We start from the raw sequence: 274,663 nt of genomic DNA, 5'->3' as shown, positions 1-274,663 counted from the left end.
CAAACTGCCCAAGGAGCTGCTGATCCAGTTCTACAGAGGAATTATTGAGTCTGTCATCTGCACCTGTATAACTGTCTGGTTTGGTTCTGCAACCTAACAGGACAGACACAGATTTCAGAGGATAATTAGAACTGCAAAAAAACAATTACTACCAACCTGCCTTCAATTGAGGACCTGTATACTGCACGAGTGAAAAAGAGGGCTGTGAAAATATTTACAGGCCCCTCACATCCCGGACATAAACTGTTTCAACTCCTTCCCTTAAAACGATGCTATAGAGCACTGCACACCAGAACAACTAGACGCAAGAACAGTTTTCCCCCGAAAGCCATCACTCTGCTAAACAAATAATTCCCTCAACACTGTTCAACTATTACAAAGTCTGCACTACTATTACTGTTAATCTTCTCATCACTCTTTATCACCCATCCCCTCCCACTTGTGATTATATGACTGTAACATTGTCGCTTGTATTCTTATGATTTATATTGACTGTTTCCTAGTATGATTTGATTGCTTATTGTACCCTATGACTATCATTAAATGTTGTACCTTATGATTCTTGATGAATGTATCTCTTCTTTTATGTATATTGAGAGTATTAGCACCAAGACAAATTCCTTGTGTGTCCAACCACATTTGGCCAATAAAGAATTCTATTCTATTCTATTCTATTCTATTCTATTCTATTCTATTCTATTCTATTCTATTCTATTCTATTCTATTCTATTCTATTCTATTCTATTCTATTCTATTCTATTCTATTCTATTCTATTCTATTCTATTCTATTCTATTCTATTCTATTCTATTGCAGGTGCTGATTTGTTTGGAAGCAGCGTCCCATTCCATACTGACCACTGAATTTCATGAAGCACTGGACAACACCATTGAGTTGTGTAGAATTTATCTGAGATTTATGATTTCAAAAAATTGTAATAATATCTAGAGCAGAGTAAATAAAGTCCCTGCCAACTATAAAGGCCACCCATTTTATAAAATAACTTTCAGATAACTGCCACAAAATAAAAATATGTTATTTTTTTATCCCCCCCCCCCATATTTATACCCAACACAAACACTTGCATACACACACCCCATTTGCCTTTATGCCATATCAAGAAGTAAAACTAGCTGCATTTTGGGTTACTTTTTGGATAGGAAGCTTTAATGTTGCTTAAAATTGGGAGCATACTATAAAATAGCCAGTTTCACAAGGATTGTTAGTCTGTCTTAACCAGACACTTGTAGATACATATTCATAAATTAAACCAGAGCATGTAGTTTTCAACTACTCTGACATCTAAAACCTCTGATGTAATATTAGATATTAGATCTAATAATACATATTATGTAAATATGTATCTGTTAAGAAGATCTCTAACATGCTTAATACCAGTAGATGAAATAACATGGTCAACATTTTGGTAAAATAAGATATAGGCTAAGAAGAAAACAGTAATAGCAATAGCACTTAGACTTATATACTGCTTTATAGTGCTTTACAGCCCTCTCAAAGCAGTTTACAGAGTCAGCCTATTGCCCCCAACAATCTGGGTCCTCATTTTACCCACCTCGGAAGGATGGAAGGCTGAGTCAACCTTGAGCCTGGTGGGATTCGATCTGCCAAATTGCAGTAGGAGTAGCTTGCAGTACTGCACTCTAACCACTGTGCCACCGAGGGGCTTCCTTCTCTCATCTGAGGACACTCCTCCTTGAAAGCTTCTCCTTAGTGTCCCCAGTTTTGGCGAAGTCGAAGTGATAAGTTCATAGTCATTCTCCTTCACCTTTGCTCTGTAGACTTGGCCGGAATTATACCCACACCAGATGGTCTCTGGGTGGGGCTGGATGCTCTTCACAGCTCAAACAGAACGGGCGTATCAGGTAAGTACCAACGCCCTTTCTCCAGATGAGCTGTTCAGAGCATCCATACATGGGACATACCAAAGCTTGGCGTGTCTTTTGGGAGGGTCTCCATCTGGTTGGAGTCCTCTCTTGTTACATGATACATGTGTTTCCCCAGTTTCCAAGAATTGATTCATTAAAAGCAAAAACATTTATTTCAGCAAGGTTAGGTCCTTCTAGATTTCTAGACTTAAAAATGAAGATTAGACAGACAGATAGCTACAAGCAATTAGAAAGTGTAGTGAACCATGAGAGATAAAATAAAAAAATAACTGGTAGAATTCTACCCCTGCTCCTCTCTTTCAGGAACTACCACGACATCATTACGATGAAGCAATGTAACAGAACTTGAGGGATATGTAGCTATTTGGTATAATAACAATAACTGATCATTGTCATCATAACATGTATATTGTATTGATCAAAGATATTAATTATTTCTTGAACAACTTAAATGCAGCAAAGGGAGGGTGTCAGAGAAAAACTATATGCAGAAATCAGAAGCCATAAAATTGCAAAGAAAAGAATGATGGAAAAACAGGGTCAACTGAAAAAGATGCAAAACACTGACAGGAAAACTCTGGTCTGCTATAACAAAACAACTGAGACCTCTAAGAAAGGTTTGTTGTCAGTTAGCTAGCTATATACAATAAGCAGCAGCTGAGCAATTCCCAGGAAATACTACCATGAACAACCACAGAAGAAACCTTGGGGGCTGTGGGTATGTAAATCAAAGTTCTGGTCCACTGTATTCTTTGGGAAGCCTCTGCTCGTTGCAAATTTCAACTGGAAACAGAGCTAATCTCTTTAGTAAAACTGATGTTGGGGTTGGTTCTGTGCTCAAGTTGCTCAATGTTATTCTTTTTTCCCCCCAAATAAATACATAGTTTCTTTTGACTCTTTGAGACCTGATAGACATAATTTTGCCAGTACTGTAAGTAACTTCTTGAACTTCTTGTGAGTTTACACTGATATTGTCAATGGTATTTGGATTCAATGGAATCCAGTGTATTCTTAACAATTTTCTTTAGCAACACAGTTGAAAGTCATCATTTTTCTTCGTTCACCTTTCTGATACTTTTTACAGTTATATGTCACAATTATAAAAATCATAGCCTTGAGAAAAATGTACTATTCTTGTGGGTTGCTTCCGTGCTAATGATCCTGCATTGCAGAATTGATCAACCTGGCCCAGATAGGATTAAGATCAGTTAAGTAGAACTATGCTTAACTATCTGCATTATAATTCTGTGCACAGCAGTAAGTGAGTTGCAATGGCAGCCAGTACAACAATTGCAAAAACTCCTCAAGAGGGCTTTAACGAGGTTGCTGGACTCCAACACTTGCTTAAGAGTGCCACGTTGTTCATGCATATAATATTTAGCTTTTAATGCGTACTTTAATGTGTGTTTTTTTGGAGCTACATTCCCTGGTTGCAATTGAATATCCATTAACTGATCCACTAACTCATATGAATACCACAGCATTTGTCCTCTTCATCAAGCCAAGTAATTTAACAAGAGGATTGCTATTATTTTTTTTTGCTAAAATTCCTTGAGTATTCAGCAGAGCAGTAGCTAAGAGGGGGCAGGGGAAGGAAGAATGTTTTTCTAAATATGGGTCCAGCTGTGAGCTGGATTAGCCTATATAGAGTCTTCTGATCACGACCAGCTGTCTGTAAAGTACAAATTGTGGTTGGCATTTAAATGAAAAATAGTGAATGAAGAGAAAAGAAGGAATGAATAGTGTATAAAATAGATTTTTCCCTAATGTTATGTAAAAGGTTATTTCTATATGGTATTTATCTGCTTTAAGGAGAAGTCTACATCATTTTTAAAAAAAACATTGTTGTTCCAATGTTATATCTTTAAAAAAATAAAGTACATTTTAAGTTGAATCAATGTCATCATTTAAATTTTATGCTGTTCTAATCAGCCTACACTACAGCAGTAGCAATATTCTAATGGCAGAGATTAGAAATAGGCATGCTGCAAAGCAGTGGCAATCTCTTAACAACATTTCCAAGAAAGATTTTGGGTCCACTATGCATTTTTGCAAAATAATGATGGAAGCCCAGACCTTTGTAGTAGGTCAAGGTAAACTTTGAAGAGAATATCCTAAAGGATGTGGGCAGAAGGGGACAGGGAACAGATCCCAGTTTGCTTTCTGTCGAATGGATAGCTCAGCTTGCCCTAGGAAGCATTTTATCTGAGTGACCTTGCCGAGTTCTCAGCAATATCCCAATTAATTCAAAATGATTGGATCTGGTTAAAATTGAAATAGATAAACAATATATTGAGCTACAGTCATGTACAATATCAATAACTCCTTCTGTGCAAACCGCTTGTCCAAAAGGGCACTTGAGAGTCGGACTCAGGCAAAGGAAAAAAAATCCTTTCTTGCTACTGAGTCTGATTGCTAGACAATTCCATTTGTCTCCTCCAAACTGGGTGGACAGCGGTCAAGGAGATTTGCTAATAAAATTGTAAAAAAGCAAAAAAAGTTAAAGCAGTTATTTAATCCTCAATAACATCTATTGCTTGGTAAAAAAAAATAACAAAATAAAATTTTGCAGTAGTAAAAGGAGACAAACGCACTCCAATATCTAGCTTTAATCACACTTTGGATTTGCTAATTAATACATGGAAATGATACAATAATACAGTAACAAAGTGTTTTTGCTTAAAGCAAACGCAAAAGCCAAATGTAAGATGCTTGCTTTTTCCATCTTCCTATTATAAACCAGTTCATTATGTAGAATGAAAAAAATTCTTATAAACATGCATATTTTTATAATGTAACTTATCTATATTCAAAACAGAATAGATGCTTTATATTTCTCTTTAAATTTTGGTAATCCAATTAAGTAACATAGAAATCTAGAAAAATAAATAATTATTTAAACAAGTAATTCAACATTATTTTGCTTTTGCTTATAGATTTATAAGTGTTCATGGATGATTTAAATTTCATTTTGTCAGCTTCAGATACTATACACACATTTATTACGCACATACACTAAAACACAAATTCACCCAGAACTGTTGCAGGGACAGCGAGAGAGAAAGGGGGGAAAACAATGAATGGGAAGAGTAGGATTGTCAATGAGTAATGAAAAGCATAACTATCTTTAACAGCCAAGAATCCTCTAGTATCTTAAGAACTAACAAGCATATTTATGGGTTACATCTGTGGCTCAGTAAAGTTTCTTTCCTCAGAAACAGCCTTCAAAGATGCAATGAGGTAGATGACATACTAACCTGAGGCAACATATCTCAAATTCTAATTGGCACAGCATGGCCTTCAGGTTTCTTCAGGACACATTTTATTTCTGTCATTATGCCATGATGAAATTGGAGGAAGGCATATAATAAAATTCCTTTTCTCTGCCCCTAGTTCATCTATTACAAATGGGAAAAGCAGATTTGAAAACAAGAGAGAATTACAGCATGTTCCTTTTGAGCAAGTCTTCAGATTTGCGCCTATCTTTATTCCCAGACTGATTTCAAGAATGTATGAAATGCAGAACAATATCTCTGTCGACTTTGTAGACACCTGGGCAACTTAAAAAACTGACTTGTCTACCAATATCCTTATGACATCTGTAAAAATGATGATTTTTCATGCAGTGCTTCTTAAAGATCATTTATAAGGTATCACCATCCTTGCACTTTTGAGACATTTGAATCTGAGTTCCACAATCCCCATTTAGACATGTTGGCTTCATTTCCTTTGACTAATATTGCTAGGAATCTTGGGAATTGAAAACAATACATCTGGAAGCCAACAACCTGACAAAGCTGCTTGAATTGTTCTTACTATTGGTATAGGCTAAAGAGCAAACCATATGATATTGCCATAAACAGGGTTCATCCAGATTGTATCTGTGAAAGGGCTCATCTATGATATTTAATAACCCATACCGATTTGGAATCCACCCTTTATATATGGCCTATAGTAGCATTGCAAAATGAGGAATGCTCACAGGAATTATGAACTAAAAGATAAAGATGTATTTAGAAAGAAAATATTGGATTCAAAAAGCGCATTACTGGAAAATCCTAGCCAAAAAATGACCTGTTGGTCAACCCATTAGCAAATGGAAGGGCAGGCAGGAATTGCTGACCTGAAAATCCTAACAGCTCAAAGTAGTTGAAAGTGCTTTCTCAGGAATGGGACAGTAGAATTAACCACCATAGCCTCTTTCATATCACTGCTTGCCTGGAGCCTGTTTTACTATTACCACTCTATTCATAAGGTTCCACATTTCTCTGGGCCCCATGCTGCAATTCCTTGAAACTGGCTATGACAAGGAGAAGGTTTTATCTTTCCTTCCTTACCCATACCAGAGATGGTATTCAGCAGGTTCTGACCAGTTCTGGAGAACCGGTAGCGGAAATTTTGAGTAGTTCGGAGAACCAGAAAATACCCCCACCCCTTTCTATTCTCTGCCTCCCGAGTCTCAGCTGATCGGCTGGGTCTTCTTTTGTTGCCCTGCACAGGAGAATGGAGCTGGAAAGCAGGTTAGTGGGGTGGGGAGGGAATGGAGATTTTACAGTATCCTTCCCCTGCCACGCCCACCAAGCCACACCCACCAAGCCATGCCATGTCCACTAAGCCAAGCCACAGAACCAGTAGTAAAAAAAATGTGAATCCCACCACTGACCCATACCCACTTTCCCTTTGGCTCCATTCCCCATGGCTATTTTGCAGATGATGGAAAACATACGTAACAGATGAGTTTGTATCAAATATGGAACTATGTTGAACAGAGACTCAACAGTGACAGACTGTATGTGTTTGGTGCAGGCAAGACAAAGGTAGCCATTGGAATTATTCAGCTGAGGACTTAACATGTTAAATGTTGTTTTTTACTGAGACAAACAGAAATCCATTATCTCAAAGGTGCTTTTTCAAGCTTCTAGGATGAGAAGCAGAACATCTTCAAAGAAAAAACCGGAAGTCCAATTGCCTCCTGAAAAAGGACCTTTGGGACAACCATGACCTGGATGACTGAGAATCTCCATAGTCAGAAGATCCATTCGAATTTGTTATCAAACATCTACTATATTGGCAATGAGGGACTAGACAGAATGAAACAAGTTGAAATGGAATTCTAACAAATGAGTTGCTCTTTGTCTAGAACCTTCTGTATTTGAAATGGCACAACCCTGGATCTGAACAAGGCTGGAAAGAGCTGGTCTTATTTGATCAACAAATCATTCTGACAAAAGCAACTTCCCAAAGCCATTCTTACTTCCACAGTATCCATACACTGCTTTCTTCATTGCTTTTTGTTCCTTAACCTTTTCTCTCTTTTTGAAAATGTCATCAACTCTCTCTTCACTCATATTGGTTATGCAGTTCAATTCCAACTGATTGATACAAGCAAATCTCAAAGTACTTCTACTGTATAAAAGCCACAATCATTCAGTATCCATTCACTTTTGTTTTACCCTTTATTTTAGCACATATATCTCTTAAGCAGCCTAGTCACCATTTAATGTGGTTTTCCTGTTATATCCAACTCTCATTTCTATAGAATATAGGGACATAATTATGCTTTTTATGCAGCCATTTTCTTTCAAATTCATTTTTGCAACAGATCAGATAGATCTGATCACTACATTTCTACAGTAATTGTACATCTTCAATTTTCTCCACCCATTTCCCAATGTTTAGTTAGTGCAGTACCAGTGAAACGTATTGTTCCACCTGCCCCTGATTTTTCACTTCTTATATATAACTTGCAATTTATTTTCTCTGGCAACCACAGCTACATTGATATATTAATTTTTAGTTGAAATGCCTCATTGCAATATGTAATCTCTTTAACGTTCACTGCAAATAATGTGGCCTGGTCAATACCACTGACATACAAAATCATGCATGCCTTCACATTCCCAATCAACATACATCTAGCACCATCACAAGTGCATCACACATTGTACATAGTTTATGTATATTGTGTTCTGCTCAACTCTTAACCAATTTATTATCCACATAAGCTGTATTTCTTCATGCGTTGTTTTTCTCACCTACAATATCTAACCTTCAATTTTAAATTACTCAGGATCTGTCATAATTAATTTTATCCTGGTTTTTTATTTTTATTTTTTTGCAAATCAGCAAACATACAAAATGCTTTCTTTTTCACATTCATCCATTTCGGAATAATTCGTTAAAATCCCCCAGTGTGCTCATTTTCAACTCCTGAATCTTTTCTTTCACATGTTGCCTTATATGTGTGGGGAGGTGTGGGTGTTTGGGTGTGAAAGAGAGAGCGGCACAGCCCACCTCTCAGGTTTCCCAGAGTCAATTTTTATTATTTTGAATTTTCACCTGCTATATGAAAACACTTCAAACTTAATTGCAGACCGTCCCTGAACCCCTCAGAGCCTAACAAGTATACATCCATGCTTTCCATCTGAATTTTGACAAACAACATCCCAGTCACATTTAACTGCCCTAGTTTTTGCTGTCAGTTGCTGCTGCTATCTTTCCAATTATAAAGGAAAATGATAACAACCTACTTCTTGTTGTCATGTACAGCTGCAGCTTTCACACCTGCATTTAAAAAGCTGTTCAGCCACTCCATGAACACGCCCCATTCATATTGTCCCAGTTGCATTATCAGCACATGCAGCCTTCCCATTTATCAGATATCAAAACATTTATGACTATCATTATTTTTTTTGGAATGTGAACATTTATGACAGGTATTTCTGTTCTATTCTTTGATACATCACTATTATCCTCATACAAATCTGTAAAGTATTTCTTGTAGCATTCCATTTCATTATTTCATGACACATGATTTTTATTTATTGTCAAAAATTAAAGTGCAGTCATGCATTTTATCACTTTTATGTTTAATTTCATTGACACTGCTGGGCTCTTTTGTTTATCTGATTTCTACCATTTTCAAACAGGTTTTAACTTGCTTCAAAATAAATGCATTTTCTTTTTCTCTTTTCATCTTAAACTGTTCCTTGCTCTCTTTCACTACTTTAAGATTTGTATTATCCTTAAATGCTGCAACAATTGTTTTCTTAAATGCAATGTTCTGTTACAGCCTTTTCATTTCATCATTCCACTAAGTGTCCTTGCTATACTAATGCCATGTAACTCTGTGACAATTTACCAGAATGGGGAGGCAGAATATGTTATGGGTTCCTTCTCTTAAGAACTTTATCTAGTGGGACCAAAAAGAAAGGCCTGCTCCATGGTGGCTCTCTCCCTGTGGGATATCATCTCTTAGATCAGTGATCCCCAACCTTTTTGATCCCGCGGCCCGGTACCGGCATCAGCTGGGCGCCGCGGCCCGGTACCGGCATCAGCTGGGTGCCGCCATCTTTTTGATGAAAAAGTGCTTCCGGTGACCTCACCGGAAGCACGTTTTCATCAAAAAGATAGCGGCATCAGCGCTCGTGAGCTTTTCCGGGTAGAAATGGCTTTCTCACCGGTGAGCTTTCCCGGAAAGCTCACCGGAAGCACTTTTTCATGAAAAAGATGGCGGCGCCCAGCAAGCCGCGCCCGGTAGGAGTTGTTCCGCGGACCGGTGCCGGTCCGTGGACCGGTGATTGGGGACCCCTGTCTTAGATGATAAGATATAAGACCTTGATATTCTTCCAAAAGATCATGAACACAAGATTTTTTGCCAGCAGGCCTGGGAACCTCAGAGAGATATGGACCCCTCAAGTGGTTTGTTTGATTGTTGTCACCAGAAAGGTGGGAGTTGTTGAATTTGTTATTTAGGACTTTATTTCTATAAGCTTTCCAGAGTCAGTGGGAGTGAATGTCCGTATACATTTTATTGAATAAACAAATAAATGATATTATTTTCACACAAATAATTTCCATGTCCTGTTTCCTTAGAACCATATTCCATTTTTTCCCCATAGGCGTACTATTTTTTTTCTGCAGTTGTTCTACTTTAATTTTTGCTTCTTTCCATTTTTCCATGTCCGTTTTCTCCAAGATGCACCTATGATGAGAACCTCTCATTTTTCCTACATCCTTCATTAATCCTTTTAATCTTTCATCAAAAGCAATCAAATCAATCATGCTTCTACATTCATATAAACCTAATTCTTTGTTGTGTGTATATATGAATAAATTTACTTTGAAACCTTGTTTTTGGAATAAACACATCTTTTTTCTAAACAGGAACTCATCAACCATTCATTTATTCTTATGTCTCTGGATGGCTCAATTACTTTTTCTGTATTCTCTCATCTCATTCTCCTCTATCCATTCATGTCACCTACTGGAATAATTTTATTGCTGGTTCACATTCATTCAGAATGTTGCACAATTTTTCCCAAAAGTCATCTCTGATTCTTCCATTATCAGCATTCACTGGAGCATAAAATGCAGTTGTCACCAGCCTCTGGGTTCCTTTTTCATGCTCACTCACAACAACCTTGATAATACAAATCCATTCTAACATATATTTTAGCTTTTTCATTCACGATTAAACCTATACTTTCACTTCCCATTCCACTCCAAAAAATCAGATCACTTTTATTTTTATTTATCCCTCAGCTTCCTTTTAGTTCCATAGATACTGCTTTACTGACTTTAATTTTCATTAGTAATTCATGCTCTTTACTCTTCTTGCATTCCAAATTACAATGCTCCATATGCTATGATTGTCACCAATTGGACCCAAAGAAACTGATCTCCACAAGCAATCATGGTTGTTGTTAGCTAAGACTTTCACAAAATGTTTCTTAACAATGTCTTTTGTAAGAAAGAGTATGCTAGGCTATTAACTTTAATTATGACACCTTACACACAAGTCAATATTAGCTAGTCAATATTGGCTATTTTTAGTATTTTTTTGGTTGTATGCCACAGATACAACCAAAATCCCCAAGGATGCTCATTCTCTTCTATGAAATCTTGGATATCTAATGTAGATCCTACCTTCTAAACCAAAATTATTTGCATTACACCAATTAGGAGATATATTCATATATTGGCACACTCAGGATGCAATAGATAATTTAGAAGAAAAGCAGAAAAAAATAGCACATGGGGCAACATCTCAAAATGGGAGTTCTTCATGATCAAGGTATCTCTCCTGCCAGGTGACTATGATTTCCTAAAAATAATTGAACCCAGACAACACACTGTTTAATTGAAATTGAAATTTTATGTTATTTAAATAAGACAAATAAAAAATTGAAAAAAGGCAGTTCTTTTTCACTACATTCTCAGTGGGTTAACTGAGAACTATAAATTATTAGTCATTCTTCAACTAAGTTACTTGGGAAAGATTTACTCTTAAGTGTATGCATTTAGGATTCTGACCTAAAATAGCAACCTTATTTTGCCTGTCTGCAATTAAAAGTTACAAGCCTTGCTTCCATGAAGGAAGAATACCCACCACCTTTTTAATCCAGTCATTTCTGTAATGTATGGAGGTCTGCATGTTATGACAGTTGAACCAAACATAAGAATATAAAGGGTCAGATCTATAACTTGAATCAAATCAATAATCAAATACATATATGATGCGGAACATGATACTAAATAGAGATTGGCACATAAGCAACTTCCTGGAATGACAGATAATTAGCCAACAGTGTGCCATTTTGAAGTCTGAAAGAACCTAGGATAATACACCTACAGTTCTTCCCACTTTTTTATTGTCTATTTAGGTGTTGGCGGGGGGGGTGGTAACCTACAGCTGGGTGGACCCGATCAAGGCGATCTAAGATCGCGGGCAGCCCGAATACTAAACGTTGGAAGCATCTCTAGCACCCCCGACCTGACCAGTGAAAGAAAGGGGGATAAATGTCTCTGCCCCCCACCTGACCATGAAAGAATACAGATTTTATCGAAATTCACAAAAGTAGTAGATACCACTAAGAAGAATGTTGTTGCCTTAATACATTACATTTGGAAATATTTGCTATTAAATTATGATTTCTTATATTCATGTGATATATTACAGTATATCAATTTGATAAAGAGAAGCAAATGTAATTGTAATAGAATAAAAGCCTGTGCATTTTGATCCAGGTTCAGTAACTTTGTAAATTGATAATAGTTTTGACTCTTAAATAGCATTTATAGTTTTGATTAGCTTTGTAAATACCATCAATGACAATCAATATATATTAGCTGATGATAAGAGTAATATTTTGATTTCTTAGTATATATATTTAAAAATAAGACTTGTTTTTGTGTTATTTCATGGTTCAAACTTTTCTCCCCCAACATGGAAAAACAGGCCCTTCTCTTCTTTGACTTTCCTTAACTCAGGGAAGGCTCATCCTTATGAACGAACCCTTTACTTCCTTTCCTAGTTCTTTCGTGCATTCTTGCACTTTTATTTGAAAAACCCAAATGACATTTAAGATTGTTAAGCTTTCCACCGCAGTGATAAATATTTTCCTTTATGTTTCAATACCAGATTTCTTCTATTCTTTCAAAGAGGTTTATGCTTCTGTTGTGTCTATTTTTATATCCTTTCCATGAGCATTATTTTTCCTGAAGGTAGGAAACAGTCGTTGCAGAATCATTATCCTCTTTGAAACCTCTTCTGTCTTTACTAAGATGCTTCCCTTTGGTCCTTAGAGGTTGACTCAGATAGAGATGTGTGGGCTGAGATTATGAGTGAATCAGTGCCACGTATTTATGTGGGAATAATAATTCAGCTTCTTTTCCCTGTAGTGGGCATATATCAGTATATGTTTCTCTGATATTTCTTCCATAGAATAGAAAATAAAATTTCTTTCCAGCTTGACTTCTGATCTCATTAATGGATGCCCTGATAGCTTCCTTCACAATAATATGGAGATGGATAGCTATTGCTTTTTCTCAAGAGGTTTTTCCATTTCTTTTTTACTTACTAGTCAAGATCAAATCCCTGGTGGTCTTTCATTGAAGTATAACCAGATCTTACCATGTTTTTTTTTTAAAATCAGCCACAGTCAGTTATTGCCAATTAACTTAGTCACAGGATCTAAAAAAAGTAGCTGGTCCCATTGAATTTAGTAGAATTCAGTTTAAATAAGCATAAAAATGCAATATGTAGCTATAATCTTCTGTGCAGGAACCCCTACACTGTTTAGATATACTTCTGAACAAACAGATTTAGAGAACAGCTACAAATCTATTTTAACATCTTACAGATTTCACTTTTTCCTTGATTTGGGAATAAATTATGAGTAAGAATCTTTGTAATAGAAAATCTCAATGTTCTCTTTCAGACTATGGATACAAAATTGTTTGGGAGCAAAAATACAAATATACACTGCTGTATATTTAAAGTCTGTACATAGTTTTAGAGTATCACAAAGAAGTATTAGAATAACTGAAGCTACTAAGTGTGTATGTATACAAGGCAGAACTAATTCCAAAATGCTTGGCAATGTGGAAGGAAAGAAGAGTTTACAAATCTGGTGATACAATGGCATGTGAGAATGACCCTGAGAGATAGAGGAAGAGCCACGGCGAATGGATAGGCAAGTTAGGATTTGGGGCAAATTAAGATGCTGCTTAGCCCACAAAAGAATTGTCAGCATGGCAAACATTTCATAAGGGATCCTTGATCTTATCAGTCTTGCCCAGATTGGAAGCATGCCCAGATGAACTAATTCTACTTTATTGTAAGGTTATGTTAACAGAATTAAATCTATAGAAGTCTGAAAGTATATTTCTCCTCTGTCCCATTTTACAGCCCAAGAAACAAGGGAAAGTCCCTCCTGAAGCGTTTGTACATCTCAAGGAAATGTTTTTCCAATACTATAATTGAATTGGTGCTAAGAATAATAGAATTCCAGAATAAAACAAATAATGTGTTGCTTCAATTTAGAATATTGGATGTTTTAATATTGGAGATTTTCAACAGAAACGATCAAGTGCTCCTTCAATTTTTGACAAATTGTAATATAATAACCAGATTGATACCATAAACAATCAATTCTAGAGCCTGGAACTGTCAGATTCTATTTCTCCTGGCAGTTCAAGGCTTCCTCAGAAGTGATTGTCTGTATCCAGGGGAAAGTATCTCTAAGGGTTGGAGATGCCATTCACTGACACACTATCCCTGTCTCTGATGGCACCTCATCTCCTAGCAATCATACACATGAATATTCCACTACCTTCAGGGAGATAATAAACACATAAAAAATAAATTTTATAGCATTCACTGAATGAAATTCTCCAAGCATTCAGAGCTCCAGGTGACCTAGGCTTTGTAAAAGAGCTTTACCCTTGCAGATACCTTTGTATGCACCAAAACAAGCTAGTCATCTCATAACAAGGCAAGTATCTCCTCATAAATTAGTCTAAGATTAACAATATCTTCTAAAATCTAAATAATAGAAGGAGGCAACCTAAGGCATATTAGGTATTGCTAAACTATGAACTACAAGGAATGTAAGCATGAACCATGGTATATAGACTCTAGAATACACAGAAACAATCTAATCTGGGGGCTTGTATACTTCCACATAGGTGAGATATAAAGTAGGTTGGTCTACCTGTTCTCAATCCACATATCAGAGTTCCATTCTGCCTCATTAACAAGACTGGTGTTGAGCTAGCAGTACACTGTTAGATCCAGTGATTCATTCATGCCAGTGGGAAAAGCCATCACCAGTTGATGTTTCTAAAGTGGTATAGGGCTGTGTATAGGAAAGGAAGCAGATGTTGACAGAAAGCAGAGTGGTAAGTTTGTCAATCTATCAGAAAATGGATGGGTGAGGACTCCTGCTCCTCCATCTTCTGCTTTAGCAGGAACTCCCTTGAATCAACTGCAGTCTCCATCATCCTACACCTCTAGGTTCCCAACTTGTGGATCACCTTTTCTTTTCATCACAAAATTAGAAGTATTCAGATCAAAAATACATTTTGGTATTAGATTTTTTGCAGACCCACCTCCCCCATACCTGGTTTGCTATTAGAAGTAACAGTGTTAAATATTTTTGGGGGGGGAGATGATGGCAAACAATGGAAAATGGAGGGTTTTTTCCCCATGTTTCCGGAAGTTGCTTATGGTTGCTAAGTAACTATGCAAGCAAGAGACCTGCACAATTCCTTACTTGGTTTAGCCAAAATATTGCAGCACAATTTTTGCTGTTATTCAGCTAGATTTTTCTTTATTCACCATGGATTGAGAATGGTATTTATAAGCAGGAGAATTCATATATGTTTGAAATTGAGTAGATTCTCTCTGAGAAATACCGTAAGACAATCTCCCCGAAATGAAGGATGTGGAAGAACATTGGAGACTTGCTGTAATCCACAGATTTGGATGTTTGCAACTGTATGGAGATAAGTAGGACCTTCAGTGTGAGTCATAAGACACTGTAGTTCTGTTACTGATGTCCCAACCCAAAAAGACCATGGAGTGACTGCTTTGGAGATAGAACTAATTAAAGTAACCACCTGACTCAACATCTACTAAAGTTGATTTCGTAAAGCAGAACTGAATAATGAAAATTCTTCTTTTCAAATGATGGTGCAGGCAAAAAAAAAAAAAAATAGAAGACTGTTACAATAAGGCAATGTAGAATCTTATCTTCATTGATATGGCAATTCAATACACTTAAGTTTGTTAGTGGAAGCTTCCCAATCTAGTACTGTCCAGAAGTGCTGAGTTTTAGTGTATCTGAATGGCAATAACTTGGAAAAGGTTTATAGTAGTATGTTGTTGAAGAGATATTATACCAAGGTGTGATCCTTCTACTCTTCTCAAAGGATTTATGACATATGAGATGTTAATCATTAAACATTCACTGATATTTGCATTACAGTTTATTAAATCAATGAATGTCAAGGTTAGATTTATTTACATACCATAACACTTTCAGCACTGGTCAAAGAAAGAAATTACAGGCTGACTAGTTACATCTATCTATCATCCATCCATCCATCTATCCTAGTACAAATGGCATAACCTGTTCGTTTTATTTTCCCAGAGTCTTCCAGAATCCAGAGTATGTATTTAATTGTTATGTTTTATTGATTTTATTGTAACACTTTTGATTGTTATGAGCCACTCGGGATTACTGATTGTCAGGCAACATACAAGTATAATAAAATATTACCGCACAGTCAGCCCAATCCTGCAACAGTTTGGATCTTTGCTGTTAATGAAATATTTTTATTCATTATCATCTTACTAATGTTTGTCATTGTCTTCCTCTTACAACAGAAAGAGTCTCATAACATGAGTCATATTAGCAACTTTTACTAAATGCATAAGCTTTCCTTAACTAGAGAAATATGTGGGACAAATAGACCAACCTCTGCACAAAATAATTAACAGATCCAAGCATAACATCGGGACTCAAAACAAGGACAGAGTAATATCAAAGCATTTAAGTGTCCCAGGAGACTCCATCACAGATCTCATTAACTATTTTAGAAAACCAAATTTTAGTAACACAACTGAGCAAGAGATTGCTGAAGTCACTTGCATGAAATAATTCCAACAAATATAATGGTTTTTAAATGCACTTCAACTATTAATTGATCAAGTATTTACAATGTGTCTTACCCAACCTGCTCCTGCTTAACCAACCTCCCTTTTCCCTCCCTTCTCTATTACAGTTTAATTCCTAGTTCGGTTTAGCCACTACATGCATCTGGTATAGCATATGCCTTAATAAAAAAATTATGTCTGAAAAGATGCTACCAGACTCCTTGTGATTTTTGGCTGCCATTAGACGAGCATGGTTTCCTGATAAATTCGCTGTGAAATTTATATCCTTTTTACTCCTCCAGCACACTGTCATTTTCAGTTAATCTTGAGTCCAAAAAGATAAAATGTATTTTTCCATATTAACAGAATGCAGGATCTTTTATTTAAAGCTACAGAAATGTTGATCCTCTTTTTGGCTCTTTTCTTTAAAAAACAAACACCAAGGTTAGCTGTGTGAAGTGTTTATTTTCAATCCCAGTTCCTATCTTTCTGCTGGTTTCTAAATAATTACCAGTTTATTACATGGTTGTTTCATTAATTGTCAGCAGATGGGGCTAATACTTTAACGAAATAGCTATAAGCCAGATTGGCAGGCTGGGATTTACACATTTTATTCTTTACTATTAAAAATGTTGCTTCTACCAATTGTGTGACCAAAGATATGCTGCAGTATCAGCCTATTTTGAGTATGAGGATGGAGCTTAATAATGTGTTAAATTGATTCTTGGCATGCATTTTTGCTTAAAAGCAATAAGAAGAACCAGAAATCTAGCAGATGCTAGATGGTTCATCACTAGACTTGTAATCTGCTTTCTTCTTGCTTTTTCTTAAGGAACACTCGAATTACTGGCCTTAAAGCTAAGAAACTAATGGATTGTCATAGTGCTCTTAGACAAGATTTTCTTTGCGGTGCTTGGTGCTGAACTTTGTCAGCACCCAGAGTCCTTGGTGATGAAGACAATGACTTGTGGAGTCCTTGTTTGCATACAGACCTTTTGTTATCCCACTAGATAACATTTTCAGTACCGGATATTTGCCTGCAAACAATTAACTCAGAGAGCAGCAAGCACCCCACAGTTCAACTCGGAGCTACATATATTCTCTTCTTTAAGATTTTATATGTCTGAGTGTATCCTGTCTGGGTAGATTAATGCGCTTCCTTGTGATCAAGATAAGCATATTGTTGAATAGAAATTAGCTTCTGATGGTGGCAGGAAATGTTTAGTACAATGAAGACAACATGAACTGCTATTAATGTTACATTTTCATATCTTACTTTCCTTCTTGGAACTCAAGGTAATGTATAGGAGGATCTCTTGTAATTTTATTCCTATGATCCATTCTTCGATAGATATGCTATTAAATAGTCCAAGGTCACCTGGTTATCTCCATCTCAGGTAGGGATCCCAGTCTATCACCTTAACCCTGATCCCAGTCTATCACCTTAACCATTACATTGCAGCAAAGGTTTTTAACTTTTATCCATCTATTTCTGTTACTTGCAGTATTCCTTTCTTTGTTTTTATAGGCAGGGACAATCATTCACACAACCATCCTTCCTTTTTTTCCCCTTAAACCAAAATGCCATCATGCATTCAATACCAATCAACAGGCCAAGGGACACCTTGTTGGCTTCAAACCCTTGCCTCCCCATCCTCATTGTCTGTTAGCGGGCAAGTTAAAGCTAGGGCTTATTACAGGTTTACAAAACTGGACCATTGAAGCATGCAAAGTAACAACCTGTGGTTATTTATTATGACTCTGCAAGTACTGCATGAAGTAGAACTTTATCTTCTCAGACTTGTGCAAGTCATAGCAATAAATCCTGATTCTCCAAACACTCAACCCTGTATGCCAGAATTCACAACAATTGCTCATAGACAAAAATTCACAGGCTAGAAAAACTGCTTTATTGTAGATGGGAGAGAGAAAGAAAGAGGTGGGGGTGGAATGGTGGAACAAAGAATTCAAACTCTGTATGTAAGTCTCCTCCAGGGTTTAATTCTAGACTTTTTCCTCCTGCCTTTTCAATGGAAGTATGATAATTTTCCTACTGCCCTTGAGAAAAGGAAAATATCTGCAGAACTTTACATAGTAATTATTTAGGCTGCAAACTGCTAATTTCACCTTGTCAGCTTCAGCTCTAATACTATTTTCCTCAATGTTTTCTCTTTCCTCTTGCAATCATTTTTATCAGCATCATCCAGGTATCTCTTCCTTGTAAGAGTGCCTTCAATGAAGTTGTTCTGTATCAGAGTATAATAAGGGCCACTGTTACATTTACAACCTGACCTGGATTTGCACAGAACAGACATAAATTATGATGTCAAGCTTCACATGGCTGTGTTTCACTTAATATCTGGACATTGGAGATTCTAGCCATTGGAGGACCAAACATTGATCCATTTCCCAACAGGCCAGAACTGGAGTATTTAAAGCAGAGGTCTCAAACTTGGCAACTTTAAGAATTGTGGACTTCAACTCCCAGAATTCTCCAGCCAGAGTTGAAGTCCACAATCTTAAAGTTGCCAAGTTTGGGGCCCCCTGATTTGAAGCATCTGATTGCAAAATGTCCCCTTCCCCACAAGCATACCGCTTAGTTGAGGTGTCAGAAAACAGTATTAACAGGATGCTTACATATTCCACTCTGCTATCTATGGAGTTGAAGTTTCAGATGTGTGGGCAGAAGTGTAGGAGAGAGGACTACAACAAAAATAATGGCATCTTCTCTTTCCAACCAGTCCTCTGCCACAATTTCCTGATTTTCCGTCAAGCAGTCTTGGAATAATGTAGACAATGTTGCTGGCATGCCCTGACAAATGAGTTCATTTCATGTTCGACGTTCCCACTTTAAACTGCCCAATCAAACCTTTTTCATTCCAGCCAACATTCAGTGCAAATGGTTCCATATCAATGGTATTACTCTTGTACTAAGTGCTTACCCTGTCAGTGATGATGGATTTTGGCAATCTTTAGTTCTAATTGGATCATTGGAAGATAGTCCCCAGGATTTTCAGAAAATTGTCTGAACTATTCTGCTTCAAACATGGGTGGCCATTTTGCACATCTCTTATTTGTTAGGACGTTCATAAATCCTATTCAAGTTCAGTTCGTAACGTTTATATCTGAGGTATCTGTATGATTAATATTGTTTGAGGAAGGTAATAACTTTGCTGAATTCTCATTGTTTTTGGCATGTCCTTGGAGGACTGTATCTGCTTCAAGTGTTCAAGCAGCCTCTGCCAGATCTTCGGCTGAAATTAGTATGGATGCCACACATGTGACTGATTCTGCCCCACTTGTCAAATTAGCTGATTATCATGGGTTGCAACTTATTTTTGATGTTTGAATAAGGCACTGGTGACCTGAATATTAGCAAGTTGGCAAGGGGAGCTGTAGCTATTGTTTAACTTTGAACTTTAGGTTGAAAAAGGCAGATCTTGCAATCAGATGTCATGCCATTATATCTATTGTCTTCAAATACTTAACCTCATATCCAGAAATCTGTTTTACAGTTGAAATATATAAACACAAACCTCCTAAACATTTTATTGCAGACAAGATAGAAGCCCTGTGACATAGAAGATCCCTATCATATCATCTCTCGGATTGATTTTCAAGGTAATAAATATTAAGCTATTCTCTTCTCAGCCTTAAGTTTGCAAAGCATCTGCTCAGTCTTCAGATTGCGATTCTGTCAAGCCTGAGAACCTTTTGTTGCCACCTTTCCAGCTTCTTTGATCAATGTTTGGGCTAAGAGTTATTGTTATATGGTATAGATTATATAAAATAATTTAAGTGGTAAATAAGTATTTAATGTTGGAGTAAAGGGGTTGAAAGTTTAATTTCAAAAAGGACTTTAAAAAGGGAGGGGATAGGAAAGCATGTCTTATGGGCTGAAAAACAAACTTCCGGGGTTTTAAAAATGAAATTGTAGGGCGGGGTGTTTGATCAGGATTTCTGAACTTTTTGCCTGGGTGCATATTGACTCCTAGAAATACTGGGACTAGTCCTTGCAGTTTTTGTGGCAAGATTTTCAGAAAGGGCTTGCCATTGCCTTCTTCTTCAGGCTGAGAGATAACAACTGGCCCAAGATCACCCAGCTGGCTTTGTGTCTAAGATAGGACTAGAACTCACTATTTCCTAGTTTCTAGCCTGGTGGCTTAAGCCACTGCACCAAACTGGCTGGGGCACACACAACTGCAGAAAAGTTGAGAAACACTAATATATAGCGCAGTACCTGAAGCTTGTTCTTTGCTTCCTACATTACAGGCAGTCCTTGCTTAATGAGAATTCACAGTTACAACGATGAAAGTGCCATTTTTATGACCAATCGTCACATTTACAACTTTCACGGGTCTGTAAAGCAAAGCCAAACCGAAGTAAGATCAGAAGCACAGTTGTGGGGTTTTTTTTTTAAGTGACCACTTCACATAATGACCAAATTGCTGCACCCGGTTGTGGTAGCTAAATGACAACAGCAAGGGAAGTATCTGGAGAAACACTGGTATTATCGGGCATCATACTGGCAGTGGTGGCAGGAGACTTTGAAGTTTATATAGTTCTGCTTTTTTCCCCCTCTTTACTTTAAAAAAAAATAATTACAATAAATTCTTAGCTTAGTCGCTGAGGGATAGGCTTACTTTTAAACTGACAAAGATTTTCGCAGCCTGATAAACATGAAATCGATGCACTTCATTAAAAGAAGTGCTGCCCTGCTTTGCAGGATTTCCCCAATTAATTGCAGGCAGTTTTCTTGAAGCCACCTTTACCTGCATTTGTCTTCTTTGACTCCTGAACATTTTGCAAAGGTTAGATAGAAATAAAAATATTCAAAATTCAAGATGGCCGTGGTGGTCCAGTTGAAATCCTGCCTATGTTTTTTTTTTTTTTTAATCTGCATTACCATCCTGTCTGCTGTTGTTTGGGCAGCTTTTTGAAAATGGGAATTTGGAACATAGAAACAGAAGACATCACTTTATCAGCACTGAAAAGACTTATTCAATGGTTGTCGTGTGTGTGTGTGTGTGTGTGTTAGGGACCCATTTAGGATTTGAAGTTCCAAAATCTTCTGCTCCAAATCCCAAAGCTCTGAGCAGGCCAAATGGTGTTATATAAAAAGCATGGATTTATTTAATGTGCCCATTTTGTTTCTGTTTTAAATAGCAGCTGCAGGGACCTGTCAAGAATTGCAGGAGTCAAGGAAGGGTTGCTGTAAAGAAAATGAAAAGCTCTGGTCTCTACATTTGCAAGAACATCATTCATACCCCAGGGGGTGAAGCTGGCATTGAGCCAACCTCTCTCTCTTTTTTTTTTCCTGGGACAAAAACCAGTGCACATGATTTTGGATATCAGTACCATTTAAAGGAGTGGAATTCTGGTTCTGTTCTTATTTGACAGTGGAAATTAGTGTTTATCTTTGATAGACAGCCATTATTTTTTCCAGCTCAGGCTCCAAGGATTAAAGAGGATAAGCTATGTTGTACCTAGGAAACATCTGACATCCCCAAAGCATTTAAATCTAGCGTTTTAGCAAAAAAATTAAAAAGGCAAAATGTAGAGTTGGAAGATTTTTTTCCCCTTTTCTTTTGGTTTCTAAGTGGTTTTTTTTTTTTACTTTAAATGTTGTTTTGTTAATTGTATATGCTAAGAATGTTTTAAAAAGCACAGATGTATAATAGATTAGCTGCCAGACTCAAATAAACATGTCTGGAAAGTAGTTTAGGAGGCCCAGAATAGGCTGCATGGCACATACAGCTGTACTTTCCCAGAGAAAAGGAACGAGTAGTTGAGAAGTTGTCACTGCTGCCTGCCTGCCCTTCAATTGCTTCACTCTGCTCCAAAGTAGAGCCAACTCTGCGCTTGGGTTCCTGTTAAGTGTGCTACTCGTTTTCAAGTGTGAGAGACTGTGGGGAGGCTGAAGAAAGAATGGATGAGATGAAGATGGAGATGATAATGATGTGTGATCAATTCATTGCTGACTCTTAACAACCATATAGATTTAAAGATAGATATAAATAGATTTAAAGATAGATATATAGATATAAACAATGAAGAGACAGTGGATGAGTGTAATTCCTTGCATTGGAATGGAGATGAAGCAACTGAATGGAGTTTGAGCATTTACTGGCTGGATGCCCTTCCTGACACCTACACAAAGTTTGCAGACAATTACTCATTGTACTCAGAGAAATATGTATCGCTGCCTAGGACCCAGCTCACAACCTCTTGATTGTGAGGTGAGAGCTCCACCTCTAGACCGCCATGCTGCTCATGGGCAGCTATACATAAATAAATAAAAATCACATAAATCCACTATGCACAAGCGGAGAGAAATTTGAAAAGGTGCATTTCAAATTTCTCAGAGAAGCTTGACTGGTTTTAATGCACTGTTAATGAAGATGGAAAGTTCTTATTTGCATTTCCAAAATTCCCTGTTTACTTCTGATTAGCATTAAAGATACCTTCCTGAAATCTGTATGTTCTTGCTTGCTTGGTCTTTCCACTTGTGTTGGACCTGAAACCAAGGAACTAATGGAAAAGAAGCTTCTAGTATCCTTCAACCAATAGGTGTTGCATGAGCATATCACATTTTTGGCTATTAATTAATATTAATATTTAATTTTCAATGCATTATTTTAATATATCATTAATATTAATACAGTAACATAAACATTTTTCCTCCAGAAAGTAATTTGATACTTTCAACATCGTGCATGAAAAATAGCTAAGTGGTGAAGATTCTATTTAGGATTTCTCTGCGAGCATTTGAGCACATGATTCCAGTGAATAGAAATAACTGGGGGAAAGAATTTGGGCAACGTCCAAATACCTTACAGGCCTGTGGATGGATTATGTGTACTCTGTGAGCTTCTTGGTTGTTGTTTTTTTTCTAAGGGGAGATTCTTTGATCTACTCTTGAAACTTCCCCACCATTTCTGAGTTTCTGTTTGTTTGTTTGTGTGTGTAGTGTTTCTGAATAGAAGGGAAAACTTACAGAGGCCACCAAACACTCTGAGTGCTTCTCTGAATCATGGCCATTGAATATAAAAGAAAAAAATCCATCTCAGGTCTTCTTTTTCTTTTCTTTTCTTTTGTGTATTATTCAGAAGAGAATGTTTAGCTTTGCTTTGCAAATTCTGGTAGTTCCATGCCTGTATGCAGGTTGAGAAACCCTGATTGTTCCAGTACAAAAGTAGGATAAGCTGCTTTGGTGAATTTGTACTTGATAGCAGACAGCAACTGCCCTCTTTCTGCATTGAGAAACAGGAGTCTTCCAGTATTGTAGTCTAGCAGGATGCCAATCCGGGCAGGCTGTTCAGTCACAATAATTTCACTCATCTCCCCATTCTGCAGAACTTTATATGCAGGACTGCAAAGAGCAAGAAATATAAAATCAATACAGATCTATTGAAAAGATCTAAATCTCATCTAATGCCAACCTGACTGCAAAGGCCAATTGGTAACTGGCTCCTTGAATCGACAAAAATGTTTCTGAGATCTGAAAAGTACTGTGCAGAACCACGCCACGTGTTTAGAAAGAGATCTCAACCAGGGGTGGGATTCTACTAGTTTGCACCTATTCGCTAAAACTGGTTGTTAACATTCTAAGCAGTTCGGAGAACCAGTTGTTAGAAGAAATTACTGGCCTAATCCTGTAAGGAAGGCAGGAAGGAAAAATTCTGGTGTTGCTTACAGAAACTGCCTCTCCATTAACCCTTATTACATTCTTGGCAGGACTAGACTTCCTGTCTCAGGAAATCTCTGGAGTTTTTCCCCCCTCCTTTGCTGGTACTTTGCTTGTGTGGAGTGACCATTCAAACTTATAATTGCACTGAAAAAAGTGACTTAAGACCATTTTTTACACTTATGACTGTTGCGGCATCCCCACGGTGACAAGAGGCTGGACGAGGCGAAGTGCCCCTCGACATGAGTGGCATTGAATTGGCCATGACCACCCAGTCACATGACCATCAAGCCACATCCACCAATTAAGCCATGCCCACAGAACCTGTTGTAAAAAAAATTGAATCCCACCCCTGATCTCAACAGTTACTTTATTTTTTTTGATCTTAGGAATAAGGATCTGGAATCCCATCACTTAACAATGCATTCCAACATTTCTCTTTTGCGATGAGAAAAAGCTTGAATAAGAACATAATTTCATTAGAATATATGCACACAGGATCATTCAAAAAGACAAGCATTTGACTGGATTTATTTTGGGCAAGAACAGCAGTACCTATTTTCTGGAGTTATTGTATACTCTTTGGGATATTGTATATCATTTATCTGCTTCGTGCCCTTCCAAATGCATTACTCTGCATTTATCTGCATTCTGAGGCAGGTTTCAAACTGGGAATTTTTATTTTAACTGGGAATTAGGAAAGTTGCAACTCCAAAAATTAAAAGGATACCAGATCAAGATAGTGACAGCTCTACTTAATATATTGCCTATAAGCAAGATGATATACCTCTCTTCCTTCTAGATACAGAACTGACTGTTTACTTGTACAAAAGCAATGGGTAGATAAGAAGAAGCTGTGTCTGTCTTGACCAAGGTTCTTCAAACTTGGCAAGTTTAAGACTTGTGGACTTCAACTCCCAGAATTCCCAAGCTAACATGACTGGAGAAGGAATTCTGGGAATTGAAGTCCACAAGTCTTAAAGCTGTCAATTTTGAAGACCCTTGGTCTAGAGTCTAGACTCTATCCTCCACACTGAAACACAAAACTTAGGAAAACAGGCAAGGCACATTTGCTGAATTTGGTAACATTTGCTCCCTAAACCCACTGGCATATTTTAATGTTAGAATTAGTTTGGGGAATTTATTTATTTTTTATTTGTTAATAGCAATAGCAATAAGACTTATATACCATTTTACAGTGCTTTACAGCCTTCTCTAAGTGGTTTACGGAATCAGCATATTGGCCCCAACAATCTGGGTCCTCATTTTACTGACCTCGGAATGATGGAAGTCTGAGTCAACCTTGAGCCTGGTGAGACTCGAACTGCCAAATTGCAGGTAGCCAGCAGTTAGCAGAAGTAGCCGGCAATACTATGTTCTAACCACTGTGCCACCCCAGCTAATAAATATTATTTATTTAATAATGTTATTTGTTAAATTTATTTGGCACCCATCACTCTGCAGGGCTTGTCTAGGCAGCTTACAACAATACAAAGAAATGGAAAAAAGTGTAAACAAAACAGAAGTAAAATAATAGAACAATAAAACAAAGAACAAGAAAATGAGAATACATCAATATGACAATATGACAACAAAAGATGGATGGGTGGGAAGCAGGTTAACCTAAATTATCCTACAGTATATGATGACAAATGGTCTAATTGGATTTCAGTATTTTTTCTATATGGAATCTAACAATGGGACCTGAGGAAGAATAGGTCTGACCTACTCATCCCATATATCTCCCTTTACATATGCATTTCCACACAGAAATAAAGTATCACCATAGTATTTAATCAAGGTGCTCATTCTTACAGGGCTGATGAAATAATTATTAGGGAAGTATATAAGCTGCACTTCATTTCATTAAGCACTCCTTTTGGAATACAGTATTACAGATACTAAACACCCTTTTCAATGGATGATGAGTGTTAAATTAAAATACTAATTAGATATGGAGAAGAGAAGTCTGAAAACCACCACAATGTGACCTTATCTGCCAGAAAAACGAGACAAAGTATATCACTAGAGTACTATTTCTAGCTAACGATCATCCAGCATTGCAAAGTGCTGGATTCACTCCAAGAAAACTGGTCTCTCTTTTGCTCCCAATACCAGTTATATCATCAGGATGACCTCGAGCAAAGCAGCCATGGGAGCAATGTATTAAGTATGCAGCAAATTGCCCCAGGATAAGACAGATGGATCTCATGGTTGGAGGATTCATTACAACAACAAATTGCAAGGGTTCAAAGCTCTGCTCCTATTTCAGTTAATGAAAACTGTACAACCAGAAAATCAGGAAGAGGACCTTATGGTGAAATGTTGCTCATCCTATTCTCGTAGAGAGAGATGGAAGCTTGCATTCAAATTTGTTTACATATTATTCAATTTCAGTTATAAATGAAACAGCATGGGGATGAGGATGAGGATGAAAAACTGCCAACGGAAGTATGGAAACAGGCAAAAGCAAGAAATCCTAATGCAGGAAAAAGAATATGATCTGGAAGAAACAACCAATGAATGAAAGTTGGATTATATCAACAATGGGGTAATGTTAAAATTATGGGACGTGATAATTTTAATCACCACAATACAAAAAGGATGCTGAGGAAATGGAAACAGTGGAGAGAGAAAAAACAAAGATGGCAAAGCACCTGGAAGTCAAATTTTATGAAACTTGTTTATAAGAACTGGATATGTTTAGCCTAAAGGAGAAAAGACCAAGGAAGCATGATAGCAGTCTTCCAATACTTGAAAGGCTATCATAGGGAAGTGGGTGTAAATTTATTCAACCACAAACTCAAAATAAGGAGTTATTTTCTGGCCATGAGGACTATTACACACTGGACATAAAAAAAGGTTGGACTGCCATTGGTCCAAGATGGTCTAAGATCCCTAGGCAGAGTGTTGAAGCAGAAGACTTCCATAAGCCCTTCAAACCTTTTGGTTCTATGATTCTCTCAAACTCATCAGTGGAATGCAAAGATTGAAGGGTATGTGAAAGAAATGCATACATGCACTGAGATTCAGGAATTTGGGAATGAGGCTCAGGAATTTGGGAATGAGACTCTAACCAAGATTTTTTGAGTAAGCATACAAGGAAGGGGAAAGAAGAAAGATATGCTATAGACCATGGAATCGGGTCGAAAATCAGGATAGTGCCTTCCTGGACTGAATACATAACTTTCAGGATACAAAGACATAATAATAATAGGGCACCTAGACATCTCTTGGGAAAATAACTCAGCCAAACTGCAGGATCCTTGGGAGGTCTTATTATTTTATATTTCAGAAGGGTGAAGTTTAGTTCTCTTATCAAAGCCAATGGACTGGTTCTGCCAGCAGGCCTGGGGAACACAGAGTGGGTTGGACCCCATTAAATGGTTTGTATGAATGTGTGTTGTCATCAGGATGGGGGTGGGATTTTTATTATTGTTTTTTTATTATATTATTATTTTTCTTATTATTATTTTCATTTCTTTTATATGATGTTTTTGTATCCATGTAAGCCACTTTGAGTCGCCATGTCCAAGTATGCAGAATATAAATTTTCCAAAATCAATCAATTAATCACTAAACTGGCTGAAGTGGTAAAAGCAATGGAAACTTTGAAAGGAAGTGACCAAATCAGCTTATAACATAGCTGTCCATGCACTGGATTTCAGGAAACTTAAACAACCTTAGAGAATTACTCCATCAATCTTTCCCAACCATTCTAGATGTGTTGGGACCACAATTCCCAGAATTCAAACCATGGGCTGCCTGGGAATTCTGGGTATTGCAGCCCCAAAATTTCTGCAGAGCACTCTTGGCGTTCTAATTTGGGTTTTTTTGCTTTCCTTCAATTTTTTCTCTCTGACTATTTACATTTCTAAGTATGGAATCTGGATTTTGAAAGATAGGAAGAACACTGATGTTTCTGAAATACGATGTTGGAGAAAATTCCTGAGAATGCCATAGATAGTTTTCCCTAGTGCTAGGAACGTGCTAGAAGAAAAGAGAAGAAGAGGACAACCAGCAGCAAAGTGGATGGACACTTTGGATGGATACAGGTGCACCATTGTAAGACGTAAAGAACCAGATTAAGAACCGATTGTGAAGAAGAAAAAATCTATATTGTTATTAAGAATCAACAGTAACTTGAAAGGATAGTAATCAGTCATTCAATCAATTCTGAAACAAGTCATCTTCACTGCTTCTGATGGTGATTATTTTTATTCTCATTTGCCCTAATATTCTATGACTATTAATTCCAACCTGTTACTTTGCTATCAATTCTCTCTTTTAAGAAACTTTCATTGTTTTTGTGGAGCAGTCTTTCATTCATTTGGATTAGGATGTCCATCAGAGGACATGGGAGCTGCGTCAGCAACACTGAAGCCTTGCCACTTTTTACACTCAGTGGTTTCTGCCTTCTTGACTTATTTGAAATCCTACACCACCACCCCAGACACACACACACACACACACACACACATACATAGATGCATCTAACTGGGGAAAATTTGGAAAAATCCAACTTTCTGCTCCAAATTTGAGCATTACTTTCAAAAGACCATCTTTATCCACTACCAAAGAAAAACATTAAAGGACATTAAGAGGCACCCAAAGACCAGACAAGGAATAATGGATGGAAACTGAACAAGGAGAGATTTAGCCTGGAAATAAGGAGAAACGTTCTGACAGTGAGAATAATCAATCAATGGAACAGCTTGCCCTCGGAAGTTGTGGGAGTCCCATCACTTGAGACTTTCAAAAAGAGATTGGACTCCCATCTGTCAGAAATGGTGTAAGGTCTGCTGCTTGGGCAGGGGGTTGGACTAGATGATCTACAAGGTCCCTTGTAACTCTGATTATCTGTAATCTGTTATATAAAAAGCTCCTTCGTATTACCTTGCTTTGTTGGAGCAATGTAAGCACCACGAATTGTTGTTCTGTCCCAGGTCACTACTTTCTAGGTGCGTTGAAGAGCAGATCCCAACCTTGTAAGCTCTACAATCACTGACGGTGATTTCCCAGTAATGCCATCCTTGGGCAGACAAGAGCTCACCAAACACTGGTCGGCTTCTGCACAAAAGAGACGACAAAGAAAAGTGGCCTTGCATTCCAAAACAACCATTCCAGGTCAAACATTAAAGAGGTCTCAAGTCTCCTAGCTTTTCACTATAACCTTTGCAGTGTTTGGGGTGGGAAAAAAAACCCTTTCCCCTTTCGAAACCAATGGAAAGGTAAGCAATAAATGATGTAAAAGGAGTCTGATGTCTGTCAGAAGCACACCTTTATGGAAACAGAATGGAACAAGAGCAAAACTGGAGAGAAGTTATCGAAAGAAAGATTGAGTTCAATAATGGGCCCAATCCAGAGGAAAAAAATCCAGCTTAAATTCCCCAAATGCAGACGGCAATAGCTGAGAATTTTGTTTTGTTGACTAATAAATCTCTCTCCCTCCTGGTCATGTGATTTAGAATGGAGCAGCCTACCCTGTTCACATGCACAAATGGACATAGATGTACACGAGTGGAGAATATCCAAATGCAACAAATGTGCACCCAACTTAGACAACACACACACACAGACATACACACAGGCAATGCATATATCTCCATTCTGATTAGTCCCTCTCTCACACATAGGCAACATATCTGTATGCACCCAGCAGAGATGGTATTCAGCAGGTTCTGACCAGTTCTGGAGAACCGGTAGTGGAAATTTTGAGTAGTTCGGATTCCTTCAATTCATCTCTCTGAGAGAGTCAATTGGAAAATAATTTAGAATACATCTATTAGAATGAAAGCCCCTTCCCTTCTAATTACAGGACCCCAAAGTAGAGTATATGTAGTCCCCAAATGCTTCTGCTGAGACATACACACACATGAATACATCATTGGCAAATGCAGATGCAACATGTTATTTCATCACAGAGACAAAATAGAAACATCCTCCACTTGATAAAGAGATTGGAAAGAATCCCAGAAGGCATGACCTGAATTCTTCCTCTATCTTGTTTACTAGTTGGGATATGTAGAGAAAGGGTCAGAGAGCTTTACAGCGTGTAATAAACATGATCTTGATCAAGACCACAAGCAACCTGCTATTTAAAGGACAAAAATAACCTGTGTAAAATTGAAGTTCCAAGGGCCAGTTGGTGCTGCTGATTGGTTGGAGAGAGACCCAGAGTAACACACCAAAGCAGCAAAAGAAAAAATATATATAGAAATCATTTGGATATTTTGATGGATTTACATGCATCCAAATGGATGTTTTTCTGTTGTCCTTTATTAGGCCTTCCTTAAATCCAAACCATTTGGCAAAGAACACTACCCAAAAATTCCTTAAGACTTTTAAAAGATGACAACATTGCTGTTTTTAACTAACCTGAAGTGGGAAAAAGAAAAGAAAAGAGAAAAGGGAAGGGAAGGAGGAGAAGGGGAGGGAAGGAGGGAGGGAGGAAAGAAGGCCTTCCTATGAAGGAAGTCTGTTTTGTTTGTTTGTTTGTTTTGTAGTCTCTAATCCACATATCCTGTTGAAAATATCATCCAATAAAGGGAAAGAACATGAGTCAATAAAAACTTACCCAGTGAGATTAGCATCATCCGGAAGGGATATCATGGTTCCATTGGGTGATACTTGCAGTCCAGGGTGAACAAGTTCTCTCATTATATGAAATCTTGTTCCTATTGTAATTCATAGGCAAAAAATAAACACCATTTCATGAATGAGGGAAATATGTTGTATTGTAAAAACTATAGAAATCACTATTAAAAATTATAGAAATCACTATTACAAAAACAATATTGTGTGAGATTGGTAGGCCTCCCCATTTCTTTTTCAATTAAGCATTGAGAAATAATGGTCTTAAAGGCCAACTCTAATATACAATAGCAATAGCATTTAGATGTATATACCACTTTACAGTGCTTTACCGCCCTCTCTAAGCAGTTTACAGAGTCAGCATATTGCCCCCAACAATCTGGGTCCTCATTTTACCCACCTCGGAAGACAATCTTTAGTCTGGTGATCTGCCAAATTGCAGGCAGCCGGCAGTCAGTAGAAGTAGCCTGCAGTACTGCGTTGTAACCACTGCGCCACCATGACTATTTATGATGTTTTTATACAAGTCAATGGAAAAATCATCACATTTTCCCAGAACTTAGAAATTTGGTTTCAATCTACTAACTGTCAAACCATTAGAACATTATGCTCAAAGGCAAAGCTCACTCCTTCAGCACTAAACAGCAAAAGAAAAGAATCATGATAATTTGGTCTATTTTCCCATCCTACATGAGAAAGGCAACTAAAAAAATGATTCACAAGAATAACAAGTGTATCCTTTTTCATTTGCATCTTAGCCCAATTTGCAGAGCTTATGTGCACAATTTTCCACAGATTTTTTAAAAATGTAAATTTGCACAATACAATCTCAATGTAATATTATTTTTACAATATGTACATTTCCCAGTAAGGCTTTTAACATGTAAACATACACAAAGTACACTTTTTAAAAATGTAAATATTAAGCCTGGGAAGTTGAAAAAGCATCCCAAAGGAGCAAATTGGTGGGATTCAAAATTTTTACAACCGGTTCTGTGGGCATGGCTTGATGGACATGGTTAGGTGGGCATGGCCATGTGACTGGTGGGTGTGGCTCCCATCCCACTTTTTTGCAGCCACACCCACCTATTTTTTGGGCCTTCTGGGCCTCAGGCAAGCCTCCTGGAGGGGGTGTTTTTGCTCCCAGAAGGCTCCCCTGGGGCTCAGGAAGAAGAAAACAGAGCATAGGGGGGCACACAGCACCCCCTCTCGCTCCATTTTGGGGCCTTCTGGGCCTCAGCAAGGGGAATCCTGGCACAGCTGATGTATGAACATCTGTTTGTCGGGAGGGGGGGGAAAGAAATACCTTAAGGGACAAGTGTCAGGCAGGCGGGGTGAGCGAGCATCGGGTGGGTGGGGCAAGTGAGCTAGTGGCAACCAGACGACCAGGTTGGGGGCGAGGCCAGCCAGAACTTACTACCAATTCGGCGACCTACGCCAAATTCTTGCTACCAGTTCATCCGAACCAGTGAGAACCGGCTAATACCATCACTGCAAAGGAGGGATAATGACAAGGTCCTTCTTTTTGCATATGGCATACTTTTTTGGTTTCCAGAAAAAAAGTTGTATTATTCACTTCCCATGAAGTTACCAGGAGTTCAGTTCAGCTAAAAGGAGACCTTACCTTTTTCCTCTTTCAAAACACAAACATCCTCATTATTGATTTGTTTTTCATATAATTCAGAGATAGCCACTCCGCCTCAGATGCACTTATTCATTACACAGTGAGTTTGGTCCAGAGAAAGATTGACAACTGGAGTTTGTACTAGGGTATGAGCTGCTTTTTAACTCAGATACCTCTTTGGAGAAACTCACAAAACATCTGCCACAGAAACTTATGAGGGTTTAATTTGCACACCTATCTCTAGAAACAAGATCTTTTAAAAAGACAAATGACTTGTGCATAAAGAATCCTAATGCTATAGAAATAATTAGAGGAAACCCAGATGGAGCCATAGTTGTGGGTAACAAAGGAAAGAACACCAAGATTGATTTAGGCATGTTAGGTAAAAGCTGATGAAATGTATCTATCAGTATTTTTTTTCCTCATTTCACTCATTTACAATCTCTGAAAGCAAAGCCAATTGAATCAGTGACCATTAATCTATTTACATCTGAAACAAAGTATCTCGAAAGAAACCAATATAGTATTCACTCCCAACTCATATAGAATATATGTTTGATTTTCTTTTGATGAATGTCTGGAATAACAGCATCCAGGAAGACAATTATTCCAATCTTTTGCAGAGTCACAACCTTCAAATACTATTTATGCTCCCAGTACAATGAAATGACCCATCATAAACTCCCTTCTGCTCATATAGCTATTGTGCACAATGCAATTAAGCCAAACAGTCAAGGTTAACATTAAAACCAACGCTGCCTTGTATACTTTAGCTTTCAATTGTTCTCCAGAGATTTTTTGCCATAATTCTCTTTAGTATTCTAAATATAGGGGGCTAGTATACTTTTATACATTTTATCAATTTGCTATCAAATGTAACATATGGAACAGGTTTTTTTAATCACTTCTTTCTATTTCTACAATATGCAAACTTCCTATCAGTCTATGCATCAAATATTCCATCAACTGGAAGATAGCACTTACACTTATATACTGCTTCATAGTGCTTTACAATCGTCTCTAAGCAGTTTACAGAGTCAGCATGTTGTCCCCAACAATCTGGATCCTCATTTTACTGACCTCAGAAGGATGGAAGGCTGAGTCAACCTTGAGCTGGTCAGAATTGAACTCCTGGTTGTGAGCAGAGTTAGCCTGCAATACTGCATTCTAATCACTGAGCCACCAAGGCTCTAGTAAGATACTGGCTGACATAAGCCAATTCTACCTCTCTAGGGAGGGAGGGACAGAGGGGAAGGGGAGAGAGAGGGAGGGAGGGAAAAGGAGGGAGAGAAGGAGGGAGAGAGGGAATAGACAGCTCTGGCATGATAATTCCAAAGTTTAACACCAATCCATCAAATATCTTCCCCAAAATACCTGAACTACACTTCTTTTTAATTAGTTTCAATCATATGGCTATTGGGCCTTCAATAGACCTGAATAATACAGGGTTTTTTTCTGGAAACCAAAAAAGTATGCCATATGCAAGAAATCATATTAATGTTTGTACATTTTCTCTATTTCTTGTGAAATTTTCCTCAGTTTACCTACCTTTAGTTGAAATCAGAGCAGCTTCACTCTGTTCACTTGTTCCAAAGGTATTAACGGCTCTCACATAGAAGAAATAGTTTATGTTTGATTGTAGATGAACCTTTATTTCAGGCTGTCGAATTCCAGCTAGAGATCTGAAAAAGCAGAAATATGTATGGTCGACATATTAAAAACGTATTATTATATGACATATTATTTATTATATGACATAAACAACATATTATTTTTTCCCTTCAAAATTCTGTCTGGTCTTCAAAAAAGAGCAACAAATGACAGAAGCTGGATCCTTTTCCCTATGGAAAAGATAAGCAAGGAGGTAGAAGTGTGTTTCTGTATGATGTTTGTATTACAATATTGATTGAACATGCCAAAAACTTAAAGAGGAGAGAATTGGTTAATAATTTCATTATGGCAGACAGGAAGAAAGAAATTGAGACCAAATACTTATCCTCCAAATGATTCTCAATAGATGATTTCCAGTTATTAAACAATTCCTTATCATCTCCATTTCTCTGTCTCTCTCTGTCTCTCTGTCTCTGTCTCTCTGTCTCTCTCTCTCTCTCTCTCACACACACACACACAGCATCCCTCCCAATCATTTATGAAATAAAGAGATTCTGTAATAATTGAGATTGAAGTTGTATATGGAATAACTATGAAGTTTATATTAGATGGAATTTTTGTGGAGATCCTAATGCAATATCCAAAACAATTTCAGAAAGTGTTTACTATCATGCAAGTAACTATTGTAATATTTCACTAGTGTCTCAATAATCAGCTAATGATGACAATCAGCTGGGTAGCAGTAGCAGGAATTAATGGGATTTGGCAAGTTCCCAAGGCTATACCGTTAAAGCAAAAGCTCAAATGCAATTTGCCATATACTTTTACCATCATAAGTTAAAGGAGCTCATGTTATCATAAGAAAGCAGCACAAGCATGACATTCATTAGTTACAACAGAAATAGTTTCCAAATCTCATTTTAGATTACATAATCTTCAAAATAGAATCTTTAATGTTTCTTTTTCATGTCACAGGATTCTGATACTAATAGAATATAAATAACCTCGTCTACATTGGTTTTGTAGCATAGGGCTGTGGCTATGATCACTAATAGTTCTTTATCAGTAAAGAAATAAAGAAGAATCTTCTCTTGCAAGTTAGTCCATATTCCTTTCCCCCACATGTAATTACAAGAAATCTATTTTAGTTAGTTGTTTTTTTTAAAAAAAGGTAGACTACATCTTGTGTTGGAGGTACTACTTTTCAGTTTATAACGATGTTATCAGGGAAGTCCTGAAACTGGTATTTGTTCTTTTTTATTTTTGTTCTCAAACTTAATAATTTAAAAATATACAGTAGGGATTGTTTTCCAAAACATGCATAGACATTTTCTTCAGATTACCAGATTTCATAAATTTCTGTATTGTTGCATCCTATTGGATGAACTAGCAGTGAGAGGAATAAATGAGAGTTCATAGCATGGCTAATGCAATCTTACTCTCACCCCCTTTAGCAATTTTATAAAAAAAACCACTGTCTGACCCCCATTTTGAAAGCTCTAGTTGTTGTTTTTTTCTTGCCAGGATTTTACCAAAAGCAGTGAAAAATCCAGAGGGATTCATCTACTATTTCCTTCCTAGCTTTTGCTTTTCAGCACTACACATTGTTTGTAAATTGTCCAAAAATTCCCTTACTTCTACATGCCTTATGAAGGATTAGTCGCTATGCAACCAGAATACATTTTCTCTAATTATATTGTTCATTATCTCCTCCCTTTATTTTTATTTTTTTTAATGTTGAATTACATGCTAACTTCAAAAAGAATGATTTTAAGCCAGAGTGAATTTCAAAGACTCCCAGATTCTTGTTAGGATTTGATCTGAGTTAAAGCTCTTTATAAGTGGCTTGACCACTCTCCTAAAATCAATCCTGTAAAGTAAAAACGTGATTTTTTTAAAAAAAAACTTGGCTTGGTGGAATAGAAGGAATGTTCAGAAAGAAGAACATAACCACCTGGGGGAGCTCTCAGTCTGTTTGCAACACCCCTGGATCTGTAGACCATCAACTTTTTTTAAAAAAAAGGCTGAAATCTTGTAACATCATCTCCTGAGAAGTCTGATATTCTGAATTGGGGATGAGATTTAACAGTCTAATCAGATTTTAGTCTTTTTTATGTTGAAAGAGCCGTACCAACATTGTTTACAGTGTGAATGAACAGAAGATACAGAATACAATGTTGAGTAAAAAGAGGGATCACAATAGAGAAGCTGTATTTGTACAGTACTCTACACCTTTGTAGAAGTCTACCCAAACCTTACATTATTCTCTGCCAATGCCAGAGGGATACAATCGAGATCAAGGGAGGTACTAACACCACTCTATAAAGCCTTAGCAAGACCACACCTAGAGTACTGCATCCAGTTTTAGTCACCACATTATAAAAAGGATGTTGAGACTCTAGAAAAAGTACAGAGAAGAACAACCAGGATGATTAGGGGACTGGAGACTAAAACATACGAAGAACGGTTGCAGGAACTGGGCATGGCTAGTCTAGTAAAGAGAAGGACCAGGGGAGACATGATAGCGGTCTTCCAATATTTGAGGGGCTGCCACAGGGAGGAGGGGGTCAAGCTATTTTCTAAAGCACCTGAAAGCCAGACAAGGAATAATGGATGGAAATTGAACAAGAAGAAATTTAACCTGGAAATAAGGAGAAATTTTCTGACAGTGAGAACAATCAACCAATGGAAAACCTTGCCCTTGGAAGTTGTGGGAGCGTCATCACTTGCGACTTTCAAGAAGAGATTGGACTGCCATTTGCCAGAAATGGTGTAGGGTCTCCTGCTTGGACTAGATCAGTGATCCCCAACCTTTCTTATGCCGCGCCCGGTATCCCCAACCTTTTTATGGCGCGGCCCGGTACCGGCATTAGCTGGGCGCCGCCATCTTTTGATGAAAAAGTGCTTCCGGTGACCTCACCAGAAGCACTTTTTCATCAAAAAGATGGCGCTAGCGCTTCAGTGAGCTTTTCCGGGTAGAAATGGCTTTCTACCCGGAAAAGCTCACCGAGCACTGGCGCCGCCATATTTTTGATGAAAGGTGCTTCCGGTGAGCTTTCTACCCGGAAAAGCTCACCGGAAGCACTTTTTCATCAAAAAAAGATGGCGGCGCCCAACAAACCAGCGGCCCGGTAGGACTTGTTCCACGGACCGGTAACGGTCCGCGGACCGGTGGTTGGGGACCCCTGGACTAGATGACCTACAAGGTCCCTTCCAACTCTGATTATCTGTTATCTTTAATTTGGTACTTTCCAAGGGTTAAAACTGCATTCTCTTCTCACTAGTTTTTTTATCAAAGCCAAAGCAAATTTCTAGCGTTTATTGGTAGATATTTTTAAAAATCAAGAGTCCAATTTCTCAATTCTTTTCTGAGCGAAATCACTTGAACCACAGCCTTAGTTAAGATTAGAGCAGTAACATGCACAGGGCTTGGCGCTTTGGTATCAGTAGCCTCCTACACACCATTCCACATCCAAAATATTTTCACATAACAAATCTGCTCTTCCAGATCGCTGAGGAAGTGCCAACATATGGAGCCAGCACAGAAAACAAACCTAGGCTTCCGGTGAATGGAAGAAAGCAATTTAATGCAGCTCTCTCTCCTGCATAGGGATAACAGAATGGCACATTTCGATATAGCAAACCATTTCGCAGACTATTAATGTGGATTCTAATATGGATTCAAGGACCAAATGATTTGAAGAGGCACAAAGACGTACACTCTCAACGGGGGCTAAGTAACGTCATACCCATTCTTCACAAAAGCACACAAAATGTGGTGCTTGTTTGACATCATTCTAAAAGACACTTCCCTTCACAAAAAGCAGGAAGGGGTGGAACCTGGATAACATGACACCAGTCTAGCTTTATGTAAAGTACCTGCCGACTCTAGCAGGTAAAGGACCAAAATAGTGTTCCATTTTAAAATCCAAGGTACAAATGGGATGGGGGAGGCAGCAAAGGTGGCACTGACATACATATAGCACCCATGAGGAAAGAGACAGCAGGTCATTGAAAGGAAGATAAAACAATAGTCAAGGTGACAATCTCAGGACATGATCAAAGCCCTGCCCCCGCCAGGCATGCTTTGAAGGCATGTGAACATGCAAAGAGTGGGACTTTATTTAAATTGATCAGGAGAATTAAAAGGTCTTCAGCTGTTGATAGATAATGAAAAGACCCCTTTTTGCAGCAACCAAAAGCATCTTATTGTTGCAACATAAGAGAAGGACAGCAAAGGAAGTTCATCTTCATAAAATTAGTGTGAAATTGTGTAGGGCTTAAATGATTAAATCCAGCACTTGAATTTGACTCAAAAATCAGGTTGCTAGCCACAGCCAATGGCAAGATAGAGCATGGTATAATTCTATTGGCCAAGAAAAGTAATCTAGACTAAGATTGTGCACAAGGAGATGAACTTAATTCTTAATGGTTGATATAACCAGAAGCAACAGGAAACAGGTTAAGTTTTCACCCCAATTCCACTCTGAAAACAGGATTGATCAATCCAGCAGATAGCATAAAGCCACTGCATTAGGCGGCAGATTTTGGAGTGTAATGACAAAGCAATAAATGGCTAGTTATTTATACTAATCCAGGGAGGGCAAAATGTTTTATAGACAAATCTGCAGGGTCACAGGCTAAGAACCCTATAATAACTGTGAGATCAGATCAACTTTACTTGACCATATTGACTGGCCAATCTGTGAGCTATTTTCCAACTCATTGTGAAGACACCAAGCTGGGGAAGGATAGATTAGATAATACAACATAAGAAATTGCTTCTGGCAAAAAGAATAAATGGTTCACTTAGTTCTTCTGATCGCAAGAATTTAGTGTATTTTAAACTATCACAAACGGTTAAATCCTGATATTTCTATCCTGGAGGAGAAATGAGAAAATCAATCTTTAAAAACATTTGAAGTGTTACAGATTATCTGCGTAGAAAATTCTATAAAATAGAGCTACACACTTTCAGTGCTGCTGGCAGAGAATAGCTCCATTGTACTATCAAAGCATGACAAATTCTGGCAGTTTTTCAGGATGCTTCCTTGAGCTTTTATGAAGTGATTGGCTACAATAATTTTTGAAAGAATGCAGCAGGCATAAGAAGGAAAAAGACAGAAAGAATATATCTCTGTGTTTTTTGGTACCTACAAATAATCCCCCTCTTCTTCCCTCTTTTCTACATACATGTCTCCAATCACAACCAGAATCTTTCTGAAGTAGAGTTTAAGAACAAAAATGGTGATAATCTATCTTTGTGGTGAAGAAAGTTAGCACCCACCCCTCTTAGACGAATGAAATATCTTAGGAAATATTAAAAAGGCAGAATATTATATTTTCCCTAAAGGAGAAACATGTTTCTAAAGACAGGAACTCAGAGCCTCAGCTCTCTGTCCCAAGTTGAAATTAAGGGGCCAACTTTTAGAAATGCAGATTTGGTAATCCATTTATTGCCGGCCTTTGCGAGACAAACTAATTAAAATCAATAACAAAATACACAAAACAAGCCTCTAAATTACAAAATGCTGTAGAACAAACTGTATAAAAATCTATATGCTCATCAAACCAGGTGGTCAACTACCCAGACTCACAGGTGGTTGGTGGTTCTGCTTCACCATTAAACCATCTTTCCAATAAGCCTCCATGTTTCCAGTGTCTTTCTCCCCACTTGGAACTGAACCCAGATGGACATTTTTTTCCAACAGTGGTCATTAACTTCCTAAGTATCCTATTCCCCCCCCCCCCCCAAATGAGTAGTAGTGGTAGTGGTGAAATATAAGATTATTTGTATTTTGGCATTTTAATGACATGGCAAATTAAATCTTGAAGGACAAAAACAATGCTAAGGACTTGCAAAGAGCTATGAAGTGATTTAGGGAAAACACCAACTCATTGTATCTCATATAATAGAAGGGCAATTGTCAGAAAACAAGATACCATTGGAGACTGCAAGCTTTGAAGGATCTTGGTTTGCAAGGGAAAGACTGGCTATTTTTAAATACATGCGAAAACAACAAAGGAGTCTTAATCCGATTAAATTCGGGCCCTGTCCTTTCCAATCTTCTCCAAATAGCTTGGAAGTTATCCGAATAAGGGGGAGGAGCAAAGGGCTTAGCTTCTAATTATTTTTGTTCATTGCTAGCACAAAATAAAGGTATTTGTGATTTACGGAGTATAGACACGAAGATTAACCCCTGGCAGAATGGTCACAACTCTGCAAAAATTGATTTTTTATTTTCTGTAGGAAAATCCAGAAAAGAAAACACTCTTTCTTTGACATAAGCACAATCTGGGAAAAGCCCTCTAGCCCCCACTGCATTTTATCTATTCTTCAAAGCACAAGAGACTGACCTGAGGCCTTCTCCTTCAGGGGAATATTGTCTGCAGTACTCAAGGGTGAAGGAATCTGTTGCTTTCAGGTTGCTAGTGCTCCATCGAATAGTGGCGGTGTCCCAGCAGATGGTGCAGTCTTCTGACTTTATTTCAGGAGTTGGAGGAGCTGTGAATATAGCGGGATATTTGCTGAACCACAAGAAAGGCTACCATTGCTGGTTTGTACACACCGAAAGTCAAAAATCCAGACATTTTTCTCCAAACCTATTAAAACTTTGCCATCTGCACTTGATTGTTTGTTTTTTATTTTCATTACAGGTAGTCATCTCTTAATTATCACTTGTTCATTGGCCATTAGAATTTAACATAATGCTGAATGAATGGTGCTAAAGACCCATCCTAGTGCTTAAAATGGTTGCAATATCCCACAGTCACCGATTGTCATTTGTGACCTTCACTGCTGGCTTCTGACAAAGAAAGTCAATGGCAACCATGTGATGTTGTGCTTAATGATGGCACAAGAGTCACTTAATGACAGAAATACATCTGTTGCTAAGTGGCAGTCACATGATATCACACTTTACAACTGTATTGCTTAGTGATGGAAATTCTGATGCAAATTACCATTGTTAAGTGATGACTACCTATATGATATTTCTCTTCTCTCCTTGCTAAGTTTGCTATGTTAATGTCTGCTCTAAGGAGCGATGATCAAGTAGTAGGTATATTAAAGTAAAATTACCAGCTTTCAATGTTTTTCAGCAGACCACTGCCTCAGATGAAGGTAATTTTATATATTTTTATTCTTTCTCCTTCTCTTTATTGTTACTTGTTGTTCTTAATATCAATATTGTAATTATTTTACACAACAGTCAGTTAACTAAAATAATACCAATTACCAATTAAAATGCATAAGCTGTAACCTGTAACATCTTAACACTTCCTCTAATCCTAATTACCACATGTAAGGCTGGGTATGTTCCCAATTCTATATGTTTAATATAAGGAAATAATCAGAGGATATTTTCATGTTATAAACTCTAACCCAAGGGACTTCAAACTTGGCATGTTTAAGACTTGTGGACTTCAACTCCCAGAATTCCTCAGCTAACATAACTGGCTGAGGAATTCTGGGAGTTGAAGTCCACTAGTCTTAAAGCTGTCAAGTGGAAGCCCCAGCTCTAACAGATAAGTCAGTCTCACATGAGTAAAACTTAAGATTAAGACAGTTATCTATATCAGTGTCTCCAATCTTGGCAACTTTAAGACTTGTGGAATTCAACTCTGGGAATTGAAGTCCACAGGTCTTAAAGTTGCCAAGGTTGGAAAGCCTTGATTTATACAACACTCATGCAGGTGTAAACACAAAATATCCTTCCCAAAATCTCATATTTTAGCCATTTTATGATAGGTCCTCTGTACGTTCTTATATCCTTTGTACTTCCTTAGGGCACAGCTGTAAATATTGAGAGAGAAAAGATATTTAGAAAACCAAACAGCTTACCAGTTCTAAATATGGATTTATCACTGGGAAAACTACATCCCGCATAATTTATGGCCATAACCCATACGCTGTAGCAGTGACCAGGTTCCAGATCCTCCAAAATGCAGTTACTCTCTTTTACAATGACACGATATTCTTCAACGAAGCCTGCAGAAAATAAAAGCAACATGCAAGAAGCCATAGAAAATGCCCTTTTGCTTCATATAACAGCAAGTGAAACATTTGACTAAACAAGAGTAGATTGGCAGAAAAAGTCTACATAGCAGTTGGAAAGGGAAGAAATGAATATGGGTCATATCACAAAGTGTCTCTCCTCCCACTTGATGTTCTTTTTTTTAAATGCTCCTCTTCTATTGGAAACAACAAAAAGAAAAGAATTTAGACTCACCTATGTTTGATGTTGATTTATATTCTCCACTGGATTAAGATGAATGTGGAGTGCTTTCCAAGGTCAGGATCCCACCAGCCATAAAGACTAGTAGGGAGCCAAACAATCCCATAGCTCTAACATGATCTCTTTCTGAACTATCATATATTTGCTAAATTTATTTATTTTTATTGTATTTTCTTTGTAGTCTGTATACATAATAACAAGAAAATGCAATTTCTACAGGTAATCCTCAATTTACAAAATTTCTCTTTTAAGTGAAACTTTGCCTCAATTTATGACCATTTTTGCTACAGTTGTTAAGGGAATCACTGAAATTGTTAAATTAGTAGCACGGCTGTCAAGTTTATCTGACTTGCTCATTAACTTTGCTTGTCAGAAGTTTACAAAAGATGATCACATGACCCTGGGACACTACAACCATCATACATATGCACTAGTTATCAAGCATCTGAACTTTGATCATGTGGCCATGGGGATGCTGCAACTGTCCTAAGTGTGAAAAATGGTCATAATTCACTTTTTTCAGTGCTGTTGTAATTTGAAATGATCACTAAATGAACAGTTGTAAGTCGAGGACTACCTGAGCTCATTGATAGTAACAGAATAAGTGAACTTATCAACAGCAAGCTATGTGACAAAACAACCCCTCCTTAAATCTAGTAGCAGTAGAAATCCCGCTTAACAACAATCTTAATTATTCCTAGTGTGAAATTACTAACAAGCTGAGTACCTGATGCAAAACAATACAATTTCTTCTCACAATGCGTAAAAATATTCAAGATGGTTTTACTATACTTGATGATATTATCATTATTGTTGTTATTTTGCTTCTGTAAATTCCCCCTTTTCCCCCATACTCATTCAGAAACACTCACACACCACTTTGCTCTTTGCTTCCCAGGGATTCCTCCATACAGTAAACTTGGAAGAAATCAACAAGATTGTCTTCATTCACAGTCCAATAGACAGCAATCGATGTGCTTGTAGCTGAGTTTGGATCCTGAGGCTGTAATTTTGGAGTATGTGGGACTGGGGGGGAAAATTGTAATCAGTTATAAGGATGTATGGTTCAGTCAAGTATAATTTTATTCAGTTTTTATAATCTTACATTTATTCTGACCTATTTTCATTTTTTTTAAAAAAGGCTGCATGGCATTTCACATACATTTGGTAGATTCTTAGCAGTATAATCAAGGTGGAGAGTTGAATCTCAAATTCTGTTTCTCAGCTCAAATAGAACTTTGAGCAGTGCAAATTAAGTAAATTCACAAACCGAACACATTTCTTTCAATTTCCTACTTTTTTCATTTTTCTAGTATTGAGCAGAGAATGTACCAACAAGATTTTTGGAGCTGTCCCTTAAATTCATTATTATTTCTTTTTACTTGTTTATAGGAACATAGGATTGGCCTAAGACTTTTGACTAACAGATACAGATAGCATCATTTTTTTCATCCCATATTTTGAAATCAGACAGATAAATGGTTGAAATGTTGAAATGTATTTCTCCATTGGACTATTGCTCTTTATGATGCAGTGGTACCTTGGTACTCATCGTTAACTGATTCCAAGAGGTGTGCCAAAAACAATGAGTATGAAACAATTCGTTTCCATAATCAATAATATAATGAGTCATAAGGCAGTTGACACTGGCAAGTTGTAGCTTGTGCGTTGAGTACCAAACAAATGATGAGTACCTAGACAAAATGTTCATGTCAAAATGTGTTCAATACCAAATTTGATGAGTTTCAAAGTAGTTGAATGCCAAGGTATCACTATACCTGAAACAACACCCTAGTTCAGGAGATCTGGTCTAGCTGGGGATTTTAAAGAGGGTAAAAGCTTGCCTTTACTGGCTTCTGCAACCTGAGACTTAGGCACCTTCTGCCTATTAGTGAGGCTGGGCCAGAATAAATAAAATTAAATGACCCAATTCTATACATTGTCACTAGAGCTCAAGCTGTACAGTACAGTCATATAGTAAAAATGCCTTCAGGGAAAAGAACAAAAGGATGCATGTGGTGGTTTCTAGTGTGGCCTTCAGAAAATATTTAAACTACAAATACACAATAAGGTTTATAGATGATAAAACTGCCTGCCTGCCAAGGCACTCCCTAAAGACATTGTAATTCAGCTTAGTGATTATACTAGGAACACTTGGATAGAAAAATGCTATTATGTTCAAATATTGATGCATAATTTGCCTTGGAAACAAATAGAGAGATAGCTATTCATGGAGAAATGACAACATCAGTATAACTTGCTAACATTCTGAACGAAGCTAAATGTGTAAGAAATGGAAATGTTCAAAGAGTAGTTTAAAAATGTCACACTTCAACATTAAACTTCTTCCTACCACATCTTTTCCTTCTCTTGGTAGATTTGTACTAGATGGAAGAAGATTTCCCCTACTCACCCACTTTTTAAAGTTACTTTCTGACAGAATCATGAGGTTTTTTGGCAGAAAAAAAACCTGCTGACACCAGCAGATTCCTTGTGATTAAAGAAAAGAGCTCCCTGACATTCATAATGTGTTTCCTTCCCATTACTGAATACAAACTAGGTTATTTATTTCCTGGAAATGCAGCAGCTAGTTCAAAGGCAAGAGAATGGGAACACAATTAGGTGCCACATAAAAAGCATTCCTGGTTAGATTGCCTACTGTTTTCCTGTTCAATAGCAGTTACAGGTAGGAAGTACTGTAAATCAATCATAACAAGGCCTCTGCCACACGACTTCCACAATGGAGAATCTTGATTTTTAACTGCTCTGTGTCTCTAACTTGGGGAAGGGGGTTGTTGTTGTTTTGTTAGGGGTTTTTTTTTTTTTTTTTGGTAGACTGATTGGGTCAGCTTGGGAAATGTAAAAACTTTTCAGTGGGTTCACATACCATGAAGAATCATGTAATCCAGAACAAATTTCTGGAGTTTGGAGGGATTAAAACTAATGTTACCCTCTTTACTGTTGACTGAGTTTCACAACACCAAAAAAGTGTGTTGTGCAAGGCTATCTAGAGCAGTGGTGGGATTCAATTTTTTTTTTTTTTACTACCGGTTCTGTGGGCATGGCTTGATGCGTGTGGCAGGGGAAGGTTGCTGCAAAATCCCATTCCCTCCCCACCCCACTAACCTGCTTTCCAGCTCTGTTCTCTTGTGCAGGGCAACAAAAGAAGACCCAGCTGATCAACTGGGACTCGGGAGGCAGAGAATATATGGGAGCGGGGCCAGTCAGAGATGGTATTTGCTGGTTTTCCGAACGACTCAAAATTTCCGCTACCGGTTCTCCAGAACTGGTCAGAATCTGCTGAATACCACCTCTGATCTAGAGGCTCTACAGTATTGATTAATCTTTTTTCATGGACACACATGTTTCTGGTCAATAATCAACAACTCTCTTCTCACTAGCACAACCAAACTGAATCACAACAGCCTATGTTGGGTTTGCAATTTATTTTTTATCTTTCCCCTCAGGTCTGTGGAGCACTGATGATGTTTAGATTCAAGCAACAACACAAGAGTGAAAATCTGTTTAAGTGAAAATTGCTTGATTTTTTTTTTCCTTACCTGCATTGTCACATAGCTCTTACACTCCTGGCTACATGCATTTCTTTTTGTTTTTAAAAGTGAGTCTCCTATATGGAAGTACCACATTAACCAAGACAAAAACAAGCTAATGGATTGAAGCCAAAATATTTTCTTTTAAGCATCATAGATAAGCAGATTGAAAGAAATCATTTTATATATGACAACACTGGCAAGACTTTGATGTACACAGAGGTGGAACGATACACAAATTCTCACAAAGAAAAAGTGGATTGTGAAACTAATGGAACTAGCAGAGATGGCAAAACTGATTGCTTTGATAAAGATAAAAGTTTATCTAACTTTGCTTCTATGGAGACCACTTTTGAATTTCTTGTTTGAGAAAGATAAAAGTGAAGTTTTGATTTTAGAATCTGATATATATATATATATATATATATATATATATATATATATATATATATATATATATATATATATATATATACATATATATATATATATATATATATATATATATATATATATATATTTGTTTTCTTAAGTTTTGTGGTACTTATGTAGGTATTCCTTCCACGTCATTGTAGTTGTGCTTTTAAAGTTGTAGCAACGTTTCGGCAGGATCTCATCTGCCATCATCAGGCTTCTGCATAGTGTTCGTACAAAGCTGAATACTATCTATCTATCTATCTATCTATCTATCTATCTATCTATCTATCTATCTATATATATGCTGTATATTGTATAAGGTCTATGAATAAGTGATTATCATGCTGTGTATTTTTAAGGGGTTGTTAAGTTTGTATGTTGTTACTTGAGAATAAATACTTGAGAATAAAATATTATTATATATTTGTATCTGTATTGAAGAAAGTCAGGAGTCAAATTTCTTTTCTGCTGTTGCTGTCGTTCACTTTCTAACTTTTTCCCCTTTTGATGCTCTCCCTTTTTTTAAAATCCTTTTTATCTTTGTTATTTTGTATTTTATCTTTCTTTGAAACTATAAAGCTAGCTAACAAATAAAAATAATCAGAAAGGAGCTAGAACAATGTAATAGCAGAAATGCTGGAGACAGGATAACTTCCTGTTTATTTAATTCCCCCTCAGCAGTGAATCTCATTGGGTTCTGAGCCCTGAGATGAGGAACATTGTCTCAAGGACCAGGTGCATCTGGGAATCTCACCAGCAATTGAACAGACCATCACCTAAACTGGATGTCATTGCACATATACACACTTTTTTTTTGGAAGCTACATCTCTAAATTACAGTAAGCAGTTTCACTAGATGTACTATCCAGGGAGTGGAGGAAATGAGAGATGATCCTCAAGATATATCAAACTAGAACTGTCAGAGTAGCATCTCTTGGGTGGGTAGGGGAGGAAAAAATTTAAAAATCAAGACAGAAGTCATGCTCTACAGTTGAAGCCCTGCTTCTTTTATGTCTTTCATGATCCATGCTAAAAGAGGTGGGGATATGATAGTTCAGCAACAGTTGCCATCTCGATATTTTTATCCTTCTGTGGATGGTCAATGATAAGAAACAATGGGAGTTCTAGTTTAATAACATCTGAAGGGCCACTGATTGCCTATTTCTGGACTATACACTTATGTTTTCAACTTTTTGGAAATATCTCTTGCATGTCAATTTAGTTTTTTGTTTTTTTTTTTGAAGTATCTGGTAGTAAAAAATAAATTTTGCTAAATAAAATATCAAATGGAGTAGAAATGGTTTGATTGAAAGAGAGGCAGTAGCAATAGCAATAGCAGTTAGACCTATATACCGCTTTACAGCCCTCTGTAAGCGGTTTACAGAGTCAGCATATTGCCCCCAACAATCTGGGTCCTCATTTTACCCACCTTGGAAGGATAGAAGGTTGAGTCAACTTTGAGCCTGGTAAGATTCGATCTGCCAAATTGCAGGCAGCTGGCAGTCAGCAGAAGTAGCCTGCAGTACTGCACTCTAACCACTGTGCCACTGCAGCTCATTAGTAACATCAGAAGGGGAAGGTTTCTTCCTGACACCAGCCTTCTCCCACCTTGAAAATGCCTTCCTCCTCATGTTCTTTTGCATATCAATTTGGAAGCATTTAAAAAAATAGAAGTGAATTTGGTCTTTTCATCTAATGGAGGCCATTATATAATGAGTGATCCTGCTTCCCTTGTTAATATGAATAAAGAGCATGCTGTTCTTTCTCCAGCTTTCTTCCCTGCCATAATCTAAATACTTAGGCACAATCAGCCTTTGCTTCAAACTCAGCTGATTACTAATTACATGCACAAGCTTGCAACCCCAAATTTCCTTTCCCAACACGTTCCTTTTTAAGGCATTGATATATTTTCAACACTCTCATGGAATGGTTTGAAGAAGGGCTTCTTACCAGGTATGAGTTGTAAAGTCCTATCGCTATTTGTAAAGCCACCCGCACAAGGTTCAAACTGTGAGAAAGCAGCAGGCATCTTTTCCAAAGTCACAATATTTTCCACAATAGAAAGTAACCTATACAAATGAAAATGTATACATCTCTTTAGAAGCATTCTAAGAATATCTAGCTAACAAGACCTACAATTTCCTAGAGCAGGCCTGTACAAGTGGTGAGTCATCAGTCCAAACACTGCTTAATTAGCCATTTATAGCCACTCACTAGTAAATAGCATTCCATTTATTGCATGATGTTGGCACTCTTAAGAAGAGCACGTGGCAGAGCAGGAAAGAACTATCCAGCCCAGCAACAAAGGAGACATGAGATCTCAAAGAAGCCTTGAGACTTAATGCATGTCACATGCAAAAGCAAACTAGATCTGTACTAATCATGGTTTAGTGTTTTTTAAAAGATATACAGTATTTCCCCTTTAAAACAGTGTTTCTCAATCTTAGCAACTTTAAGATGTATGAACTTCAATTTTCAGAATTTCCAAGCAAGCATGCAGATGTGATAGGATTTTTAAACCATATTTTTAACCAACGAATAATGGCCTAGTTCACATAACATACCATATGGCTTAGGATAATGTATGTACCAAATGCCTTACTTACTCAAATATTCATTATTATTCGTAATACAGTTGAGATCTTGATCTACAGGCCACAAAGGTAAAAGTTTTCCCCATCCAGTCGAGCCTGACTCTAGGGCAGGGGTCTTCAATCTTGTCAGCTTAAAGGCTTGTGGACTCCCAGAATTCTTCCTCCAATCATGTTAGTTCAGGAATTCTGGGAGTTGAAGTCCCCAAGTCTTAAACTTGTCAGGTTTAAAGACCCTTGCTCTAGGGGATGGTGCTCATATCCATTTCTTAGTTGAGGAAGCTAGTGTTGACACTTTGGTGGTCATGCAGCCAGCATGATTGTATGCTGAGGTTCATGGGACACTATTACCTTCCACCAAAGTGGGTACCTATTTATCTATTTGATTTTGCATGGTTTTGAACTGCTAGGTTGGCAGGAGCTGGGGAAACTAAATGGTAGGTCACTTGGTCATGTGGTGTTCAGCTTTTGAAACCAGGCTGTCAGCTTTCTTTGATAAGCTCAGCTTCTTTGGCCATTGAGCCATCGCACAACAGAGACCACCATCCATAATTTGTCAGAAGTTGCTGGTTTGTCTAACAAATGATTGTGGCTTTACACAATATATTTCAACCAATACCTAAAACAATTCTGAGTACACTTTTGAAAAGAATGGGTCAGATTATATTTAGAATACCTTAAGCAATCACTTCTCTCCTTATTCCCATCAATGTTCCTATGTTCCTATAATGCACTACGTCTAAATTATGGATGATTGATTTTAATACATCCAACTTGGCTACTTCAGTAATTAAATTTAAGTAAACCACAGTTAACTTGTTATGCAAATATAGTTATATTATCTGGAGAATTCTGAGAGTTGAAGTCCAAGTCTTAGACATTTTCAGGTATCAAAAGAGGACATGGAATATTTACCTCCCCATTGCTGTATTTTTTACCTACAACCTTCACCTCTTTCCACAGCTACTCACCCAACCCAGCTACAGGCAGGAAAATCACAGGTGAATGGCAGAAATATAGAACAGCTATATATTCCCAAAATCTTATTTGATAGGGAGGGACTATTGATCAGACCTAACTGTCCAGCTATGCAGCACAAAGATGTTAAGCAGTGGTGGGATTCAGGGGTGGGATTCTACCAGTTCGCACCTATTCGCTAGGTTGTTAACATTCTAAGCAGTTTGGAGAACTGGTTGTTAGAAGAAATTACTGGCCTAATCCTGTAAGGAAGGCAGGAAGAAAACATTCTGATGTTGCTTACAGAAACTGCCTCTCCCTTATTACATTCTTGGCAAGACTAGACTTCCTGTCTCAGGAACGTCTCTGGAGTTTTTTTCTCCTCCTTTGCTGGTACTTTGCTTGTGTGGAGTGACCATTCAAAGTTACAATGGCACTGAAAAAAGTGACATGACCGTTTTTCACGCTTACAACTGTTGCAGCATCCCCACAGTCATGAGAGGCCAGGAGAGGAGATGCGTGCCTCAATGTGAGTGATATTGAGTTGGCCACGCCCAGCTAATAACATGACCACCAAGCCATGCCCACCCAGTCACATGACCACTAAGCCACACTCACCAACTAAGCCACACCCACAGAACCGGTTGTTAAAAAAATTGAATCCCACCCCTGGTGGTATTCTACCAGTTTGGCCTAGTTCAGGCAAACTGGTAGTACAAAATGTTACCATTTGGCCAAACAGGTAGTAAGAAAACAGCTACTGGTTCAGCCAAACCAGTATTTCTTTTCTTTTTTTCCTCCTGACCATCAGCTGTTCCGATGATCAGCTGTGCCGGGATACCTCTCGCTGTTTTACTGCTTCACCCAGGAGGCTTCCCTGAGGTCCAGGAGGCAAAAATAAATAAATAACAGTGCACGGGGGAGGGTGTGTTGCAAAAAAAAGAAAGCTACACCCACCCAGTCACATGGACACACCCACCTAGCCACGCCCACAGAACCGGTAGTAAAAATATTTGCATCTGACCCCTGATGTTAAGATCATAATGAAAAGTACAAGACTGGAAGAATAAAAACTATCCTTTGAAATATTTGTAAATATAACAAAAAATAGGTTGAGCAAGGAGGAAATTTAACCGATGCCATAGTTGCCATAAAAAGGAGCTAACAGCATGGAGCTCATATCAAAAAAGAAGGCAGAAACAAAAGCAAATAGAATTGGAAGCTATTAACTCTTATTTACAGAGAGAAAAAAGGAAAACATTTTTAACTCTAAGACAAGTATCAGACAGCCTGTTTATGCAAAAAGGTGGTATGTCATCATTTAAAAGCAAAGAATTATTCCTGAAATAGGTCAACCGTAAACACTAAAGGATTTGTATTTTATGTAGACAAGTAAAGGCTAAAGAGGAAAGTTGCAGTGAAGATTTTACACAAACATACACATACACATAGGGGATATATCTTTGCCATCAGGCCTTTATTCTGAATACAGACGGTTGTTATCCTATTAATTACAAAGTCAGGTGACATTATTGTAAATGGATGGGAATATAAGTATCAGTCTGGCCTTTATTTCAGACAATAAGTTGTGAGAGAAAGCCAGTGCTGCACATTTGGTACTTTTAAGCCATAATGCTGAGGAAGTCTGGGAGTTAGTCCACACATCTTAAAGTTCCCAATGTTGAGAAACACTGGCTTAACTTCTATTGGGTCTTGAAGATGTTCTGAACTAGGACTTAATTTGGGTAATGAGGAATTCATAACTGAAGGTAGATCATATAGCTTATTGCAGGTATCCCCAAATCATTTTAGGCTGATGAGCACATCTGGAATTTTGAGAGCATACAGCACTATGCATATTCTCACATAGTGGCTGCCATAGGGAGTGAAGTCAATTACAAACATCAATTTCCTAAAAAGCCAATTGCTCCCATTATGAATTCTGGTCTCCCAAAATGTTCTCTGGTATCTCTATTTTTTTTCTTTTTTTTCTGGGCCAGTGGGCATATTTCAGAATAAAATCAGGCATAATACACTAAGGAGTCTTCCTTATCTCAATGGAATGTAACTCTGAACACAAAGCAATGCTATTTGTGAGTAGATAAAATTTTCTACAATCTCATATGATTACACTCCATTGGCTGGATATACCTTTTGATTCTCATACAAAGCCTCTCCTTTGTAGCTGTTACTACGCTGACTGAATTCACACATGCTCCTCAATACAATTTGTTTCAATCATAGCTTGTCAAACCAGCTGTAGCAATATGGATCACAATTAATATTAAAATGCAAAGGAAAATTTATATATCACAATTCTTATGTTACTACATAATATATAAAAAACAAACAAACAAACAAAAACTCCAGACCATACCATGTTTTAGAACAAAATGGGAAACAATGCTGAGGAATCTATAATAAAAACTTTGAAGTGCAAAAGGATACTTGCTGTCTATTAAATATGGACAGATTACTCCAAAACCTGCCTCCTTTAGTATCTATGTTAATAAAAAAAAGTGTTTCTGTATTTATCCACATATTTTTAAAAAATTACAAGCAATTTCATAATGCAGTATCTTCTAACATAAGGAGAATGTATTCCCCTGATTTATGTCATTTTTAATGTAAGTTGGCCAAGACCTTACATGCTCAGTGTTAAGGGTTCTTTGCCATTTAAATCTTTTTGATGCTCTCTTTTCAAATGCAAATTTCACTATTTTAAAACTCCTTTTTAACAACACATTGCTTGATGGTTGCATGCAATATTCAGTATGATACCTCTTTTTTCCAGAAACCTTTTATAGGAGAAAGATGAATACTAATAGAGTTTGTTGAACTATGAAATCTACTGTGAGCAGAACATCTGGATTCATTTCCAACAAAATCCATGGAACAATTATTTTAAATGTCTATCGGTGAGGGATTTTTTCTATCTCACTCCTCCCCCCTTCCCACCACCCAATCTGAATTGTTGAAGTTTTTTTTCTTTTAACTTCTTTTAAATTTCAAAAAACTGCAAGATTTCTTGGCTGAAAAGCAGCAACAGATCCAAAGAATTCACAACTATAGGAGGAATAATTTTGGCATTTTTAGATCACCTTTCAGTTTTCTAGAAAACATATGGGTTCCCAGATCTTTTGGAAAGCCCTATAAAATAGTCCTTTGATTAAAATTGATCGTTGGGAGAGTCCTTGTGAAACTATCCTGAAGCAATATATTTGTCAGCGTTTCAACCAAACTCTCCATTTCAATTCAGCACTCAGAGACAAAGTCCATCCAAGTAAGAATTTATTACAGGAGTCATATTGGCACATCTGGGAAAACTCAAATCTGAGTTCCCACGTTTTCCCTTGCTAAATTAGACTCACACCCAGCCCTCTTTTCTGATGACCCTCAAGTCACACTCTCCAATCCACCTCCACTCTGAACTCCCACCAAGTCTAGTCACTCTCCTCTAAACTCCAGCGACTCGGCCTTGAGCGCTGGAGAAAGAATGTTGTTGTAGCTATCCTCCCTTCTCACGTTACTTTCATTCCCACGGTACCCATCCTCCCTTGTGGCAGCCCCAAATCCGATTCAAGATGGATGGGGGGCTGACAATATTACTAACACCTAATTCTTCTGATACAGGAATCAGAAATAACAGGACAAATTCATACTTAATTGGAGTTAGTTTTCACTGGTCAAAATTTAATTATTTTACCAAACTAGCATTCAGGATCATTTTCATTAACATTTCATCTAATACAGTAATTAAATCAACAAAACCTAAATACTCATGAATATGGACATTTTACAGAATGCAACTGGAATTTTAAAATAGATTTTATATAACCGCAATAAATGCCCACTTTGAACTGCTCTGCAGATGCTATTGAAAAAGGGAATGGGATTGTATCATGCCTTACTTATTAGTATTTAAAATATGAGTTATAAAATTCATGCAGAATATTTCCAATTCTTGACTATCACTGCCAAGCACACCAATTTTGTTTTGTTTCATCGAGACATTTCTAAAATGAGATATTTATACTGGCAACATGCCTCCAACAGACCTTGACAGGATTAAAGTATTAAAACATGTTCATCCTAATTCTCTCCACAATGCATCAAAGCTACATTTCAAATACCTTTTATTTATTTCTTCAGATGACTAAAAGGGGGAAGAAAGGGAATTAATTGATTCATGTTATTCAACATACTGAATATAAAACACGCAAGATTTTGTTTACTGACATGCTCCACATGTATCAGAGCAGGATTTCCATTTTTTAAAGAAATTTTGTATATTTGTACCAAACCCTGACCTCTAAATGTGCAAAACTGAAGGAGAAACAGTATCCTAGTAATTCATACAGGGACCTGAATTAAATCATCACTACTAGCAGCAGTTGAGCCTTGGCAAGCTTATGTTAGAGTATTCTATATTAAGAAGATTCCACCCACACATCCTTCAGCCTTTTTATTTTATTTTACTTTTAATTATACACATTACAAGATCTAGATGTTTCCAAACTGATGACGTCCAACTACGTTGGTGGCTGGAAAAACTGGAGGTGTTTTCTTTTTAGATTTTTATCCCACTTTATTATTTTTATAAATAACTCAAACGGTAAACATTCACTTCACAATCCTGTGCAGTGAGTTGGGCTGAAAGAGTGTGATTGGCCTAAAGTCACCTGGTGGCTTTAAAACTCAGACTCCTGGTTTCTAGAGTGGTGCCTTAACTGCTAGCCCATACTGCACTTTTGTTTTAATTTAGTTTAAGGGTCTTTTGCTTGGTTTTCTGTTGTAGCTAAATGCCAAATTGGAGAAAACAGATCCTTCTTTGTCTGCAAAACAAGCTTGCTGCTTGAATGGCAACAATGAATAGAAAAATAATTTGAGGTCATTGGTGATTGTCTGAATTTTTGCAGCCTGATAAATGGAATGGAGTTGAATGGAATGGAATGGAATGGAATGGAATAGAATAGAATAGAATAGAATAGAATAGAACAGAATAGAATAGAATAGAATAGAATAGAATAGAACAGCTTTATTTGGACAAGTGTGATTAGACACACAGACCATTTGTCTCCTGTGTAGAAGCTCTCAGTGTACATACAAAACAACAAAGTAATAATAAACATAATAATGATACCAATAAGAGAAAGTAGTTAAAAACATGAGAAGCATAATAGCAATACAGCTATACTATACGGGTAAATATACTTAGACATAAGACAGTGCTGTGGGAATTAAGTGTTCAGCAGAGTGATGACGCACTCTACTTGTTTTGGCACGTAATGCCCTGTAGCAGTGTCCTAAGGTAAGGATATGAAACAGTTTATGTTCAGGATGTGAAGAGTCTATAGATATTTTCTCAAGTCCTCTTTCTAACCCGTTGCAATACAGAGATCCTCAATGGAAGGCAGACTGGTTGCAATGTTTTTTCTGCACTCCTATCTGTTGAAGTATGTACCCATCCTATTTGGTTGCTATACCAAACCAGACAATTATAGAAATACAAATGACAGACTCAATAATTCCTCTGTAGAATTGCATCAACGGTTCCTAGAGCAGTCTGAATGTTCTGAGTTGATGCAGGAGAACACACTTTGTCATGCCTTTTTTTAATGATGGTTCTGATGTGAGGTGTCCTTTACAAATCCTGGGAGATTATAGAACCTACAAACTTGAAGGACTCTACTGTTGATATTGTGTTGTCTAATATAGTAAGTGTTGGTAGAATAGGAGAACTCTTAAAATCCACTCTCATCTCTACAGTTTTAAACGTGTTCAGCTCCAGATTATTCTGGCTGCACTGAAGAGCCAGTTGTTCAATCTCCCCTAACTTGATGTATATCAAGTTACAGTAAAATAAAAATAGGGACTTCCAGTCTCCCTCAGTACTTTGAAAGTGTCTGTCCTTAATGGATTTGGAGATTAAGCCCAGGATAGTCCCACCAGTGCCTTTAGGAAGTATGCAAGTACAACATAAAATAAACTCAGGAAAATACTATAGAGATGGAGACTATGTTACAAGCTTTCCTCAATTTGATGTATCTGGCAAGGAAATTTAGGTGTTGTTGCTCCTACACAAACTATCTCATGGCAAAAATCCTATGAATTTTATTTCAAAATTAAGCATCAATGACTTCAGTGGATCTAATTCCTCAGTTAATGTATAGGATTGAAGCCTCTAAAGTTTATCCCAATCATGAGCCTGCTGATAAATAATAGCCAATCTGCTTCCATGAAGAGCTATGTAGCAAAGAATATCAATCATAGACTTATTTTTCCTATGATCCCAAACTTGGCTAACATAATATATCTTTGCACTACTTACCTTTAGGAAAGCAAAATCATCAATTTCCTCAGTTTTCTTTATTATCATTTCTAGTGTCTCCTTTGCTGTATCAATATAGTCTTGAAAATTAACCATCTGGTCATAAAGATATTCCATTTTTGTGTTCCTTGCTTTGTCAAAATTCTGTGACTTTCTTTCGTGGTGACCAAATACCATCTTTACCACGTTTTCATTTTGCTCTTCTAATAACTTCTCCTTTTCCTTACAGTTGTCCTAGGAACAGAGGTCAGAAGAAAATGTAATATTCCAGCACGAAACATTAAATTAAATTTCCTTGTAAATGTTTCTCTTTTAGAAGGTGAGACTTCTAAGCTAATTTTCCAGGTAAAATTCTTCAAAATAATACACCACTACTGAGCATATTCAACCAAAGCAAGCCTTCACAATGTAACTTGGGCATTTGGCTCAATGGGTTCTTATATTCAAGAAGACCATTATATTGCATCTTATGAGGGGAGACTTCCTAGATGTGGTCAAAAAAGTAAGATACCCTCCATAATGGTGTAATCAAAGCTATGTTTTGTTTTTATGTATGTTATACTAAAAAACAGGCTGTGCTCTGATCACAGTATCCCAGCTGCCATCTTATCTTTTATGGCCATGTGTGTTTTTTTTATAACCATAACCTGTGGACTCACTTGTATCTTGCACTTCCATATAATAGAAGTTATGGTTTTCTTCTACTTGAAACTTTTAAGGCATTTGAAGAAGGGCTTCACACTATGTCTAAAAGATTTATTGGAAAAAAGACTGATGCAGAACAACGTTTATCTGATAAGACAGAGTTGATATCAAAAGTAAATTTACAATTGGCAGGCCAAAAATTACTTGGAAAAAGATGCTTCACCAGAGCTACAAAATAAATTGGCCGATGTTTTAAAATTCAAAGGGAAAATACAAATAATTAACCAAGACAATTTTTTCCTATTGGATTTACAAAAAGAGTTTATTAAAGCCTTGAAGAACTCTGTACAATGGGACAAAGAAGAAAAATCAAATCTTATGATAATATTTAAATGATCTAAAGACAAAAAGGAAAAGGAAGGAATATAAAATTGGTTTAATTAATCAAGTTAAAACAAAATTTGTTATTACACCTTGAGATAATTGTTTGTAATCTTAGAGGAGACATGGTGTCACAAAACCTGTTTACACTAAGATTTTAAGTTTAGTTTGTATTAGTTTTTATTAATAAAATCAAAATTCTTAACAGAAATATATATCCAATGAAGAACAGCTTTTCATATATGGCTAAACAACATATCATTGCCAAATATATGATTACAATAGTATTAAAACCTAATAAATAGCTATGGAAATCACAATGCCTCAGTTCTCACAACAGACTAAAAACCCAAATCAAACATCCTACATTATAACTTAATATGTTATATGAATTCAGGAAAGATAACCCTAATTTCTTCCCATAGCTCACTGTCAATTTTTTTCTGAAGGCTAAAAATACAGTAATCCAATTCTCTCTCTCTTCATAAGATATTTATTCATTTCCAGTGTTCTGAACTCATTGTTCTGAACTCATCCCAAATAATCTGAATCCTTTTTACATTATGTATAAAACATGCACTATGTTCAACCAACAAAGAAGAGGCATTGCCCAATATGTGAGTTAAGTAACAAAATTTTGGCTAGTTCATACCACAAATAAACAAGCCATAAGATGACTTCAAGGGCTGTGTGAGCTCTGCATTGTGAGACATGGTAAAAGCCAGCCCTGACTAGCAGAGTGACTAAGCAATCTAGTGAGTTCTGTCTTAACTAAAATGATGGCACCCATTCAGCAGGTTCCTTGCCCAACCTACCTCTAGAGTGTTAAACAAAGCCTCTATTTCACTGACACATCCTTCAATTTTCAAAGATCTTTGTTGCAAAACATCTAGGAATCCATTCAACTGGCCCTGAAAGAGATTGTATATATACATATAATTATAATTAAAATCATAATTGCCTTAAAAAGGTCAGTTTATAATGTTCTCATGCATAGAATTAGATGCTAAAAATTGTTTAAGTTTTCATGAAAAGATTTCTCAAAAACCATCATTACATCACTGATACATAACAAGAGACAGGCTCACTGGCAGTCCTGAAATCCTCACCTTGGAATTGAGTTCTGAATGAAATATGCTATTTCATGCCATTGACCTACATACTTGTTCCTAAGAAGTAGGACTTTTTGTTTCCAATGGATTTACTATTGGATGGGATATTTCTTTCAGTCTTGTTCAATAGCATTTTTAAAAGTACGAGTCAAAATACAAAATCAAGGTATTTAAGCAAATTGCTATGAAGAATCTGTTTGGCAATAAGCTCCATTAAAATAGAAATAAAATGTGTGCTTTTGTGTCCCTTCCTTCCTTCCTTCCTTCCTTCCTTCCTTCCTTCCTTCCTTCCTTCCTTCCTTCCTTCCTTCCTTCCTTCCTTCCTTCCTTCCTTCCTTCCAAGCTTTTGTCTATTTAAGCCTGTTTTTTCCCATTTGTGTCTCCAAATAGTAGCGCTGCTTCTCTTTCAAAAAAATTATTAATTTTAAATTAATGCCTCAGAAAGCCCCCAGTTTTGTAATGGTACATTTAATTATAAAGAACCAATGAAGTAGGAAATGTATGTATCAAAGCCCAAGGGCCAAATCCTTCAAACCCATACAATATTTGACTTCGAACAATTGCCCAAGGTCTGTCAGGCAGCCAATTTTTAAATGCACCAGAGATTGATCTGGGCTGTTTTGACAGTTTGTGGATCTATTTGGACATTTAGGAAGCTCTGAGCACAGAATGTTTACAAGTTTACAAGGCTGTAGACTTCACAATGAACCAACAGCCATTAGCCGAGTACAAGGCATTGTCAAACCACCAGTGCTCGTCAGCCAGTAAATGATCAGATCTTCCCCCTCAGTTCTGGGTTTAAATGAAAATCCTTTGCCCTCTTCACAAAATTAAATGGAAATAAACAGCTAATATATCTCTTGTTTCGAAGTGCACTGTTTTGATAAACTTCTTTTTTTTTTTTTATAAAAGTTTTATTGATTTTAACAACAAATAAAAACACATAAAACATAAAACATAACATAAGAACATCATCATTCTTCATAAATTTACAGACAGTGTATCGGTTGGTTTATCATTCCTTTTTGTGCATCTATTTCATAGTCATCATAATAATTATGTTACGTAATAACTCATATTATCAATCAACAATTATATATCCTAATATCCTTATTAAACAATCATTTGACTATAATTTAACTAATTCATGCTTAAGCGAGATAACTATAATTTAGTTAATTTATAACAAATCGTAAAATCATACCAAATCTATCTTAATATAATATTCTAAAAATATTATCAAAACCAATATATATATATATATTCTATTATTATATTGTTTTATCTAACCATTGATAAAAAGATCCCAAACTTCATAGAATTGTTTATCTTCTTGTTCTCTAATTTCAAATGTCAATCTACTCATTTCAGCACATTCCAGTATTTTCTTAATAATTTCTTCCTCTAATGGTATTTTCTCACTCTTCCAATTTCTAGCAAATACAATCCTAGCCGCTGTTAACACATTTACAATCAAATACTTTAAGTTTTTATTAAATGTATCAGGTAAGATTCCCAATAGAAAAATCTCTGGTTTCAAATCTATATGTTTTTTTGTCATTTCTTCCAACCATATGCGAATTCTAGTCCAGTATTTCCTGGCCTCCTCACAAGTCCACCACATATGGTAATATGAGCCAGGGATCTGATGACATTTCCAACACTTTTCGGATTTATTCTTGAACATTCTTGCTATTCTTGTCGGGGAAAATGCCACCTGTAAAACATCTTATACAAATTTTCTTTATATGCTACTGACATTGTCATTTTATAATTTTGAGACCACAATTTTTGCCATTTTTCTAAATCAATCCCATATCCAAAGTTCTTCCCCAAACAATCATTGTTTCTTTGACTTGTTCTTCCTCTAATTTAATTTCCAACGAATAACTATATAGTTTTTTAATCACTTTTTCATCAGCACCTGTCAAAATCCCATCTAAATCAGTCAATTTATCATAAAATCCTTCTGTTTTAGAATCTTTAAGATACCTTGAGTGTATTTGCGCATATGAAAACCAATTCATCTTTATATCTTGTTCTTCTAGCTTTTGCATCGTTTTAAGTTCACCCTTTTCATCCAGTATTTCCCCATATCTAACTGTTTGTTCCTTCTTATAAATTATGGGATAGGAAAAAGCTTCAATAGTTGATAACCAAACTGGAATTTTCAAATAACATTGTTTCTTAATTTTCTCCCAATTCAACCATAACGATTCCCGTATATAGTGCCTTCTGAAATAACCCTGCGATTTAGTTCCCTTATACCATAAAAAAAGCATGCCAACCCAATAATAAATCATGTCCTTCCAATGCCAGTAATCTAGACTTTCTTAACGTTATCCATTCTTTAACCCACATTAAATTTGCAGCTTGATAATACAACTCCCAATTAGGAAGGCCAAATCCTCCTCTAATTCTAGCATCCTGTAAAAGTTTTAGTTTTATTCTCGCTTTCTTACCTTGCCATATATACTTCAACACCATTTTATTTAATTCATCAAAATAGTCTTTACCAAGCCTAATTGGTATTGTTTGAAACAAATATAAAATTCTGGGTAAAATATTCATTTTAATTGTTGAGATTCTACCTATCAAAGATAATTGTAGATTTTCCCATTTTTTCAAGTCAGATGCTATCTGCTGTTTAAGTTTAATATAATTATTCTCTTTCAGTGTAGTACATCTTGACGTCAAAATTATCCCCAAGTATTTAACTTTATTCGTAACTTGAATTTTCAATAAGTCTGCCAACTCTTCTCTTTGCCTTAATAACATATTTTTTGTCAGAATCTTTGTTTTGTCTTTATTTATTTTCAAGCCAGCCATCTCACCATACGTCTCTATCTTTTCCAGTAGTTTTAAAGCTGTCTCTAGAGGGTCTTCCAGAATAAAGACCAAATCGTCCGCAAAGGCTTGCAATTTAAATTCCTCCTTTTTAACTTTCATTCCTTTTATATTTGTATCCTCTCTAATATTTCTATTTAATACTTCCAAAGTCAATACAAATAACAAAGGGATAGTGGACATCCTTGTCTTGTGCCTTTTTAATATTGATAGAGTCTGTAAATTCTCCATCTATCATCACTTTTGCTGTTTGCTTATAATATATAGCTTCTATTGCTTGAATAAATTTTCTAGCAAAACCCATCTGTTCCAATAATAATAACATAAATCTCCAATTCACGTTATCAAATGCCTTTTGAGCATCTAAAAATATCAAAGCCATTTGCTTTTCAGGGTGTGCCTCATAATATTCCAAAGTGTCCAAAATTACTCTCATGTTGTCTTTAATTTGTCTCTGGTAGAAATCCATTCTGATCAGAATGAATAAAATTATTTAAGTATTTTTAAGCCTTTCTGCCAAAATTGAAGCAAATATTTTATAATCTGCATTCAATAAAGAAATAGGTCTATAATTCTTAATTTGTGATGGGTCAGTCCCTTCTTTTGGAATAAGCGTAATATAAGCTTCTGACCATGTTTTAGGTATTTTCTTATTTATCATAACTTCATTCATAATTTCTAACATTGAAATGCTCAATGATTCTTGTAATGTTTTATAAAATTCTGCCGGAAACCATCTGGTCCTGGTGCTTTCCCGTTATTCTGTCTATTAAGTGCTTCAGTTAATTCCATCATTGTTATAGGGTTTTCCAACATTTTCCCAGTTTCATCAGATATCTTGGGTAGGTTGGCATTTTGTAAATACTGTTTAATTTTCCCTCATCAAAATCCTCCTGCTTATATAATTGCGCATAAAAATCTCGAATAATTCTCTTTTTCTCCTTATTACCATGACAGACTAGACCCTGTTCATCCATTAACTGTGGTATTCTCCTTGATTCTTTCTCTTTTCTCAGTTTGTATGCTAACCATCTACCTGGCCTGTTTGCATCCTCAAAATAGTTCTGTTTAGCACTTCTAATTTTTTGCGCCAATTCTTCTTTCTCTGTTTGATCCATTTTATGTTTAATTATATCCATTTTAAATTTAATATCTTTTTTTCTGTGGCATTCTCTGTAATTCTTTTTCCAATTTTTATAATCATCTTCTAAAGTTTTAATCATTTGCCTCTTTCTAATATTTTTTTTCTTTGTGTATTCCATTATCAATCCTCTTGCATATGCCTTCATTGTGTCCCAAACATTCTGTATTGAAGTATCTTCTTTTCTGTTTTCATTAAAAAGAAGGCCAGTTCTTTTCCATCCACTGTGTAAAATCTTTTTCCTTTAAAATAGTATTATTTAATGTCCATCTAGATCTTCTTTTTGTCCTTTCCATTTAATTGTCATTGGGTTATGATCTGCCCATGTACTTGTTTCAATATTTATTTCTTGAATATTAGATAATAATTCTGTTGACGTCCACATCATATCTATTCTGGACCATGATGAATGTCTATTCGAGTAGAAAGTATATTGTTGAGTTTTAGTATTTCTTTCTCTCCATATATCTTTTAGATTTAGTTCCTCTATCATTTCAAAAAGGATTTAGGGAGGATCTTCCTATTTTGTCGTGTTATTTTTGCTGTGTAGTCCAATTCATTGTCTACAATTCCATTAAAATCTCCCATTATAAATATATTAGCGTAGTCCAATTCAATTATTTTCATATGTAATTTTTATAGAATCTTTTTGTTTATCATTCGAGCATAGATTGCAACCAAAAGTATCTTTGTATTGTTATCCACTATTTCAACCATTAGTACTCTTCCATCTTCATCAGTATAAATCAATTTTGCTGAAATGGTTTCTTTAATATACAATACCACTCCTCTTTTCTTACACTGGGCCAAAAGAAGTAAAAATTTTCCCTATTTTTGAGTCGCACCAATAATTGTTGATGTTGTTTTTTAATGTGTACTTCTTGTAAGCAAATTATATCAAATTTTAATTTCTCTATTTTATGAAAAGTTTTCCTTCTTTTAGTAGCTGAATTCAGTCCATTTATATTCAAAGAAATCAATTTTTTTTTCCTCCATAGTTATGATTTATATTTAGGTCTAACGGCTCTCGTTGATCTTACTTCACGTTGTTCTTTAGTCTCCACTTGTCCACCTACTGCACCTTCTTCTTTTCCCATCTCTATTTGGTCCTCTTGAAATTCAGTTAAGGTAGTCTCTTCTTCTATCTCTGTTTCTCTTCTTTTAAAAAATTCCTTATAAAACGATTCTGCTTCATCAATTGAGCCAATTCTGTATCTCTGTTCTTTCCATGTAATCATTAATCCTTCTTATGTTTTGATAAACTTCTATGGATGTTAATATGCTGGTGTGTTCAACCAGGGCAACTTTAAGATGTATGGACTTTCAGAATTCTTCAACTAGCATGTGACAGTACTGAAGCAGCTGAGCCAAAGATCCCTACCCCACTCCAAGTGAGAATACAGGTTTGCCCTCTTAAGCACTTGTCTACCAGTGGTGGGATTCAAATTTTTTTTACTACCGGTTCTGTGGGCATGGCTTGGTGGGCGTGGCAGGGGAAGGTCACTGCAAAATCTCCATTCCCTCCCCACCCCACTAACCTGCTTTCCAGCTCTGTTCTCCTGTGCAGGGCAACAAAAGAAGACCCAGCCAATCAGCTGGGACTCGGGAGGCAGAGAATAGATGGGGTGGGCCAGTCAGAGGTGGTATTTGCTGGTTCTCCGAACTACTCAAAATTTCCACTATCGGTTCTCCAGAACTGGTCAGAACCTTCTGAATACCACCTCTGTAATAATACTTTCTGTATTATTAAATTTATTTTTCACCAATCTTGCAGAGTTCAAGATGACTCTGAGCAACATTCACTTCCTTGAAATAGTCCTCCTGCCTCCAACACTATTGCTGCAAGGATTGGTCGAATTGCACTCAATTGCAAGGTCCCAGATGTTGATCATCGTGTGATCAACAGGTTGCTCATCTTGTTACACTTCCTGGATTTAGCCTTTATTTGGAAGGTCTTTGTGTGTTTACAAGTTTGGGATAGCAAGCAGATTTTCCTTCTATCTTCATCAGATGTTTTTTCTGGGAGATTCCATATATCAGTTTCTCAGCCTTAGCAACTATAAGATGTGTGGACTTCAAATCCCAGAATTCCCTAGCCAGCCATGAGTGTTAAAGTCTACACTGCTTAAAGTTGCTACATTTGGGAAAGCCCATCTTATATTAAAGACACAGGTTAGAGGGAGGCTATAGAACAGAGGTCCCCAAACTTGGCAACTTTAAGACTTGTGGACTTCAACTCCCAGAATTCTCCAGCCGGCTGGAGAATTCTGGGAGTTGAAGTCCACAAGTCTTAAAATTGCCAAGTTTGGAGAGCTCTGCTATAGAAGGAAAAAGGAGCAGAACATGGTATGTGGTTCCTTTAGATTGCCGGCATCTTGTTTAATCAAATAAATGCTTTTTTGTCATCTTTATTCCTGATAGGGTGTCTGTCAAAGTGGCACATTGGGAGGTGGGGTTTTGAACATGCAGTCCTAGCCGCCATCTTGACTTTTTTTTAACTCCCCTGCTGGCTCCCCTGATCTCTTTATTGTTTGACTTGCTTTCCTTTCCACCTCTATTTCTACTGTGACAAAACTGCACTTCAAATAATTGAGACAGTAGTCATGAAATAGGCTAGTTTTTTCAGGTTCCCTCCTTGACCTTCCTTCAGAATATTTAGCCCTCTGACTCCAAATAATTTGCAGACAGCTGACTTTAACAGAAATCAGATATCACTATTTGCTTAAAAGGAAGATAAGGGTTTGAAATTAACATATGTGACACCCATGAATTATAAAAATGCATACAGCAGAATACAATGTTATAATGAATATATGTTTCAAGTGGAAACATTTGATTTTAAAGAACATCCACTCTTAGCAGCTTCTTATGCAGAGCACATTCTGTAATTGACAAAAGCTGGAATGGTTAATTTCAGTTACCTAAACACTTTTTATAGAGGGATATGATCATATGTGAATATACAATAGTAGAAATGAAACAGAAATGCCATCTAAGGATCTTTCTGCCTAGTGGAACTATAGTGTGAAGAATTTATTACAGAGCTAGAATTTATTCCTGGCTCTCCTTCTAAATTGCAGGACCAAGGCAGATGACACAGAACGTCCTTGAGTCCTTCAACTTTCAAGAAACTAGTTTAGGGACAATTCCAAGGCCTATGACTCTGTTGATATTCTTAGCAACTGCTTATCATCCACCACACCACAGTAATATGGAAAAGCTGCCTTGCCCCACACTAGTCCTTTTATATGAGCTGGAGTACAACTCCCATAATTATAGTCAACATCCCATGATTTGGAATGATATCTGCCCTAGGGCATCAAATATGGGAGACTATTTATAAACCAGGACAGCGGCAAACCAGCCTAGAGCATAGTGTCAGCTAAAAAACAACAACCTCCATTCATAATTCAGTTCTTAGAGGAGTTTACTGAGCTCTTAAAACAGTGTTTAAGCCAGGAGTGGACACTGAGGTAAATAATTGAAAATATCCAAGCTTTTGCTGTTTAAATGGACTTTGTTCTGCTGCTGGTGTGTGGCATTATGCTTCTAACTGATTAAGGGTATATTACAAGCCAATCAGTAAGTTTATCTTCTCAGGTGGCTTTATTTCAAAATTAATAAATTAAGCAAAAAACATCTGAGGTGTTTATGGGAGGGAGGGAGGGAGGGAGGAAGGAAGGAAGGAAGGAAGGAAGGCTTGCCTAACAACATTCAAGAGAAGGCCCAGACTATATCTTTGCAATAAAATCTGAAATCTATGATTATATGCTACACATAGTACCTATGTGTCATCTGATTGGGACTTCTAGAATCCTCTATTGACTACTCTACATTTCATATTTTATTATACTATGCTATGTTATACTACAGTGCACTGTGTTACACTGTACTATAGTATTTAATGTCCAAGTCGAAACTACTCCGGGGGTAGTTTACAGATATCAAAAGGATGGATGGTTGGATGGATGGATAATACAGTATCTTTCATACATACCAAACATCCACAGAAAATTTATGAACAAACTCATAATGCTTTGTCCAGAAAAAGGCAGGGAGGGTATCATATTTTAGCGTCTGAACTAATGAAGTAAAGATAGCAATAGCACTTAGACTTATATACTGCTTCACAGTGCTTTACACCCCTCTCTAAGTGGTTTACAGAGTCAAAATATTGCCCCCAACAATCTGGGTCATGAAGGTTTTCCTGTGGATTCCATTATACTGATGAGGACTCTTTAGAGAAAGAGCTTTCCTTCTCCTGTTAATATAAGACATTCAAGAGAAATGCTCACAATATTTATCTCAACAGTCAGGCAGAAGCAGACTTTCCATGTAGTCATACTTCAGTATTGAAAATCCTTGCTGTACTACTCAAAGATCTTTAAAATCTTTAAAATTAATATGAAAAAATTGCTACAATTTTTGTTTGCTCTTGGTTTTGACTGAATCATAGAAGTATAGCAAACCTTTAGGTCAGTGGTAGGATTCACCCTTTTTTACTACTGGTTCTACGAGAGTGCATTTTGCATAGTGTTTCCCATTACTACCTGTTTTCTTTACCTGTCTTCATTTCTCAAAAAGAAAAAAGAGAGAACCTCAAGTTTCTGGGGGAAAATAACGTCTGTAGAAATACAACATTGTTTCTGAGCTATTTCAAGAAGAATTGTTATTCGTCCAAGCCAACCATAAGCATGTCTTATATAACCATAAGAGCTTGTCTTATATTACTGATAAGTGTTTGCTTTCTTCATCTTGCAGGAATGTTGGTTTCTTCATATTTTCTTTGCCTCAATACATTGCCAATGGCCATATTGTCTGCATCAAGCCCCTGTCAGAGTCTGAATCCGAGGAGGAAGACAAACAGCTGACATGGAATGGGAGAGTGACTCCGTTGGCTGTGGAGGAAACTGGGGAAGGGCAAAGTCAGGCTGGGCAGAGCAGAGAAGAGGTAGAACAAGGGAGAGGGGGTTCAGAGGAAGACCAAGGCCCACCCCCTCTTCATTCTAGGGCACGCAGGGGAGAATGGAGAAGAGAGCAACATGGGTTGCAAGCTAGGATAGGGCCATGTTTCCCTGCAAATATGAGTCCTACCCTGAAACTGTTAGCCCTTACTCATTACCCTTTCTGCCTGCTGGTTTACCTTATCTTGCGGTTTTTTTTTTTTTTTTTTTTTTTTTTTTTTTTTTTTTTTTTTTTTTTTTATTTAGGAACGTTGGGGGGTTGTGGGTTTTTTGTTTCCTCTTTTTTTCTGGTAAGAGGGGTTTGGGGCGGGGGGGGAAGTAGGAAGGAAAAAAGGGCTATTTTTTTTTCTTTGGTTGGTTTTTTTTTTTCCGGCCTCGGTGCTCTCTCACCCGGCGAGGGAAAAATAAAAATAAAAAAAAAAAAAAAGAGACCAACATAATCTTTTTCCCAAAAAAAACTCCCCCCCAAAAAAACCCCTGCCCGATTTTCACGCCTGTGCCTAATATAAACCCTACCCAAAAATAGGCCCACCATCTGGTTGTATGAGGTGGGGCAAGGTGCAGGTGTAAAAATCAAGCTAGGGCTGGAGTGGGGGAGTTGAGCTGACTCACATGCCCTGCACCCACTTACTTGATGACCACCACAGCCAGGCCTCCCATGCCCCGACATCTGTCATACCATTGCTTGACTTATTCAGCAGCTGCTCACGGCCTGATGTCACATGGCACATCGTGCTGGTGCCGCCACTCATGGCAGAACACTGTAAGGCTCATTGCACCAGTGCACCAATCACAGCAGAATGCTGCGAGGCTCATTACACTGGTGCCACCGCTCCCACACAGAACAGCACACCACACCACAGTCTCCTGCCTCAAGCAGGGCCACCAGCATGACCAGCCACTCGGTGTCCTGCTACAAGCAGTGGCACTGGTGCGACCAACCTCATGGTATCTTGCCATGAGTGGTGGAACCAGCCCAGCAAGCCACGCAATATTCTGCCATGATCAGCAGCACCAGGGTGATGAGTCATGCGGCATCAAGCCATGAGCAGCCGCAGAACAAGTCAGGCAGCAGTGCAACAGATATTGGGGCATGGGAGGCTTGGCTCTGGTAGTCCTAAGGTCAGTGGGTAACACATCCCCCGAAAATAAGACGTGATGCTTACTTTGGGGCCAAAAAGAAATAAGACCAGGTCTTATTTTTGGGGAAACACGGTATATATTGCTGCTTTTGTCTATTTTAGTTAAACACTAACATATGACAGTGAGAACAAAGAGCAGTATGACCTCATACTTTGAATGTCTTACCTTTAACACAGTCACAGCTGTACCCAAATCGGCTACCTTATGGTCTTTATGCTCCTCAAACAGCTTATCCTCAGAGGATATGGGACATTCGCACTCATAGCAGTATGTATCCAAATGTGCTTCATCAATTTCTTTCTGTAGAAATTCATATTCTGGTACATTTCTTTGTAGCATTTCAAGATCAAGCGATTCAGCCGCCTTTTCTTCAGCATACATTCTTGCCTCTCCTTCATTCACAAATTCATAAGTATCACTAATGCCAGCTAGGGATTCTTTATCATCAAAAAGAAATTCTTCATGAGCTATTTCTGAAGAGATTTCTTCCTGAAAGACATCATCGTGGGTAACCACCTCATAGTTTAAGAGCTCAGCTAGATCTTCATCAATGTCACTGTCCTCCTCCTCTTTTATTGAGTATAATGGGTAGGTATCAAAATCATGTGACAAAAGAGAATAGTCAACTTCCCCAAATTGATTTTCAGATTTTACCCCTGCTGCTAACTGGTCTGTTGTGTCATACTGCATTACATGCTGGGCACCATTTTCTCCAATTCTGTTCTCAGTTTTTTGCACTTCAGTGTCCAAACATGGAAGATCTTTGTGATCTAAAACCTTTGTATCTTGTATTGGGGGCTCAACTAAAACATATGTATCTTCTAGTTGTCTTTCACCTTGCCTCTCAGCCTGACCTAATCCTTCAAGAGACTGTGCATTTTTTTCTGCAGTCTTTACAACTTCACCTTCATCCATTCCATGAACTTCTTTTATTTCAGACTGTTGGTTTTGGATGACTGCATATCCAGCATCATTCTTTGATCCATCTTGCCCAGATGATTCAGTCTGATATATAGTTGCGGCATAATCAAGTATTGGACTAGACTCCTCATCACTTGTTTCTTCTGGTAGCTGCTGTTCTGTGTCCTCAGATAAGGATTCTTCTTCTCTTCTCTGACTACTGTCATCATTGCTAGCTCCTGAGCTACAGAACTCTCTTCCAAAAGGAATTGCATGTGTTGGCTGACAAATCCTAATTTTTACATCACTCGCAATCTCAGTTACCCCATTTGTAAGTGTATCACTCAGACATTCCTCCACTTGGGCAGATAGATCAGGTTGAATATCTGCAGACTCATTCTTTTTTCCATTTGGTCCGTAAGCATCTTCTGTGACTTTTGGTTGGGTTAAAGTTTCCTCTTTAAAAGACTGACCATTTAAAATGTCTTCATTCTTGGATTCTTCCACATTATTTGGAGTGTAATCTCTAGGAATTTCCTTCTCCAGATGTGTTTCAATCCCATCATCTGGAATATGATCTCTGATATGAAAAGGCAGATCAATACCCTTCACTTCTTTACTTTTGTGGCTATCTTTTTTAGAATCACCCTCTGCTTCTTCAGAGAAATCTTTACATAAAAATGCCAAGGCAGGTGACATCTCTAGAACCTCAGAGTCTACTACACTCATTGGCAAGGAAGCAGTTGGAGGCTGAGGCAAATCATCTTTCTCAGTATTAAATAAGACTGCATTAGTGTTTGCTAAATTAAACTCATGCTCTAAGCTTTTATCATCATCCCTAACAGCTTCAATCGTTTTATTTTCATTTGCTGTTTTTGAAATGTCTTGATGGGTAGCTACTGCATGTTGTTTTTCTATCATTCCATTAGGGGCTTCATTCAATTCTCTTTCTAATAAAGACAGCTCCAAAATATTCTTTGATTTTGCTGCTGGATATGTTGCTTCAACATATCGTTTACCTATATCATCAAATGGTCTCTCTGTGTCCTGAATAGTCTTTTCTTTTTCTGTTTGAGTGAAAGATGTATTTTCAATCAAAGTATCCTTTTCAACATAATCAATATTGGCATTATTAAAAATATTATCATCTTTGCTGTCTGGAATAACAGAAACCTCTTCAACTTCTGTGCTTTCCTTAATACCCTTCCCTTTTCCAAGTTCCTTTGATTCATTTTCTGTCATTTCATGGTGATCTACCTTTAAAACCTCTGTATATTGTTTATTTGGTTTGTCCACTGAAGATTCCTTATCAACAACCACATCTCTAGTATCATTAAATGCTTTTGTTTCCAACAATGAAATGGTTTCTACTGCCTCTAGTATAATCTTTTTTCTATCAACAGTGGAAATGAGAGGAACATTAGTTTTCAGAACTTCACAACTTTCAGAAATATTAATTATGTCTTTTCTTTGATCAAGATTAGGAGCTGGTAAGGCTTCTTCTCTCAATTTTTCTTGATCTTTGAATTCCTTCTCTTTACTCAAATAGTTTTCAGGCACTTTCAAAGTATCCTCCATGGCAGGCAAATGTTTTGTTTCTTCTGCTTTTGAAAGATGTTCTGTATTAATGATTCTGTCTACCTGGGGTTCTGATTCAAAGTGTGTTGGAGAAAACTCAGTTTTCTTCTCTGCTGTTGCATTTTTCTCAGGAAGGACAGTTGAACCATTTATTGAGTCAGTATCCCCAAAAGGAGCTTGAGTATCTAAATTCTCTTTTTCTGAGATCTGTGGGGAAAACGTTTCTATTGTCCTTGCCTCAGAAAGAAGGAATGCAGCTATAGACATGGGTTCTTCTGGCATCTCCTTTGTTATTACAATCATGCAAGGCTGATCTTCTTGTTTCTTATCTGAATCCAATGTAGCAGAATTGGATGGGCTCAATAAAGATGTTGAGACTAAAGATGGATATGAATTCTCTTCTGGCTCTTTCACTTTCTTATTGAAAAGAGATGAAATGAGTGGTTCTTGTTCAGAAGTCTGATTTTGTTCCTCAAATGAATAGAATTCTGGTTGTTTTGTATCCAGGGAGGCAGTGAATGATGGATGCAAGTCTGGTTTAATTTCATTTTTTAACAAAACCGATTGCTTACCTTCTATTTGAGCAGCTTCAGACCATGTTATCTGCATTTCTTGCTTTTTTGCATCATCCATCAACTGTGATAATACAGGAACAGCAGAATCTACCTCGTCAGTTTTAGGCAGATAACCCTCTTGTTCTTGGAGATTCATATCGGCCAACTGGGATGAATCTTGAAGAGTTGCAGAACAATAAAGCTGAATTTTTTCCAACTGTGATTCTTTTACTGGTTGGAATAAATTGTTGTCTTTTAATGGAGCATCCTGGTCTTTTGAACATTCAGTCTGAGAAGTTCTTCGTTTTTGGTCTTCTTTTTCTTCATGGCAATATAATATTCCTTGAGGCAAGGTGGAAGTTTCTTGCTTGGGTTTTTCTTCAGTGGAATTCAATAAAGTGAGACCTTCCAGCTCTGACTGCAATGCCACAGGACTATATAGCTTGCTATCCTGCCTCTCAGTTTCAGAACATGGAGTAACAAGCAAATGAGACTGAGCATCTTCCACATTTGCTTTCCTAACAGCCACATCCATTGGTTCTTCTTCACTGAAAATTGAATGAGGCTGCACTTGTTTCTCTTTTTCAGGAGAAGCACAAGATGAAATAGGTTCAACAAAAACATGTTCTGCAGACAATGCTGCTGAAACAGGAGAGTATTCATTTATTTCTTCAGATGTAGCATCATGTAGAGTAGATCTGGTTTCCTCAGACACAGTTTTTGTGGCCATGGATGAATCCAGTGGTTCTTTGCTGACCTCCTCTATAGAGGAAGTTGTAAGGAATGGTAAATCTGACAATACATCTTGAGAGTCGGGGAAAGGGAAATTATTTTTTCCTATTTCAATTTTGTCCATAAGTTCTGAAGAAATAGCATTTGATTGTTGTGAGGCTGGTAGTGAACTTACTACTGACTCAGTAAGTATTGCCTGGGGCTTTATTTTATCAGGGACAGATGATAAAATTAATGGTGGTGATCCAGATGCCTCATTTAATGTCTTAGACAAATCATTTTGATTTCCCTGTGTTTCTGAAGCAGAACCTTTTAATTTGGATGTTGGAATTATGGGTGCACTACATTCCGTTTCTTCCCTATCTTTTTTAGAAGATATTGGCTGTTCATCTTCTGATTCTGCTGTCACAGATACAGGCATTTGAAGGCCTTCTCCTTCTGTGCTTGAAATGGGAACAGATGCATCTAAATGTTTTCTCAATTCAGGCATGAACTGCATCTCATTTGTGGAAGGAGTCTCTGGTTGCAGAGTTATAGGTTCAACAGCATGTTTTGCCAGGTGCTTTGATTCTGGATCAGCAGTGCCATAGTGGTCTGCATCACCTTTATTGAGTTGCAAGCTTAAAAGTTCAGAATCTTTGGCTGAAGTTAGTGAAATACCTTGATTTTCTTGCACATCTCTTGAATAAACTGACTGTGATAAAGCCTGCTTAGTTGCGGGCAAAGGAGGCTGGGTCCCATTTACCTCTTTTTCTTCTCCTAACTGCAATGTATCCACATCTATGGGTAGAAGTGTTTGTGATAAATGCCGAAGAGTTAGCTGCTGAACAGCATCTGTCTGTGGTGGCTCAAAACCCGGATGTAATGAATCAGGTTGCAATGGCTTGATGATAGGTTTATCAGGTTGCATAATTTCCTTATGCATTTCATTGACAGCATGCAAAGCAGTTGTTCCTTCCAACTGGGATGAAACAGTAGAATTCTGCTGCATAAAATGCTCTCTCGATTCCAATGGTTGTTTCGGCTGATCTTCACTTATTTCACAAGAGGATTTAGCCTGTTTCTCAACATCTGACTGTGCGTTTATAGTGGGGTGCAGCTGATTTTCTAAATTCAATTCTTGCATTTGAACAGGTGCGTGACCTGGATGTTGTGCAGATACAGTGGGGGAAAGTCGCCCTGTTTTTTTATCCGTGCCCGTTTCTGGCTCCTTTGGTTTAGATACTAATTCTTTGGCTAGAACCTCTGTGGATGACAAAGACGGGTTTTCTTCTTTTGTTGTTTCAGCATTTTGGAAAGACCCAGTAGAAAAAGACGCCTCTGCTATCACAGGAGTTAATTCAGTGGAATCAGACTGATTGTTGTGTCTTTCCATTTGCTGAGTCAGGCAGGGTATATTAGAGTCTGGCTGTTCAAACAATGGTGCTGTAGTCTTTAGTGGAGGTGGCTGTGTCCCATGCATTTCCAGACTGGCAATAAGAAAAGATGGAGTAGATAGCAAGTGTTCTGATGAGCTGACTGGCTCAGTAACTTTGTCATGGAGAAGTGATATCTCTTCAGGTCCATGTGGTGCCTTTATGGATTTGGAGATGACAAGATGTTCTGCATCTGACTCTTGATGTTGAGCCTTTTCCTCCTGTGCATTTGGAACCAAGAGTGTGGAATCTGGGCACAAAGATTCTGTTGAGGCAAGCTGAGTCTCTGTTTTGTCTCTTAGATGTTTTCCTTCTGAGACAGTGGTCAGAGATGGCTGAGTCTGAGCAGCTTGACTTGGCAAGTCTGATTTCAATTTTCCTTCTTTTCCGGCTTCTTCTTTAACCATAGTATAAGAGGACTTTGAAAGTCCGGTGGGTTCTTCCATGGTGTTACAGATTTCCTGTGTTGTAGAAGTTAGATCTGGTGCAAGTTCAGTTTCTTCACCTTCTGATTTGTGGACCAAGGGAAGAGAGCCTGACTTTCTTTGGAAAAGGACAGTGAATTGATCCTCCACCTTTGTTTTGTCTGACAACTGTTCTATTTCTTGCTCTTCTCCCTCTCTAATAGAATATGGAAATCTTGCTTTTTCAGGGATGGCCTCTTTGGTTTCAGTTAAATAAAGAGGGACTGTCTGCCTTTCTGTTTCTCCAACAGAATGCTCCAAGGGTGTACTGTTGACTTCCATTTCTGAAGGAACTGTGGATTCCATAGTTTGATTTCTAATTTCAGCTAAATCGCACACTTCAGATTCACCACACATAGCTGCTAAATCAAATACGGGTTCAGATTCATGAACTTTGGATTTGTGTTCCAAACACTCAAACACAGGCAACTCTTCTGACTTTCTTTCAAAAGGTGTAGTTAATTTATTTTGTAACTGTTCCTTTTCTTTATATTCCTCCGCCAGCTGTTCTTTTTCTTCCTTTTCTGCTTCTTTAGCAGAAGATGGCAATTTTGATTTTTCAGGGATGGCACTTTTGGTTTCAGCTGAATAAAAAGAAAACTCTGCTCCAAAAGAATGCTCTAAGGGCGTACCTTTGACTTCCAGTTCAGGAGGAAATGTGGATTCCATAGTTTGAGTTCTAATTTCAGCTAAGTCAGACACTTCAGGTGCTGCTGAATGAGATTCAGATTCAGTTTCGTGAGCTTCAGATTTATGGTCATCAGCACCACAGGGTAGCAGGTCTGCCTTTGTTTCGAAAGGTGCAGTTAATTTGTCCTGTAACCTTTCTTTTTCTGAATATTGCCCTGCCAGCTGTTCTTCTTCTTGCTTTTCTCTTTCTTTAACAGAAGATGGTAATCTTGCCTTTTCAGAGATGGCATTTTTGGTTTTAATTGAATAAGGAGGAACTTCTTGCTTCTCAGCTTCTCCAGTAGAATGCTCCAAGGGCTCACCTTCGACTTCCACTTGTGAAGAAATTTTGAATTCCATAGCTTGATTTCTAATGTCAAATATGTCCAACACTTCAGGCTCACCACCTATAGCTGCTAAATCAGATACAGGTTCAGTTTCATGATCTTCAGATTTATTGTCTTGACAACCAAACAAAAGTAGCTGATCTGACTTTGTTTCAAAAGATGCAGTTAATTTGTCCTGTAATCTTTCTTTTTCTGAATATTGCCCTGCCAGCTGTTCTTCATGCTTTTCTCTTTCTTTAACAGAAGATGGTAACCTTGCTTTTTTATCTTTGAGTTCTTTTGAATAAAGAATAATTGCTTCCTTCTCTGCTTCTTCAACTGAATGCTCTAAGTTGATTTCCATTTCTGAATGAATTGCAGAGTCCATAGCTTGATTTTTAACTTCAGCGAAATCAGATGTTTCAGATTCACTATGCCTTGTTGCTAAATGAGATGCAGGTTCAGTTTCATGAGCTTCAGACTTGTGGTCCAAACACCCAAACAAGGGTAGCTGATTTAACTTTGTTTCAAAAGGTGCAGTTATTTTGTCCTCTAACTGCTCTTTTTCTGAATATTTCCCTGCCAACTGTTCTTGGTTTTCTTCTTCGTTAACAGAAGATGGTAATCTTGCCTTCTCAGGGATGGTGTCTTTGGTTTCAGTTGAATAAAAAGGAACCCCTTGTTTCTCTGTCTCTTCAACTGAAAACTCCAAGGATGTATCACTGACTTCCATTCCAGAAGGAATTGTAGAGTCCATAGTTTGATTTGTAATTTCAGCTAAATCAATCACTTCAGGTTCAGCATTCATAACTGCTAAATCTGATGCAGATTCAGACTCCTGAACCGAAGACAATAAGGGTAGCTGGTCTGATTTTGTTTGTAAAAGCACAGTAAATTGCTCCGGCATCCTTTCTTTGTCTGAAGATTTCTCTGATAATTGTTCTTTTTCTTGCTTTTCTGCTTTTCTAACAAATGATGGTAATTTTGACATCTCAGGGTTAGCATCTGTGATGTCAGTTGAATGAAGAGAAACCTCTTGCTTCTCTGCTTCTTCAACAGACTGCCCTAAGGATGGATCTTTGATCTCCAGTCTTGAAGGAATTGTAGATTCCACAGAGTGAGTTTTAACTTCAGTTAAGTTACAACTTTTAGGTTCACAGTGAATTGTTGCAATATTATGAGGGTGCTGTACATGTTGAATCGAAGCTTCTGATAACACTGTTCTAACTGAGTCAGATTGATTTTCTGTTTCTGATTCAACATAAGGAAGTGGTTCGACAGGAACTGGGGAACAAGACTGAGTTATTTGATTCTCGGACAGTGACCTTACTTCTTTTAATAAATCAGACACTTCAACAGTCATTGGTGTATGATCCTGAATTTCTTTTTTTTCACCAACAAAGTTGAATGATTTTTCCAGTGCGGTATTTGAAGTATTTGGAGAAACAGACTGTTTTGCCTTTTTTTTCATTTTTTCAGATTCAGCTGGTTGAGTCAGTTCTGGAAGTGAGGTATGAATTGCAGGTGAATATTGTTTGGTGTCTGGCTTCTTTGTTTTGTCACCAAGGTGTGTTGAAAATTTTGGTAGCTTCTCTGAAGGCTTCTTTTGCGTTGTAGGGAGAAACAAATGCTGTGGTTTCCTCTCCTCTTTGTTGTAAAGTGCAGACTTTGAACTTTTTGTCTCTACATGTCTGAGATTATAACTCAGAACTTCCTTCTTATTATTCTTCTCTGCAGTGTTTTGTTCAATGTGCCGTAAAGATACAGATATGCCTCGTCTGGAGAAGACTTTGGGTGGTTCTCTTGGCTTTCTGATCACCTCTGAGGGTGGAGGCATATCTTTATTGTTTATCCTTCGGAAAACCTTTTTATGTCTTTCTTCCAATACAGCAGTGATTTGAAGGATCCTGGCTCTTACTGTTCCTTTGATAGGCAGCTCCCCCTTTTTCATCAAAATATTTTCTTTATCCTCTGACCCAGCAGTCACTTCCTTTGTGACTTGAACCAAATAGTCTTTAATCTTAGAAGGCTGTACTTGAGAGGGCCATGATTGTGGATCAGACGGATCAAGTTCACTTTCTTCAGCTTTTTTCAGCACTGACATCTGAGTAAAATCACATTCTTGGCTGTCAGGTTCCATCTTCTCATTTAACATCTGATGGGTTGAATTGCTCAGCTTTTCCTGCGAAGTCTTTCTCTTTTCCCTCAGGAAAGTAACTTTCCCTGAAGAACAATCTGTGTATGAGTTTTCCATACTGTATACCCCAGATGTAACGCTGGCTTCTGAGGCATGGGATGTGGAACATCTACTTGAATTGGTCTCCCATGTTAAGCTACTTTCTTCACTTTGAACAACCTCCATGGCATCAGACAACTTGGATTCCATCTCTTCATTCTGGCTCTGTTTTTTAAAACTGCTAAAGAAACAAATAGTAAGAAACTATAACATTCTTTAATAAACACAAGAATAACCAAATAATAAAATATATAAATATTACTTTTCCAAAGTCTTAAATCTGTTTTATGAGACAGTACTGAGTCTTCCTTGCCATAAGAATGCAATGTTGGACTACTAATCTAAGGTAAACTTAAGACAGGAGAAAGTTTTCCATGTAATCTAAAGTTGATTATAAATTTGTATAACTGTAGGAGAGAGGCGGAGATATTTTATGCTCTGTGTGTCAGGTTCCAGCAGTAAGTTTCAGCCTCTTGACTTTACACAGCTTAACTTGGCTGCTAGGCAAATAAATCTCTTAAAATCATAGTATGGTGTGTGGTATGATAAGAATTTATCTGCCACACTAGAAGAAACTACATTGACCATCTGCCTCTGTCAGTGAGAGGGTGCAGATCCTTTCTTACACCCCAACAGTTTGAATTTATTGCTCCTTTCCCTGTGTTTCATAGCTGAGTGGTTGAAGCTATGTGGTTGTTGGCTATTGAGAAAATTACTCACTTTGCCCTGAGAACTGCTATTTCTTTTCTCACCATTCATAAAGGTCATGCTTTAAATAATGTCTGTTATAGAAATGTGTGAAAATGTTTCAAACTTGTAATATTTTGAGCTAATACTTTCATTAAGGTCAGAAATTGGTTGAACATTTCCAATGAACTAAGAATATGTTTCAAGCTCCAAGAAGCTAATTTGGGTTCAGAATGGGCTATTTTGAAATCAGAAGTCTTTGAATCCAAAATATTTTGAAGGCTTTAATATGCTGTAAATTTTGATCCTGCTTGCTTAGTTCAAAGAAATGTAGAGTTCTTAAAGGTATATGAAATATCAAAACATCTTTCTGGTTACCGGTATCTGGCCATATTTTCATTAACCTCGATGAGTTAAGAATACAGTATTACTACTAATAAACTATATTACTATTACTAAGGAGTCTGATGTAACATGGAACCAATCAATGTCACTTGAATCTCAGTGATCCTAAGTACTAATTGAAAAAATAACATTTATGAAAAACCATAAAAATATTTTTCAAAATATTGACTATGTAAAATGGTGACTAAGGTGACTAGCTTAAGTAACTCTAGATCAAAACTCATTTCTCCTGTTTCTAAAATGGGTATAAAGACAGAGAGGTTCTCCAGCTCTGTCAGTCACATTGCATTGTAAGGTTTATTCTGTTGGGAATCAGCATCTACAAAAACCTGGAAGCTTATATTCCTAACTACAAATGCAGAACTGAACCTCAATGTATTCTCTCATGCTAAGAGCCAAGTTCTAGTTTTTTGCAGGACACATTTATAATCAAATTGAACCATAATTGACAACTGTCATATTGTCATAATTGACAATATGATTATGATTATATCAATAGGCCAATCCATAAGACACTTGTTTCTCCCCCACAAATAGCTTATTTCAAGTTATCTATATTTTAAAAATCCCTTTTAATATGCAGATTTCTCTCCTTGAGGTTTATCAAGATCAAATCCAGGCTAATATTCTTATTCTGAAAGCAATTCATTCAAATGATAGAGCAGACTGTCCCACATTTCACAATTGGACACTGTTTAGTGTTCCAGTTCTAATCTTTTTTTGAAACCTTGTAGTTTTTGTAAAGCCATACACTTTTTTAAAGTACTATTCTATTTCCCCATTCATTATATTTCTTTTAGCAAAAATTGAACTTGGAGACTTCACAATTCAAGAAGCTGGTGCCATCAGATTGCCACCTCAAATCTTTTTATCCTACTACTTTAATTTATTTGGGGACTGAATGAAAGTTTGTTAGAGTTAAACAAGAAAACAAGCTCTCTCTCTCTCTCTCTCTCTCTGTGTGTGTGTGTGTGCGTGCGTGCGTGCGTGATGTGGGTATATGCATGTGTGAGATTATGTATGTTCATGGGTGTATTGTAACCAATATAATACTGAAAAGGGAAAGATACAAATGTTAATCTTTTCAGTGTTATACATTTTAAAAATGATATGGTCTGAATTAAAAATTAAAGAATAAACCATATATAAATTGGAAATGGGAAAAATGTCTGGAACTTATATTTTAGGGAAATTCTAGTATTTCTTTCATTTGTCTTATATAATTCCATAATGAAAATACAGCAGAGATTGACCCGTTGCTGTGATTATTTCTAGATCTGAAAAAAATATGATCCAATTCAGGCACACATTGTTTGAGAGTCCACAATAAAGGTTCCCAGACTTGGCAACTTTAAGAATTGTGGACTTCAACTCCCAGAATTCTCAAAGCATAGCTTGCTGGAAAATTCTAGGAGTTGGTCCACAAGTCTTAAAGTTGCCAAGTTTGGGGACCTTCCACAACATTCTCTGAGAACTAACAGCCAATGGATACTTGCATTTGCTGAGCAAGCTCTGAAAACCTTTAGCCAATCACTGCCTGCAAAAACACCACGCAGTTATCACATCAGGAACTGAGGAACTGAGAAGTGGGACCAAGCAGGCATTCTCTGAGTAACAAGCCTAACCACATTATGATATATGGTGGAGCAAAATGCTGATGCTTCAGCACCATTGTTCACAATCTGAAACCATGGAACAGCTTAGTATGAGGTTCTGCTTGATGATGCCCAATTGGACCTACACCTGCTATGATGGAAGCCATCATAGACAAAACAATTGAAGAAATTGCTAGGAAATCCTCCAATTTGCCACTTTGGTTTGAAGCAAAAGACAAATGAATTCAAACTGATACCAGTAATCCATGGTAACTATCAGGAGATATTTAAATATACGAGTTAAATCCTGGTTTGCAGGGAATTATCCAAAAAGTATGGTGAGTACTTTCCTGTGTACATTTCTGAGGCAGAAACAGACAGCAGCAATATACTAGCTGTTGCCATGTCATTGCTTCAAGACATTTTAGGAAATACACAGATTGAACATGTCCTGTGCCTCAGCACTCCTTGAGTTCACTTTAAAGAAAAAGCTAGGACAAATATCATTGATAGGCTCTGTGGGGTGCTGCTTTCCTGATCAGCAAAACCTTCTCCAAAAGATTGTTCTTGATATTTTTTTAAGAAATTAAAAGTGTGTTTATAGATTATTACAAATGCACATAACATGTGTGATTCTCTCCATCCTGGCAGCTTTTTGATATGTCCTCTGTTAGCTTTATTTTCACAAGAAAAGCAGGCAAGTTTCCCAGCTTGGTTTGGAGCCTTGTACAGTTATACTGGGAGGGGGGGGGTCTGCTTTAGAGTTTCAGATTTATTTTTTAACAAGGAATAGAAGCAGAAAGATGCTGCCAGATGCTGCATCTGGATTCCTGCTTTTTATTTCCATAATAATGAAAGCTTAATAATAATGAATGGCTTAATTAGAAGAAATATTGTCTAGGTACAATAATAGCAGCAAATCTTCATACTTTCTCTGTCATACAGATTGGCCATCCCAGCTCTATCAATGTCAGGCTATTTTATTTATTCATTTAACTAATTAATTATTATCCCTCCTTTATACCTTTGTAAGTAACTCCAGGAGGCAAACATACCTTCCTGAAGTCATGGTTTCCTGAGTTTTAGCCTGGACATTAACTACTATATCAGACTGGCTATCCTGGCACATGGTCTCTATTTTATTTTGAATGAGCCAAACTTTCCAGTGCACAAGTATATGGAACTGGCTACCCTTGACGCTCAGGAGGGAGGAAAGCATTTACAAAAGAATAACACAGTTTTTTCAAAATTGGGATTGGATCCAGGTCAATGTTTGAGTTAGTTATGTGTTAGGATAGTAAAACCACATTGCCAGAGAATGTGAAGAGAACAGTGTGCCAGCTTGCCAAATGCCCCATCAGTTTCCACCATCATGCTCTAAGAGGCAAGCTTCTTTCTCAAATTGAAGCTTTCCTACACAGAGAAAACATCAGCAGGTTCATGTTGTGACCATGGACATCTTCTGATATAGAGTTCCATGCAGTCAAGACTTCTAAGCATGGAATTCAGAATACATGGAAACCAGAGAATGGGCCAGCGTAACAATATCATTTATTGCATAATATCTGCAGAGAAAGAATGACAGACATCCTCCCTCTGACAGAGAGAATTCATGTATTGATTGCAGTATACCCAATTTTTGGATACATCAGGAATTTCTACACAAGTTCTGCCTTGATGGCCACAATCTGTCATAAATATCAGCATATAAGACCACTGATGAAGTTACTCCTTCATCACCCTCATTCCTTCATCACTGCTTCTAGCCTCTGTCCTCCTCCTCCTCCTTCTGTTAACTGGGAAAGCAATATAGCTGCTACCATTTTTATTCTTTAAATATGTCTATGGAATTCATATACAGTCCACTGGAGATCTGCCTTTACTTTACAGCTGATCAGCTCGAAAATAAGAAGAATCTGTGCAAATTTAATATGTGTCCAGTGAGGTAACAGTGGCATGTTGTATAACTCTGTTGAATTACTGTCCTCTACCACATCTGTACAAAAATTGAATCATCTTACTGGAGCCAGGTTCCTCTGTTCCCCGCAGAAACAGCAAAGGCATTAAGGAGTGATCACAAAACAAGTAGGCATTAAGGAGTGATCACAAAACAAGTAGGTATTAATGTTGTTGTTTTTTTGGGAGGTGCAGAGGAAGTGCTGATTTTGAAAAAAAAACCCATTCTGTTTCCCCCAAAATGTAATCCTACTTTCAGCACAGGAACTGGCTGTACTGAATTTTAAGAATCTTTTAGCAGTCCCAGATTAATAGCAGACTATGATGCATCTTCTGCTCTTATGCCTCTAACTCAATTTTATCTCAGTCTGCTGATAAATGTCTAGATGGATTTTGTAAAAAGCATTTATTACTATACAGAAGAAGCACACAGCAAAGTTGGGTGAGTTCCCAGAAACATCGAACATTTTTAGCAACCAACACAAGTCATTTCCATTAACCACTGCTTAGCAGAAGCTACACACACATACAGAGAATCCATTTTGCTAATTAAATTATGTATCCATAGTGCAGAACCCAATATTCTTAGTAGACTAATACAAATTAGATATTGTGAACTTATTGGCTGCAATTAAAAATGATTGTAGCAGTTTTTGTTTAAAAAAAATCAAATGGTAAAATTTAAATTCATTCCGTTTGTAATATATGTTTATCTTTCCTCCTCCAAAAAATCTAATGCACAGCTTCTGTTAATGAAATTAAGATTATCTAATTGTAAATCCAACTAATAAAAACCAGTAGAAAGTAAGCTAATAAGCCAATTCTTTGTGTGGTTAAATCTGAGCTCATGTTTCTTCCTTATATTTATCATTTTGATGTTATTTGGCCACAACAGTTTGGTAATATTATTGGCCCACATTTTATTCTATTATAGTGAACTGCTAACATTCTGAATAGCTATATAAAGGGTTGTGCACTTAGGATTTCAATCTATGTATTCGTGTACTCACTGGGATTTATTTCTTTAATAGAATGCAGGGAATTTTATTGTTAATATAAATTATTTCTATAGCAATAGCACTTAGACTTATATACCGCTTTACAGTCCTCTCTAAGCGGTTTACAGAGTCAGCATATTCCCAACAATTTGGCCCATCATTTTACCGACCTCAGAAGGATGGAAGGCTGAGTCAACCTGAAGCCTGGTAAGATTTGAACTGCCAAATTGCAGGCATCTGGCAGTCAACAGAAGTAGCCTGCAGTACTGCACTCTAACCACTGCGCCACCGTGGCTCATGAGAATAATATGCTAAACCATGATAATTGAGGAACCTATTTACATGCTCAGCAAAAAAAAACCTATAGTTTTCTTTCACTTATTCAAGATGCTACACATTTGATAATTATTTTTTTAAAAATAATTTAATTTCAACATTTCTCATAAAATCAATTAAATTATTAAATACAATTATTCATTGCCTAATCCTACTTGAAGGCATTCATTCCCAAACCAGAAGAACAGACAATTGTTCCTCTAACTATGTTTAAGCTACCTTTACAGATGCAACTGTTTCTTCCAAATAAATTCATGGATGGAAATAATATTTCAGATTACTTAGAACATTTATCATACCTTGAGATTAAAGCTGCCAGAAATATTTTTTTTAATTTGGTAAACATAACCTTTCAAAGTTTTGAAAGTTCTACAAGATCCATATACTACTCCAGATTAGTTTTCAATACTCTTGTTTCTCTATGTGTATAGTAAACCATCTTCAAGCTATCTCTTGAGACAGATACAAATCTGACATTATAGTTTCACAAGGTTAGCCCCAGAGCTTAGGGAATGTCCTAGGAAGCAGGGTCACCTGTTTTCTTTCTGGTTCTTGCACGTATTTGAGATAAATGCCCCAGGTTATTCATGGTCTAAAAGAATTCAAAAAAGATTTGCAGGTATGCTTGGCAATGTATGTCTGAATGAACTGTTTTAATAAAAAAAAGAATAATAATGAATTCTTGTAGAGATCAGCTAATTTCGTTTACCTGATGGTAATAGGCAGAGAAGGCAGAGTCACAATAGAAAAATTTAAACTGAGGTTGGCCATTTTCCAGGAAGACTATAGTTGTATGTATATTTCTTTACAATTCCAAATTTGAGCAGGATTTTGAACACATGACTTTCAAAGTCTTCTAACTCTATAATTGCTGTTTCCCCACCCATCCACCCCCATCATAGTTTTGGCAGTGCTGATTTTACGTATTATGTGTCTTGCATAGTGTATAAATACAGAACATGCATATCAACATGGTGCCCACCGCTCTTTTAGATATTGGTTAGAATCTGGATCTATGGTTCAAGCCCATTTATTCAATGTTCTTTTCTAAATGTTATCTTTCTTTAAATGCTAAAAGTGTTGTATGTTTCAAACTCCTCCATAAAAGTGTGATGGTGTTCAGATACTACCCAGGTTAAGCAAGCCATGCACAACTTGCCGGAAAGTAATTGGTTACAGACTCCAAACACAAATGGAAATGGAATTCTCTAAAAGTTACTGATCCTTTCACTCAAATGTCTTTCCCATTTTTACATCACCCAGAACCTCCTCGTAATTTTCACTGAAGAAATTCAAGTCTTTCTTTTACTGTCATTTTACACTTGTACATTTTTCTCCTCTACACATATATATCTCTTAGAGTAAATTTGATTGAGATGCATTGACAACCCAGCTAGGGAGGAGGAGGAGGAGGAGGAGAAGATGCCAAATCCAAGAGTCTCAACGTCAGATCTTTAAATAGAAAAATGCCTTTGGTGCAGACAGAAACACAACCAGCTGCATTTACATTTACCATGAAAATCTCACTCATTCGTCACACTTTTATTTCCACTAAGGCTCACTGCATTTGCATAAAGCTCTTGCTTCTTGTCCGATTTCCCAACCATTTCTCAATCTGGCACTGATGAGTTTTATTTTCTTTGAAGAACAATACCTGCTGTTAAATTCTTCACCCTGTGACCCATCCTCTTCCTCCTCTTCATCTTCCACAGAAATATCAAGTGATTCATCACATTCTGAGATGCAGTCCGCCTCCATTTCTCCCCAGGTAGTTCCTCTGCTATGTTTTTTCCCCTTCTACTCAATATTCTCCAGAGCTGCCAGAAGCAAACTGTCACCCACCACAGCTTAGTGGCTCTCCTGACTCAGGAGAAGTCTTTAAATAGAACAGAAAGTTGAAACAAACTGCTCTGCCACCTTGAACCTGAATGCTGGGTCCTAACACCACCTTGTTTCTTGGGTCAAAACATTCTAAAACAAAGGCAGCTCTGGAAGTCACTGGTCTTGATCCTGGTTTACTATAGGCCATCATTAGCCTTTAGTAGCAAATAGAATTTCTCATATACATCAAAATCAAGGGACAACTGGTTCAGATGACCTCAAATGAACATTGCAAATTCTCTCGCTGGGTTCAGGCGATTGCCATCTCTACCCTGCCTTTCCAAAAAACTTCATACAATTCCAAACATTTTTTCTCATTAATTTTGTCTTGCTGAGCAATGAATAAACAACCTACTGAAATTGGTGACTGGTCACTCTTCCTATGTGCTTGCTTGCTCTTTTTCAGATTTTCCCATGTCCTATTTGGTTGTAGCTAAGCAATATGCAAGAGCCAATTGAAGCGGCTGTTTATGATGGTGAGGTTCTGCATTCTTGAGGAAAGAGTCTTGTTATTGATCACTCTCAATCAATCCTTCCCTTTACATATATCTTCTAAAATAAACAGCATGTTGACATTCAAATTGTCTTTCCAAGTCATTAACTAGAAAAAGTTCTGTTTCTCAGCTGAGTCGAAGCCTATGACTACATTATGACAGGTACTCTTTGCTCCTTAATCTTGGGAATGGTTTTTTCCTGCAAAACTATAACTGAATAGGTAGCACAATGTTGTATAAATTCAGCAACCTTTCTTACTGGTCTGTAAATAAAGCCACAACTTTGAAAATAACAAGTTCCTTACCTGCAGAAAATGGTAACTCTTACAAGAGAACATTCTGACAGGTCGTTCTCCCCGCTCCCCGATACAAATATCCCCAGATGTACTGGACTATTAGGAAAATCTGGTTCCGTGCATTTTGGCTTACCGGTGATTGCTAATTTAGAAAACTGAAAACTAATATTGAGAATTAAATTCATCTAGTAGAACAAATGTTAAATAGATGTGCAAACATCAGCTATGCAATTTGCCTGGACCATTTGGCAACAGTATTGCCTCTGCCTCTGTTGCCTCTTTCACACCCAATTCCCTTTTACTTTCAAGCAGCTAGGTGCCCTCAGAGAAAGCTAGTACACACCCTGTGTGACTGATGAATCCAGAACCTATAATGAGGCAGAAAATAGAGAGCCAAATTCAAAAGTGGGCCCATAATAGGGAGGGATAGAAACACAGCTCTTTGTAGTAATGGTTATGTTTTACCTTTCTTCCAAGTAGTACGCTACCAGGAAAACCACTCTTGGCAGAGCTCTAAAACGATTTGCCCAAAGTTGTGGAATTGCTCTAAGGGTTTGTGAAATTAGCTAAAGCTGCAGGTTATTTTTCCTGCATTCACAATACAAAGTGGAACTTCACTACCAAAATGTTGCACTGTGTAGCTCTTTGGATGCGGCAGGATGTAAATTTAACAACTGTCTGCAACTCCTTAAGACTATCACCCAAGCCTGGGAAAAAGGCACAGCTGTTTTAAGAGTTGCATAGAGGTAGTATGTTTGTGCATGTAAACTCCAAGGATTGTACAAATCTAATGTGCGATGTTTTAATCTAATGAGGTCACAAATGACAAAATTGCGCATGGCTAAAAACATGATTACCTTGGTAGCTTAAGCTAGGGAAAGAAAAGGAAAAATAAATTAAACAGCTGACTGAAAGCCCATGTAACAAAACTGCTTTATTTCCAACAGAGAAACTTTATTCCATTTAACACAATAAAATGTTTAAACTTAAAAAAAAGCAAGGTTGATACCAATGAAAAGAAATTATTCGTTAACATATTACTTGGTCTGCAATAAATATAAGAGGCACAAATTGTGCTACAGCAGATCTAAAAGAAGTCCCAAACTTTTTTAGAAAAAAAGCTAAAATGTAAGATTTGTTTTAAATCCCAAGTTATATAGCAGTTCTAATATTTACATAGAAACAATTAAAAAAAATTATTGTAGCAGTTACGATTAGCAATCATCAGTACATTATTGATACAGAAAGAAAATGTTGAGAGCCTGACTGAGGGCAAATTCACATCTTGGAGCAAAGCGCATGAGAAAGTGCAGAGGACACTTCTTTACATTTATTTACTGTGATGCAAGGATTTTACATAGATGGGATATACAGGCAGTAGTACAACCTTTGCAGGTTTTCGTTTTTTCATATTAGAAGTGCAATTAAGGGGACCATCACTCTTGATTGTGCTTGCTTTCCATCTGTTTCATAATAGTTTAAAGATACCGCTGGTCTGAAGAGAGTAACAAACTCCTCCTACTTCATTTCGTAAAAAGAAAAAGGACAAAAATTTAAGATCTGCAGTACCTAGGCTTTCTTTTTTGTTATGTGTTGTGTTTTATTTTTACTCCCTCAGGAAGGCACTACTACGACCACTAGAATATAGTAAACCGACACTACAGCCAAAATATTACTGAACTCCTAGTTATAAAATTTCAACTAAGGTTCCATAGTTATTCTTCAAAATGACAGTAATGGCATATTTGGGATCTACTAATTCAGACAACAGTTAGGGCCTCCTGTTACTGAATGTTTCCTGTGATAAAATTCTGCATATTTGGAAAATATCAAAATCAAATCAAAATAAAAATATATCTTTTTCTCAATATTTACTTTTCTTTGTGAAGATTTTTGTTCTTGTATACAGCAGCAGCTAATCAAATAGATTCTTGTATGCAATTAGCATAGGCCAAGATACAAGTCATGATTTCAATGAGAATCAGCCTGGATCAATAGGAAAAATCAGGACCAAGTTGTTAATATTGCTTAAAAGCTGGTGTTTATTACTATGGCATTAAAATTGGAATGAGCTAAAGTGCATATTATAATTAGTAGTTGTAAAGCGGAGCCTACTGGCTTGTACTTCTTACTCTTAGGAAAACTACACCATTATCTTTTTTTTATTATCACTGCTGGCTGTCATACATTCATCTTTCTGTTTCAGTATTTAATGTGGATGCATAAACTACTACGATACATAGTAACAGGAAATCAAACTGCAACAGATTTTGCAAAATTCGTATTATAGCAGTAGTTTATTGGTCACTGATTTAATAACTCCAGAAGCCAGTGTTCAAATTGATTTAATATCATAAACATTGCAATCTTCTTTGAATTCTTACAAAAAATTTTCCTACCAAAAACCTGAAAGAAAAATATCTTCTTAAAAAAAGTGCAGCAAGAAAGGGAGAAATATCGCATCCCGGGCATCTCATGTATGCTGTATTTCAGAAGAGTCCAGTTAGTGAGATCATCTTTTTTGTATAATTCCTCTTACAGGTAGTATACAGTTCAAATCCTTCCTGTCTCTCAGTCTCTGCCATGACTATGGGATAGAACAGATCATACAATTATGTTAGTACACTATGGCCATACTTTTAAAATCATACAACATCAAAACAATATTAATACTCAGAATAGCAATAAAGACATATAAAATACATTAAAATGTTTCCTTAATAAAAACTTATGATTTCTGAGAAAAAATTTTTTATGATGTATTAAACTACTTTTAGTTTAGTTTACTTTATTTTATTGTCATTGCACCTTGTACAACGAAATCTAACACCATCTTCAGTGCACATCATGACCATGAAAATAAACACAAACACTCATCCTTCACCCTCCACACATTGAACCGAAAACCCCCGACACCATATACAGCAGAATTCAAAAGAGCTACTGCCCTGGGATAGAAACTGTTTTTCAACCTATTTGTCCTTGTTTTCATTATTCTGTACCATCTGCCAGATGGTAATAGTTCAAAAAAAGGGTTCCCAGGATGAGATGGATCTTTGAGAATGTTTTGAACTTCCTTAAGGCAGCGGGAACTATAAAGGTCTTCCAAAGAGGGGAGAGGGCAACCAATGATCTTCTGGGCAATGACGTTAACCCTCTGGAGTGCTTTCCTATCTGCCATTGTGCAATTGGCAAACCATACAGAGGTGCAGTAAGTTAAAATGCTCTCTATGGTGCAGCTGTAGAAAGTCACCAGCAGTTTTCTATTCAGTTGTTGTTTTCTGAGAAGTCTCAGATAGTTTAATCTCTGCTGGCCCTTTTGACCAGTGCTGTAATGTGAGCACCCCAGGTCAGGTCCTCGTTTATGGTAACACCCAGAAACTTAAAACTGGCCACTTGCTCCACTCGGTCTTCATTGATAAGCAAGGGCTGGGTGTCTGATCTGTTCCTTCTATAATCCTCTATAAGCTCCTTGGTCTTATTGGTGTTGAGGACCAAGTTATTGTCTCCACACCACGAAAGCAACCGGTCTACCTCATCTCGGTAGGCAGACTCACACAGCCCCGGAGATGAGTGCCACCACTGTTGTATCATCTGCAAATTTAGCAATAGTATTACTAACATGAGTGGGAATGCAGTCATGCACATAAAGAGTATAGAGTAAGGGACTCAACACACAACCCTGTGGTGTACCACTGTTAAGAATAAGGGCTGAAGAGGTATGATTACCTAATCTGACTCTCTGTGAGCGGCCAGACAGGAAATCCATAATCCAAAAGCAGATTGAATTGGAAAGTCCAAGGTCCAGAAGTTTAGACACTAGTCTATTTGGAAGAATTGTGTTAAACACAAAACTAAAATCCACAAAAAGCATCTTCACAGAGCCCCCCCGCTGTTCTAGATGAGTCAGAGCAGTGTGAAGAGTGATGGCTAGTGTCCTCTGTAGATCTATTTTTTCTGTATGCAAATTGGTGTTTATCAAATGTATGCGGAAGACCAGAAATGATGTGCCGGCAGACCAATTTCTCAAAGCACTTCATGATGATAGGAGTGAGTGCCACTGGTCTCTAATCATTGAGGTTATTGACAGGGAACTTCTTTGGCAGCGGAACAATGGTGGAAGCCTTCAAACAAGATGGAATAGTGGACTGGAATAAAGACCGATTGAAGATCCTGGTAAAGACTCCAGCCAACTGATCAGCACAGTCTTTAAGTACTCAGCCAGAGATACCGTCAGGACCGGCAGACTTTCTAGGGTCCACAGCCCTCAGAATGCTCCTCACTTCCTGTTCCTCCACAATGAGGTGGGGGCTACAATTGGCTGGTGGCTATATTTTATCTGTCTCTGGTGTCTCCACTTCAAAGCAAGCAAAGAAATGATTCAGTTCCTCTACCAATGAAGCATCCCCCTCAGCAGGGATGACATTGGTCGGTTGATGGTTTGTAATTTGTTGAATCCCTCGCCACACTTGCCTCATGTTATTGCTATAAAAATTATCCTCAATCTGCCTCTTATAATCAGTCTTGGCCTTCTGAATACTTTTCTTCAGATTAGCTTTGGCAACACTGTATCTTGCCCCATCACCGAACCTAAAGGCCTTGCTTGGTCCTGTCATGCAAGAGGCGCTGGACTTCCTTGGTCATCCAGGGTTTCTGATTGGGATAAATCCTAATATGTTTATCCTCAGTGATAGTATCTGTGCAGTGTTTGATATAGCACAGAACAGTTACAGTGTGCTCCTCTAGGTCAGGGTAGTAAAAGATGTCCCAATTTGTGTTCTCAAAACAATCCTGAAGTTGTTGGGAAGCATCTTCTGGCCAAGATTTCACTGTCTTTATTATAGCCAAAGCCTGTCTCCTAAGAGGAATGTACGCTGGTGCTAAAAGCAGTGATGTATGTTCTGATTGTCCCAAATGTGGGAATTGTATAACCTTCTAACCTTCTAACCGTATAACCTTCTAACCTTCTGGAAACTTACTGAGCCTAAAGAAAATCCCAGCACGGCATCCTCTCTTCTTCTTCCTGTTCCTCTTTCTCCGCCTCTTCCTCCTTCCTACAGGGATAGTGATCCTTCGGTATGTTATGAGAATGCATAAAATCGTCCATAATAGCCTTTTCACATTTCAGTCCAATTTGTAGCAAGGCTTGCCGACTATAGATGACCCTTGCCTCACAGGATTCAACCAAGGAAAGGATCCAAAACACACACAGAATCATACACACCATACATTGAAAGAAGGAGCAGTGAGATGTGTAATACACAGTGTGTAATACACCATAAGCTGTGCCGCCCGGACAGCTGATAAGCGCTGTGCGCAGGTGCGCAGCATTTCAAAAAGCACCTTTTTACTGCTTTTTCAACCTCAGCTGTGCCGCGCAAAGCAGCTGAGGTTGAAAAAGCAGGAAATAAAGGTCACATAAGAGCCCGGGCAGGCGGGTGGGCCAAACAGCAACAGACACAGAACCAGTTCTGTGTCTGCTGCTCTTCAGAGCTACCGGTTCTTTAGAGCCAGGCAGAACCGGTAGCATCCCACCCCTGAACAAAAGGCAGGATCTTGATTGACTAACTGATTATTGACAGAATGAATTCCTCATTGTCAGCCCTACACACATTTCTTCACGTTATAAGTAAAAATCAATCTATAGCCGAACAAGATGCCAAAGTAACTACTTAACCAATTCTTAAGAGTCAATCTAAAGAAAACATTTTTTTTCTTGGAACAATTGTTACACACAAATAACTTAAATAAAATATTTTATTAGATTGTATGTACATTTACCTTTTGAAATTCATCTATGATAACATCAAACTTCTGTTTTTCATGTACTGCTCTAGCAGTATTTGTTCTATCAAAAGGTTCTGGAAAAATTGAATTATGTATTATTTTACTTATATTTACATATCAATTTATCTACGTAGATGTATAAAGAAGTAGTTCTATAACTATATACCAATGGAAAATCCTGTTGGAATAATTGAGATTATTTGAAACTAATTTCACAATGCTGTTTTTAAATTTAATATATTCTATTCTGCATAGAAAAGTCAAAATAATTCAGTGCATTTTGTTAATTTATTACATATCCTTTGATTACATCTATCCCTAAAGACAGAATTTTAATTAATACACGTTTAGAATGTTTTAAATTTTTTTGCTAGTTTATTATTAAAAAGACATTTTAGCAAAAAAAATTCCCCACTTCAACAATTGAAAGCAGAACAAAAATGAAACCACATTTAAAGAGTAGTGTACTTTATAGGAATATATAGCTCCCACCCATAAGGCCTTCTATAAATAGGTGAAAACATGGCTTTCCTGAAAGCTCTTCAGAAATTATTTATAACCAGCAGTGCCATGGTCAATTCAACATTCCTTGGGACAATGCTGACCCTCCTCCCATTCTGTACTTTCTGGAAATGGCTTGTGATTTCAAGAAGTAAATTCTCTGAAACTGGAACAATTTGGGGTGTTCTGAATAGGCTTCTGGTTTGAAGGATTAAGTTCCTGAAACCTTCCCTGGAATTCCAAGATGATTCAATATTGTCTGGAGGAAAGGTGGGCATTCCAGATTTTTCCAGAATGTTGGCATGTGTTATATATTGCTTCTAACTTTCTTCAGTGGAGGGCTGTTTTTATTTTGGATAAATACTTATTATTATTTAAAACAAATTAACAGAGAGGAATATAATTAGCCTGTTTAATAAAATGATAAACATTGGTTTCCACAAATCAAAATATTAAAATACTAAATACTAAATTCCTAATCACACACAGGGAAAGAATATATAAGCCTGAGGTTCCTCATACCATGTCCTTATAATGTAGAAGTAGGCAGTCTAGGACCTATTTATTACTCTCAGCACCTCTCTACAAACATCCCCAAACTTTCCATTTTGGGGAAGTTTAAATCAAGCAAATTAAAGTACAACAAAGGTACAAAAGAGCACTTGGTGTATAGGTTAAGGCAGTGATCCCCAACCTTTCTTATGCCGCGGCCCGGTCCGGCATCAGCTGAACAAGCCTTACCGGGCCAGCATGGTGCTGGGCGCCGCCATCTTTTTTTGGAAAGCTCACCTCGGAAGCGCTGTTTCGTCATAAAAGATGGCGGCGCCAGCGCTCGGTGAGCTTTTCGGGTAGAAAGCCATTTCTACCCGAAAAGCTCACCAGAGCGCTGCGCCGCCATCTTTTTGATGAAAGCTTCCGTGCTTCACCCACCGGAAGCGCTTTTTCGTCATAAAAAGATGGCGGCGCCCAGTTGACGCGGTACCGGCCGCGGCGCCCAGCTGATGTCGGAACCGGACCGGCGTGGGTTGGGGATCCCTGGGTTAAGGCATCAGGCTAGAAATTGGGAGGGACCATGAGTTCTGCCTTAAACATAAAACCAGCTGGGGCCAGTCACTTTCTCTTAGCCCTAGGAAGAAGGCAATGGAAAATCACTTCTGAAATAAAACCATGCCAAAAAAAACTTTAAGGACTAGTCCAGACAGTCGCCTACAATCAAGGCACCAAAAAGGGGAAAAAAGGTGTTCACCTGGAAGCAAAACTAAAAATTATTAAAAAAATTAAATAAAAAACTAAAAAATGACTTTATACCAGCAGAGAATTTGTAGTTCTAGAAAACATAAACTATGACAAGGATGTAGAATGTACCTTCTATGCAAATGAATTTGTTTCTCCATTCAATACCATCCACTCTTGGAATAGCTTTGCCTTCACGAACTGAAATCATCTGATTGTTCCAACTAGCAAACAGAAAGGGAAAATCGTTGTCTAAAATGTTTAAATAAAATGTAATATATAAGTTGCCATGTAGAAGCTATTGGAGAATGATTTTAAAATATTAGAGTGGACTACCATCCTAGAGTGGACTACCATCCTTAGAAAAGTTAGACGCAGAAATAGAAAAGTTCCTGTGTCCCTTAGAAATAGAAACATGATTGTTGGGTCCAGGAAGAGGAAGTAAACCATGCAAGGCTGCTGAATTAAAATCCCATCGGACTAGGGCAGTGGTGGCTAACCTTTTGGGGTGCCTGTGCCGAAAATTGTGTGCCCACTTGTGTGTGCGTGCTCGCATGCCAGCACCCAGAAGGCAATGCGTGCAGCCCCCCCACACCCCCAGCACATGCTCACGTGATCCCCGCCACACCACCCCTTACCTGCACTGTGCGCCTCTCAGTTGATTTTCGGCTTCCCAGATGCTCGAGGGAAGCCACTGCAGCCTTTGGCCGCTGAAAAATGGGCCCGTTTCGTCACTTCCGGTATTTCTGGAAATTCAGGAAGTGATGAAATGGCTCCATTTTTTGGCCTCCCGAGGCTGCAGAGGCTTCCCTCGAGCTTCCGGGAGGCCAAAAACGGCCTCAAACGGGCCAAAAATCAGCCAGGAGGTATGTGTATGCGCAATGCAGGTAAGTTTGGTTGTGGCTCACGTGCCGGCACAAATGGCTCTGCATGCCACCTGTGGCACACGTGCCATAGGTTCGCCATCACGGGACTAGGGGAAGGGGAGAACTGGCCCTTAATCCTGAACTTCTCAGGAGGTGAATGAGATATTCTGGGATTCCCTTTTTTCTAAGTGCAGTCCACAGTTTATGATTTAATCAAAGGCCTCCACAGTATATAATCTACTCAAGCATCCTTCTTTCTTTAACTGAAGTGTATCATAATGAAGTGGCTGGATCAGATACTCTGGCTGCAGGCACAATTTTGGAATGTGACAAGTTGTCCCTTAAGAAATTTCCTAATGATAGGCAGGTAAAAATTTCTTCCCAATAATATACAGGAGATCTCTATACCGGGGTCACCAAACTTTTGGACTTCAGGGACCACCAAACTCATAATTTTAAATCCCAGGGACCACTAACCGGTTCTGTGGGCATGTCCTAATATGTGGGTGTGGCTTGATGGTCATGTGCCTGGCTGGGCATGGCTTGTATGTAAATATTATAAATATTTATATAAATATTGAATTTTTTATTTAAAAAAAACTTTAACCAAAATCTGGCAAAGCAGGCAGGCAGATTGAGTTGCTTACAGAATCACAGATTCATTCAGAGATCTGCCATTGGCTAGCTCAGTCTGTCACATAAAATGTGATTGCCGTGAGTCTGCACTGAATAATAGAACCTTCAGTCCTAAGGAAGGTTCGGCTGTGCTTAAAAGCAGAGCCAAAAATCTAAAGTCTAGCTAGAAAGCAAGAAATCCAACCATTTCCTGCTTCCTAGCTAATCTAAATCTCCCGGCACAGCAGGACAGCTGATGGTCGGAAAAAGGAAAAATAGCAATTTAGCAAGCAAGTTTGCTGGGTAAGGAGTGAGTGGGCGGGGAGTGTTCCCGCGGGCCATATGGGCGGCGCAGCCTTGTGTTTCTGTGCAGCCTGGATTAATTGCTTTGGGGGGTGGTGCTCCAGGGTGAGATTTCTCTGTGGCCACCAAAATTTTCTCGTGACCCACCAGTGGGCTGTGGCCCACCGGTTGGTGACCGCTGCTCTAGAACATCCCCTCCCATTCTAATCTAAGCCCAGAAGCCAGAAATAAAAACAACAAGCAAGCTTCTATTATCTTTGCTAAACAAGTTTAGAACTGTTTAGAAAACAGAAAAACATATGCCTATGCCTGTGTGTATAATGCACAAGACAGTACTTTTGTTTTAAAAATAAAAACTTAAACCCAAAAGGTAGATGGCCAGAGGTCTTAGAAATCCTCTGAATCTTCACATGGGAGTCTATCTGCTCTTTTGGAGTAGTGAAACATGACAAATCCTGCTGCTGCCATCATGTATCTTCCAATAAGTACCCCACCAGACACAGACTCCCTTATCCTGGTATGTTAACTAGATTGGGCTCTGACATCATATAGAATTGAGGGTAAAAAGTGTTTTGGCCCTTCATTGGGAGATGGCCCAATTTCATAAAAGGTACAATGCTCCAAGCAGAGCACAAGTTGATATATTACACATAAAACACTCACTTTAAAAAGAATAGAGTGAAATTTTAAGCTTTTATTTTAAAATAAAAAGGTACCTATTTCTTCAAGCACAACCCAAGATATGTATAATATATTGCAATATACACAACTGGTGTACTTGCAGACAGAAATGAAACACCAATATCTATTCCAAATGTCTCCCTAAATTTGTTATTAATTCCTTTAAAAGCATTTGTTCTAATTTTTCCAAGTTAGTTTTTTCCTGGAAATTCCAGATTTTAATCCACGAGTCTGAGGTTGTTGATAGCCACCTGTTTTCTTAGCCTTGGTCCAGCAATTTCTGGATCAGTTTTAAAAGCATAAAAACTTTGCTATCCCACTAACACGTGGAACGGTTGTAAACAAGGTAGAGAGCCTTTTCTCCTATATAGATGTGGCATCGGTAACTGTCCTGTCTGGGTTGTATGCTGGCCAGCTGTCAGGCTTGAAGTAGCCAAGCACGTCTGCTAATTTTACCAGCAGCTAACACCAAGTAAACGAGCTTGGCCTTGCTCTCATCCCAGCTCTGAAGAATGCCCTGTCTGGGTCTGGGCACTTTCTGTTAGCCTCATGCAGTACATGCTCTGCCCTCCTGACACCTCCAGAAACTGGAGCACCGCAAAGACTGTGTTTCCTGTCTATACTTCAACCTTCCTGTCTCCTTCAAATCTGATCAAAATCCTTCTAGAGGACACAATTCATAGTTTTCCTATCACCTATGCAAAGCACAGAGGAATGTTGCAAATTCCAAGAAGTTTATAAACTTAAAACTGAAAATACTGGTCACTTCCCACACTATTCTCCCGAATTTATTTACAGGCAACAAAAAGAATAGCAGTTGAACTAGAAATGTTTTTCTGTTCCAGACACCCCCACGTAACTTAGCAGAAACATGGTTCATGTAACTTGATTCAAATACAAAAAGAGAGCAAAATTAAACCATCATGCCTCAGGGTTTTACTTTGCATTTTACGGATGCCATGGTACAATTAATTCTAGTTTTGCTATGATGTTATTTTTAATCTTGCCAAACAGTTCAGGCTTACATACTGCAAACTTAATCAAAAGGCCAAATCACCATGAAGAGATCACAATTAACTAAATGGATAGCAACATCAGACAGCAGCTTTGTTCTGAAACAGCATTGATTAATTTAAGTGTTCTCAACATCTATGAACTATGTTCAGGGATTCTTAATGATGGCCATGCTGACTGGGGAATCTTGGGATCTGAAATCCACGTATAAAGTGTCAATGATGGAGAGGACTCCTATGAAACCTTTCAATGAAAACTGCCTTGTGGATTAAGAAATGGCACTTGGTGCTGAATAGCAGTGAGAAGAATAGAGTTCTGAAACAAAAGAAGGTATCCTTAAAAGAAAAAAACCAATCACAATGCCAGAGAGAATGATTCGGATCTTAATGATTCCATCTTAAACATTCAAGAGAAGATATAGTACCTCTCTAGATGTAGACGAGGATAATATAGCGATTATGATAATACCAAATAATTGTCACCATCCACCATCCCTAACATCTGCCAGAATGGGTGTTGATGTGCAACAGAGCTCCTTTAATTATGGCTTGTACCTATAAGATCAACTTTAAACTAGAGATGCTTTTTCAAGAGGCAACTGGACTTTCTTGTTTTTCTTTGAAGATGTTTTGCTTCTCGTCCAAGAAGCTTCTTCAGTTCTGCAGCTGTAGAAGCTTCTTGGATGAGAAATGAAACATCTTCAAGGAATCAAAAGAAAGTCCACTTGCCTCTTGAAAAAGCATCTTTCGGACAACCATGATCTGGATGATTGAGCATCTCCATATACATCTGAACCAGAAATTGCCAAATCTAATTATGGCAAGTTTATTAGATTATATTTTAAGTCCGCCTGTACATGTAAGCATTTATCTCTATACATCTTTTTTTTACCATTATAAACAAGTTACCAAAAAGGAATCCTTTGCTCCTTAAATTAAAATAGAGGAATTGGAACTCATCCATATAAACTGCAACCAGAGCAGAGCAAAGCAACCAGAGAAATTGGTTACACTGAAAAGTTGATCACTCACTCAAATTCTGTAGCATAGTATTTCAGGAAGCCCAGTAATAGATCTCCAAGTGTAGATTGGTTTTTTGAAACGTAAGGAGGGATGGTGCATGGTGCTCGATGCACAAGATGCAGCTGCATAGTAGGATCAAAAGATTCCTGTAAAGACAAAGAAACAAAAATAGAAGTTAAAGTCCTATTTATGGACCAAAATGTGATGGTATATATAATCTGTTCAGATATTTTCAAAAGTAAACATTCATCAGACCTACAGACAATTTCTACTCACATATAGAATTCCTACTTTAGCTAATATGCCAATTTGATCAGACTCTTAAAAAAATTCAATATGCAAGTCTCTCATCAACAAAATAAATAATATTAATAATTTTGAGCGTGTTATTGCCTGCTTCTTTTCTAATCTTCATATTACACAATACTGTGGAAAAAAGTACAAAGTCTGTGCAAGAGACTGCAAGATGCTCTTGCAATTTGGCAGATCGAATCCCACCAGGCTCAAGGTTGACGCAGCCTTCCATACTTCCGAGGTTGGGGACAATATGCTGACTCTGTAAACCGCTTTGAGAGGGCTGTAAAGCACTGTGAAGCGGTATATAAGTCTAAGTGCTATTGCTAAGAGAGAAGTTGAAAGATTTCTGAAACCTGAGTTTCTCTGCAAAGCAGTAGGATTCAAATGACAAATATTTCTAGAGAGTGATGATGGCTTGTTTACTGATTTTACTTTAGTTAACTTTTCTGACAAACTGCATTAAAATAAAAACTTTTAATGTCTTGTTTTCTGATTTGAATAAAACTAAATAATACACTTAAAACATGGGTAAGGGAAATACAGGGAAGAGGTAGTTTAGGAATCTCCTGCAATATTTAATTTTGTACTGGGTACCTTAATTAAAGTTTTAGTATTTATTTGAAACATTTGTATGAAACTCTGGGTGGTTCCCAATCAATAATTAAAACATCAATAATAAAAACAAATAATGAATATATGTATTAAAACAATATACATTAAAAATCTAGCACCAAAGTTAAGCTCCCACATGCAATTCCTTGTCAAATCGTCTCTTCCACTTCACCCTATTCCAGTGCTTGGGGAAAAGTCAAGTCTTAAATGCTTTTTGAAAGGCTCAGAAGGTACAGATCTGCCAAACCTCAGGGGGAAGGATGTTCCACAGGACAGGGGCTGCCATGGCAAAGGCCCACTTCCCATAAGATGACAATGTTTAAGGGAAGGAGTAGGAACATAAACACCCTATCTGATCTGGTAGGACACATAGGTGTTCCTACTGAGATGTGGTCCTGCTCAGAATCCCTTGGTTGAGTTGAATGGCTATATAAATTAAATATATAAATAAAATAAAATAAATGAAAATCTGGTCCTGTGCCATATATATGCCTATATATGTATTCCAGACAATAAATGCATTTTTATTTTGATTGAGCAATCTAATATTCTACCTTCAGTCACCAATCTTGAATTAAATCTTACACCTCATATAAGCTTTTTTGAAAAAGGCAGTGACAGGAAGAATCAATTCTAGACTTTACCATTCTGGTTCATTTGCATGTAACAAATCAAGGTTGTTGTCAAAATTTCATAACAATGGTCTCAGCTGAACTGAAAAATTAATCAGTTACTTAAATAATGTTATTAATCAATTACTTTCTAGAGGTAAAGCCTTTACATCTTCTGACACCTCTGAAAGGTTCTTCACTAGTCTCAATGTACTACAGAAAGAAGTGACAAAGCCAAGGCCAACAAAGGTAACTAAATTTGAAAACATATTTTTTGCTTTAATATAAACATTTTTGCTCTACTTTAGAGCTATTCCATTCAAAATGCCATTCCATTCTGAAGTAAGAATGCAACACCAAATTGATGACCTTGCGATGATTCATAAGCTATTAGTTCCTGCTTGGCGACTAACATAAAATTATCTATAACATGTGAGATTAACAACTGATTGTTTTGGCATCAGCCATTTATGTTATTCTGCCAAGTGGTAAAAAGATATACGTCACCAGTGACTGTTTTATGAACCCAGTTAAATTTGAAAAATTGTGGTTTTGCCCAATAACTTTAGAAAAGTCATTATGAACTTCAGAAATATACAATAAATAAAAATATATAAGACAAAGTATCCAAGCAATTTCAATAGGGGAAATGGACATTAATATCTCTATGAAGTGTAGAATGCAGGGGTTTATTTTTCTCTCTCAAGGAGAATGTACACATGATGCTAAATGCATATCTCTCTCTCTCTCTCTCTTTATATATATACACACACACACACATCATATATACATACAAATGTACTGTATGTATGTATGTATGTATGTATGTGTGTATATATATATATATATATATATATATATATATATATATATATATATATATATATATATATATATATATATGTTTCAAACAATGGAAACAGCAGCTGTTCTTAAAGCTGATAATTATCAAGAGTAGCAGAAAGTGAAAGCTGAACAGTTTGGTGGCTGGAAAAATAAATAAATATATTTAATATATCCATGAGTCTCCTTGCACTTTGTGCCAGTTTGCATTCTAAAAAATGCAAATAATCCCATTTCTAAGTTGCCCCACAAAATAGTGTAACTGAGGCTCCTCAGGGAAAATTGACAGAACAGTGTATAAAAAAAGAACTACACACTTAGATTATGTAAGTCAGAGACATAAATTCTGTCAGTTTCAGAACAGACCATTTTATGAATCTCCAAATTTATAAATGATGCTGGTTGCTATGTCGCAGTGAAAGGAATATTTTCTTTTAAACACTTATAGCGGGATTCAGAAGGATTTACCTTGCCATTTTGAGAAACGTGTGTAATAAAAGTATTTTTTAGACAATCAAGTTTATCAGTGGCGGATTAAAGCTCACTAGTGCCCTTAAGCACTGACAAGTCTTGGTGCCTCCCTCCTTTGTACATACTGTACAAACAACGCCATATTCTCAACTTTGTGGTGCTCCCTTTGGGCCTGGTGCCCTAAGCACGTGCTTAGTCTGCTTAATGGTTAAAACACCCTTGGTTGTTATAAAATACAAGTCAAGGAAATTGTTTTTTGTTTTTGTTTTGCACTGAACCTCTTCAAAACCTAAGGCTTGTGTAAATGCAGCTACCACCTTTTATTTCCACAATAAAACAGTAAGATGGGCTGCTCTGAGGGAATTACTACCCAAATCCACCCTGTGAGTTCTGACATAGCACTAATCATGCCAGCAATTAGCCATGCCTGAATATAAATTTGGCTTCGTTTGTAAATTTCTAAAATGCAAATGCATTTAGTTAAATGTCTAACCAAAGGAGGCATACAATACAATTAAATTAAGAACATTTCACTTGATAAGTTTGGGGAGGGGTTAGTTATAACATAAAGCCATAACTTCGAAGGACTGCTAAAAAATGCACTTGTGCAAAATAAGGGAAGAGATAATTTATGTGACAATTCATAGAACTTAATCAGAAATTTCATCTGATAGAAATAGCTCATGTTTTAGACTCAGATCTGCTTTTCCTCTAGTTTTAACACAACAAAACAAATCTGATCCAACACAAATCTAAGACACCCAGAAGTTTACAAATAAGTATATATGCATGTCAGGTTAACTAGTACTTGGGATAAGCCCATGATTATTATAAAAACCTGGACTCTCTTGGATCCAACTCTTAATAAATTTGGTGTTTACCAACAGTTTAAGACAAGATTCCCCAGACCAAAAGATGAAACTGACACTTGCAACTTTCTTTTCCCTGCAATGGCTCACCAAGTATCCTCTGACATTTCATTCTCCTAGTGCGGTAAATATAATCTAGTTCAATGCATCTAAATCCCTCCTCCTTAAACCATCTTATCCTTAGACTAAAGCACTGTACTTTTGTTCATCAAACTGGTCAGATAGGAATCCATCCTGAAGACATCAGAAACCAGAAATACGCAGCTCTATTCAGTTTTCAGGTGACTGATTTCCATGTGGGCAAGAACAATCACACACACAAGCCTGCCCTCTCCTCAAGAAATCTACCTTGTGTACTGTATGTTGATGGAAAGAGTTAATGTAGTTTAAGTAATATTGATGTGGGGAAGGGAAGGGAAGGGATATTCCTGGGAATGCTCATAGGGAAATCCCATTTTGAATGTCCAAATTGGGCTTATCCAAACAGATAACTTCAAATTGGTTGAATGGACCATTTCACTCTTGTAGTACCTAATTCTTTTTCAAAGATCTTTGTAATTCATAACAGCAAAGCAGCCAAAAACTCTCCAAATTGCTGTTACGCTTTTGTAATTCTGAGTATGTAAAAATGTCATTTTGTTTTTTAAAAAAAGGCAATATACAATCCTTGGCAGAAAGACATCATTCCTGGTTTTTGTTGCTGAAAAACACCAGATACTCTAAACTAGTTATGCTGACTAACACAGGAACATACAGTGAGTACTACAGAGACAACAGGTATTTCTATGGTTATTACGCAAATTGATTCAGTCAAGGTTTATTTATTATTTAATTTATTGGCCTCCCATCTTACTACAAGGCAACTCTGGGCGGCTTACAATTTTAAAGCTTAAAAAACCCTGTATTGTTTGTCATTAAAAAATGGAGCAATATGAAAACTATCCCAGGAAATGCCAATGAATGTATTAAGGAGAAAATATAAACAAAGAAACCACATATAAGGCCAAATCATTTAAATAAACACTGATTATTCATTAATCTTGCCAGATTATGGACAATGAAAACTAAAGTTATCCAGTGGGTTAAAGTATTCCAGTCTTTACCTAATCTGGCATTTGCAACTCCCCAAAGTGTCCCACATAGCATCTGATGCAGCAAGTCCCTTACCTTTGATTCTGCTTCCTCTGTGGTTTGCTCCCAGGTGCTCTGGCATCTGGTCATTTCCAGGCACCTTGCAACAAAAAAGTCCTTGGGAACATTTGCTTACTTCAGGGTGCTATCATGATTTCTGCAACTAAGCAATATTTTCACACTACTTTACCCCTTGATAAATATACAAAAAATACTGGATGTTAAGCTCCTTTACTTCTTCCTGGGTCAATTTGTTATATATTTTACTCCAAAAGGGCTGTTCTTTTGAATTTTTAAAATGTACATCTCAGCAGATGTGTATAATATTACAGTCACAAATTGCTTCTCAAATAGAGCTATATTGGCAATTGCTGCTTTATTTATTTCTGGTTAAACATGCCTAGGGAAGCAGTTTTCAGGTAGTGCTCCTTCCTATGGTTTTGAACAGAATTTTAAACACAGTTCTGACCTATATGTTGATTTCAACACAATGGTGCATGCAAGATATTTTCTTGAGGACATACACTATCTGGATTCTATCCAACATTGAAAAATGCCCAGTAAGATAGCATCTACTTTAATTGCTACTTATACTGATAAAAGCTCTCTGTCCTTGCAGTAGGATTAATTTTGAAAGGCCTATCCTATCAGCAGATTGATCCAAGTTAAATATCCAAAATAAACTGTATTTAAAGCAGCCCAGTTATTGTAGCTGTGCAATGCTTTGGGTTTGGTTCAAAATTATGGAAACACAAACCCAACATCATATAAAGCAGCCACATTTGATTCCAGTAGTGTGTGGCTTCTGAAGCAGAGACGTAAGTCTGGAAAATCAATGGTTGTTTTAATGAATTATTTTAAAGGTGCCATTTTCATACTTCTGAACGATCCAAATAATCTATTCTGAACTACTGGTATATCCAAAGCACTATAATCCTTATACACTGATAAGCAGTGTGAATTGATAAACAAGTGACATAATGCCATTTCAAATGTAATGCACTATGAAAATATTTATGGAGAAAGACATGTATAACTACAAACTGCAACTGTTAAATCAAATATTGCTTTGTTGATCCTAACTATTACTTTAAGGTTGATATTCTCACGTCTCAGCTAAAATTACTTTTTTAAAATGCTGCTACGATAAAAGGTTTTCCACAGATCTTTAAAAATGTGCAGCTACTTGTTTTAGATGCATAATTGTACATGTCCAGCATTTTAAAAAGCATTTTAAAAAGCATTTTTTCCACTGAGATTATAAACATATATACGGTAGTGTGGGTCTTTTAACGATTCAACGTAACTGGAAATAGAAATATTCCAATACCATGAACCTTAATATTTAAGGATTTCAATATCAAAATCCTTTACACTATACATTAATTTCAATGAAAAATATTGTTCAAGTTTTTACTTCAATAGCAATTTTATAAAAGAAAATTAAGTGAGTGACCCTACTATGTATCTCTTACTTTACCAAACATGATCCTGAAATCAGGAAATTTTAATTAGCTATTTTGATGTAAGAGGAAAATAGTTAATTTTAAATTGCTTCTACATTTTCTATGCCACTGCCAACCCTTAATCATCCTCTTTGCTCTTAGTAACCTACATGCCAGTTTACTTCTATTATATCACTGTTTTAATATATTTTAGCATAATAATTTATCAGTTCCATCACTGCCACAAGAGAGTTTAAATAATAGTCGGGCAGATGCAGAAGAAAAAATCATTATGGAAATAAGTTCAAATTGAATATAATAAAACATTAAAGGTAGATTACCATCAGGAAAAGGTGAGATAACACAGTACTGCCATGCAGAATGGATCGTGTCTATATGTATTTACCCATGTAGTATGGCTGTAGTATTATTTATCTTTTTATCTTCTTCACTCCCCCCTTTTATTTTTTTGTATTATTATTCCATTGCTTTGCATGTACACTGAGAGCTTCTGCACCAGAAATTCCTTGTGTGTCTAATAAGTATTCAATTCAATTCATAAGGTAATATGCTGCAGTTCTAAACACAAAATAACAATCCAGATTCATGGGTCTATATCCAATTACTTGTCTCCCAACACATGCCTCCCAAATCTTCTCAGGGAGATTCCCCAAATTTCTGGAATAGATTTGATAGTGCATAAGACATTGCAGGAAGAGAAATCCAATCTGTCGATATTGCCTTTTCTGCCAGTTAACAAAAAAGATATGCATACAACCTAGAGAAATAAATATTGTAGTTCTTATTTCTCAGCCAAAGGTCACAATCAGAATTGGCTTTTAAATTTTGATTTGTATTTAAAAAGGATGAAGGTGTCTGTCTGCAGAAGAACTTTCTATACACATGTCGGAGTACTGTGGAGTTCTAACAAACATAGTCAGAGGCATATTGTGTCATTATCCCAAAGTAACAGCAACATTCAAGTGGAAGGTAATCATTTTAATAAACATATTATGTAGTAATTTATAAGAAGCACTTACTGGGTAATTTTTTTGGAGGGATGGAAGGATAGGTTCAGGTAGGGCTATAAAAAAAAAGTTTAAAGTCACTGTGATTTATATAGTTCACAGAAAACAACATATCAGCTACGCTAGTGGTGTGAACTGAAAGTTTAGGATCAAATGCTTATCCCAAAACTCAAAATTTCTAGCTTTTTAAATTAAACATATTACTTGCATAAATGTGTGAGAAAACTGATTAAACATTTACAAATATGACACTCATTTAAGTCAAAGTTGCAATATAAATTTATCCAGGGACATGTGAAATTTTCAACACTGAAGACATCTTATTTAATTATAAACATAATGTTTTTAGGTTTTTGCAGATTATGCAACTCTAAATTATCAACATAGGATTAAGGTGTAAATTAAGTTCTCAGTAATATCTGGAATAATGTCTAGTTTTCAGTGAATGAAAAATTTAATTTATCTAAAAATAGCCACTATCAATATTAACAATGAATAAAAACTTATCTTCTAATTATTTACAGGTATTTCTCAATTCACGACCGTAATTGAGCCTGTGCATTATAGTTGCAAATTGTGATGGTCATTAAGCAAAGTGACCATCACTGCACAAGTTGTTAAGCAGAGCACAGGGGAAGGACAGTCCTGGGATGCCTAGTACAAGCCAAAACCCATCTGCTTCCCAGGGCCTTCCGAGACATGTGCTCTTCCCCCCCTCAGGATCCCACAGACCATGGGCCTGCTTTCCATCCACTAGGCCTTACATCCTTTTTTCCACCCTCATGCACTTACCTTTTGAGGATCTCTGGAGTCCAGACCTTGCATTGGGGACAGGAGGAGGGGTGAAGCTGGGTGCTCTGTCCCTCAGTGTCCCTGGGACAAGTGCTTCATCCCTGAAGAAGAAGCCACTTGTTGAGCAGCACAACGAATTGTGACCCTTCCAGAGATTGTGTTAGAGAAGGAGGGTGAGAGCTCCCATCCCTCAGCATCCCTGGGATGCATGGCTTCATCCCAGAAGTGGCTGCAATGAATTCTGGCGTCTCTGAAAATGGCAGCCACTTCTGGGACCTCATCGTGTGGCCCAGGGACACTAAGGGATGCAGCAGCTTGCTTTCCCCAACACGAGTTCTAAAGCCCCAGAGATCTTTGAAAGGTAAGTGTGCAATGGGTAACGGAGGGTAGGAAGGAGGGAAGGAGGCCTAGTGGGGTGGGAAGCAGGAAACTCATAGGTGAGGGGGCATGTCAGCTTCCCTGCAGACAATTGTAAGGGCGAATGATCATAGGAGTTAGAGCAGCCCTAACTGAACCAGGCTGGAAGTAGCTTTGGGAGTCTTGAACAGTCGCTAAGTGATCAGTTGTAAGTCAAGGAATACCTGTACATCTTTTAAAAAAATACATATTAGAATCCTAAGGGCATGCGATGGGCAGCAATTCTTTATGTCCAAGTTGAAAATGTTCATAAAAGAACTGGCCTATTTTATATGCAATTTTTATAACTCTTTGACTAAAAGGCCAATCTGCTCAAATTGTTCCTCTTCTAAATGTATCAGTGAATCTCTATCTTTCTTTCTTGAGTGAACTATATAATCCCACTAGGCCAGAGTTCTTATGATTTGAAGCATCAGCATATTTAATTGATCTCAAAGGAAAATGAAGAAAGTATGGCTATACAAGACTCAGTTTCCCAACAATGTCTTACTTCAATGCTCATATTTGTAGTTAAAGAAAAACATATAATTAATTACATTAAAGGTAGAAAGTTGTGATGTCCTATGATAGCAAGAACTCAGGAGTGTTATAGTATCTTTTCTGGCTAATAATTGTGCAAGTTGTTAGGCAGAGAAGAGCGCTTTAGGAGTGCAGGAACCCCAGTTCTACTTAGAACTGAGCCCAGCTCCTCCTGCTCCAGGCCTTCCCCATCCCTGAGACACCTCATATTCTGCTTCCTATCCCTTGGCCCCTGCAGGCCTTTCCCTCTCCCGCCAGGTTTCTGCAAGCCTTTCATACTGGGTCCCCAATGCCCTTTCACCCTTCTACCAGTTCCCTGCAGACCTTGGGACCCATTCCAACCCCACTGAGCCCCACACTCTCCTCCTAATTTACCTTTTGAAGATCTCCAGATTCATTCTGGCGATGGAGGGCAGGCCACACATCCCTGGTTGTGTGGCTGCCTTCTGCACGCAACCATCATTTCCAGTGCGCCCGCAATTCCTTATGGCTGTACCCAAAGACCATCTACTTCTGGATGATGGTTGCTGTGTAGGTGAGGGGCAAGTAATTGTGGAGCTGCTGAAAATAATTGGGACATGGCCCAGATAAGAGTCTAGGTCAACTCATCATGGTCGATTTGCCCCAGCCATCTTGCCCCATCTGACTCATCATACCAACTCACCATGGGACAACTTACTGCATAACAATTCAATATAAGATAACTCAAGAGAGGGACAATTTCAATGGGTCTTGTCTTGCTTTAGGTTTAAACCCTCTCAAGTTAAAAGTACTCAAGGCTGTGCTGAGTTGCAATTCTAATTGGCCTTCTCTTGAGTTATCCCGCATTGAATTGTCCTATGGCAAGTGAATTGTCCTGTGACAAGCCGGCCATAGAGAGTCAGCCATGTTGAGATAGCTGGGCTCAGTCAACTGGGGCAAGTCACCCACAACACATTGACCTGACCTCCTTCCCCATCATGAAGTCTGGGTATCTCCAAAAGGCAAATGTGCACTGGGTAATAGGAATGTGGGAATAGGCCCAAGGCCTGCAGGGACCCAGCAGCGTAGGATCAGGGGAGGGAAGGCAGGGGCGCTAGTGTTTCTGTGATCAATTATAAGGGTGACTGCAGGGGCATTGCAGCAACCATAATTTCAAAAAAAAAAGGGGGGGGGGTTCTAAGTAGCTTTTGGAGGATTTGTTATAATTTTGAACAGCTGTTAAATGACCATATCTCGAGGACTATTTGTATACTATATACTATTATAATGCATAGCTTAAAGTTAATGATAATAACTTATCACATTATATTATCTAAGAGAAATATCTACAGTAATATAAATGCAACTTTTAAAAATAAAAGAATCCCCATTTTTATTTCCCTAATGCCTAATTATAATTATCATAGCTAAAAAACACAACTACAAACAAAATCTGCAAATAATTAGCATAATTTTATCTTGTCCTTTTTCCAATGAGCTCAGGATCTGTTTACATATATTTCTCTTGAAATAATTTACACATAAGATCAAACTTTCTTGTCTTTAATAAAAGTTTGATGATGGTTATACTGTATATCCTCATCCATTCAGTTTTTGTTCACCATAGAATTCTTGATAAACAAAGCTTGAAACAGAAAACTACAATAATTTATGGCAGCAATTTCTTTTTAAATATTCAAATCCATTTAAAATACAGTGTCAGAAGAATGTTAAAATAGTTAATTTTAACTGTTAATATTTATCAATTAATATTAATGCTGACAGTTAATAAAACAATGTTAGTGTCTAATCTTTTAAATTTGTTCTCTACTGTATTTAAGAAACAGCAAGAAATCTAGTGATTATATTGCAGACTGTTTCAGTATTTTTCATAAATATGCATGTTTCCCAGAGAACACCTTTCATGCATCAAAAACATGACGGAAGTGAAAGAAACAAAAGCAAAAGCAAATATTTTACCTAGAGACATTGCTAGCACTTTCTTAACAACTGATTCTGAAGAGAAATTGACAAGCATTACATTCAGGGCAAAAGTCATTTGAAAAATTCAGCGAGTACTTACTTTGTAAATAGTGCAAAACCATCAACACAAGACTATAGCTGTTTAAAGTGCCTCGGCTGGCATCATTTATACCATGAAAGTTTGCCCATTTCTTTACAACCAGCGCTAATGGACGTACTCGGTTCTCAACTATAAACAAGAAATAAAATTTCATGGTTATTCAATAAGAATGGCTATATAAAGTTTAATTCAAGACTGACCTCTCAATTAGAGCACATATTCATGTATTATTAGAGTTATGGATGCTAACGGATATTTTGCTTTTAAAATAGTTTTGCCCTTCTTTATTTATTACACTAGAACTCTTCCTATCTACAATAATCTATTCTTTCTACCATAGCTTCCTCTCTCAATATTTTTCCTTAACTAAAGTGTTGTTTGTTGTTGTTCAGTCACTAAGTGATATCCGACACCTCACAACCTCATGGACCATAGTATGCCAGGCCCTCCCGTCTTCCATTGTCTCCGAGTCTGCCCAAACTCATGCCTGCTATGTCAATGACACTATCTAACCATCACATCCTCTGCCATCACCTTTTCCTTTCACCTTCAATCTTTGAATATTGGGGTCTTTTCCAATGAGTCCTCTCTTCTCACTTGACAGCCAAAGTATTGGAGATTTTTAACTAAAGCAAATACAGCTAAAAACCTGAATCTCTCTCTGCCATCCCCTAATATTATTTACATTTAGGAACTATAAACATCTTGGGACAAAAAAATATATGTTATATTAACTGCCATATTGCTTGCCAGTGGTATTCTAGTCCTTACAACCATTCATTTAGCAACCGTTCAGTTACAGTGGTAATGAAAAAAAGTGACTTACAAGTTTCACACTTATGACTGCCACAGTGCTCAGTCACACAATCAAAATTTGGGCATTTGGTAATTGCCATTCATTTATGATGGTTGCAGCTTCCTGGGGTCATGTGAACACCGTTTGTGACCTTCCCAGGGGAGTTCCAACAAGCAAAGTCAATGGGAGAAGCCATGATTTACAAAATGAATGGTTGTAAGTTTGAAAACTACCTGTATCAGAATTCTGACATGTTCTTTACAACCATTATCACGTTTGCTTGGTTTTTCAGTACAATGTTTGCATGCATGGCGCCAAAATCTTAGGTGCCAAGTATCTTCAGTTTTCCAAGGAAGTAAGGATACCAAAAGGAACCCAATCCATGATTCAATGAGTAAACTACTTACTGTATGCATAGGTTCGCAGAAGGAACGTATTTCTTATTCCTGCAACATTGTTTACATTCAAGTCAAAATCCATACAGCTAGGAGAAAAAACAAATTCAATTTGCACCAGTACTTTATACAAACCAGTCCAAATTATATTACATTAAAAACATTGATGGGAAAACCCTCTTTTTCAGGATAAATACTCCTCTGTAGTAGAATAATAATACCTAGAGATAGTCTTTTCAATATTTGGCATCCCTAAAACCCTCCAGTCCTTTGGCTTCGCTCCCTGTCCTGCCTATTTAGAATTGGGCAATAACGTCCATATACTGTGCTTATTAGGATGATAGATGTCTCACTTCACTAGGAATTAAATTTTATTTCAAGCATTTGAACAGGGATGCTCACATGGTGGAAAAAGTATAGTATTGGAAAGCCTGAGATTCCAACGGCCAATCACAAAAACCAGTATTTTGCCATTTAAGTGTATCTCTGCATTCTCTTTTTGGTTAACATGAGTATTTGATTATGTACATGATCATAATGGGGAAAATATATCATGAAGTCCTCTATTCATGTCCAGTTGCAAAACACTGTATTTTGGGTATTGAAGTGTTTATTTCTGTATGCATGTGGGGTCTATAGTAAAATTAGCATATGCTCATGGCCGCTTATCTTAGGCACTCTTTGCTCTGCCTATGAATTCTAGACTGCACAGCTGGACCATCGATACTGAGTGGCAAACGAAATGCACTTGGCTTTTGCTCAAAAGCACTGCAGTTTTAAATGTGCTACTGCTGAGACCAGGCAACAATTAAGTGTTGCTCCTTAGGAAGCCATTTATTTAAGCAGACACATCATTTATCAAAGTCTTGGGGAAAACAGAAATGAATTGTAGAAGAGTTTGAACAACTGAATATAATTAAAATGAGTGCAATGCATTGATCGTAGTTGCTAATCAAACCTTTGGAAACAGCAAATTATAAGAAAGGTACAAAATCTGGTAGGGAGACAATCAGGAAATCCTGACAAACTCTGGAGTAGCCAAAATGCTCAAAAACAAACAAGTCAGTGTATTTGTTCTGCTGATAATTTAGCCAAGCCTGTAAATTCCGGAGCAACGGCAGGGAAAACATTTAATTGGTAAGATGATCAGACACAAACATACTGGGGAATAGATGGGATAGCGCAATCTCTTTCTTATTCACACAAGAGGTGGTTTTAAAAGCAGCCAGGATTCACAAAATATAAACATACATTATTGAAATATTTGATAATCGAAGGATATATACCAATCCTTTGCTCTCTGAAACTGACATGGTGACCATTCAAGTTATTTTCTATAGTCCCATATCAATATTCCACTGCCCAAAAGACCAAGGCTGCCACATAAGGCTAAGAGATAGAAAAGAGCGGCATAGCAGCTTGTCTCAGGGGCTGGCTGACCAAGTTACACAATTTAGGGTGTGTCAAGTTTTTCAACTTTTAATTTGCAAATAGGGGTGCTCAAAAGTTGTGACATGCCTTGAAGATTGGAAAGAAATTTTGGTTATTTTAATATAATTTAGATGTGCTTGGTAAATAACTACATAAATATCATAACTTTTTAACATTTTGTTTGCTTCATTTCCCAGGTTCAGCTGTCTTTCTTTTTGTTAAATGTTATTTTGTCTGAGAGTGTTAATACTGCTGGCCTTGTTTTCTGAGTGTGATAAGTGATCTGTAATGGCTTGTAAAAAAAGAACAAGACTGGGAACATTCACTCATATGAGCCGCCTAATTGGGACTAGCAGATACTTGTTGCCAACTGAACTCCAACACTGTGAGACATTTTCAACATGGAGAAACAAAGAGAACAAAGTAGTAATGATGCTAGAAACTACCCAGCAGCCAGTCTTGCAAGAGACATATATTCAAAAATGTGTGAAAGGTGGAATGAACAGTTCTTTTGTGATCTGTTGTAAATTCATGAGTGATCATCTTGAACAAGATCCAAAAGAGCTGGGATCAAGTAAAAAACATATATCTTAGCAGAGGAAAACTAGATTCAAAGAGACTTTCACTGTGAAACTTGACAAACTGTTTGACATCCTCAACTGCAAGTGTCAAATTGTTCTGGGCACCGAATTCAGCTGCCTTGCTGGCTGCAAAAAAGCTCACATAAACTGTACCTGCCCTGAGGAGATGAAGATACCACTGAAGGAACTTGCTTTCGTTAAGGATCAAAGAGACAAGATTGGTTGTTTTGGATCGCACCAGACTGGTTTGCCAGATGTGCCTGAGCAGAAATGACTAGTCAAAAGCTAAAAATGGCAAGATGATGAGAGACAAAGGCTCACTAAATAGAAGCAGAGAAGTATTCCAGGCATTTTGATACCAACAAATGAAGTAATTATCTCTTATAATGAAAATGAAGAACAGATGACTGATGCTGAAGATGAAGAGGAATGTGATGGAAGTTATGAAGAGGCCTTAGACCAAACACATGTGGCCTCAACTTCAAAAGACAGAATAGATTAGAACTAACGAATGTCGCTATGCAGAGCATAAGATATGGTATATACTGCTGCCATTATCACAGCCTCCTTCATAGATGCTATCTTGATCATCAAAGAAGACAAGAGACTTGTAGTTGACCACAATAATGTCAAGAGAGCCCAGAAAAAAAGTTCCTAGATCAAGAATTTGATGAGCTCTGTAAGAAGGGCAAAATAGAATGCATCTTTTTCAACAGCCGTATAGATGCAACTAAAGTTATAATGAAAGCAAACAATTCAAACCAGCAATTCCCCAGTACCATCAAAGAACATTATTCTGTGAGCTGGGTGGAAGGTATCTATCATTTCACTCCAGAGAAAGGCTCAAAAACAGGAAAACCTGCTCAAGCACCTGCAGATAATCTGGTGTATTTCATGAGGAAGAAAGGCACTGACAAAAGCTTGAAGGCTTTGGAGGAGGTTCTACAAATGTTAATACTGGCTGTGAAGGTGTAGAGGTCAAGCTTGAGCAGATATTGATCTGGTTGGTATATGCACTCCACATGAATGAGTTACCCCTATGACATTTAATAAAAAAATTGTATGAGAAGACCTTGTCTAAAATGGGAAGGTAAAATTGGCAACATGCTAGACACTGCAACAGAACTTGACATTGATTTTTCATTCACCAGTTTCAATTGGTGAGAATCTCATTTCACAGAGCAACAGTGTTGAAAGAATCTCTCTACTGATTAAACATATGGATATAGGATCATACAGGCAATAAGGACAGAACTTCCCACAGATCTGGCTCTTCTGGAAATTGGCCCCATAAGCCTTCACGCTGGTTGACAACTGCAAATAGATTTTGCTGAATATGGGTTTCAAAACATGGCTTTAAAGGCAAACTCTCCAAAACTCAAGTATGATATGAAATACATCATTAGGGTGGATGTTGCTGGTTCAACATCAAAGTAAAACATTCCTGGATTGAAGGCTGGCGTCATGTGTTGTTTCAGCTGCAGCAAGTCAGACTGCAAAAGAAGGCTGTAGTAGATGCTGTTTTGCCAACCATTCAGCACTCAGCACTCAGCATGGTACACTTTCAGTGAAATTATAATCCAGAAACTCTTGTGTTCAGATGACATTCAAAAGAGGAGAGCTGGTTTGCAAAAGATCACTGACTTGAGGGGTGCAGACAATGAAGCGCACATTTTATGTATGTGCAAGAAAAACGCCTTTAATCAACATCAGAGCATTCACTCTGTTGGAGCCAACTGATTGGTCTGAAGGTGTATATGAGAACCACCTTTGACATGTAAACTGACTGTAGTGGAAATAAAGAAGTTCACTGACGAACCAATGCAAATACCACAGTGGTTCAGTCATGCCCAATCAATAGAGAGATGCATGAAACAGGTTACAGAGGAGCAAGCAGCGTGTATAAACATGAGAAACTTGAGGCCAAGAAGCTAGTCAGTGGCTGATGTCTAAGAACAAATCAAAACAAGACTTGATGAAACTTGCTTAAACATCAGATAATTACAGATAATTATCTTTCTGATGGTAGTTTATGATTGCATGGATTATTTTTTGCTTAGCTAGATAAGATTCATACAGAAACAAACTAATTTTTGTAGCACAAGGTGTAATTTTGAGAAGATAACAGTATTTGGATTACAAGAGACTTTTGTGGGGTATATGATCAGACATGGATTTACCATACCAAGCTAAACATTGTGTAATTGCAAAAATAATAGCAGATTTGAATTCTTGGTGTAAAAACACATATTTTTTGAATCCATCACTGAAAAAAAATTGCAAAGATTAATTTTCACCCCATTAAATGACATGCCCTAAATGCATCCAATGTCATAACACTTTCTTGCTACATAGTTCCACTCTCTAATCTACTCTCACTGTATAGGAGTGTATCTCTGGGCATGATACTGGGCTAGTGGGATTTAGTAGTATGTGGAAGGCCACAAGTTCCCCATTTTTTTTTTTTTGTAAGTTTTATTTGAGTTTTCACAAAAAGAAAAGAAATACAAGTAAAACATCTTTTTTGAAAGCAGCATAATCCCTGGTTACATCTCTTCGTACAGACACAAATTCAGGTTCATGCTCATTTTTATATTCCATTCCATATCTTATTACTATTCTACATTTTCTACATAGCTTCTCCCCTCTTTTAACTTTCTTAATTTTATTTTATTTATTTCATCTCAATTCAAATCATTGTACTTATATTCTTTGTCCTGTTTCAACTGTCTACTATCTTTTCTCATTAAACAAAATTTCTTCTGTAATCACTGATTGGAGTATGACGCCTTTATATCTTTCCCCCAAAATTATAACACTTAATATAATACATAACTTCCATTCGGATTCTGCTTGGTACATCCTAAAACTACACACTGTATTCTTGAAAAAAGAAAACATTATAAATGTATAATATAATTAAAACAACAATCTATTCCAATTCAATTCTATCATTAATATTAATGTTCATTTAAATCTTAACATTTTGCACATTACTTTTCAAATAAATATCATACTTCTATGGGAACAATTATAAACTTTCCATAGTTAATTCCCCCCCCCCCTTCACTTGTATTTTATAAAACATTGACTAATTAAAATGTTCCCGTTCCTTCCTAATTCAATTTTCTCATTTATTTTATTTCATTTATTTTATTCACAAACATTTCACCAAACCACACTTTATCCCTTTTTAATCATATGTTGTTTCCAATTTTCTAAAATTATTTCTATTACAAATATAACAATACAATCTTATATACCTTCACAGAATCCCTTTTTCAGTTAGATTTTCACCCATTATCTCTAAATAGGTCCTGTTTCTTTACATCTTGCTCCAAACCTTTGTAACTTCTCTTCCTTTCCTTCTTCCCTCTCCCCTTTTTACCCCCCTGTCTCTCCACCTCCATTTCCCTCTTCTGTATTCCCCTTTTCTGTTGCTTTCCAACATTATATCCACTTTTCAAATTATTTTTCCCTTCTTTGGCTGTTTTTTTAAGTCTTAAATTCTCCATTCTCTTTCCCCCCCTTTCCCCTTTCTTCCCCACATAGAGTTACTTGTTCATTAAAGATGGCTTCTTCTTTGTCCCAGTCTTCTTGTTTTGCAGTCTTTTCTTGTTGTTTCTCGTAGTTGCAGATCTCCATTTCTAAAAATTGAAAAACGAAGCCAAAAGAGCCCTTCCCTTCTTGTGCATCTTCTTTGTATTTTTTAAGTTCCATTTTCAATTCATCCAGAAGTGATGCCATTGTAAAAAAATTTAAACAACCACCCAATTGGTTTTAGTCATTCATATATAATAACCAAAAATCCAAACGTCACCAAGCAGTCCAAATACACACAAGCTGTTTCTTTTTACACTCTCTTTTTTTTTCACTTTCTCTTCCTGGGGTTACTATTTAGTTGCAAAGTTTCAGTTAAAATGTATCTTTTAGAAGTCTTGTTGAAATTTTACTTTAGATTCTTTTGAAGTCCAGGCAGTCTCCTCCCTCCAGATCCTGCCCTTATTCTTTTCCTCTCCCTTCCTGCTTATAGAAGAAAAAGTTTTTAATGTCCAGAAATCTTTATTGTCCCTTTGGCATTAAGTTATATTTTCAGCTTAATTGCCTATTGATGCCAAAGCGGATTTTTCCAATTTCTTATTCAGATCTCTTAATTGTCAATGTGAGGAAGGAGAGAAGAAAAAAAAACCTTTCCCTTTTCACTTTCTTTCGCTGCTTCCGACTCTTCTTTGGGAGCGATGTTATCTTTTGTAAAATTTAAATTCCAGGGTACCTTAGTTGTTGCTTTTTCAACTTAACCCGGTCAGCCAAAACTTTCACTTCTTATCTTCCTCCTGCACTTTCTTTTCCGGTTGAGTTCTTCTTTGAGGTGGCCATTTCTGACCACCGCTCCTACCGCCTTTGGGAAAGGGAGTTTGTCCAGCTGAGGAGGAGAGATGCGGCTCTCCTCTACCCTGCTGGCGATCTCCCCCCTCTTCACCACCTCTACGGGGTGGCTTAACCCCGAAACCAGCCGGCTCGGGCGCTCCAGCGGCGAGCCCAGGCAGAAACCGTGCACGATCGCGGATTCCTATCTGTCGCCGAAGCCCTGCAAACCGGAAGACCCACAAGTTCCCCATTTTTGTTTTGAATTCTGTTAATTCTGTTAAATCAGTAAATGGAACTAGCTTTATTGTTTGGACTGGATCAGCCATTGCAACTTAAACCACTTCTCTACTAATAAAAGCATAAACAGACAAAATATCAGAAAAAAAAGAATTTTTAATGTTCACTGAAATAATGGAATAGTGCTATTCACTATAATATTTGCAACTCTGTTTTTCTTATCTTCATTTTTAAGTGCTCTGGTTTTACTGTATTGTGAACAGTTGCTGGGGTGCATCCACAGTTTTGCTGTACTTGTTTGTACAATGACAATAAAGTTCTTCTATCTAAAAAAAACTGATTGTCACCATTACTATACCAATGAGAAAACAAATGGCAAATTGATAAGAAAATTCTAAGAAACGTGTCCCGTACTAGTAAGTCCACTCTGTCTAAATGAATATATGAAAAAAATAATGTTAATTGGAGTTACTTGCCTGACTTTATCCCTGAACTTTACTATTGGCACTTTTGCTCGGATCAGTTGAGGTCTCTCAATGTAGCTTGCTGTAAAGAAAATGAAAAACTCCTGTAACATCTAATATAAACGCTATTTTGCAGCACGAAATTTATCATAAAATATTTTCTATACAGTTTCATGTTGCTCAGATGTAATTAAATAGATAAAATTTAATTAGTGATTTTATTGCATAGAACTTCTTAGGCCATGCTGTATCATTTCTGGCAGGGTTTTTATTCAATTTGTAGAGATTTTCTATATGAATGGATGATCCCCTTTCTGCTGACATTCAAATTGATTAATGGATTATGTGCCATCAAATCAGTGAAACTTAAGAGACCACATAGATATTTTCCATGACTGATTTTCAAAAAGAAACTTGAAATTATATTCTGTTGCTAGACCTTTGTATCTTTAGGTACTGTGGGTTGCTGCTTTTATATTTTACTGACTACTAGGTTCTTAACTTAATCTTTATTGTAACTACTACAATTGTATGTTTTTTATTATCAAAGAATATATGATTGAAGCAGCATAGAAGTATCAATAAATACAGCAAATTGGACAGCACATTTTGAAAATTATTCAGAAGTGCTTCGGACTATCCATCCACCATCCATCCAATTTAGAAACTGCCCATTTTCCTCACAAAGGAACTCTGTATAGTCTACAAATAATCTCTCTCTTTCCCCCAATCTCTCTAATGTGCAGAGTTTTAAATTTTGTTTTAGCTTGAAATTTCATTTACTAAAACACCAGAAAATTAATCTGCATAACATCCCATCATAATATCTACCATTTACTTCAGTTGCAAGGCAATATATTCTACTTCCCTAGTGCATAAGATTGTACTTCCTAGAAATATAACATACAAATCTTCATCAAAAACATCTTTTTTTAAAATGTTCTAAAATAGTAAAAGATATGCTACTGACAACACACACACACACACTCGCAATATATTTATATATAATATATAATAAATATATAATATATAATATATAATATATTATATATAATATATAATAAATATATAATATATATTTGTTTTCTGAGGTTCTCGCGGGTATTTGTATGTGGATCTTTGGTTATTCGGGTTTTCTCCGCGTAAGATTGGAAGTATCTAGGCAACGTTTCGATGAAGTCTCATTCGTCATCTTCAGGCTTCTGTCTTCAGCTCTGTGCTTCTCAGAGTGATGTGAGCTTGCAGCTGCTTCTTCCTTTTAACTGCTAGTGGGTGTGTGACTTGATTGGGTGGGGGCTTGGCTGTGTTCTGATTGGGTGGGGGGTGTTCTCATTGGTTGGGGTTTGGCTGTGTTCTGATTGGTTGGGGGTTGGCCATGTTCTGATTGGCTGGAGGTGTGTTCTGTTCAGGTGGGGGCTTGGTTGTGCTCAGGTTGGTCTTAGTTACTGGGGGATTTGAGCTGGTGAGCTGTGATCTTGCTGTTTGGCTTCGAGTTCGTGGTTGTGCTGCATCTTCATGGTGGGGGTCAGTTCGCTTCATGTATGGCTCAGAGGGGTTTGAAAAAGAAGAACTGACCTCTTCCCTGGTCCAACACCTCAAAGCCACAGGACATGAGATTGACTTTAAAAATACCAGAACTATCGCCAAAACCGAACACTTCAACAACAGAATAATCAGAGAAGCCATAGAGATAGAAAAACGCCCACACAGCATGAATAAAAGAGATGACACCTCCCGCTTACCAGCCATTTGGAAACCCGCCCTCATGAACAGAAAAGTGCCTAACATGATGAATGACACCAGACCCACACCCACGAGGGCCACACAAGATGCCACCACCACACTTCCACGTAAAAAGCAGACTCACACCCACACAGATGAGACACGACCACAGACCAGAAGCCGCACTGCAGCTGCATCACTACCCACTTCAAACCCCTCTGAGCCATACATGAAGCGAACTGACCCCCACCATGAAGATGCAGCACGACCACGAACTCGAAGCCAAACAGCAAGGTCACAGCTCACCAGCTCAAATCCCCAGTAACTAAGACCAACCTGAGCACAACCAAGCCCCCACCTGAACAGAACACACCTCCAGCCAACCAGAACATGGCCAACCCCCAACCAATCAGAACACAGCCAAAACCCCAACCAATGAGAACACCCCCACCCAATCAGAACACAGCCAAGCCCCCACCCAATCAAGTCACACCCCCACTAGCAGTTAAAAGGAAGAAGCAGCTGCAAGCTCACATCACTCTGAGAAGCACAGAGCTGAAGACAGAAGCCTGAAGATGATGAATGAGACTTCATCGAAACGTTGCCTAGATACTTCCAATCTTACATGGGAGAAAACCCGAATAACCAAAGATCCATACACACACACACACACACACACACACACACACACACACACACAGAAGCCTGATGATGGCAGATGAGATTCTGCCTAAACGTTGCTACAACTTTAAAAGCACAACTATAATGATGTGGGAAAATACCCGAACAAGGCTGAATACCATACATATAAATACCCGCGAAAACTTAACACACACACACACACTAGCATATTTCTTTAGTGAAAACTATAAACAAATTAACAATATTCATTTCACTAAATTAGTCTACTCTAGAACTTACAAAGCTTCCTACAGAAGTGTTTTTGGAGTACGCTGAGTATGTGTCTTGCTTCAGTCTTCTGATTCATCTGAAATAAATTAGTCAAATGTTTTAATGTTTAATAATGTTTGAAGATGGAGGTATTTGGACATGTATACGGTAGAACACTCTGAATCTTCAAATGGAAACATTTCATCAAATGAATGCATAAAGTGAGAAAGAAAAGGAGTAAACCCAGAAGATGAAAGCACTTTGATCATTGCAGGATAGCAGGAACAAGTTCAGAGGTCCAATTCTTAGATCAGCCCATATGCTAAAAGCTCAACTTCTACCATGGAAATTTAGAACTATGGGCAATCAATACATTTAGAATTCCGGATAGTGTTAGACTGACTTTAAAACACGGACGCACATATAATAATTTCATTTATCAAAATGTAGGAGCTTGTAAAAAAAGAGTAATTCAAGAAAGGTATTTTTTGCCACATTCTATTGTATTGGGATTATAGCAATCATTTGGATCAATAGTAAATAGAGCATAGGGCTCAAGTCTTCCTGATCTCTTTTATAACTATCCAAGCATTTAATTTTTTAACAATAGCATCCATGTCTCCCTAAAAGTAAGTCTAATAACTATATAAATAATTTAAGTGGTATTTCACAGTCCCCCTCTCAAATTTGCTTCAAGCTATTTGTCACACGCACATACTATTTCAAAAATCCAAACAACAGACAAATGGAATTAAATCAGAACCGGTAGTTAGGCAGTATTTCTTAGCATATAAACTGAACCCTCTTTATGTTGCGCATTTGCATAATTATTGTTTCAAAAGTCACTTATTAGTGGCTTTTACTACTGATGTGAATGCCTTCTAAAAATGGTATTAAAACTAATGTAGCATGTAATGCACTAAACCACCCTTTTAACTTAAAAGTGATTTCTTTCAAATTATCTGGTGGGGTTTTATTTTCCATTTTTGCAAGGACACAGCTTCTTTAAAATTGCAAAGCTCATCCCACTAATTGTCTCATTTTTGTTACAGAAAAAAACAGCATGCAGGATGTGTCCTTCTTGTGATCTTAAAAAAGCTGTGGCTGCAGTAAGGCAATTTCCTATTTTTCTTAGATGGAAAAGTATTTCCATCATGTAAACAAGAAAATTTATATAAATCATGCAAGCACGGGCATGGAGAATTCTTATATTGTATATCCAACAGAGACAGGGTAATATATTACATCATATTATACTATATTAACATTGCTTTTATTTTCTTATTTGTTTGCCCGAAGTGTTACTTGGAAATCATTAGAATACTCATTTGAATGAATAGCTATTTTCAACGAATACTTTGCACAAGTTCAACCTATACCTTAGTGATAAATTTGATATTTTAGAAACTAGTTTTACTTATTCTTCAATATTTATCTCCCTTTCAGTACTTTCTCTTAAAAAATATGGATATTTATATTTACTTTTTTCCCTGTACTTACTGGCTCCTCTTTAACCACTAGGCACAAATCACCATCACTGCTACGAGTACCAAATCCATTCAGTGAAGATCCAACCAAAAAGAGCCTACTATCTGCAAGGCAAAAATAATTTAAAAATTATGTTCTTTGAAAGAACTCAAATACCAAAAGTTTTATTGAATAATAAATATACAGAATTGCAACATACTTGGAAAGATCTGCTGAATTTCCCTTTGGAGCTGAGTACGGCAAAGCTCTTTTTTGTTCAAGTCGTAGGTTTGTTGTTGACATGCTTGAAATAATTCCAGTACTTGCTGACTTAACTTTATGTATAAAAAACAAAACTTACATTTAATGTATAAATATTAATGCAGTCTTTTAAGTGTTATTGAATGTAGACAAACTTTTTAGGATAAAAAGTCATCAATCCTACATTGCTCTTTATCTGGTTCATACTAGATCTATCTGCAAATAACAAATTATTTAGATCTTGATGAATAAGATTAATTATTTCAGGTCTTAAGCAGCACAAAACCAAGAAACTTTTATTCTTGGAAGTTGGAGACAATCAAAAACAAATTGGGTTTTATTCTAACTGAATCCTGATTTTGGGTAATCTGATAGATTTACCTTTAAAATTGTTGCTATACAGCAATAAGCAGTGGAAAACCTTAGTCCTTAGCCTGGACGACAAATTTAATGTATGACAAAACACAGCCTTCTTCTACCCACTCTGATTAGGATTGGAGGTAGTGAGAAAGACTTCTCTAGAAGGAAGGTGTGATTTTTTTTTTATTTTAAAATTTCCAATTTAAAGAAAATGTAGATTCTTTATCTACATTTTTTCTTCTACATATCTAGGAACTCCAGGAATGTGGAGTTTTCTATAAACTGATTTATAACTGATTCATCACTCCTTATCACCCATCCCTTCCCACTTGTGACTATATGACTGTAACTTTGTCGCTTGTATCCTTACGATTTATATTGACTGTTTCCTAGTATGATTTGATTGCTTATTGTACCCTATGACTATTATTAAGTGTTGTACCTGATGATTCTTGACTCTTGACGAATGTATCTTTTCTTTTATGTACACTGAGAGCATTTCCACCAAGACAAATTCCTTGTGTATCCAATCACACTTGGCCAATAAAGAATTCTATTCTATTCTATTCTATTCTATTCTATTCTATACTATACTATACTATACTATACTATACTATACTATACTATACTATACTATACTATACTATACTATACTATACTATACTATACTGTAAGGTCATTAAGCCAACCTGAGACTTTGCACTTATAACACTTATTTTGCAATATTATAAATAATATTCTTTTCAATCTTACCTTATCTTTGGCTACAGGAAGTGTAGCTTCTATAGCATTATTAAAGGAAGGTTCTCGTAAAGGTGGCACACATCCTGTTAAATCTGGGATGTAACGTGCTTGAAATAATGGCGCAGAAATTGATCCAGGGAATGAATATCTATGATCTTCTATTAAAGGCACTAATTGGTTAGCTGAAGTTAATTCACGATGAGGTGAATGAAATCGCTGACGCTTTACTTCATAAGGAACATCCTCTTCTTTCAACCTCCTAAAAACATAAAAAATTTGATTAGTCCACTTAAAGTATGCAACAAAAACCTCAATTGTAAATACTGATTAACGTGAATATTCCAAAACTGTGCATTATGCTTTATAAGGATGTGCCAAATTCTTTTAAACAGGGAACCCAATTGTGCTCCATAGAAAAGTGCTGGATTAAATACAAGTTTTGTTACTGAAAGTTTAATCCGATGAAAATAATCTTACACAAACCACAGTTTTTTAAATACTCCCTATCCAAAAGAATAAGTTCACATCTTACAAAGTGTACTTTAGTGAGAAGTTGTGTCCAATGTGTACCCAGTGATAAGGATGATAAGAAAGATAGAAGAGATGGAAAAACTTACCACAATGGCCGTTCAAAATGTAGAAAGTGTCTGTGTAGGTTTAGATTGTACAGACAGTAAAATGTTTGATCTGGGCAAAAAAGAACCTCTATTTCATTTCACAATATTTATATATGAAAGCAACAATTGTGTATTACAAAATATCTTGCTTTCAGCAGTCTCAGTAAGCTTGGTATGATTTTATTATTTTTAGACTACAATGTTCCCAATGAACAGCACACTTGCTTAATATTTATCAAGTGTGTTGTTAATTATGAATGCTGTGATCTGAAAATAAAGATTCACATACTTTCAATTACTGAAATACTGACAAAAGTTCCTGGCACTCATACAGGATATCTTGCCATTATTTTTTAATCAAGGCAGCAGTCGCTGCATACAGGATAAAATTTATGCCCATAAAAAGATTTCAATGGGTGCTTCTCTTTGAAAGAAAGCTTTGACAAAGGCTTGTTTGATGTGACTCTGGGAGACAAAGCAGTAGCCCACAAACAAATAATAATAATTAGGCCTCTAGTGAGATTACAAGGATTACTTATCAGAAAAAGTGAAAATGCACCAATGTTACATAAAAGGAATACTCCCCTGAAAATAGATAATCAGTAATTTGAAGTGATCTTTAGTGAAACTTCAGAGCAAGAATATTATGGACCATATCTAGTTAGTAGCGGATAAAAATGCTAGTGCTCTATAATTCCTGACACAAAGCAAAGAAGAACAGATATGCAGCCAAGTGAATTTTCAGGCATTTGGCTTTTTTGTCATTCAAATGGCCAATTAAAAGTAAAACAAATCCTTGGTAAAAAATATTCTGGATCTCTCACTGTTGTAATAATCAAATCATTCAGTTACTTAATAAGCTGAATGCCATGTACATGTAGTTGATAATGTAACAGATAAAGCACAAGCATTTGAGAAGCATAAAGATATTTTTTAAACACTACATTAATTCTATCCGTGCTTATACAAGAAAAATATTTATTTCAATGAGCTATATTTTGAATACAAGTTGATAGTCTAAGCCAAAGTTTTCTTTTCTTTTAATTAAAGTACCTGGTTCAGATACAACTGTATTTTAACCTATGTTATGTTCTAAATATTTCCATTGGCTATTATCCAAATTACATCATCCAAATTACACAAAAATATAGGCTTATCATGCAAGTATTATAATTTGAAGCTTACTGTTAGCTCACCAATGCATTTTTAAAAACACACACACATATGGATTCCTCTGATTGGGTAAGTTTGGCTTATGTATTTTATTTCCTACAGCACGTTAAGTGATGAACCACTTTTGACTTGTGGTTCTGGGAAGCTGATACTCTTTTCCTAACATTTTTAATATCATAAGTAGAAAGACAGGAAACACAAAGCAAGCCACACATATACAGCCATTAAAAAAAAATCCTATTAGAGATGGAGACATATACCAATGTGAAAAACTCCAAACTTTGAATATGAGAGACCTGCATTATCACCAAATTAAAAATAAAGCAGGCTTGGAATTAGTGTTAGTTTTTCTAAAAATGAAAGGACTTTCTATGTGGAGGTAGCTTCTGAGCCATTGAAACTTTCTCACAAATGAAATGGAAGAACATTTAATCAATTTACCACCACTCTTCCTTGCAACTCAGATTCCCTAAGTGCCTTGAATATCCGAGAACACATTGTGAGAATGTAAGTTCTAAGGAATGCAGAGGGGAAAAAAATTCCCACAGCAGAATCATTCTGAATAAAATTCTATTCAAATTGAATCTAGTAATATCATATCTAAATCCCAGTATGCACTTAGCTTCTAAACTTTTCTAAACTTTTTTTCTGAACTCTTTTTAGCTCAGTACTGGAGAATTCAGAAAATTTTCCATTGCTACTTGTATTCAAACATTTTAAAACTTAGGACAGGACCAGAACAAAGCTAGAACTAAATTTGTTTTCATTTCAAAGTATCTAATATTTAATGTTTCCCTTTTATTGTATTAAAAATTATAATTCAGTGGCAATTTTTGAAAAGAGATTGGAATGGGTTGCCTCCAATCTTTGGAGATGGTGAAAACTCTGGAGCTTCAGGTTATTTATCTTTAATATTGTATCACATGAATTGTGAAATGTGTGGCTCATCTTATGATATCTGCTAGTTTCAAACTTAGTAGGCAATATTAATTATTTGTTCATTTCATATGACATCTGCTATCTTTAATCTAAACTGGAAAATAAAATTGTCAAGCTCATCACCGTGCAGCACATTTTCATACATTAAGCTGTTGATTTGATTTCCAAATGGGATCTATACAAACAATACAAATACAAAAATGTAAGTACAGAACAAGCCATTGGTTCCACAGCTTCTACAAATATAATAATTCTTCCTGTCACATTTATATATCTTACTTACTTTCTGCTCCGGAATAACATAGGTGTAGGTGATCCATGCGATGGATTATCATTTTGGCAGGCAAAGTGTGGTGGTGAAATAGGAGGGATGGTTGAAAGAGTACCATTCACGAGAGTTCTAAGGATATTAAAGTGTGATATTACTGCTAATAAAACTTACCAAAGTCTTAAAACCAGAACTGCATTAAAGTTGCTGTGAAGATTTGTTTTAATTTACTCAATTTTATTATGCTTCTAAATCTCTGGTCCATTTATTTCATGCTTTTATTTATTTTTCTTGTTCTTTTGCTTCTTCATTTTCTTTTTCCATTATAAGTAGCCCTCAGCTTATGACCAGGTGCTTATTGATCATTCACGTTTATAATGGCCACAGAAAAGGTACTTTGTAGCCCATGAAGCACTCCCTGCTGTTGATTATGGTCACGCCACCCGCTACCCCCTACATGGCCACGTGATTGCAAGTGTGGCACTTGGCAACTAGTCACCTTTATGACCTATCATGGCATTGCCCGGTCATGTGAACATGATTCACAATGTTTTTTTGCCAGCAAAAAATACCCATTTAAAAATATTTGCACTTACAACTGCAGTGTTCACTTAATGGCCACCACAAAAAAGATAATAAAATCATTTTCAGTCATGGAATACTTTGACACACAACCCTAGTGACTAACGACTGGATTTCCCTACTTGTAAAATGCCTTCTAGACAGACAGACAGACATTATTCACACACATATACACTATGAAACTGTTAAATAATGAAGTTTGTGATTATTTCTTTTATATAACACATCAATATATACCCTAGAATTACAAACATTAACTATTTTATAAAAGAATCACAGTTTATATAGCTTTGTCTTATAATGCAATCTTATAATACACACACACACATAAATATTCCTTCTCTATAATGATTTGCATTTTCAACATTTCAAGATTTGCTACCTCCCCCATATGATTTGTTCTGAAAATATACCTCTGATAAATTTTATATTAAAATACCAAACTTACGTTGTTCTATGAAGTGGCTGATGAAAGACAACGGGAGGTATGTTTACTGGAAGATTAACGAAGAGATTATATCGTTGGTGTTCTAGTGGAAAAGGTGGACGACTCAAAGTGGAAGAATTTGGGAACATGCTCTTCTGTGCTATAAGTGAACATGTATTCTTCTACCTAAATTTTAAATGAAACTGAAGTAAAAAAAAAACCTATTCACAATTACTATAAACTGATATGATTTTTGACAAATATATTCTCAAAATATTTACATTAATATTTACTAAGAAAAGTGCATATATTATTTACCATTTTTATATTAATTACTTCTATTGTTGTTTGTTATTAAAATATTGTATTATATATTTATAAAGATATATAATATTGTATTATATTTTATAATAGCTGTACTAATATTGAAATGCTTTTTGTATTATATCTGTATGAAGTTGAAGCAGACCCCTTTATTACAGTTTATACAGAGATAACAGATAATCAGAGTTGGAAGGGACCTTGTAGGCAGTCCAATCTCTTCTTGAAAGTCTCAAGTGATGGCGCTCCCACAACTTCCGAGGGCAAGCTGTTCCATTGGTTGATTGTTCTCACTGTCAGAAAGTTTCTCCTTATTTCCAGGTTAAATCTCCTTGTTCAGTTTCCATCCATTATTCCTTGTCTGGCCTACAGGCGCTTTAGAAAATAGCTTGACCCCTTCCTCCCTGTGGCAGCCCCTCAAATATTGGAAGACCGTTATCATGTCTCCCCTGGTCCTTCTCTTTACTAGACTTTACTAGACTAGCCAAGCCCAGTTCCTGCAACCGTTTGTTGTATGTTTTAGCCTCCAGTCCCCTAATCATCCTGGTTGCTCTTCTCTGTACTTTTTCTAGAGTCTCAACATCTTTTTTATAATGTGGTGAACAAAACTGGATGCAGTACTCTAGGTGTGGTCTTACTAAGGCTTCATAGAGTGGTATTAGTACTTCCCTTGATCTTGAGTACACAATCCCTTCAATAACCTGTATTTCCACTGTTCTATTCTATTTTTCATAGATGTTCAGAATACCAAAAATAGAAGGACACTGCAGAGTTGCAACTATATTGGCCTCTAATTGATTACAAAATACACACCAGAAGCTTTATTAAATTACTATAGGAATTGAGATAATGGTATATATGGTAACCAATATGACCAAGCAAGATCTTAAATATATTTCCATTCTGCTCTCTAGCACATGCTTGTATCACAAACATAACAACAAATCTGCACTGAATACAAAAGAAATCTATAAGGAAGTTGATACTGACATTTATTTATTCTATCAGTTTATATTGCTGTCCATTTACTATGCAGCACTGGACAGCTACCAAAAAATAAATAAAAACAAGCAATAAACCAAACAGTTAAAACATACTACATTGAGGAGAGTTGATACAAACAATATATATGTAGTCCAGAACTTTAATAGACTACAGGTAATCTTCGATTTAGGACCACAAATTGGGAGCAGGATTTCTGTTGCTAAGAAAGACAGTTTTATGTGAATTGTTCCCAATTTTATGACCTTTTTTTGCCACAATTAAATGAAGCAATTGTTAAGCAAATTCAGCTTCCCCCACTGACTTAGAAGATGAACTGTGGAGAAGTACACAAGAATAAAGCTTTCTTATGCAGTTGTGTACAATAGAGGTAAAAAGAATACACTAAAATTATAAAAATCAAACTAAAACCATCTTCCTTACCAGATATTATTACTGTAAATTACTTTTCCTAAATCACTTTGGTTTCATTTTGGGGGCAGTTACTGTCAGGATATATCAACGGTAGTTTTTAAATTTTTCTTAACTAAAAATCGCTTATATTTTCTTCAACATCCAGAAGAACCAAATCTTTCCAAATGAGCCACCCTCCTCAATAGACCAACCAAAAATGCAGGAGAAGCTAGTAGATACCCTTTTTTGAACTAATTCATGCAAGATGCAGCACACCAACAACTTTCAGGAGTTTCCAGTTAGTTATTGGCTTGGCAAAGCATCCGCCTTCACTTTCCAATCTTTCTTGGATTAAAGAACCAGTCTGCAAAGTTAGAAAGAGTTTCTTCAGGTGAGGTTCGAAATACACTCCATCCTTTTTTTTAAGACAATTTAGAAGCAATTGCCAAACCGTAGAGACGACATATAAACCTATGTACAGTATCTGAAAGGAAAGTATTTTTTAATACCCAAACCACCATGAATTGACGTGTGACGTGTTATTTGTAATAACAGCAATAAACGGTGTAGGGCCGCAGGACCTGCCAAGGCATCATAAGACACACCCCGACCCTCGTGAAGATCTCCCCGCTTCTGAGGCCGGTTTTGTCCAGATTCCTCTCTTCCCAGATGCCCCGCCGAAAGTTACTAGCCTTGGCAGGGGCCCTAGGACATCCTAACCAACGGCCCAGAAACAAGCTCTCTTGCCTTTTTCTCTCAAAATCCCTCCAGGCCCAACAGTCCGCTCGCTTGAAAAGGGAGAGCCAGCAGGATCCCCGCTCGGTCAAAAAGAAGCCCGAGAGGCGCTCTCTTCATCTCGTCCGCTCCGGGCTACAACCTGCGCGAAGGTTGTTTATAACTTACTCCGACGAGGGCGTAGAATTCAGGAGCGGCTGAGGGTCGAGGCCCATCCGCTTTCCGAGGCCAGCCGCCTATTCTGTTTTCTTCCCCTCCTTTCTGGAGAGAAAGAGAAAGGCAGGTAGGATTCTCCGGAAGTAAACCGGAAATTTCTTAAACGGGACCATCTCTATGGCTGAGGCTTTGGTCTACCCCGGATACAAAGCGCTCCGACCGGAAGCGCTCCAAAGCCTCCGCTTCTAATGCTCAGCTTCGGTAATCTCCCTCCCCGTTCCTCGCAAGTCTTCGACATCCCATTCTGCGCATGCGCCTTTGGCACTGATCCCTTGTTCAAGACAGCGGGTTGGAGGTTTTATGCTCCTGGTTCCCGGAGAAGGAATTCTCTTGGCTCTCCTGCCTATCTTACAAAAGATTAGCATGAGTTTCCATCTCTAAATAACTATCGTTTTGGGGCGATATAAAGGCCCATTTCTCCAATAGAATGAACTAGTTCTTGAAGATAACGGGGAGATTACAATTGTTATTGGGCAGAAAATTCCACTCATTTCAAAATGGCAAGATTGCTGAATTTCAATCCAATTTTAGGCAAACATTATTCAGAAATAATTTCCGCCTGTTCAGAGATCTGAGAAGGTCTATAATGATATTTTTTTCTTACAACTGTTTCTGTTATAAGAGCTGTTATAACTCTTTAAAAAATTGTTTTGAAATGTGTCACACAAATAAGTGAATGCTGAGAGTTGTGGGAGCGCCATCACTTGAGACTTTCAAGAAGAGATTGGACTCCTCTGTCAAAAATGGTGTAGGGTCTCCTGCTTGGGCAGGGGGTTGGACTAGATGACCTACAAGGTCTCTTCCAACTCTGATTGGTTATCTGAGTAGAAACACTATAAAGTTGTTGAGAAAGAAAGTGCCAATATCGTTTGGCAATATTTCTATTCTGTGTCCCTGTTGGTTTGCTCTTAATCTCATTGTTATCGCCCCAGTATGAGAAGGCTTTTGAATTACCTTTTACTGATGTTGAAATAATATATTTCCTGTTAGAAATAATTAGCAATAGTTTTAACTTAGCTTAAATACGTTGGTTCCCTGGCAAATGATTACAAACTAGCTAAATGCATTTAGAGTGAGCAACAGGAGCAATGAGCAACTTAGAAATAAACATTGGATTAAGATCAATTCATATAGTATTATAAATTCTAAGATACCATTATTGTATAGTAGGTGCCTTTGTTGGGATGAAATAAACGTTAGTCATGAAGTTGTGTCCGACCCATCGTGACCCTATGGACCAGGGTCGCCAACCTTTTGGACCTCAGGGACCACCAAGCTCATAATTTTAAATCCCAGGGACTGCTAACCAGTTCTGTGGGCATGGCCTAATTTGTGGGTGTGGCTTGGTGGTCATGTGACTGTGGGCATGGCTTGTATGTAAATATAAATATTTTATAAATATTGAATTTTTTTATTAAAAAAGAGCAACTTTTACTCAAAATCAGGCAAAGCAGGCAGGCAGATTGAGTTGCTCACAGAATCACAGATTCCTTCAGAGATCTATCTATCTGCCATTGGCTAGCTCAGTCTGTCACATAAAATTTGCTTACAAGCAAACTCATAAAATCTGCTAGCAAGCAAACTCACCAAATTAACTCACAACACACTATGCATGTAAATATTGAATTTTTTATTTTAAAAAAGAGCAACTTTTACCCAAAATCAGGCAAAGCAGGCAGGGCGGCGCAGCCTTGTGTTTCTGTGCAGCCTGGATTAATTGCTTTGGGGGGGTGCTCTGGGGGTGAGATTTCTCTGCGGCCCACCAAAATTTTCTCACGGCCCACCAGTTGGCGATCGCTGCCATGGACAACATTCCTCCAGGCATTCCTGTCCTCTACCAATCCATTTAAGCTCACACCAACTGCTTCAGTGACTCTAGCCATCTCATTCTCTGCCACCCCCTTTTTCTTTTGCCCTCAATTGTTCCCAGCATTAGGCTCTTCTCCAGTGAGTCTTTCCTTCTCATTAGGTGGCCAAAATATTTGATGAAATGAATAGGGAGTAGTTTACCAAAAATATTGACTCAATGTTATGTTGGAGGACCCAAGAAGCATGTTTTCTCTGTCACAGTGCCTGCTGTCTGGAATGATACTTTCTAGAGATTTGGATGGCTCATCTGATGATGTTCAGGAAGCTAGTGAAAGCTTTGGGGCAGGGTGAAGGTTGTGCTGCTGGATGGGTGGTGGTGGAGTCATTTGATTTTTTTTATTCATTCATGATTTCTTTTTCTTTTTTACTTTTTACTTTTAAAAACATTCCATGGGGGCGGGTAGCTTAGAAAGTGTGTAAGTAAGTAAGTAAATCTTGAGGGAATCAAGCTTGGCAACAGTTCACATAAAAGGCATCTGGGCAATCTTGTTAGCTAAATAGCAGTGTAATGTAGCTACTAAAAAAGAATGTACTATCTTGGGGTACATTAATACAAGCAGAGAATCCAGATCATCAGAAGTCATTATTCCATTTTATGTTGGCCTAGTCAGACCCTTTTGAAATACTGTATTCTGAGCATCAGTTCAAAACTAGTGACAAATTGGAGCAAGAGAGGTTCAAAGGAGGTCTATCAAGATGGTGAAGGGCCTGGAAATCAAGCCCTATGAAGAACAGTTAAAAGAGCCTATTATGTTTAGCCTTCAAGGAAAAAAGACCAAGGGCAGATATAATAGCAATTTCAAATATCTGAAGGTATTACACAGAAGAAAAAAATATCCAAACCAGTAATGTTAAAACTACATGCCAGGTATCAGGAAGTGCTTCCTATAATATGAGCTGTCCAATAATGGATTGAGTTCTCCTTTGCTAGAGCTTTTCAAATGGATGGTCATTTGTTAGAGATACTCTAGTACAGTGGTTGGTAACCAGTGGGCCGGGGACCACTGGTGGTCCACGAGAAAATGTTGGTGGTCCACACAGAAATGCCCCTAAAGCACTCCCCCGAAGCAATTAATCCAGGCTGCGTGGGAACACAAGGCTGCACCACCCACATGGCCCACCCACCTGCTGGCCCCCACCCTTTGGCTCTACTCCACTTACCTTGAGTAGAGCCACACGAGCTGTATCCTTATGATTTATATGGACTGTTTCCTAGTATGATTTGATTGTTTACTGTACCCTATGACTATTATTAAGTGTTGTACCATATGATTCTTGACTCTTGACGAATGTATCTTTTCTTTTATGTATACTGAGCATTTGCACCAAGACAAATTCCTTATATGTCCAATCACACTTGGAATTCTAATTCTAATTCTAACTGGAAGGTAAGAACAATGGTGGGGGAGGGAAATATACCCCAGTGTGGCTTGCTGATGTTAGTGGGAAAGTCGGTCCCTATTCCAGAGCTGCAGTAGTCACAAAACTGGTCCTCTGGTCATCCCAGAGCAGCACCTCTAGTCCATGGCAGGCCGGTGCCGGGTGAGGGGTGCTTGGGATTACCAAAAGGCGGTAGCCTGTGACCCGCGCTCTGGAATTGGGACCGCTTTCCCACCACGCCAGCAAGCCACCGTCATCAAAAATTCATATTAGTGGTCCTCGGGATTTAAAATTATGAGGTTGGTGGTCCCTGAGGTCCAAAAGGTTGGCGACCCCTGCTCAAGTATACAGCTGTCAAACTCCTGGCCTGCAAGCAGGATGTGTCACATGCTGGCATGTGTTGTGGTTCGCTGGCAGCAGGTGCAGACGGCTGAGGTCTTAGAGAGCAAGGACTCAGATGAGGGGCCTGCGTGTGATGCAGGGACGGGGCCAGGATTATCAGAGAGTGGAGTCTGCCTTTGGAGGTTGTAGAGGCTGGCAGCAGTGATGCAGAGGGCCCCAAGGAGCCTGTGCGCGCAGGGCTGCTCGAAGGAAAGAGAAGCTGCAGCAGCATGAGCGACTCGGGAGTAAGGCTGCAAGGTGATGGCCCCTGAGGGATAAAAGCCAGCCCTCAGAGGTGGGATTCTTTGCAGGAAGCAAAGAAGTTCTTGCACTTCAAGTCTTGTGGAAGTTCAGACTATCCTGGTTTGTGTTTGGAGACTTTTGGTTTTGATTATTTCCTTGCAATTTAATCTAGTGTTCTTGGCAGCTTTGCACAACCTTGGCAAGGCTTGTTCTTATCTGGGACAATTAGTTTTTAATAGAGTTTTACTGTGAATGACCGGAATTCCCACAGAAGCATTAAAAATGTTTTGCTTTTATCTCTGTTTGGTGTTTGTTTGCTTTGAATGAGGTTTAGGTCAGAACAACATGCCCGGTATAACAAAGGGGGAAAAAGTCCTGATACATCATGTGACACCACCATGACGATGTGAGTTTGACACCACTGCTCTAGTAGAACTCACTGATTAAGAGCATCAGACCCAATGACAGTTAAGATGCCTTCCAATTCTATAATTCCAACATTCTCTTTTGCCTCGTGATTCACTGAAGATCAACAAACAGGGAGAGGTTGTTCAGGAACAATCTTCTAAGGAGCTATTGTGAACCATTTATTCCAGGGGTCAACTAAGCACTCTACCAAATTTCCCTTAAAGATCTTTTAACCCATTAAGTCCCAGGGATTGAATAGGTCTCTCCTCCTTGCATAAGAAAATTCTGCAAAAACTGGACAGTGATCTAACCATGAAAAAAGGACTGATGCTAATGACCTCCACTTTCAGATTACATCTTGATTGCTCTAAAGCAGGACTGATGGATAATCTCCTATAATCACTTAAGACAAGTTCCCAGTGGCCAAAAATACGAGCTTTTTCTCTTCCTAGGAAAGATAAGTTGAACTCCACAAGCAACAAAAAAACTGGGACACTCAACATCACCTTTCCAATGAGGCCCAGCAGGTTTTTTTTAATCTCACCTTTATTTATTTATTTATTTATTTATTTATTTATTTATTTATTTATTTATTTGATTTGCCAATTGTTTACAAGATAATAAGTATAAGTGTATACATAGTTGTGAATACATGAAATGGGTACATATAAGAAAAATAAAAGAAGAATAAGAGAAACAATAGGACAGGGACGGTAGGCACGTTGGTGCGCTTTATGCACGCCCCTACAGACCTCTTAGGAAAGGGTGAGGTCAATAGTAGACAGTCTAAGGTTAAAGTTTTTGGGGTTTGGGGAAGAAACTACAGAGTTGGGTAGAGTATTCCAGACATTGACCACTCTATTGCTGAAGTCGTATTTCCTGCAATCAAGTTTGGTGCGGTTAATTTTGAGTTTGTATCTATTGTGTGCTCTTGTGTTGTTATGGTTGAAGCTGAAGTATTCATTGACAGGTAGGACATTGCAATGTATGATTTTATATACCACGCATTTCTTCATAACTCAAGGTGACAAAACATATCCATCATAGCTTCATCTTCATATTTTTTCTTTCTGAGATGAGTTGGGCTAAGAATAGTGACTGGCCCGAAGTCATTTCACTGGCTTTCATGGCTAAGCTTGGATAGTGATGCCACTGTGCAACAGGGAAACTAGTACAGCAACAGCAAACCCAGATTTTATTCTTTCCTAGACTGAACGTTACACTAATCCAAGTTGCAACTAGTTTGATTTTGCACTTTTGCACTATAAACAACAACTAAAAAAGCAGACAGAATGCAGTTGCATATACACTTCAGAAGAAACCCAGGAAAGACAAAATCTTGTCTGGTAGCTAGGGTACAGTGCTCATAGAGCCAATATAGGTTAAAGGTAAGAGTTCAAGAATCCAAAGCCAAGAGTCCAAACACCCCAGTCCAGTCCTGCAGGTACAATAGACAAGAGGCTGAGTTTAGGATGTGGAAAACTAATGGTGTGTAGGTTCATAAAAATGGGATAAGATTAAAACAAAACAAAACAAAACAGAGAAACTGGTAGTTTATTTCAATTCAGGATTCAACAACTAGAAAGTTCCAAAGCTAGTCTAGACTCCACAAATAGAACAAAGACAAGTAATACAGGGCTAATGCTTGAGAATTGTTTCCAAGAATCGGGTCTTTGCAATTACTTCTTTGTAGCCACAGCTGTGAGCACAGATAAATTACAAGCATCTCCTTTGCTTTTGTAGTTAGCTAAGCCAATCACCACTCTGTTCTTTGAAGCTGCAAAATCTCCTAAGGCCAAGCACCCTGCAAGGAACTGCCTCTTCACTATCTAAGGCTGCCCTCACCTACTCATCCCATTGTATGCTTGAGTCTACCTGAGTGATTGCCTGTCAGCATTTGAGGCTGACAACTTATTTCACCAGTCCCCTCGGTAACCATAAAAACTGAATCTCACAAATAAGACCTCACAGCTAGGATCTTTGGCTGCTTGCAGAGTTTCCTGCATGATTGTCCCTATTCCTTCTCTCCTGCTTTGGAGTCATTCTTATGCAAAACCTAAAATCCAAATAAGGACATCTCCATAAAAGGAACACACATTCCTTTGCTACATAGATTGTATGTGCCAGATTTGCCTCTTGCTCTTACTCAAATTGTGAATGAAGAAAGCTTTATTATAGGCAGATCTGACATTTAGAAACACCAGCTGGAGCCCAGGGCTTTCCATGCTCTGGTATCTGGCGCACAAGAAGACAACAGAAGGCTAGATGTGGGGACTAGTTTGAAAAGTTTATTTAGTCTCATTTAGCATATTGGGTGTTCTTAGCCTTCTGGTTTCCCACCTAGTCAATTATAGCTCATTGTGTTACATAAATTCATATGCTATGCTCCAAACCATAATTTACAAACCACAACGACTGGATCTAGATAACTTAAATAAAGACATCCACTTTAATTGTTAGGACCAAAGAATGATGAAACAAATATCATGATACCACAATGCAAACACCCGCTCTTTGTATTGGCGTCCTGATGTCACAATGTACGTTTTGTCACTTGCCTTTGGCTATAAGCCAAAATCAAGCAAACCACACTATGATTTGGTATGCATGAACCTGTACGAACCTAGTCATCTCTTGGCATCTGCTGGCATCTTTTCAGCACAGACATAAGCATGCATATTCAAAAATATTTCCGTTGTTCTATATAGTATACTTACCTATTGCATTTGATTAATGAGATTTAGGAACTGCAACCATGCCGCCAAGTCCTATGCAAATGTAATAGGGAATGTGGGCCTTCCTCCCCAGAATTTGTGTAAGGTCCAATATGTCACATCTGACTTTATAGTTTGCCTGAAGACATATTTGCAAATAGCTTTATAGATTAACTCATTTACTGGGCAGCAAGGAGAGAAAAAAATATTTAAAATTAAAAATATTTAAAATTACGATAGAAAGACAATTGACCCTTTTGAATTCTGGTGTTGCGGGGGGAAAACCTGAAAATACCATGGACAACCAAGAAAAAACATGGATCATTGAATAAATCAATCCAGAATTCTCATTTGACGCACAAACAACCAGGTTCAAATAATAGTGCTTGGGATACATCAGGCAAAGATCTACTTCTCTGGAAAAGGTTGAAAGAAAGAAGAAGAGGATGATCATCAGCAAGGTGGGTAAATTCAATTACAGTGGCAGTAGGTGCATAGCAGAGGTGGAATTCAGCAGGTTCTGACCAGTTCTGGAGAACCAGTAGCGGAAATTTTGAGTAGTTTGGAGAACCGGCAAATACCACCTCTGACTGGAGATTTTACAGGATCCTTTCCCTGCCACGCCCATCAAGCCACGCCCACAGAACCGGTAGTAAAAAAATTTGAATCCCACCACTGGTGCATGCTTGGTAGACTGAAGGACCACATTAGTGATAGATTATCATGGAGAAAATTGTCAACGTGAACTATGGGATGGACTCCAAAAGATCAGTTTAAAGAAAGCTTTCTTTAAAAAACAGAAAACATTTCTGTAGTAATATAATGCAAACTTTCTTATTCTATAATTCATTCTAAGAGAAAGGTTAGGAGCAGAATATTACATAAAAAATGAAAGCTATGAAATGCAGTCCAATGTTAGAATATTTCTAAGAGGTAGAGATTGAAAGACTATCGTAATATCTGATCTTATATATTGCACAAAATATAGGATCAGATTAAAATATTTGAGAACACCTAAAAAAGACAAACCAGGATTTTCCTTTACTAAAGAAATTACAGAAATACAGTATAGGTAATCCTCCGCTTACCACCACAATTGAGTCCAACATTTATATTGCTAAGTGAGACAGATTTTAAGTGAGCTTTGCCCCATTTTCCCACCTTCCTTGCCACATTTGTTAAGTGAATCACTGCAGTTGTTAAGTTGGCGGCACTGTTGTACAGTGAATCTGGCTTCCCCGTTGACTTTGCTTGTCAGAAAGTTGCAAAAGGTGATCACATGACCCCGGGAATACTGCAACTGTCAGAAGTATGAACCAGTTACCAAGCCTCTGAATTCTGGTCACACGACCATGAGGATGCTGCGGCAGGCATAATAGTGAAAAATGATCATAAGTCACATTTTCAGTGTCATTTGTAACTTTTGTAAACCAAGGGCTACCTGTTTTCGCCTGTCTGCGTTTGACTGAATTGGATTTATGCTGTAACTGCAGACAAAGAAATTGCTTGAACCACAATAATAGCAGGACAAGGCTAGGTTGTGCCAAAAATATTCCTTATAAAATAGGAAAGACATAGTATTCTGGTGACCATAGGACTCTTTAACAGCAATCTAAGTATGTTGATATTCCAGCGTGCTCACTGGGTGTCTTTGAAGTATGCTTTTTCTTTTACTTCCTGGGTGGTCACTAGAACCATTTAATAATAATACCTTTAGAGATTATAATATATTTTATACAGCGATGGCAGGGGTTTCTGTGGGAAGGAGCATTTTAAAAGGCACAATGGCAGGAACAACTATGCTATCAAAGCCCCTTCCTTTTGTATACTAAAGTATGAGACATAGTAAAATCAAGAGCTCCACTTAAAACTTATCTGGCCACCTCTTACAGCCAGCAAAATCTGAACCATCTTTTTTGTTATCTTCAGATTTGATTCTTCTTCTGGATATCGATGTAGAGTAGATAGATCCCACACCAGAAGTCATCCTCCTTGTATAATGATCCTTATGCCGATTCCTCTTTGAAGGCTTTAAGCCACTTTGGAACCTGGACCTCATTAGCTGTCTTAGACTCATCAACTTCCCCTTAGTTTACTAACTGTCTTCCTTCTTTCGCTCCCTCAACACACTATCTGACATCACTTTTATTTTTAACCTCTTCAACTCCCGCCTCCCTGCTTTAGAGTCTCTGTGTGTATGAAAACTGTTATCTAATCTATTTCCCCAAAAGGTTATCATCCTCAAGTACAGTTTATATGTCAGAGAGTTCATATGATAGAAGAGCATGTTTACCTTTTCCATTCTGTCACAAGTGTCTAGCTAATTACAATATTCTAGATTAAACTGTGATTACCTAGTCTGTGGTTCTTGTAAGAAAAGGAATGGCAGAACCTGAGGGTGGAGTGAAAAGGGACAAGCCTAGAATCTTTACCTAGCCATAAGAGGACTAAGTCCAACCCTCCTCTCGTTTGGTGTTAACCTTTATCTAACTATTGCTGTTAACCTTTCTCTAAGTATAAACAAGTGCCAACTGTTAGATTCCTATGCATTTGTTTATTGGAATGTGTTTGTGTGTGCATTTATTGAATTTATCCATCATAGTCCATTAAATTGCTGCTTTATTTTGATCTCTATTTATTTTAAGCTTATACACTTCCTCCACAATGTTGCAGAGGGATAAGAAGTTGGTGTGATAGAAAGCTTAAAGCGGCTACCACCTTAAAGATACATCATCTTGGATATTTTATTTGAGGATTAATATTTCTACTTTTAAAAATTTGTAGGGTTGCTGTGTAAATTAATTATAGCATTAGCCACATCAGAAATGTCACGCTCTTAAATATTCTTTTGTTGGCAAAAATACCAGTGTGGGGAAAAAAATAACATTAAAGAATGCTAAATTTTAAATAAGAAAACAGATGACTTAAAATCAAAGTTTCTATAGCAACAATATAATTATATTGTGTAGTTTATAATAATTGTTGGGTAATAAATTTAATAACTCGAGACTTACAATCAATAAAGAATAATTAGGTTAACGGAATAGTCTGTTAATTTTGAAGTTGGTACTTTCTCCCATCACTTTCTTAGGGGAGATGGTGTCATCCTCCAAACATGGATATTTTTCTTCATTGACCATTCTGACTTCACTGGCAGTCTGATGGAGCCTTAAAAAAGGACAACACAACAGTATTTCTAACTGTGTTGCTTCTTGATGATCAGTTTCAGGAAATTGGTTTATTGGATACTGCAGAGTCCCATCCTCTTTCTAACTTCATTAAATCTATATGAAGCTACTGAAAGAAGTCATCAAGAGAATTTGGCTCACAGCTTTAACATCTGACTTTAATGTTAACCATAAGCTTTCTTCTTGAGCCAATTCTAAGGTAAAATTATTAAGAAGATGTCATACTTCATTTTGGGATGGGTGGGGAAACAAGCAGGCCTAAGAGCCATGTTTTGATATCTTTTTTTGAAGGACAGGAAAGGGGGCCTGCCTCAACTCCATAGAACAGGAACAACGCCATGAAGGCTTTCTTCCTAGACCCAGCAAGTCAGTTCTTTAACTGAGGGGAATTTGTAACCTATCTCCCCTGTCTGACCAGGTGAGATAGGCCAATGTAATAGGATGAAGATAGTTCCATAGATCGTTTTACATATACATTACTGCCTACATTTATAGCAGTGGTTCCACTGTATTTTTGAAAGATCTGCTATTGATGTAAGGAGTGAACTAATGTGCTGTGAACCAGAAGAGTGATGTAAATGACTCCTATTAGATGTGGTTTTAAAAAGTTCAATAAAAGTAAAAAGCAAAAATTGCAGATAAAGTTTTGTTGCATCTTATCTAAGAAATCAGCTTAGATATGAATAATAAAATATATAATGTATAAACATGCCAGTGCTGCTTTTAAAATGGGGTAGAAAACATACAGGTAGTCCTCGACTTATAACCGTTTGTTTAGTGAAAATTCAAAGTTACAATAGCACTGAAAAAAGTGACACGACCATTTTTCATATGACCATTGCTGACATGACCCCATGGTCATGTGATCAAAATTCAGCTTGGCAACTGGAATATACTTATGACCATTGCAGAAACCTGGGGTCATGTGATCACTTTTTTGCAGCCTTCTGACAAGCAAAACTAATGGGGAAGTCAGATTCATTTAACAACCATGCTTCTAGTTTAACAACTCCAGTGAGTCACTTAGTGATTGTGGCGAGAAAGGTCGTAAATGTGGCAAAACTCACTTATAACTGTCTTGCTTAGTAGTGGAAATGTGGGGCTCAGTTGTGGTCATAAGTCAAGAATTACTGTATCTATGAAATCTTTAATGTTTTTATTCTCAAGAATTTTGTAAGTCACTGTCATTTTATTTTATTATTTTTCCTTAAGAATGTTTAATATTTGTTTGTAGCTTTACCAGTATTTTATTATGTTATGCACTATGTACTATGTTTCACATATCCAAATAAGCTTTGAATCTTGAGATTGTACAGGACAAAGATTTTAAAACAATTTCCGCAAAATTTGCATATGCCAATAAGGGTGTGCAGATCAGGCTTGGGGAATTAGAAGAAGGACAATTTGCATGCCCCAAACAGGAATAAACCTGCAAAAGATGGACTCTCAACTTGGCTGTAAAATAAAAAGGAATGAAAGGAACTTTTAGTTATCTGAGAGATCAACCTGCAGAAAGGAAATCAGCCATAGAGAATGCAAATAACATGCTTACTAACTTACTAACTTTTAAGATGTAATAATCATCAATATTTATCCACTACAATTTTTATAACTTCTCCTAAATATTTTTCTTTCCTGGGCCTCACAAGGATGAACTACAACAAATTGCAACATAAATACCAGTAAAGAGAAAGGGTAAAATCTACAGTATTTAATGTCAGAAATAATACTGTTCAATAGATAGTAATTTATTTTATTTATTGGAATTTGTTTTATGGTTAAAATTAATACTTGTTTTTACCTGTGTTACAAGTATTGGAATGCACTTATTCAATGTATTTCCTTGAAAGGATATGTTCATGATAAGTATGACCTCACCATATTTTTGGTTATGTAGGTGAGATCCAGATACTTTTTTGAATTTGAATGCCTAATAAAAGCCAAAAAGCATATATCACCTGCAATTAAATGGCATCATTAAATCAAATTGTGCTGAAACTTAAAAGCTAAATTCCCACTTTATTGTCTTTGTTCATTCTTCAGGAAATGAAGATTTAAAAATAGTGATGCAAATGACTCCTATGAGATGTGGTTTTTAAAAGTAATCAGAATTTTAAAAAGAATAACTTGAATTCTACTTCCCATTTGAATGGATGGCACTTATAAGAATAATTTAGGCTTTTTTTTTACTACATCAGGAATGCGTGATTCTTAAATCTGAAATAATGGGAGTTCTGGATATTGATGAAAAGATTTCCATTGGATAGCCTTGAGACTATTCGACTGTTTGACTTTCAAGAAGTCTAAAGAAAGAATAAATTCCACATTATTACGTATACTGTTATTATAGCAGTGTGTGAATTTTTGATGAAGAACCATATCAATTTATTTTTAGATGTATGGTTTTTTGGAATAATAAGACAAATAACACACTAGATGTAGGAATACTACATTATCACCATTAATGTTTAAAGATGAAAAAACAACAAAGCATTTCCTATTTATACAGTAGACCTAAATCCTAGTAGTCAAAATATAAAAAGAATAGAAATAAAGAGCACAAGCAACTTAAATGTCTCAGAAATGTTAAATGGCATACTAGAATATCCACTAAAGAAGACATTTCTGGAGAAAGAAAAGGGGAGAAAAGGCAGTAGACAAAGAAAGCCTTTTAATTCCTCTGTTAGAATCAGAGAGAACAAGTGATTACAAAAGTTATTTTTGGAACACAAAGAGCAGTTGGCTCCATGCAAGTTAATGGGTGGATCTTGATAATAACCCACAGGGCAATAGTGTTATGTCATTTATTTGGAATTTAAATAATTTCAGAATTGCCTCAGTATCATCTGCCATTGTTTCAGAGTAGAATTGCCATTCCCTGAGGGATGGATCATAATTGTTAAAATGGATGCACAGGATTCCAAGTTTAAGACTTGCACATGTTCAACAGGTCAACTTTCCCAGAAGGTCTGGTAAGCAAAATACAATCACAGTACAAAATATAAATAGGTGTGTTGGCCATTCTCAAAAGTAGGTAAGAAAATAGAAATAGATACCAGCTCCAACTGAGAATGTGTAGGAAAGAGGAAAGAGGAGGAAGGTTAGAATGATCAAGATTTTAAAATAATATGAAATATAAAATTAACTAACTACATTTACGGTCTAAATTCTAATAAAGTATAAATGGCATAGCTGTCAAAGGAAGGCACTTGCGATTTTGCAAAATAGTTTATTCTGGCTTCTTTATCAGATGCTCAAAGGCAAAGAAGATTATGCAAGGAAGGTCATGTCTCTGGAAATGGCAAATTCCAGGATTTTTCCTATTGTTGTTCATGCTTTCAAGTCAGTGTTGACACTTGTCAGGTGCCTGTACTAGTCCCTGCAGTATGTTGCCATTGTACCCTTCCAAAAGCTCCCAGAAAGTCACAATCTCAAGATCACCGAGTAGGGAGGACTAGAACTCAAAGTCTCATAATTTCTAGCTTGATGCCTTAACACTACACCAAACTGACTCTCTTCTGGTTAAAGACCGGAAATTCAAACTCATTTCTCAGTAGCCTGATACAACCTGTTCTTCTTCCCTGCAGGTAATTCTTTGTAAGAATGAAAAATATGGCAGAGAAGAAACAATCTTAAATGTGCAGTAATACATATTTTAAATAAGGCTTTTTCCACAATGCAACCTCAAGCTGCTGACTCTTGCATGTAAATCTGCTGGAAAGGAAGCCGACTCTCCCCAAATTTCAAGCCCTTCCTTTGGTTTGTCCCCAGTGATGGCCTGATGTTCTGCCAGGACTGCATTTTTACCACAGCTCCTGGTTGGTGAATTCACCTTCTTTAACCCTCCTGGGATAAACTCTGGAATAGATACCAATGCACAGGTATATCTATTCCTGGATCAGTAAATCAAGAAAAGAAAGGAAACATTCCTGATTTATCTTCCTGTCACCTGGATAGGAGAAAGACCAAAACTGTTGCCAATTTCATCCAACTTATTTAAAAAAACACCCTCAGTTTTTTTATTTATTTTACAAGTGAAGTTGTACAAAAAAGAAATTGCTATGGAGGGCAGAGGAGCGCAAACCTCTTGCCATACTACATAGTAGCCAGGCAAAATACAATAGTTTTACCTACCATAAAATGTAGTGCAGCATCATTTGAGCTGCCTCAAGCTAGAAAACACAACATTTGGTGGATGATGATGCCTTCCAAAGTGGGCTATGATGGATACAGGACAACGCTAAGTACCCCTGCACTTAAGAATTGATCAGTAGGGAATTGAATCAAAGTATTCATGTGGACAAGTTCTACTATAGATGTCTGGTCATTTCTGAGTTACTTCTGGAGTAACTGTTTTCTCATATTGCATTAAACTGTACATGCTGAAGCCGAAATCAATCATACTACAGTTGGGCTTATTGCAATGTGCGAAAGAGTGACGGCAAAAGGTTGAATTAGTCAAATATTTTCTTGGTAGAAAAGTTCTGTAACTATTCCTATTATAGTACTCAGGATGTACAGCTGGTGCAAATCACAACCGCCTACTTGCTGACGGGCCTTAATGGGTTTACAAAAATAACATCTGTTCTGCAGGAATCACATTGGTATCAGACCTATGAGGTTGACTAGAACAGGAAGCTAACTCTGTAGGAAGACTTTATTAATTGAGAAAGACTATAGTAACACAATCTTGCAAATCTGCTTGTGCTTTTCTTCCCGTCCCTCTTATTCCACAATGAATCAGAGAGGAATCAGTCTGAGTCTCTTCTTAATGCTATCTCCTTTCCCAGGACTTAAAGAATGCTTCTGACCACAGTCTAGTGTTGTTCTATAGTCCACACAGTAGCCTATTGTATTAATTCTAATCCTTTTAAGATATTTTAGAATATATTTTACCTTTATCATAATTAATTGTAATTGTTTTGTTTGCTGGTCTAGAAACAAATAAAGATTGATTTGATTTGAATGCTTCTATCCTTTTTTAAAACCATAAAATACTGTTCATGATAGGTTCTGAATATTTGCCTCATAGCCATCTCTCTGGCTTTCTACAATTGTCACCAAGAAGTTTTGGTGCTGGTGATCACCTATAGCTTCTTTATAGCTTGGATTCTTGTTATCTTTGGGACTGTCTTCTTCATGTAGAGCCTATCTAAGCTATACAATGTAATTGCAAAAGAATACTCCAGGTACCCATCCGGAAAGCAATCAGACAATGGATTTTCTCGGAAGGACTTCTGGAAGAGTTCAAGAACACAACAGCAGTTTATCCTAACCAAGATGTTAGTTAAGCTCTATCATCCCACCTTTCTTGAAAGGATGCTTGTATGATGGGCTGGGGCTTCTGCTATTAGTTTTTGAAACAGAGATTTGAATCTGAGAGCTCAAATCACTGGCTTCCATAGGCTGGATTCATACATTGCAGTGAGCTGTAATGTGGTTTGTTTAGTTCTGAATGTTGAACCACTGTAGTTTGTATGGTATAGTTTGTATTTCTACTCAGCCTATGAATTGAGGAAATTAGAGTACAGAAGAATTAAAGAACTAAAGCCAAACCCTTTAGAATTGAGAGATAAGTACGGTGCTCCAACACAAAAACAAATTTAAAAATGAGAAAATATATGTATGATTCATAGAAATGCATACCTGCATGTTTTATTGGAAAAATCATAGCAAATATAAAGGCTTAAATGGATTGATATTTTTACTTTAAATATTTATGACAAATATCAAATCACTGATAATATCATTCCTAAATTACTCATCTTTGTGATTTCACATTTTCTCCTCCACTCTGAATCTCCTTATTCTTCAATTATTCTCACTGAATGACTTAAACTTTCTCTTTTTAAATATACACGAGTTAATTTTCTTTCCAATTTGCAAAGTGGCATAAAACTGTTAAGATTTCAATAGTGGGTTCCACAGTAGGAACACCAGTAAGCATCTAAACTGATAGAGCTTGAGTTTAGCTTACTTTTACCAATAGCTTCTTTTTTTTTTTTGGCACATTTTTATTTTGGAACTTTACATAAAAAACAAAATAAATCTCATCGTTCTTAGTACACCCATTTTTAAAGGACAGTAACGGAAGTGGCGGACGGACGAATAGCAGGAACTTATCCAATTCCTGGAGGTGTGTTGTAGCAACACGGACCAAACACGGACTATTTTCGTTCCCGCATTCTTCTTTTATATTCCTTGTTATAGAAGCGCTTCCGGCGGCATATAGCATTCTGACATCACCTCCCACCCGCACCCTAATGACGTCAGCCCCGGGAGCAGTGTGTGACGACAGTGCGTAGGGGAACGTGGTGACGTATCCTATTTAAAGGTCCCCAAGTAGAGGATGGAGGCAGAATCAGCAAGTGCTGCTACCGCGTGGGGGTCCGTGGCTGCGGAGTAGCAGAGAGAGAGAGAGAGAAAGAGAGACTGCGCCGCGCACCCTCGCCGGGAGTGCTGGGCCTGAGTGGGGCAATAAGCGGAGGTCGTTCGCTCCATTCTCCCTCCTTTCCCTCTCCCGTTTCTCCCTATTTTTGGTGGCTGCGGCGGCCGGTGGGAAGGTCGGAGTGAAGCCAAGCGAGAGCGGGCGCTTTCCGCTCCGCCTTCAGCTCCACCTGCCCTCTCAGGCCCCGAGCGTGGTGGGGGAGTAGGGCGCGCTCTCTTCAGTGCCCTGCGCAGGGAACCCGCCAAGGGAGCGAGTGGCCGTTTGGCCGAGCGCGGTGGCGTGTGCGCGGGCACGGGAAGGAGGTGTGAGGAGGAGCAGGAGAAAACCTGAGCCGCCTGGCGCGCCTCGGCTCCGCGTCGGAGGTGCTGGAGAGGCTACCGCTCCCCCTCCCCTCCTCCTCCTCCTCCTCCTGCCGCTGCAGCCCGCGCTTTGGCCCCGCTGCTGCAGCGAGGGGCTAGAGGGGCGCTGCTGCTGCTGCTGCTGCTGTCGGCGCCAACGCCGCCGCTGCCACTCCTCCTGCTCGGCTGCTGCTGAGCATGATTGATCTGCCGGACACGAGACGGAGGAAGAGGCTGCCCCGCTGCAGAAGCGGGCGGGATTGAAGGGGACCTGCCCTGCTTTGCCTTGCCTTGAAGTCTTGCCTTGCCTTGCCGTGGGAAGGACCGCGGCTCTTTGGCCGCCTCCCGCGTTGCATCCACTGCCTTCCCGTTTCATCTTCTGCCAGCATCCGCCCGCCCGGCCCTTAAAGGGGATGCGTGGCCCGTGCCCTGCCTCCGTGGCCGGTCTACCGGAGCCCGATGTCAGCACCGGCAAGGGGGCTTCTGCCGGATGCTGCTACTGCTTGGGAAAATGAAGCGACACCCCCCATGCTCTCGCTGCTGCCGCCGCCGCTGCTATCGACGGGGGTGTTAGAAGGAAGGGCGGCGCGGAGCGCTGCGCACACCGCAAGCCCCACGAGCCTGCTCTCCACCTGAGGCGGACCGCGATCCGGGCGCTCGTGGTTTTCGGGCATTTCAATAAACTGCTTAGGCATCCGCGCTGCTGTGGATTTTTTTTTTTTTTTAATCCTCCTGCTAGAGGCGGTCGAGTGCCTCCCCTTCTCCCCGCAGAAGGAGGATTGGCTTGGTGCTGCCGCTGCCTCTGCTACTACCTCCTCCTTATCCGCCTCCTCCTGCCAGGGAGCTGGAGCTCTCCCTGGACCCCTTCGTGCAGGGGGCTCGCTGAAGAAGACGGGCTCTGGGAGGCTATGGGGAGGGTCTCTTCATGTTGATGCCCTAAGCCGATTCTCCTCCCCCTCGAAAGGGTTGCGATTTCCCTCCCTCACCAAAAAAAAAACCCCTTCTACATTCCCAAATGCCTGTAGACTTCTGTGTTTAAAATTCGGCCGAAGAAGGCACGTAAGATCACCTGGAAAGGCAGAAAATTGGCTGGAGAGACCTGTCAGGATTAACACTGTAACTGGCCGGGGTGCGCTCGCAGCGTAGGAAACGAGGAAAAATCCTTTTAAGAATTGATCAGCTAAGCAACGCTCACGGCTCGTCTTCATTGGTCATCATGGGGTAAGGATTTCATACTAAATTGTGGAGTTGTAACAGGAAAATCGAGTATTCGGTTTCTAGGGGGTTTTTATCTTTAAGGAGCAGAGCAAAGCATCGTCTGGGAGAGTGCTAGAATTAAAAGCTCAATTTGTGAACGCAGCTAGATAGCTTGCTTGGTCAGCAGCCCTGAGACTCGTCCATTCAACAATCTATTCAGATCTGAATGTAGGGAACTCAACGTTTTACTGGGTCTTTTAGCCAGGAAACCAGAAAACATGTTCCTCAGATTTTTGTCATCAAGGTTGATTGGAGATAATACTTGTTATAGGTATACCAGTCCAAAGAGGTGTCCCTACATACATTCTCTGCTAAGAAAAAGCACTTTTGGGATAACTATGACCTGGATGATTGAGAATCTCCATAGACTCCTAGAGGAGTACTTCTCAGAGCTGTTGAAGTGTAGAGAACCCAGCAAGTTGAACTTCCTTGCTTACAAGTTCTTCTTTGACATCTATAACTTACACTTTGTTTCTTGGATTTAGGCTGAGTGCTTAGGGAGAATAGGTATTTTTTTTAATAAAGTTTTATTTGGGTTTTCACACACAAAATACAAGTAAAACATCTTTTTTGAAAATAGCATGGTCCCGGGTTGAACTTCTTTATACAGACACAAAACTCAATTTCATGCTCCTTTTTGTATTCTATTCCATATCTTATACTATTTTATATTTTCTATATAGTTTTTCCCCTCTTTTAATTTTCTCAATTTTATTTTGATTATCTCATCTCAATTCAAATCATTATATTTATACTTTTGTCTGTTCTGTTTCAATTTCATATTATCTTTTCTCATTAAAGAAATTTTTTCCTGTAGTTACTAATTGGAGTATGACACCTTTATATCTTTTAATTACATCCATTCAACTCTTATTTAAACTTCAATATATACCTTAAGTTTATGACCTTCAATATAATACATAACTTCCAATCGAATTATGCTTGGCACATTCTTATAATACACACTATATTCTTTAAAAAAAAAAAAGAAAGATTGTAAATATATGTAATCATAAACCCTCATTCCATTCCAGTTCAGTTCTATCATTAATAATCATTAAAATCTTAACATCTTTAACACTTCTTTTCAATTAAATATCATACTTCCTTAAAAACACATATAATCTCCATAATTAATTTTTCCCTTATTTCTCTTCACATATGTTTTATAAATCATTAAATATACCTTTTGTTACATTTATTTATTGACAAGCATTCCACTGAATTACGATAGCTATTTTATCAGACATTTTAATCATACATTGTTTCATATTTTCTAAAATTATTTCTGCTTTTAATATAACCATACTATCTTATGTACCTTTGCAGAATCCCTTTTTCCATTAAGTTTTCACCCATTATCTCTAAATAGACCCTGTTTCTCTATATTTTGCTTCTGTCCTTTATAACTTCTTTTCCTTTCTTTCTTCCCTCTCATCTTCTCCCTCCCCTTTTTACCCCCTTGTCTCTCTAGTTCTAATTCTCTCTTCTGCATTTCCCTCTTCTGTTGCTTTCTGATTTTATACTTATTTTTCACTCTATTTTTTTTTTGAGTTGTTTTCCCCAATCTTAAACTTTCCATTCTCTTTCTCCCCTTTCCTCCCCCCCCCCATCTAAGATTACTTGTTCATTAAAGATGGCTTCTTCTTTGTAGCAATCTTCTTGTTCTGCAGGCATTTCTTGTTGTTTCTCATAATTCCAAATCTCCATTTCTAAAAACTGAAATATGAAGCCAAAAGAACTTCTCCCTTCTTGTGCATCTTCTTTGTACTTTTTAAGTTCCATTTTCAGTTCTTCTAAAAGTGGAGCCATTTTAAAAAGTTTTAAACAACCACCCGATTGATTTTAGTCATTCAAAACAATAACCAAGAATCCAGAAATCATCAAGTAATCCAGATAGTCCCGAGTTATATCTTCTTATTTCTTTTTCGACTTTCTCTTCCTGGGGTTTTTGTTGCAATATTTCAGTTAGAATGTATCCTTTGGAAGTCTTGTTGAGATTTTGCTGTAAGTTCTTTTTTAATTCCAGGCAGTCTCCTCCCTTCCAGATCCTATCCTTTTATTCTTTTTCTCTCCTTTCCTGTTTTCAAAAGCTTTTAATTATCCAGAAATCTTTATTATTATTTGACTTTTTATTTTCAGCATTAAATGCCTATTGATGTCAAAGTGGATTTTTTTCCAATTTCTTCCTTAAGTCTCTTAGTCTCTTATACTTAGTCAGTATAGGAAAAGGAGAAAACCAAATCTTTTCCCTTTTCTCTCTCCTTCGCAGCTTAAAAATCTTCTTAGGGAACAATGTTATTGTTTTTTAACAGTTTCAATTCCAGGGTACCTTATTTGTTGCTTTCGCTGTTTGACCTGGTCAACCTAAACTTTCTCTTCTTATCTTCCTCCTGCACATTCTTTTCCGGTCGAGTTCTTCTTTGTGGTGGCCATTTCTGACCACCGCTGCAACCACCTTCGGGAAAGGAAGTAATGGCCAGCTGGGAAGGAAAGATGCGGCTCTCCTCAACCCTGCTGGCAGTCTTCCCCCTCTTCACCACCTCTATAGGGTGGCTTAGCCCCGAAACCAGCCAGCTCGGGGCGCTCCAGTGGCGAGCATGGATCGAAGCCTCGCAGAGACGAGGTTTCGGTCTGTCGCTGAAGAAGCTCAAACCGGAAGTCCAGAATAGGTAGTATTTTGAAGACACGAAGGGTCCAGAATTAATGATTTGTCCTCCTTAGAACTTCCATGCTACATCTCCTAAAGCTAATTGCAACTAATGACAACTATCGTATGTATTATTTGTTGGCTACGGAACAATTTACACATTGTTTATAATGTTTCGGCAATTGTATTGGTTTGCAGGTTGCCCAGGATGAGGTAGGCCTCATTAGAGAACTGGACACGAAGGAGATAAATGTGTTTCAACTGCTTCATTTTGGGATTCAAATTCTAATGTGTTATTAGATACCATCTTCTACCAACCAGAAAAGGAATCTTAAGTACTGTAGAAAAAAAATACAAGAGGACAATCCTAATTTTTCAATCATGGATAGAGGCAAGTGTAGGTGAAATACGGGCTAGTCATGGATCCACAAAAATTGTTCAGAGAATGGATGGTAATTTGATGTAGTGATTAAGACAAGAGGCTAGAAGTCAGAAAAGTCTGAATTCTAGTTCCACTTTAGGCATGAAAGGCAGCTGGTGACTTGAGACAGTCCATCTCTCTCAACTCAACCCACGTCATAGGATTGTTGTGGGAAAAATAAGAGGAGGAAGGAATATTAAGTATAGTTGCCGCTTTGAGTTACTTATAAAGTAATAAAGGTGGGATAATCTAATAAACAACTAAGGAGCTAGGACATAGAAATAAATTTCAGCATTATCATGGGCAGCAGGGCAGGCATTTAAAACATCTAGTTCTACATATCTTGGAATTTTCAGCGATAGTTCCATTTTTGGTGTAATAACTCCTGTTGTTACTTTTATTCTACCTGTTTCAATTCCAAGCGTATGAGCTTATGGTTATTGTGAAAATGAACATTATTACTAATGATTGCAAGATGTTTGTTTCATGGCTCAGTTAAATTATATTTTATGCAAATGTAGGACTCTCATTTTTGCATCAAATACTGAAGTTGAATGAAAATTGTTTTTGGGCAGTTGCTGCTTTTTATCAAGAGATTTATCTCTTCATAATTTTAAATGTGCATTTTTTTCTATTTTGAGCTTGAAATTTCAAAAAATTCTGTGCTTCAAACACGAAACTGCCATAACCGTATTTCAAGGCCATGTTAGGTCACTTACAGCTTAACAACCTTGAGTTCAAACATACCAATGTGGTCAGAACAATGCTATTTCACAATATTTGAGACTCAAGTGATTCAAAATTATACATTTTGCATACTCCAAATATAAAACGGTCTGTGATATATTCAGTGCTGTCCAATATTTCCTATACAGTGAAAGATCTACAGGTGATCATGTCAATGCTGGAAGTCTGATTTCAAACATAACCTTTCGCTAGCATTCCATAGAAACCTATAACAATAAAGACATTGTTGGGCTGTGCTTAAATCTTGGTGATATCTCTTCCCCAGTCATTTCTCAGCTGGAAATCAAAGCTGAAAGAGAAGTATTGAGGAGAGACAGAAAAATGAGGGTTTGGCAGGTTCCTTGAACCATCCTTTTTCTCTTAAACCCTTCCCTCCTTTATTGTACACCTATACTCTGCTTACATGTGAGGAAGTAGCATCCTCACACTTCTCATACTTGGCACATTTTCAAGTTGAGGCCCAGGCTTTTAAAACATTAGATGTATCCCCAAGGACCTCTTCAAAAATTGTCATGAAATTGAATTTTTAACTGAAGTTTAAAATTGATAAGTATATGGGAGGGTATTTAGTGAACTTTAAATCAGACTTCATGCAGCATTTGCTCTGATATTAACCCCTTCTTTGTTTCAGCCCCACTGATCTTTTAAAGATCTCAACTTTAACTATTTTAAGGTGTGTGGACTTCCACTCCCAGAATACCCAGTGAGCATTCTGAGTGTTTACATCCATACATCTTAAAAATGATTAAGAATAAGAAACACTATTTTATAGAATGGTCCCTGATATGTCACTCAAAGATAATTGTGACCTTCTCTTCAGAAAAGTTGTCCATGTTGTTAGAAATATGCATTTAGAATTATAGGGCTGGAGGGGATTTTGGAGGTCTTCTAGGGAACAGTCCTTATATCATCTTGGTAAAATGTCCAATCTTTTCTTGAAAAGCTCCAGCGATTGAGTACCCAAACCTCCAGGAGGCAAGCTGGGTAATTGGGTAATTGTTCTCACTGTCAGGAAATTTCTCCTTAGTTCCAGATAGGATCTCTCTTTAAAGAGATTCTCCAGATCTCTTAAAATCTTTGTTGCTCTTCTCTACACTCTTTTCAGAACCTCAGCATCATTTTTGTATCATGAGAATAAGAACTGAGTGCAGTATTCCATATGTGGCCTCACTAGTGCAGTATAGAAGGTTACTGTCACTTCCTGTGTTTTGTTGCGATCCCTCTGTTGATGTAACCTAGGGATGCATAGGGGTTTTTTGGAACTGCAGCACATTCATACTTAAGTGATGGTCCACTAAGACATCTAAATCCTACATGCATTTATTAATGTTGAGCCAGGTACTGCTTATTCCATACTTGTGCATTTAGTTTTTCCTGCCTAAGCGTAGGACCTTATTTTTCTCACCACTGAACTACATCTCATTTCTTAGGCTGTCAAGATCCTTCTGATCCTTGAGTCTTTTTTCCAAAGTGTTAGCAATTCCCCCCAGCTTGGTGTTGTCTACAAACTTGATGAGCTCCCTTTCTGTCCGTTCATCTAGATCATTTATGAAGATGTTGAAGAGTGCTGGGCCCAAAACAGAACCTTGATGTTCCCCACTGCATGCTTCTCTGCATGTATATGTAGTTCTGTGGAGGGCTACATGTTGAGTGTGGTTGGTCAGCCAATTGTGAAGCCATTTGGTGGTGGTACTATCTATCCCACATTGTTCCAATAGAATGTGATCTATTTTGTCAAATGCCTTACTGAAGCTCACATATACCATATCCAGAGCATTTCCTTGAACCACTAATTTAGTCACTTTATCAAAAAAGACAATAAGATTTTTTTGGTACATTCTGTTTTTATGAAACTCATGCTGGTTTCTATTAATTGCCTTGTTCATTTCTTAAGTGCTCACAAATCCTCTGCTTGATGACCTTTTCTAGGATTTGCCCAGATATTAATATCAAGCTGATTGGCCTGTAGTTTCCTGGTTCAACTTTTCCCCCTTTTTTGAAAATTGGAACTATATCAACTCTTTTCCAGTCATCTTCCCCTGTGCTCCAGGAGTTCTGAAACATTTTGTTCTGAGGTTTTGAGATCACATCTGCCAGCTCTTTCAGTATCCTGGGATGTAAACCATCTGGTCCTGGCAATTTGAACTCATCTAAAATGGAAAGGAGTTTTGTTACTATCTTTTTGCCTATTTTGACCTGCTTTCCTGTTCTGTTTCCCACAGTGCTGTTTTTGATAGGTTGGACCATTTTTTTCTTTTTTGTGAAAATAGATGCAAAGAAGAAATTAAGCAGTTCTGTTTTTTCCTGCTTCCCATGGCTGTCTTGCCATCTTCTTCCATTGGGAACTATAAATACTATAAACCTTGACTTTGTTCTTATTCCTTATATATTGAAACAAACTTTTTTTTTAAGTTTTGGCATTTGTTGCACGTCTTCGTTCATCCTGAGCCTTAGCTTTTCTGATTCCATTCTTGGCAGCTTTGAGCTGTTTGCTGATATTCTGTTCTAGTTATGAACTCCTCTTTCCATCTTTTATACTTGTCCTTTTTGTCCCTCAATTGTCATAAAGCTCTTTATGCAACCATACTGGCTTTGTCTGAGGGTCTCTCTCTTCTTTCTTTCATTGTGGTGTTGTGTTCAATTAGGCTTTAATAATTTTGTTTTTCAGAGTTTCTCAAGCATCTTGAGTGATTTGGTGAACATTCCTAATATGATTCAGGAAATGTTGAAAAAAATCCTTCTGAATGTCATTTTTTAAAATACTCCCGTTCACATTACATTAAGAACAGATTCAGTGCCATTTTAAAAACATAATAGTGTATTGCAAATTTTAATGAGCCATCTTCTGTTCAAACAGATGACCGGACTCAGATTTTTATCTAACCCTTCATAAAATGCTCACATTTTAAATTATTTGATTAGCATACTACAAAATAATTTGTTGGCAAGCAATTTTACTGCTTTTACTGAAAAAGAAAATGGACAAGTTTGATCATCATGCTTTCCAAAGAACCCTTTATAGAGTCTCAGTTAAGTGTACAAATACACTTTCTATAATGTATTTTCTGCAATAAATTATGGTGTAAGTTTTGGTTGATTTTCTTTGTGTGCATGTGGTCATCTGGCTGGATTCCCATCTGTCATTGGGTTGCTCTAATTTTGACTCAGGTACACATGATAGCCAGCTGCTTCTGACATCACTTGTAGCTAAAGTTTCATGTTGTACAGGATAGCTAGATCAAACATATTATCAAACAGGCCAAAATATACATGATGAACATTTTGTATAGTTAAAATAAAAGATAATAGTATGGTCAAATAGAAATAAGGTAGTTTATAATCAGTTAGCTTTTAAAAATAATGATAAAATGAGATTGTGATTATTTGATGAATGTATACAAATGAAGTAAGATCTTCATGTGCTCCCTATTTATCTTCCTGCAGTAGCCATTCTCCAATTACAACAGTTGGAAATGGCACTCTATTAAACAAAAATATTTTACCATGAGCATCTGGAATCTTGCCTAGATGGTTCTATTTGCTATTAAAATTCTTTGGTGCATCTGTAGCAGTTCTGTTTTTAAAGAAAGGGAAGTGTCCCTATCATAACTAGCTTAGTCTCTTGCAATAAAAGAGAATGGGGTTCTTACATTTCTTTGGGCTAAAATTATTTTCTTTCTTCCATCACTGAGAAGTTAATTGTTAAGTTAAATGACAGTAAAATTATAGTTTATATATGGTTTCCCAATCTTTATGTAATTTATGCAGAAATAAACCACTTAAAAATGTTTCTCCTGACATATGCATATCACAAATTAACAACAAAGAATATAGCTACTTTTCTTGTAGATATTTTCAGTGATCTGTACATTTATTTACTTTCAATACTATTTCAAAGTAAATGTACAAAACCTGAAAAATAAAAAATCATGCATAGTGAAGGTAGAATATTTTCTTAAAGCAAATATGACCAAAAAACCCCTCTTTTTGCAACACGTTTCATATTCTAAATACAGTTTGTTCCTGTTTGTGCCTTTAAAATTCCATTAACATTGTTCCCGCAATTGAACTGCAAAATTTTGTCAATTTTGTATGTGCAATTTAGTTTGTAACTTCAATTTTTTTCAGAGTTTAAGGGGAGAGATTAAAAATGGAGGGAGGAATATGTTGTCATCCAGCAATCTTTTCCCATTCGTTCTTGAAAATCTCACATAATGGGGTAAAATTAGCTACTACCATATTGCTAGAAAGTCTCCTGAAGCCTAAGAAAGTTCCCAACCCATCAGAAGTCTTCTGCTGCAAATCCTTATCTTTTTGTTCATTTGTCAGAAGCTTCCTCTTTTTATTATTCTGATTGTCATGTCTTTACGCTATCAGTTATCCAGCTGGCACGCCACGGATGCAGAACCCTTTGCCAATAGTATTTTCTTTTACATGGATGGCTCTCACTTTCAAATTTATTTATTTTCCCATCTCCCATACATGACTCTGGACAACTTCCCACTCTCTGTGTTAAGTTATGAATCTAACAAACAACCTCACTAGGGCAGAGGGGAGACAACCAGCAATTGCAGTGGCAGGAACTTGAGTCTGACTTGAAGTTGTAGAGCAGTGGTGGTGAACCTATGACATGTGTGTCAAAGCTGACATGCCACAACATCTTGGATGATACACCAGTGTTTACAGAGGCTATGTAAGCTGAGTGGGAATGAGGTATGCTCTCATACAACTCCCGGAGTTTGTGAAAATCGTGCAAAAACAAGGTGTGTCTTTGCATGGCTTGCAAAAGCCATGGAAGAGCATTCTCCAAAGCCTCTTCAACAATGATCTCAGATGACTGGAATAGTCTTGGGTAAGCCTGTTAATAGCAGGGGCCTGTTAACAGAAAAAATGGCACCTTAAGGTAAGCGATGCATGGCAGATCCTGAGAAGCATTGTGCCTCTGGGGCAATTGCGCCATTCCCCAAAGCTTGTGCATCTTGGGAATGATCCAAGGTGACCTTTTTGAGTAGTAGTGGTGGCCCTAGGGCTGAAATTAAAGTCCGGGCCTCTACTTCAGGCCCAGCTCACTGCTGCCCCCTAACACCACAGTTCAGAATGCCCTAAAAGCGGGACTTAAACGATTGTTTCTTTTTTATTTGAGATATGAGTGTCAGAGAAAGAGAGAGGGAGGGAGGGAGAGGGAGAGAGAGAGAGATAGCAGCAGCATCAGGTTAGGCATTTTCAGAATTTTTGACACACCAAGAACTAAAAATGTTTATCATCACTGATCTAGAGTAAGTTTTGGCTTCATGGAACAAGTGACTTGAAGGATGCAGCACAAATGTCCATGGATGGAATTCTGGACACGAGCAAAGAGCTATAAGAGTGCTGGAGTTTCTTGAGAAGATTATTTTTCAGATTCCTGCTCAGCTCTAAAACTCATTTGGCAATATTGGGACAGTGTTGGTCTGCAGTTAACAAAACTGATAAATTGCTGTGAAGATTAAGTGGGATAATTCCAATATACATTATTCTGAAATCATTGAACAGAGGGAATAATATTCACTTGTTAAACAACAGTATTAGCAGAATAGATGTTTATGAGAGCAGAAAAGTATAATCCAATGTAAGGTGAAAGATACTTTATTTTATAACAAAGTTAAAACAGTGGTTTTAAATCAGATTTCATTTGCTTCATATAGCAAGCATTTTGGTTCGGAAATAATTGATCAATATAACACTAAAATATAATGATAATTAGTGCCTTATTTTATTTTATTGTGCCTTTGAATCAGGGTTGATTCTTGTTGACTGCCTGGACATGTCCCTGCAATTTTGATTTCAGATTTCAGGGGTGATTTGCCTTTTCTCTTTTTCCTAAGGCTGAGAGAAAATAACTAGCCAAAGTTACACAGCTTTGCACCTAGGGCTGCACTAGAATTCACAAGTTTCTAGCCTGATGCCTTAACCACTGCACTACACTGGCTCCTAGAGTCCTTATACTATTTTTTAAATAAGTATAGTAAACTGCTTGGATTAATACCAAACTCTGATGATGAATTGCTTGTTATCCATTGTTGTGTCCAGTTACATTAGAACATGTTTCTCAATCTCAGCATGCTGATTTGGAAATGTTGAGAGTTGAAGTCCATACATTTTAAAGTTACCAAGTTTGAAAAATAATGATCCATGTTATCGTTATGCCTTCCATTCCTGATACGATAGAATTCATTCCTTAGCTTAAAAGTCCAGATATTTAGCTTTTTCTGAAAGGAAATGTTCTTCAATTCCTTGATTACTTGATCTTTTTTTTCCTTCACCCATATTTCTTGATATGCTTTTTGATATAAAAGGACCAGAACTGTACACAACATTATGCATGTGGCCTGTAGTAAGGTTTATTTATTTGTCCATTTATCTTACTATTCTTAAAGACTGCTAACTTCAATAAGTCTTCTGGCAGTTCACATTTTTGTTGAAACAATAAACCAGTGTATAAATCCAAAGTGAATGAAACCCATTAATATAAATCTTGCTCTGTTCTTTTTTTAATAACTGCTAGCATTTGGCTCTTTTTATAGTGGCACATTGGTATTTTCAGGGAGTGTTTCACCACAGTTCCTTTTCATTTCATTCTTGGTTGTTCTTCTACAATTTTGTCCCAGTATTGGTCACTTTATATTTACTCTTGTTTGAATTGTGGCTATACCCAGTAATTAGAAGTATCATCCATTAATATGACTAGGTTACTGCTGACACTTGACTGGGCATTTCATTTATGACAAATGAAATAAGTCCAATTAAAAAAATGTCTTGCTTCCCTAAACTGGGGAGAAATGCTAGTTTATTTCCATCAGATGCTGCTTGATTGTTAACTAGTGATAGACTGCTAATTTTATGAAGGAACACTTCTTGATCTGTTTTCTCATGGGCTTTTAAAAATCCCCCACTGCATGACTGTTGGAAAACTGCTTTAGAATGGGTGGTTCAGCATTTGGAAGGACCATTTGGAAAGACTTGATTTATTTATCCTGCTAAAGAACTTCAAAAGTTGGTAAGAAAGAAGACCTTTCGATACGGCAGAAGCCATATACCTAAAGATCACTATCCTTCCACCCTTCTGTTATTAAACTGGCAATATATAGAAAAGTATGTAGAACAAAAGTACACTATGGCAAGGTTTGTCTCAGACTCTTTTTTTTGTTTGCCATTTAACTGCTGTTTTGGTGTGCAAGGAGATAATGGACTGGCAAATATTCCACTTGGCAAGGTGGAAGGAAGAAAGGGATTATAATAGGAAATTTGGATTGATTGGATCAAACAGATTACTGGAACACTTTCCGAAGAATTATCAGTAATTTTTGATGGAACAAACCAAGGCAGTTAGCATTTGTCTTGCAGTTGTCACGTATCAACTCTGTGATATCAAATAACCTGTCTTAGTTAAAAGTTATTTCATTGGAAATTAAACTGGAAGAAAGAAGCAAAATATAATTTTAGGTAAAACTTATGTTATGTTGATGCCTTGTTTTAAACACATTTTAAAAGAAGTGCAAATTTCACTGTATTTTATTGCCCATGTTTTCTCATCATGAGTAGAGTTTTTCTAAATCCTAGTTTCCCAATGTCTCCAAATGGTTAGTGTGGGAGCATTTGTTTTGAGTTAACTATAAAAATTCACATACGGTAGAGCAGGGGTGTCAAACTCAAATCGTCACAGCGGCGTCATGTGACGTTTTGGGACTTTTTTACCCTGCTCAACCAGGTGTGGGTGTGGCCAGTGCATGACACACCTGGCCTGTGAGCCAGGAGTTTGACAGCCCTGCTGTAGAGCAGTGTTTCTTAGCCTCAGCAACTTTAAGATGTATGGAGTTCAGCTCCCAGGGTTCCTGAGCTAGGATGCTGGAAGTTGAAGTCCATGCATCTTGAGAGTGCTGCTGTTGAGAAATAATAATATAGAGTAAGACTGTCACGCTGGTGTAATTCAGGGAGGCAAAGTATGTAATGTTATTACCATTGCTACCATGAACTAATTTAGTTTGGATGTTTAGTAAATTTGACACTCTTCATTATATACTATTATAGGTGTCAAGAAAGGCCATGTGCTGATAAAATATATCAGATAGATGTATCTGCAGACAGAGAAAACAGGATAATAAAAGAAAGCTCTATTGAAGCAAGGAGAGCATTTTCAATCATATCAAGACCCTATTGTACATCTTATCTGAAATAAATATTTGCATGCATCCTGGCCACAAAGTGGAATGGCTTCTCATTTACACAAATTTGTTGTGCAACACAGCCAAGATATCTAGTTGGCAATGGCATTTGCTGAACATTATCACAGTATTAGTTGCCAGATTCCATGACACTTCACTCCTGATTTAAAATGTATTAGTTCTATTAAGGACTTCCTTCTTCGCATAATAAATATAGTTCAATTATTACATGCAAGAATGGTGTACTTAGAAGGAGAAAGTTTCTGTCAGGCATCCTTAAAGATACATCTACACTATTCTAGCTAATTGTTTATATATGAGAAAATTCTCTTTATATGCATTCATCTATGTAAGACTCTACCTTATGCTTTCAAATAACAGAGATTTCTTTTTTTTTTCTTTATGGAGAGTTCATGAATGCTGAATTCATGGAATTGTGAACAATTAGATAAATGAGCAGGGTATATGTGTTGCATCTAAATATTTGCAATTTAGAAATAAAATAAAAATACTTAGATCAACATTATGATTGACTGCTTGGACTTGGACTGCTTAGATCTTTATGGGAAGTTCAGACAAGTATTTGTCTACCTGTTATTTTCCACGGCTACTTATAGTTTTCTTTTTCTTTCTGGGAAAAAATAGATTAAGAAAAAAGTACTAAATCCCAAAATTTGGGTTCTCTTATCTATGGAATTAAATCTTAATTTTATCTGCTGTGTAAATTTCATGATTGATCTCATATATTAGATATGTATAGTATAGATAATATATAGTATTGTTTACTATATTGTTTTACTACTACTGTATTATTACTAATGCTACTACTATTGTTTACTAAAATGATTTGTACTGGACTGTATTAACCAAGTATGTTCAGTGTAAAATTCTGTGAGGATCATTATCTGTATGAGAGCCAGTTTGGGCTAGTGATTGAAATAACAGACTAAAAGCCAAGGCACTATGATTTCTAATCCCACCTTAGGCACTAAATCTGCTATGGGCCAATCACTCTGTCAGCCTAATGAAGAAGTCAGTTGCAAACTGCTTCTGAAAATCTGGCCCCAAAACTGGCTGAGGAATTCTGGGAATTGAAGTCCACAAGTCTTAAAGTTGCCAAGTTTGGAGACCTCTGATCTATACATTAGTTTATAGTTTTTATATATGTTTAATATTTTTCTTTCTTATACTAATTTAATTTATATGCTTAAAAATTACAATTACTATTTTAAAGAAAATGGAGGAATAGCTGCCTTCTATCTATTGCTAGGCTAAACGCCATCATCTGAAAAATATCACGAGTTAATTTAATACATTTTTCCTGCAGTTAAGTTGCATTGCCTATGTGTGAACAAAGAAATTCAGTACTCCTACAGAAACTCCTAGTTTTTGTACTTGGTAAATTAAAGATCTTAGTATCTAGCTGCTGGTTTCCTAACAAAAGTGTCAATCTTTGGGTTTAAAACCACTTCAAAATGAATTAAAGTAGGAAGTAAAGTTCTAGGACCTTTATTTTGATTCTTAGCTCAAATGTTTTCAGTACCAGGACTAATTGACTAATAGTCTATGTTGTGGTTTCAATTTACCTGCACTCTGCTGACAAACAGTATTAAGCAATGTCCCCAACATATCTAGAATATTTTGCCTTTGTGCAGATATAGAAAAACAATTCCTGATCACAGTGAGGACAAAATAATAGTGTATCATAGTATCACATTGGAAGTGCTGCTCTTTTATCCTTCCATCACATGATTGCATGCAACTATGCAAAGGAATGAATTTGCATTGTGACATATTTTTTGTCACTTTTTTCCTCATCCACCCTGCAGATATGTATGTATGCTGAGTTAATCTATTTGACTGCCTTTAGCCAAGAGCATAGTGGCTGTGGCACTATTCCTCCATGGTCTGGATAGAGCTCTGTTTTATCAGGAATACAACGGATGTGAGACTTTTATACAGGCCAAGTATATCATTTACCACTTAGCCAGAGACTTAACAAGGCTTTTATCAAATAATTAATATTAAAGCTGTGCATTCTGCCTTTTGGCTCCAAATTATCCTGTAAAATAAACTAAGCAGTAGTTCTCAAGATGGGTACACATATCCAGATAGGTTCTAAAATTTTCTTGGCTTGTAATCTATGAATAGGCTAACTTCATTAATTTATTTAGCAGTCCTAAAGAAGTAGAAGAACAAAGATAAATGGCTTTATTAAATAGTAACTATTAAATTTATCAGAGTAAAATACTGGTGTAAAATTGAATGAATGAAATCACATGGCTTCCTCCATGACTTCAATTATAGTAATATATTTTCCTTAACTTAGAATAAAATATTAGTCCAACAGTGTATCTTGCCCCATGGTTGAATTGAGATTCATAATGGTACTAAAGATCTTTTAATTACAAGCCAATTCTGAAGACATGGCCGACTTGAATTAACTCCCTAACTCAAAAGCTCATTTAGATTGACAGTATAATCATCCGTCCAGAAATCATCAGAAGTTTCTATGAATGAAATTCCCAAGAGATTAATAAAATCGTGGAGAACTTTAGAACCCTGATATTATTAATTCTGCTTTTCTGTCTTTCAATATGATGTACTAGCATGTAAATTTAAAAACATAATTGTTCCTAATTGTAAGACTCTTAGTTTATAATACTGCAACGTATTTACAAAATTATTTCCAAACTAGTGATATTCTTTGAAACTGGAGTCCCAAAGGTGTTTTTTCAGGAGACAATTGGATTTTCTTGTTTTTTCTTTGAAAGCGTTTTGCTTCTCATCCAAGAAGCTTTTTCAGCTCTGACAGGATAGTGGTGAATGGAAGGATTTATATTCCTTGCAGACAGCTGGTCATTTGCACCCTTTTAGAGGGTAGTTGAAGCACTTGGAGGTTTATCTGTGTCCTCAGGGTCACCTGAGTAGTGCTCCTGGTTCCTGTAGTCTGCAATTTTTCTCTGGAAATTTATTCCTACTCCCACACCATTCAAAGGGTGTTCATCCCAAATTGTATAGCTAAAAGTCTGTAAGAGATTCTCAGTCATCCAGGTCATGGTTGTCCCAAAGGTGCTTTTTCAGGAGGCAACTGGATTTTCTTGTTTATTCTTTCTTTTTAAAGAAAGAATTACAAGTTCATATATCATGCCAATTCATGATTTGATGAAGAACCACAGTTAATAGGGTTCAGATAATGCATTAACTAGTCATTCACAGAAAGGTCCAAAAATATACTTTTGATATTTGAAAATGAATTAGTGTGAAAATAGTGAAGGGTTCTTTATCAGACATCTTTCAGCTCTTTTAAAAATTCCCCAACTCTCTGGGTGACCCCAAATTTTTAGAACAGAGTTAGGGAGCATAGCAAAGAGAATGTGTTCTATTAACAGATGGGGAATTGGTATTATAAGATTCCCCTCCGCCCCACTATCATCATGATCACTCCTTGTAACCATATTTCACCAATAAAATTGATAATGATCAGAAATAGCATTATATTATTTTTAATAAGAAGTTAAATAAACCAAGGTAAGAAGTCATATAATTAGGTGACCTTTAATTTTAAAAAAAAACTTGTAATATTGACAGCCCATGTTTAAAGAGTCTGACAGATGGAGGAGGGGAGAGGAGGAGGTGGTATATCAGTAATGCCTCTATATTTAGATACGTCTCCTTTATTTGACTGTACAGCTGGCCACTCAATTTATTTTAATGGACTTGCAGTTCTCTTTCCTCTGAATACTTTTCATGTGCTACACTGAAGTCTCAGTCTATACATATAAGTCTTAGGAAGGCAAGTTTATCACTGATGCAAAGTGAAGTCATTAGTAGGATCCAATGGATGAAATATCCCAATGACCCATTTACAATCATACTACGTCCAAACCAGATGCATCACTTTTACTTTCTGCCCTACAGGGAGCAACCCATCTACAGCACCCGAGCTCATGTCTTCCAAATTGACCCAAATACAAAGAAGAACTGGGTTCCCACCAGCAAGCATGCTGTTACTGTGTCCTATTTCTATGACAGCACAAGAAACGTCTATAGGATCATCAGCTTGGATGGCTCAAAGGTAAGCTCCTTGATTGTTTAAGCCAAAACAAACTAGAACTGCATTAACTTTGAAGCATAGATGCCTTCCTTTTAACATTTTATTTAAGGTATTTCACTGATATGCAATTCAGAATGATACAACAATTGTTGGAAGTTGGCTTACAAAATCATACTTTATTAAAAATGCTTTGAACTGTGCTGATTAACCATTGACAGATGTTCAAAAAGGCATGGCTTGCTTGTTTTTGTATGAGTAGGAATTCAGCATAAAAAGAGAAGAAGCTAAAAACTGGTGTTTGAAATGATAGTGTATATCTGTACCCAAGTAGTCATATTTTTGTTCATTTAATTCTTAACATAAAATAATTTTCAACAATAGCTAAATGTTTGCAATAGGAACTTGGAAATGTCTTCCAAAAGTGATGTTATACCATATGGAGAGATATAGCTTGCAGCTTCATTATACAAATGTGTGTAAATGTTTAGTGGTAATTAGAGATGTGGTCTCTTACAGGAAAATAAGGCTTTTATGGAAAAAGGCGTTTATGAAAAAAATAGCAATTTGCCTGAGCATTTGGGATAGCAAGTCAAGTGAACAATGACATTTTCTACCCATTCATTTTTCCCCATTCAGTGTTCTTACATTGTAATCTAGTAAATAAGTTGTATGTAGGTGCATGTACAGCTCTCCAAAATTCATCCTTTTTCACTAGAACATGGAATGATAGGAACAAATTCCATCTTCCTATCAATTTGAATATTTTAAAATGTTAGCCATGGATATGATGTACAATTATAATTTTAAAATGGAATCTCCTGTTTCAAATATTTTACAATTATAACAATTTAAAATTTAAAATAACATAAGATAATAGTAACAAAATTTTAAAAAAGTTGTATCTGTCAATAGCCATAAGGGGCAAGTGTAAAGGATACTAATATATCAGTGATTGTTGTTTAACATCCTTATTTAGGTCATTTGCCTGTAGTAGAGAATTGGCTTTGGACATGAGCTTCTTAAAAATGAGGTTGATTTTTTTACCCTAGAAAATTAAATAGCTGGACTCCCAATATTATGGGAGACCTGTATCCTTATATACCAGTTCAATTAACAAAATTTTCACTGATGCTTGTTAGTATGGAGAAAGCAGTATTTTAAAGATATTGATTCTAACATCCAGTTTCATTGATGTATATGAGAACTTAAATAATTGGACAAAAATACAGTGTTTCATGCGAGAATTAGTTCATGCAATTATTATAGCACCACCAACTGGATGACACAAATGTAAAAAGCAAAAAGTGTTTGTTCCTTCATTTTCCCAATGAAACTACTCATTTGGACAAGAAAGCTACTTTCATTGTGAAAAATATAAATATCTGACCTATACATGTTCATTAAGGTTTCAGGGTGTCAGTGATATTTATCCCACTTGAAAAGCCATTCCTTGAAATAAGCTGCATTTTTTTTGAGTTAAAAAGCACTGAAAATCTCCAGTTCTGCTGAATAGCCAAGTTTATGTTTTGGGGATAAGCCTGTTTCTAATATTATGGAAGGTGACCTTCAGATTAAGAAACTGATCTGCCAATAGGTGTCAACTTCCCACAACTCTGATCTAATGGCCGACTCTTTATTGCCTTAAAATTAGCCTTCTTTAATTGCTGCATTTTATTTACAGTACATTTTGGACCATTAAATAGACCTTTTATATATATAAAACCTTCAAACATTTTTCACTTAGAAACAACTGCAGAAAAGCTCCACTGTTAATGGTTCTGGGTGAAGGCTTTTTAGCCATAAACCTCTTCCCTAAACTGTTGTTAGCCTTGTTAAAGAAAAAATTATAACTTCTCTCCTATGGGATAAAAGCCACATGAAGCCAGAGCCTATAAGATAGATATACAAGCAGTTAAAAGGTCTGGACATAGTGTGAAAGAATAGTGTGAAAGAATGAGAATGATTTCAGAATCAGATAACATCATTAATAAAGCTGTTTTTTGGGGAGGTCACTATTTGTACATTTAGATGAAAAAAGCTTAGACCTAATGGTCAAGAGTTACTCAAATAAGTCTCCTTAGTGCCATAATTGTACTACGTGTTTCTTTTTGTCTCTGGGCAAAAATATGGCCAGAGTTCTCTTAACAACCCATTTGGGTTACTACAGTGCCTTTAAAACTATCTAGAAGCTGTAGATGGAACAACATATTGAATTCAAGCTGGCAGCATAGACAAAATGCCCGATTTTGGGTAAAAGTTGCTCTTTTTTAAATAAAAAATTCAATATTTATATAAATATTTATAATATTTACATACAAGCCATGCCCAGCCAGTCACATGACCACCAAGCCACATCCATAAATTAGGCCATGCCCACAGATCCAGTTAGTGGTCCCTGGGATTTAAAATTATGAATTTGGTGGGGGTCCAAAAGGTTGCACAGTCTTGTATTTCTGTGCAGCCTGGATTAATTGTTTTGGGGGGGTGCTCTGGGGGTGAGATTTCTCTGCGGCCCACTAAAATTTTCTTGTGGCCCACCAGTGGGCAGCAGCCCACCGGTTGGCGACCGCTGCTTTAGAATGATGTTACATACTGTCAGAAAGATGAAACTTCTATTAGTATACCTATTTGTTAAGTTGGCATTGGATACAGGAATATCCTGAAAAAACATGAATAAGAATCAGCATAACAAAAAGCATAAGAATCAGATCAGACCAAAAGTACAGTGCTCAATTATGTTTCACACAGTAGTCAATCATATATTTTGAATAAATTCAGCTGTCCTTCGTGCAGTTATAAACATGTGAAGAAAATAATACCTATCTCGTATCTTTGTTGTCATCCACTCCCTTACTGTTCACATTTTGAAAGTATAATAGACACATCTGTTGTACCAACATTCTTAGTATGATCACATAATTTTTTAAAACATGGTCACTCCCTGGATAATGAAAGGGACAACCCCAGACTCTTCATGTAATAACAACATAATGACAATTAAAAAGAGCGTATACAATATAGAATCAATTATCATTGCTGACTGTGGTTGGTCACAGGTTTCCCACCATTCATAGCTGCATTATAATCATTGGCAGATTCTATTTCAACTTGCTAATGGAGCAGAGTATATCTGTGAATATGATCAGTTTTGAATAGGCTTTTCGAAGAAGTTTTTAGAAGGCGATTCTTTGGTTGGCAAAATAGTCTAAAGCTTACTCTATTCTACAGCAGCTAATTAACACTCCCAAAATGGATTTGTGATTGTGTTTAATTTATAATATTTTTTCTGTGTACAGGCAATAATAAATAGTACCATCACTCCCAACATGACATTCACAAAAACATCACAAAAGTTTGGTCAATGGGCAGATAGCAGAGCAAACACTGTTTATGGCTTGGGATTTTCCTCTGAGCATCATCTCTCAAAGGTAAGTATTTCCACCAGGTATATATATGATTGCTTGGAGCTAGGAAGCAACAGGGCAAAGTTATGCAAAAAGGAAGTTAAATGTTTATAACACTTTTAGAAAGTTAATGCAATTTACTTCTGAAAATATAGTATTATCTGTTAAGCAAAGACCTCTTAAGTAAACCTTTAAAGTTGTATGATGTCGGCCTTCAATTCATATAAACAAAATTTAATTATTGGTTTGGGAATAATAATTCCAAACATATCTCTGATATATGCTTCTCAACTTTAAAAATAATATTCTTTCTTGACTGTGTTCCAAAACTGAATTTGATTGCTAAAACAAACAACCGTATATAAAACGATCATTGGCTATTAACATCCCAGATTAAATTTAGAATTCTTAAAGGCATCTGAACTTTGTGTTTGGATCTAGGCTGTTTTCCTGCATATGCATATTTTTATGCTTGGCATTTCAGAGTTTTGGATTGCCATTTGCAATGTTTGTATAGATGAAAGCACCGTCACATCTTATTAGCATGATGATATTAATTTGGGACAAATGTTATCCTTTAATTTCTATGAAATCTTGTTCAGAAACTCTGTAGGCACTTTTAAGTATGTATCAGATATGGACAGATATAAGTTTATTCTCTGAGAAAGAATGCTTAAATATCTAAAGGAATATTCGCTTAGTTTCATTTCAGAAACTCCCACGTAAGAGCAAAATGATGGTAGAGAGAAGATGGTAGCTGTATTTGCAAGAGAGATTTTACAGGAAGCACTTATTAAGTTAGAATTCAAACTCTTATCTTACCCTACAATTATAGTATACTATCCAATCATAATCCAAGAACTATGAAATATAAGAAAAAAATTAGAGTAGATCAAACTGCTTGTACATTATAAAAGCATTATTAGACTGGCATTTATTTTTCCTCATGAATTTGTTTTGTTTCAACTGTTTTTCAGTTAGCTTTTACAGCACTGTATTATATATGAATTTAGGGGAGGTAGTTCCTTGTTTTTCATTTTATGCTTAACTCCATTTGCCACTTTATTAGATGTCCTTACAGATTTGAGAGACTTTTTAAGGGTGCTTTGCTGTTTCACATTCTAATTATTTATGAACAACTTAAAAAGCACTGGTTCTAAATGGATCCAATTATTTTTACACCTCCATTGTGAAAACTAATTACTTTTACTGATTATTTTAAAATCTTTAATCAGGTAATGTTGATCCATAAAATCTATAGCCATTTAATGATGTACACTCATCTCTTTATCCCCTAAATTGGCTCAGGAGGATTTGATGAAAAACTTAGTTGAAAGCTTTTTATAAAGCTGACCATACATTTATCTTGTTTACATTTTCAAAGAACTCTAAAAGATTAGTGATACAGAATTTAAATGTGACCAAGCCAGGGTAATTCTCTTTCTTTTGTTTTTGTTTGAAATAATATTATTCAACAAATTATGAAGAGCTGATATTGAACAAGTTGGTCTATATAATTTAAGCAAAACAGACAAAATTAATTGATTCAACTTTTCTTGTAATCATTTAATTAAAATTTTAGTATTCCCCATTTTCCTGTGTTATTCAGTGGCCTGACTGCATCTCTTTATTGTTTCCCTCTTTTAAACTATTTAAAGAGTTTTGATTGTTGCTCTTACTATAAATAAAAAGATGTCCCTCCATTATTTTGGCGCTCCTTATCTGTTTTGGTTTTATAGAAATATGTGTTCCTTTTGAAGTTTTTTTTTTTCATTGAAATGAATGTTTTTGAATAAACAGTTTCCTTAACAATACTTGTTATAATGTCTTTGACTAAAATTTATCTTTCTTAACTTGTAATATATAACTTCACTGAGTTTTTAATTGTAATTTGAATGACTCTCAAACATTTTCAGAAGATTTATAATGATATGCTGCAGGTTGTCCTCTTGTCTTCCAAGGTCATTACAAAAGTTGATCCTACTTATATTTTCTTTCAACTTGGTAATTTTTGAAAAAGAGTTGAATTGAATATGCTTCTTTGGAATTCTTTTTTCTCTTAATGAGTAAATACAATAAATTTATTACAGTGGTGGTCTAAATCTCACTGTATTCAATAAGATCCCATTTTGTATTAGATCCTAAGAGTATCTATTAACAAAATGCACTTGTCTTTGGATCCCTGATTTTATTCTCCATCTCAAAGTATATGGAGAAGTTTACTATTAGCATTTTTGATCAAAACTTACTAATGGGATCCTTTCTTATTTATTCACAGTAAATGTGTAGAGGAGTTTGTCTGTTTTGAATTTTCTAATTAGTTTGATTTTTATGTCCTCTTTAATTATTCTGCACTTACAATTTTTTACTATTATTCTAGAGGTTGTATTCAGATTACCAGGTTTCCATTGTATGTACGAGAGTACTCAGGATCTCTAGTTTTGGCTTAGTAGTTGCTAACATTAGCAGAGAAACTATATTGCAACGATCCTATTTTTTTTACATGTGGAGCGAGGGAGGGAGGGGGAGGGAGAGAGAGAGAGATCAGGGTTGAACTATGGAGTCAGTGCTAGCACTGATGGTTTTCCCTAATTGGGTAATGAAATATCTGAAGTAAACAACCAAGCTCAGAGAGTATACAGAGAATTAAATCAGAGAGCACCAAGGACTCCTCAACTATTTACAATGCCTGTTTAAGTGGTCTTTTGGTTCAGCATTCAATGACAAGTTATAAACATTCAATTTCTATCTCAGTTGCAGGACTCATAAGTTATCCAACCTAGCGGCTTTTCAGGCTTTAAATCAAAGCCAGCCGGGAAAGGCCAGGAGTTCTTAGCCTTCATAAGAATTCTAGGAGGCATTCAGATTAGCGAACCCTGAATTACCTTTACTAGCAACGCATAGGTTTTTTGGGAAGAAAATTAAATATTTTTGCATAGTTTAAAATACTTTAAAATATGATTGGAAGTAAATTTGGGAACTAGTTAATTTTTTAAAAGAGTATGCTGATTATAAATACAGGTAGTTCAGGCTTAGCAACAATTCAGACATATATGAACCTTCCCAGAACTTACAGCCTGCTTTCAAAGTTCATGTGGTTGCATTTTGGGCACTTAGCAACAACTAGTTCACTACTATGGCTGTTTTCAGCATCCCCATATGATAATAATTTTTGCTGGTTTTTTGCTGGTTTCTGGCTTTTAGTTTGCTTCCAGCAAAAAACTCCTGCTGGGAAAAACGGATTTGCTTAGGGACCACAATGCTCACTTAACAATTGTGGCATATATTTAACAACCACTGCAAAAAGATCCTAAAACCAGGCACAATCCACATGATGACCTTGTTGAAAACACTATGAATTATGACATTAATTCTGGGTTCAATTACAACCATAAGTTGTGGATTACCTGTAAGAATCTTGTGATATCTTAAAAATTAATTGATCAGGCATAGATTAACTGTTATGCTTGTTATACATGTACTTTTAAGGTAGCCCAAAGTGCTACAGACTATTTATATACCTTATATTTACTGATTAGATATTCCCTTCACTACCTAAAATATGTTTGTAATATAATGCGCAAATTACTCACATTGCACTAACCACGAATTATTTATGGATGCATTTCTGAATGTTAGAAGAGTAGCTGCTATACTTTTTGAACATGTCTTGAAATGGTGAAGGCATCCAGAGAGAGGTATGAATTTTAGAGTTGTGATTTGAGGTTATGCTTTCAATTCCAAAGAAAGTATTATACTTGGGGTTTATTTACATATTTATCTGACTTGCTATGATAACTAGTTCTATAGTTTCATGTAGTTCCAAATAATTTTATAGTGCCATAAAGGCACCCCTTGTTTAACGACTACTCGTTCAGCAACCATTCAGAGTTAGCAATTGTTCTACACAATGAGATTGACAACTGGTCCTAGTGGTTGCAGTTGTTGCCACATATCCCAGACACATGATTGTGATTAGACACATAGCAGCTGGCTTGCTATTACAACAATCACAGCATACTGCAGTCCCATATTTGCCATTTGCAACCTTCACTGCTGACTTCTGCAGGCAAAGGGAAGACATTACAATGGTGATCATATGACCCTGGGATTTGCTTAACAAGGGCAAATGGAACTGCTTCAACTCCCATCGTATGTGCTCATGCGGTGTGCTGTATAACTGCAATGCTTAGCAACGGAGTTGTTGGTCCAATTACAGCCTTTAAACAAGAACTACCTATAGTTCCAAATAGTTTCACACAGGGCACTCTAAAGAGTATTTCATAAAAGTGTAAGGATGATAATAACTGTGTATCCTTTGTTGTCCTGGGCTCTCCTTCCTCTGGCTCCCCACCTCCAAGTGTAAATAATTTATTAGAATTAACAGCCAGAGATACATAATTAGGAGTACTGATGGGCATATATTAAACCATGAATTCCAAAAAAATATCTTCCCACCATCCATAATGATTAGAATCAAAGATTCGTTTTCTCCTAAGGAGCCTTTCTCCAAAAGAGAAAAGGAAGCTTTGGATTCAACACAAAGGACTGTGATTTATATCCTCTGAGTCCAAAATGTTTTAAAATATACTGTGTACAGGAATGTCAATAACATTCAGAATGCTGTGCTCAAAAGAAATGATTAGAAAGCTGAAGTTTGAAAATGAATGGTTAATATTGTAAAGATGTAGAAAAATCTTGAACATTCAAAAAGTACAAGAAAGTGTTCCTATTAATTTCTGGTTCCTGCAGAAATTGCTGAATTAAGACCAACAGCCAGTGTGAGATATGTGGAAAGAGGCCCAATGCATTGGTAACTGAACCAAATAGGTAATTTTTGGCTACAGAGCATATTCCAAAATAAATACAGGTATTCTTCAACTTATAGCCATTCATTTAGTAACCATTTACAGTTAACAACAACACTGAAAGTGTGCACAGTTATGATGGTCACATGATCAAAATTTGATCACTTGGCAACTGGCATGTATTTATGACAGTTGCATTGTCCTGAGATCATGAGATCACAATTTGTAACCTTCCCAAAAGGCTTCCAACAAGCAAAGTCAATTGGGGTGGGAGCCAGATGTGCTTAATGTCCACATGATTCATTTAAGGATTGCAGTGATTCATTTAACATCCATGTCAAAAAGGTCATAAAATGGGGCACAGTTCACTTAACAACTGTTGCTTAGCAAAAGAAATTTGCTGTGGTTGTAAGTTGAGGACTACCCTATACTGTATGTCTGGCTGACTTCAGTCAGGTGTAACAATCTAAATAAAAATATAAAGCTTTATCATACAGTGATACAGTGAGTGATCAGTAAACAGTTTTATTTCAGTACAGCTCAAATCAATCAGTAGACAGAGATAGGTGACTGCCACACCCAGCTATTCCTGACCACCTTTCTTACAGTTTTCTAATTCAAACATTTGAGCCAATGAGATTGTAAGGCAATGACCAATCACACGCCATCCCCACCTATTTACGCTTTCTAAGCACACCCCCCCTCCTTGTGCAGTTTCTGTCCCCTCTTATCTATGACTAGCTACAGTGGCTACAGAGTTCAAAAGGTGCTTTTTCAAAAAGCAACTGTACTTTATCTTTTCCATCCAGTTGAAAAAGCACCTTTAGGACAACCATGACCTGGTTGACTGAGAATCTCCATAGACAATGGCTACAGAGGCAATGCCTGTAGCAACAACACCTAAGTCTTTAACCTTTCTTTCCCTCAGCCCTTGCAACTTCTCATTTACTACGACAGAGCTAGCCTTCCCCATTGCTGTTCATTACAACTTTTTAGCTTTGCTTTTTTTCTTCTTTGCTTTTTCAAAATTTAGTAACTCTCACTGCTCTTAGATACCTTATTATAAAAAATAGTTATTTTAAAAATTTGAAGTACAATAGGAAAACCAATTCAAAAAAGCAGTTGCATTTAATGTTTGAAAAGTAATCTAGAACATTATTTCTGATTTGTTTATAGATGAGAGCTGATTTCTTAAGGAGTAGGTTTCTATCTGTAGCTTTTGTGGAGAGTGGTTCTTGTTGTGAGAGAGGGGAGGATTAAGTAATCTTTAAATGGTTATTGTTTAACAATCATAATAATTATTCATAGTCTTATATCCAAATGGCTGTTCTGATTATTGTCATATTGGATCACAAATTTTATATTTTGATGTCCCATTTTTTCAGAAATCTTTGTAAGGACTACAGTATAAGTCTTCTTCCCAAATAGTAATTATGTGTTGATATACTTCCAGCCAATGGTTTTATTATATTGGTTATCATCATTACTGACTTTTTACATATTTTTGCTAATTTTGTGGGATGATTTTGTTGAGAGCCTGTGCTGTATGTTATAAATTTGATAAATAAATAAAATGTAATTATCCAACCTTTGTTTTCAGTTTGCAGAAAAATTTCAGGAATTTAAAGAAGCTGCACGACTAGCAAAAGAAAAATCCCAAGAAAAGATGGAATTAACAAGTACACCATCACAAGTATGTTTGTCCTTGTTTTTTGATTAAAAATGAGTATAATTTATTTGAAATGTTCCATAGTTTTGATTTACCCATTAAATATCAGTTTTGGGACATTCATCTGCATAGTTTCATGGAGGCTGCTTCAGTCCTATGCCTGCTGCTCCAGGTACTGTAGGTCTGATAAAGAGATTATAGCTTTTCACTCTGCAAAAGTTGAAGCAATTTATACATTGGAGTAAGCCATTCCTTCTAAACTTTATGGAGATTAGAAGGATCCTTGAGTGAATATAGAATGCAAGAAGCAAAATACCGTATATACTCGAGTATAAGTTGACCCGAATATAAGCCGAGGCACCTAATTTTACCACAAAAAAACTGGGAAAACTTATTGACTCGAGTATAAGCCGAGGGTGGGAAATGCAGCAGCTACTGGTAAATTTCAAAAATAAAAATAGATACCTCTATGAAAAATAGATACTTCTATGAAATATAACTAAAAAGGCATGTTGCTTTCATTAGTGTCAAGATGGCATGAATTAACATGGCATACTCAATTGCAAGTTAACTTCATTCACTCTTGGCATTAAAAAATGCCACCGGGAGGGAATTATTATCTAATTAAAACTTTCACTAAGACAGTTGAGAATAAGTTTGATGTTCACAATTTCCTCTTTGAAAAAGACCAGTAAATAGGGAACAAGAAGATGAAGAAAAAGAAGTGTGTTTTTCACACTTTTCACACTGCAGTGAACAAAAATGGCATCATAGGAACAGGCTTATTCTCAGTCCAAAGGTTTGTTTCTGATTTCTTCCCTGATTTAAGGGAAATTTGGGAAACGACCTCACTATCATGAAAGGTTTAATTGATTCACTAACCCAAAAGAAGATGATGATGATGACAGTGGTAGGCAGGAGTCACTCTCTCCCTTGCAAGAAAAAAGCAAGAGCCGTTCTTATGATATCTCTCTCTTTCTCTCTCCCCCGGAATAAAGTCAAGCCCTTTCCAGCACGCGCAGCAATCCGCCACCGCCCTTTGCACCTTGCAAATGCAAAATCCCGGGGTTTTTGCATTTGCAAGGTGCAAAGCGGCGGGCGGATCGCTGTACAGCGTGCTGGAAAGGGCTTGACTTATTCGGGAGAGAGAGAGAAAGATATCATAAGAACGCTCTTGCTTTTTCGCCAGCCCGGCACTGGGGGCTTGCAAGGGAGAGAGTGACTCTGCCTCTCATTGTCATCATCATCTTCTTCTTTGGGTTAGTGAATCAATTAATTTGGGAAACGATCTCACTATCATGAAAGATTTAATTGATTCACTAACCCAAAAGAAGAAGACGATGATGACAGTGGGAGGCAGGAGTCACTCTCTCCCTTGCAAGAAAAAGCAAGAGCCGTTCTTATGATCTCTCTCTCTCTCTCCCCGGAATAGTCAAGCCCTTTCCCGCAGGCGCGATCCACCGCCGCCCCTTTGCACCTTGCAAATGCAACCCCCGGGATTTTGCATTTGCAAGGTGCAAAGGGGCGGCGGCGGATTGCGTGTGCTGGAAAGGGCTTGACTATTCCGGAGAGAGAGAGATCATAAGTGAATCAATTAATTTGGAAAACGATCTCACTATGAAAGTCAGTTTTCTCTGCCAGTGGGGTGTTTGGAAGAAAACGTCCCGCGGCATATCCACGCGCGTGTAAGGGGAATCAGAAATCCCCGCGTTCAACGCCTAGCACGGCAGAAGAGAAAACGCAGCTGTGAGCAAATACTGGGAAAACCTGATTGATCAGAAGGAAGGAGGCAAAAGAGGGAGGGGTGGTGGTGGACGGAGGTCCCACTGGTATTTGTGAAACACTCGGTCGGCAGCGCTTAAAGTCAACGTCCTCGCTCCCACCCACCCATGCACCCAAAGCCACGAAGTCCCCCAGTCGCACAGCCCAGAATCGCCCTCCCCTCAGGGGGCAGCTACGACATCCGGCGTTTCCCGAGAAGCTCCACCGTGCAATGAAAGCGCCCTGGCTCTAGGCTCGTGGGCTCAGAAAACAACGCGAGCCGAGGTGGCTTCGGCTCCGCTTGGTTTTTCCTCAGCCCCAGCTGCTTTCAGTCCGCTCGGGAGGAGGAGGAGGTGGTGGCGGTGGTGGTGGCGGCTCGCGTTGTTTTCTGAGCTCTAGGCTCGCAGGCTCATAAAACAACACGAGCCGAGGTGCCTTCGGCTCCGCTTGGCTTTGTTTCCTCAGCCCCAGCTGCTTTCAGTCCACTCGGGAGAAGGAGGAGGAGGAGGAGGTGGCGGCGGCGGCCTGCAAGCCTAGAGCTCAGAAAACAACGCAAGCCACCACCACACCACCATCTCCTCCTCCTCCCGAGTGGACTGAAAGCAGCTGGGGCTGAGGAAACGAAGCCAAGCGGAGCTGAAGCCACCTCGGCTCGCGTTGTTTTCTGAGCCCGCGAGCCTAGAGCCAGGGCGCTTTCATTGCATGGCGGAGCTTCTTGTCTCGGGAAACACCGGGTGTCGTTGCTGCCCCCTGAGGGGAGGGCGAATCTGGGCTGCGCGATTGGGGGACTTCGTGGCTTTGGGTGGGAGCGAGGATGGATGGAGTCCGTGAAGTGGGGCTTGCCTGCCCTTGCTGGCTGCCTCTGCTTCCTTAGGGGCGGGGAAGGGGGCTCATCTGGACCAAGGGTGAGTCTCCCCCTCAGTTTCCCCAGAAGGATCTTCCGTTGCTTTTGCGTTCTCCCTACGTCTTCCCTCTGTTAAAATCCCCCCCCACACACACACACACACTTATTTTCGGGCGGATAGATTTCGTGTCTGAGCATTCTCACATGATGGTGGGTCTTCCCCCCCCTAAAAACAGTTAAAAAAAGAAAAAACAATATATCCTCATGCAAGAACTTTTCTGCTTCCGATTACCCCCATGCTTACAAGTTGCAAAGGAAACACGGAAGCAGGGAAGCGGCTGCCCAGCTCCAGAGCTCCACACCATTTTTTTTTCAGAGGGGAATCTGACTCAAGTATAAGCCGAGGGGGGTTTTTTCAGCACAAAAAATGGGCTGAAAAACTCGGCTTATACTCGAGTATATACGGTATTTGCTTCAGCTTGGGTATATATATCCATTATGGGGTGCAAGCAGGGGTGGGATTCTACAGATTCGCACCTATTCGCTAGAACCGATCGTTAACATTCTAAGCAGTTCAGAGAACCGGTTGTTAGAAGAAATTACTGGCTTAATCCTGTAAGGAAAGCAGGAAGGAAACATTCTGGTGTTGCTTACAGAAACTGCCTCTCCGTTAACCCTTGTTATATTCTTGGCAGGAGTAGACTTCCTGTCTCTGGAACTTCTCTGGAGATTTTTTCCCCCTCCTTTGCTGGTACTTTGCTTGTGTGGAGTGACCATTCAAAGTTACAATGGCAGTGAAAAAAGTGACTTATGACCGTTTTCACACTTACGACTGTTGCAACATCCCCACAGTCACGAGAGGCCAGCGTGCCTCGATGTGAGTGATGTTCAGTTGGACACGGCCAGCCAGTCACATGGCCGCCAAGCCACGCCCACCAACTAAGCCATGCCCACAGAACTGGTTGTTAAAAAAATTGAATCCCACCCCTGGGTGCAAGGCCTTCTTTTCTTAGTTTTCTTCCATATGGTGCCCATTGTGTGTATGCATGGGGTGGGGGAAATTTGCTAGAAGACAGACACTTGACAATTCCATTTGTGTGTGCATGCTATTAATGTATAATATATTAATTTAATGCATCTTGCTGTTTGGTTCCCTGCCCCCCCGCGCCCCCCCCCCCCCAGTTTTGTATGCTGCTCAGAATCCACTGGAGTTGAGTGGCCAATAAATTTAAATAAACCAATAATAATAATAATACAAAATATGTGGTGATTATATTGTGTTTCTGCACCTGCCATCTTCTTGATTTTGACATCCTCCTGTGCTGTTTACTTTACAAATGGTTCCTTCCTGCCTCACTACCTCTTGTTCGGATGTTCAAATTATAGTGGCTTACCTTCTTCATCTGTTTTTGTCTTCCTTATGACCTTGTAAACTAGCAGCTTCTTCTTCCTTCTCTTGGGATTCTTCCATTTCAGTATCCTTGTTTCCTCTTACCTTTGATTGCTGTCCCATTCTTCCTGTGGATCTTGTTTGGACCACGTGCAAATTGATATTCACATTTCAACATCCTTTGCCTATCTTGAAAAGCCAAGACAGATCAATCTTATGGCTGTTGGCTAGATTGGGAACTTGCGGAAAAAATATCATGGAAGAAGGCAACCACTTCCATATACTGTTAAGTGGAGCTGAATTTGGTTCCTTCTATTTAATAAAAAGTGAGAACTAATCACCGGGATTGCAAAGTGTTTGAAAGAGGGTGCTTTGCAAAGCAGGTTATTGGAAATAAAGCCCTTGCATTGAAGGAGCTACTTTGTTTGCACACCTCATGCAGCTGCTTTGAAAGCTGTCCCTGGTTCTCTATACTTATATCTACATGCTGAGACAACCTTTTTGTTAGGATCTCCTGCAAAATGGCTGAGCACGTTTAGCCTGAGAGAAAGCTGTGACTGCTTTAATGCTTTGTGGAAGAGAGATTTTGTATAGCCACACTAATCACTTTATTGAGATATTTGCTTGAGTAATCACTTTCTTACTAAGAACCATAACCCCAAGGGTGGGTAAATTAATGCAGTAGTCTAGGCAATATGTAAACTGTAAGTGCCCTGAGCTTTAAAGGGTAGCAAATGCCTCAGGCTATTCCTTTTGTTAAAGATCTAAAAATGACCTGACTGAGAAGAACACAGCAAGCCAATTGATTGTAATGGTTCTTTTTATTTATTTATCTAAAACCATCTTGCACTTACTGTAGAAGGGGTTATCAAGCATTGTTTTTTTTTATTTCATTACACTCAGTGGTGCAATTCAACTGGTGTAACAACCGGTTTGGTGAGCGTGCACTTGGTGGAAAGAGAGCAAGGTAGGAAAAATGAGGAAAGGGGAAGGAAGAAGAAAGGAGAATGAAGAGAAGGGGAGGGGAGAGGAGAGGAGGAAGGAAGGAAGGAAATTATAATGAGGGTGAGGAAGGGTCTCAGCGAAGTCCTGCTTTAGCACTTGACCACCATAGGTGCCCCGGCATGAGTGACATTGAGTTGCCACACCCACCATGGCCATGCCCCCCCCCCCAGCCCTCCCAGGTCAAACACATGCCTGATGCAGCCCTCAATGAAATCGAGTTTGATACCCCTGCTCTAACACAAAGTTAGATGATAGTGCCATTAAATTGAAATAGAATTTTATTTATATTTTAATTAATTAATTTTAAATTAAGTTTAAGAGATCCTTCAGGGCTGTCCACTAAAAATCTGCTTCTTCAGATTGAATTCAAAAAGATGTTTCCAAATATTGGAGGACGCAAATGTAAGTTCCATCTTGCAACTTTTCTCCCAGTATTGCAGTTTTCCTTTCTGTCTGCCATGTGATGACCATGTGAGCATCCATCCAACTGCTTTAAAAATGAAAATAAGTTCTATGCTATATCTGCACACTTCAGAGTACAGTACCATTTTGGATTCCAATGTGAAGAGCACTGTGCAGCTCTAAATAGGAAGAAAAGTAGAAAGTCAGTATAACCTCTACCCCAATGTTTCTCAACCTTGGCCACTTGAAGATGGAGCACTTCAATTCCCAGAATTCCCTAGCTGTGGGAATTCTGGGAGTTGAAGTCCCCCCATTTTCAAGCGGTCACGGTTGAGAAACACTGCTCTAGCCCAATACATGAGGATGTAACAATCTATCCATCTAGAACGGGGGTGTCAAATGCTATTTCATTGAGGGCCGCATCAGGATTGTGTTTTGACCTGGGGGGGGGGGAGTGGGCATGGCCAGCTCAACATCACTTGTATTAGGGGTGCTTCTAGTAGCCCAAGCTTTCTGCCAGAGAAAACGGGCTCCCGACTCCATTTTCACTGGCAGAGGCACTGCGGGCTAGTCCATCGCTGTTTCCATCCACCCCATGGGCCAGATCTAAGCACCCTGTGAGCCGGATCCAGCCCCCGGGCCTTGAATTTGATACCCCTGATCTAGAATTATTTTGAATGTGCCACATGGAAACAGCAAATGAAAAATTCTGGAAAAGGAAAAGCCTGAGGCAGCTCCTACTCTTAGACACCTTAGCTGAAAGTGAAACTGAATGGATTCACTCATCTCTGAGTTTCAGTTGGGATTTTTTTTTTTTTTTTTAGATAATTCCACATTCCGTAATTCATTTGAACATGAATGCAGGTAGACTGTGCCTTTTTTTCAACATTGTGAGATTTTGCTATTGTTGTCATAAATTGGGGCAGAAATAAATACCTAGAAAACAGTGGCACCTTCAAATTCTTAGGCCCTCAGAATGAGGAATTTGTGCTATGCCACAAATTCTGCCCCTTCGGAAATATAAAATCCGCAACATCACAATACATATAGAAACAACATCACAATATTGCCAGAATTGCTGTGATCCTCAGATACTGCTACATGAAGCAGAACATCTTCTGACATAGTTAGTTGATTGCAACAATAGATGGGAGATTATTTGATGTACATACTGGTTGCAGATCTCTAGCTTCCTTTTGTTTTCTGCTTTAAAGGTTCAGTAAAATTCTGAACCCCGATATTTTCTAAGACCTACAATATATTGGATAACTGTAGCATTTTATTTTATATATTGGAAGTATATTGTAAAAAAATTAATTTTGTAACCATTCCTTTTTTTTAAAGGAATCTGCGGGTGATATTCAATCTCCTCTTACACCGGAGAGCATTAATGGGACAGATGATGAAAGGACAATTCCAGAAGTGACACAAAATTCAGAACCAAGGGCTGAAGCAACCCAGAATGCATTGCCATTTGCGCATAGGTACAGATTCCATTCCCACATCCTTATTAAGTAATATGTTCATGTGCTTTTTTTGTTTTTGTTAAAATGATCTCTTTTGTTTGGTGAATTTAAAAATCTTGCATGACTGGTGGGCTTACAGCCATGGATACAACTTGTTTCATTTGCTGTTTCTCTACTAAAATGGCATGGTTTGGTATAGAAAAGAAGCTGATCTCTTCAATGATGAGAACTACAGCAGAAAGAAGAATCATAGCTCTGCCAGTGTGGGTTTTCCCACCCCCTCCTGTCTATATTAATTCTTCTCTGTGCATCTTGACCATGGACTAACACTACAACTTAGACTTATATACCGCTTCACAGTCCTTTTACAGCCCTCTCTAAGCGGTTTACAGAGTCAGTATATTGCCCCCAACAATCTGGGTCCTCATTTACCAACCTCAGAAGGGTGCAAGGCTGAGTCAACTTTGAGCCTGGTGAGATTCAAACTGCCAAATTGCAGGCAGCCCGCAGGCAGCAGAAGTAGCCTGCAGTACTGCATTCTAACCACTGCACCACTGTGGCTCTAGATTTAATCTAAGGTTCAAGTGATTTTTTTGGGGGGCGGGGGATGAAGTACATCAGTAAAAGGACTTTATTTCTACTCTTCATGTATGAAGCAATACTTGAATGCTTGGAATTTTAATATCATAATTTTAAAAGGGCTTCCTCCAATATTTTATTCAATGTCAGGTACTTAGAATGCAAATAATACCTGCAAAAATCATTGCAGAGTGCGGTGTTCTTATTCCAAGTACTGGTTAACCATGCTCTTTTCAAGTATGACCCATTTCTCTTTCTCTGGCTCCAATTCTGGTGCTCCATGAATGTGCAATGACCTTTTAGGGACTTGAGAATGCTCCTAAGCTCTTTTTAAAAATGTACATTTCTTCAAATCTTAAGATGCCTCCAAACAGCTATATCTCTCTCGCATATAGATGGTACTGATACCATCCACGCTGCGTATGTCAGTACATTGCATGTACCTCCTATTTGATGGGATGCGGAGAGCAATATGTTGTCTTGGAGTGTAGTTTTTCGAGATTCTGGTTTGCATAGAATAGTCTGAGAACGCTTAATGTGAAATTGGTTTTTAGTTGTGGTTTTGGCAGATTGATCAAAATGTGTTTCAGAACTGACAGATGCTGTCTTTATTACTAGAGATTGTTGCAAGTGATAAAGATATGATTAAGTTTCGTAACCTAGTCTACACCTAGTTTCTGTCACACTAAAGAGCTCTACAGATAATTCTCAAAGTGCAAGCATTTGGTTAGCAATTGTTTGAAGTTACAGTGGCACTGAAAAAAGTGACTTACGACCAGTCCTTGCACTTATTACTATCACAACATCCCCAGGGTCATGTGATTAAAATTTGGATGCTTGGCAACTGGTATGTATTTACAATGATTGCAATATCCTGTGATGTAGTGATCTTGTGATCTCTCCATTTGCAATCTTCCCAGTCAGTTTCTGTCAAGCAAAATCAATAAGGGAGGTGAGATTCTCTTACTGACTGTATGATTCACTTAACTGCAATGATTCACTTAATAGCCATGGCAAGAAAGGTCATAAAATCAGGCACAACTCACTTAACAACCATTTTGTTGAACAACATAAATTTTTGTCCTAGTTGTGATTGTAAATTGAGAACAACCTGTATATGGGAATTTGATTGATCCAAAGTCATAATGGGTAACTGAAATCACTATCTATAGGAGCATCCATTGATGACAACAGAATGATTAGGAAACAAATTGCAGACCAGGTATATGAAGGATGTGCAAATCAGATGAAAAGAAGAGAGATTTTTATATAATGTTTTTGGCTATTTGGTTTTCTATTTAAAAAAAAACAAAAAACAATCAGACATTTGAGTCACGGTTTTTCCACAATGAGAAGCAGACAATTTTTATTATAATATTGTATCCTGTTATAATGTTATAATTACAAACAGTTTATCTTGAATAGAAGATTCGGGGGGAAACAAATGTATATTTTACAGAAAACCTGGAGATTGGAAGCCAATGTTTTGAAATATTTAATATTTTTGTAAAGAGATTGAGCTTAAACTTTGAAAAAATATTTTTATAATATATAACATAGCACTAAAACATATGTTAAGTGAATCTACTTGGTTAAATTGCTATGTGCTGCTGTTGTTCCAAAATAGTAAATTTATTCTAAATGGAAAGAAATATTAAGATTTACTATCTTTAAAGATGTGTACATGCCTGAATACCTGCTTTTGTAATTGCTACTAGTCCATATTTTCTATTGTGTATTTTTGTAAGAGTATTGCACTATAATTGAAAACTGAAGTCCGAGAAGGTTGCCTTCATATCTTTATCAAAGAGGTTTAAGTAAGATCTATGTGTCTTACTCTATTCCCTCCTGCTTTTTTATCTATTAAAGGCATATATATATCAGAAAAACAGGTTATACATTTTACATATAAAAATAAAAAAAGTATTTAATGAATACATAACTTGCAAAAAAATTGAACTTAACAGTTTGGAGGAGGGTGAGACCACATGTATATTCCCCAAGCTACCTATCTTGTCTAAATACATTCCCTTTGATTTCTTGTCTCTCAGTTTTGAGTTTGAATTCCATTCAGAAAAAGCAATGAATAAGGGATGTGCGTCATATTGCTATCTCTTTCTAATTTCATAATGCCAGATTGCAGAACCTGTAGTTGAAGTCCTTTTATAATCCCTTACCTCTCACCATGATGGCTGAGCTCCTGGGAGGATATTAATGAGATGTCTGCAAAATATCCTGAATTAAAACAGTTACTTTGAGCTTGAAATAATTCTTGCAACATTACTAGGACTGGCACTGTTGCTTAGAAGATGTCTGGTAAGGTCACCACTGTTACAAAATTCAGATTTTTTGCACACCACTAGGTTTAATCCAACAACACCGGGAGACCATCAAAGTCTCCATCCCTGTCCAAAAATACAGCATTAGGTATAAGAAAGAAAACTATTGAAGGCCAGTTGTGATTGCAGCTGATCCATGGCAAATTGCAGATGTCCTTTATTGCCTTTCATCTTGTTTCTGTGAAAAACAGAAGCTAAGCTATTTGATGTGGCTTTTTGAAGCTCATAGAGACAGTAGGGATATTGTTTTAAGGAATGTAGCAACCTGAATTATGCCAACTTTCTGTCCCTTCTAAAGCAATTATTTTGGGCTTAAACTATATGTTACTTTTTAATTTTAAATGGACATGAGGTGTAATCGTGAAAAGATAGTTGGAAGTGTTTTTATAATCATTTATCTCTAATGGATATCTTCCTGAAGTTGCTCTTTACATCCAAGAAAATAACAACACTTTTTAATGGATCAAATTTGATTACAAAAGTGTGATTACAATAAATGCCTCCCAGGCTTTCTTCTCTGTTCTGTTAAAAGTTTTTTTTTCTTCTTATTTGTTTTTAAAAAATAATATAATATGAAATGATATATTTAGTTAACATGTAAGAATGGTTTTTTTATTCTGAGGAAGTGATTAGGTTATTACCATACAGATAACATGTGAATTAGAACCATGTAAAATAATTTACATGAAAATAAAGGCTTATTACCCCTTAAAGACGTAGCCAGTTTGTTGTGGCACAACTTTTCTATAGGGTACAATTTGTTTGTTTGTTTTTTACAAATGCTTTTGTTTAAATCATCCAAGAATGCAGAATTCCAAAATGTTTTGTTGTTATTGGTAAAATATGGCTGATAATCAGAATATTTTTGTTGGAAAATAAGCTAAGCATTATTTATATGAATGTACATAGTAACTCATCTCTGACAATTTATAAATTTTAAACACTTTTTAAATGTTTAAATAGTGAATTAATACAGTGTTTTTTATTTAAAACTTCGGCAAAAGTTTTAATACAGAGTCCTGATTTTAATACAGAGTCCTGATTTTGAAAAATATCACATACAGACATACATGATGTTTGCTGTAAGAGTGAATTTAGCACTCTTTCTTGTGCCGAGCTGTGTAAAGATTTTGTTCGAATGCCAACCAAGGATTTTTACTTCTAAAATATTTTAAATGTATTATTCTTACTGTAAGAAAACTACATTAAGTCAGCATTCTGACTGAAAAGTAATTTCTGTCCTGGGAATTAATAAGTGAAATGTAGCTTCTTGGAGTTTTGGGAAGTTCTTTGGAAGTTGTTGATGAAATGAAGATGTTGCTCAATGCATTTTAGTATCACAAATGCATCTGTACATATAAAGACTTTAAAATTACAGCAACGTACTCTGGATTGGATCTTGCAGAAAACACCCACAGGAGGAAAGATTCCTTTTTATCACCAGGAGACTTTGATCTTTTTTTTCTTTTCTATTGGCTGAGCAGGGAAAAGACCATCTTTACACATTCCCCCTGCACCATGCTTTTTGGTAATTTTCTGACAAGGGATATTTCAGGATCCTGCTGTCAACAAAATCTTTGGATAAAATTGGATGTATTTAGAAAATACATGAAATAAGATTAAATTTATAGTATTAGAATTATTTGTTTCTTGAAGTGATTGTTCTTTTTTGTACTCAGTTTTGGTATAATACCTTAAAATAAGGCTATTTCAAACAATGGTTCTGTTTTTAGTTTTCTTCTCTGTACAGCAACCTTTTAATAATGCTGCATATGTATCTGTTACTGTAAGAACAAATTTGCTGCTCTCATTAAAGACTTTACAGAGAATATACCTTTGTGTAGATTGAATTGCATTTTATTATTTATTCGTGTATTAAATTGTAGATCCCTACAGGGGAACAAGACTCCTTTTAATGAAAGATTTAATATTTGGGTTATTAAATTGGGCTATCGGAAAACAGCTTGAATTCATATATAAATATATTTTGCTTAGATTTTTGTGAGTATAGTATAACTTCCCCAACCTTTTGACAACTGAAGGATTCCTAGATATTACAGCCAAAAACTAAAAACCTTTCACTTAGGAGTTCATGGAATTTTAGTTAAATATGTCTGAAAAGCAATACTTTGAAGAGTCTAGTGCAATTAAATTTAGCAGCTGCTAAAAGTGTTTAAAAGCGAATGCCTTACTATAAAATCTCTCAAACTATCTTTTTGGCACCTTCTGTTTCATTTCTCCATCTTTCAACTATATTCCTTTTCTTGAGTCACTTCAAATTCTCAACTTTTGTTTCACTACTGCTTCATCCACTATGTGGACTCCCAGACCGCATTCATTTTTTGCTTGATCCCTGTTGTCCCTTTTGCATAACACTATGCAATTTAGGCAATATATTTCTCTGTAAACAGATGCCCACATGTTCTCCCAAGCGTCAAGTTTCAATCTTTTCATTGCTGTCCTTCAAACTATCTTTTCTCAGAGCAGAGCTGAAAACTTGGTGACAACTCTAATCTGTGATCAAAGCCATGCTGCTTTTTATAACCTTGACAAATTGTGAAAGGTAAAATTCTTTGGCCTAGAATACAGTTGTGTCCAGATATTCCATATTTTCTGTCCCTATTCTTAATTCTTCAAATGTAGCTTTTCTACAAGTTCCCCCACTTGGAAGAAGAAAATGCATAGCAACTGGGATAAATCCTGAATAAACTCAGAATCCCCCAAAGTCCCACCTGATCAAGTGTGTGGTGAGGCAACTACCACTTTGGAGACCCCAGCTCGCTACTCCCAATGTTATGCTATCCTTACTTGTCAAAAGATTCTCCACCCCTTATTTTTGGACAATTTAATTTTTAGTTTCATTGTCATTATCATTACTAGATCAAATAATTTTAGTGCATTATTTCTTGTAGCCAGGTAAATAAGAACTAGATAGATAAATAGTAAAATAGGAGTACCATAATTTAAACTTTTATTAAATTTAAACTATTAAAGTAATGGAACTTTAATAATTACATCATGGAATGTTTAATTCATAAATCAAGGTGACATCTGGAAAAATTACAGTAGCTTTCTAGACAACCATAATATAGCTATAAACAGGCTTTGATAGTCTGAAGGAGATGACTGCCTACTTCAAACCCTTCATGCTCATTTTTTTACACCTCCTTCTGTGTGGAAATGCCTTGACCTTCTTTTTTTCACACTCTCTTGAACTGTTTGTTGAGGTGAGGTTCAACAAAGCTCACTACATTCTATGCATTTCTGTTTTCTGAATCTCCCTGAGAATCCCTGGCTCCTAACCGAGCCCAAATCCCTGGCTCCTAACCTCAGCTCTGCCTGAGCCAGAAAGATGAGCCTCTGACAGCAAGAACACTTTTAAGATAGCATCTCTTGCCAGTCTTAACAACTGGATAATTTTGTAACAGGAGAATCAGTCTCTTAGATAACCAGATCACTAAGCCATTTAGGTTTAAATTGTGCTTGATAAGCAGTTGGCAACCAGCATAGATCTTTTAATACAAGCATCTTATGATCTCTATATAGTTATACTTGTTAGCAATCTAGCTTTGCACCTGTTCTAGATAGTTTTCAAGGATATTCCCATGTAGAAGATATTACAGTAATCAAGACTGGATGATATTATGCCATGGATCAACACTATCAAATCAAGAAAGGAATGAAGCACATGTTGCAAAATTATTCCTTGTCAAAACTGGCACCTGCCAATATAGTGATAACTGAGGGTCAAGGAACACAGTCACATTACGACCCTGTACCCTCAAGAAGAATGCAGTCTATCCCAAACAGGCTGAGTTCTAATATTCAAACCCAGATTTTTCATTACTAGTAGCACTTTTATCCTGAAATCTGGATAACTTTAACTTATTATTTCTCATTCACCCTACAATTGACTTAGACAAAGTTCATGGTTTCTGAAATCGGATGAGATATCGTCAGCATATCGATGACACTCCATTCAGTCAAGATAGCCTCTTCCATCAGTTTCATGCAATTGTTGAGCATTATGGAGAGACAGACTGAACCATGTGGTGGATTGTAAATCAATAGCTTAGATGTCAGACAATAATTCCATAGCTTCATCTATATCCACGTATGCATTTTGACTCCTCTGCATGACACATTTAGAATTAGGTCTATGTTATTAATTCCATTAATTCTATATTATTCGTTCTATCAGTTTAGAATTAGTTGTATGGTTCTTGAATCATCTGGTTGTGACTCACGTCAGAACTAAAAGATAAATAAATATAAATTTTGTTTATCTTCTAAGCAGAAGTGCAGTTATTACAATATTTTAAATATAATTTGTCTAGCAAAATATATAGCATTACAGCAACAATATACTTAAACTCATTCTAATATCTGTACACACACTGGTCTTACATGCCAAAATTCCATACATTAAGGAGAGCCATCTTGACATGTTTGTACTTGCCTTGATACATAGGCAAACTAAAGTATTTCTCACTCATTTCTGCATATATACATGCATTATGCTTCAATGATCTTCATTATCAAGCAAAACATGTTTATAAACAGATGTTGAGATTAGATATTTGTTCATTGAAAATATGCTCTAAATACATTGTGAAAAACATCTTTCTTAGACTTGCTGGCTCTCTATAACAAATAATATAAATCTCCATTCTGCGGTATTAGGACCAACTTTAAGGTTCCCCAAGGACTATCCCAGCAAAACAGATCTAATAGACTGTAGGTAGATCTAGTAGACTGTTGGCTTCTTTTAATTTGCCAGACATTTTCTAAGTTATGAAATATTGAAATTTTAGCAAACATCTTTAATTTAAATGTAAACTTTGTAAGAGAACATACAAGTATTCCACTTTCTGCAGGAAGAAAGAAAAGCCCCTTTATTATCAAGAGGGCATCATACAGAATTGGACTTTAAAAAAAATAGATAACTAGTAAATTATAAGTGGTTCTAGAAGATATGAGTTGCTTCCAGATAGAGAAGTCTTGGGATTACTGTCCAAAGTAAGGGGTCTGTTGTTCCATCTTATTCTTTTATAACAGTGGCCCCCAACCTTTTTTGTGCCACGGCCCGGTACCGGCATCACAAAATGATCCACGGCCTGGTACCGGCATCAGCACACATGGCAAGGCGAGCCGAGCGACCGGCCACCCAGCCGTCCCCCGCTTCTCCCCGCCACCTTCAACTCCTCCTTTGTACCTTTGTCGATGGGCTTCGGGACGGCTTCGGGATGGTCGCTTGGGTGCTGAAAGAATCCTCGCGCCTTAGTTTTGTTCGAAGCCGCCCCCCCCTCTTCGATGAAACTAAGGAGCGAGGATTCCTTCAGGACCCAAACGCCGCTTTCCAACCGGAAAAGCTCACCGGAAGCACTTTCTCATCAAAACAAGATGGCGGCGCCCAGCAAACCCGGTAGAAAATGTTCCACGGACTGGTATCGGTCCGGGGCCCGGTGGTTGGGGACCCCTGTTTTATAACATTGGGGGAAAAAAGGAGATTAAGAACTAATGGGAAGAAGCATCTGGAAGGATTATAGAAGGACCTTTCAGAAAAAATGTGTGAATATGGTGGTAGGTTGACTCTCTGGAACCTAAAATAGTTTAGAATAAGAAGCTTGGACCAAAAATGATCCTGCAGAGAAGAAACAGCAGTTGTAAAATAGAACAGAGTAAATGCTACTCATTCCCTGATTATGTGTCTGTAAATTAACTTAGAGCAATAATTACTATCCAGTAATAGTTTAGTTTGGGAAGAAGAGTTTTAACCTAGATACAGTTCAGGCATGATATAATGTACTTGCTTACAGCTAGTTCAACAACATAATCAAGGTCCATAGGTTTAAAGCTTCAAAAACTATATACAAATGAGACTTCCGGTTTGAGCTTCTTCGGCAACAGACCGAAACCGCGACTCTGCGCGGTTTTGATCCGTGCTCGCCGCTGGAGCGCCCCGAGCCAGCTGGTTTCAAGGCTAAGGTGATGAAGAAGGAGGAGACTGCCTGCAGGGTTGAGGAGAGCCACATCTCTTCTCCTCAGCTGGCCATTACTCCCTTTCCCGAAGGCAGTTTTAGCGGTGGTCAGAAATGGCCACCACAAAGAAGAACTCGACCGGAAAAGAATGTGCAGGAGGAAGATAAGAAGACAAAGTTTTGATTGACCAGGTCAAACAGCAAAAGCAACAAATAAGGTACCCTCCAATTTAAACTATAAAAAAAATAACACTGTTCCCAAAGAAGATTTTTAAGCAGCGAAGGAGAGAGAAAAGGGAAAGGATTTGTGGTTTTTTTCTCCTTTTCCTTTTCCTATACTGACAGCTAAGAGACTTAAGCAAGAAATTGGAAAAAAAACCACTTTGACATTAATAGGCATTTAATGGTGAAAATAAAAAGTCAAAGGGATAATAAAGACTTCTGGATATTTAAAAGCTTTTGCAAACAGGAAAGGAGAGAGGAAGAATAAAAGGGCAGGATCTGGAAGGGAGGAGACTGCCTGAAATTAAAAAAGAACTTACAGCAAAATCTCAACAAGACTTCCAAAAGATACATTCTAACTGAAATATCGCAACAAAAACCCCAGGAAGAGAAAGTCGAAAAAGAAATAAGAAGATATAACTCGGGACTATCTGGATTACTTGATGATTTCTGGATTCTTGGTTATTGTTTTCAATAACTAAAATTAATCGGGTGGTTGTTTAAAACTTTTTAAAATGGCTCCACTTTTAGAAGAACTGAAAATGGAACTTAAAAAGTACAAAGAAGATACACAAGAAAGGAGAAGTTCTTTTGGCTTCGTATTTCAGTTTTTAGAAATGGAGATTTGGAATTATGAGAAACAACAAGAAATGCCTGCAAAACAAGAAGATTGCGACAAAGAAGAAGCCATCTTTAATGAACAAGTAATCTTAGATGGGGGGAAAAAGGAAAGGGGGGGGGGGGAAGAGAATGGAAAGTTTACGATTGGGAAAAACAACTCCAAAAAAAAAAAAAAAAAAAAATAGAGTGAAAAATAACTATAAAATCAGAAAGTAACAGAAGAGGGAAATGCAGAAGAGAGAATTAGAAGTAGAGAGACAAGGGGGTAAAAAGGGGAGGGAGAAGATGAGAGGGAAGAAAGAAATGAAAAGAAGTTATAAAGGACAGAAGCAAAATATAGAGAAACAGGGTCTATTTAGAGATAAGGGGTGAAAACTTAATGGAAAAAGGGATTCTGCAAAGGTACATAAGATAGTGTGGTTATATTAGAAATAGAAATAATTTCAGAAAATATGAAACAATGTATGGTTAAAATGTTTGATAAAATAGTTATTGTAATTTAGTGGAATGTTTGTCAATAAATAAATGTAATAAAATGAATACTTAATGATTTATAAAACATATATGAAGAGAAATAAGGGAAAAATTAATTATGGAGATTATACGTGTCTTCAAGGAAGTATATTTAATTGAAAAGAAATGTTAAAGATGTTAAGACTTTAATGAATATTAATGATAGAACTGAATTGGAATGGAATGAGGGTTTTAATTACATATATTTATAATCCTTTTTAAAAGAATATAGTGTGTATTATAAGAATGTACCAAGCAGAATTCGATTGGAAGTTATGTATTATGTATTATATTGAATGTTACAACTTTAAGGTATATATTGAAGTTTAAATAAGAGTTGAATGGATAAAATTAAAAGATATAAAGGTGTCATACTCCAATTAGTAACTACAGGAGAAAATTTATTTAATGAGAAAAGATAATATGAAATTGAAACAGGACAGACAAAAGTATAAATATAATGATTTGAATTGAGATGAGATCAAAATAAAATTGAAAAATTAAAAGAGGGGAAAAATTATATAGTAAATGCAAAATAGTAATAAGATATGGAATAGAACACAAAAATGAGCATGAAATTGAGTTTGTGTCTGTATAAGGAAGTGTAACCTGGGACCACGCTATTTTGAAAAAAGATGTTTTACTTGTATTATGTTTTTTGTGTGTGAAAACCCAAATAAAACTTTAATTTAAAAAAAAACTATATACAAATGAGAAGCCTCACATTTTAATTATATGCCTATTGTGACAGACCCCTTTTTTCCTCATCATCCTTCTTCCAATTTATAATACAGAGGAAGCAATCTTACAGGATTATAAACGTTGCTGTACAAATACTGCAAAAAAATAATTGAGCAGAATATAACAATCTAGAAGCCAGTTAAATCAGAATTCATCATACCCCTTCACCCAAAAAAATAGTGATATGACCCTTTGGTCGTAAAGAGTTACTGTATGCTGTTAGTCAAACAGAGAAGAGAGTGTATGAGTATGAGTCAAAAATCCTGGACAAGCATAACAAAAAGTAATGTAGAGCGGAAAAGGTTAAACAAGGAGGTTAAAAAAGATTGAAAGAGGGAAAGCAAGAACTGGAGTAGCATAAAGGAAAGGATCCTGATATTGGAGGGAGAAAGGACTGAGATGCAATGAAGTCAAGGAGGTAGCAGCTTTAGATAAAAGCTTTGCACAAGGACACAGAAAAATCTTTGAAGTCTCTTGCAGATAAGATTGAGTATTAAATTCATGACAAGGAAAAGAATATAACCAAATTTAATTTACACCAAGTGCAAATAAAAGTACATTTGTTTTAATTCATCCACTCACTCCCAAAGAGCACAATTCTAATGTTGCCCCAAACATCCCTTATATATGTATTCATAATTATATTAAGTAATCAAGGGGGCATCACCCATATTGAACTGCTCATTCACATGCATGCTTTATTTCCATGATATACTATTATTGCCTTCTGCAACCAACTTTCAAGTTCATATTGTTGAAAGCAGTCCATAATTCAAATCCATAGTTGAAAACAATCAATATTTCAAATGTGTTGTCAACTTTCTTCCTCTCAGATCATTTCTCAATGATCTGCTACTGAACAGCAAAAATCTAGTCCAAAAACTCCTTACTTGGCAAAAAAAACACACCACCCCACACTTCACATTTTTTGCTCCAAATTAAATTTTCCATACACCATTTCTGTCACCAGATTGGCCCATAGAAATTGACTTCTTGTTGTAGTTTTGGTCAATGAAGGATTTCATCTAACCATTTTAGTAAAACAGAGAAAGTACAGACTGAAAAGTTCTGTCACCCATCAATATTTCAAATGTATTGTCAACTTTCTTCAAATGTATTTCTTTCAAATGTATTGGCAACTTTCAAGTTGCTCGACTTCTGAACTGGAACTGGCTGGAAATGAACACTAACTTAAGAAGTTTCTGTCTGAAGTTCAGTCTATTTCTTATTTTGGCAATGATGCCAGCAGATATTCTGCCTGAATGATGGCTTACCACATTCCTTGATTAGTGATTTTTCCTATCTGCCTGAGAAAGCAAGAATATGATTTCCACAGATAGAGTTTATATGTGGTCCTGCTACATTGACTGTCCTTAACTAGACTGGGATAACTTACCATGTTAGTTTACCATGGCCAGCTTGCTGTGGAGCATCTTGCCATGGGCAACTCACCATGGAACAGTTCATTGAGGGAGAATGCCGGAGGTGAGGGAAAAGTCCTCCTCCTGTTCCTCCCTCCCTCCCTCCCTCCTTTTTTTGATCCGGCTTACCCCACCACCACCACCATCACCACCAATACCTCTTGAACACTGTGACAGAAATTCTTGTGCACCAAAAAGTGTGTGATTCTCTCCCAAGTGATCTTTTTTCTGGTCTGGACAAGGGGAAGTCCTTCTTTCCCTCCCTGCTTTGTCCTTCCCAATTTTGGTCTGAGCTAAGAGGCAGACAGGATCTTCACCTTGCCTCCGGTATTCTCCCATTACATTACATTAGACTTATGTAACTAATAAAAGGGACTGTCTGATGGCGAGTTGTCCCACACTGAGGCAGCTGGGTGAGGCAGTGGCAGCAAACTAGCAGCAGCGAGTTGTCCTAGCAGCGAGTTGTCACACCTTTTGGCACATGCACCATAGGACTGATGAGAAATACAATAAATAATTTTTATCTTTCTATCAATTGGACTTGTCTAGGCAGTCTCCAAGAATTGGAGATGATTGAATGGATGGCAAAAAAATATGTCATCTATGTCGCTTACATTCCACCATTTAGGCCAGGGGTCCCCAACCCCTACGCCATGGCCCACTACCAGGACACAGCCCATTCAAAACTGGCCACAGAAGCAGTGAGTGCACGTGGGCAGCTCCACTTGTACAAGTAGTGGGCGAGCGTGTGTGTGCACTGCTTGCACAGAACCATCTCCCTTCCCCAACACTGATCCACAAAGCCGAAAAGTTGGGGACTGCTGATCTAGGTGATACAATATAGTGCAAAATTTCATAATTCACAAATTTTTTTGATGGGGGATATAGGTGACGGTTTAGAAAGGAAATAACGTTTTTTAGGACAGTTTGGCCTAGTAAAAGCACCAGGTTAAAAGCCAGGAAACTGTGAGTTCTAGCTCTACCTTAGGCAGGAAAACCAGTTTTGGGTCAGTCACACACTCTCAGCCTGACCCACTTCACAGTATTGTTGTCCGGAAAATAGGAGAAGGAATAAGTATTGTGTGTGCTTGCCACTTTGAGTTTTTTATTCATGTAATAAATTCAGGATACATACACATATATATAAAAGCTTATTACAGTCATTAATCAGCACAATGTGACAATTCAAAGCATAAGCTCCATGACAAAATGGGGGAAATAGCCTAGTTGTTTTATTTGGCTAGTTTTTTGTTTTATTTGAAAAATGGTTTTGAAGTGTTTATTTCTGTATCTACTACTGCCATGAATATTCATTTTCTCTAAATTTTTTCACTGATCTTTTCCCTAAATTTTCCATTGCTTTTAAACTATTTTCCCCTTGGCTAAGAAAATAATTCTAATCAATCAAGAAATACATATTGAATCTTATGACACCTCTGAAGGTAAATAATCTACACTGAATTGACCACAAGGGAATCTCAACCAGTTACAGACATGAGGACAAATTATTCAGGATAATGCTTCTTGAACACATGGAAACTTCTAGCTTTTTCTTATAAATTTCTAAAAAATCATTGAGTAGTGGGAACTTTTTGGTAGTGATAAAAGTATTGTTAAAATGTGTATGCCTCATTTATTGTGCCTAATAATGGTATATGGGTAGTCCTTTATGAATGACCACTTGTTCACCGACTGTTCAAAATTGCAATGTAACTGTATAGCAATAGCACGTAGACTTATATACACTTCACAGAGCTTTACAGCCCCCTCTAAGTGGTTTACAGATATTGTAACAATCTGAGTCCTCATTTTACCAACCTCAGAAGGATGGATGGCTGAGTCAACTTTGAGCCTTGTGAGATTCAAACTGCTAAAATGCAGGCAGTTGGCAATCAGCAGAAGTAGCCTGCATTACTGCATTCTAACCACTGCGCCACCAGGGCTCAGAATAAAGGATGCTCACAAATAGTTCTCAGCATTTTGGGGGTCACAGTATCCCCATAGTCACATGATCACAATTTGGGAGTTTGGCAACCAGATTGCAATTATGATGTTGCACTGTCCTACAAGTTACATGATTGCCATTTGCAACCTTCGCTTCCAGCTTCCAACAAGCAAAATTAATGGAGAAAATGACAGGAGGTTGTAAGCGATGTTGCTTAAAGATTTCTGGTCCCAATTATTGTCAGTAACTTTACAAAATGGATTACTTACAATAAATAAACTATAATCTATTTATCCCCCCCATCTCTCCCTTCCCCCTCCCCCTCTGTCCATCTGTCTGCCTGCCTACCTGCCCCCCCCCCTCTCTCTCTCACACACACACACACAGAGAGAGAGAGAGAGAGAGAGAGTAAAAAAATACTGCAATACCAGAGAATAGGTCTGACTTGAACTGTAGCTCTGGGTTCTGCTTCAGTCACAATTCCAGTATTTCCAACAGGCAGAAGAACTTTATTTTTAGCCAACATTCATTTAAATATTTATTTTATACATGGATGCATTGAAATAGTTTCCCAATACAAGTCATCATTACTAGGCCTGTGAAACAGCTTCACAAAGTCTGGTCTCTTTAGTTGAACTATGAGACAAGGAATATGTTCCAAACAACAAATATATTTGATTCAAATAAATGAGATTTCACATTGCAGTGGAGAAAGCAAAGTCTAGAACAACAATTGTAGCAGAGCACTGACATGAACGTATGATGCAAATACAGGCATATGATATTCAAAGATGCATATATGAACCTTCTATTTGAAAAAATCTGCATAAATGTCCATTTCTTTTTGAGAATATTGGTAACATACATTTCAAAGAGGTAAACACTTTATAACTTTAACTCTGGATCTAAAAAAATATCCATATCATCACACTATCTGTTCAGTCTGAAAAGCAATATGATGTATTATATTGTATAGTGTAGTCATCCATTAAAAAAGGATGCACAACATCCGAGGGATGCTCATTAATCTGACTACTCTAATTTTGTCCTTAGTTCTGCAATCAGCAAGCACTGGGAAGCAGAACTTGCTACGCTAAAGGGCAACAATGCCAAGCTGACAGCAGCTCTCCTTGAGTCCACTGCCAACGTGAAACAATGGAAACAGCAGCTTGCTGCGTATCAAGAGGAAGCGGAACGTCTACATAAACGAGTGAGTTGACACCACCTGAATAGTAAAACGGTGATAGCTGTGGCTTGAGGAAAGGTGTGGCTAAAATATTATTATAATAAGTTATCCGTTCATCTAACAACTAACAAAATCCATCCGTATGAAATTTTATTTGCCCTTCTTGAAAGACTCTGGAAAGTTCAAGTTCATCCAGGTGTTCTGTTTCCATACCGATCCCCATTATTGAAATGAATGCTTGAGTAATGTAAGTATTATGTACTAATTATCCCAGCATTTTAATTGTTATTATTATGAGCAGTACACTAGGTACAGTAAATACATGCCTAACTGACAGTTAATCATCTTGTGGGGCAACTAACATGCTGTGTTAGTTGCCCTACAACATGATTAACCGATGACTGGATAAACAAGCCTCTACTAAGCCCGGCAGCATAAAGCATATCTTCCAAATACTGTTTGGTTGCAGAGTCTAGCCATGCCTGCTGATGATTGTCTGTGAATGAGTAATCAGTCGTACACTCATGAAATTGTGGCATTGGAAGATCCATACAGGTAATTTGTTCCAAGTTCCTGCAGTTGTTTGAAAAGCCAAATAAATGATCCTCAGGAGGTGGCTATGTTGCCTTTTCTTAAAAGTCTCCAAAGATGGTAAAATCACAACCTCTGTAAGTAAACTGTTCCACTATTATATAGACCATACTGTCAGAGAAAGATTCCTTATAATTAAACAAAATCAAGATAGCTGGAGTTTGTGCCTATTGCATCTAGCCCTGGCTTCTGTAGTAAAGAAGAATCATCTCTTCCCATCTTACCCTTGCTTCTTTTTTATATTTCTTAAGATGGATATTATGTATTCCTTGAATCTTCTTTCTCCAGACTGAATCTTCCAAGTTTCTTCAACCTGTCTTCATAGGGCATGTCCACAATACCTGTATCACCTTTGCTGCCCTGGCTCTGTTTCAATTTGTCAACATGTTTCTGGAAATATGGTAGCTAGAATTGTACACTGTATTCCACATATAGTCTCATCAGTGTTGAGGGGAATAAGGCTTTCATGTAGCTTTGTTAAAGTGCTTCTTCTAATGCACTCCATAACTGCATTAATCCTTCTGCTAACAAATTACCAAAATCAACACTTCAGTTCAAACCAAGTTAATCTGGTGTCAAAAATTGTCAAAAAGCTTAGTGCTCCTCAAACATAACAAACCCTTTCAAATCTTCCCCAAGCCTTGAAAATTGACCATGTTTACCTGTATTTATTGTGCATCTACCTGCAGCTTTGGACAAGAACACCAGGTCCAGGAATTCAATTCCCTGTAGATGTTTGAATCCCATAGAATAACATCTGAATAACATTTAATTACCCATGTTAGATGAGTCCTAATAGGACAGAAGTTTTATGTGGCACCTCCTGATGGCCAATGAAACTAAAAAAGTTCAGTCAAAGCCACCAAACCTTTGCCTGATCCTGCTTGAATGAAATGCTGAGTTCTATGAAAAACAGGATATCTTGGATCAAGTCCTGAAGGTTCTATTTTTTTTCAATGCCAATGCAGGCCTAGGCTACATCAATAGATCACGTCAAGTGTTAATACCATTTTATATTGCCTTGATAAGGCCACCCTTGGGATGCTGTGACCAGTTTTGGTCATCACAACACAAAAAAGATGTCAAGGCTCTAGAAATAGTGTAGAAAAGACTAAGAAAGATAATTAAGGGAATGGAGGCTAAACCATACAATGAACATTGGTAGGAACTGGGAATGTCTAGTCTAACACAGAGAAAGACTAGGGGTGGCCAAATAGCAGTCTTCCAAAATTTGAGAGACTGTCACAGAGATGAGGGGGTTAATCTATGTACCTGAGGGCAAAACAAGAAAAAACTGATGGAAGCTAAACAAAGAGAGATCCAACCTAGAATTAAGAAGAAATTTCCTGTTGGTGAGAACAATTAATCAGTGGAACAATGCCTCCAGAAATTATGGTTGCTCTTATCACTGGAGATTTTTAAGAAGAGATTGGACAACCATTTGTCTGGAATAGTACAGGTGGTCCTTGAATTATGACCACAATTGAGCCCAAACTTTCTAGCATTGAGGCATTAGTTAAGTTAATTTTACCCCATTTTATGACCTTTCTTGCCTCAGTTGTTAAGTGAATCACTGCAGTTGATAAGTTAGTAACCCAGTTGTTAAGTGAATCTGGCTTCCTCATTGACTTTGCTTGTCAGAAGGTCGCAAAAGGTGAACACGTGATCTTGGGACATAGCAATGGTCATAAATATCAACCGGTTGCCAAGCATCTGAAGTTTGATCCCAACATGGGGATGCTGCAAAGGTTGTAACTGTGAAAAATGGTCATAAGCCACATTTTTTAATGCCGTTGTAACTTTGAACAGTCACTAAAATAACTGTTGTATGTTGAGGACTACCTGTATAGGTTCTCCTACTTGAACAGAAGACCTATAAGGTCCTTCCAACTGATGTTATCCTGTATTCTGTGTGCTGTATCCTTTTAACTGGAGTGAAATTAACTTTTCTTGCCATTTTCCCCCCACAAACTGCATATAATAGTCACTACTTTGCCCTCCAAAGCTACTGTTTTCTATCCTACAGTTTAAAAAAAAGGGCTCCTGACCACTGCAACAAGAAATAACATCTGGTGTCACTATTATGGTTAAAAAAATTGAGTATGGCAAGTTTTGTTTAAAACAGAAACAATCAAAATCTAAGCACAGATCCCTCATTTAATTGGACACCTAATTTGTCTCTAATAAAGAGGTGGATCTCTTATCCCTAAGACTTATTTTTTTCAGTGTTTGGTGCAATGGCTTCCTAAGAATATTTATCGGGAATAATTTTTTATTTATTTGTAAGGAACGCCAAGTAGATCATTTAAATGCCTGGGGCTTTTGTCATCTTAATTATGCTACTATTGCCATTTGGTTTTAGGTAGTTCTAAGAACCAGGATGAAGAAAGACAAAACAAATAAAAATGTTGTACCTATTCATTTATGTATGCCTAGCAATGGCATACATAAATTTTTGAAGATATTTTTGAATTTTTGAAAATATTTCTAGTACATTATAAGTTCTGCCATTGTTGAAAGCTTTGAGGAATTTAGTAAGGAAATGTATCTGAAATATAACATGTCGTGTATTGTTTAGTTATTTTGTTATAAATATCACATATCATAGTAATTTCCCTCTTCTCTTTATCCAATAGGCATTGATGCATTGATCTAGATCAGGGGTGTCAAACTCAAGGCGTGGGCCCCAAATCCGACCCATGGGGTGCTTAGATCTGGCCCACAAGGCTGCCCTGGAAATAGCAAAGGACTGGCCTGCGATACTTCTGCCAGCGAAAATGGAGTTCACGAGAGCCACGTCCATTTTCGCTTGCAGAAGGCTGTCCCAGCCGAAAACGGAGCTCAAGAGCCTGTTTTCACTGGCAGAGCACTCAGGCCACCATAGGCGCACCTGACACAAGTGACAAGCCACGCCCACCCTGGCCACGCCCACCCCGGCCTCCCAAGGTCAAACACAACCCTGATGCAGCCCTCAACAAATTGAGTTTGACACCCCTGATCTAGATATTTCAGAAGGAGAACATTTTTCATAGTCTTCTAATTAACTGTAATTATTTCTATTTGTATTATTTTTACAGGTGACTGAGCTGGAGTGTGTGAGTAGTCAAGCAAATGCAGTCCAAACTCATAAAACAGAATTAAATCAGACAATACAAGAATTAGAAGCAACACTGAAGAAAAAGGAAGAGGTACTTTGTTATATTTATTGATTCATGAAGCTACTTTAGAAAATATTTCAAGAATATAATAAGATTAAATGTTTTAGGTTGGTGTGACTAGAATTAATAAATTATCAGAATATAAGGTAAATTTCCACAAAGGTATGAACCACAGCAGTATGGAGCACATTCAGCCTGCATTACTTTTTCCTTAGCTCAGTCCCGTTTCTACCTAACAACAACTATGCTTTAGCAAAACAAAAAAACCATCTGAAGTGTTTTTAAGCTACAATATTCCTAAAGCCATTGCTTCACCCACAAACCTAAACAAACACACAAGCAAAGGTCCTTGCATCAGTTAGTTTTAAAAGGAATCCTTTGATATTAACAGAAGCTTCTTAAAATTATATAGATAATCAGAGTTGGAAGGGACCTTGTAGGTCATCTAGTCCAACCCCCTGCCCAAGCTGGAGACCCTACACCATTTCTGACAAATGGCGGTCCAATCTCTTCTTGAAAGTCTCAAGTGATGGCGCTCCCACAACTTCCGAGGGCAAGCTGTTCCATTGGTTGATTGTTCTCACTGTCAGAAAGTTTCTCCTTATTTCCAGGTTAAATCTCTCCTTGTTCAGTTTCCATCCATTATTCCTTGTCTGGCCTACAGGTGCTTTAGAAAATAGCTTGACCCCTTCCTCCCTGTGGCAGCCCCTCAAATATTGGAAGACCGCTATCATGTCTCCCCTGGTCCTTCTCGTTACTAGACTAGCCAAGCCCAGTTCCTGCAACCGTTCGTTGTATGTTTTAGCTTCCAGTCCCCTAATCATCCTGGTTGCTCTTCTCTGTACTTTTTCTAGAGTCTCAACATCTTTTTTATAATGTGGTGACCAAAACTGGATGCAGTACTCTAGGTGTGGTCTTACTAAGGCTTTATAGAGTGGTATTAGTACTTCCCTTGATCTTGACTGTATCCCTCTGTTAATACAATGTAGGATTGCATTAGCTTTTTTGGCTGCTGCTGCACACTGCTGGCTCATATTTAGCTGGTTGTCCCCTAAGACTCCAAGATCCCTCTCACAGTTACTGCTATTGAGCCTGGTTTCACCCAGTCTATATGTGTACTTTGGGTTTTTCTTGCCTAAGTGTAGGACTTTACTTTTCTCTACATTGAATTTTGAATTATCTTGCAAGAGGGGCAATTTTAAGGGGGAATTCTTTTCTATTGGTTTTGTGAGCCATGCAACCCCCACTCCCACCTCCCTAGTCTCTTTCATGTAGGCATTACATACTCTTGAATTTAAAGTATTGCAGGGAAGAGAAAGGGAAGGTGAAAAAAAGGCATAGGTAAGGTAGATTTGGCTCCAACTCACTCAGAGCTGCAGATATCCCTTAATAGATTTCTGTAGAAGTTTCTTATTCCATTGACTATGCTAGTGCTGAACGTGATCCATGATTGAAGCATACACTGAATGAGGTATTAATTCTGTATACAGTATCTGAGATTAAGCTCCTTTACAAGTCTACTCAAAAGTATATAGAAATGTATATCAGTAGTATATATATTACTATTATTGCTGTTCCTTATTTTTACTTTGTCACTTAGGCTTTTCACTGTGTTATTTTTTATATTGCTTTGTTTTTATAATATGGTTTTACTTTTTTTTAATAACACTTTTCAAACTGATTGCATAGTACACAGAGAATTTCTGCTATTAGCATAAAATACAGTATCTTTGAATTGATATTTAAAAATCAGAACATTTTTAGACATATGTTTACAAGTAAAATTATGCCAAATAAATTAGTGTACTTTAATAAAGAAGAAAATGACCTAAGAGATATTTAGATTTTATAATACATATAGACTAGGGCTGTCATAACTCCTGGCCCATGGGCTGGATGCGTCACTCCCACTCCCATTTTAGCGAAGGGGGAAAAAGTCCCAATATTTCATGTGACGCCTCCATGACAACATGAGTTTGACACCCCTGATATAGACAATACTACAGATATAGCTATAGATATAGTTTAACTATACATTAATAGATGCGGAAGAGGTGTGTGTGTGTGTGTGTGTGTGAGAGAGAGAGAGAGAGAGAATGAGAATTAACAAAATATTTTATTGCATAGAATAAAATGGCTAATTAGAAGACAGCCTACAGTACTATCATTATATGGACATTAGGACTAAAAAAATAGACAATTGAATTTGCTCTGTTCTTGAGTGGATTTCCATTCCTACAGCAAATTATTTCCCCTTGCTGTCCTCCCCTCTCTTCCCCCTTCTCTGGTGCATCTTTTAACTATACATTATACTCTGTATAATCTAGTAGCTTTCCGGAACAGTTTTGAGGTCATGCAACAAAATTCAAGGGAGAGGTTACTGTAATTCTTCTGGTAACTGCTATCCTATGAGAAGGTGGATAAATAAAATAAGATACAACCCATTGGCTCATATAATATGCTAGACCCATGATGGTGAACCTATGGCACATGTGCCACAGGTGGCATGCAGAGCCATCTGTGCTGGCACATGAGTCGCAGGCAAACGTACCTCACTGTGCATGCGCGTGCCTCACAGCTGATTTTCGGCTTGTTTGAGGCCTTTTTCGCCTCCCAGAGGTTTGAGGAAAGCCACCCGAAAAATAGGCCTGTTTTGTCACTTCCTGTATTTCCGGAAATACTGGAAGTGATGAAACGAACCTATTTTTTGTGCTGCAGAGGCTTTCATCAAGCCTTTGGAAGACTGAAAAAGGCCTCAATGGGCCGAAAATCAGCTGGAAGATGCAGTGCAGTTAAGGGGGCGGTGGGGGGGATTGCACGTGCATGCACAGGGGGCGGGGGGCACACATTGCCTTCTGGATGCTGGCACAATGAGCGTGCATGCGCAAGCGCACACAATTTTTGGCACAGGAGCCCAAAAAGATTAGCCACCACTATGCTAGACCTTAATTCAGATTGTCAAAACACTGTTGAGTTTATCTAATGTAACAGAATAACAGAGTTGGAAGGGACCTTGGAGGTCTTCCAGTCCAAACTCTTGCTCAGTCAGGAAACTGTACACCATTTCAGACAAATATAATTCTTTATTGCACAAAACATAGTATGCTTTAACACACATGGTCTGGCTCCTACAATATGATGAACTAGTAGAACAGTTCTCCAGATATGCCTAAATTATAAACTGCTAGTTCAATATATTGTGTGACCCTGATTAGTGTGATGTTCAGATTATTGGTAATTATTGGAAAAGGGCATATGTATCTTTTTTTAAAAATTGCTTGAATGGAATGAAGCTTCAGGACTGAATTGGGTTCACACATAGGAGCAGAATAGCAGGAGCTTTTAGTATTGTTTGTTGGAAAATCTCTTAAACAAGTACAGCTTGCAGGCATGCCTGAGCATGTAATCCTAAACTGTTTGATCAGAGTGCTCTGTTGCTAAATACTTGGCTTTTAGGTAATTCACAGTGCCTTGCACTGCTCCCTTAGAACACATCTTTATTTCCAAATGCAGTAGAATCAATCTATTCTCCTTAGAACTATAGGGGAGTGCAGATTGTAACCCATGGCTTTTATATGCTAGTCTTCAATGCCTGAAAAGCTGCTTTATTAGGATTCAAGGTAGTCTCTCTTGAGACTGTGATATCTGGAATGACCTCTATACTCTTGAGGATGTGCATTGGCAGGAAGTTCAAAGAAAAGCTTTGCTGCCTCTAGCAGAGCTTGCTCACTTCCCCAAAGAATAAATAATGGGATGGGATTGCCTTTTTATATCACTCCCGAGGCCTTGGCAGTGTATTATATTTTCTATAGCAGTAATTTACACTGTATGTTTCAAAGAGAGTTCACGATAGAAGTAGCACTGAAATAAAATGTTTTCAGGGAAGTTTCTGCTAGCTACTTAGCTGGAAGGTTTTATTGCATCCCATTTAATTTTTTGTAACCTTTTAGTTTATATCTTAAGAAGTCTTTTTTGTCAATGTTCTAACTAGCTGGTAATCATTCATGCTGGACTCCCTAGTGATTATCATTCATTTTAAAATTTGCTGAACAATACTGTGTTATGGAGAGACCTCTTTGCTAGGCATTCTGTAGAACACGAAATAAAACACCAGAAAAATTATTCTGCCATTCCTTTATACTAAGAATATGCCATGCCAGTCAGCTCAGGGGCTGCACTAGGTTTTGCATGCCAAATTAAGAATCACAATTCAAAAGTGGCCGGAGCCAGTATGTGAGATTTGATGAAACTTTGATTTTTTTAAAAAAAGTTAAAGCAATTGCCATAAGCCATTTAGTTCATTAAAAGCTTTCCCAGCACAGAGATGTTTAAAACAAACAAACATTTTGAGCCTCTGCCTCTCTGGATTGTTCTGGAGATAGCTAGAAGGATTCTGGAGGCAATACAGTAATGGGCTGTAGTTTTTATGCCACTAATTTAGGCTTTTCTCTATCATTCAGAGTTGTATAATTTGGATTATAGTTGCTCAGTCAGTTTTTTTTTTTTTTTACTTTTGTATCATTAAATTGATGTTGCTCTGCTTTCTAGTAACATGAAATTACTCCTTTGTTCTTGTAAAGGGCAAACTAATAACTTGAAGAACAGGAGGACGAGTTCCAACCAAGACAATGGTCAGATAAAATAAATCTGAGTCTAGGGGAAAAATGCAATTTGAGAAAGCATCTCAGATGGCAGTTTCCTTAGTTTCCACAAAGATATAAGAAAGGAAGGGAAGCATATTCAGACTTGCAAGATTACGTTACTTTTTATATATAATAAAAGCAGTATTAGCATTCAGGACTTTGGTTTTCTAATCTGGTCTACTATGGAAAGTTTATATTGTGTCTGTCATTGGCAAAATGCATTGAAGATTAATAATTGAATCTTACTACGGTAACTCATCCAGCAACACATTCATCTACTTGTGCAAGTTTTTCGCCATTTTTATATAATTATTTTATAATGTACAATCATTTCACATGATTTTCCCTATCAGCAAATCAACCTTGGTTTTTACTAAATTAATTTTTAGATCCATATTCTTTGAATCATACAATCTATCTAACGTTGCAAATGTTACAAATCGCAAGTTGGGAAAGAGGGACAGAGAAATTTTAAGACATAAAATGATAGTGGAAAAATGAGTGTATGCAATCCAGAAAAGTGAAAGTGGGTATGTATGAGTACTCCTGTCTGCCTGTAATACGGTGGTGAGAGTAGAGTAAGTCAGGAGAAACATAAAAGTAAGGGGAATGTAATAGGAAATGAGCAGATAATGAATGAATGTCTAATATAATAAATGAATGAATGTCTAATATAATACATTCTCATTTTTAAAGAGTAATTGCAACAGTATAATTATTTAGAAAATAAAAGTCAGGGATCTGTAAATAACTAATGTGGTTGGTTAGCCGGAAAGCTGACTTCAGCGTTCAGTGTTTCAACAGCCAGTCTCTCTTTATCCAGCAATCAATATGGTTGAATTGTCCAAGGCTAAAGTTTGTATCTGTGTTTTCGTCAGTTTAGGTAATATGCTATTTTATTCTCTTTAGGAAATAGAAAAATTGAGAGAAGAAATTGACAATGCCAGAGAGCTTCAGGCGCAAAGAGACTCTTTAACTCAGAAATTACAAGTAAGTAACAGTGGTGGGAGATCTGTGCATGTCTAATTTATCTATATAGATCACTGATAGGTTACTAGATGACAAGTTTTAAAGCCCCATTCACCCATAAACAGCATCTTCATATTTTCAGTCTTGTACTACTAGAGCGGCAAGGTCACAACTGAGCCCATTCGTCCATTTGGATATCAAAAATTTCCATGTGAGACTGTTCCTCATCTGTTCTCTTGCTTATTCAGCAAGTGTCTTGTCAAAATGGAACCTAACCTAATGTCTGTCGGACTTCATATCCAGACTCAGCAGTAAATCACAACAAACTCCCAGAGATGACTAGAATCTTTTATTGTAGACAAAAAAGATGCCCACTGCAATTTGAAGAAGTCAAGAGTGGTAAGTGAGAGGGCAGGCATGTCAGATATATAAAATCTGTGCTCCCGAGTTTAAACTCAAGGTTGTTTTTTTACGCGTCCAAGTTAATGGATTTGGCCACTCTCTTGATGACTTGAGAATCAGCCAAACTATTTCCCTCTTACACTGGCAGCTTGAATTACTTGCTCTGTAGTAAGGAGAATGAGAGGATAAAGGCAGGGGATGACCAAGAGTATTTGTGAGCATATGGTGAAGAGAATGGAAGGGTTAAACCTAGGCATCATTTGATGCTGATAAGGAGATAACTTGTTCTTTTTGGTTTCAGCAGCTCCATGAAAGACAAAATGGCAAAATGGTTTTAATCCATGTTTCTCATAAGAACTAAAGAAGGCGTAGTATTCCTTGTGTGAAAAGTTTTATGTAAGCGTTTAATAATAGCTGATCTGTTCAGAAGAAAGTAAAGAGATACTTATGCCAAACACAAATTTATGAAGCCACCATATTATGCCTTAATAATAACTCCATGAAATTGAACTTAACTTGAGGGAGATTGACCTTTCATTCATGCTGATTAAAAATTACATGCTTCAGTTTATGGTGAAATGCTGGTGCTATGACTCCAAAACTTGCTTTTTCATGGCAGACAACTCAGATATTACAGGAAGCTAACATTAATTTTTACTCATAGCAATTATCCTGTATAACGATACTGTCATATGTTGGAATTTTGCTTGCAGATTCTAATATATTACATTCCTTTAGCTTTGGCTAAAGCTAGATTTTGCGATTTATTCTCACAATTGATGTTTTACAATTGCCCGGACAAGCCATTTATGTAATGAGTGAAGAATTTAAGCCCAATTACGAATAACATGCATACTGCTTAGTCAGTTGTTGTAGTTGCTTATTTATTTGACATAAGTAACAAATAATGACAAAATTTATAGATGTGAGAAGAAAGGTTTTGCAGAACTATATTTGTTTTGAAAATCAGTTAATGGGAATTGATTAAAATATATATTTGTTAACTTTTTAAAGAATAGGATACACTATATCCTATTGAGGAAGCAGATCATACACATTTAGCATATATTGACTTTGAATTGTACCAGAAACACTGATAAAGATGGATCCACTTCAAACCATCTTCTCTATGATATAACATCCATGGTGCTCTATCTCAGCAGATATGGTGATATGTGCCTTTCTTAGTATTAATGACACTATCCATTAACTATATACGGACTCCCTGACACTGATGTATGCACTAGGGTTCCCTTCACTTTTGTTGCTACCCAGTTTTGGTGGTAGTATAATTTGTCACCAAAGTTAAGTAGAAATCTTCATAAAAAATATTATTAACCAGGACACTAAGTACTTAGAATTACATGATCTTCAGAATGGAATCAATTACAAAATTGAGTAATTTGTATTTATGTATTTTGTATTTATGAATCAGATATGAATAATAAACAGATCCAAACAGATATATACACACAATCTCCAGTTAAAAAATTTTTTTTGGTCACAAATGGTTTAGTTCTAGATCTCTTGGAAGTAACCAGATTGCCATTGCCAGAGGCAAAAGTATGGGCATAATATATGTGCATAATTTATTATTTTATATTCTATATTCTGGCAATTGCCCATTCCTTTTTGACAAATGAAGGAGAATATACATGTCCCAGGATAATATTGCAGGATCCAATCTGGGTTGGACATGGGGACCAGTCTTGCGAGCTTTCGGACTCGTGCTGAAGCCCATCTTCAGGGAACTTCTCTCTAGCAGAGTGTGTGCTTTGAGTTATTCTGTGTGTGGTATTCTGTGTATTCTCTCTACTAGAGAGTTCCCTGAAAATGGGCTCCAGTAACAAAGCTAAGCATGGTTCTCAATCCAAAAACAGATGTGATACTTACTTGTAGACAGATAAATACAATGTTGTTATTATTATTATCCTGCAAGGAAAGTTCTATCCTGGGCTACACTGTAGCATGTCTTTTACAACATTTCTGTGTAACATTAAAAATAGAATTTAAACATCAGTATTTTATTTACTTTGCATATTACATTTTTTTAAGGAAGTGGAAGTTCGAAATAAAGATCTAGAAGGCCAACTATCCGATCTTGAACAACGTTTGGAGAAAAGTCAGAATGAACAAGAAGTTTTTCGCAATAACTTGAAAACACTTTTAGAAATTCTTGATGGCAAAATTTTTGAACTTACAGAACTACGAGATAATCTGGCCAAGCTAATAGAATGCAGCTAAAGAACACAGGATCTCAGTGCCAAACTTCTTAAAGATGCACTGTCTCTCTTCATACAGGACTTTGTTGGGATCTGCATCAAAGTTGCACAAAATTAGTAAAATGCTCCTTCAGAAGGGCCTGTTTTAAATTTTCAACAATATACAATATACAGTATTTCAATGTAAAATTTCAGAGTTCAGCTTGTAGTTAGTTGAAAAAAAAAACAATAACTTGAAGTACAAATTACCTCCTTGTATATAATTGGCCATAGATAACTCGAGGGTATTAACAGTAATTGAATGCAATCCTTTTCTAATTATTAGCCAATGAAATAATAAGTGCTTCAAATGACATCCCTCTTAGTGTTCCACACAATGTAGGCGATCAGTTTTATTTTCTTTGTTTAAGGCAATTGTATGCTGTGTTTTGTGCAAGAACTTTGTGATGGCAGCCCTCTCTTTTGTTGTAATCTGAATAATTTCTCAGGATATTTTGTACTGTTGAAAAAAACAGTGCATTACCAATTAATTCTTGCCAGGAGTGAGAGAGAGTTGCATCTTTAATTCAGACCTAATGAATTAATGCTTGTATAGAGTTCTTCCCTTTTTTTATACTGGAAGATACTGTCTTTATTTACAATGTTCACTCTGGTGTTCTATAATATTGTCTAGTGTATGGTTTACTTTTTTCCTATTGGGAATTCATGTATGTAGAAATTATGTATTTCATTTTGTTATGCATTTTGAAGCCTATCTATGAAGACAAGCAAGTCCCTGAAAGGTATTTTAAATTTTGCTATGTTCTAATAAGGTTCAGTCTGTGCTTACTGAATATCACATGGACTTAACTTTTCTTATCAAAATATGTTTTAAAATAAGTTTTAGTAATTTATTTAGCAAGAATTCTGAAACTGGAAATATAGTTATTGCTAGGGCATTGACCTTGCTCAGGCAATTAAAGAAAAAAAAAAAAAAGCATTGTATTAGCATAGATTTTTTTTTCTGCTGTATGTTCATGAAACACCTTTATTAGGAATGTGTGCCAGGCTATGTTCTGAATTTCAAAACAAGACCTGAATTCAGTTATCCTCAGTGAACCTCTTTTTAAGTTATATTGATGTAATTTACAAAGATTTTTTGCCAAATATGTATTTCTTTATATACCGGTATATATTTTTTATTTTAAAGGAAAAAAGAAAAGCAAACTGAGGGTCAATCTGTTTCACGAATGGGAATGAGCTAGCCTTGCTGTAGATTGTCTAATATTGTAAAAGATTTTTAAAAATTTAACAAAAAAAATCAGACAAAAATGCACTGACCTTTTTATTTACACCAAATTAATTTGGATGTTAAATATAAAATACAGCTTAAATATAAACTCTGTATTTTTTCCACTTAAGGACTGCTATTCAAAACTAGGTAATATAAATTGGGTTTTTTATGTGTGTACTGTATGTATATACTGTATAATACAGGCACTCTAATTTGTATTTAAAATGGGATAAATATTTGGCTTAATTTATAAAATGACATTTTGTTTATCTGTAATTTAACAAGTGTCTCCTGAAATATCAGGATTACTGTTAAACACTAAATTATGATGTATTATACTATATGTACTGTACACATCATTTGTTTTGTCCATGTTTTAGAGTATTTTATCATTTATTTTATTTATTATTGGGAAAATATTTGTTCATTGCATTCATAGATAAAAGCTTTCTATGGTGATTTTTTAAAACTTAATAGCTAAGTGTTGATGATGTGTAACCTTATTGGTCAGGACAGTAGTGATTACCTGATTTTAATTTACCTGAAGAAGTTTGCGCCTCATTCTCTTGCTAGATGAGTGTCACTCAGAAACATCTTCAGCAAAGTATAAAATTGGTGTAATTTGGGATGAATGAAGTAAGTTCTTGCTCGGTATTCTTAATTATAGCAAGTTAGAGCAGAAATATGATGGCAAAAAATGTAATATTGTTTTTAATAAGATCAAAAATTTTAATACAAGGACATTTACATGTGGGAAAAAAAGTTTACAAAGTAATTTCCACTTCAATGCTGTTTATATGTGTTGTACAAAACTTATTCGTATATGTACACACACATATGTATATACAGTATATAAAAAAATTAAATGTGCACATTTAGAATATTTTCCTATTGAAATTAAAAATAGTAATCAGAAATCAGTATTTGGGAAATTCTTTTCTCATGTATATTTAGATGCTTGACTTTGGGTTCTTTTGTTTGTAAAATAAAATCCAAGAGGGCTGAACCACTGAATTCCCAAAAGTCATCTAACATGTATATGGGATAAGGTAAATATAAGTGCACATATACATTAATTATATTAAAAATCTTTTACTGTTCATTGACATTAGATGGGTGTTAGAAATTATATGTTAACAATTACACTCAGTTTTTCTTAACAAAATGGCTCTCCTGCACTAGCATATATTCCAGAAAATACTTTTGATTGTCATAGACTAAGAAAAGCAAACAAGAATTTACATCAAAGAACAATCACATTGTGTATAACTTGTTATATGACAATTATGGAGTCTTGTTAAAAATTCTTTTAAATCAGAAACAAAATACAGTTTTTATTTTGAAATACAATTGCTGTTCTGGAGAATGTACTTTATTATTTTTTCTTTCTCGAACTCTTTTTAAGAATTATAAACTGTTCATGAATGGCAGCATTTACTTTAATTCTTCAGGTGCTACTGGATTTTGAATTAGAGTGTCATGTTGTGAAATTATGACTTTGACATAAAAAGGTTTTATAAGTATATCCCTGTCTGGAAGTTGGTTATTGGGGCCTCATTCTCATAACTCTACTCCAGAATTTTCCAATAATTTCATTCTTCCATCTAGAATTTCTTGATCCCAGGCCACAAAATTCATCAAATGAAACTAATAGACACCAGTTTCATGAGTGAGCAAATTGGGCTTATTCAGAATCAAGTGGCTTTTGTTGCCTACTGACCATTTTAATCTAAGCAAGTTTGAAGCTAGACAAATAAAGCATCTGTTTGATTGGCCCTGTTTGCAAAACATTCAGATGTAAACTATAGCAAATAATGATCAATAATATGATGATAACTTTGGGAAGTCAGTGCCAATGCATGAACAGAAGACCTCATTTCACTTACAAAAGAGACTGCAATCCAGGAGATCCCAACCAATCATCTCCTGTACTGGAGCAATTTTTTTAGGGAAGAAGGGTACAACAAAAAGCTGCTTTCGCAACAAATGGAGATTCTTTCCCTAAAAAAAAGCTTCCATTTTTAAAATTGTTTTATTTTTTAAAACTGCTACACAAAGCAAATAAAAAAATATTTAGATGTGGGTACTTCCACATATCACAAGAGCTGTTTGCATAATCGGCTAGTGTTTCCCCGAAAATATGACCTACCCTGAAAGTAAGCACTAGCTTTTTACATGTGCATCCAATAAAAGCCCTACCCCCCCCCAAAAAAATAGGCCCTAGTTAAGACCCCGCTCACTCTGGGATGCATGGGGTGGAACAAGGCACACAGATAAAAATTAAGCTTAGAGTGGGGAATGGGGGTGGTGGAACTGCCCTACTTACATACCCTGACACTTGCCTTTCTGGCCCACTTTCTTGCCACCGCTTGCGTGTTGTCACTCCAACCTCCCTTTCGCTGTCACAGGCCTTTAGGAAAGGCTTCTGCAGCCCAGAAATGGACTCTGGCTTGATGCTCATTGTGCCCCCTGGTCTCATTTCACAATCAGAGGCCTTCCGGAAAAATCTCTGAAGCCTATAGCAGATCAATCCAGAGCTGATGGCAAAACGGAGGCTGGAGGCGACACATGTCAATCCAGATCTTGTTTTTCGGCTGCAGAGGTCTTTCCGGAAGGCTCTGATGGCAGAATGGAGGTCCGGGGGTGACATGCTCAAGTCACAAGTGGACACAGAACTGGGCCAGCAGCACGCTCCTGCTGGGTGGGGCTGTTGGTGCCACCACCGCTAGATGAGTCAGTGGAAGTTCTCCTCACCCCACAAAATAAGACCTGGTGCCTTTTTGGTGACTATATACCGGATCTTATTTTTGAGGGAAACATGGGTAGTAGGATTATAGATCACTGACCATTTTGCAAGGCCAACAACATACCATTGTGTCCTCTTATTTGCCATCAGCCCACAAAAAAGCCCCCTTCTACCCATCATCTGCTATATCAGAAGTTTTCTAAATAGGGCCACCTAAGTGATGCTGCCTAGTTCACCTATTGTACTTCATTCCATGGTAGGCAAATTGCTCCAAACCAACTGGTTACAGGTGCTATGACAGGAATTGTCCAGTCACTGGCCTTCCCAGCCATTTTCCCCCTCACTGGTGAAATAATGGGCTCTCTCTTGTTTCTTACCAAATGAAATTAAAATTAATTCTGCCACTTCCCTTTATTGGCTATAGAGACAGGAAAACAGTAGAAGTGTGGTGTTCGTGGTTTTCATGGGATTGGGAGGGATAAAGAAACAGGATTTATTAGTCAAGGTCTATGATAAATGTAAACTGGAAGAATTGAATCTAAAAAGTTATTTCTTAAGCTGATTTCATTCCCTCTGAGTTTATGTACAGAAGCCAAGAATTTTAAGGCTGAACTGTGGGAAAAGTTGTTACTTAATTTGATAGATTTTAGTTAAACATTACATAAACTTGCAACAGATTTGGAGCTGCAAAGGGGTATTGGAACATATGAAGAATTATGATGCTGCAGATGTTAGAATGGAGAATTAATTGCAAACAAACGCTGCTTACAGCCAAGAATTTGATCCTGATCAGCTCAAGGTTGATTCATTCTAAATAAAATGAGAATCCAGATTGTTGAGGGAAATATGCTGACACTGTAAATTGCTCAGAGTGCTGTAAAAGATTATGGAGCGGTATATAAGTCTAAGTGCTATTGCTAATTACTCCTCCCACCCCAGCAATGTTATAACATCTACCCATGACAGAAACTGTATTCAAATAAATATATTTTATTTAAGGAAATGAAAGAGCAACTTTTAAGCACCAAAACTTGAAGTATATTGTTACATTGCATGTTTAAGAGACAGTCATTCAGGACTTTCGGTACAGGTTTGAATTTTGAAGCCATGACGGTAGAAAACATGAAGTACAAAGCAATACAACAAAATTACTGAAAGACTACACTAAAGAAAAATAAGCAAAAATAGATTAAACTTTAAAATTTCAAAATATTGCTAAGAATGCTCAATTGGTTTATGTATCTTTTTTAATACTTTAGAACACTGAGCATTATAAAGGTATTGCAAAGGTTTGCAGGAGTATGCTTTTTTAGAAATGTCCATTAATAGTGTCCATTAAATACAGCTGTGTTAAGTACTGCAGAAAAATGATTTAAATTTTACTCTGACTAAATCAATTAATAGTAATTTTTATTTTAGCTTAAAAAATGAAATGTACTATGAAGATTTTCTAGTACTTACCTATGCAATTTTGTTGGCAGTCTTTTGCATTTCAGTAAAATATTAACACAGCTGTGATATTGGCAACTCAAAACAATAACTGATAATTAAATAGAAAAACACAAATATAAGAAGCAAGTAAAATGTGTTATTGGGAAACCCATCCTGACATCACTGGTATTTTTAATTAGGGATAACCAAAGGCTATAGATGACATTAGATAAGGAATAAATTCCACATACTCACTTTAACAACCATTCACTCATCTGTTATTTGACTAGAAAGGGAAAAAAGCATTCAGAAATCTGTACGACTTCCCCTGCAAGAAATTATAATAGGAGGATAATTTAAATCAGGAAAATAGAATGATAGTATAGGGAGAAATATCAGATAATTATCTGGAGATCCTTGTGGCTATTTTTACCTTTTTTTAAAAAATGAAAGACTCAATCCTTGTTCTCAAAAATACCATGTTTTGATTTACTTTCAAGAACACACATGATGCATGATATCTGGAAGTTAAGTCATGGCAAATGTACTTTTCATTGTTTGTCTGAAAAATGTCCCTGCTTATTGAAGTAGCCTCTTTAAACTGAACAAGTTGGGATCCACTTAACAGAAAGATTTAAGAGTAAGGTCTCTTAACAATTCTCTGCCTACTAGCCTAACCACCTATTCAAAAATGAAACCACCCTGGAAAACATATGAGGTTCACATAACAAACATGCTCAGACTGAATAAACTACTTGGATAAGCAGCAAAACATTTCAAACAAAAAAAGAAAAGTTCAGCTCCCATGACTCAACTTCCATACAACTCTACCAGGATGACGGAGAATCTATTATGTATAATGGTAATTCCTAAAGCATGACTATAGGCAAACAAGATTTGATTATTCTTTCTGTAAAGTTTTTGCAAAATTCTAGGTGTTTTTTTTTTGGGGGGGGGGCAGAAACCACACCCAAACTAGCATCTCAGGATCAAATAGTTTATCTTAGCTGCCTCTCTAATTTACTATCATTTTACCTATATTGAAAGCATGGCACTCACACATATAAGCTAAAATAGATTAGCTGGGACTGATGTTGGGGAAAAGTATTTGTGCATGCTTGACTCAGTGTGGAAAATGATAACTAAGGTAGATACCTTTACCAACAAAGGAAGGAAATGAGAGACAAATTAGAATGGGGAAATAATCTGCTTCTAAAGTGATACGAGAGGCAATGTATAAATTTTACAGAATAAAATCATAGGTATTAAATTTTGCAGTTGATATGACAAATAAATGAATGAGCAATACCCAATCAACATAAAACTGCTTGTCTCACTACCATAGTTTTACAGTAGAAAATAAACAATATAAGGACACATTCATAAAAGGGACTGCCTTCATGATTCTGAACTCACATGAAAGTCTGCATCAATATAGCACAATTAAGTAGATTTCATTATCATGCTCCCCTTTGGGTTATACAGTCCCCAAATGACAGCAGGGATATAAAAAGGGCTACAACAATAAATGAGTCAGAAATTCCAAATTTAGGAAGTGCATATTTTCTCTTAAAAAGATGAGTAGCATATATTTTCTGAAACTACTAAATTGTTCAAAGAGCCTGTTCATTCAGTTACAATGCTGTAATTCATATGCATTGTATTCAAGACAAGATCAGGCTTCCTCTTGAACAGAGATTAGATTAGGATATTTTAAATGAATTTAGTATCTAATCACTGTTTCTATCTGTTGGCATACTGACCCCAAAAAATGAAAGAAGGTATAGAAATGGATATTTGGGGCAGTGACCAAATGGCTTATCAGAGACTGCTAAATTCACAAATAACAATTTAATGTTAATTTTTAAAAAAATAAAATGTATGTCTAGTGTAAATTTGGTGGCTTTTGGGTGTTCTTTATTGGAAGATGACCTCAGTTGACAGCACAAGAAATAGTGTTTTCTGATGTTTTACCTTATAAAAAACCCAAGTCTAGTTTTAGTGTAGTTTTAGTGTTTATCCTGTCAGAATGGGAAGATATAATACAAACTTTGAGCAATTGCGGCCAATATCCTGAAATTGCTCTAGGTCAAATAAACTGTCCAATAGATTATCAAATGAATTATAGATAGTAAGAAATCTCCTTGCAGAAATGTCATACTCATTTAATATAGCAAATTATATACTGAATTGTAAGCTAGTGCACTATGATCAAACTAGACCGTGGCACATTATTTCTTCAAAAAAAAAAACACATGGTGGAAGTATTGCAGATTCACTGCCAGTTACAACAACGTAGTTGTCCGATGATGACTGCCCTTGTTGAGTCCCAGTATGAAGCAAACAGGCCAAACTCAAATTTATTTCCTCTCTTTGATTCAAGAAGGTATAACCAGTTTGCCACTAAGTCTATTTCCTTTACACTTGAAAAGTGCATCGTTTACCTTAGGTACAAGAGCATGGTAAAGAATTTCCTGAAATAGGCCTTTGGCCTTTTTCTTCTAATCAGTATGTGAAAATTGAAAAATAAATTTCTGGCACAAGGCATTTATAAGCCATTCTAGATTTTTAAGGGCCCAATAAAAATGGGCTTTTTTTTTTTGCTTCTATTTTTGAAGCACTATTTAGGAGTCCCACATAACTGTCTTAAACAACACACAGGGTTGTGCAAAATATTAGGAAATAATTATTAAAAAGTTACATGCAGAATGTCTATATAGCTCAAATCCATGAATTATTGAAGATTTTTTTCAGCAACAAGCATGTTTGTTTCATTCAAAACAACATTAGCTACATTTATAAGATAAAAACAAGAAGTGCTTTATTTTTCCAGCTATTAATGTAATAACTGAAAAAATATGTATTTTTCTGCGGAAGCTTGGTCAAAGAATTATTTTGACTTCTAAATACAGTGAAAATCTGACTGCCCAGAAACTATATCAAAAGGTTAGTTTGCATCAATTATCATCAGATTGATAAACAAGCCTACATTCAATCCAAGTATTTCTTCCCATATGTGTTTCTATGAAACCTGCTGTTGCTGGATTGGTGTCATTACCAGTAAAAATAAGGTGCTTTTAACTGCTGCAAGAAGTTTCCCTAGTATGGCTTTGGAATGTTACACATTCTGCTTCATCTTTTGAGATCATTATGACTACCTTCAGTACCAGGATTATAAAGCATAACAATTAAAATAAATCATGCTCACAAATCCATATGGTTGATGGTATTATTCATTCTTTAAAGGCAGTGTAAATAAAATAAAATATTGACTATTATGAAAGTTTCCTCTTCCTCACAGAGCACCGTTACAGAAATGAACCATTACTATGAAAAGTAATAACTGCCTAAAATGAAGCTCAAGAGCAAAGACTTCTTAGGGTGAAATACATATTATTCCTATATCCCTGCAAGATCCAAGTTAGTGTCATTAAACTTGTTTCTATGATTACAATTTTTAAGATATAAGTTGCAGTTTTGAAGAGTTCTGTAAGAAAAAGATTGAAATTAGAAACAAAGGTATATATGCTAAATTACAGAATATGTAAATAATCATAAAAACCAAGCAATTAATAAGAACATAATTCTTTTAACCATTGTATAGAAGATAAAGCAATTTCGTGAGTACTACTGTTCCCCTTCATCTTAAATAAATTTTCAAATGGAAATATTTAAATGACTTGGGCCTCTTTATCACATATTTTCCAAATCATATTACATTACTTGGCATTTACCGTCCCTTATTAATGTCAGCTTTATTTATACATATGCAGATAATTTACTGATATATGAGTTATGGATTAAAAAAACTAACTTAAATTTGTCATTCATTAGTAGTAGGAAATAGAGTTGCATGGCAGCATGCAACAATAAAATACTGGAATTTATCATTCAAATAATATTTACTAAGATCTTTTCTTAAATGCTTTTCTACATACTTTATAAGTTTATTTTGAGAAATTTGTAGACTTGAGCACTATGACTTCTTAGCCTGCCACAACTTTTATATACAATGGGCTTTAAGCAATAAACTTAAGAATTACTTCTAGTCAGAAAACTTGACTATGATAACAGCACATGGTGTTGATCAATAAACTACTGCTACTGTACTCTTAACTGACAATTGAACCAGTCTCATCCTAACAGATTATGAACATTTGTACTCTAAAGGGAGATCAACTATTGTACAGCAGCCAGTGCATATGTTCCTACAAACAAGCCATTTTTATAGACTCACGCCATTTTCATATTCTTGCAATAATTAAACTATTATATTTTTAAAAAACACTCATGCAGTTTCCAAGACAAAAATCTTAACTATAAAAGCCTGAGAGCTTCATATACTTCTTCCATAAATTCAAGACCTGTGGATGCAAAATAATGCAAAGATTTCTGTATCTTTGCACAGATGGTCTGGTAACAGATTAGTAAGGGCCCAGTGACGTGTTGCTTGAAACTTCTGCTGCAAATGATTATACAAAATTTAGCATAATCCACATATCACCTTCACTGTAGAAGAAGTTCATGTTTTGTGCCATGGCAAAATATTCAACGCAGTATATTTATTGTGGACACAACTAATTATCAGCGTAGTAAGGACATTATGGGGTTTTCTAAACTTTAACAATTACATTTTGCAATTATGAATTATTGCCACAGAACCCTGTATTATCTGGGATTACAACTATGAATAACGTATTACAGTATGTTCAATTTTTCCATGAAACAAATATCTGATGCTAATATATTATTATTATTTTTCTGTCAAGTGTTTAGTGTTCCTATGTTAATCAAACTCATATTATTTTAAGCTTTCCTTCAGAAGACAATATTTTAGATTATATAAGGCAATAAGCATCTGAAGAAATACACCTGCCAAGTGTAGAATAGCAGGCATCACTTTAAAATATCCAATATTGTCGTTAATACTGTAGAAAAGGGAATTGTAAGAACTGGTTGTATTGGGCTAAGATTCATAACATATTTAAATGTATTATGTTTTTTCCAACTATTTGTTGTTAAAAGAAAAAAGGGCAGCCTCTTGTTCCAAAAAGTAAGTAAATTACTGTACGCATTCCTACCAATATGCAATCTCATAAAATATCCTTGGAACAGGACAACAAATTAATATAGTAAATAATTTTAACATGATTTTTCCTAAGATCAGGGATCTTATCCATTTCCAAGCATATACTTTAACAGCAGGAGCTGGCCAAACTCAAAATTCTCCTGAATTGAGTTTTGATCAGTTTTAATAGGATAAGACTAGCTTTGATACAGGGATACTGTTTAGTATTCTGACAGTACAAAATGAGCTGCCTGCAGCTATTAGTGATACTGTTTAAGAATACATTTCTTTCAGTATTCACTGTATTTAAGGCGTGGTCTCCTTTAGACGATTATCCTGGGGTTAAAAAGAAATTATTTACAAAAAGTAGGGTATTACATAATTCAAATATATTTGTAACAATGAATGGGGATAATGAAAAGGGATTAAAATGATTGTAATTTTACAACTTAGAAGTAAAATCTCATTTCAATTTTGCATTCTGCTTAAATAAAAGTTCCTTAGAGTAATCAAAGAACAGTCAAACAAATAGATAAAAATAATTTTAAGTGTTCTCATTATAAAATATTGCTTCTATAAATAAAATGTGTAACTTTATTATAACTAAGCCCTGCAATTAAAATGTTACTGTAAGAGAACAAACAAACACTAATTTAAAAATATAAGGTGTATCCATGGCCTTCTAAGAGTTTTGCTATATATCATTTTATAATGCAGTAGACTGTAAACAAATTTTAAATACGAGAATTTCATTCTTGGAGCATTTTCCATTAAACATGTAATCATTTTTTCACTTTCAAACCAATTTGTAGTTTGAATTATTAGTAGTTAAAATGCAGTTTTCTTTCAAATCTACCTCCTATGTGAAATGAATTCCTGTTGGTGTAACAAGAAATTAATGTCAGTATAGCAGTATTTTCTTCAACACTGATGTCTTCAATGGAGTCAGACTTCATACTTGTTCTTCTAGTAAATTATGCTGGGAAGAAGCTTGGCTGCAAAAGCTGCTGACATGTTTCACACATACTGTATGTAAAAAGTAAGTGAAGAATCAGAAAATATTTTGAAAGGTTCTTTCTCCTCAGAATTATGCAAAATGTGCACTTAAATAATGCAGCTTTTGGTCCAACTGAAATCTTCTACTATGAATTTAAAAAAATGTATTCATGCACATATCAAATATTTTCTCAGAGTAAAATTCTCCTAAAGTGATGACCAAACTGTTGATTATGAATGTTCAGAAGTGAAAGAAATATATTATTCATTGGAATCCTCAGACCTGTTAAAATAAAAACACAGAAATTTAAAAAACTGCTTGCAAACTAGTCTCTGAGCTACATTAAAATTGGCTACATTGAAAACATGTATCCTTTCTTCCCATCTTACTTAATCAGCTTTGGTTTTTTGGACATCGCCTTTCTTTTAAAAAATTGTGCCAATGAAAAAGGCTTGTGTCATAGAATTAAAGACACACAACTGAATAATGTGCCAATCTGATTGAATACTGACTTCTAATTAAAAATATAGTTAAAATGTTCTACAGAAAGAGAAATGGGAGTGAAATAAATAGCATATAAGATTTCAGGACTGCCAATTTCAAATAAAATCTAAATTGTACTTCAGTCTCATTCCTTAACTATAGACAAAAAGTAAATAGGGCCCCATGGATTGTTATTTTCATGACAAAGAAATGCAGGATGGTTGAGAACCTCTGAAAAATAAGATACCGAAAAGACAACTGCAAACCATTCTAATGAGCAAAACACAGTCACTTTAGGAAACTATTACAGATCCATAGGGAGCTTTTAGCTGAAGCAGTGTCATCTCATAAGACATTAGAAGCATGCCTTGCCTGTCATCGTACTTCCCTTATGGAACTTCCCCCTCTTAGAAATTTAGATTACCCTGACTTTGCTGGTTTTCTGGAAAAAGATAGGATGTTAGAATAGACCAGGATATGTGTTTGCTATGAAAGTAGCACAATGAGTCTCAATTTGGTTTTTTAAATTAATTTTAATCATGTATAAGTGTTCCAACTTGGTTTGCCAGCCAAAGTTCCATTGGCTAGATTGGTGTTTGTATAAATTTGTTTTAACGATGTGCGCGCAACACGTAATCACCGAACCGGTAGTAACATCGGTTGAATCCCACCCCTGCTTAACAGGTAATGTCCTAAGGTGTCAAACAGAGATGTGATGGTCATCTGCCAAGAACGCTATTGTTATTTAGGTATGGACAAGTGGTCTCTGAGATCATGTCCAACCACTACATTCTAATGAATTATTCCATACCTCTTTCAATTTATGTAGGAAGCCCTGTACTGAGATTGATAACAAGTACTTGATACAATCAAGGAAATATTATGGAGTCTACGAAAACTAACTTTTATTGATGATGTTACATAGTTGAGAAATAAAATGTCTGTAAGCAAAAAGCCAAGTTTAGACAGCACAAAGTATTCCACAGTTCAACCCCGAACTATGCATTTTCTCTTCTATTCAAACAGGATCATGAATGATAAGGACATCCCCAATGAGCAGATTTCTTCACAGGGGGAGTTGTGAACATAATCTTGACCTTTAAAAAAAATTCCCCTGAAAACAATGTCTACAAGTCAACAGTAGCTCCTGATCTCATGATCCCATAAAAATTGAGAGACCTAACTTAAATTATTCCTAATTCAGCTAAGATACATTTAAAACTGAAACCAAGTGTTTCTTTTATGGCATTTTGGAATGTTAAACTTGTGGGAGGTCTGTTTTACTTACTGGCAAGAACCCCTTCCAAATCATTGAAGGAAAAAAATATTCTTCCCTCTTCCTGCCCTTCAACTTTCAGAGCTTCTGTTCCGAATATAGTTTTTTGGGAACTTATGTTTCAAGTAGTCTCTGGCAGGGGTGAGCTACTACAGGTTTGCCCAAGTTTGGGCGGATCCGTAGCTAACGTTATGGCTGGTTTGGCGAACTGCCAAATCCCACTCCTGGCTGGGGTGGCAAAATGAAAGCAAAAACTTGTCACAGAAATATTGCAATCAATAACTTCACCCTTATAAACTTAATGGTGACATAGCAACAAACCAATTAAATGAATAAATCTGTTATTGGAATTCATATATTGCCCTGCCAGCCTCTATATTTAGCTGTCATAGAAATCAGGATTTCCCAATGTCCAAAGACATTGAAGGGCAGGAGACAATGAAAGAAGCAGCTCTGGTCATCCTAATCCTATATTATGTTATGACCCAGGTTGCCTAGGCAGAGGCTGGCTTCAATAGAATCCTTTACTGCTCTGCTAATTCCACAGTAAATTGCTCTACAACTGCTGGTAAAGCTCCACCGCAAACTTCCCTAAAGGCAGCCACCACAGTCCCATCAAATTTGCAAAGGCAGAGAGGAAATCCAAAAACAAGGTGCAAGTCCATAGGGCAACGTCTGTAAGTCATACATAAAATTCAAGGTCCACAAGGCAACGTAAATCCACAAGGCAAAGGCACAGGTAGAAACATGATTCCAAGCAGTGTTTTCCAAGGCCGGAGAAGTGCATGCCAAAGCAAGATAATTATTCCCAACAAAGACACCCTCCTCCAGCCTCTGCTTAAGTCAACCCAAGCTATGTCCTCCTTGTGAGGAGGGATCTTCTCATGAGCAGCTTCACAGACCTCATTTGAGCTTGCCTCCACTCTATTCTCTATGCCCTCGGATCAAGCGGGTGAGGCAGTTATTCCTCATCAGAGGCGATTTGCTGCCTCTCATCACCACGGGCCATCTGCAGCCATCCTTCCCTCTTTGAGAGTGTAGGCAGCTCCCCCTCTGGTTGACCACTTCTCCCAATGCCTGAGGGGGCTGGGATAGCATTGTGCTCAGCCCCTGGCCTCTCTAAACATTCCAGGGAAGATATGCCATTCTTGTTGGACAGTCCCGGTTCCAATTCCTCTTCCCCCTCCTCCTCTGAACCGAGATCCGATGGGGCCATGACATATCATCACTTGACACTAAGGGGCAAAATTTAGCCATAACACTATAGTGCTGGGGTTAAGGCATTCAATATACATTAGGAAGACCCACATTTAACTGTCAACACATGAAAATAGTTACTGAAAAAGAAAGCACTTGTAACCCAGTTATTTTTGCAAGTGCACAAGTCCTTGTTTTAAATCCTTCTTACAGAATATTGGCAAAAGACTAAAAATAGCAAGCTTAGAATAGTCATTTGGGATTATTATTATAAGAAGTCAATGATCATATGCAGTAGATATGAAGAGAAGGCACAGGAAGAAGCCACAACTGAACAGAAATATATCTTCTCTGCATGTCAACATCTTCAGGTTCAATTTGTGCCATCGCTAGTTAAATGGGTTTGATGTATTGGAATTGGGAAAAATATCCTTTGGTTGCTATCAATTGGAATCCAGCATCATTAGCATTTCTGGCCCAGATACAGAGCCATTGAATATGCTTAGCTACCGCAGACAGAGCTATGGAAGAAATCAACACTTGCATCTATAAACTGCTCATTTAATATATAAATTATTCTGCAGTAAAATTTATACTGAAAAAAATACAGTAATGTTATGTTCACTAGGCTACATTATTAAATGAAAATTCTCTTAACTGAAAAACTTGTTTTGAAGACCTCAGACATGACCTCCATTTTATTAAATTTACCAGTAATTAGCTACTAGCATGCCAATTCATTTATTAATTTGATAAGGCCATCTTTGTCAAATTGATAACAACTATGACGGCAAGTAAAAATTAACATAGCAAATGTTTGAATTCAGTTTAGAATCCAGAAATCAAATGCCCTATTTCAGTGTAACTGAACCTTCTACTACATGAATCTGATAAAGTTAAATTGTAACTCAGAAAATTATATACTTTTTAATAAAATGTGTACATCCGAAAATTCATCATCAAACTTTTTTTGGCTAACATAGGCTACATGGTTTTCCTCTTATGTTTATTTAATATGTTTATAAATTCTAATAGAAGATAATACATGTAGCTCAGAGTTGAATTGTGAAAACTTAGTGCTTTTTATTTGCTTTCAGATGTTTCATCACCCAACTAAGTAATGTATCAGGTGGCTAGGAAGCATTGGCTGGAAGGGACCAAAGATAACTTTTTTCCACAGTGACTCCTGCTCTATGGAACATTCTCCCTTTGGAGATTAGAATAGCCTACACCCTGTTAGCCTTTCATAAGGCCCTAAAAACCTTTCGATGTGGGTTCCTCCTTGGTAAATTTGTTGCTTGAATTTGAAAAATTAATAGCTTGTGGCAATTGTATTACTGAGTGTAAGAGCATTTAATCTAATATCTTAACAAAATGAAAAATAAGAAAATGTAAACAAGAAAATGTTTACATTGTCTGTTAGTCTTAAGGCACTCTAGTATTTTCTCTCCTATGGAGGAAAACTTACATTAATTCCTGTAAAGGCTGCACATCATCTAAGAGGCTACTACTACTACTTATGGTAAAATTACCCTTAATTTTCCCAGTCTGTGCATGGTAGATTCTCTTCCTCATCTTCAGACTCTGGTGATGCCTCCTTAATCCGTCGTAGTGCTTCATGGATACTGCGCGTTAAAGGATCATCATCAGGTAAAATTGTGAATGATTCTCTCATAATGTCCTTTTGAACCTTCTTCAGTTTTACGCCTTTTCTGATTTGTGCCAAGATGTTATTGCTGTCATCTTCATCAGGAAATGGGGGTAGATTTCTCTGTTCAACCTTCCTCAGGTGGAAGCTGCCACGTTTCAGGGAAGCCAAAACCTCATCCATTGGTGAACTCACTATAGAAAATAGTAAGACTTACTAAATATAAATTTACGTACTACAAGTTCTAATTTTATCTTGTGTACAGTATTCAGTTCCAAAATGAGAAAGGTATTCAAATCTAATATGAGTTCATTTGCTGTACCTTTTGGATCTCCTTAAAGAAGCCACATATCTTCTTGGGTTTGCACAATAGCTACAACATGGTCCTGGGAAAATCTATGTTTAAATTAAGGGTTTGACAATAGCCCAGATCACCTAAATGTATGGCAAATTAAATAGTTTCCAGCAAGCAAACTTTTAATATAATTTTTCCTTCATTGAAAGAAAAAACAAAAATAAAAAATAGATCTGAAACAAAATTTGCTTTTCTCTTCTTTGGATGCAGATTTTTGTTAATTGTTTACTATTATAAACAAAACAAATAAAACTGTTTAGATTACAGAGGGAAGAAATTTAAAAAAAATTATAAACCACTACTAATCACTTCTTGGCTACAGTATGTGTATACTTTTTGAGGTTGCATTTTTTTAAAAAAAATCCTGAAACAAGTATCCTTAGTCAACTTGCCTGAGGGGGAGACAAACAATGGAAAGAGATATATTTAAAGAATAAATAGATATAAACCTGATGTTATTGGATGATTGGTGAAAACAATACTAATACTGTTGGAATCATGTTGTTATTAAGAAAAGGATTCACATGGTACAGTATTTCCAGTCAATTAAGAATTGATTATTGATCTTCCCCCCATAAAAATTCAAGTTTTATTACAAATGCTTTTCAAATATCTTTTGTTTCAAATATATGGGCCTAGGCAGATATTGCTCATGGTATACAATCTCAAAGTTTTATTTAGTGTGACAAGCTAATGATTTGAAACCTGGTTATTATTTTATATTTTTAGCCAAGCAATAGTAAACAAACACTGGTTTTACTTTTTACGTAGCTTCATTCAAAATAAATCAGAAATTACCTCTTCTTCTTTGCAATCCCTCTATATCACCAGTTTTCTTCAATTTTTTCTTGGCACTGACTAATTCACTGCTATCAAAAAAATGAGCTGATGGTGCAATAGTGATCAACGGAGCTGGTTTCTCTGCATTGCTTTGTTTAACAGGACTGGTGCTTTTTTCAGAACACTGAGTAGGTTCTTCCTTGGTGGGCAGAGGTGGTGGTGGTGGCGGTGGTAGAGGAGGAGGAAATGGTGCCTCACTGATTGTATTGGAAATAAATTCACTACTAATGAGAGCTGGAAGAGAATCAGTTTGAGAAAATTCAGACATAACACTACTGGGAGATAGAAAAATATCTTCAAATTGTCCTAAATTTGTAGAGTCCCGTTTTTGTAAAGGCTGGATTACTTTTTCTTGCTCCATATTATCTGTCTGTGTAGTTACTGGTGAAGATGGGGGATGATCTAGACAAGATGTTGAAGTGGCTGTACTTTTTCTTCTTGTATGAGTCAGGCGAAGTCTAGTTGATTTGAGAATTACCTGCCCAGGATAGCGCTTAGAAAGTTAAAAAAAAAAAAGAATTTAAATTGTAGAATTTTACACTTCTGTAGCCCAGTATGCAAACTTCATTTTTAAAAAATTACAGTAAGAAGTCATTTACATATTTCATATTTCAGTGCCAGAAACTTTAAAATAAAATGAAATAGAAAAGCAGAAAAACAACATTGAAATTACATTTTCCATAGAGGTGGAATGTAGAAAGTTTACAATGCAGTCGTAATAATTTATTTTCATCTGAACAAGAAAATTCATTCAAGATAAATTTTCTATTTCTGCACAATTGATGTGAATTACATTATATGAAGAACATTTTAATTCCTCAATATTTTTTCAACAACCTTAGTGATATAAATACTGATTATTAGTAATCCAAAGTCAGCAAGAACCATATCAAAAATCATCAGATAAAAAAGATAATAAATATGTGAAACTAAGCTTTAAATTTTCCAATTTTAAAATTCACTTTAAAAAATCTTTTTTTTCTTTTTAAACAAAATTTTCATTTATAGATCATAATAGCATCTGAAAGGCTACATAATGTACTTAACTAAATTGAAAAACCCATTATAGAAAAATCAAGTATAATTATTCTTTCTAGCTGAGAATTGAAATAAAAATGATTTTTATGAATATTCTAATCTTCTTTATTAATTTCCTGTGATGTATAATTTAACAACCGATCCACACATCATGTGTTTAGATGATAGGGAGTTCTGGCAAATTCAGACTTCATGGGTTAACTGCTCAAATTATTATTTAATAATTTGTTTAATAATTTATTTAAACTCCTATATGAAAATTCAAGTGAAGTCAATCTTTTCCAATTACCTGTTTAAATGTTCGAAGTCTGTCCAATGTTTTCTGTCGTTCTTGACTAACCCATGAGCTTTTTCTTTCTATCTCCTCTTGCAACTGCTCTCCTTTCTGATGATAAAAACAAAATGGTAAAATATAAGAGGAACAGAAATTTGGGAGAAAAGAATAATATCCTTACATTATTACTTTCTTCTCCAGAGGACAATGTAGTGTAATCCTTAATGGAATTACATCTACATGGAGGGTAATAAGTAATGGAGTACTCCAAAGTTCTGTCTGTGTTCAATACTGGGCCCTAGCTAATAAAATCAAATTTAGTGGTGAGAAAAGGTTTTATACTTAGGCAAGGAAAACCAAATGTACAGCTGTAGAATAGGTGGAACTCGGCTCAACAGCAGTAACTGTGAGAGGGATTTTGGAGTCCTAGTGGACAATCAATTAAATATGAGCCAGCAGTGTACTGTAGCTAATGCAATCCTAGGCTACATTAATGAAGGGATAGAATCAAGATCATATGAAGTGTTAATATCATTTTATAATGCCTTGGTGAGACCACATTTGGAATATTGCATCCAATTTTGGTCACCACAATATAAAAAAGATGTTACGACTCTGGAAAGAATGCAGAGAGTAACAAAGACTATTAGAGAGCTGGAGGCTAAAACATATAAAGAACTGCTGCAGGAATTAGGTATGTCTAGTCTAGTGAAAAAGAGGATCAGGAATGACATGATGTGTTCCAATTTGAGGGGCTGCTACAAAAAATGGATGTAATGTATGGAAACAAATTACAGAGAGAACCAACCTAGAACAAGAGAAATTTCTTGACAGTGAGAACAATTAACCTCTGGACTGGCTTGCCTTCAGAATCTGTAGGTGCTCCATCATTGGAGATTTTAAAGAAGCAAGCAGAAGAAGTGGGCCAGCGGCCATGTGGGCTCCTGCTGCACATGGTTTTTGGTGCTGCCGTCATGAGGCACTTGTCGGGATATGGATGCCTGGCTGTGGGGGCCCTGAGGTAAGCCGATGTGGGGCATGTAGGGCAACTCCATCCCCCCTTGCCTCTTGTTGATGGAATCATGAGCAACCAGACAGAATGGATGGGTGGCCAGCTGCGCAGGGGCTTAAGTAGGGCTTATTTGGGGGTAGGGCTTATATTAGGTGCATGCGTAAAAACATATAAGGGCTTATTTTCGAGTAAACTACACACACACACACACACACACACACACAATGCTCCTGTAAAATTCTGTAAAAAGGGCACAAAGAATCTTAAATCAGTAAAATCAGCAAAAAATCACTCACAAATTTTGCAGCATGTTCTAATTCTTCTTCACTCTGAGAATGCTGTGAGAATTTTTCATTATGTTTTGCAATGCAGATTTCCTACAAAGAAAGAACATTTTTTCATTTAAACATGACTTTATATATTGATCTTGTCTTTAGTAGAGGAACTCTGATTCAGAGCAGAAGCTCTGCCACAATTTATTTATATTCTATCAATGTTAAGGTATAAGATGTGAAAATCTGTGATTGTCCATGGATCCAAAGACCTCTCATTCTTGCAAGACTATGAATAACATTCTGGTTGGTACACTGATTTCTTTGCAATAGAATTAATAGAAACAGGCAAGTGGGGAGTGCAGGAAAGTCTGATCAAAATAAGTTTACAAACTAGGATATAGCAGGTAGTTTGCCACAGAATCCCACCCTCCATAGGATTTACATGGAGTAAACATTACTTAAGAGAATGAAGATATTACAAACTGAATAAAACAAAGAAGTTTTTTTCTATTAACATATTCGTGTGTGTGTGTGTGTCTCTGTGTGTGTGTGTGGCTTTTGAGTAGTTTTCAAGTATCATCTCTCTCTCTCTCCCCCCCCCCCCCGTCCTTTCTGCTTTTTCTATAAACATAACAGTAGATAAATCATGCTTAACCCAACTGAGAAAAATCTATAATTTCTTTAGTATCCAACCAAAATTAAAATATACAGTCATATTATGCAATTGAAATTAAAGTATAATTTCATGCAGCTCCAAACTGGTTGTATAAACCCATTTTTGATGCATTATTTCTCAGGAATTTCAAAACTAATTATTTTTCTGCAACTGTAGATTAATTTCTGACTAGCATAACACTAATTAAAAAGCTATCTCGTACTCTTCAGTCCTACAATGATACTTATAGCAAGGAAACAAGAGGAGGACATGTGTGCAAGTGAATACTATCAAGAAAATACTATTAAGAAAACTTTAAATAAATTGCTGACAAAAATATACAGCAACAAGTGATTTTAATTTTGATCATTAGGGCTTTTCAAGGTTACATACCAGGGGTCAAACTCAAGGCCTGTGGGCTGGATCCAGCCCGCAGGGCCATCCTGGTCTACCCAATGCAAAGAGGAAAGATTGGCCTGGTCTACCCAGGGCAAAGAAAGATCAGACCAGCGTAGCTTCAGACCTGGGTAGCCCAGGTCTACCCAGTGTGAAGAGGAAAGATCAGGCCAGCGTTGCTTCGGGACGGTCTACCCAGTGCGCGAAGGAAACATGCCAGCAATTTGGGGAGTGGCATTAAGCTGGCCACCCCCACCCAGTTGGCCACCCCCCCCAAGGTCAACCACAGCGCTGCTGTGGCCCTCAATGAAATGTATATTCAGTTATATACAGTACACTTGAGCTGAGCAACCATTTGAAAGCGAATAAAGATGGCACAGAAAGGCTCGATGCAATCTGCCTTAGCATTAGGGTTGACTGCTGCATTTCAAATAAATAAAAGTGTCTGTCTTTAAGTCAACATCTCATGATTTTAGCCATGCTAAATTATAGCTACTGCAAAATATGTTTGCTGAAAAATGGAAAAATGAACAAAAACATTACCTTTTTATTTTTGAGGTAGGCTTTTTTGGCAGAAATGCGACCACGCCTTGCTTCTAGTTGACGGACTTTCTGTTGTAATTTCTGCAACTCTTCTCTTTGCAAATGTATGGATGCTGCCATATCTTCTTTTTCCAGCATGGCTTCCATACTTTCATAAGTATCATAATATACAACTTCATCTCTTTTTTCTGTCACAAAATTCCAACTCATTTAATAATTTTAAACATATATTCAGTTAAGCAAAACCATACTACAAAATATATGCAACATTCTGAAAAGTTTTTTTTTTTAAAATACTGTAAATGTACTGTAAAAGATTAGAACATCTATCTCTGCCTATGTCCTAGGAGAGAAACAACCACAAAATCACTTACAAATTAGATTACAGAGCTAAAGTTTTCCCAGACTTTTTAATTGGCTTTTAATTTACTCTTTTCAATTCTGAATTATTGTCATGCTCTATCTACTTTATTCTGTTTTCACTTGCATTTTAATTGATTGTATTGTACATATTTATAATTTAGTGAATCTTATGTAAATCACTCTGACTGCTTCAGCTACTGGGCAGTATGTAGTAGTGTAATGTATGTAATGTAATATATAATATAAATGTAAAATGGAGTTGATATTCATATATGGTAACTATGGTAAGCAGTTAACCAGTGTGGAAAAATGCATCAAACTAACATTCACAATTTAATTTTTTCTTAAGATTGCAACCACAAATTCATTTTATCATCGATCAGAGACCAGCATCAACATCTTAACACTAGAATAGTCTATCCTGGACATCTCAATAAAATAACAAAGCCAGAAGTAAAAACAATTAAGATTACAATCCTATATATGTGCATATTAAATAAATTCCACTAACAAGTTATACATTGGACTGTTCTATACAACAGTTTCAATAACTGAACTAGAAATAACTGGGGGGGGGCTTAAATGGGTGAGGCACAGTAGACATTACTTTCTCCACCCCTTCTTGTAGAAAAATTGTTTGAACAATCTAGGGATAGGGTGGGGAGAAGAAAAAAACAATCTCTTTAGGCAATCTCTATTGTGCCTGACTGTTTTCTTTTCTCCTCCGTGCCTCATAGAGTGGAGAGATTTCAAAGGGTTTACAAGAAATTAAGGAGACACACAATGGGAAATACACCAGCTATTTGCTTAATGTATTCAAGACTACCAACTCCATCACATTCTTTTCTATGTGTATTTCCTATTATATGCCTGCAGACACTCTTGTAATTTCCTTCTCTCCAATCTGTAAAGGAAATAAAAGAAATACAAGTCAGGCACAGAACAAGGCCTACAAGTAGTCCTTGACTTATGACTACAATTGAACCCAAAATGTCCATTGTTAACCAAGGCAGATTTTACATGAGCTTTGCCTCATTTTATGTTCTTGCTTGCCACAGTTAAGTGATCACTGCAATTGGTAAGTTGGTAACACAATTAAGTGTATCTGGCTTCGCCATTTTGCTTGTTACAAAAAGCGATCACGACTTGGGCCACTGCAACTCTCATAAATACATGGCAGTTACCAAACGTCTGAATTTTGATGGGGATGCTGCAACAATTGTAAGTGTAAAAAAGGTTCATAAATCACTTTTTTCAGTGCCATTTTAATTTTAACTAAACAAATGGTTGTAAGTCAAGGACTACCTGCCTGCAATGGTGATTATGTATCTGGGAGACTTTATGAAGATCATAAATGCTGGCATTGTTCATGAAATTATTTTTTAGTACTATCATAACTTGAAACAGTCACTGAATGAGGCAGTCAGTAAATAAAGACTACTTATATATTAGTCAATGATACTGCTAAATATATAGATATGAAACAAATATATGTCACCTGAAATAAGTCTTTTAATGCTTTCAAGTTGTGCTGTCAGAAATAGTTCTTCACACTTCAGAATTTCAAACTGCACTTCATACAATTGAAGTTGCAGGTCATAATAATCAGCTTCAAGTTTGTCCAAATGAGCTATAGCTTCTGTGCCCCCTTGTAAGCTCTGCATCTGATATTTTTTTTTAAAAAAAATAATTACATCAAAAAGGTTATAAATCTTAATCTTACCACAAACTAACTGCAAAATATTCCATCACAGAACAGGATACATTAAGGAATTAGAAATCAAAAGAAAGTAAATATTATTATTTAAAACCATATTATTCATAACTGTATTATTCATGATAATAGCTCAGTTTTATATGTATTATCAAAGGTTAATTTTTTATTTGTGTAGAAAGAAAATATATAGATAAACTTTTAAAAATTTAACATAATAAAATATCCTACTGTGCTTGGAAATAGTTGAATGGCCCAATAAAAGTTTATGAGGGAGAAAAAGATCCACTCTTTACACGTATTTATGCACTCAATACATATATTGGATAAATACAGCATAGTGAATTTTAATAGACTGAAGTAAAGTACTGCTTTGATATAATCTTTTTTTCTAAAGCAATTTTCTTTGCCATATATTCAAAGTAGTTACATTTGTCCTCACATTTGTTGTTACGATGCTAATTCAGAAAACAAGATGCCACAAAAAACTTTTTTTAAAAGTAAAATACTAAATTGAATCAACATTGCAGTTAGTTAATAAAAGCAACAGTGACCCAGTTTTAAAATGTCATCTTTTCAGAATCTACTAGGAAACAACTCTTTGAGGCCCCTGAATACACCCCAAACATTAAATTGAAAGTTTAAACTTAAGTCCGAGCGTAACACTGAAGGCATCCAACTATATCTGATATATTTGTAATTCTCTAAAGCAGAGGTCCCCAACCCCAGGCTGTGGCGCACTATCGGATTGTGTGAGTAGTGGGCTGGTACGCATGTGCATGCACACGCATAGATCAACTACCGTGTTTCTCATATAATAAGGCCGGGTCTTATTTTTTTTTGAGCCCTGAAAAAATGGCTAGGCTGTTCAACGCAGGCAGCACCATATCCAGGTGTGCAACAAAAGTACTTCCTAACAGCAAGCCCACCATTCCCCCCCCCATTTCGCATGTTTTAATATAGGCCTTAATTTGGGGGAGGGGCTTAATTTCATTTCATGCCTATAAAACATGCTGGGACTTCCTATTGGGGAGGCCGTATTGTTGGAGAAACAGGGTAGTTGAGCTGTGTGTGCATACACGTGTACCCTAGCCGACTGCTCATGCAGCTTGGTTCCCTTCCCCCCTCACCCCAAGCCGGGCCGCAAGTTGCAAAGGTTGGGGACTACTAATCTAAAGAGTGCTCAATGATATAGAATTTCTGGTTGTCATCATAATGACAATAGCTGGCAGCAGAACTGCAAGATAGGATCTAATCTTTCTCCCAGAAAGTTTTCATTTTAATACCACAGATAAATGCCTACCTTTCATATATTTGTGCATGAGTACTTTCAAAAATAAGCAAGCCTTGTTTAAAGAAAGCAACCACATTGGTCTATTGAAATGTTGCCAGCAAAAAATATCTGAATGACACTGTTATGAATCATATAAGAAATTCAGTCTAGTAACCTTCTATTGCAACAGTTAGTTCTCTCCACTTTAAAAATAAATTGTGTATTTCTTGATTTAAATGTGATCAATGTTGCCTTGAGTGCTCATATAAGTAGAAAGGCTAAATATTACTACCATCACCAAAAACATCATCTGCCCTGTGCCCAGTGTGAATACCCATGGCTCATAGGCAGGTTTTATCTGTTTTCAGACTTAGACAATCCTTACAACCAAGTATAGCTGCACTTGGAAGGATTATTAATGTATTTATTTATGCATGTAATTCATATTCTTTCAATCACAATGATTCAGTTGTTTTAAAGAATATTAAATAATCTCCAAGAAAGAAAAATATGTACTAGATAAAACAGAAAAAAAGAGTGAACTACTACTTATTACATGACTTTGAATTTATTTATTGAAATTATTTTATCCAGCCTCTCCAATAGCTACATAATAGCTCTTAATTAATTTCTAGTCTCTTTTCAAAGAAAATTGTAATCACTAGCCAATGATTTTACTCTTGAAATCCCTGTCCATTATCCTGAAATTTAGCACTACAAAATAATTTTCAAGTTTCCTTTTAGGTTGAATACTCATCAGTTATTACCTCTTCTTTTAATGCATGTTTCTTCTGTTCTAAACAGATTTCTTTTGCTCTCATCAATTGCAAAGTATCTTTAGACACTGCATACTGAAGTTTTTCCATTCGTTCCACTGCTGCTGCCCAAGCTGCCTTACCAAACTTTTTCTGGTCTGCTCGCATACGATCGTATACAGCTGTAAATAAAATTTAATAGCAGGCTTATCATACTTGGAAATGGTTTCATTATAAATCCTATTTAAGTAAATCAGCTTCCTCTTTATGCAAATAAAATGTTACAATCTTCAAAGTAGTAGTTATTTTAATTTTAAAAATTGGGTTTTGGGTTTTTTTGGGGGTAATGTGGTACTTTTATTCTTATTTAATGTAGTCTATAGCTTGAAGTTATTTAATGGCCAAATTATTGGTATTATTAAAAGCAACTGGATAAAACACACCAAACCAATTAGTGAAAAATTAAAAGGAAATTGTAGAAAATAATTATTTTTTAAATTATAATTTTGGTATAATAAAAAGTTATAAACAGAAAGTATCCATAGTTTTTAATTAACAATCAATAGCTTATTAAGTTATAATGGTATTGAACTTGTAAAAGAAGAAAACTGAAGGGAAAAAGAAAATTATGAGACACTAATTTCAAAAATTAAACTCAATATAAACTTATTTCTCAAACTTCAGTTCCTTGTGTTCAAGTGAAATATACCCCACTCCACAGAATGGTGCTAATAATATTATAGAACACTTTCCCCACAAATATCACAGACTGAATAAGCCACTTCAATCAGGAAAAAACGTATCAATTGGTGATTTGAGTAGAGATATTTACTTAGAACAATAATGTTCATTTGAGAAACTGCAAGGTTACACGATTGTTGAACACGTAAAGAAATTTTAGATAAACAGTTTTAGCAGCAAATGTAAAATAGCTTATCCATTACCTTTTTGTGCTTTTGCTGTTATTTCAAAGTATTTTACTGTAAGGTCCTGTATAGATAATACAGCCATATGAGCCTTCCGTTGCCAGTCTGCATCTTCTTTTTGAAGGCTTTCAATTCTTCTAGGTCCTAGGTAATCATTCTCTATGGAAATCTGAAGATAAATCAACTCACTGTATCCATCATGAAATAAACAGCAAGGGATAAGTAGTAAACATATAATCTTGCAAAGATTATATAAGGATAATTTCTTTAAAATATTATCATGGACTTTTCTGAACAGTAAAAAAAATATTTGGGAAAATTAACTAATGGAAATTGGACAAAAACTATTTATAAATCATTTAGTGCTCCTTTATAATTTTGCTCATTTGCTTATCAAACCTTAAATGGGCATTTTTTCATGTCATTTTTCCTATTATTGAAAAGGGAAATGATAGAAACAAGACAATCTAGGGAATTAAAAAAAACTGAGATGTAAAGGTAAAAGAAACAAATTAGCACATGAAGAGAGATCTGGGGAAAAAACCTCTACTTTCATCCTATTCTTTAAAAGTTGTGCAAATGGAGCAAGCTCCAGGAAACCTGTTAGGCATTTAGAAAGACTACGAACTCTGGATAGGGGCAGGCAAAGGACTGCTACGTTCCAGCAAGGCAACAATGTTGGGTATGAAAACAAGAAGAAAACAGGGAAAGGAATTCTCTTCATAGAAAAATATTTAAAACACTGTATTGTACAGCATTTTTAAAAAGCCTGAAAAGGGTGTGGTGACATCCTTTCCTCTCCTTATGTCCTAATCTACACTGGAAAGGAAACTGAAGAAAACATTACATATGACATTAAATTAGAAAATAGTCTCTGTCCAATTATTTACTTTAAGTTTTCCAGGCAGCCTAATGTTGTCTGAGCACTTTTACTTGACAAGAATAAACAGTTTCTGCCCCTTACCTTTTGGCAAGTAGTGTGCAGATTATCCACCATAGCTAAGCATTGGGGCATGGGATTTATATTTCATCTCATGGTCATTCATTTTTTTTCCTTAGTATCTCTTTTCTATCATTGGAAGAGATCTGATAACATGTTAATAGAATAAGACAGCCAATAGCTGCACTTCAAATTAAAGTTTAGAAGAGTGAATTACTCATGTTGAAGCTTGCAGGTGGTAAACAATTAAAATTCCTGTAAAATGTTACAATTTATTGGAAAGATATATTTGGAAGAAAAAGTGGAACTGATGGCACAATGATAAATAGTTAAGCAAAGAGAGTTTTTTACTTATCTATTTATCATTATGCCATCAGTGCAATTTTTCTTCTAAGACGAATAATACAGTATGCGTTCCTAAGGAGAGACCTAAATATATAAAGAACAGGTGCTTAATCTTCTTCTTCAACAGGTTCTCAGCACAAAATCAACCATACCAATGCATATCTAAATATGAAAAGAATGTTCTTATAGATAACCTGCTATTCATATTTATATAAAAAGTATATTTCAATAGATCTTTCTTCTTATCCCTCAAATGATTCCGTCTAATGGAGGTTTGCTACAAAAATGTTTAGTTACGGACAGGGGTTGGATTCAACCGGTGTTACTACCAGTTCAGTACTTATGTTTTGCGCACGCATGTGCGCTACACACACGCAGTACAACAAAAGCTGTGCCTCCCGGACAGCTGATAAATGCTGCGCGCAGGTGCGCTGCGTTTGAAAAAAGCCTTTTTTACTGATTTTTTCAGCCTCAGCTGTGCCATGCAAAGCAGCTGAGGTTGAAAAAGCAGGAAATAAAGGTCAGATAAGAGCCCGGGCGGGCAGGCGGGCCAAACAGCAGCAGACACAGAACCTGTTCTGTGTCTGCTGCTCTTCAGAGCTACCGGTTCTACAGAGCCGGGCAGAACTGGTAGCATCCCACCCCTGGTTACGGACATAGAAATAACTGGGTGGCTCAGAAGACAGCACAGTTGTACAAATGAGTTGTAAAGTTAGCAGTATAGATCATAACAAATGCCATTTGGCATTTTTTCTCCCATTGTTCTGTTGCAACTTAAAACCGAGCATCTAACTGGTAATTCTGACATAAGCCTAGAATTTCAAATTTGTTCAAAAGAAAAATAGCAGTTTTATTCTATTGATTCTGTAAAAATATTTTGCAACTTGTTAAGCAGTTAACTGCTAAAGGTTCAAAACCCAGAGTGTATCTGATCCACACAAAATTTCAGTGCCTGAGTAAGATATTCCTTACTAAAAACAATAGTTCAATCCATTTTGTTCAATGCCCATTATCAAACATCTTTTCTTATAGCCAAGGCTTTTATTTGCTTTCTCCACAAATACTTTAACCAAGAAAAGAAATCAGAAGGGACTATAAAGCTTAAAAACCATGAAGAAAAGTCATTCTTGTACTTCTAATTTTGACTCAACCTAAGACACAAACTTTTACAACTTCAGAAAGTGTGACAAATATTCAAAGATATATATATGACATGGGATGAAAAGGTTCACTTATTATAATGTCCAATAATATTTTTAGGGTATATTGCTGATTTTGTACCTTTATTTGCTGTCTTCTGAGCATTGCAAGTTCCCTCATATCTCGGAATGGTTGCAGTAAATATTGATAGAGTTCTGTGGTGGCTTCAGCAAGACTACCATATGCATCATCTTCCATTTGATATAATTCCAGCAACTCCACCATGCTTTCTATATTCTTGTGTTTTTCCAGAAGCTGTGCAAAGTGAAAGAAAATATTAAAGTATTATTAAATTTAAAAATGAAAGCATTATCAAACCTTATAAAATCAGGCATAGGAGCTCATACTTTTGGCTACTAACGTTCATCCTAGTATCGCACTGTATGATATTGGTATCTTAATCCCACTTCATATTTTTTGTTAAATTATAAAACTAAAAATAGCTAAAATATTTGATCTCCCCTCTTTTTTAAAAAAACAACAGATTTTATTAATTTTTAAAGACAAACAAAACATCATTAAACATTGAAGACATTAAACCTCTTTCCATTATAAATTTTTACAAGGCAGATAAAACATTGTTTTATACAATATAGTTCTGATATATCCCATTTCCACTTAAATATCTTTTAGCAGATTTCTCATTATTTTTCTTTGCTCTTATTCAGTTACATTTCTTCTATATTTATCCATTTTATAATCATCATATTCATATTTCCCTCTGTCTTGTTTGCAATTATTCTCCTCTAGCTTTCCTCCAAGGTTTTATTAAATCTCAAACGAACATACACACACAAAACACAAAAACATAAAACTTCTTTTTAAAAAGTAGCTTGGCCCCGGATTACCTCTCTTTATATGGACTTCAATTAAATTTATGCTCATCATATACACCATTACCTATCTTATTTACCATTCTATATCTTCATTATAACTTCTCCCCGATTTCCACTCTTCTTAATTCTAATTTAAATCATTATACTTGTATCTTTTGTCCATTCTTTTCCAATTATCCATTTATCTCATTCCCTATAGTAGAAAAAAAAAGATTTCTCCTGAAATCACTAATCGAAGTATGATGCCTTTCCATCGCTCCCCTAAATTAACATTTAAGGTAACACCTAGTTCCCTATCTGATTCTGCTTAGTACATTCTACCTACTAATTTTTAAGAGAGAAAGAAAATAGTAAATCCATAAAGTAATTAAATATATAATTAAACATTAAATCTCATAACATTCCAATTATCTATTTCAAAAACAAATGCTACAATAATAAGTTCATACTAACATCCACACAATAGTCAATTAAACTCTATACTTAAACTAAATATTTTAAACATTCCTTTTAATATTTTATTAAATCTTAAAATCTATCATTGTTAAACCTTTAATGTTTTAATCTTTACTTAAGTCTTATAAAATTCTAATTTTCTATTTCTAATACAAATACTACAATACTATCTTATGTACCTTGCAGAATCCTTTTGAAACAAAGTTATACATTACCCTTTATCCCTAAAAAAAAATTCTTTTTCACATCTTGTTTCATACCTTTGTGGCTTTCCCCCCCCTTCTTCCTTCCTATCTTATCCCATCTGGTCTTTTTACCCCCCTTAGCTTCCCCTCTCTGTTGTATTTCTCTTTTCTTTTGCTTTCTAACATTGTATTGATTTTGCATCTTATTTTTCTCTTTCTTGGATGTTTTTTTAAGTCTTATGTCCTTTTTCCTTCCTCTCTTTCTCCTTCCTTTCTTAATCAACTTTGTAGATTCGTTAAAGATGGCTTCTTCTTCTTCTTCTGCTTCCTCCATCAATTGTTGTGTTTGCTGATAAGTAGCAAGCGCCATTTCTAAAAAACGAAAAATTTCTCTCACAGCGTCTTTGCCTTCTTTCTTTATTTTACCATATTCCTCTTCTCAGTTCATCAACAGATAAAGCCATTATAAACCTTTTCTTCTTTTTTTTCTTCTTCTTCTTCTTAAAACAACCAAGATAATTCAAAGCTTAGAACAATTCCCCAAAATCCCAAACAATCCAAACAGAGCACAAAGTTCTTCCCTTCACACTTTTTCTTCCTGGGGTAATATCAATTGGAAAGGGGGAAAAAAAAAACCAATCTGTATTTTAAAGTCTTATTGCGATTAACTTCCAATCTCAAAATCTTCCAGGCATCTCCTCCAACAAAATCTTAATATAAATTTTTCTTTTGTCCTCTCCCTTTCCACTTGTAACAAAAAGCTTTAAATTTTTACCTTCTATAAAATAGCAGGCTTTTCAATATCCATTTGTTAATTCCATAGGGAAGGAGAGTAAACTTTCTCTTTCAGCACTTTCACTCGCCGCTTATAAATCTCTTCTGGAAACAAAGTATCTTTCAAAAAATCAAGATTTTCAGGATATTAAATGCATCTTATAGTCCCAGTTCAGCCAAAAAACTTTCGCTTCAAAACTTTCTCCTTCTTCCTCCAGCACAATCTTGTCCAGCTGCCGGCTTCTTTGTGGCGGCCATTACTGACCGCCGCTCCACCGCCTTGAGAAAAGGGGGTTATGCCGGGTGGGGAGGGGGTCTGCGAAAACCCCAAACCCCTGTCCGGATCCCCCCTATCTTCGGCTGCCTCTACGGGGCAGCCTTATCCTCCAGACCCGTCGGGATCGGAGGCACCAAGACGGCTAGCGCAACAGGGATCGCGCAAGATCACGAAACCCCGCCGCCACCGAAGCCTGGCAAAACCGGAAGTCTGATCTCCCCTCTTTTTTTTATTTGAATACTTAGCCAAGTATTAGTTATTTGTTACATTTATTTGTTTACTTATATTGCTGCTACAATCCAGCAGGACCATGGACTTTTAAAAATAATACATTATTTATGAAAAGCTTTTTCATGTATAAAGTTTTGATTCTTCCTTTATATTGTCCAGCCAAAGAATCTTTTATTGATGTAGGATTATGCAGTATTTTATACACTGTCCACAGTTTAAACAATATGCATTTAATTGCTTATATTGGTAAGTCTCACTAATCAGAATTTAAAAAATGCAAAGCAGCACCCATTAGAAGCTACAGATTTATTTTTATCCCATAGCATAGACTTCCACGGAGGGAGGAGGGACGAAATGAGCATCATGATGTGCTGGTGCAAAAGTCACAACTTACGTACTTTTGTCAGATTTTGGATGGAGTTTGCATCATGATGTCATCATGGATATTATTCTGACACAATCTTGGCTTGTTGCAGATACTGCTGACACATAGATAGCTATGCACAGGCATCTGTGCATAGAAACACACACATGCACAGAACATTCACAGATACCATGCAAGAAGAAAGCCTGGGTGAGGTTTAGCAAGCATATAAGAATCTTCTGTTCCCAGTAATGAATAAGGGAATAGAAGGGGAACTTACCAAATTTGCAGATGATACTAAGCTGGCAGGAATAGCTTAACACCCAAGAAGATAGGCTCAAGATCCAGATGGATCTTGACAGACTAGAACACTGGGCCATATCTAATAAAATGAAATTCAATGTAGAGAAGAGTCCTACGGCAAGAAAAACCAAAAGTACACATATAGACTGGGTGAAACCAGGCTCAATAGCAGTAACTGTGAGAGGGATCTTGGAGTCTTAGTGGACAACCAGCTAAATATGAGCCAGCAGTGTGCAGCAGCAGCCAAAAAAGCGAATGCAATCCTAAATTGTATTAACAGAGGGATACAGTCAAGATCAAGGGAAGTACTAATACCACTCTATAAAGCCTTAGTAAGACCACACCTAGAGTACTGCATCCAGTTTTAGTCACCACATTATAAAAAAGATGTTGAGACTCTAGAAAAAGTACAGAGAAGAGCAACCAGGATGATTAGGGGACTGGAGGCTAAAACATACAACAAACAGTTGCAGGAACTGGACTTGGCTAGTCTAGTAACGAGAAGGACCAGGGGAGACATGATAGCGGTCTTCCAATATTTGAGGGGCTGCCACAGGGAGGAAGGGGTCAAGCTATTTTCTAAAGCACCTGTAGGCCAGACAAGGAATAATGGATGGAAACTGAGCAAGGAGAGATTTAACCTGGAAATAAGGGGAAACTTTCTGACAGTGAGAACAATCAACCAATGGAACAGCTTGCCTTCGGAAGTTGTGGGAGCGCTATCACTTGAGACTTTCAAGAAGAGGTTGGACCACCATTTGTCATAAATGGTGTAGGGTCTCCCGCTTGGGTGGGGGGTTGGACTAGATGACCTACAAGGTCCCTTCCAACTCTGATAATCTGTATCTGTATGTGTAATATACATAGTAAGCAGGAAAGAGAATAGGTCCTCTATGCTAGTCCTGGGTGATCGCACTTACTTTATATTATTTATATTATGTTTTAATTGAAGGACAGTAAGAAACTTAAAACTATTTAAAATTAAAACCTGGATAATATTCTGTATAGGTTGTCCTCTGCTAACAATGGTAATTGGTAACACGTCTGTTGCTAAGTGACATAATTGTAATGCACAATGTCATATGACTGTATCAACTTACAACGGCAGCTCCAGAAGTTGTAGTTGTTAAGTGAATTCTATACAGCATTAAATACAACATCACGTGATTTCAGATTGCAACTTGCTGGATTCCCCAATGACTATGCTTGTACGAAGCCAACAGTGAACTTGCAAATTGTGATCACATGGCTGCAGAACACTGCAACCTTCATAATTGTGAGCTGTTGTCAACAGCTCAAATCACGATCATATGACTCAGGAATGCTGCAGCAACTGCAACTTTGATAATTTGTCTTAAGTCTTGTTCAATATCACTGTAACGTCAAATGGTTGCTGAATTTTTAGTTAACCTAGGACAGGAGTGTGAAACTGGATTTCTTCAAGGGCCAAATCAGCACTGTAGTTCTCCTCCACGGGTCGGCCAGCGGGGAGACGGGAGACAGGATAGATGCCTCCTGCAGCACCCTGGTGGGCAAAACTGGGTGCAGGGAGCCCATGGGTGGTCCCTGCATGGCTGGTTTTTGTCTTGGACAGTCTCCTGCAGCAATTTGCTGGCCAAAATCAGGTGCTGGGGGGGGGCATGTGCCTCTCTGCGCCCTGTTTTGGCTGCCAGAGGCACCACGGGCTGGTCCTTTGCTATTTACAGACCAGCCCCATGGTCCAGATTTAAGCACCCCATGGGCTGGATCCAGTCTGCAGGCCTTGAGTTCGACACCCCTGACGTAGGACTACCTGTAATTAGTTAGACTGTGCCTTTTGTAGCAAGCACTTTTCAACTGACTATTAAATAAAAATTATAACCAAAACCTGTTCAGGCAAAGAACAATGGCTCTTTATCATAGCTCCTCCATACTGTATTTCTTTTCTTTTAATCCACTGATTCAAACAATAGCAAATAAGGTTTTAAAATCCTGAACAGGAAACATCTAGTTAATTAGCTTAACTATACTAATAATGTAACAGAATCAATATAAAAATAGAATAAAACTGAACATTCTTTTAGTTTTAATATACTGTTTTTCCTATAATATATGAAAGTGTTGTGGCTCTGAGGTTTGAGCCTGCATTGTTAGAGGACGAAGACTCGGACAATGGGGAAGAGGAGGATTTGGAAATGCCTTCCTCCCCAGGACCTTCCTCTTCGGCAATGCCTTCCTCCCTGATTGTGCCTCAGGTGTCGGCAGATAACCGAGAGGGAAGACCTGAGGCTAATCAGGAAAAGGAGGAGGGCATATCAGAGTCTCTGAATGAGAATCAAGTAGAGGAATGCTGGCTTGATGCGAGGCAGCGTCGCAGGCAAAAGTGTGAGCTGCAACGCAGAAGGAAGGGATGAATCAGAGACTGAGCTGAGGGACTGACACACCCCACAGGGAATAAAAGTGGGTGTGTTCGCTCTGAGAGTTTCGTACGGGACAACGTGTGACTTATTCAGAGGAGCTTCGGATTATTCTGTGTTGTGACAGCTTGTGTGATTTATATTCCTGCTTTCTTGTCGGACTTGGCAGACAGCGTGTGTGAGACTGCCAAGAACTTTATCGGCTCAAGGAATTAACTCTATAATTACTGGATTTGCTTGCTTGCTTGTATTCAGTTGGAATTTGGACTTCTCACCTCCTTTGTAAAGGTGAGACATAACATGAAAGTATATGAAAATATATTTAAGATTTATAATTTAATTTTCTGTTATTAATAGTAATGAATCAAAATACAGGTAACCCTCAACTCATGACCACAACTGAGCAATTTTTTTGCTAAGTGAGACGGTTAAATGATTTTGCCCCATTTTACAACCTTTCTTGCCACAGTTATTAAGTGTTAAGTTAGTAACATGGTTGTTAAATGAATCTGGTTTCCCCGTTGACTTTGCTTGCCAGAATGACCCCAGAACACAGCAATTATCATAAATATGAGTCAATTGCCAAATGTCTGAATTTTGATCACATCACCATGAGAATGCTGCAATGGTTATATGTTACAAAACGGACACAAGTCATTTTTTTCAGTCAGTTGTAACTTCAGTCACTAAATGAATTGTTGTAAGTTAAGGACTATCTGTACAACACCCCCCCCCATTTTACACAAATTAATAGAAGGATGTCTACATGGAATGCACCGTTGTTCAAGATATATTTACAGAGGAAATCACTATTCTGGACAAGCAGTTAAAAGGAAGCAAATTATACAGTATATCACAGAAGTGAGCACACCCCCTCACATTTTGTAAATATTTAAGTATATCTTTTCATGTGACAACACTGAAGAAATGATACTTGACTACAATGTAAAGTAGTGAGCTTGTATAATAGTGTAAACGTGCTGTCCTCTCAAAATAACGCAACACACAGCCATTAATGTCTAAACTGCTGGCAACAAAAGTGAGTATACCCCTAAGTGATGATGTCCAAATGGGGTCCAAGTAACCATTTTCTCTCCCTGGTGTCATGTGATTAGTTAGTGTTACAAGGTCTCAGGTGTGAAGGGGGAACAGGTGTGTTAAATTTGGTGTTATCGCTCTCACTTTCATACTGGTCACTGGAAGTCCAACATGGCATCTCATGACAATGAACTCTCTGAGGATCTGAAAAAGCGAATTGTTGCTCTACATAAACATGGCTTAGGCTATAAGAAGATTGCCAAGACTCTGAAACTGAGCTGCAGCCTGGTGGCCAAGACCATACAGCACTTTAACAGGACAGGTTCCACTCAGAATAGGCCTCGCCATAGTCGACCAAAGAAGTTGAGTACCCATGCCCAGCAACATATCCAGAGGTTGGCTTTGAGAAATAGATGTATGAGTGCTGCCAGCATTGCTGCAGAGGTTGAAGGGGTGGGGGGTCAGCCTGTCAGTGCTCAGATTGTATGCCGCACACTGCATCAAATTGTTCTACAGGGCTGTCATCCCAGAAGGAAGCCTCTTCTAAAGATTATGCACAAGAAAGCCCACAAACAGTTTGCTGCAGACAAGCAGACTTAGGACATGGATTTCTGGAACCATGTCCTGTGGTCCGATGAGACCAAGATAAACTTATTTGGTTCAGATGGTGTCAAGCATGTGTGGCGGCAACAAGTGAAGAATACAAAGACAAGTGTGTCTCGCCTACAGTCAAGCATGGGGGTGGGAATGTCATGATCTGGAGCTGCATGAGTTCTGTTGGCACTGGGGAGCCACAGTTCATTGAATGAACCATGAATGCCAACATGTACTGTGACATACCAGGCATGATATTCTTCCGATTAAAATCGGAATTCCGATTTTTTGGGGAATCGCCCCCTCCTTTCCCCCCACCCTTCTTCTCCTCCTTCCCTCCCCTCGGAGGCCCCGAATCAGGAGTTGCTGGCGCGGCTCCAGTCCACGCGTTGCCTCAGGAAGGGAAAGGCAAAAAGGAAGAGCCGCAGCGGCGCTTTGCAACGGCAGCAGTGGCTCCTGGTTTTGCCTTTCCCTTCCCGAGGCAACGCGGGACTGGAGCCGCGTGAGCTGCGCCGCGGTAGCAACTCCTGACAGCCCCAGCCGGATACCTGAGCGGAGCCCGGGCGGTGCGAGCGGAGGCCGCTGAACGGCAGGAAAAGGGAGCTGGGCCAGCCACAGACCAGCCTCCGTGCAACACGCCGCCGCCCAGCCCTGGCGAGGGAAGGCAGCGGGCGGTCCCCGGGCACGCGGCGGGGGGTCTCTTTTGGCCGGCCCCGATTTTTTTTTTCAGAGCGGAATATCATGCCTGCATACTGAAGCAAAGCATGATCCCCTCCCTTTGGAGATTGGGCCACAGGACATATTCCAACATGGTAACGACCCCAAACACACCTCCAAAATGACCACTGCCTTGCTAAAGAAGCTGGGGGTAAAGATAACGGACTGGCCAAGCATGTCTCCAGACCTAAATCCTTTTGAGCATCTGTGGGGCATCCTGAAATGGAAGGTGGACGTGCACAATATATCTAACATCCACCAGTTCTGTGATGTCGTCATAGAGGAATGGAAGAGGACTCCAGTGGCAACCTGTGAAGCTCTGGTGAACTCTATGCCCAAGAGGATTAAGGCAGTGCTGGAAAATAATGGTGGCCACACAAAATATTGACACTTTGGCCCCCGTTTGGACATTATCACTTAGGGGTGTACTCACTTTAGTAGTTTAAACATTAATGGCTGTGTGTTGCATTATTTTGAGGGACAGCACATTTACACTGTTATACAAGCTGTATACTCACTACTTTACATTGTAGCCAAGTGTCATTTCTTCAGTGTTGTCACATGAAAAGACATACTTAAACATTTACAAAATGTTAGGGGCTGTACTCATTTCTGTGATATACTGTACATGGAAGGCAGCTATAGCCACATTCATCAAAAAAGCAGCATTCAGATCTAATGGAAATGATATGCAAGTTCTGCAATTTTTGAAAGCCTGACTTGACTGTGGGACTGCCCAAATATATAAACCTGCCTTTCTTTTCTAAATGCAGTTCCTTAACATTTGCTTGTTTAAAGAATTTACATGGCTATCCAACTCAAACACTGCAACCTCTGGATGGCATACAGTCCCTCCCCGTCCCCACCTCCAAGCAAGATAAAGAATTTCAGCCTTTATGAATACCAACAGGGTCAGGATCAATGTATTTTGGGGGGATGGGTAGAAACTGTCCCAGATGACTGGTGTCACAGTGGAAAAGGCATATGATGCTTTATGAGTAGCTCTGTGATCTAAGACTAATTCTTAACTCAAATTTTGTATCAGAAACATGAGAATGCTGACTGTAAAATATCATTTTATAAATCCAAATATTCTCTCACAATCTGAAAACTAAACACTGCAATAAAACACAATCTTCAGATAAAAGCTGAATTAATACTATAGGACTGCAACAACAATAATTTTGAGGATTTTAAGATAAAAAATTGAACATGAGTCAGAAACAAACGCAAGATTTAGTTTAAATATTAAAAAAATACCTAAAGCAGCAAAGTGGGAAACACTTGAAACCGTTATTTATTATATTTTAGTCCACTCTAAGGAGCTTAGGATGGTATCCATATCCCTATATTTTACCTTTACATCTAGTCTTCATTTAGCTACCACAAATGAGACTGGCAACTCAGTTGTTAAGTGGTCACAAAGTGATACTGCATCTGTGCTTATGATCTTTCTTCAGCTTTACTTTACAGGCCTGCAAAGTTCATAAATGCAAATATTGCAAACTTAATTTTTCATAATCATTGTAACTGTGAATGGTCACTAAACAAGACAGTTGCTAAATAAGGATTACCTGTATAATCCCATGAGAAAGAGGTTAAAACACAACAATTTCTGTTATGCCTACCTCTTGTCAGAGAATATTTTGGCCATTATTGAAGGTAAAGCTGTCTCTTTACTTCCCCTTTTCCCTTTTCTATCTTATCCTGACAAGAGCATTCATATGTAATACCCTGTTTATTCTCTACCTTTCTCTAACAATAATATGAAAATATATATAGTCACCTACTTGTTCATAACGACTCTAGGCAGCTTACAAACAATAAAAACATAGTATAGAAAAAGAAAATAAAAAACAATAAAAATAAAAAACAATAATCTTTCACCCCGCCCCCAGTGATAACACACTGTCAAATAAGCCATTTGATAGGCAATGCAATACCATTCTTTCAGCAGTATTATATGATCCATGTACTTGATGAAATAGACTGAAATGCAACAACACATCTTTAAAGTGCCCAAATCTATTTATTGTATATGTAGTCCACATTTAGTAACCACAATTGATCTGGTGATTCAGTCATTAAACAAACTGGTTACTAAGAGAAAACAACATGACCGTGAATGTTGTTTACAAGTTTATTTCAGCTTTGCTTTATAGAATCACAGGGATATGACCCCAGACAGCCAGGTAAGTCATGACAGCAGAATAAACATTGAAAGGAATGTGCTAGAGCTGGGTTTTTGTCTAGGAAGCTTCTTAAGAAGCAAACAAAAGCCTTTAGTCTGAAACTAATTAGGGTTTTGTCAGTTTCAGGAAATAGTGCAGCTGGCAGGAGAGTTCTAATCAACTAAGACAACTGAGCTGAGCTTGCTAACTTGCCCTTAGCACTTTAATTGCAAACTGTCTTGATCCAAGGCAGTTGTTAACAAGTAGTCAAAGACTACTTGTATTCAGCCAGTTTTACTGCTGAACAGGTATGTAGATTTTTTTCCCTCTTTATAAAGTAAAATCCCCATTTGAAATAAATTAGACACATTCAGAGAATCACTCAACTAGTGGCAAAATAAAACCCAGCACCCACTCCAATATAGAGCTCTAGGGAATACACACTATACACATGTAGACAAATTATCGAAACTTAAGAAAAATAAGATATTGCTAGAAGATAATAAATCACTTTCAGGTCTCCAAATTCCTCAGAAAGCTCTTCTTTACCCCTCTAATCCTAAAATATTTTCTTTTTTATGGATAACTGGTCACATTACAAAACAAAGCATTTTATGTTCAAAAGCAATGTTGATTGGGAGTTGTAAATCTAAACATATATATGGCTTGATACATATTCTGCACGAGGCTGGTTACCTTTATAGTGGGCGCGGTGGTTTTTTCAGTCAACAAAGCAGCTTTCCTCCATATGTTTAAAAATAAAGGGAGCAAATCGGAGAAGTGCCTCTTCATCGAAAAGAGAGCAGTCGACAAGTCCACACTCATGCAACCTAAAACATGGATATCTGAAAAGTATTATTATTTCAGAAATGGATAATTTGCAAGATACACTTTGGAGCAGAAACTGCAATGTAACTAGTATCTGAAACACAGATTAGACAGGTACATGTTACAAATAGATGTTTTCAGATATAAATGATCTAACATTTGAAACATCCACCAAAATGAATTTTAGATTCTCTATGATTGAGCTGGTAGCTCAATAAAATAAATTAAATACTAATATTCCAATAAAGTATAAGAAACAACAAGAAAAATTTCATATTACACAACTTCTAATTGCAGAGAAATATGGGAATTAAGATAGAGCTTAATCTTCATGTTTGTGAAATAGGAACAATGGTACAGGTAAGTACAACCATATGCAATTTAAAAAGTTTAATGAAACAGTATTTGCACCACTGGAGAGTTCTAAATCTGGACCCTAAATTTGAGCCCTCTGCTGTCCAAATTGCACTGGCACTCAGTTTCCTTCGAGATGTTGGTTATCATCTTTAAAATGCTACATCGTATGGGACCAAAGTAAGGTACCTCAACAACTCTTACTTAGTGCCCAGTCCTGTCCCTGGAAAAGATCTAACCATTTTCACCTTCAGCTCCCCATTATCACATCATCAAAATTCAGTCTCAATGACTCTATTTAGAAGGTTAGGCCGTCCTTTGGACATCTGACATCAAAGTCAATGGGAAAAACCAGAGTCATTTAACAACCGTGTTATTAACTTAACAACTACAGTAATTCACTTAACAACTATGGCAAGAAAGTTCCAGAGAGTACTCAAGACCTGGCTCTTCCCTCAGGCATTGAGAATGGGTGAGGTCATAATGGGAGGAGAAAGTGTTGTGGTGCCAGGTTTTTCTGTTTTTCCTACTTTTGTATTGTTCTGAATTTAGCTTTTATGCTGTTTTACAGTTTGGTTTTTAAGGTGGAGGGCTATACAAATATTTTAAATAGTTTTAGTGCCAAGTCACAAAACCAAAACTACAGAAAATAATTCTAAGAGCATTTTTTTTTTTGTAGGGATCTAGGCAGCAAATGTTTATTCCTGCTTTAATTTTCCTTTATGTAAGTGAAAAAGAATTCTATGTGCTGTCACAAACTTCTAATATATCAATGAATAATGTTAAAAAGTAGGAAGATAGGAATTTCTGATTAACTAGGTAAAGGCTGATGCTAGACTTCCATTTTAATGTTTACATAGGCAATTTAATATGCTCTATTGTATGTACTTTTATATTATTAAAATATTGCTCAATATAAAATAAAATAGTAAATACTTCTGTCTTCTCATTTATTATCCTACAAAATACAGGATAATAAACTTATAGGATAGACTATTCCTGATATGGAAGTTTTTTGGTGATTATTTAGCATAACATATCAGTATCAAACACATTTTGGTGAGTTTTAAATTGTCTGGAAGAGATGAAACTGACATCAACCTTATATGATGATGATGTCATCCATTTAGTTACATCTGACTCTTGGCCAACTATATGATTAGTAAACTGAAGGTTTAAGGTAAAGGTAAAAGTTCTCGCATATACGTGCTAGTCGTTCCCGACTCTAGCGGGCGGTGCTCATCTCCATTTCAAAGCTGAAGAGCCAGCACTGTCCGAAGACGTCTCCATGGTCATGTGGCTGGCATGACTAAAGGCCAAAGGCACACAGAACACTGTTACCTTCCCCAATAGGGACTACCAAAGGTGGTCCCTTTTTTTCTACTTGCATTTTTGCATGCTTTCGAACTGCTAGATTGGCAGAAGCTGGGGCAAGTAACGGGAGCTCACTCTGTTACACGGCACTAGGGACTTGAACTGCTGAACTGCCACCTTTCTGATCGACAAGCTCTGAATCTTAGCCACTGAGCCACCGCATCCCCAGCTGAAGGTTTACTTCCTCCTTAAATACAAATTCTCTTGTCTGCAGTACAGACCAGAATTCAAGAATGCCAATCAGTGTATTACACAAAGAATAATCAAAATTGTAATCCAGTTTAATATAGTTTTAATTAAAGCCTTGGGAGAGAGAATATAAACACTTCCTCCCTAGCAGTGCCCATGTCTTTTCTCATCCATGCTGCACCGAGAGTTGAGGATGGGTTAGATTCCTCCCTGTGATGTCATAAGGCTGACTCTGCCACTATATAAAAAGTCAGCCCTGTGCTGGCTCCCCAGCTTTGACTCAGCTCCTTGTCAAGTTGAGCTGGTGTCCTGGAAGCAGTTGTTGTTCATAGGAGAGCAATAGGAGGAAAGGAAAAGAAAGAAAATCAATTTGCACAGCTCCCGGGGCTCGGCAGAGCTGTGCCACCAGGAGATCTGCTCTCCTGCAATGTCGAGGACTCAGCGTCAGAAGGCTGCGATCAAGGGAAGCGCTCAGAAATCTCCCATGCAGCCTTCCTCAGCAAGATTCGGCTGCTGCTTCTTCTGCGAGCTGCAGCTATCGTTTTTGGCACCTCTCAGCTGTTCTGATCGAGGCAGCCGGTTAATTGCTGGTTCTTTTGCTTCGCTCGGGGCTCGCAAGCCTAAAGAGGAACAGAGGCTCCGTGGCCATTCCCCTGGGAGCCAACACACTTGCGAGCGGCCATTTTGGAGACATTGGCCATAATGCACGTGGAGGGTGGCCATTTTTAATTGGCCCTAATTCAGGGAAGACTTTTAAAAAATGTTTCTGTGATTGTTCTTGAGCGCCTGGCCCCAGCAATAGGAGGCTCCCAGCACCTCTTGTATCCTTCCTGTTTTCAGCTTCCTGTTTTCATAGGGCCCAATCTGAAATCTCGGGCCTAGAAGACCAGGAGCCTCAGGTCCAAAAGAAAAAGAGGAAGATGAAGAGACAACTAGGTCATTCTGCGTAGAGAGAGCCTGCAGCAAAAATCAGGGCCAAGGTGCTGGCACCCAAGAAAACTTCCCAGACCGAACTCAAGGACGAGGAGATAAGACATGCTGCTCTGGAAAGGCAGTTTGGAAAAAACCCTAGAGCAGATGAGAGGGCGTCCCACTCCAGCCTCCCACTGAGAAGTACAGGTTTGCCCAGGGAGGGGGGAGGTTCAAACCAGCACTTCCAGCCATCTCCAAGCCTGGTCCCCTGTAAGAGTAGAGGACGAGTTTGGTTCCCAGGATTTAAGCAGATCTAGGCCCAACTCTGTAAAGGCCTCTCGGGGCCTCCCTTCTGGTCAGATCATACAGGGTGGCCATGGACCTAGACCTACGCCTACTGCGGCAGGCTTACGTCCAGCTGACCCTTCCTCTGGCAGCGGGCCAAGTGATCTTAGAGATATGGTCTCTGTAGCCATCAGGTAGGGCCTAGCAGAAGGTTTCCAACAGCTCCTTTGTCCCTTGAGGGGGGGGGCAGACCTTGTTTCCTGCTTACTCATCAACAAAGGGGGTATCCCATGTATCAGGAGTTCACTGGCCCTTCCACCCAATCTGACTGTGGGGAGATTATGATGAGAGGGATTACACCAACCCCTCGGACTAGACCCACTCCTCAGACTCTGAAGAAATCAGGGACCCTGATTTGTCAGAGGAGGGGGGGTCTCATCCTGAACAGCTCCCCTCAACGGCGGTTTTTAAGCCCGCTCTATTTAAACCACTCCTACAGAAGGCTTTAGTCACTGCCCAATTGACCGCTGGTGACTCCCTCTTCTCCAAGCCAGTGGTCCATACAGAGGTCATCCCTTCGCCTCTGTTGTTCCTGGATCTAGTTAAAGAGCAGTGTACCTCACCTGCTGTTGGGCCAAGACCTTCATCTCATGACAGATGTTCCTATAACATGGGTCCTTCCCTGGCCAATAACCTTGTAACGCCTTCTGTTGATGCTCCAGTCGTGGCCTTGTTTTCTTCCTCTGGCACCCCACTGAGCCAGAAGACGTGCTCAAGGCTGAGGATAAGAGGTCCGAACAAACACTCAAGCACAACCACCAGGCCTCAGCTTGGGCTGTTTGGGCTTCGACAGCAGCGTCCTTTTTACAAGGGCTTTGCTTTGCTGGCTGCATCAACTACAAGATCGCTTACCTCCCACTGACTTCTGATCACATCAGGATCTCAACAAGATTATTGCAGCTGCAGAATTTACAGCGAACACCACTCTAAATTCAGCCAAGTTTGCCTCTAGGGCCATGGCTTCCTCGGTGGCAGCTAGAGGGCTATTATGACTGCAAAATTGGTAATCTGACTCCCGCCGGAAGTGGAAGTTGGCATCTGCTCCAAGCGCTGGAGAGAAGCTCTTCGGGGAATCCTTGGACCCATATCTGGTTGAAACTAGGGACAAGAGAAAAGTCCTTTCTTCAACAGGAAAGAGAGTGGATTATTGACCAACTCCGTATTTCCATCCTTCTTCTTCCTTCCGGGCCGAATCCAGTCCTCACTTCTCCCGAAACCAGAGAGCGTTCCCTCAGCACCAGGAGCAAAGATCAGAGGTGGCAGGCAGACAACAACAAAATATGGGTAAACAGCCCTTTTGAGGGGGAGATCATTTCTTCCGATGCTCCAAGTGAATGCCTATTCTCCCCCCCAATCGGAGATTGTTTGGCTTTCTTTGCCTACAGATGGGAGGAGTCTACGTTGGACGCCTGGGTGCTCAGAATGGTGAGGTCAGGTCTGCAGTTGGAGTTCCTCTCACCATCCCCAAGTTTTTTTTATGAACTGTCCTGTTTCTCGGGGTAATTCTAAATGGGCCTTTGTGGAATCGGCCATTCTAAATACCTCGTGGACATAAGGGCCATACAGCCAGTTCCAGTGGATCAACGAGGGCTAGGATTTTACTACTGGCTCTTTGTGGTCCCAAAGGCATTGGGGTGGGGGGTGGGGGGAGAGGCAAGCTATTCTCAACCTCAAACTTTTGAACAGGTTCATCCCATACTGGCATTTTAAGATGCAGACCTTATATTTGATCCTAGAGAGCATTTGGGAGGGCGACCTCCTCTCTTCCATTGACCTCACGGAGGCTTACCTTCATATCCCCATCTGGCATCATCACCTCCAGTTCCTTTGTTTTTATTACCAGAACGACCATTTCCAGTAACGTGTCCTTCTGTTTGGGCTCTTATCGGCCATCAGTGTCTTCACCAAGGTGCTGGCAGCATTGATTGCTTTGCTTTGGGCGGTTCCGGTGAGAATACAATGTTACCTGGACGACATCTTGATCCAGTCGACTTCTCTCCACTCAGCACACCCTCCTCATTACATTGCAGTTTCTACAGGACCATGGTTTTTCTATCAATTTCAAGGAAAACCATCTCTCTCCCATGACCAGGCTACTTCATTTGGGCATGATCATCGATACGTCCCTCTGTGAGATATCCCTCTCTCTGGATCGTGTGGAAAGCCTAAACGAGATCATCCTTCAGATTCGAGGACAGTGCACAGTCCCCTTGTCTCATCTGTCCAAACTCCTCGTGATCTCCTGCATCAGCATCATCCCATGGGTACGGCTCCTTTCTCGGACTCTTCAATGGTTCCTGCTACCATATCAATGAGCAGGAACCAGCCACACTTCCTCCGGAGTGCTGGTTCCACCACAGATTCTGTGCTCATTCTGGTGGTGGCTATCTCCAGCAATCTGGAGGGGACATCCGTTCACAGAACTGGACAGAATCCTGCTCACCACGGATACCAGTCTCCAGGGCTGGGAGGCCCCTTTGGCTGGCGAGATTGCCCAAGGAAATTGGTCCAAGGTAGACAGAACCTGCCCCATAAACTGGCTAGAGCTCAGGGCCATCTCCCTGGCCCTAAAACATTTCCGGGCCAGGGTGGCAGGGGCCCACTTGTTGGTGATGACAGACAATGTGGCCGCAAAGGCATACGTCAACCAACAGGGGGGACCAGGTCCAGGGCCTTAATGAGAGAAGCCTAACGCCTGGGGCAGTAGGCAGAGAGGCACCTTTTGTCCATCTGGGAGGGCCACATTTCAGGTATCAACAATACCCAGGGCAACTGGCTAAGTCGGAGCAGGGTCGACCATTTGGAATGGAGTCTCCACCCTTCTCTGTTCAGGGAACTCTCAGGTTCAGAACTCCCACAATAACCTTTTCACCACTCCCTTGAACGCTCAAGTTGAGCAGATATTTCACCAGATTTCCTTCTCAGGGGGCGGAGGGGACGAATGCATTTCAGAGCAGATGGCCCCCAGGTCTCCTCTACGCCTTTACCCCTCTTCCAATCATTCCGGCGGTTATTCAGAAGATGTTGTAGGAAAAGGTGGAGCTGCTTCTCCTGGCACCCCATTGGCCACGGAGACCCTGGTTTGCTGATCTGGTGAATTTGTCTGTAGCCCAGCCGTGGAGGATCCCGGCTCACAGGATCTCCTTTCATCAGGAAGCTTTGATTCACCCAAACCCTCAGTGGTTCCTCTTGATCATATAGCACTTGAGTGGCAACATCTGAGAGACCTTAGCCTTCCTGATAAGGTTATCCATACCATTCAGGCTTCCCGTAAACCTTCTACGATTTGCATTTACGATATCACCTAGAAGGTTTTCTGTAATTGGTGTCTGAAGGAAAACCGGGTTCCCACCTCAGCATCGGTAGCTGACGTGTTATTCTTCCTTCAGGAAGGATTAGATAAAGGGCTCACGCCCAACACCCTTTGCCATCAGGTGGCAGCCCTGTCATCAGTTCTGTACTGGGGAAACTTCCCTGTCCCATCATCCTTCAGTTCGTAGGTTTTTAAAGGGGACCTCCAATCTCCATCCACCGGTGGTTCATAGGTACCCCACATGGGAGCTCCCTAAGGTATTGCAGGCTCTTACAGAGACCCCATTTGAACCCCTCAGATTTGTGTCACTCCAATTCATGACCTTTAAGGTAGTTTTTCTAGTGGCTATTACATCAGCCAGAATGGTGTCAGAGCTGGCAGTGCTCTCAGTTAGACAGGATCTCTGCAATTTTCAGAACAGGGTGGTCCTCCGTTTAGATCCTACCTTTGTCCCAAAAATCAACACCTGGTTCCATAGGGCTCAAGACATTGTGTTGCCAGATTTCTGCCCTCAGCCATGCCATGAGTTAGAGCACAAGTAGCATACATTGGATGTGAAGAGAGCACTATGCATCTACATCAAACGTACTGCTGCTTTTCAAAAAACTGAGGCTATGTTCATGTCCTTTTCCCCAAACTCGTTGGAGTGCAAGGCTTCATCTCCTACCCTAAGTAGATGGATCAGAGTATATATTACCAAGGCCTACCAGACCTTGCCCCTCTGATGCCCAAAAATCTAACGGCTCACTCCACTAGGAGTGCAACTACATCTGCCGCTTGGTCCACTCAGGCATCTCTCAAAGAGATCTGTAGAACGGCTACCTGGGCATCTCCATCACCCTTCATACGGCACTATCGTCTGGATTCATTTGCTTCAGCGGATGCAGCATTAGGCAGACAAGTGCTACAGGGGGTTGTTCCACAAGCAGAATAAGCAGACCAGACAATGGCCCTCCGGTGGACATGCAGGTTTTGGTATGTCCCATCCTGGATTCTCGGCAAAGCATGGATGAGAATGGGCGTTGGTATAATTACCTGAGAACGTCCTTTCTATCTATGCTGCAAGAGAGTCCAGTCCCACCCTTGTTGTGTCTGGTTCTGGTAGGGAAGGGGGTTGTTTCTAATTGGTTTTTTGCTTCCGTAGACTCTCTACGTCTGTCAAGTATCTTCGCCTATAGCTGGGGACCCAGCTAGGGGCTGGCTTTTTATATAGTGGCAGACTCAGCTCTATGACATCACAGGGAGTTTAACCCATCCTGGGCTCTCTTGCAGCATAGATAGAAAGGGCGTTCTCAGGTAATTATACCAATGCCCATTCACACATATCAATTAGATTTATCTAATTTTACAAATTTACAGTCTTTCTTCATTGCCATAGTAAAGATCTAAACGTTTCAAATCAGAAAAAAAGACCACCTCTAAATAATGTATTAAAATTATGAAATTCCACAGCAATACAAATTAAGTCATAGAACGCAGAAAGCTGCCATGCAAAAAATAAAGATCTAAATTAGCCCTGCCAATCTGATTCTGTTAATAAGAATGACAAAATATTAGACAAAAATATTAAGACTTGTCAAACAAACAAACCACTGTCAATTATTGTACATAAACCCTACCTTAGGGTTTGCAATGACCATTGTAAAATTGGTAAAAAAGATGGAAAAAAGATTAATGAAAAAATATGTTAAATTATACTATTAAGATTTAAATGAAGACTATGGCAAAGGCAAGCAAGTCTAGTACCAATAGTAATAGGTGCCTTTGGGTGCAGTCCCAAAACAATTGGACCACCACTTGAACACAATAGGCGTTGACAAATTTGCCATCAGTCAAATGCAGAAGGCGACTGTTCTTAGAACAGCTTCCATCCTGCGATGATATTTGTAACACTGTCAAACATCCAGATCTGTCTATCCCAGGTCCTTGGTAATACAGCTATACTACATGGGTAAATATACTTAAGACATAAGGCAGTATTGTGGGAATTAGGTGTTCAGAGGAGTGAAAACTATCTTGATATCTTGTTGTTTTGTCATGCAACACACTGTAGTGGCATCCAAGGGAAGCAATTTATGTTCAGGATGTGAAGGGTCTTGTAGATATTTTCTCAGCTCTCCTTTTGACCCATGCAATATACAGGTCCTCAACGGAAGGCAGGCTGGTTGCAGTTGTTCTTTCTGCAATCCTAACTATCTGTTGTGTTTGGCTGCTATACTAAACCAGATAGTTATAGAAGTTCAAATGACAGACTCAATAATTCCTCTGTAGAACTGTATCAACAGCTCCTGGAACAGTCTGAACTTTCTGAGTTGATGCAGGAAGAATATTCTTTGTTCTTTATGACTTTTTAATGATGGTGGTAATGATAGGTGTCCATTTCAAATCCTGGAAGAGTATAAAACCCCAAAACTTGAAAAATTGGCAAAATGTATTGTTTGCTAATTACCCCCTAAATTATGAACCATTACTATAGAATCATTATCTAATATGAGAAGCAGTTTCTCTATAAGATTTAATGAAAAGTCTTTTCCTTCTATTGCATAAAATCCTTTACTGAAATGCCAAGAAATGAAGCAGAGATCTTCTACATGCAAATCTTCTTCCATTTATCTGGGTAATGATCCTACCCTCTTAATGAGAACAATATGAGTTTTCTGTTATTTGAAGATGCCAAGTTTTATGACATTCCTATTTTTTCTATTTTAATACATCTGAAATACATGACATAAATAAAATAAATCAGAAATAGCTTTTACTTTGTTAATTTACTGAAAACTACTACTACTTCTATTATATATACAATACTGATGGATGAGAGAAGAGAACCTGGAATTGATGGACCTAATGAGAAGGGATATATGAAATGTATGAGGAAACTACGGATGGACAGAACACCTGAATTCACACTAACTGGGGCATAGCTAGTTACTCAACGCTTCAATATAAAGAAGAGGAAGTTGCTCTCACATCTGGGGATAGACCAACTCCACATTACACGCCATACTCAAGAAGATTTGGAGGAACAACTGGATGTGCAGCCAATCCCTGAAACTGGAACGTAACTGCCACCCTCTCCATTGCAGAGCACACCAGCTGATGGCATAAGATCATAGATAAACTAGCTAGAGACCAATTACTAAGGCTCAGTAAGAAGTACCATCAGATAATATGCTAGAACAGGGGAGTTAAACTCAAGGCCCCTTGGGCCGGATTTGGCCCACAATGTGGTCGTATCCAGCCCCTGAGGCTGTCCTGGAAACAATAAGGGGCTGGCCTGCATTGCTTTCACCTGGCCCATCCAATCCTGGCAGGCGCGCAGGAGGCAGGTGCACGCCAGGATGGGTGGGCCAAGCCTGTGGATGTGTGCACCTGCCGCCTCCTGTGCGCATGCATGCCTGATGGGATGCTGTGGCCAGGACTGTGCACGTGTGCTCCTGCCGGGATGGGATCAGCCAGGCCGAAGCGACGTGGGCAGATTCCTTATAGGTTCCAAGATGGCTGCTCTTAGTGGCCTTTCAAGTGTGTGCGTGTAGAAGGGAGGTGTCCGGCAGCAGGGGCTCCGCAACTGGCCCTCCAAGAAGCATCATGGTGGTGGCAGCACTGGCAGGAAGCAGAGTTGGGGCAAAAGGCGCATGATGCAGACCACCGGATGCACCTACTCCATCCCATGTGGTTGGAGCAGGCAGCTGGCTGCTTGGCACATCCAGCAGGGCGGACCACATGCCTTTCCCCTGCACCTCTATCTCTGGCTACTGCTGCCAATGCAGGCCAAGACAAGGTGATGCAGGATGTGGGGCAGCAGCTGCCTACTCCGTCCTTTTGGTTTTGGCTTGCAGTTGGAGAGCAGGTCACTGCTGGTCATGGGCCTTGCCCTTGGCCCACGCATGAAGTGTGTGCTCTCACTCACCCCATGCATCACAACCCTACCGTGGGCCGCCGCCGCTCAGCAAACCCGCTGCTGCTGCTTGGCAGACCTGCCTAGCCTGAAGGAGGTGAAGCAGCCAGCTAGAAAGGCTGAGTAGAGGTCATAGAGCACGCCCAGATCCAGCAGGCAAAAGGCAGCCAACACAAGTGGGGAAAGAACCAAGATCCCCATTGGCACCATGGCCTCCCAGGCCCAGCAGAGTGGGGGGAGACTTACAAACCTCACTGGGCCTGGGTGGCCATGCCTAGCAGCACAGATGAACAAGCTGCTACCAGCAGGCTCCCACCCATCCTGGCTAACCCAAGGAAAGACATCCCAACGGTACTTTTCAAAAGGCAGCTGGACTTCCTTGGTTTTTTTCCCTTGAAAACATTTCATTTCTCATCCAAGAAGCTTCTTCTGGGTAATAGGAATTTATAAGTTCAGCCAGAACTGAAGAAACTTCATGGACAAGAAGTGAAACTTTTCAACAAAAAACCCAAGAACTGCACAACATGGAAAGTTCTATCAGGCCTTATAGCCACTAAGCTACATTACCATATGGGCCATTGGGCCAATACACAGCTCCAAAGGGCACTGGAAATAACACCAGAGGCTCAAAATACCAACTCATAAACAGACCAGTTGCCCAAGACTCAAGGTCTAGAGAGAGACCAATCAGAGCATAACCTGGACTGACCACAGAAACCCTACAATTCAATGCCAGACACATAGATCTGTGAATGATTGCGGCAATACAAAGTCAACAGAACACTAAAGACTTTCCTCAACAACTCAATGGGACTTTGGAAGACAATATTGGAAGTCAACTCAAGACAACTCACGCAAGTAGCTATTAAGTGCGGCATATACCAAAGTGATGCACTGTCCCACTGCTGTTCTGCATAGGCTTGAACTCTCCCAGCCAGATAATCACAGGGGCTTAATATAAGTTCAAGAGTAGAACTACCATCATGGATGACATCAAGTTGTAAGCTAGGAATGAACGAGACATTGACTCACTGGTCCACCTGAGAAGGATCTATAGTGAGGACACTGGGAAGTCATTCAGACCAGAGAAGTGTGTCTGGATGGTGATCGAGAGAGAAAGGCAAAATAGTTAAGATTGAAAGGGTAGAATTACCAGTGGGCCACATAGCACATACAGACCAGTGTTAACTACCTTGGTATCTCAGTCACATGGGAACCATGAGGAAGAGGCAAAGAGGATACAACATTCAAGTATCGCTAAAGGATCAGACAGGTCTTGAAGAGCCAGCTCAATGGGAAGAACAAGATCCATGCCATCAATAGGTATGCCCTGCCCATCATAAGATAGCATACTGGTATAGTGAGCTGCCCAAAAAAGGGACATTGACGCTGCTCATGTGAGAATCTAGAAGCTCCTCACAATATCCAGTGGTTTCCACCCCAAATCCAACACCTAGAGATTGTACACTAGCCAGAAAGAGGATGGTGAATGTCAAAACCATTGTCCTGGATGAAACCCAGAGCATCCAGGAATACATCAGTAAGATGGCACCTGAAGATGAGCTGCTAAGAAAATGTCTGAGGCAGCAGCAGACATGGAAGATCAAGCAATGTCATGGCAAAACAAAACAAGATCCTGCATGGGATATACCATTAATATGTAGCTGAGGTAGCAAGGTAGCAAGCATTGAGGAATCCTATTAGTGGCTGGAAAGGGGCTACACTGAAAGACTATACAATGAATAGGATTAAAAATAAAAAGAGATGATTTAATGTGGAACCGAAGTAAATGGTGAAATGAGTATTTTGAAGATCTGTATGAAAATGACATCTCAAAGAATGAATAATGAAACAAATGCTGTAATGTTTAGTATCCAATTAAAAATGATAAAGGTCATGAATGCAGTGAGAATATTGGAAAACAGTAAAGTTCCCAGTATATTAGTACAACAGTAAAAATGTTAAAATATGGGTGTTATTTGATTATGGGGTGTTTAATGTATGTATGACATGTTTGTGCAAGTCTGTGAGAGCCCTGCCTGAAAAATGGAAGAACACCATCATGCAGCAAGAAAGTAAGAATGAATGGTAAATAATAACAGAATAAACAGTGTCTTAAGTGTGCCTGGGAAGGTGTTTGGCAAAATTCTGAAAGGGGACAGTAGTCCCAATTTGGGAAATACAATACAGTTGTATGCAATGTGAAGTATGTTAAGGCCTGATCTTTTCTTTTCAGTAGCTCACTCATAAATGTGAGAAAGTTTATTGTAAGTTGACTTAAAGAAAGCATAGACTTAAAACACAGAATAGTTTATGTGACTAAGGAATTAAAAGTTGATAGCTGAATGGGAAAAGAACAGTAAATGGTAGAAGTAAATCCTGGATGCAAATAAACTGAATACTTAGTGAATGATTCAAAACTGTTCCAAGAGCACAACAAGGATGTTTGGTATCATCTTGATTAATACATACATTGACAAACATGTTAAGAAATGCTTTTGGTGGATGTGGATGTACTTTATATGTAGATTATGTGTTGCTGGTTAAGAACTTTGCAACAAGTATAAATAATGACACAATCATGATGTGAAAATTAATGTATCAAAGGCCAAGGTAGCGTTTAACCAAAAAATGGTCATACACAGGCACTAAGGAATACAAAAATGAATAAGTTTTAAGGTATGTAAACGCTAGTGGAAAAGTTGTGATACCATGTGGCTGTTGCAAGGAATGAACATTTGTCAAAAATAATGAAAACATCTCTCTCTCTCTCTCTACAAAAGCGAAATACCACTCACACATCATCGCAACATCTCCAGAACCGTAAAGCCTACAAACTTGAAATTTGGCACATATGTTCCTCATAGCTTCTAGGTGCTCACTAAGAAAGGATTTTTTGAAATGACCATCAGAGCATTAGTATTTCGTATATTATTATTAACACGCTCTGACGCTAAGGAGTTCTAATCCACCTCCCCACCTACAAAACACAAGCAGAGGAGAAGAGTTTTAGTTTCAGAGCAGCAAGCAGCTTTAGTACAGAACAGTTGACTAAGGCATGCCCAGGCTCCTTGCTATCTCCTTGCTCACACATCAGATACTGTTTCAGTTTCCGAACAATCTCACACACTGACAGGACACTAGCCAGATGAATACCGATGGATGCTGGTAGGCAGCGGCAGAATTTTTTCCCCTTATTTTCCTCCCCCAAAATTAAGCCCGATCAGTTTCATAGCGAAGCACGGGTATCCAGCTAGTCTGTATATATAAAAGTGAAATTTAAAAATAAAATAAAAATTAAAAACAAAAAGGTATTAAGAGTTGTTAACCTAATCCTACATAGCTTTTTCTCTGGTAATATCACACTACTAACTAGAGCATACAAAACATTTGCTGAACCAATACTCAAATACAGCTCATCAGTCTGGAACCCACATTACATATCTGATATTAGCAAAGTTGAGAAAGTCAGAAATATTTCACAAGAAGAGTTCTCCACTCCTCTACTCATTGTAGAATACCTTATGCCACCAGACTTGAAATTCTAGACCTAGAAAACCTTGAATTACGCTGTCATCGGTCTGATCTAAGTATGGTATATAAAATCATACATTGCAATGACTTACCTGTCAATGAATACTTCAGCTTCAACCATAACAACACAAGAGCACACAATAGATACAAACTCAAGGTTAACCGCACCAAACTTGATTGCAGGAAATACGACTTCAGCAACAGAGTGGTCAATGTCTGGAATACTCTACCTGACTCTGTGGTTTCTTCCCCAAACCCCAAAAACTTTAACATTAGACTGTGTACTATTGACCTCACCCCTTTCCTAAGAGGTCTGTAGAGGGCGTGCATAAGCGCACCAACGTGCCTACCGTCCCTGTCCTATTGTTTCTTTTATTTTTCTTATACGTACCCATTTCATGTATTCATAACTATGTATATCCTTATACCTATTATCTTGTAAGCGATTGACAAATCAAAATAAATAAATAATAAATAAATAAATACCACTCACACATCATCACAAAATCTCCAGAACTGTAAAGTCTACAAACTTGAAATTTGGCACATATGTTCCTCTTGGCTTCTAGGTGCCCACTAAGGATTTTTTGAAATGACCATCAAGCATTATTATTAACACGCTCTGATGCTAAGGAGTTCTACTCCCTCTCCCCACTGAAAAGAAATCTGTTCCAAATGCAAAAGACAAGCAGGAATTTCAGTTTCACAGCACCAAGCAGCTTCACTACACAACAGTTGAGCTAAGCCACGCCCAGGCTCCTTGTTGTCTCCTTCTTGCTCACACAGCAAATACTGTTTCAGTTTCCAACAGCCTTACACAGACAGGACACTAGCCAGATGAATACCAATGGATGCTGGTAGGCAGAGGCAGAAATTTGTTCCCTTATTTTCCTCCCCCAAAACTAACCCCAACCACATAGTTCGTAGTGAAGCACCGGTATCGAGCTAGTATATTTTATAATATTGGAAGCGAGAACAATTGTTTCAGAAGAAGCCTGAAAATAATGGCAATGGATTACTTATTAAGTTTACAAAGATAGACAAGAAGAAACAGTATCAATAATGAAGTGTACTTTTGCATACTATATTATGTGGGAGTGAGAATTGAAGTGTAAAAGTTGAATGGAGTAGAAATGGGTTATTAAGTAAAACAAGTAAAACAAGAAGAGATAGGATCAAGACAAAATGGATGCTGAGTAAATGTGAACTATATAGAAAAGTTGAGAAAGCAGTACAAAACTAATACATTAATGTGATTTGGTTATACAGAGAGAAGCATGACGACTGCATCATAAAATAAATATATATAGGAAGAGTGATGGATTGACAGGAAGGAAAAACACTAATAAGACCTAAAAAAAGAGAGTGTTGAACAGTTTGAAAAATTAAATGCAGTATATGAATTGTATGGATGACATAACCAGAAATAGTTTCCAATGATAGAAAAAGTATGGACAGTAATTGTGAATGGCATCTGTATAAAACAAAATTTAGTTATATTTCTTCTTTTAGTCCTCTATGTTTCTTTTACCATTTTTATTCTTTTTCTACACTTAATCTAACTTTTTATCCTGAAAGTAACTTGCATAACAAGTATATATAAAGATCCATTATACAGAAATTATTAAACTAAACTTTTTTTAAAAAAAATCATACTGTTTATTAGATTTATATCCTCCTTTTTCTCGAAGAGCACAAGACAGCCTTATCTCTCTTCACTTTAACTCCACTGCAATTACTTCTTTAAGTGAGGCTAGGCTGAGGGACAGTGACTGGCTCAGAGTTAGCCACTGAATTTCCATGGTTGAGTTTGAGATTAGAAAATAATATACGTAGTTCTCAAATTACAACCAAAATTAGGACCAGAATCCACACTGTGATATAGTTAAGTAAATCATGCCCATTTTTATAACTTTTTTGCTACAGTCTTAAGTGAATTTAGCTTCCCTCGCCACTAGTAACCTTCCCTGGGCTACCAACAAGTGCTTTGTTTGTTGGCAGCTCCGGGGAAGGTTACTAGAGGTGATCATGTGACTCTGCTCTGGGACACTGCAACTGTTACCTACCAATTGCCAAGAACCCAAATATTGATCATGTGATCGTGGAGACGCTGAGTTACAAATGCAAGGACAGGTCATAAATGACTTTTCTCAGTACCATATCTTTGAAGGTCATTAAACAAAAGTCAATACCCATAGTATGGACCACTATGAGACAAATTCTATATGATGAGATTTAAAGTGCCACTTCACCTGTTTATATTAACTTTTAAAGTAACTTAGGAGACCAATATTCTTCTACTTTCTATTTTAAGTATTAATATTAAATATTAAGAATATAATTTTGGCACAGAAGCAATTTTACAATTCCAACAATTATATTTGCAAAATTATTGCAAAAAGATATAAAGTTTTACATTTAATATAAAATTCTAATCAGGTCTGAACTTGAGTTGAATGTTGCATAGTTCATCAGGAATGTGTGACTAAAGAAAACATAATCCCAGCTAATTCTAAATAAAAGGAATTTATCAGCACATATGGCCTTTCTTATTTTATCCAAAGAGTTGAATCATTCAACTGACCATCAGGATAAATCTTAATGAAAGGGCATATTAATATATGCTAGCAAATTTTATAACCATAGTTATTAATATTCTCTTTAAAACTGAAACATTTTGTCATGGGTTTTTAACTAGAGAACTGTAAGAATCCAGTATCTTGCTCAATGACTCTTTAACTTCTTTAAAGTCACTTTCAAAGCAAAGGTAAGGCAAAAGAAAATATGAGTGAAATACAAAACATGAACTGAGTTGTCTCATATTTCAAGAGATAATTGAATCCCAATCTGAAGTGTAAAAACTACTATATTCAGATTACACATTAATATTAAATGTCTGTCATCTGTTGCTTCATTATCATGGAATAATTTAACCAAGTGAGCTATGAGGTTCTTGTTTCAATTGACAAGCAGGTAATACAGTAGACAGTAGAAACCTGAGAGAAAAAAGTAAGTTATCCTTTCTTAAATATGCACCTTTTAATTAAATATGAATCAGTTACATAGAAGGTACTAACAGATATACTGACATCAGACAATGCATTTAATTAGCACATACAGTATATACGCAAATTGTTATCAATCAACATAATAATACTGGCACAGCCAATAGCTCTATTAGAATCATATCCACATAAAACTGAACCTAGTTTAACAAAACATATTTTATGCCTGTTTCATATGAGAAACATTTTAACTTCTAGAATACTTAAAATACTTGGTATGTAATTAAATACACTGCATGTATAATAACTTCATTTTTAAAATATATCCTGATTAGAATAAGGTTACCAATATTTACAGTAAGACAAAATCATATACAGACTAAAGAATTTGGATAAAACCTTACAATAGTGCTTTTAAAAAAACGTGTGGCACCAAAACACTCTTATTTCACACTGTTCAATGATTATTATATGTTTTTATCCAGTCTTTATTACTTTATTAGTAACTCAACATGACAAACATTCCTAAATACTCCTTCCTCCTATTTTCACCACCACCATCCTGTGGGGTGAGTTGGGCAGAGACAGAGGGACCAGCCCAAAGTCACTCAGCCAGTTTTCATGCCTAAGGCAGAAATAGAACTCAGTCTCCTGGTTTCTATGCCAGCCTTAACCATTACACTATACTGCCTTTCCATTATCTTTTTAGAATAAAATGTTATCCTCTTCTGAGAAACACACTCAAGCAATAAAACTTTTCCTTGCATATTGCTGCTACTATGGTCCTACACAACTTTTATTTTGTATAATTACCATGAATTATAAAATAAATGGTCTAGTTCCCTTCTATTGAAATCTCAGCTTTGATTGTTATTACAACTGACATCCTACTTCTGGGCTAAACTCCTATTGTTACAAATATGCCAACTTCAAAATCAAATTTAGCAGAAAACAAATACCACTTATTTACTTGCTTATTAGATTTATAGTTTCCCATTCACTGGAAATTCCAAAAAGTCAATATGGCAGCAATTTGAAGTTGGTATTATTGTTTCATCTTGCTTTGTTTTACTGATCTTGCTGTGAGCAAACAGGGTTATTGTATGTAAGATGATAAATCATGTACGTCAGGTACTAAATAAAAATTATCACGATTGAAGCCCCACCCCTCTTGTGCAGGTATGAAAATACTGCCATCTTCTTCCTTTTTTTAAAAAAAAAATTATCTTCTGGATGTGTTTTGTCCAATCAATATATGTTTATCCTAATTTCTCCTAAAACAATAATTCTGCGAGGTAAATTAAGTGAATAAAGTCCCAAACAGCTTCACTAAGGGTGGATTTGAAACTGGGCCTTCCCAGTACAGCCCAACATATCAACCATGTTTATCGCTGTGGTTAATATTTTTACTTGTGAATCACCTAGATGCAGAGTCAGGAGGCCTAGAAATTTAATAAATAAAACACAAACATGTACATTCCCCTTAAAAAGTTCCATCATAGTTAGGTATACAAGTATCTGAATCCAGAATTTGTATCGAGGATTTACTAAGAAATACTCCAGCAAATGTTCAGACTTATGAACTAATTGTATTTCTCTAAGTATTTTGTTTTCCTTAAACGGGAGCATTTATTGGGAGCATTTATTAACAGTATGTTAAGAGGGAGAGAGGAAAAAAGAAAAAGAGAAGGAGATTTGTTTTAAGATTAAGTTGAAGAATAATTGGTGCAAGCAGAATGTATTAGCTTGATGAGGGTCTTCTCCGCCTCCCCCCTTATCTATACTGGGGGCATCGCTCACCTCCTGAATGCGCTTACGGGCCCTTTGCAAAACCTCCTCGTAGCCCTTCTGGCGTAGCTCGCTCAGACTCTCGTAATATTCCTCCGGGTCGTCGGTTTCGGTAAAGAGTACCTGAGAGAGGATCTTCCAGCCACAAGTATCGAGGCAGTGGCCCAGGTATACCTGCAGCTGATAGCACAGCGCATCCATCTCTCCCTCGGAGAGCTCTGGAGTCCCGAAGAGCACCGTCCACATCCCCGACGGTTCCTCGGGAAGGACGGGCAAACAGGGCTCCAGGTCGGAGTTCACCGAGCTCAGCTGTTGATGGACGGCCCGCAGATCCTGGAAAGAGAAGAGGCCGGCCCAGCTGCATTCCTCTCCCGATAGCGCTTCCACCTCGGCGGAGGCCGCGGTGGGCGACTCGGCCGCTTGAGGCCCGGCGGGAGGAGAAGGGAGAAAGGCGGCGGCGGCGGCGCCTCCCGAAGGCTCGTCCTTGCCCAGGTCCAGCTCTTCCAAATCTTCGGCCGCGCAGGCCAGCGCTGGGCTGAGCGGCGCCTTCGGAGCTGGCTGAGGCCTCCGGGACAGGCTGCTCTTCGTACTCGCTGGGCTCCTCTGCGACGCCTCAACCGCTCGGCTGCCCGGGCTGCGCGGAAGCGACTCGGCCCGGGCAGGCGATGCCGGCGAGCTCCTGGCTTGGACGGGTTCCGCGCCGCGTCGGGCCGGGGGTTTTCGTACAGTGGGGCTGCCGGCCGTTTTACAGGAGGCGCTTAGCGGCTCGGGCGCCCCGGGGCCCACTGCGCCAGTGCGGCGGAACTCCCGGGAGCCGCTGCGCTGCCTCTGCGCCGTCCGGTTGTGGCAGGTGATGGCGAACTTGCTCTCGATCTCATTCCAGGCCACGATAAAGACAAACTTCTGCTTCTCCCGCTCGTGGAAAGCGTGAGGCCTCACGGCCACCCAGTCCGCCTCCAAGGTCTCTTCCAAGGCGAAGGTGCTCATGGTGGACCGACACCGCGACTCCCCCCGCCTCTCTTTTCTCTCACGGACGTCGCGAAGCCGGTGGTGGCGGCGGAGAAGTCTCTGTTCCGGTCAAGATTGCCGGGTACCCAGTCACCGCCCAGCCTCAGCCATGTTAACGGCCGGCATCGGAAACCCAAGCGGGCGGAAACCCAAGCAGGAAAGATGCCAGGCTAGCCAGGACCCGGAGAGCCGCGGTGGAAAGGCGCCAGAGACCCGCCGTTGGCTTCAACAGCCGTTGCTGCTACTGCAGCGCGCGTGCGCGCCTTCCGCGCGCTCTGCTTTGTTGTCAAGAGTCTGGCGGCTGCAGAGTCTCCCGCACAGGTACTTGCAGGCGATCACGTGGAGACGCCGGATCTGTTTACAAGTCACCGCGAGGCCGCTGTCCCGCCTCTTGCGCTGTTTGCCCTCCCCCGCCTCTTCCCTTCAGCTGGGGGAGGGCGCATCTTCGAGTCCGCAGGACAGAGAGGACGGCGGTTCGCTCCTCTCTTTTGTCGGCCTTTTCCCCTCCGGGATTTCAGGAGCGCCTCCTTCTGTTCCCTTCCTCTTTCTCCTCGGAAAGATCCGGATCCAAGGGCTCCTCGGCGGATTAGGGGGGAAAGCCGGCATCCTGCCAAAAAGGCGGCTTGAACCCACGTCCGGTGCCGGAAAGGGCAGCAGCGCTTTAGAGTCCCAGCTGAGGGGTTCGTGAGACTCTCTTTCGGACAGTGGCCGCTGAAGTTTATGGCGGGTTTCTGCGGTGAGATGCGGGAGGGGGGGTGTTGACGAGCTCAACTTCGTTTGCAAACTGTTTCTTGCCTTTGAAGTGAGTCCCTCACGTTTTGGTTTGGTTGTTGCGGAAAGAAAATGTGTATCAATGAAAGGCGTCTGAGAGGAAACCTGTATCAATCGTAGCGACTTCAGATAGTCGGAAAATACAAACATGATGTGTGGGAGTCAGTCTTAATTTTCAACCAGCCTTACCAAAGTCTTTTGTAGAAACTATTTCCAAGGTACAATAGATATGTCGTTAGGCTTTTACATTTTTCTAAATTTCATTATTCAGTGTAGACCAGAAAATATACCCTGTATATCACATCTAAATATATCACAATTTGAATACTTGATTCCAATTTCTTTTCATATAATTTAATTCCATTACATTTTATTAATTATTTTCTATTAATTGTTAATAATTACAATATTATAAATAATAGTAATGACTAAATAATAAACAATAATGACTAAATATCTTTTGCCAAATCATTGTCTGATATCTTACTAGGCAGTGTGCTGAAAAATGTAGGCTAAAGGGGTCTAGGTTGACAGGCTGTAATACCAGTAAGAGTATTTGAAGCTAATATTCTTGACATTGGTCAATAATTATCAGAGATCATGATGGTTGTAATTAGGATAAAAAACACAAAGCTAATGCACATATATACCTGTCTCTCAAAGTAACAGTAAGTTAGAGATTCTGCCACAGTGCAGATATTTTCCACTTTAAAACTCAAGGACCTTCCTTATTAGGAAATAACACATTCAAGTCAGAGTTTTCTGACTTGAATCCACCAAAACAACAATAGAATCCTAATAGAGTTTTTCAAGATTATTTCCCTGAAAAGTATACAACTGAAATGAACCTAAATATAGTTCTTGAGACCTAAAGGCTATTTCTCTACAATTAAAACAGCTGATTGTAAAATAACGGACTCTCCTGTAGTAAGCAGGTATTTGGATATTGTGATGTTGTCTTAGTAGTTTTAGAAATATACATTATTTTTTAAAATATCCAAAAACAAATGTTTTCTGGCAGGTTCTCATTGGCTAGTTAATATTTAGATTTATTTTTCCAGCTTCCAAAAACAGAACTAGTGGAATTAGTGGTAAGGTTTAAATAATGGAAGATTCCCATCAGTTGAAATAGCAAGTTATATTTTGAGTAGGGAATATTTTTTGTTGAAGGTTGACTAGGGCCTATGTATCTGTAGTTAGTAAATTAAATATGAATAGGACGATCCCTACATCCTCTCTTTGTCATTCCCTTCATTTATACATTTGTATTCTGTTTTCACTAAATGCAATTTCAAAGAAGAGTAGCACAAAATGAAATAATGTAACTATTAAATGCATAGTGGAGTGTTTCTTAATCTCAGGAACTTTAAGATGGAGTTTTGGGAGTTGAAGTCTTAAAGTTGCTGAGATTGAGAAACACTGGTTCAGTGAGTACATCAAGCTATACTTACAGTGAAGAAAATAGAAGAACCTTGAAGTTGTGAGGCTACTTAGTGTAAAATTGAATAGTGAAGTTTATATTATGTGTCATATAAAATTTAATAAAACAGGTTACAATATCTATCCCCAAAAAGCAAAGAAAAACAAATACTTTAACTCTGTAACTACAACTCGAATTGTAAATGAGGAACCAAAACAGTAAATGAGGAACTGTGGGAGAAACCACAAGCCATATAATAGAGCAATTTTTTAAAATAGCTGCTGGGGTATTTTTCAAACAAACACATCTCATTCTTGTTACAAATTACTGATCAAAGGTGGTAAGTGGGTACATTTTTTAAATATTTAAATTTTGTTGCTTAGCGTTGTTGATCTTTGATTTTAATATAATTCTAAAAACTATAGCTTGAATTATGCCTTGCCTGACATATTGCGCTTCCATTGCAAAATGATTTAGATTTATTTCAGAAAAGTAAACAAGGCAGGCTAACGGTAGACCATCATTCATAGTTTATTAAATCTCACATATTTATCGACTCTCACAGGTGATAACTCCATAGAACTATACTATAGGGTTATTTGATACATTTGGATCAAGATGACAGCTTAACATGGTATAATAGGAAAATGACTAAATAGATTTAATGTGTATTTTTACTTGATACTTTCAGAACAATAATTTAATTTCTTTAAAATGTATAAATAATTTTTATCATCTATAAACTGACATATATGTTGAATGTGTTAAACATTTAATATTGCTTCACTTCTGCATTTTTATATAGAAGTCAACTTGTTTACTCCTTTTAAAAAAACACTAATTCAATAACTTGTTTTGCAAAGTCATAGATTTTACATTTTTTTTTCATATGAGCTGCCATATAAATGATGTTTGAATTGTCATTGTTTGTGTCTTAGAGTTGGTTGGTTGCAGGGAGCTCTGTACATCAGCTTGCCACCAAAATTCACATTCTTAGCAGTATATAACCAAGATACATGTTATAGCATTTCTTAATTTTGGTTAAGTTTCTTTGTCTTTAAACTGATTTTACAAACTTTTCATTTTATACTGTTTATATGTAACCATTTAAAATGGTGTGGTTTCTTTTATAGATTGTCAAATCAGTAATTATGTGGTCTACAAGTATACTCATAGAAATTGTTTCCTTAAATTATATAGCGGACTCTTCTATTTGAAAATTAGGTTAATAGTGCTTGATAGTTTGCTGCCAAGTAAATAGGTATACATACTAGTAAGCTCTAAATATGCTATAAATTAATTTTTCGTAGGAACAGGATGGTTCTATTTATTTTGAAGATAAAACTACTCAACAGCTTCCACATCTCATGTAAAATTCCTGAGCCTGGAAAGCTACATGCAACTTGATGTTCATGATCCTTCTTCTAATTTGTTTTCCTACACTTTTGGTTAATAGCTTTGGCAATTCTTGCCAGTTTTACTAGAAAATCATCTTCCAAGAGATCATAGTGTCAGTGCCAAAATGGCAGATGTTGCTGGGCCTTATTTAAAAAAAAGTCCTTTAGGAAATGCTGCAGGACCTATAAATCAAGAGAGGAAGCAAACTGTTTTAATGTTCCAGTCTTCAATAATCTTGGCTCTGGCTCAGATCACATGGGAAACAAGGAGACAGCTGTAGATTCTTATGTATTCATGTATATGTGTATGGGGTTCGTCACCACTTACAGGACTCTATGCCTTCCTGGGAGTCTCATGAATCTTAACAAGTACCCAAACATTCTATTTATTTTGATACTGATTAGTAGAATCTGAAAGCATGACAAAGCTTGGGGAGGGCGATTAATAGAAGGAGGGAAGAACAGTTGATAGACTGGCAAAGAATTTAAAAAAATATTTTGGAAAGGAGCAGTTTTAAATCTTGAAGAAGGTATGATTGTTGGTAATCTAACATGAAGATAATTGAATTGTTGGTTTTAATCCTGAATTTTTTTTGTTAGTTTTTAATACTGAGAATAATACTGGGTGGTGGTCTTGAAGTGGACTTATTATGTTACACTGCTGAATGACTGTGGGTTTGAGTAGAACCTGATTTGCTGAAGACCTGAAGGCAAGACCTGAAATGTGATTGAACATACTAAGTCTTATCAGGCAGAGAGAATGCTTGTATCAGCCTGAAAGAGAGGATACTGGCCAGTATGTTTGTTACTTTAAATAGAAAATGTTATGAAATAGATATGTATACATACAGTAGATGTTAAGTCAATATCCTAGAATACACAAATACCTTGAGAGATAATGCATTAAGTAGAGGAAAAAAGTTATTTTACAATTATTTTTAAATTTTGAGGTTATCTGGTTGTCTAGATGTAAATATCTCTTGTAAAGACAGGTCAGAAATCCAAAATTAACTACTGTTTGGTTTCTTAATAAAGGGTAAAAAAGAAAGTTTGTGCTGTGTCTTGTTTCAAATCCTATGAAAATACAGAAGCCCCTTTTTATTTTTATGTATTTGTCTAAAATGGCAAGGTTGTATATCTACATACAAATGTGCATTTCAGTGCATATCTATGTCTGCGCTCATATTTTGCAACTCTCTATCACTTGTGGGCCACGAACTGAAAAATTGCCTACCTGTGTTTTAAGATGAGTGACCTCTTTGGGCTTACTTGTAACAGAGCAATATGACTACATCTCTGGAATTAATCCCACCGGTTTACTTCTCTTAAAGCTCCAGCATGTTTGCTCATTTTAATCAAGAACATTTGACAACTAAATCATACAAAGATCATATGGTAAATAAATACCAATCTTAGGAGGATTTTTTTGCCAGATAAAGGCTTGAATTCAGAGGGCATATCCAGACAACCAGTTTAGTTTTCTGTTTTCATCTCTAGGAGCTGACACAAAATATGCCAGCATAAATTTGCTTTGTTCCCATTCAGAGCAATGCTGGTGGGTAAAACAGCAACCAAGTATTTTCTCTAATGTGGCTGGGTCTGAGAAAAAGGCAAATTTTACTGATGACCAGGGTAGTAGCTGATTGTCAGAACCAAGAAGCCCCTGTCCACCTGTCCACCTCATAAATCAACCTCAGTGCTCACTCCTATAGTTCAGGTATTGGAGAGATTATATTTTCAGTCATATTATTCCCTAATATATGAGTGACCTGTTAGGCATTATCCATGACAGCTGATCAGAGGAGAAGAGGCTGCATCACAAAGCCATCATAGCAGCTGAGTGGACCCTGCTCCTTGTCCACCAATACCCTCTGGAGCTGGCCACAGAGAATGGAGGAGAATAACCACAAAACACTCCTCCTGCTCCCAGTCTCCTGAATCAGTCCAGGAAGATGCTATTGAAAGCCGCTGAAAGATCCAGGAGACCCAGGACACTTGCACCACCACATCCTGAATCTTTCAGAGATCAGCAGCAAGCATGGCCAATGCCATCTCAGTGTTGTTCTATGGCTTGAACCCAGATTGAAAAGGATTCAGAAGATCTTCTTCATCCAGTGCTCTCTGAAGCTTTATGCCAACTACCTTCTCAACAGTTTTTCCCCAAAAAGGGATAGTTGGACACAGGACAAAAGTTGCTTAACATGGCTACCGTTGGCTAACCTCTTGAGTAGGGGTGCATCATGGCTTCTTACAAGGTAGGGATGACCGCAGCCTGGAGAGGATTGTCAGGAAAAGGCCATTCAAAGGTGTTGGGGAGACTTTCCCAAGGAGTGAACTGAGGCTGGAGTCAGTGCATCAAGAGCCACCACACACAGACAGATCCTGGACATGGGCTTCAAATGTCGCATTCCTCTTGTCAAACCACTCCTGAACAACAAACGTCAGAAGCGTCTTATCTGGGCTAAAGAAAAACAGAACTGGTCTGTTGCTCAGTGGTCCAAAGTCCTCTTTTCTGATGAGAGCAACTTTTGCATCTCATTTGTAAACCAAGGACCCAGAGTCTGGAGGAAGAATGGAGAGGCACACACTGCAAGATGCTTGAAGTCCAGTGTGAAGTTTCCATGGTCTGTGTTGATTTAGGGAGCCATGTCATCTGCTGGTGTTGGTCCACTGTGCTTCATTAAGTCCAGGGTCAATGCAGCCATCTACCAGGAGATTTTTGAGCACTTCATGCTTCCTTCTGCAGACGAGCTTTATGGGGATGCTGACTTCATTTTCCAACAGGACTTGGCACTTGCCCACATTGCCAAAATCTGGTTCAATGATTGTGGGATTACTGTGCTTGATTGGCTAGCAAATTTGCCTGACCTGAACCCCATAGAGAATCTATGGGGCATTGCCAAGAGAAAGATAAGACACATGAGACCAAACAATGCAGAAGAGCTGAAGGCTGCTATTGAAGCATCCTGGTGTTCCGTAACACCTCAACAGTGCCACAGGCTGATAGCTTCCATGCCACACCGCATTGAGGCAGTAATTGCTGCAAAAGGGGCCCAAACCAAGTACTGAGTACATATGCATGCTTATACTTTTCAGAGGTCCAATATTGTTCTATGTACAAACCTTGTTTTATTGATTGCATGTAATATTCTAATTTTCTGAGATTGTGGATTTGGGGTTTTCATGAGCTGTAATCTATTATCATCTCAATTATAACAAATCACAGCTTGAACTATCTTGCTTTGCATGTAATGAGTCTATCTCATATATTAGTTTCACCTTTTAAGTTGCATTACTGAAATAAATGAACTTTTGCACGATATTCTAATTTTTTGAGTTTCACCTGTGATACCATCTCCTCCTGCAACGAAGCATTAACAACC

The 274,663-nt window shown here is 37.5% G+C and overlaps 4 protein-coding genes across 21 annotated transcripts; 1 reads left to right on the top strand and 3 right to left on the bottom strand.

The window, feature by feature from the left end:
- Positions 1-22,954: 22,954 nt before the first annotated feature.
- Positions 22,955-84,911, bottom strand: CMYA5 (cardiomyopathy associated 5). Of its 6 annotated transcripts, XM_087958324.1 has the most exons (14): positions 84,688-84,911; positions 75,096-77,237; positions 68,348-74,723; positions 57,791-57,886; positions 55,950-56,183; positions 53,752-53,774; positions 48,021-48,139; positions 42,979-43,128; positions 41,709-41,855; positions 40,223-40,370; positions 33,803-33,936; positions 30,614-30,713; positions 28,933-29,106; positions 22,955-23,721 (listed from the first exon to the last, which is right to left on the bottom strand). In XM_087958324.1, the coding sequence occupies exons 1-14, from the start codon at positions 84,789-84,791 to the stop codon at positions 23,469-23,471; spliced, it is 10,200 nt and encodes a 3,399-aa protein (XP_087814450.1). In that variant the 5' UTR covers positions 84,792-84,911; the 3' UTR covers positions 22,955-23,468. The 6 variants fall into 6 exon arrangements, 4 of the variants coding, with proteins under 4 accessions (XP_087814450.1, XP_026526241.2, XP_087814451.1 ...); XR_015748207.1 differs by lacking the exon at positions 53,752-53,774; XM_026670456.2 differs by having other exon boundaries at positions 68,348-77,237.
- A 2,368-nt stretch (positions 84,912-87,279) lies between these two features.
- On the bottom strand, positions 87,280-129,242 carry TENT2 (terminal nucleotidyltransferase 2). Of its 11 annotated transcripts, none has more exons than XM_087958316.1 (17): positions 129,148-129,242; positions 128,485-128,608; positions 126,550-126,731; positions 125,535-125,651; positions 122,532-122,781; positions 121,378-121,492; positions 121,191-121,282; positions 119,721-119,787; positions 117,090-117,159; positions 110,009-110,085; positions 108,806-108,934; positions 105,046-105,089; positions 102,597-102,677; positions 97,736-97,872; positions 93,358-93,449; positions 91,486-91,565; positions 87,280-88,291 (listed from the first exon to the last, which is right to left on the bottom strand). In XM_087958316.1, the coding sequence occupies exons 3-17, from the start codon at positions 126,675-126,677 to the stop codon at positions 88,217-88,219; spliced, it is 1,554 nt and encodes a 517-aa protein (XP_087814442.1). In that variant the 5' UTR covers positions 126,678-126,731; positions 128,485-128,608; positions 129,148-129,242; the 3' UTR covers positions 87,280-88,216. The 11 variants fall into 11 exon arrangements, with proteins under 11 accessions (XP_087814442.1, XP_087814441.1, XP_026526365.1 ...); XM_087958315.1 differs by having other exon boundaries at positions 126,550-126,714; XM_026670580.2 differs by lacking the exon at positions 128,485-128,608 and having other exon boundaries at positions 128,992-129,242.
- A 16,485-nt stretch (positions 129,243-145,727) lies between these two features.
- On the top strand, positions 145,728-210,573 carry HOMER1 (homer scaffold protein 1). 3 transcript variants are annotated; one of them, XM_026670588.2, is made up of 9 exons: positions 145,728-147,385; positions 163,362-163,518; positions 166,794-166,925; positions 173,310-173,402; positions 180,125-180,264; positions 195,662-195,818; positions 199,463-199,573; positions 205,096-205,176; positions 207,613-210,573. In XM_026670588.2, the coding sequence occupies exons 1-9, from the start codon at positions 147,381-147,383 to the stop codon at positions 207,799-207,801; spliced, it is 1,065 nt and encodes a 354-aa protein (XP_026526373.1). In that variant the 5' UTR covers positions 145,728-147,380; the 3' UTR covers positions 207,802-210,573. The 3 variants fall into 3 exon arrangements, with proteins under 3 accessions (XP_026526373.1, XP_087814440.1, XP_087814439.1); XM_087958314.1 differs by lacking the exon at positions 145,728-147,385 and adding an exon at positions 163,128-163,240 and having other exon boundaries at positions 163,366-163,518; XM_087958313.1 differs by lacking the exon at positions 145,728-147,385 and having other exon boundaries at positions 163,141-163,518.
- Positions 210,574-218,468: 7,895 nt separating this feature from the next.
- JMY (junction mediating and regulatory protein, p53 cofactor) lies at positions 218,469-268,064 on the bottom strand. The gene is made up of 11 exons (XM_026670587.2): positions 266,697-268,064; positions 236,884-237,057; positions 234,336-234,486; positions 233,404-233,573; positions 231,148-231,313; positions 229,287-229,474; positions 227,714-227,794; positions 226,421-226,516; positions 225,052-225,586; positions 223,783-224,092; positions 218,469-219,576 (listed from the first exon to the last, which is right to left on the bottom strand). Exons 1-10 carry the CDS (start codon positions 267,669-267,671, stop codon positions 223,785-223,787), a joined length of 2,844 nt encoding a protein of 947 aa, XP_026526372.2. The 5' UTR covers positions 267,672-268,064; the 3' UTR covers positions 218,469-219,576; positions 223,783-223,784.
- Positions 268,065-274,663: the final 6,599 nt, after the last annotated feature.

Source organism: Notechis scutatus, chromosome 2, assembly GCF_049901735.1.
Source record: "Notechis scutatus isolate UNSWTSFEM ecotype Mainland chromosome 2, rNotScu1.2, whole genome shotgun sequence".
Taxonomy (NCBI): domain Eukaryota; kingdom Metazoa; phylum Chordata; class Lepidosauria; order Squamata; family Elapidae; genus Notechis; species Notechis scutatus.
This window is presented reverse-complemented; position numbering and strand designations above follow the sequence as displayed.

What these genes read in the sequence shown, in the direction of transcription:
- JMY (XM_026670587.2), bottom strand. Translation starts at nt 267,671, where the DNA reads ATGAGCACCTTCGCCTTGGAAGAGACCTTGGAGGCGGACTGGGTGGCC. An exon ending in AACAGCAAAAGCACAAAAAG is followed by an intron (nt 233,574 to 234,335) that starts GTAATGGATAAG and finishes TTTTATTTACAG; the next exon opens with CTGTATACGATCGTATGCGA. An exon ending in AACATGCATTAAAAGAAGAG is followed by an intron (nt 231,314 to 233,403) that starts GTAATAACTGAT and finishes AAAAAATATCAG; the next exon opens with ATGCAGAGCTTACAAGGGGG.
- CMYA5 (XM_026670456.2), bottom strand. Translation starts at nt 84,791, where the DNA reads ATGGAGGCGGACTGCATCTCAGAATGTGATGAATCACTTGATATTTCT. An exon ending in GGTGAAGAATTTAACAGCAG is followed by an intron (nt 77,238 to 84,687) that starts GTATTGTTCTTC and finishes TTGTTTCTTTAG; the next exon opens with CAGTTTTAAAAAACAGAGCC. An exon ending in TAAATCCATATTTAGAACTG is followed by an intron (nt 40,371 to 41,708) that starts GTAAGCTGTTTG and finishes CTATATTCACAG; the next exon opens with CTCCTCCAACTCCTGAAATA.
- TENT2 (XM_026670580.2), bottom strand. Translation starts at nt 126,677, where the DNA reads ATGTTCCCAAATTCTTCCACTTTGAGTCGTCCACCTTTTCCACTAGAA. An exon ending in CAGCCACTTCATAGAACAAC is followed by an intron (nt 125,652 to 126,549) that starts GTAAGTTTGGTA and finishes TAATATCCTTAG; the next exon opens with AACTCTCGTGAATGGTACTC. An exon ending in TCTGCGAACCTATGCATACA is followed by an intron (nt 108,935 to 110,008) that starts GTAAGTAGTTTA and finishes TCTTGTTTATAG; the next exon opens with TTGAGAACCGAGTACGTCCA.
- HOMER1 (XM_087958313.1), top strand. Translation starts at nt 163,252, where the DNA reads ATGCAAAGTGAAGTCATTAGTAGGATCCAATGGATGAAATATCCCAAT. An exon ending in CTGAGCATCATCTCTCAAAG is followed by an intron (nt 166,926 to 173,309) that starts GTAAGTATTTCC and finishes CTTTGTTTTCAG; the next exon opens with TTTGCAGAAAAATTTCAGGA. An exon ending in TAACAAGTACACCATCACAA is followed by an intron (nt 173,403 to 180,124) that starts GTATGTTTGTCC and finishes TTTTTTTTAAAG; the next exon opens with GAATCTGCGGGTGATATTCA.